The sequence below is a fragment of the Peromyscus californicus genome, unplaced genomic scaffold (genome assembly GCF_007827085.1).
Source record: "Peromyscus californicus insignis strain IS unplaced genomic scaffold, ASM782708v3 Scaffold_14__1_contigs__length_90479793_seg_2, whole genome shotgun sequence".
Classification (NCBI taxonomy): Eukaryota; Metazoa; Chordata; class Mammalia; order Rodentia; family Cricetidae; genus Peromyscus; species Peromyscus californicus.
In genome coordinates this window covers 79,592,587-79,880,944 of record NW_026294436.1, presented here as the reverse complement: position 1 = coordinate 79,880,944, position 288,358 = coordinate 79,592,587, and the positions used below count along the sequence as shown (strand labels likewise).

The following is a 288,358-nucleotide window of genomic DNA, read 5'->3' as shown; positions in this document are numbered from 1 at the left end:
TGGTAGTCCTAGGGTCCATAAGAAATCAGTCCGGACAAACCATGGGGAGCAAGCCAGTAAGTAGCAACCCTCCATGACCTCTGCATCAGCTCCTGCCTCCAGGCTCCTGCCCTATTTGAGTTCCTGTCCTGACTTCCTTTAATGATGGACTACAATTTGGAAGTGTAAGCCAAATAAACCCTTTCCTCCCTAACTTGCTTTTTGGTTATGATGTTTCATCATAGCAATAGTAACCCCAATTAAGACAATAGGTATCTCAAGAGTAGATCTGCTATGAAGGTCAGTCTGGCCAGGTCTCTGGAGCCTTCTCTATCTCTTGCCATGTATACCATATACCAACTTAGGATTCTGCCAGAAAGAAAGCAGATACAGCCCTTGATCTCAGGTAGAAACAGAAACCCAAATAAACATTTTTATTCATATATTGCCTAGACTGTGAAACAGAAAATGGAAAGGATTGGCTTAAATAAAAGAAGAACGGCTGAAAACTGGATTATTACTGTGTAATCCAGTATATATTGAGATGTGGGAGACTACTACTGTCCTCATCCTTCCTTGATAAACACCCAGAATTTGTGAGATGAGATGTGAGGATGGGGATGGAGTGCCAATCATAACTTATACTAACAAGGCTTTGTTGGACAAAAATGCTACTCATGCTACCAGGCTGTCTTAGTTAGGGTTCCTATTGCTGTGAAAAGAGACCAAGGCAACTCTTATAAAGGAAAACATTTAATTGGGGCTGGCTTACAGTTTCAGAGGTTTAATCCATTATCATCTTGGCAGGAACTGTGGCAGTGTGCAGGCAGACATGGTGCTGGAGAAGGAGCTGAGAATTCTACATCTTGATCCAAAGGCAGCAGAAGCAACTGTGTATCACAGTAAGCATAGCTTAAGCATAGGAGACCTTGTAAACATTGCAGCTCAGATGGTAAAGGTATACTGGCAGTCAGGAGTCAAGGAATACCACAAAGTCACTGTAAGCATCGAAGCTCTGTTCCAGGAGAAGTGTTACAGCTCTGCTCCTGAAAAGTTTCCCCAGTGCAAGGATAACAACTCTGCTCTGGTGGGGACTGGTTTCCAGGTTTCCCCAGCAAAAGTGTTATAGCTCTGCTCATCTAGCAGAAAGTTTTCCCAGAAAAAGTTGTTACACCTTACAGCTCTCTGCTCCGGCAAAAGTGTTAAACTGCACAACAAACCTCACTCAAGAGATTTATCAGAAGGGAAAAATCCAGGAGGGTGGTTGCCTCTGCTAGGGTGAGAAGCAGCAGCAAACTGAACAGAATGCAAGGCTTATATAGGGTTTCTTTGGGTGGGGGTGTGGAGCTTTTCAGGGTTGAGATTTCCATGGTGGGGATGGTGGGACTTCAAGTCCTGAGCATGGTGGGATTCTGTGGTCAGACTCTGAAGCAAACTCAGGGATTGGTGGGATTTTGTGGCCTGATCTTGGGGCAAGCTCAGGGACTGGTGAGATTTCAAGTCCTTGGCTCTGGTCTTGGGGTCAAGTCAGGGTCAGGGTGCTTTTCCTTGGCCCAGGTCTCAGGTCAAGTCAGGGGCAGGGTGTGCTTTTCTTGGCCCTTTTCACCCTCCAGACCCACCCACACATCGTGACACACTTCCTTCAACAAGGCCACACCTACTCTCAACAAGGCCACACCTCCTAACAGTTCCATTCCCTATGGGGGCCATTTTCTTTCAAACCACCACAAAGGCCAAGGAAGTCTTTGGCTTTTCTGAAAGGCTAGAGAGTAGTTCTACTATCAGACACAGCTGGGTTCAGAACCCCAACCACATCATCAGGACTTTCTATGTTTTGAGCATAGCAGTCTCCAGTAGTCTTGGGCTTTTATCCCATCAGATTAGCAACAGCAGAAGAATAAAGTTGCTTCTCCATTCGCTTTGACAAAAAAGCCCCAACAAAATATCTGATTGTTGGGTGTTGGGTTGTGTAATCATTCCTAATCCAATTATGTGTCACAGGACATGACATACCCTGATTGGCCAGCCAGAGTTCTGAGCACATCCCTGAAAGGTAAGTAGCTATCTCAAGCAGCCCACAGGGAAAGGATCTTTCACAGAGAAGAAGAGTAGTAGTAGGGTCTCCATAGCACAGCAGCCTGCTGCTTGCTAAACTCCAAGCAATATTGACTATGTGACATTCTTGGCTTTTGTAACATTTATACAACTGAGAGCTTGAGGATAGTCTGGACTGCACTTGCGATGGAGAGGGTGTTCTTTTCAGCAGTCACTGGGGCACTACTTCTCTGTGGGAGGTAGCAGAGTATTCCCTGAGCCTCATTTATTATTTTAGTAACCAGTGTAGGCAAAAGATTGTCAACATCAAGTTGCCAAAGTCACCAGGAATTGTTGTCAACCAGTCAGTGTTGACAATTGTCCCTCCTGAAATGCTGTGACCATTCTCTTGGACTCAGAGCATTAACCCCAGAGGACTTAGGACTGGAGCCAAGTAGGTGGCTAAAGGCCATGCATTACTGGTTGTTAGCCCCCAACACCTTATGACAAGTGCAAATAAGACTACAGAAATCTTGAACATAGAATTCAGAACTGTGAAATGGTGTCTGGGTAGGGCCCTTACCTAGCAAGCAGGAAGCCCTTGGTTTGATCACTCTCCTAACACTATACTGGGTATAGTGGTGCATACTAGTAATACCTGTACTTAGGAGATAGAAACAGGAAGATCACAAATTCAAAGTCATCCTCAAGTTCCAAGGCTCGCTCTCTCTCTCTCTCTCTCTCTCTCTCTCTCTCTCTCTCTCTCTCTCTCTCTCTCACACACACACACACACACACACACACACACAGACATGATAAACAATAGATAGATATGTGATAAATAATTAAATAAATTTAAAAGGTAGATATTAGGAATGTACCTAAAAGTTTTAAAAATACAACCCTGGGGGCTCATGACGGATTTGCAGGGAAGTGCAGGTACTAGCTTTGTGAGGAGTCTGGAGTTGGAGGTGAAGGGGGTGAGGGGTTGAATGATGGAGGCTCCACCTGTGTAGAAGGGTGGTCTGTAGCTCGAGTTTTCCTGCCTGGCCCACAGTCAGGACAAATCTCTCTCACCTGCCAGTCCCACAGCCGCTCAGACCCAAGCAAGTAAACACAGAGACTTATATTGCTTACAAACTGTATGGCCGTACCAGGCTTCTTGCTAACTGTTCTTATAGCTTAAATTAATCCATTTCCATTAATCTATACCTTGCCACATGGCTCACGGCTTACCAGCATCTTCACATGCTGTTTGTCATGGTGGCGGCTGGCAGTGTCTCTGACTCAGCCTTCCACTTCCCAGAATTCTTCTCCTCCTTGTCCCACCTATACTTCCTCCTGCCTGACTACTGGCCAATCAGCGTTTTATTTACTAACCAATCAGAACAACACATTTGCCATACAGAACATCCCACAGCAGTGGTCTTCCTTACTTTCAGTGTTCACCCCTAGGATGAAGGGCAGGCCTGCACCCTGTGGTTGCTAAGGGGCCTGCTGCTTGAGATTCTATTTCTACCTTATGAGTTTCAGATCCAGTCATAGACTTCTACCAAGCATGCATGGATAAAATAATCATACAAATGACCATGAATACAGGGGGCACTTACTATGTGCCAGTCATTGTTCAAAGTGCTTTACTGTACCTCACAGCTAATAAGGATAGCAGTAAGATTTGGATCCATGTGCCAAAAGAAAGAATACGATACACACATTTTAAGCCTGAAATCAGAACATACCCCATTTACTTGAACTCCCCATATTGTTGGCAAAAGTAGAAAGTCTGAACATCTGAGAATAAGGATCATAATAGGGGACTCAAAAAATAAATGACCATTTGGGCCTTTCTGTTCATCCTGCCTCTAAGCCTGGCTTTCTGGCCACACTGGGAAGTGCTAAGGATTATGCTATCTAGGGGATAATTACTCACCAGTTTGCCCAATTCCCTCTTCCCCTTTTTCTTTTCTCTGGTTATTGTAATTATTTGAGAATTTACAGAATAATCCATCACCAAGTCCTCCAGAACAAATTGAACGTCAGGTTTATAAAACAACCTAATAAAGCAGATGGCATTACCCACTGGTAAACCTCTTCTGCACCTTCTACTCCACCCCATAATACTTCAGTGTCTCAGGAAGCTGACAGAGTATCCATTTACAGGCAGATTAATCCTGAACACTATAAACATGGGAAGAAAATTACATTTCCTTGTCTTCATAATTGGTAAGAAGGACACATTAATCTAGAGAGCCTGGAGGAAGGACCCGTCTGCTTGTCCAGACCTTTGTGGGGAGTCTGAGAAACAGGGAACCTGCCCATCTGTCTGGCTGTGTGTTTACCAGTCTGTTACTAGTGACTGAAACTGGGTACCTGCACCCTCAGACAGTAACCCCCCTCTCCATGAGCAGAGGGAGATCAAGCCCCACATTCAGGAATCCAGGCCTGCAGTTGAGACTGCCACTTCCTGCTTTCTTTTACTTTACAGGATCTGTGAGATTTGGTAAGTCTGTAAACACATCTCTGAAGTGACTCTGTAAGTTGGCCTCTTTGTCTACTCACTAACCTTTGAGAGGGTTCCAGAAGGAATTCACTCAATAAGATTCTGATTTAATTTCCTCACTGCTTTCTACTATAGCTTTTAAACATTTAAAAATTAAAAATACTTTTAAAATATTTAAAATAACATTTAAAAATGCTTCCTTTCCCTTCCATGCTAGGGGTAGGTGTGAAGTATTATCTCTTTGGAGGCTTGTCAGAACTGTCAAGAAATGCTTTACCGGCCAAGTCCTTTCTTTAGAGGCGTGGGGTGGAGGAGGGGTTTCTGAGAAAATTCTAGTTCAGAACTAAGGATCTCCTAAACAGACATAAAGCTGACTGGGACACATAAGCACTGCCCCCACTCCACCCTACCCCACCCCACCCTGATGTGGAGGGCAATCTGTAGCTTGAGTTTTCCTGCCTGGCCCACAGTCAGGACAAATCTCTCTCAGCTGCTAGTCCCACAGCCACTCAGACCCAACCAAGTAAACACAGAGACTTATATTGCTTACAAACTGTATGGCCGTGGCAGGCTTCTTGCTAACTGTTCTTATAGCTTAAATTAATCCATTTCCATTAATCTATACCTTGCCACATGGCTCGTGGCTTCCCGGCATCTTCACATGCTGTTTCTCATCATGGCGGCTGGCAGTGTCTCTCTGACTCAGCCTTCCACTTCCCAGCTTTATTCTCCTCATTGTCCTGCCTACACTTCCTGCCTAGCCAATGGCCAATCAGTGTTTTATTTATTGACTAATCAGCAACACATTTGCCATACAGAACATCCCACAGCAGCAATCTCTGACCATCAGGCTTGAGAAGACGTGAGGTAGAGATGGAACGAATATGGTAGGTGGGCAAGTTTACCCAGAGTGGAAGAAAGTCTCAGGGCAAGTCCTGGCTGAGATGAGAAATGGGACAAAGGAGAAAGGGAAGAGCTTGTCATTTCTGCCTCTGGCCTTGGTATCCATCTCCTTAGCATCTGTTGTCCTGTTTCCTCCAGAGCAGAGTCCAAATGCTGGCTTCTAGGCAAGTGGGGCACATTCCTGGTGTGATTATCTAGCAGGGTGCTTATGCTCTGAATAAATAGCAGAGTGTACTCTCTGGTTGATTGTGCTTTACGGTGTGCAGCTCAGCCACCCTGGGCTGCACAGGAGTTTCTCTGGGAATCTCAAGATGTGGATGGAAACGGGGTATTGTGGACTGGACTGGACTCCCTAGGCTATTTCTCACTACTGGGACCCCTTAAATGTGTCACAAAGGTTCCAGTCTATACCTGGGCCTTAGGCTGTTTGTGCAATTACTGTCCCTTCCTGGAGTTTGAGCAGAGCTGAAATGGGGCTTCCCACCATGTCCATAAGAGCCCTGGGATAGCTGGGCCGCTCTTTGGCTTCTGTAACTAAAGAACTGTGGAGGATGCTGAGTTATGTTAAACAATGCTTTCTCCTGTCTTGTTGGTATATTTTGCTTCCCCCTTTTCTCTGGACTGAGTTTTCTCCACTTCTTTGCTTTTTCCATCTCATCCTCTATATTATAAACTAAGCATTAATTGTGGGTTTAATACAATCCCAGTGTTACTATAAATATTCATTTTAGTTTCATGCTTTCCTTTATTAAATAAATCATTAACTTCTACATATATATTTAAATTGACAATTATAATTTTAAAGGAGAGAAAGGATTAGCAACTCTGACCCCAGGGTCCTTCAAGCTTAAATGTAATATCATTCCATTTCATTGACTGGTTCTAATAAAAATTATTAAAACATGAATTATAAAGTAATGATATGTAAATTATCTAGAGAAACCAACAAAGCACTTAATTTCAGCCCTTAAATGTGGCAATTAATATTGGATGTACATCTATGGTTTGAAGGGTTAGTCTTAATAGATATAAGTTGAAATGTTAAAATGAAGAATTTTAATGCATTCTCATCTGAGTCTCAAACTACTTTAACCGATTAACTTGTTTCTGTCTGAATCAGGGTTTTGCACTCTTTGACTAGAGAAAACTGAGTATTTAGTCCTTCTCTTCATCTTTCCAGAGTTGCAAAACATGATCAGTTTTCCACATGTTGTCCAAAGACCAGGAGCTGTTTGTTGCCTTTTTATTTAATTATTGTTATTATTTGCTTTAATTTACAAAGTTCTGTCATTCTTAGAAGATACAGGAGAAGTAGAAAGTGCTATTTATGATCTTGAACAGACAAGGCAGAGTGAGACTATACACCCCTCCTGAAGATGTCATTAAGATTAAGACAAAACAAAGGCAACTAGTCAAAATGAAAAAAAAATTTAAAATGTGATACAATGAAATGAAAGAGCACTAGGGAATGAAGAACCTGACTGTATATGGGTTACCTCCTCATATTTTTGACTCCTATAAATACTTTACAAAAAGTAAAATACCAAACATGGTTGATCACTGTCCTGCTTAGAGTCAGTTGTCAGTTTGACACAGCCTGGGGTCATCTGAAAGGAAAACCTTGATTAAAGAATTGCTAGATCAGAGTGGCCTGTGGGCAGTGGGAAATTTCGATTGTTAATTGATGTAGGAAGGCCTGCCCGTTGTGGTTGTTACCAGTCCTGGGCTAGTGGTCCTAGGCTGTCTAGGAAAGCAAGCTAAGCAGGGGCAAGTGAAAGAGCCAGCAAGCAGCATTTGTCTCTGTTTTCTGCTCTGAGTTCCTGCCCTGACTTCCCTTGATAATGAACTTTAACCTGAAAGCTGAAAATAAACTCTTTCCTTGCCTAAGCTGCTTTTGTTAAGAGACTTTTATCACAGCAAAGGAGATGAGGCTGGAGTAAGAATCATATGTACCACAATTATACCCATATTTAACCTTTCATTCAATAATTAATATACTTTGAAGATCTATGAACATAAAGCAAAATATTTATGAAGTTACCTACTATAGTGTTATTTATGATATAATATTAGGAACAGCCGGGCGGTGGTGGTGCACGCCTTTAATCCCAGCACTCGGGAGGCAGAGCCAGGCGGATCTCTGTGAGTTCGAGGCCAGCCTGGTCTCCAAAGTGAGTTCCAGGAAAGGCGCAAAGCTACACAGAGAAACCCTGTCTCGAAAAAACCAAAAAAAAAAAATATATATATATATTAGGAACAATCTGCAATTCATGTAAGCATAGCAGATTGGCAGAATAAATCACTGTTTATCCATACAGGTAAGAATACTTCTGTAAAATGGTCAGATTTCCAGAATATATTTTCAAGTAAAAGCCATAACATGTTACATTATTATAAGAAAGATGATCAATTAAAAATCCATAATGGTAGCTCTAATATTTTGTCATAAGTGATACTATAATAGATAACTTTATAACTTTTTTATTCTTTGCCGCAGAATGCTCTTCAAAGCTTTTGGACTTTTGCCAGTCTTGCAGATATCAAATGTATTGTTCTAGGTTTTCTGGCATTTCCTTTATTCTATTTCTCTTTATATATTTAAAGACCATTTGCCATCTTTCCTTTTGTTATTGTCCCTTAATTTTTATGAATTGTTTACATAGTAGGGGTATTAGCTGTTTATATTATGGTATACATTGAAATTATTTTCCCAGAATATAGTATCTTTTTTTACTTTGGTTATGGTGATTTTAGCCATGAACAGTAAAATTTTAGATGTAGTTATATTAATCAAGATCTACTCTTGATTTTGGATTGTGAGTCCTAATGAGAAGACGTTCCCAATCAAGATGTGAGAAGATTCTCTAATACTGCTATGATTTCCTTCACACATTGAAATCACTAATCTGTTTGCAGTTTACTCAGAGATGGAATGTAAGCTTTGATTCCAAGTTTATCCTTTTCCTGATGATTATCTGCATCCTTATTGAAAATATCTACATTTTCTCCAGTAATTTGAGATATAATAAACTTTTCATATAATAAACTTCGTGTTTGCTCAGTTCTATTTCTCTTTCACCTTTTTTCTGTTCATTTGTCTACTAATGCAGCACTCCCATACTCTTAGTTTGAGAGAGAGTTTCTGCATCTTATTTGGTCAGATAAATCCTTTGAGAGCATGTTTGGAGGAGAGTGCAGCTACTGCTGCACCCTTGTCTGAAGACAGGTCCTCCTTTATTTGGGGCGGGTCACCCTCTTCTATAGAATGCACATCTTTAAGAGGGACACATATGGAGTGATGAAGAAGGAAGGAGACAGCACCTAGTCACCCAGATCAGCCAAGTCAATCTTGAAGAAAATAGGGTTATGTCACAGCCAGATCACCCTCACATCCAGATAAATCCCTTTATGTGTATTGTAATTCTATGTACTGAGTAACTATTTCTGTTAAATTGTTTTATGTTTTCATTTCCTTTTATATTACTTTTGCATTTTTTGGTTTTCATTGGAAAATTCAAATTTTCTTGAAAGTTTTATTTTCTGTCTTTATTACTGAGTTATCATATCTAATTTAAGACCACACAGGCTTCTTTAACTTGGTATGTCTAAAGTTTGTAGTTTATGGTTATAAATATTCTTAAACTTCTTTAAACTTTTATTTGATCCTTTCTTTTTTAGACAGTTAATAAATTTTACTAATACAATAATTTTTCCTTTTTTGGTTTTTTGAGACAGGGTTTCTCTGTGTAGCTTTGCGCCTTTCCTGGAACTCGCTTTGTAGACCAGGCTGACCTCGAACTCACAGAGATCCACCTGCCTCTGCCTCCGGAGTGCTGGGATTAAAGATGTGTGCCACCATCGCCCGGCCATCATTTTTCATCATATTTCTCTTGAGGCACTTTCCTAGACTTATTGCTTTTTATTGACATATGTCTAAGAGTTCACTAAATGAGATTTTTATGTGTCAAAACTTTTGTGACCTCACACGCCTCAAAACATCTTTGTGGCGTTCAATAGCTTGGCATTCTTGGATGTAAATAACACTTTGGCTGAATATGAAATTCTGGGTTCAACATCCTTGAATGTTTTGAAGCTATTTTCCCCTGATTTTCTATATCTAATACATTGCTCAGAAGTTTGGTAAATTATGTATTTAAACCTTTGTACAGTATTTTCCTTCTAAAAAATTTTAGAGATTTTTTTCTGTACTTCTCATCTTTTTTGTTCTTACTAAGCTGCTTTTGTTTGTTTGTTTTAGTTCTTCTTGCCACTCATGGAGGCCTTTTGATAGGAGAGCTTTTGTCTCTTATCCTCCTTATTCAATATTAACTGCCTTCCATTTTCTTCACTTTATCTTATTAGACTCTTATTCTTTGGAAATCAGGGCTAGTACTTACTTAAAACATATGACATCTTTCTATCTTTCATCTCTTTAGTTTCTGTTCCCTTCCAAGAAAGTTCTTTTAGTTTTATTTGAAACTCAGTCCATTGTTTCCAATTACCCTATTTCACGAAAGGCAAATGCTCAGTTTGTCTTCTTTCTTTTAAAGCAGTTTTATTCTTTTGGGTCAGCTTATCTTGACCTGCAAACTTCCCTCAAAGGTCTCAGCTGCTTTGTATGGAATGAGTAGAGTCTGAAATCCTAGCTGGGTACTTCCTGGTGAGCGTAAACTCGAGAAAAGAATGAGCTCCAAAGCAGAGCATGTTAAAGTCAGCTGGTTGACACAGCCACTCTAGTTTCTCCAAGAATCTGCTGCCTGCTCCTGACTGAGGACTACTTCTTAGTGGCTACTTCCTTACTGTGGAGACCTCTGCCTGGAATCTTCATTTGAAAGGAACAGACTTGTTAGTGGACCTTTATGGTAGATCCATCGGCTTTGTGAGTTGATAGGGACAGTAAGAATACTGAATGACTGAGTTGGTACACAGGGGAGCTAGAAGACCATAGTTGATCCCACTAAAGATAAGAATATCAGTGTGATAGCTCAGCAGGTAAAGGCACTTGCTGTCATGTCTGACAATTTGAATTTGGTCTGTGGTGTCCACATAGTGGAAGGAGAGAACCAACTCCTTCAAGTTGTTCTCTGATCTCCGTATGAGCACCGTGGCACACCCCCAATCCCACAGAAATAAATATAATAAAAAATAAAAGTTAGATTAGTGAAGTTTTAAAAATTCTTCAATAGTGTTTGAATTCTATAAGTTTGAGCTATGATGCTGCTTGCTTATCTCAAACTGCATATATATGTGTACATATGTGCATTAGTGTGCATGTGCATGTGTATGTATGTATGTATTTGTATGCATGTGTGTGTCAGTGGGTGCATATGTGTACATTTGTGTGTGTGAACGCAAAATTGCTAATGTAACCCCACACTGTCCTAACATTATTTTGTGCCTGCCTGGTCACTTCTCAGTCTTCTACCCCCAACAGCCACATTCACCTTGGTGAGACTTCTGAAATTGTCCATGACTTTGGCCATGACCTAAACGTATTATGTAATGTCTGGAAGATACCACTGAGCCTGGCCAAACAAAAGCAGATATTACTAGGCCACTCTAAATCCCTCACTAATGTAACCTATTCTGTTTCTGGTGCCTTTTATCTCCCTGCAATTTCTCATAGTTTTATCTTTAGATTCTCAGATCCATGACTTTTTTTTGCCATTATTTCTCCAGGATAAATTTTTAAGAGGCATACAGCTGAAGTGATCATTTACTATCTTGCTAGCTAATGGTGATTTATTCTTTCTGGGTAGAAGCTCAACCCTTGTGATGTTTCTCCCTGTCTCTAGTCCTTAGGCCCCTGGTCATTTGAGTTCTGCAGGAGAGGTTCAGGACCTTGTGGACTACCAGGAGAAGGATGTTTTGGATCGGTGCCCTTCCATATGGGACAGATCTGGACTAGTGCCCAGCCTCGCGGTCCACTATGGGCCTGTATGGCTGTCTGGGACGTTGTTCTGGTCCTCACCATTAGAATCTGAGGTCCACACTTGGTCCCTCCAAGGTCCTTGTCATCTCTTTAGGTTGTCATCAGGTGGGGCATGTATCAAGGACAGAGCCTCACTGCTACAGTGGCTGCTCTGTGATGGATGCCATCTGGGATGTGCCAGGCTATGTGCGGCATTTCTCTTATTAGACTGGATGCCCACTCTCCCCAACCTACACCTTAGGGTATAAAGCCATTTTTCCAACATTCTTTATTTTTCTTTTTTTAGGCTTCATTTAAAACACACATATACATATACACATATTTCTTCTTTTTAAAAATTACATTTGTTTTGAAATTACATTTTTTTTTCTTATTTGGGGAGTAGGGAGGTGAATGCCACAGCATTCTTGTGGAAGTTGGAGGACAGCTTGCAGGTCCCTCTTCTACCATGTGAGTCTAGGAGATCAAACTGAAGTGTGTTAGGCTGGTGACATGTGCCTTAACCTGATGACTCACCTTGCCAGCCCCCAACATTTTTATTTCTTCACATCCATCTAGATGTTACTATAGTGTTTCTTTTCACCCAAATCCATAGAGTTCTGTATAAACTCCCATTAAGGCCACCATTCCCCTGCATCAGAAATGTTTATATTCCTGTCTACATGGCTAGGGTGTGAGCTCCCTTAGGGTGACAACTGAATCATACTTTTTCCTTGTACTGCTTGGTGTCAGGCCTTGGACTCAGAATAAAATAAGCACTAGATAAATACGTTGAATCACACTGAATATTACAAATTAAAAAGAGACAAGTGCTTTAAAAGAAGTGTTTTGGGGTAAAAGACATTATTTCTGACATAGGAATGTGGAAAAGTTGCTTAACACAGTCACACTAGTACATTTGGCCTGCAGAAAGGGAAGGGCTCTTGAGAAGGGAGGCAGCAGAGTGAAAGCATACACATGAGCAAGCTCTGTTCCTTTTCCAGACAGGAATTGTTCCTCAGGCTTCTTTCTAAACTTTTTCTAGGTATAGTGTCTGGAACTTGAGTGGTGCTGAGAATAAACTGCGTTGAGTGGAATAAAAATCTGTGTTCTCTTACATCCCTGGAGAGGTAGGCAAGGAGCTGGGGTGCCCAATGGTCCTGGAAGACATTACAATTATAAAGAAAAGGCCTTTTCTTATTTTGGTTGAAGACACATATGAAGACACATAATCCAGTACTTTACAATTTTTAAGTCAAGGTCTCAGCATGAAATGAATAACACACCAGGAAAGATAATTGAGAAGAATTTAAGTGAGGAAAAACTTACACTGAGGTGGCTGTTAAAGAAACTTAACCAGGGGCAATAGTAAGGCGTCTCTGGATATGTTAAGTCCTGTCCCTGGCCTCATAGTGACAAAAGGGAAAGAATTAGCCTACCTAGCCTACTTCCCTGGGAGATGTAGCCAAATCATGTATGTGCACTTGTGTGTGCATGTGGGAGGGTGACAAGTCTTCCAGCCTCTTTCTCCTCCTGCACTCTGGGGTCTCAAGTTAATGTTTCCCAGCAACTAAACCCAACTGGAAACCTCCAGGGTGCAGAACAAGATGTGAAGAACAGATTTTCAGATGTGGAGCATCTGGTTCACACCATTGTTCTATTCATATCTCACAGTAGTCCAGTGAAGATGATTTTAATTGTTCATACATGTGAATAAGACCAGAAAAGTTACTTTTCTAAGGACCAAATGGTACTAAAGGAAGACTTATATCTTTATAGGAACAACTGTTGTTGTTACTAGTGGTGGTGATGGTGGTGTTAATGTGTGTGGCTCAGCAGTTAAGAGCATTTGTTTTTTCCAAAGGACCAGGGTTCAATTATCAGAACCCACAAAGCAATGTACAACTTCTATAATACCAGTCTCAGGGCGCCCTCTTCTGGCTTCTGCAGGCACTGCATGCATGGAGTGCTCCACCACCTAAGCAAGCAAAACATCTACACATAAAATAAACTCTTTTTTTAAAATAATAACAGAGACAGAGCTAGAGATAGAATGTAAGCTCAAGGGTGAGAGAGAATTGGACACACAGCAAGACAGAGTCTTCTCTGCCACTATGAGAGAAATCTCTGGAAGGGATCCAAGAAGTTTCTGGCTGGTGTTTGGGGATAGAAACTTGATCCTGGGCCTGAGACACAGAGGAAACACTAGGATGCCAGGCCTAACAGAAGAGACAGTGGTGGGAAAGGTGGGCTGGAGTAAGGAGCCACACACTATGTCATCCAGGCTGTCTTTCACAACCCTATTTCTGCCTCCTGGGTACTGGGATTACAGGCATGCATGGCTCAGCAGCTCACTTTTGATACTGTACTTCACCTCCATGAAAGCTACTTTTGAAGGTTCTTTACCATGTGGATTTGAGCCTTGTATATGCCACTGAAGGCTGTACCTGAAAATCTGCTCATAATTTTTCCATTGTCACGGTTCTTTGATCATGTCTTGTGGGTCATGTATCAAGATTTGAAAAATGTGACTTAGCTGAGTTATTGGGTTTTCTAAATGTTGAACCATTTTATTATATAAGATAGTTAAAAACAACAATAACAAAAAACCACTGACCTCATCAAGGACAATTTCAGTATTGATAAGCTGTCAGGTTGATGGTGGGGAACACATATTTTCCAAAAATATGATTTTTTTTTATACAAAAGCATTAAGTAGTAGCATGGGCTACAAGTCTGCCAATTATTTTCACTAAAGTGACAGACTAAGTTTGTTTATTTTTGAGATCATTTCTACCAAAGACACAAATCTGAAGGACTAAAGCTCATCAATCCAGCCTTCAGAAAGGAAGGAAGTTCCAAGAAAGAAGTGGCTCCTGCAGCTCAAGGCTAGTGGTTCCCTGAGGTGAGGGCTGACTTACTGTTTGCAGTAGAAATGTCACTGGTTTGCTTCCTGGTTTGTCACACGGCATATTAAAAAGATGTGTATTTGAAGGCTGAGATTTAGTAAAATTAATTATTTCCACTGATGCATAAAAGGCATTTATAAATAAAAATGGCTTAAAAACTGAATGTGTGGCAAGAAGAGGAGGAGGAGGAAGAAGAGAAAGAAGGAAGAAGAGATGATAACTTACTATATAACTTGTAGGGTGCTGACAATTTTAGTCATCACCTTTGAAACCTCAGCGCCAATGTCCATGAAGCAAAAAGGAAAAACACTGTCATATGATGATTAAAATGTTTTACCTTGTGAATCTCTTAAGTTGATCCAGGGAAGCTGGGGTGTATAGGAGCCACACAGAGAAGCCTTGAGTTAGAAAGAATTAATAGGGTGCAGGACTGTGAAGGCAGGGCTCTCAGAAGGGCTGTCTACCTTACCTTTCCCAGTGGCTGGGCCTTTTCCACATCCTTTGGGGTTCACATATCAGAGGTGAGGGTGTCAGAGTACTAGGATGGAGCCATCACCTCTAGAGCTTGTTTAAGTTTAGGGACACAGCCCTAGTGGAGAGTAGGGCCTGAAAATAAAGCAGATTGATTAGTGTAGATGTGTTAAAAGACAAATCTCCAGGGCCATTGGATGGACTGTCCTTTTAGAAAACCCTTCAGGAGGCGACTGGCTGTACGTGTGCTAGGTAGCTCTCTGCCCTAGCCCTGTCTGCATGCTTCAGGGCAGCCTCCTGGAAGCTTTGGAGTTCAAAATGATTCCTGCTTAGTGACTCTATGTGGGGAGGAAATTCATAGACTTGAAGACGATGTAGATACTGATTTTTGAGGATTTGGGTTTGGTTCTATTTAAATTTAAAATTCCACACACCTACTACCTGTTTTTAAAGTAGAATCCTCATACATACAACTTGAACAGAATCTTAAGTCTGTTGACTCAGGGTTCCTACCTCCAGATTTGTTTGGTCCATTTTTTCCTGCCTTCTTCAGAAAGTCCTGACACTTCCCTCCTCGGAATTAGGTAATTCAAAGCCTCTGGAAATCATTATTGTTCTATTCCTAACCCCAGAAACATTGCTGTACTTCCTTTGGTGCTGGTCCAAGTTTGGACCCACGGTGTGCTGGGTGTTATGCTGAGGACCATCTCTCTTCTTTTCTGGTTCTAGATCTTGCAGTAGAAGTCCCTATTTCCCCCACCTTCTCTTCTAATACCCAGACTTCCAGCAAGCCCATTGTTACTGCTCACCAATCCATAGCTTGTCTCTTTTCTATCTCTGCCACCTTGACCACCACCCTGATTCAAGCCTCCTATGCCTCCTGATATCCTACAGCAGGGCCTCTTTCTGGTCTTCTTCCAGCAACCACCTGCTAGAGCATAAGTTGTATGAAGGCAGACCTTGCGTGGAGTAACCAACACTCTCTGCAGGGCCTGGTACAATGCCTGTCCCAAGGCATCTATTCACTGCTTACTTTTCAATGAGTGGTTGGGTAGAGTAAGTAAAGAAATGTTTGCCTTTATGCAGCTGAAGTTATTGTGGCTTATTAAATAATGAATCCATGACCTTAGAATTTCACTGTGAAAGAGGCCATGTGGAGCTGTAGCTATATGGGTCACTAAAGCCTATGCTCTTTCTACTGTGACTGCCTTTCACACTGGGCCATATATGCACTCTTTATTTTTAACCTATGTGCATTTTTTAAAAATTTTTAAATTGACAGAATAATTGCCATATTTATGGGTACAATGTAGTAATCTGATATATGTATACAATGTTATAATCAAATGAAGATAATTGGCATTTCCATTTCCTTAAACATGTGTCTTTTTTTTTTTACTGTTGAGAGCCTTCAGTCTCTTCTTATAGTTCTTTATAAAATATGTAATACGTTATTGTAAATTACAGTCATCCTACTGTGCTGTAGTGCATTAGAGCTTCTATTTTGGTGCTGTTATCCAACCTCCTTCTACCTCACTCATTTCCCCTTCCTTTCCAGCCTCTAGTCATCACTGCTTGCTCCGGTTTGAGCACAGCTTGTCTTCTTCGCAACTCTTGTTGAAGGTCAGTCCCCACTGTGAATTATTAATAGGATGGAAACTGTTAGGTGATTGCTTGCCTTGGAAATGGCTATGTTAGTGCACAGGAGTGTCTGTACACAAAGAAGTGTGTGTGTGTGTGTGTGTGTGTGTGTGTGTGTGTGTGTGTGTGTGTGTGATGTCTGTGTCTGTGCACGCTCCTGTGCTCCTGGGGAGCAGCGGGAGGCGTGGGGCTCTGTGTGGGTGGCAGGCAGGACCAGTGGAGTACCTATGCTTCTGTGGGAGTGGGGGCTGAAACTGGTAGTGTCTGCTCCCTCCTCACTTGACTCTTCTCCACCTCTGATGATTCTGTATGCCACCCTCTCACGCATCATGAACTACACAACAAATGAAGACCAACAGCCTAGATTTCGTCTTCTGTCCAGTGACTTCCCCTGACCCTCATTCCATGCACACTCTGACAGCCTGTTTGCTGTGTTAGACTGGCTTGCCCATCCTTGAAGCCCAACAGAAAGATTGTCCCCACTTGACGTTTCCAAATCCTGGACTGGTGACAATGTAGTCCCCTTTCCAGAATCCCCCTCCCACTCTATTGCCACTTTGCTTTGGCAGGTGTGAAATATTAATTGCCTCACTGGGGACTGGGCTTTTTCTGTCTGTCATATCTGACCAGAATATCATTCTCTCTTGCAAATATAATTACTGGGATGGGAGGGACATGGGGGTGCTGCTAGGTGGGAGGGAGAGTCAGGCATGGGAGGACTATTGAGAGGGGGCTACGGCATTTTTTCTTAATCACCTCTCGTCTGTCTGTTAATTAGGAGCCGTGCTTTGCTACATGCTGTGATATTTTGGTTAATTATGAAAGAGAAAAGGACAAATTTGTCACATCTTTTGTTTTTGTTCCTTTAGTCTTACAGTGACAGTGGTGTGAAAACTGATGGACTGCTCAGGCAAAGGCACCAGATGCTGTCACCAAGGGGGCAGGGCTGGGGCCTGGAAGGGCCCATCAGGCCAACTGGTGGCTCTGGACTGTCTGGGAGAGGTTCTTGGAATCAACTGGAGATTCTCATTCTTGACTGTGTATGTGGTAGGGTTGCCAAGGAGGAGCCCAGTGACTCAACAGCAAAAGAGAAGGTTCTCAGACTGCCATGTACACTGTCCTCTCTACTCTGGTGTCCAAGATAGGGGCTGGCCTTGAGCCAACACTCATGCCAAGGAGATTGAAACTAAGATTAGTAGTCCAGCAGACAGGAAGCTGTGAGCCTTCCTATAGCTCTAAGGAAGTGGAGCCATGTTCATTGAACTGAGTATGTATAGTACAGCATTCTTTGAGAATGGCAAAGGACATAGGAGCTACCACCCAAGGGGTGTAGGAGGATGGATCATTCTCCCCACTGCCAGTGAACTGTTAAGGCTTATGTGTGTCCCAAATTGTATGTTACACCCCACTATCACTGGATGAAGAGTCCTCATCTTTGGGCTCAGAAGATCACTAGGTTTCTGCTGTGTGATTAATTTTATGTGTCAGTTGGACCAGTTTATGATGTAGGCAATTATTCAGTCAAATACCAGTCTAAATGTTATTAGGAGGATATTTTTCAGATTTGATTGGTCTTAACCATCAGTAGACTTTGAGTAAAACAGATGACCACCATTGGTGGGTCCAACCCAATCAATTGAAGCCATTAATAGCACAGATCATGGATTCCTGATGATGGCATTCTGCTTCAAACTTGGAATTACAGAAATGCTGCCCCATTATCCCACCTGCTGGCCTGGCCAACAAATTCACTGTTTCTCACAAATACATGGACCAACTTCTTAAGATTAATATCTGTCTGTCATCTTTCTATATTTGTCTCCAATTGGTTCTGTTTTTCTCATAAACTCTGACTGACACAGACTTGCTGTAGCTCTCAGGCCCTGGTGTGGTCTTGCCTCTTTTCTTTCTGTCTCCTGTACTAGAAAGTAAGGATAAAAGCTGAACTCAGCCCTGAGACCTACAGCCTATATTGTGCCTAGCAGAGTCAGTCTGTAAGTCTTCAATACATATTTGTTGCATATTGAGAAAATTCATTTGGGAAACAAGAAAGACTTACATCCCTGAACCAACACAGACATTTCCTGACTTATAAAGAGCTTTCATTACAAAAATTCATCTGAGTTAGTTGTCTGGATCTTTTTCCCATAACAGCGAGGATATCAGTGCTGGCAAAGCTCCTGGGCCAATTGCCAGAAACCTATTAAACCGCAGTATAGATTAAGTACTATGCACTTGCCATGAAAAATAGAAAACAACATTCTTGCAAGGCTAGTAATTAAATAAGAAATATCATAGTATTAGATAAAAATAGGTAAAAAATTATTTTGAGTGTTAGAGTTTGAGAAAAATAGTTAGAAAAGGCTGAACAAAAAGAGACCAATAGAAGATCTGAACAAGACCTCCTAAACATTTTCAAGGATCCTGGAAGTCAGTGGTATGGACTCTGTTCTCATAGTTCAGGGCTTTGCCACCCCTCCCACACTGCTATTTGATCTCAATGAAGGTTGCTGGTTTGTTCAAGTATTTAACAAGAATGAGTAAAGGAGTAATGGGGTGCTTGGGCAAAAGTTAGAGCGAGGGAGAGAACCATACAGCTCATTTGTGTGGGATGGCTGAGAGTGAACTAGATTGAGTTGCAAAGTATGGCAGTGGATGTCAACTCTGACAGGTGTGGAGGGAATTGGAAGACATAATGAATCATCATTTCTCCAGGTTAGGCACCAGGTGGTGCTGCGATTCTGCTACAGCTGAGATATGGAGAGGGCAGCCTTTGAAGGTGGGAGTATACAGTGAACTTTTCCCAATTGGGGGCTGATCCTGCAAAGACTTCTGTAGTTCTAAGGATCCAAATGAGTAATGTGATCAGCATGACCATGGATGCAGCAGAGGGAGTGTGAATGGTAGGAGAATTGCTGAGGTGAACTAGGCCTGCCTTCTTGTTGAGCCTGAAGGCAGAGTGACTTGTTACTAAAAGGTAGGTCTGAGCCAAGTCCATGAAGGGGGCAGGGGATGTTCTGTTCGATACAAAAGAAATAACTCCATGATATTGAATGGAGATGCTAGAATGGGGATGCTGTTTTTCTGTTGGTTTAGTGGCTGCACATGAATCGTCTGTGGCCCCACAGCTCCCCAGTCAGTGCCCCACTGGTCATTCAGGCTATGGCCTGTCAAGGCTTATGGTCCCACAGCCATGTCTCATGGCTGCAATATGTAGGTTTAAATTAAGTCTCTATCATTCTATTTATCAATAAGACTCGAGAGTCAAAGGCTGTGATGAAAACCTGCTAGCTCAGAGAGGTTGAGTAACAACTATCTGACCTTGCTTTTTGGGTGGAGACACTTCAAGAGACACATCTCTTCCCTTGTCCCAAAACCAAAGGGAAGCTCAAACTCTAGTCCCCACCATTTCCTTCCTGCGCATCTTCTCTATCCATATTCCTGGCTTCTCTGTGGCTAATTCTGGTCAGCTAGTCACTGGCTCTAACCCCTATTCAAGGTAAACTTTATTGACAATCTGGAGTGTCACAGTATGATCAAATATCCCACAACATGGGGAGGTTTTTTTGTTTTGTTTGTTTTTTGTTTGTTTGTTTCCAAATGAGGAGGAACAAGATAGTTTTTTTTTTTTTATTTAGAAAACAAAATGTGAGCTTAGCATCTTTCAGAATGCTACATTTTGAAACTCAAATGCCTCCCCAAGGCCTGTGTTTAAAGGCTTGGTCTTCATGACCCATTGTAGATTCAACAGATATCCTCTCATGACTTGAGTGAGGTGATATGTTTTTAAGGAAGTGCCCTTCTTACCCTGTCACATTAGGAGGCCTGCTATATGACTATGACTGCATGGGGCAGTGAGCCATTTGAACTCCTGAGGGTAAAGCAGCCCAATTCCAGAAGAGTCTAGAATCTGTGCCTATTCATATCCTTTTATCTATATATACTACCAAAGGCTTGTGTGTGTGGAGGAGGCATACACACACGTGTGCAGATGTATGCTTGTGGGCACACAGGTAGCAGCCATGGCTCTTCACCTTATTTTTTGAGACAAGCCTCTCACTAAATCTGAACCTGGGCTGGCTGGCTGGAGAATTCTCAAAACCTGACTGTCTCTGTTCCCCAGTGCTAAGGACACAGACATTACAGCCATATCTAGTTTTGACATGGGTGCTGGTAATTTGAACTCCGGTCTTCTTGCTTTCACAGAAAGTACTCTTACCCACTGAGCCATCGCCCCAGCTCTATAAAAGACTTCATTCTCCGGAAAAACCACAGATACTACCACCACTGAATTCTCCACTGAAGTACTATTTTCTTCAAATAGTTTGTTAGAAACTGTTTGTTAGAACCAAGTCCCTAAGTCCAGGCCTCACTCAAGGAAATGGAGATCTGATGTCTCTCATAGAGCAAACAGTAGTAAAGAACTTGTGAGGTTGTGGTAGAGCCTTGACATAATTAAAAATTATTTTCAGGAAGATGAGTGAGACCATCCTGAAATGCCATTTTGATGGGTTGGATATTGGGCAGGTTTATTTCACTGTACTAACGGAGACAGGATATAGGAGGGAAGCAGAGAGCACCATGGGGATCCAGAACTAGAGGCATTGTGAGAGGCAGAGAGGTCAATCTTTTTCTGTGGCCAGTCACCCACTCCTGTTGGCTGAGTGGGTCTGGAACTGAGTGTGGAAAGCTTGATAGGGGCATGCAGAGAAAGTTGTGACAGTAATAGGAGAGGTGAAACATAGATATGGGAGGAGAAAGGCTCAGTTAGTGATGAATTTCAGGATATTTTCTGTAGGGACAGGATCAGGAAATCAGATAGCTATGAGGACTCATTTTGTTTTGTTACTTAGCCCTACTTGTAACAGAGGAATGGCCAGAGTAGAGATGTCATTTCTCTTTGGTGAGAGCTGTTCTTTTGAATTGTGTTGGGAGCTCATTTCTAAGCTGATGCAGGAGCAATTGCAACTTCGGCTACAGGGCTGCATGCCAGCACAGCCCAATTTCCTCGTGCACTGATGGTGGTCTTTACTCAGTCAGCATTCTCTGCCTTCTGCCTTCCCTGCTCCCCAGATCCATGAGTCAGTCATCAGCTGGGTTTGCTTTAGATCTGGGTTTGTCAGTAGCAGCCACAGACCGAGACAGGAAGCTAACATCCCAGCTTTGGATGCACTGAAGATTGCATCTCCTGTTTTCTCTCTTCACATCCCAGCTTTGAACAGTTGTCTGAACTGGGAGTTCCCCATTTCTGCATAGGCAGATTTGGATAACACAGGTACTTGGGCTGATTAGGACTCTCTTCTAAGTCAGTTATTGCCTTAGGTGAAGTGTGTGTGTGTGTGTGTGTGTGTGTGTGTGTGTGTGTGTGTGTGTGTGTGTGTGTTGTGTATTTATTGTCTCTTTTAATATTCCTAGATTTATTAGATAACATTTATCTGACCTGACTTCAGTTTACTCCTCCAAAAAGCCTTCCTGGGTTAACTTTATATCAACCTAATTTGAATTTAGTTGAAGAAACTGTGGTTCTGTGATACACTATACACCTGACTGAGTTGTTTAAGTGTGAGCATTCAGTCTCCCCACCCAGATCATAAGCTCCCTGAGGTGCTGCCCTCATACCCATGTCTGCATTACTGACAGATAGTAAGGCTGAAAATGAAAGATGAGCTTTTTTCCAATTACATGATTCCCAATGGCTCTGTATGACATGGGAAGGATTGAAGAGTGAGTCTAATTTCTAGTGTTTTCTTGTCCATCTTCCTACCTCAAAACGTGTGTTCTGGGATCAAGGATGCATGAAAAAATGTGTTTCTGACCTTGACCATGTGGCCAGGTCTCCACTTACCAAAGTAAGTTATCAGGAAACAGAGTAGTCCTTCTTCAACCCCCAGCTCTACAGAAAAAGGCCCTAATGATTCCAGAGACTAGTATCTCAGGACTATCAATGCCAGGGTAGGGTAGGGTAAGGGAATTTTTCTACACAAGGCCTTTTCTTTCCATTTATCCCCTGCATCCTTATTTGCATTCTGCAAGGAGGTGACACATTCTAGAACATAACTTCCCCCATTTCATTCCATAAATTAAATTGTTATTTCTGTGTTTGTGAAAGATAAAGGATTAGGGCAACGATTCACATTACAGCACCATTTGTAAATGCTAATAATTATTTATGAAATTATCCCAGATTTTATAGCATGGGAGATAATAACTTAAATTGATGTATTAAACATGCACAATCATTATTTTAAACAACATGAAATGCACCTCTGTAGAATAATCATTTCATAAATATGAAGAAAGCATTCAGAAGTGGCACCTTAATTTAAGACTTTACAGGATTCATAGCACCCAAATCCCCAACCCTTTTTCTTCAAGACAGATGAAGTTTCTTATCTGGCTGCACTGTTCTTTCCTGAAGTGAAAATGAATTCTTAAATTAAAAGATGTATTATCAAGGTAATTTTGGCAATGTGATGAAACAGTGGGAGAGGAGATAAGACACAGGAATCCTGAGACCAGAACAAACTGAGAACACCTTATCTATTCTCAGCTAACACCCCTCCACTTTCCCCACCTCCAACCTCCAGAGGCCAAGGGTATGGCATCACCAGCCTCTGGGATCTCTGCAGGGACTAAGGAGACTCACTCATTATTCCCCTTCAATGTCAGGGCTTGGACTGCTTTGAGCAAGGGAGACATCAACAGAGAAGACCCAGAATTTCCGAAATAAAGGAGAGAATCAAAAGGGGAATATCAAATTTGACAAAGAGAGAACGAGAGAAAAATGCAGAAATTGCAGTCTGTTATTTGTGTAATGTTAGTTGGCAGACACTGTCATCTGTAGATGGTGCCCTCTGCTGCTCACTTTTAGAATTTCAACACCACACATTCTGATGCCATCTGTGGATGTACTTGTACCAGCACCACTAGTAAAGCATTATTTAAGACTTATGCCCTGTGCTAAAAGTCTTAAGAATGTGATACTTCTTAATCCTAACAAAAATCAGAATGGTGAAAATGAGTTCCAGGCAGCTCCCTACGGGAGAAGTGGCCCAGATTAGAGGTGGATTTTCCCAACTCAAAAGATCTAGATAGAAGGTGTGTCTGTTGTATGATATTTTGTTTGTGTTCTGACAAATAAAGCTTGCTGAAAGATCAGAGAAGCAGAACAGCCAGCCACTTCTTACCTTTTGGAATCCTCAGACTAAAAGGGGAATGAATCCTGTCTCTATGAATCCTCAGACTGAATGGGCTCTGAGATCCTGTTTCCACCCGCCTTATATTCCTGTGTTTACCTCACTAGTGCTGGGATTAAAGGTGTGAGCCACCACCAACTGGCTCCGTTTCTCTTTTAGACTGGTTCAATCTCATGTAGCCCAGGGTGGCCTTGAACTCCAAGGGATTAAAGGTGTATGCCACCATTGCCTGGCCTCTGTGGTTAACTAATAGCTAGCTCTGCCCTCTGATCTCCAGGCAAGCTTTATTTGTCAGAACACAGACAAAATATCACACAACACGTGTCTTGCTACCTCAAAGATCTGGATTTGAAGTTGATCTTCTTAGTCCAAATTAATCAAAAAACCCTTCACAGGTGTGCCCCTCCATTTTTGGGTTTTATTTAATTCCAGACGTAATCAAGTTGACAACTAATAATGGCCATCACAGGAGCCAATACTAGAAGCTTAAATATATTATAAATTTCTAAAACCCATACAATCTCAGAGGGCATGAGCTGAAAGGATTGCTCAATTTAAGCCAGAGGCAAAAAGGATGATACAGGCAAGTTTTGTTACTTGCTCATGAATTGCAGCTCTTGTCCTCAATTTCCAGTCTCCCCCCTATCTGCACAGCACTTTTTCTATTACATCATGTGATAGAGTTATTGATCATTTGCCTCCTTCCACTAGAGTGGAAGTGCATGGCAACATAGTTTTTGTCTATTTTGTATACTGTCTGTATCCTGTGGGAGAACGCCTCAGACATTGTAGTTACTAAACAAATTGGTGTTAAATGAACAAACAAGGACCAAAGGTACAGCTACTGACAGAGCCGGTCTGACATGTAAAAGGCAGCTCATGCACAAAAATGGTGTGCTGCTTACTTGAAATTGCAACTTATTATGAGGAAGCAAGTGAGTTTCTATTTCCCTGTAAGTAGCACCAGCATTAAAATTATTGTGTAGTGAAGTTGTAGCAGAACAATTATTTTCCTCAGTTGGGGCAGCATACAGCTCACTCTGCTTACATTCTGCCTTCTTACTCACCCCATGTGACTCAGTTTATTTGACAGTTAGTCTTCTAGTCTCCATGATCCATGACTGCTGTCTCCACAGAGACTCCCAGCTGAGCTAGTCCTCATCTGCCCAATGACTCTACTTCTTTCAACTGTGGCTTGGGATGATAGATCCAGATCAGGGCTGAGGGCAGGTAAAAGGAGACTAAGACAGAGAAAGCAAGAACTGCTGAAAGCTGAGGCAGCAGCCTTGAAGTGAGCCTGTTGCCTGCAGTGGGAGCTGGGAAGGATTGACAAGGCGCGGGGGGGGGGGGGGGGGGGGGGGGGGGGGCTCCCAAGACAGCTTCTATGAGGCCACCTGGGAGGGAAAGCAAAGAAGATCGCAAGTGAAGATGGGTGTGGAGGAGTGGGAGGCAGGGAGAGTCTCATCTGAGCTGGCAGCCGGGGAAAATGCAGAAGGCCTCCCCCTCACACACATACCATTATCATCTCACTATTGAATCAGTTTGTCCAAACCTTGGCCTACCTGTCTCATTGTCTTGTGCTATTATTGCAATAAAATACTGCATGTTGAGTGGCCGAACAGAAGTTTATTCCCTTCAGTTCTAGAAGCTGAAACTATAAGGTTAAGATCCTGGTGAGCTTTTGGTTCTTGGATGATAAACCTTCTCAGTCAGTAAGATTTTTTCCCTTCAGTACTGCAGACTAAGCATACTATGTTTATTATGTATGCTATACAATATTCTTACTCATGCTATACAATTATTCTACTACTGAGCTGCCTTTTCAGCCTTCCTTTTATTTATTTTAAGACAGGATCTTACTAAATTGCCCAGGCTAGACTTGAACTCACTCTATTGCATAAGCAGGCTTCCCCTTGAACTTTTGATCTCCTGCCTCTGTCTTCTGAGTGACTGGGATTGCAGGCCTCCATATCCAGGTACAGCTTCTTTTCTCTTCTTGTAAGGATATTGGCCATATTGGGTTAAGGAACTGTACTTCTGACTGCACTTAGCTTTTACTACCTTCTTACAGGTCCTGACTCACAGTGCATGAATTTAAGAATAATATAAACCTTAAATTCAAAACACTATTGCTATAGACTAAATGCTGTATAAATCAACATTTGTATTTTTAAATCTTAAACCTCAAATGTAGTAGAATTAGGAGATGGGGATCTTTCACGGGTATTAGGTCTTCAGGATGGAACCCTGATGAATGAGATGCCTGTCCTTCTAAAAGAGACAGAGAGATTTTCCTCACCCACCCTCCATGTGAGATCACACTTAACAGGAAGCTAAGCCTCACAGGCTCTAAGTCTGCTGCCATATCTTGAGTTTAGGCTTCCAGCCTCCAGAGTCATGAAAAACAAATTTGTGTTGTTGATGACACCTAGCCTGTGATATCATTCTACCAACCTGAATCTCTTAATACATCTGCCTAATTGGAGTCATTCCTTCTTATGGTTCTGCTTGGCCCTGGGCCCGGAGCTTTTGACTAAAACTATCTCTCTTTTAGCCTGAATATAGATCTTTTTACTGAAATCAGGGTGTTTTTTTGTTTTTTTTTTTAAGGTGCAGGGCTTGGGCCAGCAACATTAATACCACCCAGGAACCCAGTCACAAACACAATATCCTGCCTCATGCCTCCTGAATAGGTATGCTAGGGCTAGGTCCCATCTCTGGGGGCACAACAAGCTCTGCAGTGACTCCGATGCAAACAGAGTTTGAGGGGGTGGGTTACTTCTTGAGTTTGTAGGCAGGTTTCCTTGAGATTTTTTTATTTCTGGGCCTTGGCATCACCCTAATTGCTAATAAAAAATGCTGCATGCCACCCTCAGAGGTTTTGATGTGAGCTCTAAAGCAAAACCTAATCATCTGAATTTCTAGTGAGTCCCCAAGTGATGAAGACTCCATGGCTAGTTCTGGAAGCACTGATGGAATGGATTCTTTTGCTACTTTTCTAAAAAGTTGCTTTCTGACTGTGCAGAGCCATAGTTTTGTGTCTGAAGTATACTTTTTCCTTGACCTGAACTTGACTGCTCCTTGTCCCACCTACAGCTTCATTGCCTTGGGTTGTTTCTCTGCCCCTACCATAGCTTTAGCAAAGGGTGCCTGCTGCTCTGTAGCCAGAGCCTCCTAAATGACTGGCTGTCCCTCTAATCAGGCTTGCTGGAAGAGGGAACTGGGCTAATATCACCCAAGGTCAGTCTGGCTTTCCGTCCTTGACCAGGCTAATCTGTATTCTGCACTAAGTCTGACCCTCATCAGGGCACAGGAGCCCAGCCCAGCATCTGGTTCTGGTTCTGTTCCCTTGCTGTTGTGATATGTTGTCATAACTATATTTTCTGTTTCCTAGGGGCCAGGTGTTCACCAGCACCTGACTTCACACACACACCACTAGACATTTCTTTTGTTAAAATTGTTTTTTAGTAAACATACAACTTAAGAAGTTTCTGTGTGGTATTTTCATATATATGTATCAGTTTACTTTGGAAAAATATTTTAATTTTTACTATGGAACCTATAGCCAGGATGCTACGACATGCTGAGATTGTCAGGCTTTGCCAACAATTGCCTCATGCTTCCCCAAATTTCTGAATAGGACCTGCTAGGAGGTAAGTCCTTGGTTTTATTGTCCATTTGTATCTTCCTCCTAAGTACAGCCTAAGGGTTTATGGAACCAACTTCTGCCATTCTCCATACCTACGTCTCTTCTAGCTGGTGGGACAGTTTTCACGGGCTGGCCCACTCTGGTAGGTGTTTCTGGCCTCTGATCTTTGAGCCTGCCCATCCAGCTACTGTCTTTCTTCCAGGCTGCACCATGCAGTGGAGTGACAGGGCTGGACTGTTTCTGGAGTGGTGCTGGCACTGAGAGATGGAGAGTCACTATGTTCCACATTTTGTCATTGAAAGATTGTTTGAATTATTAGCCAGGCTTACAAGTCCTTAGGATAAGGGACAGGTGGTGAGTTTTTATTATGTTGTTATCAATTATAGGGGTCCTTCAGAAATTACTGACTGGGATGAACAGATTGAAGACTCATGTGTTTTTTGTCCTAATTTGTTTGCTTTTGGGGCGGACCCCAAGCTTGGGAACCATAGTGATTAGCCCAGCTGCAGAATTGGGCAAACATATCACATGGCTGTCACTGCTCCAGGGGGCTGGGCTGGTACTAGAGCCACTGGCTCTGATGAGGGCTTTTGTCAGCTTAGATCTGTGATAGTAGGAGAAGATGCAAAGAAGCCTCAGGGGTTGACCACTCAGCAGTTCCCTCCCATCCTCTCCCTTGTGACTCTAAGAATGAGGGTTTAGGAAGGTAGAGGAACAGGGATGGCATGTCCACAAGCAGTGTGGAGGCTCATTTAATGGAGAGGTTGAAGTTGGGGTTTGGTGCTCACTGAGCAGGGAAAGTGGAGATAAAAGAACATTACAGCCACATGCAAAAAGAGCCTATGCCTGGTCTCAGAGCTCTGGGGAGAAAGCATCTGCAATTTGCCAAACCAACCTGAAAATTAAAAATATGGCTCAACATGCATGCTGAAGCTCTGGGTAGGAGTGTGTTGGCAGAAGTCAGAAAGGGGAAATCTCTGTACCTACTGGGAGAGGGTCTGTATCAACCACAGGTACTGCCAGGGCTGGGGCTAGTGGAGTGCTCTTCCCTTACGTAAGGCTTATCATTTTCACCTGGAGGTGCATGTCTAAGGCTTGTCTCTGGAGTCAAATATATTGAGAGACTTATACACTGGGATACATCTCACAGCTTTTATAGAGGCCCCTGATTAGAAACTCAACACACTTTTAGAGATGATCTGAGAATTGGACTATAGTTATTCAAGCTGTGTACATCTTCTACCTTGACATCTGCTGCTACCAGAGAAATGATAACCTGTGGGTTAATGAATGAGCTGGAGGTTCTGCAAGATTCTCACTCATTAACGAAGTTTACTCTGCACATGGACATCCATCCTGTAATACTTACATATATGCATATGTGTACAGGTATACGTGTGTAAGTGTGTGCGTGTGTGTGTGCACATGTGAAGGACAGAGGACAACCTTTGGTGTTGTGCCTTCTGCTGTGGATATTGTTCTGTATAAATAAAACACTGATTGGCCAGTGGCCAGGCAGGAAGTATAGGCGGGACAAGGAGAGAGGAGAATTCTGGGAAGTGGAAGGCTGAGTCAAGGAGAAACTGCCAGCCGCCGCCATGACAAGCAGCATGTGAAGATGTAGGTAAGCCATGAGCCACTTGGCAAGGTATAGATTTGTAGAAATGGATTAATTTAAGATATAAGAACAGTTAGCAAGAAGTCTGGCACGGCCATACAGTTTGTAAGCAATATAAGTCTCTGTGTTTACTTGGTTGGGTCTGAGCAGCTGTGGGACTGGCGGGTGACAGAGATTTGTCCTGACTGTGGGCCAGGAAGGAAAACTCTAGCTACAGCCTTCTACCTTAAACTTTTGAGATAAGATCTCTCAAATGGTCAAAAGTTTACAAATTAGGCTAGGCAGGCTCGGTGAGTCCCAGAGATTTGCCTTTCTTCTCTGATTCCCCAATTGTGTACCACCATGCTTGGCTTTTTTTTTTTAACATGGGTTCTGAGATTCAAACTCAGGTTCTCATGCTTGGGCAGCAAGCACCTTACCAATAGAGACATCTCCTGAGCCCTATAATAGTCCTTTAAATCAGGGCTTCTTGTGTTATGGCTAGAGAAACTCCATTTTATGTCAGGCATCCATCTTGGCACCCACCAGCTGTTTGTCTCTGACTCTATTCCCTGGAAGATAAGTTCCCAGTAACCCTGACTCAGTGACCCCCACCCAAAATGTACAGCTATAACTATCCACTTGTTATGACTACTTGCTTTTTTTTTTTTTTGCTTCTGTAACTTGCTTGCAAACATAGCCAAAGATTGTTTTGAGTTTCCTTAACAACTTAAATTGGCAGAACAGAACAGTTTTTGCTTGCTTGCATAGATATTGAAGGTCTTCATATGGTTTTCCCCTTTAAAAATCCTTCTCTATACCCCTCTTCAATCTCAAATTTGTCTCAGAAATTGTTCATCCTCCTAGCAGCTAATCAATAAATCTTTTAATTATGATTGAATTGAATCTATGATCTTTCCCCAGGGATAACAAACTCCAAAACACTTGAACTTTTCCCAATTGCAACCCTTTTGCCCAAAAAAATTTTAGATGGCTTGGAGTACATGGATATATAAAATAGGTAATTAAATCAAACATTGACCAATAATAAATAACACAGAAACTACTTTCAAATAAGTTTTTGGTATCCAATTTTACCATTTATTAAATTGAAAGCAAAATTGTGTACTAATGAGATGGATACATTTGTTTTATTTTTATATAATAATTAAATCTTAGCTGCATAGATCATACCACACAATGTAGATCTTCAACATCATTCAAAGTTGATCAATTTTTTTCAACTTTTTAAAACTAAAAATAGATTCTTTTTTCATACAATACATCCCAACCACAGTTCCCCCCTCCACTCCTCCTAGGTCCCCCAACCTCCCCTCTCTCCCAGATTCACTCCCCCTCCATTTCCTTTTCACAAAAGAGCCAGTCTCCAAGAGATGACAACCAGACAGGACAAAACAAGATTCAATGCACAAAGTGAAAGCCCTCATATTGAGGCTGGACAAGGCAATCCAACAAGAGGAAAAGAGTTTAAGAGCAAAAGAGTCAGAGATACCCACTCCCACTGTTAGGAGTCCCACAAGAACACCAAACTAACAGCCTTTAACATATACTCAGAGGACCTGGTGCAGACCCACATAGGCCACAGGTTTGCTGTTTTTGTCTGTGAGCCCATCCGAGCCCTGCTTAATTGATTCAGTGGGCCATGTTCTCCTGCTGTGCTCCATCCCCCTGACTCCTACAGTCTATCCCCCCGCCCCCCCTCTTCTGAGGGATTCTCAATCTCTGAGGGGAGGGACCCAATGGAGACCTCCAATTTAGACTCTCTTTCTGCGTATTATCTGGCTGTGGGTCTCGCCGATCTACTTCTGGAGGAAGCCTCTCTAATGACAACTGGACAAGGCACTGATCTATAAGTATTGCAGAATGTCATTAAGAGTTTCTTTCCTTTTTTTTACCAGTTATATTTGGTTATATCATAGGTCTCTGAGCTATCCAGTCCCTGGTTCCTAGCCATCCAGGCAGCATATGCTAAGAATGCCACTTCATATAAATATGTAGTATAAAAAGGAAGAAATAACTCTAAGAGTCATTTAAGAAATTGTTGAAAATTCTGTCCTAATCACAAATGAAATTTCATTTAATAATTTGTATTAGTCAGGGTTCTCTAGAGTAACAGAACTTATAGAATAAATCTCTCTATATATAGAAAGAAGATTTATTAGAATGACTTACAGGCTGCAGTCAACCTAATCCAACAATGACTGGCTGTGAACAGAAAGTCCAAGAATCCAGTTGTTGCTAGAGTTTTCCTGCCTGGCCCACAGTCAGGACAAATCTCTCTCACCCGGCCAGTCCCAAGCCGCTCAAACCCGATCAAGTAAACACAGAGACTTATATTGGTTACAAACTGTATGGCCGTGGCAAGCTTCTTGCTAACTGTTCTTACAGCTTAAATTAATCCATTTCTATTAATCTATACCTTGCCACGTGGCTTGTGGCTTACCGGTACTTTACATCTTCCTTGTCCTGATGGCGGCTGGCAGTGTCTCTCTCACCCAGCTTCCTGTTCTCTCAATTCTCCTCTCTCTTAGTCCCACCTATACTTCCTGCCTGGCCACTGACCAATCAGTGATTTATTCATTGACCAATCAGCAACACATTTGACATACAGACCATCCCACAGCATCCAGTAGTTGCTTAGTCCACAAGGCTGGATGTCTTATTTGGTCTTCAGTAGATGCTGGAATCTTGAAGTAGGCTCCACTGCCAGTGAAGGACTGGACTTGCAAGCAAGGCAAGGACATGCAGGCAAATAGCAAAAGCATCTTTCTTCCATGTCTTCATATAGGCTTCTAGTAAAAGCTATAGCCCACACTAAAGATGTGTCTTCCAGCCTCAAGATCCAGATTAAAGGTATGTCTTTTCCCAGATCAAAAAGTCTAGATTAAAAATATGTCTTCCTACTTCAAAGATCCAAATTAGAAGTGGACCTTTCTACTTCAAATTAATAAAAAATTCCTCACAGGCATGCCTTTCATTTATGGATTTCAGTTAATTACAGATGTAGTCAAGTTTACAAATAAAAATAGCCATTACACAATTTTAATTACAATTTTTAGATTTATTTATTTGTTTGACTGTGCATATCCCACAGTGCAGCAATGGAGGTTATAGAACAACTTCTGAGAGTATGATCTATCCTTCCACCACATGGGTTCCAGGGATCCAACTCAGGTTTTCAGACTTTGTGGTAAGTGCTTTTACTCACTGAACCATCTCTTTGGCCTTTATTTTAAAATGTTTTTAAAGATTATTTTTTTAAATTTTGTTTGTATGAAGGTCTGGCTGCATGTATGTATGTACACCACATGTGTACCTAGTGGTGTAATGTACCTAGAGTCTGTCTGTATAGGCCAGAAGAGGCAACAGACCTCCTGGAACTGGAATTACAGAAAGTTTGTGAGCTGCCATGTAGGTCTGGGAACCAAACGGGTCCTATGTGAGAACAGCAAGCTCTGCTAACTGCTAAGCCATCTTTCCAGTTCCCCATTTAATGCTTCTTTTTCCTCCTTTTTTTAAAAAGACAGTGTTTCTCTATGTAACAGCTCTAGATGTCCTGGAACTCGCTTTGTAGACCAGGCTGGCCTTGAACTCATAGAGATCTGCCTGCCTCTACCTCACAAGTGCTAGAATTAAAAGCATGAGCCACCTTTGCCTAACTCATTTAACTTTTTTAAAAATAAAAGTCAAATATTCTAATACTACATAATCCAAATATATACTGATTTGAAACTTACATGCTGAGGAATGATGGTAGGAAAATGTTAAAAATCTGTTTTTCAGAACTAACTATTGTGTTTTTGTAAGAACAGAACATTTTATGTGTAAAGTAAAAGCACTGCAGTTCATAGCATATAGCAGTCTTGAATCTGAACTGCAGGAAGTGTCCAGTGGTGTTGTATAGTGTGACAGACATATGCAGTGCAAATTGTGCATATTATGTGTTCAGAACCAAAACTGCAACGTGGGCAAGCACTGCCCCAAACAACCTGGATTCATGTGTGTTTGATTTTAGTTGGTTTTTGGTTGCTGTGTCTTTAGAAACCCTTTACTGTTGTCATTCGTGTGTGTGTGTGTGTGTGTGTGTGTGTGTGTGTGTGTGTGTGTGTGCACTTGCACTCATGAGCGTGTGTGCATGTGTCCTTTAGTATAAAAAAGCTGGCAGTAAGTGAACCTGGTTTGCCCACACTTTAAGTCTTACTTTGGGGCCTCTAGGTGCCATACTTAATAGTAGACAGCCTAGATGGTCCTTTCTGTCTTGGTATTCAGTCACTTGTGTAACTCTTTCTCCCTCTGAAGAGAGCTTACTGATTTGCATCTTAAAAGTACCAAGTGAGTTCCAGGAAAGGCGCAAAGCTACACAGAGAAACCCTGTCTCGAAAAACCAAAAAAAAAAAAAAAAAAAAAAAAAAGTGGAATATAGGGGAAGTAGTGTCACATCACTTCCAGATTATTATTTTTTTTTCCTCAGATAAGGTTTCCCTGTGTAGCCCTATCTGTCCTGGAACTCACTTTGTAGACCAGGCTGGCTTTGAAATCAGAGCTCTGCCTGCCTCTGCTCCCCCCCCCCCCCCCCCCCCCCCCCCCCCCCCCCGCAGTGCTGGAATTAAAGGGGTGAGCCACCACTCCTGGCTCAGATTACGTTTTAAGGAGAGTGCAGCATGTGCTTTGGATCTTTGACTTCCTGGTTCTTTCTCTCTGTCTTTTTCTTCAGGCATCATCAGCCCTGCTTGTGTATCCCTAAGCAGCCCACAGCGGGAGCAAAGCCCTGCAAACTTTTCATAGTGAGAATTCAGAATCAGATTGTTCCTCGAACTCATGCCCCATCTAACCTCTGTAAGGGGTCCCAGCATGGCCTTCAGTTTGACTCAACCTCATGAGAGATTTTGGGCAGGTAGCATGAGGGAGGGGCTGCACCCTTAGAATCTTCTGGTCTAAGGTGGGATTTTTGTCTCTCCAGTAGCACCTCAGGAACCCTAGACACAAAGCCACCCACAGAGTTTAGGCTCAGAGCCTGCTGGAGATATGCGCGGATGCCATACCTGCTTGGAGCAGCAACTGTTTCAGTCCCCACAGCCCTAAGCCAGCATATGGGACATTCAGTTAGCCTTTTATCACCGCCATTGATCTTGGGGAACTACCTCAATAACTTCAAACTTCATAATCTTGTGTAAGAAACCATCTCCTGTACCACACCCTGGGCCTCTAACCTGCCCCTGGTCTGACTTACGAGCAGTAGCAGAAAATGAGCTGTGTTACTTGTACAGGAAAGTTTAACTAGACACTCTGGCGAGACTTCCAATGAAAGCTGAAATAACCTTATCATGAGAAAATTCATGGCACAGTTGCCCTTCACCCTGTTCTCACAGTTCCCCTATCAATCAGGACTTTCCTGCATTTGTTCGCTGATGGATGGTAAATGGTTGGCTCATTACTTTGTGAAAACAAGCTGTTGTTTTCAGATATTTTTCTTTCCTTGTCTTTTTCCTACCCTGCCTCACTTAAGAGGCTGCATTTTTTTAAGTCCAGTCAGTGTGTCATTCATTAGTATCATTATTTGTAGAATCTGAGTTCCATTACTAGGCTCTGGTGACTTAGGGTAAATAGCCTTGGAACTGAGATAACATTTGGCTTCATTTTCTCTGTTGTCTTGGTCTTATAATAGCTCAATCCTTGAAGTAAATCAGAGGCCAACCTAAGGTTAGGCAGTTGAACCAGAATTTAATTCATCAGCCACTGATGACTCAAATTAAGTTCAGTTTTTCTGTGTGAGTTGGGGAATGCTCAATCTAAGTAGGAAATTGCACATGGCATTCTTCACATTCTGTCACTGGGAAAATACCACACTAAAGGATGAGTTGACTGGTAACAAGAGTTGAGTACTTTGCATACAGTAAATGTATGATCAAGATGGGCTGCAAGGATAAACTAAGATTGTCAAAGCTCACTGGAGGCCTATGTGGTCATTCTTTCTACTCACTCTCTCTGGTTGATTTCATGTATGCTCATACTTCATTCATCATCTATGGCCTGATACTTTACAAAAGATTTCTCCAGACTGTGAGCTCCCTGGAGGTCTGGACCATGCAGTTAGTAGTTCAGTGAACACCTGACCCTGAATCTCCCTTAGAGACTGAATGCTCTTCATGTTTAAAATTGAGCTTGATGTTTTCTGCCCAAAGTCACCCCATACCCCCATCCTCTCTTTCCCATTTTCTGGAAGCCCTTCTCTTGACTCACACCAGAATTACCAGGGTCAGACACTGTTCCCCCTTTTCCCTCACATTAGACTTGTGGAAAGTCACCACAATCAATGAGTTCCATGTCTTGTTATCTCTGGAGGAGGACTCTTCTTTAGTCCCCACTGTCACTCCTTTTGTTAGTCCTGCATGACTCCGTACTGGTCTTGGCTACGAAGGTGACATGTGGCCAGCCAGTGCTCCTCCGCCCCTGCCAGAGAGACTGCTGTTCTGCCTACATATTCATAGCACTTAATACCTAGAAACCTTCATTGCCAGTGAACCGCTCAGTCTGTGAGCACGGCTAGCAGGGCTCTGCCTGGTTGATCTGGCCCTGCTTCCCTCTCCAGCATTACAGGATATTTTAGCTGTTCTTATACATAATTTCCTTCCGCTGGACCCTTCCTCCATCTCATCACTTGGCCTGGGTCATCTCTGTGTGCTCCCAAATAGCATAGATGCCATCTGCTCTGAAAAGTTTCCCTACTCCCAGGTCTGGCTGTGTCTTCCCTATGTTTTTGCAGTTCCTTGTACCTGCTCTACCATCATAATCACTTGCTTGCTTCCCTGAGAGCAGGGGACAGCTACAGTATTGCAGGCCTTGAGACAGTATAGTATCTAAGCTCCAGGACAGGTTAGTAAAGAAGTGGTTGGCCAGCACAGAATGTTGAAAGTCTGCCCAAGGGAAGTTTCTACCTTCTACCTGCTAGGTATATCACACCTACTAAAAACACCACCTGCCTAACTCACCCACCAAGGAAAATCAACCCTGCATTAGAACGAATGCCTGTCCAAATTTGAGGCTCTGGTTTCAGCCTAGCTCTGCTTCCTCATAGGAGAAAATCTTGACTATGTAAGTCTCAGTTTGCTCCTCTGCAAAGCAGGGATTGTACCCTGTGTTCCAAGTAGAGCTGGTGTGAGGAGTGCCTGAGGCCATACTTGTTAAAGTGCCTCCCTCAGTGAGCGATGGGCAAGAACTCGGTTGCCCCCTTTTCTCCCACAAAGCCTGTACTGGGGCCAATGAACTTGTGCTCTCAAGAGTGGGGCTGACAGAGCAGACCTGATAGGAGCCTTGGTTGTTGAATATGATAATAATGTCATTTATTAATATAAAAGCCCACTAATAGAGGCAGCACTTTTAATTAGCCAACACAGCCATAGCATTAATTTTTATCCAGAGTTATTTAAGTCTAGAAGCCTTCCTCCCTCTTCTGTTAGCACTTAGCTACAGGGCGATTGAGAACATTTGTAATTGGATTTCTGTGCAGGACTTAATTATAAGGAAACAATAAAGTCCCTGAAATGCAGCAGGTTCTACTCCACTAACTATTATTTTCCAGAGACACACTCAGGCCAATGAATGCACAAATTCATCTAAATTATAATTTTTAAACTTAACAAAGCTTTGCCGCCCCCTTTCCCCGGGCCCAAGAGGAATCTGCTGGGAGTGCAGACTCTCTAGGAGGGAGGCACAGCGGCAGGTACTTCATTTCTGTAATCAAGTCTCTTGCTCCATGGGCCACTAAACCATTTCCAGGCCCCTTGGGATCTCGGAAGTATATGTTCTTCCCTTGTCTAAATAGCTTATTAATAGAATTGGCTTATTTATATTTCACCCAGAAAAATCCCAAAGTGATACAGCAACAGGGAGATATCGAGCTAATTAGTAGTTGGGCTTTATGTCATGGGGGGGGGCTAGTTATTAATTTACTGCCTTTTACCAGTAGTGGAATTGATTCAGAGGAAACGAGGGAAAAAGAGATACATGTGTTCCAGACCACCTGAGAAAACTCAAAGAAGCAAGGTTGGACTGTTCTGCCTACAGCACAGCTGCCTAGCCTTTTGGGAATGGCAGCATTAGGCCTCTGGTCAACAGAAATGCTGTGGAAACACAGACTGTTCACATTCATCTCCACATCACAGTGGTCACTTCTTTCAGCCAGTCTGTGCATTTGTTCATCTGTTCAGTGTTTGTTGTCTTCTCTCTCTGTCAGGCTTTAGACACACGAGGCTAAGCATGACAGAACAGGTTTCTCCTGAACTTCCTTGCCAGCTCAGTAGGGAGACTTGTCCATGGCCATCAGCCAGATTTTGTGCTTGGGCAGAATGCAGATAGGACTTTGGTAGTTCTGACCATGCCAAAGTCTAGGTATATTGCTTTCTTTGGGGCGCTAGACCTGTGGGGCTGTAGCTTCCCACTATGAGAGGCTGTGCACCCTTCCAATTATATAGGGTTAGAGGAGGAAGGGAGATCACCAAAAGCATGGCTGAGTTTAGGACCCGGGAGTAGAGGTTCTGCTGAGATATGGGTGTGGAAGATGACACCCTGCCATCCTTGAAGAGTGGCTATAAGCAGAGCTCAGGAGTAAGGTTTGCCTAAAAATGACATGCTGGAGGGAGGTGGAGTTGATGGTAGAGAAACAGTGTAGCATGTATGAGGTCCTGGTTCATTTCCTACCCTGCATCACAAAAAAGAAAAAAAATATATTGGTCATTAATTGGTAAAAGCTGGGGGTTAGAAATAAAGTAAGAAGCAAAATGCACCCACGACCCCACTGTCTTATTCATATCAGATTAACATACTGTAATCAGCTTTACAAATTATTACCAATCCCTTGGGGACAGTTTTAAAAGAAAATATAATATCCCATTTGTGGATATGCTATAATTTACTTAACTTTCCATATTGGCAGATATTTAATTTGTTTCTGCTTACTACTTAGAACCAAAAGAGATGGACATTTTTGCTTATCCTTATTTTCACTTGCTCAGAACTGAAGTAGTATGATTTCAACAAAGAAAATGGGCATTTAAAGATTCTTTGGACTTTTAAAGATTCTTTGGACTTTTAAAGATTCTTTGGACCTGTTGTACTGCAGAAATAGTGCAAATGATTATGAAGGTAGAGGTGTGTGAGAGGCTTGTTTCTCCCTAGTCATTGCTGTGTTGATATTTCCAATGTTTATTATTTGAAAGGGCAAAGTCATATTTCATTATTGTGCCTTTTTTCCACATACATTGATTCCACTAAAACATTTCAGCATTGCTTTGTAATAAACCATCATTTGTATTTATTCCAATAGCTTATTCTTGTTCTTTGCATATTTGAGTGGGTTAGTAGGGTTTTTTTATATTTATAAATGCTATTTCTTACTTTAAGACTATTAACTTTTTGATGTTTTTGTTGCAAACATTTTCTCAAGTTGATTTTACTGTTTATTTTTACTTTCTAGGATGTTCTTTTATGGAGATGGTTCCAAATTTTTATGCAGCCAAACATATCACTTTTTGTGATTTCTTCAATTGCTTTGCAGCTTAGAAATATAATCTCCATGCTAAGATAGATGTACAAATTTATATTGTACTCTATGTATTTTATGGTTTCATTTTTTAAACTTTTAATTCTTTAATTCATCTGAAGTCTATTTTGTTTTACATTACTAACTGAGGATTTAATCTGATTTCCCCCTAGAATAGCTACTTATTCATTCATCCTAGAAGTTTATAAAAGAATGTTGTCTTGGATGCCACCTTTATCACATGGTAATTTTTTTTAATGCAAGGTAGACTATTCTGAGCTATTTTATTGCATTCAATTGGTTCTTCAGCTACAAACATACTTTTATTATTGTACCTTTATATTTCCATGTATTTTAAAATATGACAGACATGTTTATATGTGAAATGTAATATTTTTATGTTTTGAGGAAATATCTCTTACACTTACTTTGTTTTTAAGGGGGAAAAAGACTACTCCTGATGACATGTCTTCCAAAGGAATCTTAGAATTATCTTACCTAGATCCCAGTTTGCAGGGGGCAGGGGGGCGGAGAACAACTCCATCTGGGGGTCTGGTAAGGGACTGGTTTAGTATGTGTCTTACATCCTAAAGACGTAAGAGACGGCAGATTACAGTTTTGGGTGTTTCCTTTAGGGGTTGTTGTTTTTATAGGTTAATTCTGATTTAAAATGAAATTTCAGTGTACACTACTAAATGAGATGAGAATCGAAGGTGATTCTTTTTCAAACTGCCTCTTCTCCCCAGTTTCTTCCCTTTTTAATAAAAAAGTGACATGTATTAGCATAAAAACAGATACATCAACCAGTGGAACAGAATAAAGACTCTAGAAGTAATGCTGGTCTTTGTCCAGGGTTTTAAGAACACACAACACACATATATTCTCTTACATGTGTGTCAGAATCTGTTCAAATATGTGTCAGAATCTACTTTAATTTATTTAGTCCCACCAATGTGTTATAATCTTGTTTAACGTACACTACTTGATATTGCCTGGTCCTTTGCATTGGTATGGGTATGGCCACCCCATCTAGATGGCCCCTGGAGTTACTTCCTGCTTCCTCCCCAAACAAGACTCATTTCCTGAATATAGTCAGCACTGTGACCTAAAGCTTTATTATTATTTTTTAAATAGCTTACTTTTATTTGCTTAGCTTTTTCTCATATGAATATATATATATACATATATATTACTTTAAGTATATTCCTCATACATTTTATCTTTCTTTTTCTCTTCATTCTTCTCTCCTGTTAGTTGCTTTTATTCCCTACATGGTTTCTTTTCAACTTTCATGTAGTGTATGTATGAATAATTCTACATAACTATATAAAATCTTGGAACCATGAAAGAGAAAATATGTATTATTTGTCTTTCTTAGACTAGTTAAATTCACTAAATATGGTTGTTTCCAGTTGCAATCATTTTCTGACAAATGATGTAATTTTGTTAATTATGACTGAAAAAATTCTATTATATACAGATCACATTTTCTTTTTTTTTTAAATTTACTTATCTATTCTTCTGAGTTTGCACTCCTAGGTTGGTTCTGTAACTTGGCAATTGTAAATAGTGTTATAATAAACATTAATGCATTGATGTGCAACTATCTCTGTGATCTTCTGACTTTAAGTCTTAGAAGCTATTTTGTGTCTGTATGTGTGGGGGTCTAACTATACAGCCCATGCTGCCTTCTAACTCACAGCTCCCCTGACTTCAGTGCTGGGGTTTTAAGAATGTGTCAGTACTCCTCACTTATAGTCAGATGCTTTTTAGTGACCCAGGGAACTGACAAGCAGTTCAATGCCAGGTTCCCAGATTTGTCTTCAGAACATTCTTAGGCTGGCTCTGCCCTTTCCTTGTTCAGCTCAGCTAGATATGCTTTTATGAGAGAACACTAAGCTCATATTCCCCCAGGGAAGAATGTGAGGCCAAGTATTTCAGGGGTGATATAGGGTAATAATTAGGAACTAAAGACCTCTGTTTTTCTTAAGTTCTTGCTTGGTGCCAGGCCTGCCATAGGGTATTATGTACATCACCTCTAATTTTCAGTGTCGCTACTTGAGTCAATACTGATTGCATTTAATAACAGAAGCTGTCCTCAGGGGGAATAGGAAATGTACAAAATACTACCTAGCTCCTACATGGCAGAGTCCATTTCTCAACCCCACTATTCAAATTTCAAACCTCTATGCCACATGTGGTTGGAACTCTGGGCATGTCCCTCCTCCAAGTATTCATCTGACTGTGGATTTATCACTTCAAGTGAATGTTTGGGCTCCTTGAACTTTGAGGATTCTAATCCCAGCTCTCCTTGGTGTAGAATCTGGTAAAGTCAGGTTTATATATTCGAGGCTGTTCACCTGAACCACAGCCCAGGTTATTTCACCACCCAGACAAGTGAGGTCAACAGGCTTTGCTGAGGTGGAAACTCCGCCTTCCATCTCTTCCTCCTTCCTGGCTACTGTACCATTGTCCATCCTGCTGAGTTCCACAGCTGAGTGTGTATTGGGAGAGCACTTGTATGGTAAGGATGGAAAACAGAAGCAAAAGCCTGGTTGGAATAAGAGAGATGAAAAACACATTGTGTAATAAAGAATCCTGTGGAGTTGATTACTTCTGTCCAAGACAGTGGTTAAGATGACAAAAAAGCTAGAATTAAAAAAACTACTCCTCATTTATTGAATACTACTGATTATAATTTAAATTTATCTGTCATTTTGGTCAACAAATTGTGTGCACAAGTCACATTTCTGCTCATGAAATCATTGGTTACACTGAAGCTTGCTTTTCTCCACTTGAAGTTACTATGTGTTCAGAGAGCTTTAATAACATAATTCTCCTTATTCAGATTTTTAATGAACTGTACATCCCAAAAGGGTCACAATCCATAGTTTAATTGAAAGTCATATTGAGAGTAGTATTGAGTGGGCATGAGCAGACCAAAAGCAAAGGATCTGGTCATAGGGAGGGGAGATAGACTATTTCCTCTTAAATTATTTTATTATTATTTATTTTTGTTATTGGCAGTGTATATGTGTATGACATGTGTAAATACACATGTGTGTGTGCCAAGATACACACATGGAAGTCATAAGACAGAGGCTTGTGTGGCAGGTGCTTTTTTTTAAACCTGCTCAGTCATCTCACAGGTCCCACTTACTTTTTAATAATACAGTTTTTAAAACTGACCAGATAAGTCAAAAGAATAGAGGCATTTTAGGCAAGCTTTTTATTACATTTAAAATCCATTATGTATTGTAATAGCTCAGAGAGGTGCTCCCTAGTAATCTAGAATTGTTGATGCACAGGTTTACAAACTTGAAAAGTACGTGAAGTACTCAGAAAATTGCAGATATAATTTAAGTAGTTAACTGAACACTTGAATGAAACTGGCTTCAGGAAAAGAACTCAGCCCACTCTCTCCTAGTGAGTTTGCTCCAGAGTTTTTGGTAGTACCATTGTCTATGTTCTTAATCCATCTTCTACAATACTCATAAATCTGCAAATGTCATGGAAGACAATTTGATTTAAGAGAAGATTTGGGTTTGGAGACATTGGAAATAGAATAGTACAAATAGTTGTTTTTAGAATCTTCCTTTGAAAAAGATAGAGCCTGAGCTAGGGATTGAAGCACCCCAGTTCTGACCTTAGGTGTTTGTTTTTGCTTGTTTGTTTACTTGGTATTTTTCATATTTTGAAATGCTTTTGAAACAGATGAGGAGGATCTGTGTCATCTTGGGGCACGCACTGAGGCTAGAGTTAACACTGTGAATATTGTTAAATACTAAGTAATATAAATGCTTTTAGGATTGCTAGTTCTGTGCTGAGCTTTCCATAATTTGATTGCAAACACCGTTTTGGTGCTGAATATGAATGATTAAAACTTGTCAGTAGGAAGTCCTTTTATCAGACCTGCCTTATACCTGGCAGCCTTGAATGAGAAGCTGTCCTTTAAAGTAGTTCCTTTAAGGGCAATTGGAAAAACTGCTTTCATGGCAGCCCACCAGCTTTGGATATATTAAAATCACACTGAGAAAACTACAACCACAGCTGAAAGTGAGTTCCAGTCATTGAGATACAAAGCCAGGCTGTGATCAGGCAGTAACAGAAGCTAGTGTTATCTAATTGCCCCATCTGACAGTGTTAACTCACAGGGGCCACACTATTGCTTTAGTAGAGAAATAGACACATCTTCAGAACCATGATGGAGCAGAGAAACCTTGCTCTGGGTTTGCTTCTCAGAGAGAAGCAGAAGATGACTTAATGTTAGCAAAATATGGATATGCTTCTTAGACAAGCCGGGCTATTGAACACAGTGTATTATTCCACCCAGGCCCTGGCACTGTACTCTCCTCCCACTTTGGGGAAGATGGAGAGGGAAGTGAGAGATGATGTGTAGGGGGATATACAAATACACTAAAATATTAGGGGTTGTTGAGTACTGGGTAGAAAACCTCAAGAATTATTTATTTGAACCTGTTGTGGTAGTATACACCTGTAATCCAAATACTCAGGAATTCTAGGCAGAAGAACCATGAGTTCCAGGCCAGACTGGGTCACATGATAAAATTCTGCCTCATTTTCTTTTCTTTCTTTCTTTCTTTTTTTTTTTTTTGGACCGTATAATTTTTCTATAACTCTAGTATATACTGTATATGTGCATATATAATTATGTAAGAATATCTCTACACTAACATGCTCTTGTTTCATGAGTACCAGGTTCCTTTGTGTGTACTGGCTGTCCCTACTGGACTGAACGTAGAAGCCAGGAATACCCTGCTCACCAGAAAATCCTCCTGGTCCTGTGGTCTAAAGAGAAGGGCTGGAAACTTCTGTGTATACTTGGCTGGGACAAGTTCCTGAGTTGTTCTCATTTAATGTGTCACCAGTAAGAGGGTGAAAATGTCAAACGCCATTAGATTGCAGGATAAAAACAGGAAAGTAAGAGCAGAAGGGAGGCCATATCATCTTCAGTTTAGAGGGAGTCCAAAGATTTCTTCCCCTCAGCCTCATTCCAGAACAGTGGAAGTTCTCCTGCTTCTGAGCTCTATTTCCTCTATTCCCAAGCCCCAATCGAGGGCTGTCTTCATATTCCTCCTTGGGCTGGGTCATAAAGTACTCACCATCTTCCACTTTGTTCACTTTTAATTTCTGAAGCAAAAATGAATGTCACTACCTTTCTCAATGCCTAGCTGAAAGTCCTAAAAGTCTCTTTCAGAATCCTCTCAAGAGTAGTGGGGGCAAGGGCCATGCTTCTCTCATCCCCATTTCATCCTAGCACTTAATCCACGAGTGAGTGTGCTTTTAGGAAGGGCTGGTCCTAGGGGGTCTGTTTTCAGAACTCACTCTGGAAGCAGCCCAGCCTCCCCAGAGTAAGCTGTATTCTGAGGTCCTGGGGCTAGGGGGCAGTGTTCACCCACTGGTATGACTGGAATAGACCATGCATGCAAGTGTATGGTGAAGACGGCTAGACATTAATGAGCGCTGGCTCCACGGAGTCTTCTCAGATTCATTCAGAACAACTCAGTTGATCTTTCTGAATATCTGCTTCTTATATAGTTCCAAAGTTGTTCTGTACCTGTGTGGCCAAACAACTATGTTTATTTGAAAATTTAAGGAGATTTTTTTTAAATCCAGTAATCTTTATTTATATATAACAACAGTACAAATTGTGTCCTTGGCTTGCAAAATAGGAGTTTCATATTTACAATAGGTACATGATAATATATTAGATAACAAAACCCCGCTTTATTGGAACATTTTAAATACTTCATTTTATTATTATCTTGTAACACCTGTAAAAACAACAAAACCAGACAACCAGCATTGTACTTTCTTAAAAATAGATATAATACAGATTCCAGTGTGTCATGGGGAGGGGTCTGAGTAGGAAGGGATGAGGAGAGGCAGCTAGGCTCAAGGCCCTTGTGCCTGTATAAAGAGCTTGTCCCTTTCTCTCCCATACATTCAGGAAATTTGGTCCTGTTTGGTGGGGACCACACTTCCTTATGCTTGAATGCCAAAATGGAGACCAAGAATGTTAGAGTGATGACATTGACTGATTTCTAGAAGAAGCTTCTCACTTCCTTCATTGGGGCCCTATGGTACAGGCAGCACAGAGGCAGAGAGGAGGCAGCTCAGTCTAGGGGGATGGTATGGGAGAGGAGAGTGAGTTGTGAGTCTGTGCAAAATAGGAGAATCTCTAGTTTGCTTATTGTGTTGAGGCCTGCCTGACAGGCACTGGCTTTGATCATTTCTCAGGACATTCCCTGGAGTGGTTAGAAAGTGCCAACAGAAACTTTACCCTTCATTATAAGCATCACTGGGCCTCAGATGCTAAATCTTCACTCTAGGAAATAATCAGAAAAGATAGAAGGAAAAGAGATGTGGAGTTATGAATATGATGCCACTGTCTTCTCCAAGAACATTCCCGAGACAAGGCATCAGGAGGACCTGTCTTTTCCCAGGCCCCCTCCCATCATAAGATCTTCCTCATGCCCTGGGTCCCTGGAGCCACGTTGCATTTCCTTACCCTTATAGCCCTCTGTATCACAGTTCTTCCCTGTCTGTGTCCAGGTTGCAGGACTCTTAGTCATGACACAATGTGGTTGGAACCCTTTTTAGAGTAGCTGCTGGCAGCACATGAAATTACAGATGTGGCAGTTGTGCAGCACCTGGAATTGGGTGGCTAGGAGCCTCCCGCCTTCTCCGCTTATGTCAGACCACGTATACAGCGGCCATTGCTTCTATCTCATGATCAGCAGGACCAGGGGCCTTCACTGCTAATTTTTATCCTCATTTTGGTGGAATTGAAAGGACAGGAGCTTAAGCAACAAAGTTGTGCTGACTAAAGAGCTGGTGGCAGTAGAAATGAGAGCAGATCTCACTGCTAGGGGCCTGCTCCCAGGATGAGGTAAGGTGTCTGGGTGGGTCAGCCTTCTTCCTTCATGGCGCCTCATTTTCTATGCACCTGGTGCTTTCTTCTGGGAAAGGTGGGAAGAACAATCCTGCTGTATTGGTGGCAGAACTAGCAGCTTGGAGAAGATGCATTTGCTGGAAGAAGGACCTTCTTTGCCTTATTCACCCTCTTTTTCAGAAGCTCTAAGAACCTGGCAGATGATTACTACTTATGAAGTTTCTCCAAATGAATGAATGCAGGACACAGTCCCCTCCTTTTGTCAGATTACAGTGTGCCCATGACTTGAATGTGTGCACTCTGTAAAGAGGAGGATCAGAAGTGGTTTTGAGAGTCAAACCATGGAAAGAGGTAGAACATCAGACACAGAAGTGCCTGACCCACACAGAAGGCAGGAGGTGGTGCCAGATCCAGTTGAAGGATGTCTCCATATAGTCCTCTAGAATTCTGTCTTCAAACCTTCTACAATCCTGCCCCTTTCCTAGAGAATTGGCTTTTGTGTAGATCAATGAAATAAAGTAAAGCTAGGTAGGCTTAAGAGAGACTTCATACCAAAGATAAACGGCTTCTTGTGGGGAAGGGCTGTAGCTTTAATACTTTTTTTTCTTTTTAAACAAAAGGTCAAAATATCCTCAAGTTGGATAATAGCAAGAAGAGTGACCAATCAACCTCCTCTCATTTCCATTCCCTAAGGAATAGACTCTATTAATTAATAAAAACAAAGAGCTAGTGGAAGGATAGGTAGAAAGATAGAATGAAAACAAGACTCTGCAATCACTCACCATCCTGGCCTGGCCTGTCTCCAGCTGAATTTTCCTTCTTAATTCTTCTTAACCATGCTCCTTGACCACTTCTCTTTTCAGCCCAAGTTGTCCAACTCATGGAATCCTTAGTAAAGTGGCTAGACCACCCTTCGTGCTGGCCCTGCTCCCTTCATTCTCTCCATACTGTCCAAACATCTTCAGTGAAGCATGCCGGAGGCAGTGAGTGGATACCATCAGTGGCTGCTGTGAGATACCAGGTAGGCACACCAGGGAAGGTTTGGGTACTATTGAAAGAGATGTCAAACATTTTGTTTTTTTGCTTCTTGATGAAATGGCACTCTGGACATCAGCCTGAATGGTAGCAGTTGCTCAGAAAGCCTTTTAACTGAACTGGAATGGAAAATAGGGTGGGCTGGAGTTTGTCCTGGGTAGTGCAGTCTTCTGTTCCTATTCTTGTTTTGACTACATCACTTCCTTCATTCTCATAAATTACAGGCTCTAAGATGATAAGCTTTGGGTGCTGTTAAGAGCAAACACTTTGGCTTAGTGTGGAAGGCCAGTCACTAGTATTTTTTCCAGGCTATTAATATGACCCTGAAAAACTTTAACATGAGTAGTTTATCAGAAGAAAAGTGGCCTTGTCATGGCTGGTTGTGAATCATCATAAAATCAGCAAGTTTCCTGAGTATTTTGCTGAACACTTTTCTCTCTCCATTGTCAGCTGCATTCAGGCAAGATACAAGCTGAACAGCCCTGACAGCATCTGCTATGTGTGAGACAGCCATCTGAAGACATGTACATAGACTGGAAGCCACCTTCTTGACTTCCTTCCCTGGACTGTGCTGGGAGTCACATCTGGTCAGTAGAGTCTCAGAAACCGGAATTAACTGGAGGTATAAGTTGAAGCCTGGGTTAATTGTGAATGAAATAACCCAGGTCTGGTCTCTCTCAGGGTAGCTGGTCTTATTTCCCAGCCCTACAGCCTGGCATTCCTGGCCTCTTGAAAAGCACAAGGCAAGAATAGGAGATCTCTTCGGCCTTTTCCTGTGCCAACCTTTGCCTTCCTCTTGTCCTCCTACCTTGAGACAGATGCTGCTTGCAAAGCTGTTGGAGTTGGCTGCTTGGGGACATGCCAAGGCAGGAGAACTGAATTCCCTGAGGGCTTACCAGCTGAATTTCTTGTCCCACTACCACAGAGCTTGCCTCTGGACCCAAGAATGGAGCCTTGGCCTCTGCTTGGAAGATATACTCAGGAAATCTGGCCATCTATGGCATTCAGTATCAGGAGACAGAGGGACAGACAGGTGCCCTCTCAGGAAGCTATCCACTTTCACATCCATGGATCCATGACAGGCAGAGATGGCAGAGATGATGGGACACCAGTCATTTCTACTCAGGCAAAAGCACTGTGCCCAGATGGTCAGGAGCTTCTGGATATGAGTGAAGGTTGGCCTCCCTGCTCCAGGCACAAGAGAAAAGAAAGTATAATAATAAATACTGCTGCATCTTAAACCTATACTCTTCAAGTATTGCTTACTGTAAACAGTATTTGAGTTTGTTTTCTTTTTAATTGCCGTAAACTGGTGGGTGGTTGGGTAAAATCCAAAGTCAAATACCTATGTTCCCCATTCAAACTAGACCTAGAAGGCCTGGTTTGTACAGCCCCTGTGCGACTGGCTTATGACAGAGGCTGACATGGGGCTCTGCTCAGAGTTCTCAGGGAGGAGGTGGCTGGTCTGGGAGAGGCTCACCGCTCCCATTTCTGATATCAGCTCTAGGGAAACCAAAAAGGAAAAGTACCAGAGACCAACTCCTCATTTGTTGAGGTTTGGGATTAAATGAAACAAACGAAAGATGTGCCCACAGTTACGGGTCCTCAGTGGGTACATTCCTCCTCTCAGGAGGTGAGGATACACAAGGGTGCAGCATGGAAAGTGGCTGCCTATTACAGGTGGAGCTGATCAGCTTTCACGATTCCCACAAAGGCCAGCAGTTCCTAGGCTCTTCTGGCTGTGGGGGATCCAGGCCTTCTTGGCCTGTTTGCCAAATGTTCAGTACGAGCTTGTGGTCCTTCTTCCCTCTCCTCCTTTTCCTTTCAGTTCAAGGGAGAGGAGGACATTTCCATACTGGTTTTTCTCAGCATCTCTCAGGCATTTTCTGACATTGAGAAAGAGATGTTACAGAAGGAAGGAGAGATGCTACTGAGAAGGGGGCAGAAATCAGATTAAACAAAAGTTGGACGGGTTGGACAGGGAGGCTTTATGTTTTGTTTTATTTCTGTTTTTTCCCTTTTTCTTAAAAAATTAAATAAAGTTCTCATTATTTCCCAATATACATCAAGTGAGTTTTCATGCAAAGCAGCAGTCACGGAGGCAGAACCATCAGGTTCAAGCCTCTCAGCTTGAAGGGCCTCCTCCTCCTTGCCCGTGGTGTCCTGAGCTCACACTGTGATGGGTGGTGTTCACTGTCCTTCTGGCAGGAACTGGCTGTGACGAAACATGGCTGGCATTGAGAGAGGAGCCTTTCCCTCTCCCCTCATGAGGTTTCAGGGGGCAGCCAGCTCTGGGGCTTGATACCCTTCTCTCCTTCGTTTTGAGACACCAGTGTGATAGCTTCTCTGGGTCCCTCTTCCAGGAACAGGGGGTCCTCCTTTCAGCTCTCGATGGACATGGCATTGATGAGATGCTCCACCTTGTAGGCCAGTCGTTGCCGCCGGGCCTGCTCATCCTGCTCTAGCGCCCCGATGAGCTGAGGGGCAAAACAAAGGCAGGTGACTCAAGACTCAGCTTCAAAGGCACAACTTTCTGGAGTCATCAACCCAGCACCTATCCTTCTATCTTTCTATTCTGCCTTTAGGAATGTAATGTCAAATAGCTGGCATAATTAAATGAACAGATCTATGCATAGTCATGCTTTAGTTAGCTACCAGGATACTTTCTAAGAAAAGAGTCCTTACGTGATTTTTGTCAGCAGGAAAATAGCTCAGAGTACTCATACTCTGAATCAAGTACAAGAGAACACATATGCAATGTATGAATCTGCTTTTACAAGTAGGAGTATGCTCTAAACCAGCAATAAAAGTGTAGCATAGTAAACACAGTTTATGCACTAGTTACATAGTTACTTACTACTAAGAGCACAGACTATACGTAGTTTTGTAAGCTGCATAACCAGCAGCTTAGCAGAATCATTTATGAAGCATGGCCATAGACTCATGGGTGCTATGAGGTTCGGATGGCTCTGAGGTCACACAGGAATTTTTCAGCTCTATTTACTCTGGTGGGACCACTGTCATATGGGTGGCACGCCACAAAGTCATCATGCAGATCACACAGTTACAGACACATGCAAGAATATATGCATGTACATAGAGCTCTCATGTGCTTAAAGCATATGGAAGAGCTACTGAAGTGTGGGCTACTATTATTTTGCTACTACTTTCTTTAGGTTCAGTGCTAATGCATGGCCTGTCACCTTCCTGGTTAACTTCTGTTCTTGTCAAAGTCCACCAGTCTATCTGAAAAATGACTGACAGAATCTGTTCAAGCATAAATGGATAATTCTATTCATTATTTAAGAAAGAATAAAATTAGTTATACAATACTTGAGTGAGAAAAGATAATGTACAGGGAGGAATTCAATGAAGCAGGAGAAGTTGGGCTGTCTTGTAAAGAAAAGATGATGATTTGGGGCTCAATGACTATGACTATGGATTGTGATTTTTAAAAGTGACCCCTATTGTTGTTTCAGACCTTGATCAAGCTGTGAGTTGGTCTCTGCCCTTAAGACCCTGTCTTACCTCCTCACTATACTTGCTGACATAGGAGTAGATCTCGTTGAGGGCACTCAGCATATTGAACTCTGTGGCATGCAGGCGGGACTGCTCCGCGAGGTAGGCATTCATATCTTGGTCACTAATGGCTGGAAGCTTGGCAATATCTGCATAGTATCTGCCATGGACAGGACAGGTACATGATGAGGGTTGAGCAAACCTCTACCAATACCAACCCTGACCCAGGTCATGAGAACCAGGGGTCCCCACTGCTCCTTCTTTTCATCTCTTCTCTAGTGTGGCCTCTGCCTCAAGCTGAAGTTTGAGTCTAGGGTACAGTACAAGTTTCTGCAGGACACTTCAGCCAGCTAAGAGCTGCAGTGTCCTGAGTAGTTAAGACTCTGGCAAGACTCCTTGTGTTCATATCTCAGCTCTTCAACCTGCTAGCTGGTGACCTTGGGCAAGTTACATAGACTTTCTGTGCCTTATTCCCTCATTAGCAAAACAGGGATTATCATAGCAGCTATTTTACAACTGTCCATTTGGACATTTCTGTGAAACAACATTACCTTATCACAGTAATTCTTACATGCTCAGTAAATGTTAATTTGTGTGATATAATAAAAGGCGATAATTATCAGACTTCCCAGGACACAAATTTCCCTTCCTTCCCACAACATGGGGGTATGAGGTCCTGGTCCTCAGTGGTCATAGACAGTCCTGGTCTTCAGTGGTGTCTTAGATGCCCACAGTGTGCGTCTTAGAGGAACTACTGACCTTTCTACCCAGTTCTTGTAACTGGGGATATCCTTGGCATAGAGCAACTTATTGGAAGGTGAGTCTTTGCCCAGACGGTGCTCTGATGTGGAACAGGAATCCATGAAGGTCTGGGCTACCACAGAGAGGCAGGCATCTGTGATGCTGCCCTTGTGGATGTCAAATACAAACTGAGGGTTCTTGATGACATTCACCCAGAATCGCAGAGGGAGGCTGTAGGAAAAGGCAGAGTACCCTGAAGAATATACTTTGACATTGCCCCTTACTAAAACTCTTCCCTTACTGCTGAATGGTAGAGCAGATGTTCCATTCTAAAAGAGAAGGGAACGAACTCAGAAACTGGCCCAGCAGGGACTGGTTGCTCAGCTTATGCTGTTCCTGGCTGTAGGACAAAGCAAAGGGACTTTGGTCTTGTCATACCAGGGCATTGGCTCTGCTCCCTAATAGCTGAGGGGTGGGTGTGTCTAGGCTCTGCTTCTTCTTGACATGCTTTTCCAAGGCCTCAGTGCTCCAGGGAAGGTCAACTACAGAGAACACAATTTTCCCAGGGCTTCAGACAAAGCCATCAAGCTCCTAGAGTGCCTCACAGTCCTCATGGCCACTGTAAGGAAGTAGGCAGGCAGTCGCAAGCACTGCTTCAGTGGGAGCACCACATACCCTCTGGATCCAATGGGCCACTGTGCCACTTCCTAGGGCTGGGTCAGAGGACAGACTCCTCATGGAGGGGATTTCTTCCAGGGGTCCCCTCCAGGGCTTTCTGTGTTTGGGCATGGCAGAGGGAAGGGAAGGAGATGTTTTTGGCATTCCAGGAGAGAATGGCTCACAGTGGCTCTGATTTTCTCCCAAAAGGAACCTAACAGCAGTTAGGAGACTGCAGAGGGGAATAGCTTCTGCTGTTCCTGAGGTCATAAGGCAGTAAGAACATTGCCCTCCTTCAAAACCAGGACAGCTTCCATAGCTACTGTTCTGCCTCTTTTCAAAGTCTGTGTTCTCCAGCTACCTTCCAGCCTTGACTCTTCTGATGCTTGTGTGACATGAACTCTGTCATGGGCTTGCCCTTCTAGCCTAAGTACTGCCCTTAGCTTTCCCTATTCTTTTCTTTGCATTCTGACGACTTCATCATCTCCACATTTTCCAAGTGTCTTTCTAATGCTAGACGTTGGGAATGTCAGTGTTGGTCCCCTCTCAAGCCTCTGTTTGTAATTTTTGCTTGTCCTCAACCCACAATCCTTTCTTGAAACCTAGGAGGAGCCGCCTCAGCCAGCATTGGCATAGCTCTTCTGTCCTGTCCTCCTCTGGCAGTGCTGGACACGTCTAAGTTCTTTCCCTTGGCTCTTTGCTCTATGAAGTGTGAGCCATGTGACTCAGCTTTATCACACTATCCCACTGGGGGAGGAGGGTGCATTACTGTTGCTTGAGTCTAGCCAGAAGGCACAGAGAATGTCCCCCAACTGCCATTCCCAGTACTGGGCTGGACATCCTACAAAGCTGAGGGGATGCCATGGATCTGCCGTGGTGGAGCTTACTACATGTTCTTCACCTACTGCCACTGAACCTCTCCATGTCACTCCACTGTGACCAAAAATTGCAGATGAAGAGGGCCCAGTGGCCACAACACCAAGAGAATGAAGGTCTATTCCAAGGCCCCATTGGCTCTTTCAAAGTATTTTGCTGGTTGCTAGGACTTTTGATTTCCAAATAACAGCCTGAGCCCATCTGTGTTAGCTCTGTTTTCTGGGGATTGCTGACTCTAGACAGCTGCGTGGGCTTCTTGCCCAATCCAAATGCCTTCCGCTTTTGTGCTCAGTCCTAGAGGAAGCCTTCTTGACTCTGGTTCTTGGATAAGCCCTGTCTGGTCTATAAGCTAGTCCTTAACATAGTCTGTGGTCCAGGCTCAAAAGCTGGGGGTGGGGTGGGGGTGGGGCTCATGCTAGGGGCTATCGGGGCTGCTTCTCTCACCACTAATCTGGATGTGGAAGTGTCTTGAGCAAGGATCATGCCTTCAAAACATCTTTTCTATTGCTTCTGTGGTTAAAAACTTGGCAGCCTTGAGGATGATGTTGACTCTGCAGTGTGTGTGTGTGTGTGTGTGTGTGTGTGTGTGTGTGTGTGTGTGTGTGTGTATGTTACATGTAACGTGTTCCAGGACCTTCAGATCACCCAGCCCCAGCTGAGACCCATACCTCCCATCTCTAGTCTCTGCTGGTCCCCAACACCCAGAGTGCTGGGCCTCCCCAGGTGGCACCCCCGTTGAGCTCCCCTGGGGTTACCAGTTGCTTTTCCAGGTGTGCCGCACATCTGTGTCGTGGATACTGTGTCTGTCTGCCTGCTCATCCAGGAAATCAAACATGTACTTGATGGCTAGGGGGAGAGCACTACCCCGGTGCACAGTGCTGAACAAGGTCTCAAACAAGTCGTCCACAAATTTCTGCAGGGTGCCCTGTGGGAGTAAGGGGGGCAGTGAAATGGTGGGTGGGTGCTAGAGGGCAGCAGAAGGCATGCCAGATGGTGTCTTGCATCCATCCTACCTTGGAAATTTATCTGAAATGCAAAAGAGTACAGATGGAGGGGCAGGAATGAGGTAGGTACTGTATGGGATATTGTGGAGTTGGGAGGGACTGACAAGTCTGGGAATCCACAGAAGGAATCTCTCTTCTAATCTGTGGCAGCATGCCCTGAAGGGATGGGTTCAGGGCATTTGATGGGAGGATAGGAAGTGCTCTGAAATGGAATTTCCTAGAATGAGTGAGAGGGCTCAGGCTGGCAGCAGAGTCTACATACAGAGGGTGTTCAGGGAATCTGACCCCTGGCAAGGGCTTGGAGGAGGAGAAGGTCTGACAGGAAGGATGAACAGCTTTAAGGTGTTAGTGTCAGGAGCATAGGCTTCAGATCTAGCTTCAAGAGAAGCCAGGAACAGCGGTGATCCACAGGCTTCATGGATTCTAGAGGCAGTGACAAGCCTGGACCTGGGTCCAGACACACTTTGGGGACTAGTAGAACTCCTGACTTTCTCTGATGTCTTTTGGTTATCTCTTATTGATATACTGGGCATATTTAACAAAGCAAGAATGGAGACACAAGTCTGATAGAGTTGTTCTGGATCAATCTGAGAGAAAGTCTGAGAGCTTTAAGCAACTGTGTTAGAGTCCCTGCAGCACTGCAGTGGGATCAGTGAGGAAAGCATTTAGAATCTGGCCTGATCTCTAAGGTAAAGCATCCTTGAAGGCTTGGTTTGTTCTCTCCTGGGAAAGCTAGAGTGTGCTGCCTTTATCTCCTCTCAGCCTGAGATGCAATGGATCGGGAGGGATAGTCTTTCCTTAGATTGATGGTCCAACTAAGCCTTTCTGTTATCTCTCTCACTGGACTAGAAAACAGGTATAAAAAGCAGAGATAGTGGAAGCCAGCAGGAGAATGGGCAGGAAGCACCTGTAGCATAGGTGTTTGTGCCAAAGTGTAGGGAATAGCTTGGCTTGGGTAGTGCAGGAGTTACCTTGGTGGCTAGGAGCCGGGTCAAGTAGATCTCAGATACCATTTTGCTGCCCCGGTCGCCCTCCTTCTGGTCACCATGGTCATGGTTCTTCACCAGATGCCACACCTTGACACCACTCTCCAGGTCTGGAGTGATCATGGGGACCCGAGACCGGAGGCTATCTGGGCTTCCTGTGTACCTGAAGGAAGAGTCTGGAAGAGGGTAGAGGAGGCCAGAGTGAGGCAGGCCAACCTCCTGCTTGAAGCATCCTCCAGGAATCCCACCCAACTGCTGCATCTTCTTAGAATAAACATGCTTCACCTTGAAAGGACTCTTGGGACTATATATTTCATGAATAATTTTAGGGATCCTTAGTTAGACAGAGGAGCCTACAATCTATTTCTAGAAAGAAGATTTAGAAATTTTAAGAGCTCAGACACCCATGAGATTTTGGGAGTCCCCTCTCTTCTGATGTTTCCAGCAATGAACAATAATCAAGTAAAATGTCGACTATATATACATGCACAGGCACCCCAGAAAGTCAAGATAGTAAGGGCTCAAGTTGTAATGATTCTCTTTGTAGTTAACAGGTCCTGAAATACATTTTCTGAACCCTTTTTTGAGCTACTGTTTTAGTCCTGTAACTTCTTTCAGGTGGGCAGTCTAGTGCCTTTGAGTGTACACGGAACCAAAACAGATAAAATAAGAGAGAATGAATCATGCTACCCAGAGGAGACTGGGAGTGGAAATGAAAGAATGATCAATTTTGTGTACAAACTAAGGCACTTTTGAGAAAAGAGCCATACTAGGCTACTCCAACTCCTTACTGGGCATAGACAGCAATGAAAGGGTTTGTGGTGCTACCTGCTACCTCTTCTCAAAGGAGACACATGGCCCTTAGGACTCCTTAGGAAGGAGGCAGATAAGCCAGTACCTTTGTGTGATGGTATGGCAGTAACAGGGGCTTCCTGACAAGGGCAGGAGCAGGTGTTCCCTGAGGGTCATAGAAGGCTAGATCTTGAGTTTCCCAATTGCATTCTGGTGGCTTACCATATCTGCTAATGGATGTCCGGGAGATGCTGGCAGAAGCGGGGATGTTGTAGGAGGAGGTCTGCTTGGGTACCAGAGCAACCACTGACCTGTCTGACACCTAAGATGGGCACAAAAGGACAACATGGGGGAATTCAGGTGTCTCGAGAAGTTAAGTACTTCTAGGGAGTGTGGGGTTAGTAGAAGTTCAGAAATATTACCATAACCATTCATGCCTTTTATGTCTCTAGATCACCTGACATGTAGCCAGTCTCACCTAGGCATCTGAGTTCACACACACACACACACACACACACACACACACACACACACACACGATTTCAGAATGTTAGTATGAATGAAAGACTATAAATGATGTCATTAATTAGTCTTATATTGATTATACATTGGGCTAATTCTTTTAAGCTGAGTTAAATAAAGTACATTGTTAACATTATTTCAACAGTCTGTTTCTGCTTTTTAGTGGAACTAATGAAAAATTTAGAATGACATGTGTAGTTAGCATTCTATTTCTATTGGACAGAAGGGTTAGACTCAGCCTCCCATCATCTCATGTTATGGATGACTATTTTCATTTTACAGATGAGAAAACAGAAGTGGGGGTGTGCTAAGTCACTGCTTCAAGCTCTTGTCATTAATATACCGAGGAATTGATATTTTTCTTCAGACCTGTACGTCTCCAGAGCACACAGTCTCCTCATTATATTTCCTAATTTTGGATTTTACTACAAGTCACATTGGTCTAAGCCCCATCTTTCCTTTGGCTCCAATTTCCTCCTGGCCTGTGTTGTATTATGTGTTGGCCACCTTGAATAGTTTCACCAAAAGGACATCTGCCCTTGGGAAGCTGTGAGAAAGATGGCACATTGCCCTGTCCTCTGAGAAGATGCCAGGCCTAGTGCCCAGCAGTTGGGGGAGGGCTGATGAATGAGGAGCCATAGAGAAGACATTTGGGGCCATCTTGATTTAAGATTGCCCTCCATCTAATAAAAACGGAGAATCCCCAGAATTGTGGTGATCCAATTAAACCCCTAACGCAGAGGGAATAAAACAGCTATAATAATGTTATGGGCCATAAAACATTCCTATTAAACCATTTTTTATTTTAACAATTTTTATGAACTTTGTAAGTTTGATTTATAGCCTCACCAGCCATAAAACCATCTTTCTGGGTCTTAAATTGTCAGTTCTTCTCTCTCACCAAAAAAGAATTAAATGTTGAGAAGTCAAACTATAAATGAACATTAGTGTTAACGAGATTCCCTGATAGCCAGCTTTAGTGGTGGTGTTTAATTTTACCCTCCTTATAAATCTACAGAAGCCCAGGCAGATTTTTACCCCTTTCTTGGTTAATTAAGATGATTTTCTTCTGCAGGGGTCCAGGGAAGTTAGCGTGAGGGCAGAGCAGGTGAAGCTCTTGGGTCCTGAGCCCTGAGCAGCCACCGTCATTCCCAAGAGGTGCCAGTGTTTGCCTCCTGGCTGGAGAAGCTCTGGATCTGCCAGCTATTTGTACTATCAGCACTTAATCCATGCCTGAGGAGAGGTAAAGGGCATTACCCCTATCTCTCAAGAATTCTTGCCACCAGCCACCCAGAAATGCTCCTCTGAAAGCCGGGCAAGGGTGGGAGTTTATACACCTAGCAAGGACAGATGACAGTATTTATGATTTGTTGTCATCTACAGGGAAATTCACAAGGTGACTAACATGACTAATTCCAAGGTTGGTTACTAAAGATCCCTTTCCCTCTTTGCCTCTCTGTCTCTCACTCTCTCTTACCCTGTCTCTTTCTCCCTACCCCACCTATGTTTTATTTTGTTTTGTTTCTCTCTTTTAGTCAATAGGTGGTATAAACCCAAGCTCAAAATACCTGGCTGGATCTGACTCAGCTCTGCCACCACTTACCAGTGAAATGACTTAGCCCCTCTGGGCCTTGGTTGTCTCAATTGTCACTGAGGATAATAATCATGTCTGGTAATCACTGTTGTGATGATTATTAAAGAAATTAAGACACATAAAGGCCGGTGAAGTACCTGGTACCAAGTGAGCACTCAGCATGTGTTGGTATTCATGTTGCCATTTTGAATAATAACACCATCTTCATCATCTCTCAAAGGAAGGAAGATTACCTGCTGCCCTTGTCACTCAGAACTAGAGTGTAGGAAAGTGCCGGGCACTCAGTAAATATTTGAGGAATGAAGAAATATATGAACAATAAATGACATGAGGGAATTGGAAGTGTTTTGTAAAAGGAACACAATAAGAAAGGGATATTCTATTCTTATTGGAAGTCATAAGATGGGTAACCTAGGAACAATCACTAGGGTATCAGAGATGGATGAAAGCAAAGGCCCTAAGCAAGCCCTTCAAGAACAGAAGATTTGGTGGCACAGATTTAGTCTCTTTTGCACTTTCTCATTCACCTCTAATTGGTTAATTACAATTGTTCTGGATGTACTTACCATGTAAAGGTTGTTGTGTATGTGTGTTTACATGTGTGGAATTAACATGGAGTGATTTGATTACTCCTGTTTGTATGTAAGTGCAAATGTTGAGTTTGTGCACTTGTTTCTGATTCTTCCAGCTACCTTCATGCCTTCCCTTGTCATAGGTGTTAGCTCCAGTGAACAGATGAATAGCTCAAGGTTGGGAGAAATTATAGAATCCCACCACCAGTGCTGTGGGATGTTCTGTATGGCAAATGTGTTGCTGACTAGTCAATAAATAAAACACTGATTGGCCATTGGCTAGGCAGGAAGTATAGGCGGGACAAGGAGGAGAATAAAGCTGGGAAGTGGAAGGCTGAGTCAGAGAGACACTGCCACCCTCCAGGATGACAAACAGCATGAGAAGATGCTGGTAAGCCACGAGCCATGTGGCAAGGTATAGATTAATGGAAATGGATTAATTTAAGCTGTAAGAACAGTTAGCAAGAAGCCTGCCACGGCCATACAGTTTATAAGCAATATAAGTCTCTGTGTTTACTTGTTTGGGTCTGAGAGGCTGTGGGACTGGCAGGTGAGAGAGATTTGTCCTGACTGTGGGCCAGGCAGGAAAACTTTAGCTACACACCAGAGTGGGTGTTAGGCTACAATACACCTTTAAAGCCTCAGTTCTTGTTTACACACCTTCCCTCACTTGGGGCTGAGATCTAGGTGCAGCATAGAGGATGTGCTGGGAGGAATACTTTGGGGTATCCCCAGTGCCCCCAGATTCTTTTGTGCTTTGAGGCACTTGGCCAGCTCCAGGGCCTTCCAGTGGCTGGTCATTGGTAGCTCAGCCTCGCCAGTCAGTCAGCCCCTCTGCAGGCCTCTCTTTGTAAGCCAGGCACATAGGAGGATATTATTAATCAAACAGTAGTCCCTTGGGTCTTATGGCCTGAGGCACTTCTTCTGGTTGGCTTAATTTTTCTCGGTGTCTCTCATTTCTAGCTCCTATTTTAGTACTTTTCCTGAATCCCAATCTGTCTACCTGTGCTTAATCTTTTTTTTTTTTTTTTTTGGTTTTTCGAGACAGGGTTTCTCTGTGTAGCTTTGCGCCTTTCCTGGAACTCGCTTTGGAGACCAGGCTGGCCTCGAACTCACAGAGATCTGCCTGGCTCTGCCTCCCGAGTGCTGGGATTAAAGGCGTGCGCCACCACCGCCCGGCAACCTGTGCTTAATCTTACAGAGACCCCCAAGCTGTGAGTGGTTCCCATGGGATGAAAGCAGGGTGGAGTGGATGCTTATATTCATTTGCTGGAATTTTTATGATTGTTCATTCCATGTCTGCCAGTATTACAAACATATATTCCTTGTCACTTTCTATGCTGAATCTAATCTACACACCTGCTGGGGTATCCCATACAGGTAAAAAGAAAGTGCACATTTCCAGCTACTATGGATCTTCGGGGCTGAAGACAAGTCTGTGCCCTATTCTGCTACAAGCCAGAGAACCAGTGGCATTAGGAAGAAGCCAGAGAAATGAGCACAAGGCATCTTTCTGAAGCCCAGGCAGTTAGATCTATTCTGAGAACCCATGTTTTGTAAGTTCCCCCAGTTAATCTAATGGGCAGCCACAGCTGAGCATCACTGTTCTAGACCCACAGAAGAAGAAAATGGAGAGAGGAAAGTACTTTGTTGGCTTTGGAGGGCTTCTAACAGAGAGAAAAGGGGACATTCTTGGGGATGAAGGCCACAGGGAGGGCCTGCCCTCACCTGGTAATGCATCAGCGTGTTAAGTCTCTTCCAGTCACCCTCTATCTTGGTGGTAATGTCTTCGTCTTGCAACACCACTCTGGCAATCCGGCCTTGGCGCCACTCTGGGTGGAAAGGATGGTATGGGCAGCAGTGAGTGGCAGGGGCAGTCAGGGTCACCCTGTCTGTGTGTCCTCTAGAGATCTAGTAACCTTGTCCCCATTGGCTGAGGTCAGTGTAAAGCTTAGAGATATCCAAAAGGGGGGCAGGGTAAGGCTGATGTGTAAGAGACTCACATCTGAGTGGACAAAGCCTAGGAAAGAAGTACTTCCCATGGCCAGGAACTAGTCATGCTCCAGTGGGAGTTGTGTACAAGGCAGAACTTCATATCCCCTTTCCCTAGCCATCTCATGGCCTGATAGCTCTCTGAGAAGTCATGTTTCCCTCTTGCCCTGCAATTCCAATGCCAGGCTTCCTACCCAGGTCCATGTCCACAGCCCTTGGCCGCTGGGAGTAGGGAACGTTCTTATATACTGCATCGAGGATCTTCTCCTTGACTTGAGTGATGGTGTCACAGTTTAACACCTTCACTGGGATCTCTGGGCTGTTCTCATTGTCAGGGTTGACACAGTTCAGGATCTGTAAGTAGGGGATCAAGGGTGAGCTGGACATACTTGGGAAGTAGTGTGGGAAGAAGCTGAGGCCTCAGAATCTTCTTCTAAGGTTTGCTCTTCTTATGAGAAGAATGAGGTTTTCTGTCCTGAGACTTGGTTTTCTTTTCTTCTTCCTGTCATCTAATGTGAGATCTGAAGCCAAGATGTTAATCCTTTCTCAAGAAAAAGGGACACTGCTTCCTAGATGGCTTGGGGGAAGGTAATCTTGGGTGTGAGGCACTTGAGAGGGTTCAAGATAGATCCATGGGCATCAAGGGCTGGCCTCACATGTCCTCAAAGCTTTTACACTAGAGACCTACACTTGCTTTCTTTCCTTGCTGATTATGCAGTCCCTAATGGTGAGTAGACTTTTTCTCCCTCATTATCATCTAGGGTAAACTGAGGCACATGCAGTTCTTTTGGCTCACCAGTTAAGATGAGGGCAAGGTCTGCCTTACTCTTCATATACTTGGTATGCCCTTTGGATTGCCCCAGATTGATCTCTAAGCCTCTTTTTGGTAGATGGCCTCATGGGCTAGAAGGCAGAGTAGGGACAATCACAGGTGGTACCGGGGCTGGAACCTGACTTTTGGCTTCCTCACCAGGGTCTTGTACTCGATCTGCTGCCGGATGAGTTTGTCTTCACTCAGGGAGTAGCGGGCCTCACCAGTGATAGCATCGATGGGGCCTTTCTCCATCTGCTGCTTGATGGCGCAGTATAGCATGAAGAGTGGCTCCCCAGCGCACTCCTGTAGGAATATCAGGGTAGAGAGTTTAGACCCTGCCCGAACCTTCCTTACTACCTCTGCAGCCAGAGGAGAGAACCCCAGACCTGCTTTGCTTAAGAGCATCCACACCAAGGAATCCTTGTTTCTGAGGGACAGGTCCCCATGCTGTTTCTAAGGCCAGGGTGTGTGGTTGGCTCTGGCCCTGCTCCCTCCCTCCCTCTTACCTTCAGGAATTTGTGTAGAAGGAAAGCAAACCAGTTGGTCAGCATCTTCTCAGCCACAGACTCAGTCCTGGAGAAGGCAGAGGGGTGGGGACCACCCTTTACACAGGGGTCTGGCAGTAATCTAGGCTTGTCTTGTGTGTAAGAGAGCATATGGCTAAGACTGGACCCTGGCAACCCAACCAAACTCCAGCAATAATTGGAAGTGGATTAGCCAGGAGTGAGCTCTTTCCCATAGGCGATGGGAAGATGCCTGGGGGTCATTTCCCAGGATTCAATTTTCTGAGACTCTAGAAAGTCAGGACATTTCATTCTTGCTGCTCTGTGGTACCACAAACTGTGTTGGTGACATCTAATGTGGGTTGCAAAGGCTTATCCCACAGGCTGTGAGGATTAGTTCCCTACTCCCTCTGGTCTCATGGTGATGAAGAGAGTCTGTTCCTCTGTGGTTTCTGCATATTCAAGTATTCTATGGTGCATGCCTGATACCTGCCTCTCCAAATACTCACAGGTTGCCGCTTATTCAAATCTGGACTATATTATTTACTGGCTGTATAACCTTAGGCAAATTCTCTGGGTTCATTCTCCCCATCATTACATGTACACATTCATAATATTCACACTTTCAATTATTAGAGTTGGATGGGTTAATATATTTAAAATGTAAAAGATAACATCTGGCTCCACAGTAAAACACTATGTAAATATGAATGATTAGTGCTGTGGTTCATGTGCTCTCTAGGCATGCAGGTAGAGAGCAATGCATAAGAATTTAGCCAACAGGAGGATCTGTTTCTGTAAGCACCGCCTCCTTCCCCTCCCCCACCCCAGGCTGCAGGTCTGGGAACTTGGAAAGAAACAAAGCAAAGCACTGTGACAGACCTTGTTGATGGGGATGCCAAGGGGTATTTTAGCTCCCCACACGTGGTGCAAATTATACCCTCTGGCTGAAGCAAACCCCAGGCATTTGCCAGGACTGCTTAGCAATCAGGGCTGGTAGAGAGTGACAATGGCATGAGAAATTGCAGCTTTCTCTCTGGGCCCTCCCAGCACCCTCTCCCAGCATTGTGTTTGAGATTAGCTCTAATTTAAATACAACAGTTCTTAATGAAAGCTTCCAATGCTCAGACTGGCAGGATGGGGGCTCAATGCTTATAAAACAAAGCCGCCCCATGTAGGGCCTGAAAATCCAAGACCTGTGAGCAAAGGTACAGGAAGAGCCTGAGTGGAGGTGACAGATTCAACCCCTGCTGCTCAGAGCCCTAGATCTGTGCTAGGCTCCCTGTGACCTCAACTGAGGGTGGGTGCAGGAGACAGAGGGTCTCTAAAATCTGTGCCCTGCCAGAAAAGTGGCAACTGAGGCAGTTGGTATATGCTAGCAATTCTAAGCCAGGAAGCTGGGACCCAAATCTGCTCCTCATCTCTAGCCCAGCATGTCTATCAGATCTAAGTATGATGACAGAAATGGTTTGCCAGTGCTGTCCAATATGATGGCCACCAAACACAGGGTGTCTGGACACTGGGAATGTGACCAGCAAGATGGAGAAACTGAAGTGTACATTTCATTTTTGTTAATAGTGGCTACTATGCTAGGGCACACAGCTCTAGAAGCAGAGGGAGGGACACAGTCTAACCAAACCACAAAAGGCAGCACCTTTGGTGTGAGGTCACCGAGACAAGACTCATGCTGAGTCCCAAGACAGGCCTATGTACATGGGGTGGAAGCCACCTCGTTTCCCAGGACCAGTGGAAGATCACATTCCATACTGGGCCAATATGAGGACAGAAGCAGCCCTGCATGGAAGCCATTTCCGGGAGTGAGGATATCCAGGGTCTATCTGACAAGATGTCCTGTCTGTAACTGCCTTTCCCCCGCTTTGGGTCAGACCTGCGAAGAAGCAGCTTGGGGTGGTTCTTGTTCTCCAGGTTCTTGTCGATGAGGTCAGACAGTAACTGCTTGAGGACATCTGTGGCATACTCCAGGCGGCCCTGAAGGCCCGTCATGATGAGAGAGGCCACATTGCCACGATCACGCATGGAGAAGCTGCGCTGCAGTTCCAGTGTGCGGATGAAGGTCAGCAGGAACACCTTGTTGTTGATAAGCTGGGCGAAGAGTTTCAAGGCTTTCTCCACATGCTGCTGTCCGTTTCCCTGTACCTGGGGTATGCAGGATGACCTTCAGGGAACAGGCTCTGGATGTCCACCCAGGCCCGTAAGACCTGATGGTGATGATGCCTGCTGTAAGACTCTCTCTATGAGGGCTGCAGTCATTTTATCCCCTAACTCAGACTTCCCCTGCTTATTTATTTCTCTTCAATTTCTTCTGCCTCGACTCATTCTCTTGAGTAAATAAACCAGCAAATGTATGAATAAGCTCAGGGTCATTCTTTTTTCAAACCTTCTTAAATTCATGCTAGAATTAGGAAAACTTTAATTAATTAAGCCATTAATCAGAAAATGGCAATGAGACCCTTTTTGGTGATCCTAAGGCTGCTATGCTATTAAAACCACTGGCTCTTTTCCTTCTAATCCTACTCCTGCCCCCTGGATTTCCTGGGAACCCTGGGCCTGCATCATTAGAAGACAGGCAGTACCTCTAGCTCCCTCAGAACAGGGTGGTCCTCGATGCCTGGGAACAGAACTCTCATGGCATAGGTGCGGTAGTCCAGGTAAGGGATTCCTGACCGGTCCAGGTCACTGGTTAGCTCATTGATGTCCGTCTGAAGCTCTGCAAAAGCTGTGAGGGTGAGTGAAGACAGGAAAGCTCAGAAACTGCTCAGGTCGGGAGAGGACAGAGGGAAAAGCTTCTCTGAAGGAAGAAAAAAGCTAGGGTGCAGAGGTAGCAGGTCAGAGGGGTGTGATAAGAAAGTCCTAGGCTGCTGCTGTAGGTTGTTTACTATAGGATTTTAAGGATCTCCCAAAGGCATGGTCCCCAACTTACCAGAGGTGGTAGAAATTTGAAGAGGTGGAATCGGAGGGGGCTGTGCTTTAAGGTGATTGTGGGACTCTGGATCTCCCTCTTGACTTGGCTACATACTTTAACTACTGTATGCACCCTCACCACAGGCCTAGTAGCAACAGGACTGACTAATCACACACAGAAAATTTCCAAATCAGCCAAAATAACTAAAAAAAATGTGTGTATATGTATGCAGGTAAATAGACATGTGACATCTTCAGAAACACCATCTACCCCCTTTGAGACAGGCTCTCATTAGCCTGGAGTTTACAAATTAGGTTTGGCTGGCTGGCCAGTGAGCCCTAAAGATCCTCCTATTTCTGCTTTCCCTGTGCTGGAACTATAAGCACATGCCACAATGCCTGGCATATTTTTATGTGGGCATCAACCTCAGGTCCTCATGCATGTGACTGAGTTATCTCCCAGCCCTCTCCTTTTCTCTTTACTAGGTGATTAACTCCATGATTTGTTATAGTAAATGGAATCTGGATAACATACTATGATGAGGAGATCAGCAATTTTTATGTCTTCTATGCTTATCTGTAATTTTTTACTTCTATATTTGCAGATGTGGCTAAAATGTAGAGAAGAGAACATTATGATGTAGGCCCTTTGTAGGTGTCAGAAGCAAGGGGAGAACTGCTGGAATTCAGGAAAGGTCAAAATAAGCAAATTGATCTCTTTCCCCTAGGAAAGAGATGAACCTAGATGAGAAAGCGCTGGAGGGCCTTGGCTGTCAAATGCTCAGCCCACAGGCAAGTCCAGGCAGTGAAGGGCTCCCAAGTGTCTCCCTGGCTTGCCAGGTCAGGGGTGACTCTTCAGGCTTGGTGCCGTGGTATGAGGAAGGTGGAAGGGTTCTGATCCATCTCTTCCAGTACAGTTTTTCCCCATTGTCCAACAGTTGCCTGCTTGTGAAAAGCCACTTGCAGCAAAAGGAAAAATGTTTTGATTCCTAATTGAGATGTTTACCCAGACAGCCTGCCAGGTCCTCAGCCCTAGAGAATGACAGGTATACTCGTCACCCTGTGGATGTGTCTGCGTGGGAGAGGAGAGAAAACACAATCTCCACTCCTACACACATTCACACCCAAGGCTGCCAGCAAGCATGGCCTTTGGAGCACTTAGTCTACAATAGTGACAGGAAACAAATCCTAGGAGATGATGGGCTCTCCTACTTTCCCTGCTGCGGCTTCCATTTAGTGTAAAGGTACCCCTGTGACTATTAGTAAAGGGATCGACACTGGCAATTAAAGAATCTGGTCTGAGATAGTAAGGCCTAAAAACTGTGACTGTGATGGCATAGTAGTCCTGAGGGGGAGGTAGCTGACCAAACTGAATTGGGGTAGAGCAGCGAGAGTGAACAATGCCAATGAACCTGTTTCCTCACTCATGAGTCTCCCCCTAGGTCTTCTCTAACCCCAGGAACAGGGAAGCTCCTAGGAAAGAGTAGAATATAAAGGCTTGTGGGAAAAAGATAGGAATAAAGTCAGGGTTTTTAATGTAAGGAGGGCAATGAGATTAGGGAAGAAGGAGGATTCCAGGAAGTGAGGATGCACTTTCACTTACCTTCCTTGCACTCCAGTGCTACCCTGGACTCCAGGTTGTCCATCTGCATTTGGAGCCGCTTGAGTGTGAGGTCATTTTCCCTAGACTTGCGCTTGTAAGCAATGAGGACAATGATGACGATGATAAGGAGGAGGCTTCCACCAGCTGCTATGCTGATGATGGCTGGCAAGGTCAGCAAGCTGTCGGAGATGACACTCACCGAGCCAGGTGAGAACACCATTCCGCCCACGTGAACCTGTGCATTGTACACATAGACACACACACAGTGCACAGAGGTGTAGAGCCCTGGCATGCCATCATATCCTACAGTATCACAGTTCAAGAAATGACAGGACAGACGACAACAGTACAGTTCATATTTGGATACTAAGCGATTCCTGCCTTGGGATCTGTCTTCTATTTATGTGTTCTCAACTGCTATCCACTCTGATGTAGGACATGGAGATGAGGAAATATGGAGGGCATGAGTCAGGCAATGAGAAGAAATGGAATCTTTCTTCATGCTTGCATGGTAAGGCTGGGCAAAGGAAAGAGACAGAAGAGGGTTCACTCACCATAACCTTGTGTTGCCCAGTGAGGTTGGGAGGTTCACAGAGCAGCTGTGTCTCAGACACGGTGACCGCACAAGGCGTCTCTCCAATCATTACTGTGTAGTTCAGTTTGGCCCCTCCAGAGGCAGGAGGGCAGAGATTTTTGCCCTGTAGAAAACAGGTATCTTAATGAGGAGAATTGGCATATTCAAGCAGAAATTAATTGTCCACTTAAAAAGAGATAAAGGAGAGAGGGTGGGGCAGTGATGCAAAAACCAAAAAATCTCTCCATGTCAGGTTTTTAAAGGAGACTTCAACCAGCCACAGGTTAAAGAAGACCAAAAAAAAAAAAAAAGGCAAAGGAAAGTGAAAAATGGCAGTAGCAGATGTTTGGGGAAGGAGGAAAGGAAGAGGAATAAAGATGGAGGGGAGGACACATGGGACTTAAGGACAGGTGGGGTGCAACAAAACTCCCGGATGCTATCACCTGGAGATTTGGCCTCTTAAAGAGGGAAGGGCCAGCAGTACTCTCTTCCCACCACTATCCAGGCTTCTCTCCACTCCTATTTCCTACCTTCAGGATGATGGGTGAGCCTGGCTTCTGATCCAAGATTCCAGTGGGGCTGAGTAGTTCAAAAGTTGGGTTAGGGTAGTAGATGAACTTGGTGTCATTATAGATGAGTAAGGATTGGACATTGTTAAAGAGAAATCCAAACTCATCTGGCCGTTCCACGGTGTCCAGGCCTGGACGGTAGTCACTGGTCAGAGAGGGCGCCAGACAGGTGAGGGTGGTTGTGTTCACCACTGTACACACCTAGGAGGCAGAAAGCAGCATTCTGACCACCCAGTGGGTGAAGGTAGGTCTATCATCTCCTCTTACCCTCTGTTTGCTTGACTTCCTTCACAACATGTGAAGCCCTTAAGACCAATGTGGTGATGATGCACTTAACCCCACTCATTTATTCATTAACACTCTTTGAGCACCTGTTTTCTGGCAGACACTGGGCTGAGAGTCTGGTGCACAGAATGAAGTAGTCTCAAGGGACAGCTCTGGATTAATTAAACAAGCATTATAAGCTAGTCCACAGAGAGCCTGAGGCAGCACAGGGCATGATACTGTGAAATGCATGAATGGATGAGGTACACTCTGGTGGGAAGGACCAGATGCTCTGGAAAGTCTGTGAGTTTGCTTGGCCTGAAGCAGCATTCATGAAAGATTTCCTTCAGAAGTAGTGTAGGACAGAGAGGGACAGTGCAAGAACAAGTTTCAGTGATGACAAGGTCTGGGGTTGAGGATATAAGAATGTTTGAAGAAAAGGACAGTTACAGTGAGGGAGTATGTGTGTGAGGGGTGTGGTGCAGTATATGGTGTGCAGCAGAAAGTAGTGAGATGAGCATTTTGTACCTTGCATAGTGTTCAGCTGATGTTTCAGGACAAAATGATAAGGAAACAGGATCCTGCCACTCAGGGTCTTTCTTTTCTCTAGCCATGTATTCCTCCATCTGCACTGGGGTACAGTGAGTTAGAAGTGACACTGAGTTCATGCTATCCCTTGTCTCTTGATAGATCTTTGGTCTGCTATCAAATTCTATTGGGCATGCCCCTGCTCAGCACAGTCAGTTATTCTCTCCTGCATTGGTTGGTTCTGAGGCTAAGACAGCAGCCAACCAAAGAAACTACTAACAGACCCACGGAAGAAGCTTAGAAAAAAAATGTAGATTCCAACTTGCCCTCCAACTTTTTACTCTGTACCATAGTTAACTCAGTTTCACTGTGGGAGCTGGGTTGTCACAGGAACAGCCTAGGACACCTTCAAGAACTCTAATACATCCGGCAGGTCGTGTGTGTGTGTGTGTGTGTGTGTGTGTGTGTGTGTGTGTGTGTGTGTGTGTCTGGTCAACATACACACACTCAGGCTTTATGACCAGAAAACGGGTCCCTATGTGAAACAGATGACCATAGCATAGCAAAGAGCTGATAGAAGTGATGTCAGAACTTCAAGTCTAAACCTTAAACTTCCCTAACAAAACAGCTTCCTGATGGCCTTTCTGCTGTGCTAGGGATCAGTTCCCATTCTTGTCCTTTTCATTATATACTTCAGCAGCCCCTTTCCAACTTAATGGCCATGTTATGGTGCAGGTGGGGATACTGAGGCACAGGAAAAGCAACAGGTGCTGTTAAATGAGTATAGTTAAGAGTTGAATTCCTAGTTCTGTAGGGAAGACTCTCAGCTCAGGGTGATTCTCCATTGCTGTGGCATCTTCCTCCTTATCATCCCAGTTTCTCTAGACACAAAGGAGGCTCCTATGTGAATGAGAAAATCAGTTCTAAACAAGAGGCCTGTGTGTATTGCCTGACCTTCTGCATCACACTCTGCTTGTCAACATCCCTATGCATTTTGTGGTTTTGTGCCAGCCTTCCTCACTATCTACTGGGAGCTTGGAACACAAGGAAAATGATAACCCTAGGTAGGGCGAGGCTAAGCTGGGGCCCAAATGGACCAAAAGAGCAAAGTGCTTCCTTTCCCCATCCTGTAAACAGAAGCACAGCACAACACTGTGGGGCTATGTTCTAGGGATACTGCCTTGCCCTAAGCCTTCCATCCAGGCCTCCTAGCCTGGATACTTCCAGGCAGGTCACCATGTAGGCCTAGAGCCCTACAACTCTCCAGAGGGTGGAACTATATTTTAGTTCCTGGAAATACTGCAGTCTATGGTGTGTAGTAATGGTGTCAGTGAGGGGATAGTCCTTAAGATGTAGATAAATCCAAAGGGAGGGGAGAAGGGACCTCACCTGGCCTGTGGCTTTTGCAGGATATCAGGTAAGAAGGAAGCTCTTGCCCTATATTTTCTCTTTGAGGACAAAAGCTGTAGCTTTTAGGAGTCCCTTATCTGCCTCATGCCAACATCATAGCATTCTCTCTATACTATATTTACATCTCAATTTATGTATATTTGTGCCTTGTCATATTGATCCTGCTACCTGGAGAGAGACTCATCCATAGTTTGGCCAATTCCTTGAGGCAGCAAAAGCCTTGCTACCAGCCAGCATTCCTTGCATGTAGAAACCAATGACAGAGCCAGCCCTACCCCAAACCACCTCATGTCATACTGCCCACATGCCCTAAACATCCCAAGGGGCTGTTTTTGGCTGTACCAAGTAGCCAGAAACAGCCCCTCATGCCATAGAGACAACTGACATACACAAACCAATCCTCTGGCCCTGTGGCACCTGTCTTTCCTATGGAGTCCAAGAGAAGCTAGAGCCAGCTTTTTCTTCTGGCCCTGTCTGAAGGACCCAGTTTTTACAGGTTTCTGGCTTTGCATGGGGCTCCCTTCTCTTAAGAATTGATCTGTGAGTTGTACTCTGGTTGGTCATGTTGGAATGATAATAAAATCTGTATTTTAAAACCTGTATTTAATTTTTTGAGAAGAGATGGTTTATCTACCCTGGGTGTGAGTTCAAGGTGCGTATTCCTAATACTCCAGGCCCCAGAAACTTGACAGAACAGCAGTGACTGGGAGCTCAGAGAAGATTTAGCTGTCAGTAGGTAGACAGGGTCCAGGTTCTTCCCATGATTCAAATTCTGTACTTGGATGTAGGGAGCATGTGTTTATCTAGCCAAAAGTGCTGAGTATCTCTAGCATGATGGGAAGTAAGGCCCATGAACATTTCACATGGTCAAGTTATGAAGAGTCTGGGTAACCTGAAGTCTAACATGAATCTGCCTCAAATCATCTGTGACCAAGGGCAAGTCATCTACCTATTTGGCCTTAGTCTCTTTGATATGCAAGGAAGGTATAGGACCTGATGATCTTCAAGACATTCTTGGTCCAGCCTAGCATTCTGTCATTTTGTGCACCTCTGTTTTCCAAGGAAGATTCAGCAGGCTGGACATGTGTCAGGGACAAGAGGAGAGGCATCATTTTACATTTTTCATGTCCATCTCAGCTTCATCAATATCCCAAAGGTCACAGAGTAATGGTAGTAATACATGGTAATAATAATGGTCACCATAGCATTTTCTGTACTATAATTATGAATACAATAATGTTCAGAAAATGCTGAAGGAACAAACTGAAAACTTTTTAATAACTTATAAGACATTCTATTATCATCAGAATAAAAGAACTTTTTAAAAATCACAGAAATCCATAACTAAAAAGAATACAATTATGCAGCTATGCAGAGGAGTAAAGAAGCTGTGATCATCTTGCCAGCAGGTCAGAATTCTGTCTTCAGTAGCTGACATTGAGTACAAACATTGTGTCCATGGCTATCCTGCTCTGAAATGGCAAAACAAGCCTTTCATCCATTCACCTGTGAGGAACACAGGATCACAGAAGCTAAAGGACTTGATCAGAGCCATACAGCTCATAAAGGCAGTGTCTTGCTTCCAATACAGAAGTTTCTAAATGTGGTGGAAGAATTTATTTCCATCTCCTACACTGTTTTTCATTTAGCCTTTAAGTGAACATTTTCACTGAGTTGAGCATTACCCTTTTGTGCTCTATCAAACTCAGCAGCCAGTACTTTTAGATCCTTGCTGTATTGTTTTCTGAAAGTATGCTGCTATCAAATTAGTTTCTGGGAGGCTCAGCTATTTGGAACCATGATTACAGGGTCAGGTTTTCAGTCAAGTTTCCTGTCTAGTGATCAGGTATCCATATGCCTTATCCTTAGCTCCTGGCCTTGTAAGATATGGGCAGAGAGCCATGGTTACTGAGGCCAGGAAGGGAAGACCAAAGGTTACTCACATTGACAGATTCTTTGCCATTAAACTTGACTCGGATCCTTGGCTCCTGAATGACATCCAAGTTGAAGCCTGTGATAGTTAGGGGTGTGTGGCCACTGGGAACAAGAAGAAGCTAGGTTAGGTTAAAACCCCCTTAAATTTGGTACAGTGAGCTTCAAAACTATTGGGATACTCAATATGAGCCACCTTGGGCTATAGGGCTTTTGCAACCTCATCTCCCTCTGGGTGAATTTTGTTAACCTCACCTGTCTCCAAATATACTCCACCAACCTCACTGTCTTCCAGATGATGTGTCCTGAACACCTCATATCCCTCCAGATGTACTTCACCAGTCTCACTCACCTAGTGATGCTCCACTCTGGCTCAATGCGTTGGACCCGAGGGTCATCTATGTACTCAAACTGCAGACTGCTATCTATCCGGGCTCTGTCGACACTTACAGATACAGGGACTGGTCCCAGTCCATTGGATGATGGGGGTGAAACACATACAATCTCATTCATTGACCTCCTGATGGGGAAACAGAGAAGGGTTAAGGTGGACGTGAGCTATCTTGAAAGGTATGTTCCTTATCCCATGTGTGGCCATGAATGACACATTCTGCTGTTTTATTATTTTCTGTGCTACAGAAATACCCTTTACCAGTGTCCATCAGCATCTTCCTTTTACCTTAGCTGGATTAGGGAGGGAGCACAGTAGAAACGATACTTAAAGAACATGGGTAGTGGCAAGGCTTTACAGGATTTTGGAGAACTCCTTTTTCTGGATTTTTCTAGACCCTGACTTTAGTCAGGTTATCAATACATGTTCACCTAATACCTGCCCTCTGTTGTAATAAACACATAGGGCTTGCTCTTGCAGAGTTTATAGTGAAAAACCCTCATGTGGGCAACACTGGGCAAACTGGGACCTCACCCATGGATTCCTTCAGAATCCTGGAGTCTGCATCCTCAGGGTTCATGGAAATGCCTGACAATATTAGATTTTTTGTTTTAATGCTCAAGACAAATTTGTGCTTAACTTGATGAGACCATGTGTTCCTCCATGTGAGACCTCCATGAATTCTAAGTCCCTACAATGAAACTCAGCCTGGCAAGCTACTGGGATCTTTCCTCATCTGTTCTGATAGCTCTTTCCTCCAGTTCCCTTTAGATGTACCAACCCCTCTGATCTATGGGACATAAACTGGTAAATAGCCTACATTTCTAGCAATGGCTGGTATGTTTGGGCCAAGGAAAGGACCAATGACAAGAAGGTAATGGTCAAGTCAAGGCAACAACAACACATCATCCTTCAAGTTACCTTACCCATAGAACTCGCAGGTCTGATTGCCCAGGTACACTGCCACACTGCTCCCAGCACCAAGGTAATGGCCTGTGATGGTCACCATGGTACCTCCTGACTCTGGTCCCCGGATGGGGCTGAGTGACAGCACAGAAGGGTTCTTTGAGAAGTAGAAGAGAAACATTCACAGCTTAGGTCAAAGGCTAGACCTAACAGTAAGAGGGATAATCATCATGCTGGGAGCTAAGGTACTTTTCCTGCCCTTTGTAGTTCCAAACATCACTGCTTTGTCTGGAGGGTCTGTCCAGGGAAGGTGAAGGGCTCCCATACATTGGGATTAATTAACTCCCTGGGGAGTCTTGTCTTGTACTCATAACACTGAAAGGGAAGCTGACATGACACTGACTAATCTATCAATTAGTTTGAAAATTGAAAACAATTTGAAAATGCTACTTAATATAGAGCCTGTCCTGATTTTTTTTGGCACAAAATCAATAGGGTTGAGTAAAATGTTCTTGCCTAAGTTGGGCAGCTGATTGACTGTAGCCTCTATGAATGATCCATATATATGTCCTCTTGTCCTTCCCTAAGCACTGAGGACTCCTGGTGCCTTCAGTAAATGTTAAACATGGCCATTCTCTGACCCTTACTGGTGGATGAGAATATCACTTGCTAGCACACTCTCTAAGTTGTACATTAAGTTTAAAAGAAATCTGTAGCCTATGACATACCAATGAGTTGACCTAAATAAGAAAGAATTGCTTCTGCCTAGTGAGCAGTGGCATGGAAAGTATTTTTTGTTTGTTTGTTTGTTTTTGTTTTTGTTATTTTGTTAGATAGTCTCTTGACAGCTCAGGCTGGACTTGAGTTTGAGTGAGACCCTCCTGTGAGTGCTGGGATCAAAGGCATGTGACTCCACACATAGCTTGGGAAGTGCATTTAGTTTAGTGAGTGGATTCTAATCTGTACCAGCTTCTCACTATCTATGGCCCTTAGATGGGATTTTTCTGGATTTCAGTTTGCTCCTTGTCCATTGAGAAGGGTATGACGGGCCTAGGGCCCCTCCCAGTTCTGATATTTACAACTCTCTCCCTATCTTATCTTTTCTTTTTGCTTTCCAGGTCCCCTGGGAAGGAAATGAGGCACAGTGGTTGCAGACAGGACAATCTGAGAGAGAAAAAGTACAAGGGAAAATGTAGCAATGCCAAAATGAGAACACAGGCCTGGAAGCTCTAGACAAAGTAGTAAAACACTTTTGAGAGAAGAGAATTTTGTGGCTTAATGATTTTCAAAACTCTTAGCAAGGCTGGTTTGACTCCATCTACTGTTGTTAACACTTTTTAATGAGTACTCAATATGGAGAGGTAGGTAAGTTTTAGAAAAGGAACTTAAGGGCCTCAATGCAATGTATTGATTCAGGATGAATTGAGCCTAGGTAGACTCCAGGGTCTTGGAAGCAATTTATTGATTTGGCATGAATTTAGTTCCAGCCTCACAGAAAGCTTTGGTACCAAAACTGCCTGTTGTCTGAGCATGATGAAATGTCTTTAGGGCTGTGTGTACATGCACATGTCACCACACTAACACATAGAACTTCCAGTTTATATGTTTCTTTTCCTAGTCTTGTACATAGAGGTACATCATTGCCAGATTACAGTGACTCTTCTAACTCTGCCCTTAAATGATCTCATCAAAAGCCAAAGCATATGGTTAAATATTAACTAGTGTGTCCTCATTAGGCTGGAATTAGACCACAATGTCACACTGGAGGAACAAAAGGGAGCCCAGTCTTCAATCTAGAATCTATTTTCTATGCAAGGCTTAAGTTTCTGCCTTATTTAGGACTCTGAACTATGGTTCTCTGGGACTCCAAAGTCTCTGGTTTTTCATTTGTTTGTTTTAAGTCATGTGACTATTTAACCCCAGAAAGACAGGCTTCTAAGCAGGGAGGCCAGGAATTCCCTTTGCTAGTCACTATGGTCTGTCTGGCTGGGAGGGGCATATGAGATTTTCCTAAAGTCTGGAACAGATGTGTGTCCTTGCTGGCTCTGTGGCCAGGCTTGGTCCCAGTACTTACCACAAAAGTATATTGCTGGTGGGAATTTGTCATGAATTCTTCATTGCATTCCCCAATGCACAGGCGTACAGGCCCAGATGTAGTGCCCATAGGGGCACGACCCATCTCACAGACGATCCTGAGAAGACAGCAAACCTTCCAGTGAAAAGCTTGACAAGGCTGCAATCCCTGCTCATTTGCTCAGCAGTCAGTGAGTGACCCATGTCCAAACAATGATCACTGTCTTGCTATAGTACTGGACCATGGTTCAGTTGAGAACCCATGTGACCATGGGTATAGTGCTGGCTGCCTGGGCTTTGTCTTATCTGCACAGTGAGAGGTTAGATGTGATTATATACAAAAAGCTGTGGGTGCCTCTGCTGTGGGATGGTCTGTATGTCAAGTGTGTTGCTCTGATTGGTCAATAAATAAAACACTGATTGGCCAGTGGCTAGGCAGGAAGTATAGGCGGGACAAGGAGGAGAATAAAGCTGGGAAGTGGAAGGCTGAGTCAGAGACACTGCCAGCCACCACGATGAGAAACAGCATGTGAAGATGCCAGTAAACCATGAGCCACGAGCCACGTAGCAAGGTATAGATTTATGGAAATGGATTAATTTAAGATATAAGAACAGTTAGCAAGAAGTCTGCCATGGCCATACAGTTTGTAAGCAATATAAGTCTCTGTGTTTACTTGGTTGGGTCTGAGCGGCTGTGGGACTGGCAGGTGAGAGAGATTTGCCCTGACCGTGGGCCAGGCAGGAAAACTCTAGCTACATGCCTCTGATATACCATGTAGCCTAATTCTACTACCATTCCTGTGGGCACCTAGTGCAGTGTCTCACCATGGATCATTTCTAGGATTGGTGGAATAAGACCAACAGTGATTGAGGGGCAGTACTTAGATGGTGTTTTCTGCTATGCAGCAAGCCAACATAGCAGCTCTCTCTAAGAGCACAGGTGAGTGATTATTTGTCACACTGGCTGATTCAGCTGTAGTCTCTTTCCTGCAGTGAGCTTTCAAAGAGGCTAGATAATCTGGTGAGATAACGTGAGCATCCAAACAGTATCTTCCAGCACAATGGCAGAAGTGCAGGCCAGTGGAAGTGGGTGAAAAGGTGGTAGTGGCTGAGTTCATTAGTGCCATGTGACACTTAATCAGGGCTGAGCATACTCAGTGGGTGACATGGCCTTGGTTAGAAGTCACATCTCACACTGGCAGGCAGGCTGGAGGAAGAAGCTCTGTACTTTCTCTGCAGGCCAGATCAATACCCCCTGGTGATTTCCCTGGCTCCTGAGATAAGTTACAGAAGAACATTCAAACACTGGTCCTTTAAGTCACAATGCCTTACAGAAAGGGTGGGTTGTAGGGGATGAGTAGCATTGAGGAAATTAGACTTTGGGGGGTCCTTGCCTGGAATACTGGGCCGGGGGTCAGTAGGAGAGGGTCCTATCAGTCTCAGCAAATAGGGGGCCAGGAAAGGAGGAAGGAAAGCCTCTGTTGCTTCCTGACACCATTTCAGATTGCAAGAGCAGTGTCCATACTAAGCTTGCTTAGTGGGAAGTCAGGAAAGCAAACCCCCTCCCCACTAATCTCCTGTATTATCCTGGCACAGTGGGAAGACCTGTGTTTAACAGACCCATGCTTATCTGAATAGTTTCTCTAGGAAAGAAGGTAATTAAACAGAGATTTCATTTCAATGTAATAAAACTTGCATGAAACAGATATCACACACACACACACACACACACACACACACACACACACACACACACACACACCGTGCCACTGGTCTCCATCTCCTTTTTAACAGTTAATCCTCAATAAGTACTTTGACTCCTGGTAAATATTTACTTAACATACAATAACTACCTTATTATGTTTAGCATATAAGATACAATAAGAAAGCACTCCATGGAAGAATGCTCTTCCTTTTCTTTATCTATGAATAAACAAATTCATTATGAACCCACATAAGCATGACACTAACAATCAATTAGCTTTGGCATTAGGAGCATCTGAGAAGCTTAATCTAAGGTGCTGTGTTTGGTTATTTTCATGCTGCTACTTGCTTGGAGTGACAACTCAAATACTGGTTTTTTTTTTTTTTTTTTTTTTGGTGCTGGACCTTGCTTTTGTTTTGGGATCCCTGACTTTCTATAGCCCACCCTTTAACCCCTAAAAGAACTCTGAAGAGTCAGCTAATTCTTAAGGGCAGTGAGTGTGGGGACTGGGAATCAGATGAGCCTTCCCATTTCTTCTAATCAAGGGCTGATTCTTTCCTCATTCATAGCCCGTGTACACTCTGTAGAAAAGATCTACCACAAGAAAGGTAGCAAGAAATTATTGTAGGCTTAAAGTTGTGGAAAAAGGAAATTGAAGGATCTGTTAAGGTTATAGGCAAGACTGAACTCTTGTTCTCAGGCCTGTTTCAGAAAGGAGAAGGTCTAGTCTGGCCTGTTCAACTGTCCAAGGAGGGCTTAGGAATTGGCTGGGCTTAGGAATGTCTTTCTAGGTTCTGAACATTTTCTTGCTTGGGGTTCATGTTCCAAAAGCTAAGCTTTATGTATGGAGTACCTGGGAGAAGAGTGATAGAAGGAGATGGGGCCAACCCAAGTGTCTGAACTGAGTACCTGCAGTTGGCTCTGAATGCCATGCTTGAATGGGCCTGAAGCATGCTGTCCTCTTCTAGCAGCTGAGCTCTGTCTCACTTGGAGTGTGAATAGGGAGAGGGCTGGGGTCAGCAGCAGCCTATGTAAAAGGGTCTGCATAGCCATGTCCGAGAAGTGAGACTGGAGTTTTCAGGAAATCAAGCAGCATTGTGGGTGGAATGGAACTGTCCCCCTCTTTTCCTCTTTCACTTGTGAGCCCCATGAGGCAGGATGGAGAGGACTTGAGTGTTCATAGGACACCTGTCTTAGCTTAGGGAGATGAGTTATAGAAGAAGTAAGGGTGTTGCAGAAGTGAAAGGGATGTAGAGAAGACTAAGGATTGTGTCACAGTAGAATATATAACTTAATGACAAGAGCTGTGGCTGCTGATGGCAGAGGCAGCCCACAAGATGGGACCCCATGCAGCATCAATCCTCTGCCCCAGGAAGGGTCTTATTATTTCAGACTTATAGACAACCAAGATTCAGGGATGCTACACGGCTTACTTAGGGTCACATTCCAGCAAGTGGAGGAGCCCTGATTAAAAGATAGGTGAGCGTCAATCTCAAGTTTGTGCCTTTGATCACTCCATTTTGTGGACACTGGCTTGCTTATCTATCTATCTATCTATCTATCTATCTATCTATCTATCTATCTATCTATCTATCCATCCATCCATCCATCCATCCATCCATCCATCCATCCATCCATCCATCCATCTATCTATCTATCTATCTATCTATCTATCTATCTATTTTGGACAAAGACTCACTACATTTTCCAGGCTGGGCTCAAATTTCTGGGTTTAAGCAGCACTCCTGCTTCAGCCTCCCAAGTAGCTGGAACTATAGATATGTGTTATCTATACACTTGTCTCAGATGCTGGATTTAATAGAATACTCTGGATACTCTAAGGGAGGGGCAGCACAGGCATTGTGGTAGTGACAGAAGATTTTTGGCAAATATGGGAGACAACCCCACTCATTTCCTAAGGCTCTGAGAGTTAGTCACTTGATTTCTCTTTTTGGCTATGGACCACCACAGGCAGTAGGCTATATATCACTTTCTCCCCAAGCCTCATTTGTATTGTCTGGTTTAATTTCTGGGAGGCTACCCAATTTACATGTCCTTTGTGTTCCTGGTAGCTCCTAGGCTCCCTATGTATTATTAGGAGGCAATGACCAGTGATAATAAAATTTTATCCTTATAAAATGAGTTGGGCCAAACAACTGTCCAGTTTCCACTTGAAGATTTGACTATTAATTGGCAGAGGGCTTCTGGAATCACATTAGTGCCACCAATAAGCTTTCTAGTTGTGTGTGGGAGAGTGTTGCAGATTCTATAAGTCATATTGCTCTAGCCTCCTGAGGACCACTTGGGGGGACTGTATACATCAGCTGTTCCTAGTTTACAGATGGACCAGGATCAGGGAGCAAAGTGACTTGCCCAGTGCTATTCAGTTCATCAGCAGCTGAACTATAGCTTGCCCCCCAGGCTCCTAGCACCAGCTCAGTTTTCTCATTATCCCCATACCACACCATCTCCCACAGACATGCATAACTGGTGGCTCACTTCCTGAATGGGAAGCACAGAGATCCAGCACCCATCCAGCTGTGTTTGAGTTCACAGATAGAGCAGATGAGAGAGAGGTCAGATGAGAGCAAGTCCTTGTCTCTGGAGATGCTGAGTTGAAATTTGGACCTTCATTCCACTGCCCAGAAAATGTCCTATGGCTAAATCATCTTGCCCTCCATAGACATGTGGGGTGTTGATTGCAGGACTAATCAGGGCCTTTAAACCAATATTAACCTAATTGTGGAATGATAGATGGCAGACACAAGCATATGGTGAATCATTACTGCACCTGCTAATTCTGCTTTTGCCCAGGATTCTATACAGAGCCCAGTTAGCCAAATTCATCTTTTGCAGACATCTGTAACGATTGCACCTGCTGCTCACTGCCCAGGATGGAGGCTTAATAATGTTAACGAACTCTGAAACCTTAGGAGTGGTAATGAGCCTGGCACAGCTGGAAACTAGGTTGCAACCAGTGAGGCTTGGGGTGGTTGGGTGTTGTTCACTGCTTCCTGCCTATCCTGTGCCTGAAGCAAGGAAAGGGGCAGCTTTCAGAGACCACCATCAACCTCAACATGCCTGCAATGACTGCCTCCCCAAGGTCTTTTCACAATCACACTTCCAGTTCATCTGGGTACTTTCTTCCCCACAGCCCTGGGTAAAGAAGTAGACTTGACTTCATAAACAGAACTAAAATTTCTTGCAGTCAGTCCATCAGATGAAGGTCAAAGACTAAATAGCTTGCTGAAGTCTCAGGGCTTGTTAGTTAGCAGCCAAAGTCAAAACAGTTTAATTCAAAACTTGGGCAAGTTTTGGGTCTAGTTGCCTCGAAGTTCACATTCCTCACCCTAAAGTCTGAGTCTTCCAACAAGACCCCCAAATGGGACCATGGCAGGTTCTTGAGGTCTAGGTGGATTTGGGGTCTGTGTGGCCAAGTGCCTGGTTCGTCTTGGCAGGGCACAGAACTCTAGACCATGGGACCATGAGGCTTCCTGCAGGTGGTCCTGGCTCCCAAAGTGGTTACCTTCTAATGTGGTTCCACAGAAATACTTAGGCCTTCCTGGTGGCCTTTCTGTAGGCCTAGCCACCACTTCCTCAAAGCTCATTCCTTATGAGCTAAGGTTGTGAGTGAAGAACAGGACCTGGAGAATCAGAGGAATCAGGCCAGCTTTATTTCCTCCTCACCTGTGGCCAGTGGCTCTGACACAGCCCCAAGAATCTGGGAATTTACCCCTTCTGCCACTCACCCTTCTCTGAGCTATGCTAGAATCAAGGCCCTTTGAGGTTCAGAGTCATGGGTGATGGATGAGTCATAGAGCCAGGCCTGAGCTAGGAGTTAGGAGATTTAGGGTTGGATTCTGCCATAGGGCTTACTTCCCAAGTGATCAGAGAAAAATCATTTCATGTTTTCCCAGCTTTTGCTCTTGCCAGCTTTTACAACAATTTACTTGCCAGAGGTTAGAATAATTGAAAAAGAGATAGTGAATGGGAAAGTGTTCTTTAAACTAAAACTTGCTGATGGAAAATAAAGTGATGTCATTTTTATAGCTGCCATTGAGAACTGGCTCTGGAGAAGCCTGAGGCTGCAGAGGAACAGGGTAAGAGAGAAAAGCCTGAGTTCAAGTCAAGTTATTATCAGCTCCTGATACACACAGAGCTGCATACTCAGTGGATGAAGGAGACCTTGACACAATGTCACATGACAAACCATGAAGAATGATCTGGTGGCTCCCTTCCCTTGTTCCTCCTCTTTCATCCCCAGCTTCTGGCCTACTTCCTGCCCACCAACTCACAGACTGTAGTTTCCACTGCCTAGGAACACCCCACATTGGAACATATGTCACTCCTGAGCTCACCCGCCTGCCCGACACGACATGCCTATTTTCTAATTTCCAGCTGACATTTCCCTTAGTGAAATAAATGAATCTGCTCCAGTGGAGGCCCTGTTCAGATTAAGCTGCTGTCAGAGCCCCATGCACGAAACAAATTGTTGCCCACAGCCTACCCTGTAGGATGCATTTCAATGGGGGCCAGTAGGAAGGGCCAAGAGGTCCCAGAGGGGCTTTCACATTCATGCCAGCCAGCAGGCAAAGACTAAATGAGGGCAGCATGGGCACCTGGCACCCTGATGCTTGAGGGGACTAGGAACAGGGAAGCAACTGGAACAAGGCCCTCTGAGGGCAGAACCACTCTGGAAAGGCTTCTTAGGGAATTTTCCACTGGAGGAAGTGATGTGAAAGATGCTTGGGAAAGTCCCAGAGAAGGAAGTACAGAGACTCTCCATTCTAAAGCTCACACGGACAAAGGCCAGCAGGGTGGACTCACTGCTCAGCGATGATGTATTCCCCTGGAAGGGGTGTGCAGGGCACGCCAGCCACCTGCACATGGTGAGCGATCTCAGAGAAGTCCAAGCCCAGGTTCACTCCATGGATGGTCACACGAGTCCCTCCTTCAGGTGGTCCTGATACTGTCAAAATCTGTAGGAGGGAGGTGGAGTTAGCCACTGACTGAGTCATTCACAAGAAAAGAACAAGGTTCCTTTCCTTCCCCAAGAGCTGGGTGCTTAGGAACTATGATGAGACTCCTAGAATATGAGTGTCTTCTATTCTTTTCAGCTTGTGCAGAATACTGATCTATTTTACACCACTTCCTTGATCATTCACCCATCCATCCATCTACCTATCCATGCATCCATCCATCCATGCATCCATCCATGCATCCATGCATCCATGCATCCATCCATCCATCCATCCATCCATCCATCCATCCATCCATCCATCCATCCAAAAAACTCATCACAAAGAGTTCTGAACTCTTCTAAGAACAGCACTGATTTATGTACATCTCTAATTCACTAGCTGACTGACTGTGATCAAGTTACATAATCTCTGTGAACTTCAGCTCTTTTTCTGTGAAGAGAATATTTTCATGTTTACCAAGCTTTAGCAAGCATGGAAAACCTAAACAGAGTTAGTTCTTGAAGCTCTGTGTACACTAGGAGGCTTTGCAACTATGACAGTGTTGTTGCTATGTGGTGATATATTGTGTACCCTAATAAACTTGCCTGAGAATTAGAGGACAGAGCCAGCCACTAGATTAGAAACAGAGCCAGGCAGTGGTGGCACACACCTTTAATCCCAGTACTGGGAAGCACACACACCTTTAATGCCAGGAAGTGATATGGCAGGGCAGAGAAAGGCATATAAGGCATGAGGAACAGGAACTCACTCTCTTTAGGCTAAGGATTTTGTAGAGGTAAGAACTAGTAGTGGCTGGCTGCTCTGCTTCTCTGATTTTTCAGCTTTTACCCTGATATCTGGCTCTTGGGTTTTTTTTTTTTTTTTATTAAAAAACCATCTAAGATTGGAACAACACTACTGCTACTTCTGTGCTGGAGCCTGTAGGATACAATGGTGAATACGCTGTAGATTTGCCCTCAAGGAACTTATTGTCAGGAAGGAAGTGATAACAAAGACTCGTAAATAATTCTAGTTTGGGGTCTGCAGTGGTCAGAGAGATACAGGGAAAGCAATGGGCACTTAGGCAGGTGGGACTTGGATGTAGCAGAGGAGAACATCACAGATTCATAGTGGTTACCATTGTTTCTCACAACACATGTTAGAGCCAAGAAGTGACTTTAGATTTTACAAACCTTTGCTGGCTTCCTGCTAGCAAGGAGCATTTATTTATTTATTCATTCCTTAATTTCAGTCACCAAATGATGACTTATCTTGTTTTGCTTTAACCCAAAAAGAAAGCAGTGACAGAATCAGATCGCCAAAGTATAAACTCTGGAATCCAGTAAATCCCACTGAATACATCCACACTTTGAAGTCTAAAGTTACCTGAAGTGGACAGTAATTAGCTAATCGTGATCCTGAGTGAACTCAGTTCCAAGGAACAGAGGAATTCATAATTGTCAACCTAGGGGTAGAGGTGGGAGTGTCTCAGGGAATTTTATTCTAAGTCTCATTTTATAGCAAGAAGAATGAGAGCTATAGATGTTAAGGATGGATCCAAAATCTCAGGCAACTTGTACACAGCAATAAAAGGCCGCTGTTTCCACTGCATTATAAGAAAGGCAAGACTTGATTGAGACAATTCACTCTGATCCCAGGATTGTGCCCCTGGACAGAGACACTGCCTTTGTGTTCTTGGACATTGAACAAGTTCTTCCTTAAGACTGTACATACTGGTTGTCTTAGTTGGGGTTTTTATTGCTATGATGAAACATAATGACCAAAAGCAAGCTGGGGAGGAAAGGGTTTATTTTGATCACAGTTCCACATCATCAAAAGCAGTGAGGACAGGAACTCAAACAGGGCAACAACCTGGAGGCAGGAACTGATGCAGAGGCCATGGAGGGGCGCTGCTTACTGACTTGAACCTCATGGCTTGCCTAGCCTGCTTTTTTATAGAACCCAGGACCACCAGTCATAATGGGCTGGGCCCTCCCCCATCAATCACTAAGAAAATGCTTTACAGGTTTGCTTACAACCCGATCTTATGGGGGTATTTTCTCAACTGAAGTTCCCTCTTTTCAGATGACTTAGTTTATATCAAGTTGACATATAACCATTCAGCACAATTGACTCCTGTTAGGGCTGGAGCAGCAGTCAGTATGGGTGAGTCTGGGTGGAAAGGGCACTCCTCCTCCTCCTCCTCCTCCTCCTCCTCCTCCTCCTCCTCCTCCTCCTCCTCCTCCTCTTCCTCCTCCTCCTCCTCCTCCTCCTCTAATGATGATGATGATGATGATGATGATGATGATGATGATGATGATGATGGAGTTATCTTGAGTCCTGCCACCCTCTCAGACATGGACCCCCATGGCCTAACCACAAGGAAGAGATGGAGTGTGGGTAGGGATAGCTCTCCCTAACTTACTCTGGTGGCATGCTGATCAGATATTGTTTTAGTGTGGTAGTAGCCAAGCTGGGATTGACTGAGTCTGCCAACTTCCCTCCCACTTCTATGGGCCTTCAATGGTGCAGCCTCCTGAATTTTTCCTGTAAGGCCCTGAGAACACTATTCTGAGGATTGTTTCCACTAAGGTCACCTTATCTGTGACTCTGAATCCCTTTTCTTGGAATAAAATATTCAACCTTATAAATAAAACTAAACATATGGAATAGCTCAAGGGAGAAATCACCAAGGCATATCCATGTGTTGGGAGAGATGAAAGAAGGAAGGACAATGTGGAAGAGAAAAAGCTCCCAGGAGAAGGAAACCTCTGTGACTCTTCTGTCTTTGGAAACCGAAAAGTCCAAGCATAGTGTGCTCTGGATATTCTGCTTGGCCCTGGCACAATTTGTCAGAGGTCAAGGATCCTGCCTTGAGGGATAGACCCTTGGCATAAGAGGTAGGGGAAGAGCTGCTTTGCTTCTACCTTTGCAGTAGAACATCAATAGAAGAGAACACACTTTTAGCTCCAATTGGGTTTCCCGGTGTTCCATCCACCTCCACTCCAACCCCAGCACCTGCATGGCAGGAATCCGCCTACTCAACGGGTTGGACAGAACTATGCTGGTTGGTTCCTTTCCTCCCACTTTTATTTAAAAAAAAAATACATTCTTTTGCTCACTGCAGTTAATTACAACCTTTCAGAAAAAAAAACTGTGAAATGAAATCTTTCTGGAAAGCCTAAAAATATTCTTGTCTCACAGGTAGCACATGCATACTTTGCCTCTGGAAGGTTTCATAGTGCAGCTCCCCTGTTGCTCAGTCATGACAGCAATCTCTTCCAACATGGAGGGTTAGTTAGACACAGGTTACAGGTACTGGGCTGTGGGGTCAGTCTGTTGGCACAGAGTTGCTCAGAAGTGTAAATCAGCATAGAGAAGCCTTTTGGGTAAATTATGAGCAAGTGTTATAATCTTGACATAAAGGTATACATCAAAGATATGTGTGAGTCCAGCTATCAGTTGCTGGTATGCAAATTGGAACCTTCCTAGATCATCAGACCAGATCCTCAGGCTTGGAAAGTGCTGGGGAAGCTGGATATTCAGGAGAGTATTTTTATGGACTACCTCTTATATTGTCATCACTTGGAAGAGGTGGCCGGATAGTTCAGAGTAAAGAACAGCTAAGCAGTACACAGCCTTGGACTTAAAGAAATTCATAGATTATAGTTTTGATTAAAACAAAACTTATCTGGAAAAGTTGAGATTTCCAAAATATAGATGAGCTGGCGATCATCTGATTTTCAGGAGGGTTCCCAAGGCCTATATTACTGATGACTTCCAAATCTTTGTTGTCAGCTCATACCTCTCTCCTGAGCTTCAGTCATATATCCAGTTGCTATAGCACATCTCCACTTCCACCTGCATGTCCACCAGGTGCCTCAAGTTTCACAATATCTAAAAATGAACTCTTAATTTTTCTTCCTTCCACCAAGGCCCAATTATCCTCCCAGATTTTCTTTCAAGGTAAATGGGATCACTATGCTCCTGGCCAGAAATTCTGCAAGCATCTTCAAGAGTTACTTGTCTTTCACCTGTCATGTATAACTAATAAGGTCAAGGTCCTTTTAATTCTCACTCCCATGTGCTAAGCAGGCTTCATTATCTCACTCACTATGACCAAAAGGGTCTCCATGTTCCTCCATGTAAGTCTCACAGGTGCCAGGGGTTCTAGCTACTTGGCTTGGTGGTTGTGATCATTACTGAGGCAATGTTCCCCTGGATTCTGTTCTCCCTGATTCATTCAGCTGTATCTTCCATTCTGTAATATGTCCTCTGTGTCCTACCAGAGATTAGTGGTTCCTATACTAGATGCACTTTAAAATCTCTGTGTCAGGGCTGGAGAGATGACTCAACTGATCAGAGCACCTGTTACTCTTGCAGAGGTCCAAAGTTTGATTCCCATTACCCACAGTGGGTGACATACAACCTCCTATAACTTAACTCTAGACCTGACATCCTGTTATGGCCTCTGTAGGTTCCTGCACACACACACACACACACACACACACACACACACACACACACACACACGCACGCACGCACACACACACACACACACACACACACACACACACACACACACACACTAAAACAAAAGCTTAAAAACTCTCTATGCCTTTCAATACATTTGCTTTGCCTAAGTTCAAAAGTCATAGAGGGTCAGGCTGGCAGTCTGTGCTTAGAACAAAACAAAAGAGGAAAGCATCCTATAGAAGCCTGTCTATCAGAATCTTTCCAGATGTCTGAGAAGAGTACAAGGCCATGATATCTATATGGTGGCCTGAGTCACAAGAATCTGGCATGCAGATTCCTCCCCAGAACTAACTGTGCAGGGTGCAGGAAGGAAGGTTGATGGGAAAGATTTGGTCTTCAGAGAAAGAAAGAATAATGCCCCTCCAGGACAACATTTCAAACTAGGCAGCCGGTGAGTTCCCAGGCTTTTCCCCAGTGAGACTCTGTCCTCAGGGTTTTTCTTAAAAGTAGCATGAAATTTCAGGATGCCTAGGACATCACTTCATAATGCCTTGATGCTATTGGTATCCAAGTCTGGCCTCTTGTGTGGGTCTATAGAGGTAAACTGCCTAAGTGTCCAGTTATTGCCTGCAAAAGCCCAGGAAGGGTTTTTCTGATCTAAAAGGAGCAGTGGGACTTCAGGGGAAGGTAGGAGGGTGGTAAGAGGGCAGTAGGGTAATACTGAAGCCTCCATTGATGCAAAATAAACTCAAACATGGCTCAGATGTTGGGCATATTTGCCTATCTTGGCTTCCAGCTTCAGATGGCCTGTGTATTTCTGACTGTTCTGGGATAAGAAAGTGAGACCTTCTGGTACCCAGACAGTGTCTACAGCAATAAGAGATCAGGTAGCCTCTGGTGTCTGGCAGACCTGAGTTTTGGAAAGCAGCTCTGATACTCCTGAGCTATGTGACCTTGAACATCCTCATCTGAAAACTGATAATAATGCTGGCCTCAAAGGGAGGATGCCAGGATTAAGTTAGCTAATATTTGAAAAGCTCCAGCATGTTAGTTCAGGGATCAGGTCATAACAATGTATAATTTCCTGCTCTGAGCTTCCCTACACACAGGACTTGCAGATGAGAAGAACGCAGTATATAGGGATGGTTGGAAAGCTAAGAGATGGTATGCATTTTCCTGCTGATCTGGAAGGAGAACTTGTGGATCAACGAGTCCATAGCAGATGCTGAGTAACCAGGTGGGAGAATACCTGAGAAGTTTCTTGCAGGTCAAGCTTGGCCAAGAGTGGTGGTGCTGAGGACAGGACCTTGAGGACCACCTCAAAGACCATGGCCAGACAGGATTTTCACTGCCCATTTCACCAATGGCACATTGACTATCTTGGGACAAAGATGACTGTACTTTTCTTAGTAACCTAATATTTAGCATACTGGCTAGCTCAGACCAACCATCAACAAATATCCCCAATTCCCATTACTGAGAAATGCTGGTCTGTATAGAGTTCTAGAACAGATTGTGTTCTTTAACTATGACTGGAAGAAAGGGGTGCCTAAGTGTTGTTTGGGAGTGTTCTAGTGTATTCCAGTTCTAGTTCTAGCACAGTCACTCAGAATTCCTTCCCATAATCCTCCTATTTTAATTTAATCCAGTTTCTAATTTGACTCTTCATTGAGTGGAGAACTGAGCAGATACCTCCTCATCAAACATCTTTCAGAGGCTAAAGATGGAACTTAACACCCCCTGGCCTTCACCTCCTCTGCACCTGTTGTCTGTACCTCCTCTGAAGAGAGTTTTGGAAACTTTTACTGGGAGGGGTGGGTATTCTTTGCTCTGGATCCTGGTGTTTCTGTCATCCTCTTGGGCAGAGTGACCTATACAAAGCTAGGGTTTGAGTGAGTGCTTAAGTAATCAATGTGCACTCAGGAGGACCTGTGATTACATCATTTCTCTGCATGTCATACACACCATTAATGAGACTCACTGTGGGCAGCACCTAGCAGAAGGTAAACCTTGGGCATATTTCCTATGGCTTGTGTTGTTTTTCTCCTTGAGGTTTCTTTCCCCATTTAGAGAACTTTTGCTACGGGGTTCTCTCCGTGTGTGTGTGTGTGTGTGTGTGTGTGTGTGTGTGTGTGTGTGTGTGTGTGTGTATTTTCTTTTGGTCAAGCTCTCATTCATGTAACTCAGGCTGCCTTTGAACTTGTTGGAGATACTCCTGTTTCAGCCTCCTGAGCACTACTATCACAGGCAGGTGCCACCATATCTACTCTATATTTGCATTTTAATGGGGCTTTAAGTTATCCTGTCACCTTGCCTTAAGATGATTGGTATCTAGTTGTGGAGGGGAAAGGTAGCCTGTGCTTTGCAGGATCTAAGAGAAACACTTTGGGGCTCAGTCTAGTAGCAATAAACCCTATCTATACTCTCTCAAACATGAAGTGGCTCAGCCAAGCCCTTGCCATGCACCTATTGATTAGCACATGTTAAGCCAGGATAATGGAGACAGCAGGGTATAGAAGAACACTAGCATGTCTTGGGTACAGCTCAAGGTCTCACAGTAGATGACTAATAAGAAAGTTCTAATTGTTTTCTGGACCTCTAAAACTTTTCAAACCTTTGGTTTGGTGATCCACTTCTCTACATGCTCAGACCTACCTCCACAGCTGTACAGTCAAATGGAGCCCTGGTGAGCACCCTAGAAACACTTCAGCTCAGTTTCTAGTCTTTCTGGACTCTGTCCTGTTTGTTTTCCTTTGTGGGTGCCATGACCTGGAAAGCAGCACAGCGCTGTTACAACTGCCCTCTTTCTTGCGGCCACTAATTGAACATTTCGAGGGAACTGTGCCACAAGCTGCTTAAGGGCAAGAGCAGATGCAGCGGATTAATTACAGATGGGGGGATCTAAAGGGCTGCATGAGGAAGCAGAGTGGGAGGTGCTGGAGGTCTTAGGGGCTTGGCTGCTGAGGGAAGTGATTAGGATGGCTGCATACAACCACAGATGCAGGCAGGGCCTGGGTAGGGCCTTGGAGGGGCAAAGTTTGGGCCTCCCTCAGAGTCAGAGGAGTTTGATGGAAGATTCCCAAAGCTTGGCTTGCACTCTAGAAACACTGTCTTCTTTAGACTATCTCCTGGCTTATAGGAACAAGGAGTAATAAGACAAATTGTCCATCACCTCCAAGGAATGGGAGATTTCTCTGATAATGATGCCTGCTGTTTCTTTACTTATGAAGTGCTCAGAATGAGACAGAAATTTCACCTGGGACTTTATATATTGTATCCTACTTAGGGCTAAAAACAAGTTACTAGGGCAGAGCTGTTATTATTCTCATTTCACAGGTATAGAATAGTATTCCAGGGAGGTTAAATAACCAGCTCAAGATTGCACATGGAATGACAGAATGCAGTGGGTCTATCCAATATGTGTATTTAGTCTCCGTGTAACACAGTCTGAGCTAATTGTTCCCAACCCTGCAGAGACCAAGTCATCAACTATGAGCATCTGCCTTAGTCTCTGCTCAGCACCAGCCTCTTTCTCTCAGCTGAGGCTGTGCCTCCCTGTTTTATCAGGAGCCCTGTTGTTGGCTTTGATGCTCATCGTCTTTTCTTCTGCTCTATCCACTTTGTGTTTCCCACCATCCATCCTCTCCCTGTCCATACTCCTAATTTGGCTTGCCCCATACACTCTACTCATGTATGCTTGGCCTCCCAAGATGATGCTGAGGGTGGGACTTCTGGCTTTCTTCCCATCTTAGCAGTGGCTGGAAGAGCTTGGTTTGGCTCCTTTCTCTCTTCTGTCTCTATATAAAGGATAATATTTGTCTAAGTGAGCTTAAGAGAGACAAGGATGATGCCCAGGTCAAACATGGGCAGGGGGTGCTGTGTAATATTATTTAACTATGTAAAGATGTGCTACATTTGTTTATGCTGTGGAATATTACTTTAACTGTGTAAAGATGTGCTACATTTGTTTATGCTGCATTTGTTTGAGGATGTAAGGATGTGTGTTTAATTATGTGAAGATGTGTTGCATCTGTTTCACCTTGCTTGCCTAAGGTACCTGATTGGTTGAATAAAGAGCTGAACAGCCAGTAGCTAAGCAGAGAAAGGGTAGGCAGGGCTGGAAAGTAGAGAGAATAAATAAGAGGGGAAACATAGGCTGGGGGAAGAATGAAGAGGAAGGAGGAGGAGAGAACGAGGGAGACACCTGGGACCAGAAGCCAGGTAGCCACAGCCAGCAGACATAAGCAGCAATAAAAGTAAGATATACAGAAAGAATGAAAAGTAAAAAGCCCCAAGGCAAAAGGAATATAATAAGAAACAGTTAGTTAGTTAAAAGAGCTAGCCAGAAACAAGCCTAAGCTAGGCTGAGCATTTATAACGAATAAGAAGTCTCTGTCATGATTTGGGAGCTGGTTAGTGGTCCAAAAGAGGGGGGAGGGGCTCTGAAGTCAAGCAGCTGAAGGTCAAACAACTGATGTAATGTCAAGAAAGTTGTCACTGTTTATAACCTTCATCTTTAAATTGGGCTTAATAAGAGCTATCAATCAGTATTGCATTCAATGAGTGTAGCTATTATTTTTCTTATCACCATCTGAGAACTAAAAAATTCATGCAGAGACAATGCTAGCTTAGGGCTGAAGGAAAAATGGCTTTGCTTTTTATGAGCTTCCTAGGCAGATGGGCAATGCCCTTGGCGGGGACTTGATTCAAGTGCACATCCTGCCTTGTGGGGACTTAAGTGCACATCCTGCCTTGTGGCATTTGTTGCTGTCTCTCTGTGACATGTGCAGCCCTCGCTATAGTCTTCATGTCAATCTCCTTTTCTGAGGTTACAGGAGGAAGGAGAGACTGATGTCAGAACCTTGTGGGTGGGAGGGAGAAGTATTCCTACCTGTGTATTAGATGCTCTGTGTCAGAGATTGGGTTATAGGAGCAGAGAGATGGGTATGTGTTAGTATATAGCCATCTCTTCCTTCTTCATAATCCTTCCTTCCTATAGCATTGTGTGTTCTTGATGATGCCAACTGTACACATGCAAGTTTCCATTCTACCCTGGCCTCCCAAACACATTTAGACACTGAGTCCCTGATAGCAAATGATCATGTGCTTTTCCATGTTTGTGTGCACACATGCATGTATGCGTGCATTCATTTATGCATGCGTGTATTCATTTATGCATGCGTGTATGTGTGATACATGCATGCCTACAAGTATACATTCTTCAAAATCACTATAGCTGACTGAGGAGCTCTGCAGGAATCTATGGCTTCAATGGTTCCAGCTCTCCTGCCTGGGGTGACTCCTTGCTAGCGCTGTCTTAGCTGATAGTACATTTAAAACCTAATTGTTATCTCAGCAGAGTAACTCCATTATTCATTCTGACACCATCCCCCGTTAGCTGTTTGTTGCAGTGATGTTATATTAATGAGGCCTGCAAATAAATGAACAGGAGATCAGAGTGCTGGCTTGTTTCTCAGGAAAGCTGGCTGACTTCTTTATTGGTAACTTTCCAATGAGTCACTCCAGCCCTGAGCAGGTGGATTTTGGTCTTTCTTAAAAATATGTGGTGCAGCTGTTTGACTAAATACTTACAACTGTCCTAGCTTCTCAAGCAGTTCCACAGATGCATTAGCATCTGAAAGAGTTTGAGTAAAAACAATCTCCTTGAAATTATTTGGCACATGGAAAGCAGGGGCAACAGGAGGGATGGATCACCTCAAACTAGTACAATATCAAAAATTATTTATCCTTCGTTTTGGAGGACAATATATACTGTTTTATACTTGATTTTTCTATCCCAATTCCATACCTGAGATAGTTAAATAGAATTTCTATTCCATAAGCATGGACTAGTGAGGCTGGAGAAGTTACTGAGGTTGAAAATTTTTGTAAGTGAAATTTATACAGTGGTCAATGAAGAAATTGCCTGGTGTCAGTACATCCTTACTAGGAAATGCAGCACACAGCATGTGGTTTTAGAAACACATAGGCATATTCTTTCAGATTTCAAATATGGTAGGTTTCCAGTCTGCCTGAGGTGCCACCTCTGTGATTCCTTCTGTCTCTCAAGACTTCTGTGCCTTGCTTAGCCTGATCGCTGTCCTAGCCTGCAGGCGCACACCATCTGGGTTCTATCCTTTGGGTTCTCCCACTAGATAGAGATGCCTCAGAGATCAGATCTCAACCCAGGGAACCTAAGATTCACTTCTACCACTATTGCACTGGTGGACAAAGACCAAAAACAATTCCATGCCACACAATACTCAGAGGAGGCATTAAATAAATGACTATGCCTAAAGGGAAAATTATGGTTGCTTTAAGCTCACATACACCCCAAATTCTCAAATTGTTTCCCATACTCATAGAAATGAGGTTGAACTTGATTATGTGTAGGAAGACAATTAAGTACCAAAGGGTGCTGAAGTACTCAGTAAGTCTGACATCTGTTGGTGTCTTTCAAGAGGATCTGACATCAGATGGGCACAAGATACCCTCTGCTGCAATGACAACAGAGGCCTAGTTTTCAACCTCTGTATCGTTGCTAACCAGATGTGTGACTTTGGGTAAATGACTGACTTTTGCAAACACCATTCCCCCAGCTTGTACAATAATTACAACCATCTTGTTTGGAGGGTGAGAATGAACGGTCTACAGAACAGAGTCATATTAAATGAAAGCTATCATTATTGTCAAGCCCCAAATTAGAATTTTGTCTCCTGATTGTCTGAGGTGGTGTCTTCCTTAGCTCTGGATACACTACTCTGTTGTAGTCCTATTTTTAGAGAAGAGACAGTTGCCTAGGGGGTGGGTGAGAAGTTCCTTTTCTAGGCTCTTTGGAGGGAGCAAAATGGCCCATGGAGAAGGCACCTTCCAATATCATCCAACTAGCCAGTGCTCAAGGTTGGGGCTGTGCTGGGGGGAGCTCTGCCTTTCCAGGTCTCAGTCAATCCTGTGGCAACCTCCAATTCAAGCACAGTGTCTGGCACACGGTGGTAACCAACTAAATATTCTTTGATGAGAGAATTTATTTCTCAGTGAGCTGTGACAATCTTTCTTGGAATTCTCATTTTGATGGGATGAATCTTCCCCTTTATACGTTGACGTTCTAATTCCTAGCACCACCACAGATATGCAGAGAGAATGTCATCATGTGAACACGAGGAAGAGGTGACAAGTATATAAGCTAGTGTGTCATCAAAGCACCAGTATCTGGAAGAGAGGCCTGCTGCAGATCTTCCCTCATAGCCCTCCCAGGAACCTGGACTGATCCACACCTTGATTTTGGACTTGTAGCTTCCAGACACCTGAGAAAATATATTTGTTATGTGCACCCCCTTGTTTGTGTTCCTTTCTTAGGCTACTCTAGGAACTAAAAGCAGAGACCAGGATGAGGGACCTTCACTGCATTTGTTTCAGAGCCCCTTTAAATCTTCAAGTTTCTTTTCCTGAGGACATACTCTTTTCCCTTTCTGCTGAATCCTGGCAGTTCACAGCTTCTTGTAACACATCTCTAGTTTGGGGACTCATAATAGTTTGGGACCTCATCATTGAGGTCCCACAAGGCTCTGAGGGATATTATAGGGCTGGGGATATTATAGACATGGTTGGGTAGGCATGCTGTAGGCTTTCTAGTCCTTGGCACATCTGTTCCAGGGGTTAACATGTGCACAGAATCCTGGGTGACAGCTGGAAACAAAAGCAACCTTGCAGGCCCTTCCATGGGGACAGAATAATTATTATGCCATGAGCTGGTGAGAAGGAGCAAACAGTGAGTCCTGAGGTGGTCCTAACCTCTATATGCAAACTGGCAAATTCAATAGGCTGTACAACTTGTGCTGCATGGAGCATCTATAACAGATGGATCTTTAGGTATAGCCCTGGTTGCTATGAAGAGAGTAGGATAAGGAGGGTTAGGGAAGAATACAGCTATTCATATAAGTCCTCATGAGCCCACTTCCATCTTTACAGTAGAGAATCTTTGAGGTCGTCTCATTTATTTCTCTGTTCATATGCAGAAGAGCACTACTTGAAGCCATACTTTGTTTGCACAGTTGGACATAGACCATCACAGATCCTTTTTTCCTCTCCGTTCTACAAGGATCATATAGTTAGTGGTTTGGGTTAGCTGCCCTAAGTGATGGTACTGAGGACAACATATTTTCTGAAGATAAGGGAGATATGTGCAAAGATTATCAATACACAGATGTCCCATAATTATGAGACTTCAAAAAAAAAGCTATGCCAGCACAAGGAAATTATCCAAGAAAGTTGAAGAAAACGAGTTGATTCCTCTTAAAGATTACTTTGAATAAATTATTTATTCTTGCAAAAATTATGCCACAGAAAAGAGATTGTATTCTTTTAGGAGGGGGTATTTTATCAGGAGGTCTTCAGGGTTGTTTTGGTGATGTGAATACTGTTTTTTTTTGGTTAAGGTAGGAGGATTGACCAGTTTTCCTCATTGAGAAGCTACTGTTGTTCCCATTGCAATTAATAATCTTATGTGAAATAGCTCAAGATTGTGTAAGTATCCTATTTCTCATCAACTTTTACCTCATCTTTTCATCTAAGGACCATCCTTGCCTGAAACAGTTACAGTTATGCACATTAAGATTGTGACTTTCAGCTGGGCAGTGGTGGCGCACACCTTTAATCCCAGCACTCAGGAGGCAGAGCCAGGCAGATCTCTGTGAGTTCAAGGCCAGCATGGTCTACAGAGCGAGATCTAGGACAGGCACCAAAACTACACAGAGAAACCCTGTCTTGCAAAACCAAAAAAAAAAAAAAAAAAAGATTGTGACTTTCTTTTTCCACAATTCTTTCTATATTTATTAGTTGGAATTCTAGTGTGAAGACATATCTCCCCTCCTATTAAATGTTCGTCTATTCACATCAGCAAGAACTGTGGATTCTTATTTCCTTCAGATCCCCCTCCAGGTTGGTTTCTGTGCTCTTTTTCTTTTAATGGTTCTTGCCCAAAGTATCCAGCCTGAATTAAACCATGAGGAAACATTAGGTATATCCAAATTTAGGGACACTACAACATAACTAGCCTAGACTCTTTAATATCATGAAGGTCACAGAAGGGCATTATTAGGACTGTAGATTAAAAGACTAAAGGGAGAAGACAATGTCATAATGGAACGTCACACTGGTTCCCAGATTAGACCTTAGATTGGATTTTGGACCAGAGAAAGGATGTCACTATGACAATTGGGAAAATACTAATAAGGCATGTATGTCAGATGATATTACTGGATCAACATTAACTGATAATTACATTATGCTTCTGTAAGATAACTTTGGAAAACCTAGGTAAAGAGGATATGAATGTTCTTTGTAGTATTTTTGTATCTTTTTATAAATATGAAATTATTTCATAAGTAACCAGTTTGAAGAAACATAATGACGTACAGGTGAAGGAGGGTCTGGTGGGGGTAAGGGATACAACATCAAAGAAAATAGGACAGATAACAGTCTAGTCATTACAGGCCTGGGTACTCCCTGCCATTTGTCCTATCTAGAGTGATGTCCCTGAGCGGGTTTGGAGGATAGTACAGATTTGTCTCTTCTTAAAGATGCCCTTTTATATCTCAACATCCTCAACATGAAAATTACCATTAGGAGTCTTGGGACACCTTCTTTTGCTGATACATTCACTGGAAAAAAATCAATTATAGCCTAATTACCTCAGGAGGTTAATTAGTCTCCTGTAATTTGGGTGTCCTCTGTGAACCCAGCAGCCTGTCCTCAGTCTGTGAACAGGGTGGGTGGTAGAGGCAGAGGCTTCCCTGTGAGCAGCTAGCCTTAGGGTTTATAGAAGCTCCAGCCAGGCTGAGAGCAGACAGCCACCAGGCTTTGCAGTCCCAGAGCCTGTGGAGGTAGGAAGTGCTTGATGATGACAGAATCTCTCCAGATTTAAGCTCCAGACACCACAAGCATTGGCAGCAGAAAGACATATTGCAAAACATGGAACAATAAAAGTTTTCAGGCTGGACGTTGCCAGAAACCACTAGAACAGATAAGGCACAGCGCTCCAAGGATGTCAAGATGCTAGCTGTATGAGGGCAGGGACTGAAACAGGCCAGTATGTCAGTCCTCTTTCAATTTTCTTCCATCAGAAAAGTCAGTGGGCCTGGTACTGGCCACATCTGAATGTAAGCTGGTACTAAAGCTACTCCCTGTTTGCGGGCAGAGTCTACACCTGTGTAAGCTTATCCTGTCACAAAACAACACCATGAGGTAGCACTTCTCTCCCCTCCTCGTCACCTACATTCTTCTCCACAGACACTCACATACAAAATGGCACACTGCACTTCTTTCCCATGGTCTCGTGTTCAACTTCTGTGGAACTTTGGGGCCTCACCTTGGTGATTTGGGGGTTGAAGCATTTGGCACAGTGTACTCTCATGTGGAGGTGGGGGGGTCATATCTATCTGGTCTATACTAGTAAAGGGCTGGACATTAATTAAGGTGAAGCACCACTAACTGTATATTCCTTTGGTAAATCATGAAGAATTTTAAAGTATCTTTGTAATTAAATCTGAGTTTAAATGCTGGTGCTGCCTCTTATCTGCTGTATGAATTTGGGACTCATTTTTCTCCTCTGTGAAATGGAGCTGAGAAAACTTCCTACAGTTGCTATGAGGATTAAATATATCAAAGTCAAGCATGTTAACTAAATATCTGCTCTCTGTTCAGTCCATCTGAAGGCTACAACAACCCTTGATCTTGAGGTTTTTGTTTTCCTTAAACTGATTAGGTCAGAAAGGAATTCAAGAAGTTTCCCAGCATTCCATGAGACAGGGAAAAGGAGCACGGCTTTGAGGGGAAATGATGCAGAGACGGGGACAGTGCATCAGCTCAGGGAAGATGAAGACAGGAATAGTTTCTTTCTGATATAATAAGCTCTGCAGACCACCATGGAACCTGCCAAGGACTTTGTTCTTAATAGAGAATACACAATTTAGATTCAAAGAAAAGTAACAGTTATTGATGGGGGAACAGTTGACAGCAATCAGAGTTAAATACAACCGTGCCTCTCCAGACCACTCACACCCAAGCAGTTGTTCTTTCTCTCCCTATCACTAATTCATCTTCCTTTGCAATGTGCTATTTTGGAAACATCATTTTTTAAATATAATTAATTACTTTATTCACTCCCATGAAAATGCACAAAACAAATTGGGACCAAGAAAAAATCCTGAGAAATGGTATGTGGCTAACATATGGCCTGTCTACTTCTCCAGTTTCCAATTTTGCACCTCTGAACTAGCTGTAGTTCCCCAAATAGCATCTTTAATGAGAAAAGCCAAAGCTGCTTTCTGAAATCTTCCTCTACCGTGGAGTCAATGTCTTGTCCTTGTCTGGCTCAGCCTCCCTCATATGCATGGGTATACAGACATGTATACACATCATGTACTGCATTGTGGCATGGACCATATTCCTGTCACTTATGCATGTTCCTGGACACACACACCAAGACCTTGCATATCTCTCCACCAAATATTCTATCTTCAGGAATTCATCCATAAATACATTTTTTTCATATGTCCCTGGCTGTCCCTTTCTCTTTTGGAAGTTGGAGACTTACCTCTGTGATTTGGGGATTGGAGCATTTGACATTTTGGCTGGACCAGTCGAGCCAGGGGCTAGAAGTGCTGGGGCAGTGTTGGTGGAGGGTACATCTGCGCTCATCACTGCACCAGCCACACTCGAACTTGTGGTCAGCCTTGAGGCAGAGGCCACAGCTTTCCCGCTGGGCGGCACACTTGTAGAGATGTACTGCAAAGAGAGGGAGCTGTCATGGATAGGACTGCAGAAGCTCACCACATACCCTCTGTTTGTAGGTATAACAGATCTGCCCCAACCACAGACAACATCAGGGATCACCACCACTGCAAGAATAAAACATGGAGAGTGAATAAGGTGACTAGGCAGTCATCTAGAGGTACAGTAGAAAATAATAGGTTAAACGTTTCTGCTTCTAGACTGAATCATATCCCTGCTTTAATTGTGGCTTCTCTACTTCCTATCAGTGTGACAAAGTATTTAACTTCTCTGATTCTTGTTTATCTATTTCTAACGTGGAGAGAATAGTTGGTTTGGGGGAGGTTTGAATGAAATGTTGTACAGTGAGTATTCGGCAATGCCTGTGATATACTAGATGCTATATACACACACCTGTTATCTTTTCTTTGAACTCTAACAGTATTCTTAAGCTACTGTCCCTCATAAATTAGAGAAGTGAACTCATTTCTTCATTGCAGGTAAAAATGAAGTTAAAAAGAATCATATTGACTCTCCTAGCTTACTATGGGTACTGGTCTCAAGCCCGAATCCTGATGTAAACCTTGCTGTGCTGCTGATGGTGGGTCCTGAGAAGAGAAGAATCTTAGTTGGTACCCTGGATTAAAGAAAGTCCAGGTGGCTGAAGTAGGAGGCATGCTAGCAAGGAAAGCATGACACAGCCCTATCACAGCCAGTGTAGACGAAGAATATGTCCCCAGAGAGGACAAACTAGTTCTTGATAGGTCACATGATCATTCTGCAAACTTTTTGCTTTGCTTTTTCTCTGATTTGGAGGCTCTAGAGAAACTAGCTGTCAAGTATAGTTGTGGCATGAGCCCTGGGTTTAGTCCTTTCTTGTTAGTACTAGGAATTCAGAGCTCCAAGCAAATTCTCCAAATTAATATAATCAGCTCATGGATTCAGCATCTAAAAGTAGATACATTTGTACAGGTATAGACTGACATTTTGTTATCATTACTTAATAACTAACATGCACAACTCTCTTCCCCACATTTATATTCAATTATACATTGTAAGTCATCTAGAGATGTTTGTGGTTAGGTGTAAATACTATGCCATTCTGGAGGTTCCCGAAAATAATCCCATGGTGGATATTGAGCAATGACTCAGAAAGTCACTTTTCATCTTGTCTAGCCAAGTTGTCCTAAGCTTTTTGACCTGTCTTTGTGCCTCTGCTGGAGGTCAGGTACATTCCCCAAGGCAGATGCGTTTTTCATTCTTCCATAGCACTCCCTGATACCTCTGTTCCATTCAGCTTCCCGGTTCTAGCTGCACAGACCATTCAGCATCCTAAGTTTAAGTACTCTTATGCCTGTGGTCCCCAAGGCACTGGACAGGTGAAGGGAATCTGAAATTGAGCAAGTATTTGCAAGGCATTTATAAATCTGGATCATGTAGTCTTTAGCCATGAGCTCTGCAAATCCTCAGCAAGACCTTAAGCAGTGGTCTTCCTTTCCTCTAGGGCCTGCGTGAAGACACTAGGATGTAGTCTAAACTTGCAGGGTTCAAGTAGAAGCACCAGCAGTGGAACTTGGTTTGCTGAGTTTGGGAACCTGAATACTTAAACACAGTAGCCCACTGAACCCAATTCATGTAGAGCATTCTCGGACACTAAGGATCTAGTAGACACACATGTGAAGGGATGAGGAGGCTGCTTGTGCATCTACAGAACCTTGTAGATGTCAGGAGAGTCTGATGTAACAGTCTGGACCTGGCCATTTTCCTCCAGGTTCTGGGTGTAACCTCTGGGCTCTAACTGATCTAACGTGGCAAGGAAAATATCTCTTATCTTCTGGTGGTGAAAAAGATCTAGTTTAGGAGCAAGCAAACACAAACTACCTGTACTGAAGTCTGTCTTGCAATGTAGGTTGCATTGACTTTAACAGTGTACCTTGGACAAGAAGCTGTCTGTATTCCATAGATGATGAGGCATCTGCAGACCCTATCCTTCCATTAACTGCCCTTCTGGTGCCCAGGGGGTGACCCAGGAGTTGAAGCAGAGGCTATGACAATTTCATTTACTTGAAGTATAATAGGATATATGGCTCTCAATGGGGGAAGGGCTTCAAATCCCACTCAGAGCCCAGCAGCAGTGGCGATAAGTCCTCATCTTGGTGTGTACTAAGTTGCATGCCAGCTCTGAAGTCAGACTGTTTCAGCACTTAACTATAACTATATGACTCAGCTTCACCATCTATAGGATGGGAATAATAATAGCATACATTTAGAGTTACTAAGTAATAAAAAGAACTCAAATGAATTGTTTAATGAATGCTTTATATGACACGTGTTCAGTAGTTGGGTCATTCTGAAGGGCTGCCCTGAGGGTGGGCCTGCCAGGACCTGCTTTCTGGATGAGTGAATGAGAGCTTACAGGGTAGGAGCCTTAGAGTTTCCCTCTTGCTCTAACCCTCCTCCCCCCCCCTTACTGAGCTTCTCTGCTCCAGATGTGAGCCTGAGTTAGCATAGGAATCCCTCGCCAGTCTCAGGACTACAGCACAGACGTACAAGCCTTCTTTGTGCTGTGAAAGTGACCAGGGCTGGGAACATGGAAAGGAGAGCCTGCATGAAAGCAGTATCTCCATTTCCAGGGAACCTGGCAGGATGCTCTGCCTGCTGTTCTCCTAGGTCAGATTCCACAGATACTTCAAAGCTACCAGGAGCCAGAGAACAGTGCAGAAGAACGGGCAGCCGCTTGGCGAATGCTCTGGCTGTAATAAAACAGGGCTCCCAACAGGACTCCTTTGATGGCTTCAAATGTTGCTTTAGGAGTCTCTGAAGAGCTCTTCTGGCAGAGGGAGTGTCCTATTCAAGGCACAACAGCAGTCGGCTCCGATCTCCCGAACCCCAGCCTTTCCCAAGGTCATGAAAAGATCAAACTTGTACCCGGAAGCAGCTGCTTACCTTTCAGGTCCTGAGGGTTGTCAATGATGAAGTTGCCATTCCACACCACAGCGAAGTCCACTGCTAAATTGCTGATGTCCATCCCATCATACTGGTACTGCAGGGAGAAGACAGGAGCACACATCTCTCAAGGCTGTCTGTCATAGTAAGTCAGATTGCAAAGCAATTCCCCAGGCTTCCCAAAGGGACCCTATGGTACCTTGTCCCTGACTTGTAGTCAGTAAGGCTACCAGGAGCTTTCCTAAGCCTCTGGCTTAGCCTTCAGTTCTTTCTGAAATCTGAAAAAGCTCAGGTCTCCTCCATCTCTACCCCTTTCTCCTGCTGAATCCATCAGCCCTAAACACACTTGCTGAAGACCCTCTTTGTATATTGGTTGAGTCTGCATCTCAAAAGGAATGTTGCTTTCTCCCTACAACTGCCACTCTTTCAGCTTACCCTTGTTCATTAAGTCTAGTTCTTATACATCCTCTGTGTCCTTTCTTATGTTCCTCCCAGTCCCCCACACCCCCAGCCTTGGACTCCTGATGTTGCTATCTTCTGTCTTTAGTGTGGCACTTTCCAGGAACTACAATGCATTCTTTCATGGGTGCATTTATTCTCTCTAGAGTCTACTTTTGGGGACTCAAAGTTAATGTCCTCACTGGTCTTTCACACCTAGAGCCTATAACAGGGCATGTTGCAACAGTTGTGGAGTGGCTGGTTGGTCTCTCAGGTGTATGAGATGAATTTTTGATGTGTTTGTGTATACAAGTGTGTGTATGTGCATAATGCATATGGAGGCCAGAGGCTGAGGCTGGGTGTCTTCCTTAATTATTCTCCCATTTTCTGAGATTGGGCTGGAGTTCATAGATTTTGCTAGACTGGCTGCCAAATGGGCTCCAATGATCTTCCACCATTCCACTCCCAGCACTGGGATTATAGTTGAGTCTTTGTGACCAGCATTTTTATGTGGGTATGGGGGATCCAAATTCAGGTCCTTAAGCTTGGGTGGCAGGCACTCCACTGACTGTGCTATTTCCCCAGCCTTGTGCTCCCCCTCTGCAGATAGGTTTTACTTGGATTAGTGTCTAATAAAGAAAGTGCTCACATCTTCCTGGGGATCTCATAGCACACCAGAAAAAAATCCCTAGAGAGGCTGAGTCTTCTGTTCTTCGGACCTCACAGAGGATCTTCAAGCCCTTCACAACCTCCTGGGTGGCCCCGTCCTCACTGTACCCTGTTAAGTCTCCTGGGCAGCCCCTCTTTATGGCTGCCCATTTCTGGTCACTTAGCTCTGGAGGGCACGCCACCATTGCTCTCCTGCCCAGCCTTCCTATGCCTTCTCCTTTGTTGTGCTCTCTTTCTCAGCCTGGCTTCCTGCACACTTGGCACCGATTACAAATTCTATCAAACGCTTGTGACCCCAGAATCTGACAGCTCCCTGATAAGAGGCCCAGATTCTCTTTATCTCTCCCAGGCGAATTAGCTTCCCTCAACACCTTTGTCATGTCCCTCATCTCTGAGCTGACCCCCCACAGTCAGAGACAGGGAGTTGGCAGATAAAAAGATCTTCTCTGGGCTGGAATTATAATTAAACACCTCCTGCTTTCTGTCCACCATTCTGGGCAGGATTAACCCTTTTGGCTCTTGAAATGCTGCATCTCTTTCCTCTCCTCCCACCCCTTTCTGCCCATTCTCACCCCAGTGATGCCCACCAGTGTTCTCACATATTGCATGGGGATAGGGTGTTGGTGGGGTTGATTTTGGCAGAAGTTTCCCCAATGGCAAAAATGTGTTCTTTAACTTCAGAAGAATCTCCAAATTTCAACTTCTGCCATTAAGGTTCCCTTGAGAGTTCTCTCCTCTGAGAACATGGCTCACTGCCTCAGGGTGCTTACAGGTTTCTCTTTCCCTGGTAATGTGGGCACTGCCTGTGATCCTACATGATCTAAGGTCTTGGCATATGTGTGAGCTGCTTACCGAGCTGTTTTGGCACTGCACACTGGAACTGTTGAAGCGCAGGGCAGGGACTCGGTGTACAGCCCCTTGGATGTTGAGCACACACTCATAGCCCCGCTGGCCAGACTGGGGCTGGGGAAGGTTCCGGGCCTTGAGGGTGATTGGTTTCACTTCTCCAACTGGGATCAGAATCTCCTCTGTGGGCACAAGCTGGGGACAGTCCTAAGTGAACAAGCAGAGAGCTCCATTAGTTCTCAGAGTTAAGCCTGAAGAGGGGTAGAACCTAATGCCAGTCAGGAACTTCCTGTTTCCAGGTGGGTAGCCCATGAGAAGAGCTGCACCTTATTTAAGAGGTATGTTGAGTCAGTAGGGGATGAAATCTTTTCTTCCTACTGGGCTTTGATATTGTCAACACTATTCCACAAGGCATCCTAATCTTGGTGGTGTGTATTACAATTTAGGAATTAACTTTCAAACATCCTTATGGCAAACTGTGGGTTTTATCTCTGGAGACTAAATGAAAGAGCCTCCATGGGTTCATGTCCCCAGCTCAGACACCCCACCTCTGGTTTTATCTGGTTCCCCAGCCCCTTGGCCCTTTACATTGTCTGATGCCTGAGGCAGCGGTTATCTACAGCCTCAGCTGTCTCAGTTCCAGCTGAGCCAGGCTTTCCAGAAGGGGGATCAAGTACCCACCCAACCCCCCCAGATATGCTCTAAATCCTTGCTCTGGCCTTTTATCTCATTTCATTACCATGTGTGAATGCTATGCTGCTTTGGGAAACAAAATCCAAATAGGGAAGTGTGGTAGGGAGGGGCTATGAGGAGGATGCATGAGAGAGAGGAGGAGAGATCAGTTTTCCTCCATTGTGTCTGGAGGCAGAGGTCCAACATAACAAGAGTCTTGTTGCCTTCTCTGCCCCCTACAGGGAGGATGTGGAAACTCTTCACATGGAAACATGTCTAATATGCAGGGATCAGTTAGGGAGTTCTTGAAGGAGGCTCCACCTTCCCTGTTCTCTGGACACTAGTTCCTAGAGGGACTTTGGGAACATGTTGGGGCTCATGGGGCTACAAGAGGATACTGCTGGTATTTTCTGCCTGACTTTCTGCAAGGCATGGACAGTCTCAAATTCCAGATAGCAGAAGCCATCCCTGTTAGAAGCCTTGTGTAACACAGGCTGTTGAGCAATTGTAATCTCTACTGAAGATCTACAGAGCTAGTCAGCTCCTTTGTGTGGACATACACAGTCCCTTTTTTTTCCTTCAGATTCCAGCTGTAAACCTATTATACTCTGGTCTGTAATTGCCTCTAAACCTGTTCATTCTTGTACATCAAAGTCTGGACATACTGAACACATAGTTCTGTAGTGCCATTTCTCATACTAACACTAAACCTGGACCTTTATACATGCTTTTCTCCTTATCAAAGACTAACTTCTACCCACCACTGCCGTCTTCTTCCTGCCCTCTGCTCTACCTCAACTTAGTCAGATAGCTGAGCATCAAATACCCAGTTTTCCAACTTGGCTCAGGAAGGCTGAGACCCTTTCTCACACTGGCTTCACGCAGAACTCTAGGTGTTGCCCATGCTTGCACTGAATCTGTGGGGCTACAATTTCTGTGGACTTGTTTTTCTTGCTGGGCTGTGATCTTCTGAAGGACCTGAACTTTTCCACCCCACATTCCAAGTCTTCATCTTGTGTCAGATGTGTAGTGGATACTTAGCCATTGTTTGCAGGAGGGTGAATGTAAAGAAGAAAATAAAATAATAGACAAAAGAATTCTGTAGTTTCTTTTTCATTTTAAGTTTGGAGGCTGGTAAGAGATAAGGGAAAGTTGAGAAGCAATTTGATTCCCAAGCTAGGACTCTAGGTGGCCACAGTTTCTGGAGCTCCATAATTTCCTAAAGGCACAGCCTTATCTATTGAGGAGCATGACCATTTATACAGAGCTGGAGCCTGGGGAATTTCCTATTTAACCCTGTCTGGGAGGACTAGAAAGACTTCCAGGGTAAGCTGGCCACTCCTGCCTGTCAGTCACTGCATAGGAGGATTCCAGCAAGCAGCATTTCTGAGAGGGACTGGATCAGAAGGAATACCAGAACAGATGGGTCCTAGTTCAGGTGCCAGTTGCTCAAGCTGCTGACTCATAAACCTGCTCTTTAGTGCTCTTTTACTTTCATCCCCTGCAGGCACTTTTGACAGAGTCTTTCACAGATTTATAGCCAGGAAACCCAGGTATCACACTGAAAAGAAGAACATCCAGTCAGAAGCTAAAAATCTAGCCAGAATCTAACAGGTTAGAATTTATGATAGAAGTAAGTCTGATGTATAATGCTGTGGGGTGTGTGTGTGTAGGCTTAGAGAAAGAGAGGAGAGACAGACAGACAGACAGAGACAGAGAGAGGAGATTAATTCAAATTTGGAACCAAGTGCTATAAAAGACAAATTCTTGTTTCTCTAATGAGTTCAGAAAACAAATTTAAATTTCAGGAGGCCTAGACTCTTAAAGATATGCTTTTGGAAGTATGATGTCTCAGGTCAGCAAATAAGACTGTAGAATCCTTTAAACCTTTAATGACAAAAATTTCCCCATAATTGTCCCTCCTTATCCATTGATTCCATCAGCCAAGGACCAAAGATATTTGGAAAATAAAAGTTATACCTGTACTAGATATATACAAGGACCCCACTGTGATTATCTCCCAAATAAAGAAAGCAGCTGCCCATACAGCATTGATACAGAGTGATAGATTCTGAGTAATCTAAAGATCATTTAAGATACAGGACAGAATGTGTATGGTTTTATGAAAATATCACATGGTTTAACAGAGGGGACTTCATATCTGTAAAAGGTTCTGGAACTAGTCCTTGTCCTCTATGACTGTGGAGGGATAGCTGAATATACTCAATGTATATCTAGCTTAGAAGTTGGCAAGTCATGGGCAGAAGTTATTTATAAATTACATTTTTTCAAAGAATAGAATTTTAGAAAACTTCTGCATGCTCTTTTAGGTCTTCTAAAATTAGTTTTAAAGATGATGAATAGGCTCTTTCCTAATACCTAACATGCTCAAGATTGGCCTAGTAGCAAAAGGATGCATTGGGCTTTGTTTATTTGGCAGTCACTCTGGGGCCAGATAGAAAAGGACTTTTCTTCTATTCCTAGGGTAGAAAGAAGTGGTTGGCGTTCCCAGCACACAATCTGCATCTTTGGTAACAAAAAAGATGTATACCTGGTCTGTGAGATGGATCCATGAGATAACTGGTGAAGGGAAGGAGTTTGGGGTAGAAAGGACAATGGTGAGGCCAAGGGCAGAGGCAAGAGAATCGACAGTCAGGAAGTCTCAAGAGTTGTTGCAACTTCAGTACATCTGGGGCTTGGGAAAGTGACAGGTTCCATCTGAAGCCATTCCTATGCCACTTGTTTCTGTACACACACACACACACACACACACACACACACACACACAATGGAGTGAGAGAAAGGGAGAGGAGGAGGAGAACAAGGAGAGAGGGAAAGAGAGAGAGAGAGAGAGAGGAGAGAATGTTTTTGTCCTAAGGACAAAAAAAACCCCCAATAACCATAAATAACTTTTTTTGTAGAATGTTAAGATGTTCATTAACATTCTTAAAATATCGTTGGCCCCTGTTGACCCTGAAGACTTCCCAATAATAACTTTAGGTCATCTTATCTCCTCTGTCTATCCCCCACTGGAGCCAAGTCTTCTCAGTTGGTATTTCAGTTTAAATGAAGGTGAACAGATGCCTTGTTTGGGAACATCCCAGGGCTGGGTAAGAGGCAGGGCCACAGCCTTGCTGCCCACTCAGTTAGGTTGGGATTCCCCCTGATTTTGTACTGAGGACTTGTTAGTTCTCAAAAGTACTTCTTCCATGTGGAAATGGCATTATCTTCACCCACTGGACTTCAAAGAGTGACAGCAGCCAGCATCCTGGGAAGCTAATCGGATTTATTTGGTTCTATCTTTCCCTTGGGATGGGTGTAAAGAAGATATTTATGTATCTATATCTCACTAGGTCTGTTCCAGCTGTGGAGGGAGATGAGCTTTCAAGGCTGATAGCTGTACATATTCCTGTGCACACTACCTGCTAACACTGTGTTGCAGGGAGATAGAGGTCTAGGTAGTCGTCAGAAAGTTGGAGGGCTCTAAGTGGGAGAGGGCGCAGTGAAGATGAAGCTTAGCACCTTCAAAGGGCTTGAGAGATGGTCCGGATGAAGTTCTGCTTCTTCATGTACAAAATGGTTTTAGTAATACCTGACAACTAGATTACATAAAAGAGGGTATGCAGTGATTGTGTGGTAACAGGCTGGGTTAACAACTGTTAATATGATTACTGTGTGTGGCTTGTATATGTACATATGTGGCAGAGTCAGGAGATTCTAGCTTGTTCAAAGGCACTTTAATTGAGTTCTGATTATCTGCATTTGTCAGACCAACCATCAGAGGAATATTGAGCCTCAGTTTTGTCTGTTACAGAATCAGCTTAATAAATAGTCAAAAGTACATGAAATTTCTTTACAAATAAGGTGATGCACACATAAAAAATACCCAATAGATATAAGCTACTGTATTCCTGTTTCAGAATTACATGTGCTGTGGCTCAGCTTATCAGTTCTTCCTTGTCAGGCACAAGCATATTGGCCCAGAAGCTCCTGAAAAATGGCCCTTCTGACCCTTCCATGGGAAGTAGTTCCATCTGTGGAGATAGATTTGTGTTGGTCCAGCCACAACTGAACCCTCATGACCAACAGCAAGGGGTCAGATCAAAGTCATGCCTGCAACCATAACTGTGGTCATGGAGACCAACATGCTTACAGGCCCCAATTTTCTGAGAGAGCAAATTAGTCAGTTTTTTTCTGGATGCTGAATTCTCCATAGCCTTGGGCAATACCCCTAAATTGTTGGCATTCTGGTCACTACAGATGTCAAATAAGAGTTATGTGAAACTGCATTCAGCTTAGAGAATCAACTGAAATGCCATCTGTCAATGGTTCTCAATCTTCAGCTTCATCTGGGATTGCACCCAAACCCAAGAATTTGAATTTCTAGCAAGTTTGCAGGTGATGCTGATGGCACAGTCCTGGGAAGGCACACTGAGAACTGTGCCACAGGTGCAGAACTATGAACACATGAGGCGTGACCGTTGCAGTGCTGCTAATCGGTGGTGCTAATTGGCGGTGCTAATCAGTGATACATTGCTTCTGCAAGTATACAGGCATGAAATTTTGATTCAAAGTTGGAGGAGGGGCTTGATGGAATTGGAAAAAAAAGATATTCTAGTAATCACAAAATGATATATAAGGATTTACAACCCCTAAAAATAACTTGACCCAAGCTGGACACACACACTTTTGTATTCTTCAAACTTTGGGGAATAGGGTCCCCTAAAGCAGAGGTTTGAACAGAAAAAAAAGCTAAGCCTGGAAGCCATTGACCAGGAAGGAATGTGTTATAAAAAGATTCAGTTGTATTTTAGGACTTTGAGAAAGTGGCCCTAAGCCACTATGCTGGGAAACTGCCCTCCACTTCCTTTGCTGAGTCAAGCCAACAGGATGGATTCTGGGCTTCCCTCACAGCCTCCATTCAGTACTTGTGCAGTACCAATAGCCAGCATGCATGAGGACAAGAGAGCAGCTCCCTACACAATCTGATGGGGAGATAAAGGGGACAAGAACAATGCTGCTTTCCAACCCAAGGCACAGACACCAAAGAGAGAAAATTAGACTGGGGTTTGCCCCCAAGATCTTTTGGTGATCACTGAATCCTGCTAACAGGGAGGCAGTGGCTTCTCTCTAGCCAGCTCTCTGGGACTTTCAAATCTCTCACTTGCTGCCTAGGAGCAGCCATGCTTCAGTGGTTCCTTGTGGTGAAGGGGGCTGGGCCTGCTTCCAATTAGCCCTCTGGGGCTCAGCCCTCAGGTCTCTCCACCATAGTTTATTTGTCTTGCTCCCTGTGACAATCTGCTTGCCCTTGCTCCAGCTGCAGGTCACTCAGGCTTGGCTCTGGATTTCTATCTGCCTGCTAGGGTGGCCTCCACAGATACAGAGTTGCTCTTGTCCTGATCTGTACCATCTGTACCATCTCCCTGGGTTCCCAGTTTTCTCTTCTAGTTTATGAAGGAACTTCAGGACTTTAGTAGCCATGGTGAAGGTCCATTTCTAAGACAGAAAATGCTAACCTCCCACTGCCTAGATCTAGCTCTTCTGTAGTGGCTTGCTTCCCATGGCAATTCTTTCATTGGCCCCCAGGTTGTGTTAACCTCTGTCCCACTACCAGCAAGAAGACTAGTTTCAAACTGCCACAGAATCCCAAGCCTGAATTCATAACCAGTGTCCATTAAGATCAGTATAGCATTCCAGCAGGAGGGAGATATATCTAGAAAACTAGATACTAGCCCTTTGCTTGACTGTAGACTTACTGTGCTTCAATAGAACATTCACTCTCAGCAGTATATGAAAACTCTATGGTCATGCCTTAATATCTGCAAGTTTTTCCAAAATACTGAAAAGGGGAATCTCTCTCTCTCTCTCTCTCTCTCTCTCTCTCTCTCTCTCTCTCTCTCTCTCTCTCTCTCTCTCTCTCTGTGTGTGTGTGTGAGTATACAAGGTCTTAATTGTCTAGTCCTAATTGGCTACCCTTGGGCATGAAAAACACTAGACAAAAGGGAAATCGAAGAAGCAGCTTCATGGAGCTGAGGCATATTGGGGAAATGTGAGAGAACCAACCTTAGTGAATAATTACTAAGTGGAATATTCACAGTAAAGGTGAACAACATGATATTTTACTGTGTCAATGACAAAGGCTGGTCAGACTTTAGGGAAGGCGCTTCAACTAGATAATATAATAGGACTTTTGGCAATGCTTGGTGCTTTTTACTAGCTGGATTTCTCTGTCTCCAAGGCCACCCACCCAGTAATACATCAGAGTCAAAGAATCATTGAATTTTAGAGTTGGAAGAAAAGTTGGCATGAAAAGATGGTTGAGAGTGAATGTTCTATTGAAGCACAGTAAGTCTACAGCCAAGCAAAGGGCTAGGCTCAAAGAATAGACAGCATTCATCACACTCTCTCAGAGCATGGAGTCTGTTTGTTGGGTATGCTTCCTCTGAGCTTTTAGTTTCAACTGGCAGTCACCTTTACACTCTTGAATGTAGTCTTAGCAGTCTAGCAGATATAGCCTCTGCTGATGGGGGGGGGGCATTGGTTGCTACTTTCTTGAGCTTTATAATATCATTTATTTATAACATGAAGAATCTCTGATAAGGTGACCAAGATAGGCCAGGACAAAAGATGGTTAAACCACTGGACAGACCATCTGCAGTGCAAAGGGGCTGGTTGTCTGGGATTGTTGTCATGCCATAGATAACCTTCTTACCTCTGAAACATTGATCCTGCCTTCCTGGAAGGAACAGGTGGTGGGGTCATGTGTGCAGAGGTTTCGGTACTTGCACCAATGGCAGCGGAAGGCGCTGTTGACACAGGACAGGCACCTGCAAGGAGGAGACAGTAAGAGGGTCATGCAGGCCTGTCATGAAAGAAGGCTGTTATCCTTACATCCTCATCTCACTCTTGGGAGGGTAAACTAGTGGAGCATATTCTAGTACTGAGAATTGTAGATTCTGCAGCTGAGATGTTCATGGGGCCAGACAATTAGGAATGAACTGGGACTTCAGTGGGAATTATTTAACCTGTAAAACAGTAGCAGTAGGTGTGCTAGTTTATATTTTCAGGAATTTTGCAAGCTAGAATTTCAGTCTGATGGCCTGAAATTGGCTATGGTGGAAGCATTTAAATTATAGAAATTGGTAAATACTATGCATTATATTTTTAAAAATTTGATTGCTGATATTAATGCCAGCACACCATTGCTTATCAGTCAGGGTAGCTATAAGAGTGCAGAGGAAGAAATTAGGCAGATCTGATTATAATCTTGCTTCTGCTGCCAACATTGATGTCAGTCTGAGTAAGTCACTCGCATTGCGAATTAAATTTTTTTCATCTGTCTGTAAAAGACATTCCTGTGTGGTCCACAGGGCTGTTTGGTGTCAAGTGAGATAATGAATAGGAAATGGTTTTGGAAAGAATCATGTTAAATGTGATTATTATTTTGAAGAAGTTAAATCACCTATTATTTCAACCTCTTGAATAACAGAGTATTAGTGATTTGGTTCACATTACCTATGTTACTGAGCTTGGGAAAGTTATAGTATTGCATTTGCCCCATATCTCTAGTGGTCCTGGCCTGGAGCAATAGCCTATGCCTATGGGATAAATGTTCTTTCCACAGAGAGCACTTCCTCCTCTTTGGGTTCACCTGGAGGCTGTGTGTGTGTGTGCAGACTACTCTGATGGAAACATACTGAGAGTTCTGGCCTTCCTCCTCCTCAGCTTCTATATATAACAACTTAGTACAGTTCTGCTTTTCAGAACTGTACCAAGCTGTTAAGAACAGAAATAGGTCTGCAATCTGGCGCCACCTGGTGGGGTTCTTATTAAGTCTGGGTGGTAGGGGCTTCCATCCAGGGGTCTCAGACTAGTATAAGGTATGAGGTGTGTGAGGTGATTTGGCCCATATATACCCCAGAAAGGATTCTTTTCTAGTCATGCACACCTCAGGTCCAGTCATGTCTAAAATCACCTTGTTTCTGAGTTTGAGTCAATGCTATTTCATGTACTGCATCAATGATAGATTCTTGATACTATCGTATGATTCAACAAGTAAATAGTGAATATCAACCAGGGTGAAAGAAATGGTGTTTGTTGGACCCCACCAGGCTCTTCCATTGGCTGATTTTGTCAGTCATCATAGCACTTATTATCTATGGGTCTCAGCTTACCATATTAAAAATAGGGAACTGAACTTGATACTCAGACTTTTAATCAAATTCCAGGAGTAGAGAAGGGTAAAACAAAGTTGAGCAATAAAATAGAATCTTAGCTGTCGAGGAGGCCTGCTTTTTTTTCTGCTAAAACTTGCTGCCTGTGACAATATCTTCCTTGCCATAGAAATCTACCACTGAATATGGTGACATCACACTGGATTGCCATGGTAATACAGATACTCTCACAAACAATAGATTCTGTTACCACTGCTTTAGATTATGAAGGTTGACAGGTCCTCCCTTCGAGAAGCCTGCAATTCCCAAGCAGGTTTATCTGGGGTTGGGATATAGTGGGTAGTGGTCATTTTTATCCAGTTCTGCTTTAGTCTCCTTGCCCTGCCTTTGTTGCATCTGGCCATTTCCACCTCTTGTTCCTCTTGTCTGTCTTACTCATAATATATATTAAGGAGGGATATGTTGCACACTGAAGTTAAAGCCTCTTCTGCCTCTTCCAGCCCAGGCCCTCTCACTGGATGCTGAGAGAGGCTGCTGTCCTTATGTCTGTCCTCCTTTGTGCGGATATTGGACTCCTCCACACTCACTGTCAGTCCCTGCCTTCAAAGCCACTGCCAATTGGCTGAAGTGAAGACATCTTCTTACAGCTCCTAGGTCAGGACCCCTCTCTTGCCATTCTAGCTTTAGAACTGGAGGTAGAGTGTACTGGGGTGAGGCCAAAGGAATGAGATAAGGGGCTGTGGTGAGTGATTGCCATTCAAATGAGCATGTACCTCCCCCCTACACCAGAGAGACTTTAATGTGACTACTGCACAAGTCTTGCCCTAGAGGGAGGAAGTGGAACCCTATACTCATATCCAGACCCAGGCAAGGATCCTTCTGAGGCATGCTTACAGTTGGTGGGCACTGCAGTTATAGAACTTGAACTCGGTGCTGACAAAGATCTTTCCTGTCTCCTTGGATCTCAGCTGCAGCTCTAGGCCAAACCAGTCTGCAAGAGAGGACAGAGTGTGAACCTGGGGTCCAGTGAACACCCTGGGGGGAAGACCATGTCATAGAGCCTCCCAGAAGTATAGATAGAGAAAGGCTGCCTGAACATGCTTTGCCCCTGAAAATCCCTACCAGATTATCCCTCAGTAACCAATTCTATGAGTTCCTTGGCTTGGTTAGGCATACTCAATTACTGAAAGAATTTCAGAATATTAGCAGAATCCTTCAAGCCAAGTTTGGTGGAGAAAGCTCAATGCAATCTGTTGCCTGAATCTCACCTGTTCCTAGAAGGGACAGAAAGTGGGCACAGTGCACATTATGCATTCTCAGCCCAGGAGGAATGAACATTTTCCTCCTTGAATCTCACTTAGGGCATAGCACAGTGCTTTCAAACTCAAACAAGTTATGTAAGCCAATATTAGCATCTTGTATGTGAAGACTGGTCAAGTAGCTTCATGTCTGTATTTGTGACTCCTATGTTTACCATGACACAAATGGCTCTTTTTGCATATAATCCTTACCTTGATCCAGAGGGATAACAGGGACATCCTTGGGCCCAGGTGAGATGCAGATGACTTGGCTCCCAGACACCTGTCCCTCCACCTCAGTCAAGTTCCCAAAGGCACAGGCGATACCCTCAGAGAGGTTGGGGGCATCATTCACAACCAGGCTGAGCTGTGGGGAAAGCAAGAGCTCAGGAGAACCAGGCCCCAGGCAAGGCTCCCTGCCAGGACCAATTGCTCAGGGAGCTCCTTGACTTCGTCTATAAGAGAAGGGCATTGGTCTAGTGATCTTCCATTTTTGATGCTGAGCAATTAGAATAACAAATGGTTGTGTGGGGTCAGTGGTTTTCATAAAGATTGTTACTGTTAATTCTTCAATCTTGTCCAGCATCAGAAAGCACTTGGTGTTTAAGGAAGTAAGGGGATTTGTACTAATATGCATCTCAGACCCTGCTCTATCTGATATAGAAATTAATTGCAAAGCACATATGCAAGTGAGTCATAAGCTTGAGACTTTATCACAGGCCTTATTTTGGGCTCCTTGGAATGTAAGCTTCATCAGGATGGTAGAAGACGTAGATCTTTTCCCCAGCTACCACTCACCCATTTATTTGGAAGCTGTATTCTCCAGAGCTTCTGCTCCTCTATTCCCTCTGGGCTTTCTACTTTCCAGCAGTGCCATGGTGTGGGGCAGGAGACTCACAAGATGCACAGGGGATCAAAGAAGGGTCACTGATGGCTAAATAATGTATGCCACCTAAGAACTCCATCTAGAACAGCAGTCTCCAGCCTGGCTAAATTTGCAGAGCCTCATTTTAGTGATAAAAAAACTAGACTTTCAGAATTTGGAAAGTGTTCTGAATTCAGGCCACTTTTCAATGAGTTTGTCCTCAACTTCCACAATAGGCACAACCTCCCTGATTGTTTCATTAGCATCACTGGAGCCCAAACCTCCTGGTGGGTATGAATGAACTGAAACTATGGAAGGTTCATTAACTAATTAACATTCATGAATGCTCATAAAACCTTCACAATGAAATTGCAGTCAGGGCCTAAGGACACAGAATATTTTGGGTTGTGTCTTGACAGGTGGCTGAGGGCTATTTTTACTTTGTTTAATATTCTCTTTAAGCATACACTTTGAATAAGTCTCAGTCTTTCTTTAATCTCTCTCCTGCCCACCAAACACAATGGCAAGCTAAGGCTTTCTTGAATAATTAACAAACAGAAGACTGAAATCATACTATGTCCTAAGAATGTGCTGTTAGGTACTGTACCATAGGTTTTTATATTATTATTTTTTAAGCACTGAAATTCTGATTAATATGTGCAGGTATTACAGAAGTGTCCTCTGTGTCCCCGTCCTCCCTGCTGCATACTCACCAGCCGGCTGTGATCTGACACAGAGATGCTGCTGGGGTGCACCTCAAGGCTCATGCACTGGCTGATACTGGCAGCGAATCGATTTGCTTCCCAGGCCCGTTGGCATTTGTCCCTTCGGGAGCACCTATATGAACACAGATTCATTAAGAGGTCATGTCCACTGTCCCCGGATAATAGAGATTTGCTGCCCCAGCACTGTAGCCTATTGCTTTGTGATGACTTTCATTGTATTCTCAGGTGTCCACTATCACATAAAGCTAAAGATATATCAAGGAAGAGGTATTAATTTCCAACCTAGATGGTGGTTAGGTATAAAAAACACCATGCTAGTACTAGGGGATGCTCAAGTAAGTAAGTAAGAAGTTTAGGGTACTTGAGAAGCAGGGCTGTGAACATGAACTCTGCAGCTAGAATGTTAGGCTCTAATACCACGCCTGTTACCTGCTAGCTGGATCCCACTGGACAAGTTACTTAATCTTTCTCTTCTCTGTTTCCTAAACCTTAAAATAGCAAGGATGATGATAATAGCCTACCTTGTAAGGCTATTCTAAGGTTAAAGTGAATTAGTACTCAGAATGCAGCCTGGCATTCAGTGGATGTATCCCTGCGCTAGCCCTTGTGATATTGATATTAATAACAATGATTAATAACATTATCACACACCTCCAAGGTGTTAGCAAGCAGGAGAGGGTCTTAGGTGTGAGATAGGATCCATGTGATCTTTGACTGGATTAATGGCTCTTTAAAGGAAGATACCATGTTTTATTTAACAAAATATTCTGTCACAAGGTATATTTTAAATAAATGTTTGTGTCATGAAATAATGCTTTAAGTCAAAGAGACAGACAAAGCATGTGTCCAGGGCTGCCTCTGTCAGAAAGCCCATGTGGCCATTTCTCCTGACATCTTCATCTTTGGCTCCAGACTCCTCATTCCATGCTGGCAGGTAAGTAACGTGAAGTTTGGGGCTACTACATGCTGTGTTTTATGGATCAGGTTCAGTGCTGGTGCAGCTCCAAACCAAATAACCAAATAGGACATAGGACTACTGTAATCCACAATCAAGCAGTAATTCCTACCCTGACTCCCCAAGCTCCTCCCTTCTTCCTTTCCAAGTATATAATGGATCCAAATATGAGTGCTGTCAAAGGAAAGAATTATGGAGGTTTAAGTGAATCCTTACGATAGCTTCAAAGTGGGCTGTTGACTAGAGCCTTTATCTCATTGACTCACTGAAATGGTTCTTTTTATCTTCTCTTTTTTTAATCATACTATTTGTGGCAACAACCCTAACAGAGATAAAATAGTCTGGGAGACAATAACACACTTGCAGGGGCAAGTCATATAGAAGAGACAGGAAGGTTTCAGTTCCCCTAGGACCCAGAGGCTCTCAGTCATCAGACCATTGCATCAATTCTCTACTTCTTTAGAAGAGGCTGGCTTTTAGGCCTGGGGCTGAAGTTGTGGGTCCTTACTGCCCTGCTAGCTGGGCAGTATGGGAGGGTAGGTGGAAGGAAAGTCAAGAGGGTCTGCTGAAGATGACAATGTCAGGTAATGAGAAACCTGAATATGAAAGGTGCAGCTCCTGTCCCCATGCAAACTTGGTAGGTAGAATGGCTAGAAGGTGCGTGTAGTGGGAATTCACTTCACCCATGACCTTGGACTATCTGGCTTGATAGAGGCAGTGCTTCTTATCTGCCACTTAAAAGGGAGGAGAAAGGGAGTCGAGCTCTCTTGGGTGCAAAGACCTGATCAGATGGCATGAAGCAGCCTGTGATTGGTCCCCAGCTTTCCAAGGACTTTGCAACTGGATTTACCTTATCCTGTATCAGTGAGTCTGTTTTCCCCATAGAACACCTTAATAAATTGATATATATATATATAGAGAGAGAGACCATTGAGGCTCTCATTACAGGTGTGAACCCAGGTAGGTGGGGAAGATTCTCTGAAGACAACTGAGGAATTCAGTGGGTAGAGGAAACTGAGGCTATCTTGATGGGGCTCAGTCATTCTAGAAGACACAGCTGGCCTGGACCAAAAGGAAGATGAGGTGTTCTAGGGTAACTGAGAGACGGGGTCATTATTGATCCATCCATAGGTGCAGATAGAAGTTGGTGAAAGCAGTGCTCTTGCTGTGAATAAATAATAACCCCAATCTGTAATTCTATTGTGTTCTTTCTATATATGCAAAGTGTAACAGGCACTGAAGCCTGGAGAATGAGGCAGGGAGGGAGGATGGGGAAGGAGGTAGATGGCACAGGTAAGAAGTGACTACTGCAGAGTGAGAGGGCTTAAAGCCTGGGACCTTCTCACAGAGCTGTGAGTGAACTGTCAAATTCCTCAGAGAAAGAGCCTGCAGATTGTTGGGTCAGCCTCACTGAAGGCAGACAACCTCATTGGCTTTTCCATTCCTCAGCAGAGTGGCTAGCTCTGGCATCTTGACCACCTGTCTGACTTACATGAAGACATACTGTCCAGGTTTTGTTGAGGTTGCTTTTGTAAAACTTTTTGAGAAGTCTCATGCTTTCAAAAACCCAAGCAGGGACTCAATCCTTTGTCAGTGGGCTCAAATCCAGTCCAGATTTTGCATCTGTGAAGCCTCCCTCCCTCCCTCCAGAGCCCTCCCAACACCTGCTGCAGAGGCTGAAAGCCAAGAGCTATTGTGCAGGACCCTGAACTCTGGCCCTCTGCCTCCGCCTCCACCCCAAAACCCAGCACATTTCATAGAGACGCTTTGGTAGCTGGCGTGGCGCCATGGAGTTTCCAACACTATTGGGCAACAGAATCCCTAGCCAGGCCCCTGCTTTAGGGCTTTCACCCTTTTCTCTTCCTCTGGGCTCTTCGAATTAGGAAGTTTAAGTGTGATTTTGCATTTCTATTGAGCTGTTGTTCAATGGTGGGGATGTATCTGAATAGGGATATGAGGCCAGTTGGATGCAATGCAGATTTCTTGGAATCATGAAATAATGAGGCCAGAAGGGTCCTCCTAAGGGTACAGAGTCCTTAATAATTATTTTGATTTGTGTTGCCTTTTTTTTTTATTTCCAAAGCACTTATTATTTCATTTAGGCTTCGCTATTCACCTATAAAATAGGTACTTTCCTTGTTTAGCAAAGGAGACCTGGAGTTGTCTGGGCACTCACCTAGGGGTCACACAGCAGCTAGCTGGAGTGCAAATTCCAAGTTCTTTGCTCTACCATCTGGCCTGTATGCCTTATCCTAGCTTCTTGTCCAGCCACTGCAAGAGGCTTTTGGAAAATTTAGGGATTCTACAGCTGCCCTGTGATTTCTCACAATGACATGAGAACATAATCATGTGTTTTTAAAGTAACTGAGAAGATGAGCAAAGGACTGAATTCAGGAAGCAAACTGTGTGGCCTCTTTCTGTCTTCCACATTGTGTCTCATTTATAATCGCTACTGTTCAAAAGAGGGAAATTCCTCTACTGTCCAGTCCATCATACCAGGAAACCTCCCAGTCTTCTGCATGCTGGGACCACCTCTGGAATACCACAAACTTACATGTTGTGCAGGGCACACCAGCCACAGTGAGGATCTCCTGAGCTTAGACACTCTCCACAAGTTGTGTACTGTTCACATGATTCAACAGGGACCCTGGTGACCTGGAAGAGAGAGGAAGGTCAGGTTGTGACAAATTGAAGGTGCGGTGCGTTTCAAAACTCTCCTTTATCCATACCCCCTAAGGTGTTCCCATCTCATTTTGGGTTGAGTCTGAAGAGGGTAATCCTAATCAGAAAGTGTCTGAATGGTAGCTCAGGACTCCTTGAGTTTACCAAAGGTAGAAAGGAAATCCTCTAGCCTGTTGCTTCTTTCCACCAGTGTCTTTTTGAGAGCCTGGCAAGTCCCTGGCAAGTGTTAAAAATGGTTAACTCTGCTGAAAGGCTATTGAGTGGCACAAACTCATCTCTGAAGAGCTTTCAGCTGGGCTTGGGCTGAGACATCCTTCCTGCACAGCACACATGGGGTGGGGGGAGAAACTTTTCCCATCAAATAATATACATAGCATGGCACTAGCACTTTATAGCTAACCAAGTGTACCACCTGGATCCAATTATCTCATTCTCTGAAGTCTGCATTCAGTTTCTCTAGTAAATCTCCCATTCTTTGAGAAGTCTGGCTTAATGGGAACCTCCACAGAGAAGCGCCGCCTGTTTGATTCTGCTTTGCCTGACTAGTGGGAATTTGCCCTGCTCCCCCCATAAAGCACAGCTTTTGAAACCCCTCCTGGTTTTCTGGAGGGGCTTGGCAAAGGCCTGAGCTGTGTGTGTGTGTGTGGACACCACTCTCCTGCACCTGCCTAGCACATGTGACAATAAAGGCCAGGCAAAAGGGCTAGATGACTGAGTTTTCCATTTAACATATCTTAGGTGTCTGTTGTTGGCTAGGTAAGAGGCTTCTGAGTTGCAAAAAATGCATGCTGGGTTGGAAATACAAGCTTATTTGCTGGGCCATAGAGGACAACCACCTGCTAGAAGTGTGAGCCCAGGTGAACACATGACACTTGTCCAATGATAAAATGAACATTCTGCCACTGGCAGGAGACAACGACGTGAGGGGAACATGTTTACAAAATCCTTCCCAGAGGGTCTGAATGGATCCTAACATGGTAAACTCAGTGAAAGCTTATTGAATGTCAGCTCTGTGGTGGCCTTGATGTTCAGCAACAGAGAATCCACTGCAAATGGCACAGATTCAGCCAGAGCAAAGCCCAACAGTTCATTGGAATTGGCAGTCCCCAAATGATATTTGCTTTGTATGTTGCTCAGCACTGGAGTCAGGATTGGTGTGAGCACCTAGTGCCTTGGGAGCTCAGAAGAAGGGGCATCCAGACTAATTTGTCAGGAAGATGGAGACAGAGGTTATGGGCGAGTCTTCAAGGATAAGAATGTATCCAGCTGGACATGCTGACACATGTCTGGAATTCTAGCACTTGAGTATTGAGTGTGAGCTGAGGTAGGAGTATTATCTATAAGTTACCTAGCCTGGGCTACTTAGTGAATTCCAGGCCAGCCTAGGTTACAAAGTAAGACTGAGTCTTATAAAATAATAGGAATAGTAGGAGAAGGAGGAAGGGGAGAAGAAAGAAAAGGATGATGAAGAGAGGAATCACTAGGTGGAGAGACCCAAAAGACTTTCCAAGCTGAAGGATTATCATGGGCAAAAGCAGTCATGGAAAAGTTCATTCTAACTTGAACTTGCAGGCATCTTTTCTCATTCATTCACCCTTAGTACACCATAACAATACAACTGAGTGACATGCCCAGCCTTAAAATCAAACTCTCTTCAATAAGGAAAGATGTAGGGAAGGTAAGCATACACTCTGGAAATCTGTCTTAAAAAGTATATACTTTAAATGTAGGTTGGGGAATCATTGCTTTAAAAACCTCAAGCATAGTATACCTGAGGATTTGGAATGATTCTAAATCAGCCCTGTGTGAACTAAGAGGGTGATGTAACAAGTAAAGAGGCTAATGATATTATGGACTACCAAAACAGACTTACAGTGTCAGCATGAGGAGCCCTGACATAAGAAAATCATAATGGTATGATTTTCAATAGTCACTTTGTCCAAAATGTACCCATCATGGGGATGGCTAGTAGGAAGAGTGGTCTTCCTCTGGGAGGCTATGAAAGGGACTTTACCCTGAAAGGAGGCTGTGGTCCCTTACAATTTGGATATCCAAGAATTTTATCTCTCACATTTTACTCACTATCTCTGAGATCATAGTTTCTTTCTTTTTTAAAAAAATCAGGCTGAGGCAGTCCGGTCTCTGTGAGTTTGAGGACAGCCAGGTGAGTCTACAGAGTGAGTTCCAGGACAGCCAGGTCTACACAGAGAAACCCTCTCTTGAAAAACAAACCAAAACCAATTTTATCTTTGTGTGTGTATATGTGTATATGTATTTGGTGTGTGTGTGTGTGTGTGTGTGTGTGTGTGTGTGTGTGTGTGTGTGTGTGTGTGTTTCTACATGCAGGCATGCATTTACCATGGTGCACATGTGATCAGAAGACATTTTCAGGCACCAATCTTTGCCTCTCACTTTGTTGGCAGCAGGGTCTCTTTGTTGTGCATTGAGATACACAACAAGCTAGCTGACCTGTGAGCTTCCTGGTACCACCTCCCATCTTGCTATAGGAGCAACGGGATTCTAAACCATGCCACAAAGTCCAGCTTTACATGGATTATCGGGATCTGATCTCAGATACTCATGCTAGTACAGTGAATGCTTTGCCTACTGAGCCATCCAGCCCGACACTTGTACATTTGCCATTTGAAAGACAACATCCAGCTATCACTATAAAAGAATAATCCTTGAAACTTGCTCACAGTCAGCAATACCTACAAGAAGCACCTTTCTGACAGGTGCCTCCTAGAGAAATAGGTCCCAAGTCCAGGCCTGATGATTCTCAATCTCTCAGGATATCTGGGACCCCAGTGCCCAGTAGGCATCTGTTGGACCCCTCTGGTCTACTCTGCAAGGTCTAAGAGCACCAGTCTAGTGTCCATTCCCTTTCTTGGGTTTTGGGCTCCTTGTGAGTGATGTCTGCATCTGGCTGGAAATTAAAACAACTGTCTGCATTGCATTCGGCCCGTCTGTCAAAACACAGCCCGGCTCTCAGCAGCTGGGAAAGGGGGCCCTGAATGAAAGCAGTGTCTCCAGCAACAAAGCCCACTTTCATGCCAAGTGCCATAAGATAGTGAAACTCTGTTCTTCTCCAAACATGAAACCAACAGCACAACTATTTTTCCTATTTCCTGGGCCCTCCTGGTGGGATTTTTTTTTAAAAGGCAGAGTAAAGTGAAACAGGAAACTTAGAAAGAGGGCGGGCTTGAGAACTTGCATTATTCTTTATGATCTACTAGCTAGGCACAAATCAGAGGAACAGCTGTCACAGTGACTGGGAGGAGACCCTTAAAGAAAGGCTTGTGGACCTTCCCTGTCCCTACCTTCATGTAATTTTGTTTCATTCAGTTCCATTAGCTAGCACTTGTTGATCTGATACTCCATACAGGCTGGTAGTACACATTTCAGGAGAATAAAAACGAACAGTATTACAACACAGCTACTACTTCAAGCTGTACATGAGCTGTCATAAGACCAAAGTGCTGTATTCTCGGGGTAACAAGAAAAAAGGCAGAGGGGATTCTGAGAAAAGCAAGACTTTGGTATCTATACTGATTGTCTAATAGGATCACCATTAGCCCCATGTGGCTGTTGAATATTTGAGAGTACTAGTCCAAACTGAGGTGTGCTATAAATACCCAATGAATACTGATCCTGAAGATTTAGGAAATAAAAGAAAGCAAATATCACACTAGAAATTTGATACTGACATCTTCAAAAGTTAATGTTTTGCATATAGTAGGTTAAATGAGATCTTCTTACTGTTTGAAATATAGCTACTGAGGAAGTGGCAACCAAGCCTGCAACTTCTGTCTATGGCCCACATTTGTTTTCTTTCTGCTTGTGCTGCCAGGAGGTTTTTGTGTGAATCTGTCATGGCCTGAGTCTTACAGGATGAATATCTTTAACATTTCAGAAGGATAGACCCACAACCCAGGAAAGCAGAGTCCCTTAGGAGCCTGTATGAGGACAAGGTAGTAAGAGTATAAGTTAGAAAGGTGGTCCTGGTACCCTTGGGAAGGCTGGGGAAGAATTAGATTATCTCTGAGCTATTTATCCTGTTATTCACAAGCCAAAAGAATATCTTTCATAAATGGGTGGCTGGGAGGCTACCAAGGAACTGTGGTTCTCAATGCATGGTCCTTGAACTGCAACCACGTTATCACCTTAAGGTTAGACAACAAAGTCTGGGTCCACTCAGGCAGAACTGCCACCTCTCCAGTCGGTTTGCAGATGTGCTGAAGTTTTAAAGCTTCTTAGGACATGTTTAAACGACAGGTTGGAAACCCAGGCCCCCAACCAAACTGCCCTTGGGCTATGGCAGGAAGTAATGTTTTAAGAGCCTGGATGCAAACAAAAGAACTCTGGGGACCTCTTCAAGCCCAGGGAGAAATGGGCTTACCCCATTAGATTTTATGTTTTATTTTAGTTGTTTTTTTTTGTTGTTGTTTGTTTGTTTTGTTTTGTTTCAGAGAAGGTCTTGCTATGTAACTTAGGCGGGCTCTAAAATCCCTTTCCTCCTGCCTCTGCATGCTACCATACCTAGCTTAAGAAATTAGGTTCTTTTAAGTCCTAGTCCCTAGAATCTTCAAATAACCAAGTTTAATCAAACCTGGGGAGTTTGAAGAAGCCCTGTGTGGAGCCCCAGGTGGCAGTCTTGTACTTGCTAGGACCAATTGGGACCAGGCTTCAGGCCACAGGAGAATGGGCATTTTCTCCTAGAGTGGCCATGATATGTGGAGGGCAGGGCTTTTCCAGGGCTGATTCAAAGTTTAATGAAATACTCCTTGATTCTTTAATCAGTGTTTGCTTATTATTTCATTTTAACTAGGCCAAAGCCCCTCCAGTGAGTGCTGAGATCTGAGATTCCTGGGTTGTTTTAGGAGATCCTAGATGAGTTGCATGGGAGAGTTCACATAGAAGGGCATCATCTCCTGCCTCTGCCTGCCCACTGCCTCCCTGGCAACCCAAAAACTGCCTGTGACTGGGTTCCACCCTCACACTCCACATTCTTTCCTGTTTGAGCTTATGTCTTATAATTACACTTCTAATGACTATAACTGTCCTATTAAGTCATTTACTTAAGACATACTCTTAATTAAAGATGACTCATACTATGTTCTTGGCTCCTATGGTCCAGGGGCCCTGCATCCTTGGTGTCTTCCGGGACCTTATTTAGTAGGGCTGGACCCATGTAAGAATGAATCAATGGGGTGTGCATGTGGGATCCTTTACCCCAACTCTCTCCACTCAGTACATTGGGCACCCATCAGGGACATCCTAAGATTATGATTGGCTATGGGGACAAGTCTCTAGGGAAAGTTACTGGAATCTGCCTTGTTCCTGAAGTTCTTGAAGACAACGCCTAAGGCAGGATGACTCTGTGATCTTGGTAGAACTGTCACGTTCACACTTGACAGAGGGTCTGGACAGTTCCTGTCCACAGAGAAATGCATAAATCTCCAGATGCAAGAATTCCCAGAAAAGACACTAGTGCTCATCCCTGTATGAAGACCTGGAAAGAGCAAAATGGTTCTAATACCTGGAGGGACCTTCCAGAGAAACACCTGACTTGAAAGTAGAAACCCTCTAGGATATAGATGATGCCTGAATCCTCCGGTTTCTGAGGTGATAAGTGAGCCTTTGGGTCATACTACTTTGTGAGACAAAAGGGGTGCATTCTCTACCCTGGTAAAGCCAATAGTTCAGTGGGAATCAAGACTCACTGCAGTGGAGTAGATACTACAATAAAGGTAAAAATCAAGGTATAGCAGTGGCTGGGAGGCCACAGCAGTACCTCACCACTTGCTGCAAGGGTAGCAGCTGGAGTTCAGTGTTCAGAGTTTTGCAGGATTCTTTTGGGATCATGTAAGTGAGAGACAGAGGAGGAGGGAGAGGATAAGGGAAAGCTGTTCCCCAGACACTGAACATCTAATCCTCTGCTTCCCTGGAATTTGCTTGCCCCCTGCCAGATGGGACACCTGTCCCCACATGTGTGCCCTGCTCTGACACAATGAAAGGAACACAGGCCTTCTCTATGGCTGAGAGCCAGGTGACAGCATGGGAGGTGTCATAGACAGCCTGGCTGGAGCATGCAGTTGGCCTAGTCAACAACCCTCTGGTCCCCAGAGCCAGGGGCAAAGCACACAGCAGCTGAGACTGATGGAACTGGCTCCCTGGCCTCTTTCCTTCCTTTTTGTCATTTAGAGTAGTCTTTCCCTACAGATTGTTTTACTCAAAGTTTGTAGGATTTCAGCTGAGTCCATTTTCTCCTCTTTCCCCCATCCCAACCCCGACTTTGAGAAATTATCTGACAGTCATTGATATGCAGGCAATTACACATTAGAGAATGATTTCCTGGGTGCTGTGAAGATAAAGGCCCACAGCACAGTCACAACAATACCGCAAAGGGGGTTACACTCACAGGATGATCTCATTTGATCTGCACAACTCCCCAGAGATCAGGCCATTGGGTTTTATTATATATTATGATCCACACTAGATCCAACAGAAAATTAAGGTTCCAAAGAGCTGTCTTCACTGGGTCTCACACTGAGTGGACTTTTACTCCCCTGGGACAAGCTACATAGGCTCCTGCTATGGGTTAGAAAAGGTCAGTTCCAGAAAAGAGAGGATGGCCAGATCTGAGGCAGATCAGAGTAGGTCCAGGAGGTTGGAGGCAACCTGCAGCAGGTACTCAATGGTGCTAGCTGATGGGTACTTTTTTTTGAGGCTTGTCTGATGTATTGTTGGCAATGTTGCAATTTGTAGCAAAAACTATGAAGAGCCCAGTGAAGATTATACCTAGCAGCTAAGGATCTGTCCTGCTTTTACACCTGATGGTGGCCAAGGTCCTTACAGACACCAAAAGACTGCTAGTGGTCAGGAAGGCCCAGTCTAGCCTCTAGCCCTGATTCTCTCAGGTACACACGGGATAGCCACTCTTACGACCAAACTCTTGACCTACATTGTACTACTGCCCCCTTGGCCTGTTATGTCTCCATCCAAAAATAACCACATGCATGTCTCTCTTTTCATGTGCAGGGACAAAGCTGATTGAGTACTGGATATCCAAAGCTACCCAGGGATATAGGGTAAAGGTATGGAGGTCCCAGACCGATATGTCTCTTCCTTGGATCTGTCCCTCACTACAGGGAAGAGGGGTACTGGGGACTCCCACTGGTGGCTCATAGATTGATGGATGACATCACCTTGCTCTGAGCTTAGGAGTTAACATAGGTTGTAGAATGAAATGAAGCAGCAAGAACAATATACCAGTAGCTTCTGCTGACCTAGTAGCTACTGCATGCCAGGCACTTGGCCTGTTACCTCATTTATCCCCTACACTCACCTTGTAGAGACATGCTTTTAGTCTTGTCTTCCCATTAGAAAACAGAGTCTGAGATCAGGTAACCTGTCAGGGTCACATGTCTTGTAGGTGGCAGAAACTGAGTCCAGCTCTGTCTGCCTCCCACATAAAGACAGAGGACAAAAGCAAGAATTAAAGGAAGGCTCTCCTTCCAGGCTGCTCCATGTCTGGCTTCCAGCACATCCTTCCTGCATGCCTCTCTGCTCCTTTGCTTTCCTACTCCCCTGCCACCCTCCAGAGACAGGGTATCTCTATGTAGCAGCCCTGGCTGTCCTGCAACTTGCTTTGTAGATGAAGCTGGCCTCCAACTCACAGAGATCTGCCTGCCTCTGTCTCCCAAATGCAGGGATTAAAGATGTGTGCCGCCACCACCCAGCTTACTTTCCTGCTTCTTAACAAATGTTTTAGTTGGTGAATCAGAAATCAGACAGCACAAAATGAGATAAGTTAAAGAGGGAGACAAATTGGGGAAGAAGAAGGTTTGCTGCTGAGGTATTTTCTAAGCTGATCATAACCAGAACCATAATGGAAGAGCCATGAGCAGATCCTACCCATATGAAACTCCTGAGGAAGATCTGTCTCTTAAAAGAATGCTTTGATTTATGTCTGGCCTGGGATTTGAAGTGTGGCTCTAGGCATTTGTGATGACCATATCAAAGTGGGGTAATACTATCAGACCAGATGATCTTGGGAATTCCCCAGCAGCCATCTTTCCTTCCAATCAACATCCACTAATGAAAAGAGATCATTATTGTTTATCCTCATGACTAGATCTTTTTCTTTACAAATCAAAAATCATGTCCAGATATCCTTAAAATTTCATAAAGCAAATGCCACCAAGGCCCTGCCTATCCTGTAAATTATGAAAGTCTTGTGAACATTGCCACTAAGAAAAAAGGAGGTACAAACTCCAGCAACTCAGAACTGGTTCTCAAGCCTCTGACCACAGATACAGAAATACACAGCCTCCTGACCCAGAGCTGACCTGAGGCCATGTCCTAAGCCTTCTGACTATCTCTAGATCTGAAAGTAGAGTGCAGTTCAAAGAGAAAATCTATTTTTAATGACTTGGGTGAGAAGGGTAGAGTGGCTGAGTAATTCAGAGTAATTAAAGCTATCTATCACTCGGAGAGAAGTACAAAGTTGGTTGAGATTTTCAGAGACATTTCCCCCTCTTTCATAAATTCCAGCAGAGGCCCCACAGAAGTCAAGATGGAAAGAACACAAGTATCAAGCCTCTAGCCCCAAACAGTGCAATTTAACCTTCTAGTGACCAGAAGCCCCCTGAGCCCTTCTCTGGTATTGCAGCCAGGAAGGCCTTGGCCTCTCTAGGAACTCTCTCTAGAGCAACACACCATGTATGCTGGTTAAGAAGTATTAGAAGACAGTCTCATTTCAAGTTCAGGTCCTGCTCCTATTACCTATGGGGTACTAAGCTGCCTTAGTTTCCTTCCACACAATGGAGATAGTAATAGTATCAGTTCAGCTTTGAGACATATGTGACATCTCTTCACAAATGGCCTTGTACACAATTGGTGCTCAGCAGTGGTATCAGCCAACTCATTCTCCAACAGCAATCCTCTTGAAGTTGGCAGCATGTGTCAGGAGGCCCTGACTTTGCAGTATTGCCAGTGTCTTTGAGCATTCCACCTGGCCTTTCTGGGCTAGGACTGCTTCTCTACCTTAAGTGGGGAATACCACACCTGGAAAATGGTGCCCCTCCAACCACTGATTCCTGATATAATCCCATCATTGAACCCATGTCTAGGATCCAAATGAAAATGAAAATTAAGCTAAGCCTCCTATGGGTGAAGAGAAAACAGGTAAGGGAAAACAGAGTAAGCGGAAAGGCAAAGGGCAAAGCACATGCCCCAGAGTCTTTTAATACCACACTGTTTTTTCAGCAGGACTCCTGGGCTGGAAACAATAGGGAGGTAGAAGTGGGGCCCTTTCTAGTTTAGAATTCTGGAGGGATCTACAGAGAATCAGTAATGCTGGTGCTGTGTTGTCTCCATGACAACAGTGGATTTATTCATTTAGGGAAAGCAGGTGGGATAGGAAGCAGAGGATGAGAAGGATTGAGGAAAAAAGGACCCAAGAAATAATTCAAACAGATCTTCTACCTGGGAGCCAGATTAGCAATGTCCTGGGATTAGCAATGTCCTAGTTCCATATAGGGCTAGCATCAACTCATGACCAAGGAGGGGAAAGGCAAGTGGGAGGGGTGAAGTAATGAGGTAGCGACATCACCTTTACCTGGCTATTCCCATCCTTGTGTTCCATACTGGAGCCTTGCCTAGAACTGGCTCCAGTGAAGCTCCTGGTCATGGGGTCCAAGTCCAGCTTTATCACATTGAGTTCAGCTTTATCTATGTTGGGTTCCTTCCCACTTAATAGGCCCCGGGCTCTGGCTTTGCCCTCTTTATTCATGGACTTCCAGTCACTAGGAAAGTATGAGAGAAAGGGAGGCTATAAAGCTAAATTTGTCCCCAAATCATCTTTAAAGGAGAAACTACCTGTGACCTTTGGTGTAGGAAGGTGAAGTTAGGGGGTCAGACATGGCAAGGAAAGGACTCCAAGGCTAGTCAGGTTCCCAGGGTAAAAATGTCTCTGTAGGTGACTAAGGAGAGGGCAGACTTTGGTGTCTAAAATCAGCTCTCTTTGACAAAGGTCCTGGCATACTTCTCAGCCACGTTCCAGTTTCTGCCTCTAGGTGCCTAAGCTGAATTTCTTGTTGTGACATTGGCACTTGAAGTCACTGTTACACACATGTGTTCTCAGAGGATCCTTGTTTACAAATCTTCCAGCCTTGTTCCATTCCTGGGATTAGCTTTTAGGGTTTGAAGGAATCCAGGCTGAGGTTCCTAGCCTGTCTTAACAGAGAAAGATGATCCTATCAGATGATACAAATGGAAGCAGATTTTTCTCCAGCCTAGTCTCCCAGGACTCTAATGTATTCCCCACCCACCTTACATGCTCATCTTTATATAGGGATGGCTCTTAACTTACAATGATGATGATCTAATTTCACAATGATACAGAAGCAGGGGCTCTCAACAGACACCATGCTCAACTTCCAATTTTGATCTTAGCTACACTGGTGATATACAGAAAGCTTTTCACCGTGCTGGAGAGGGCAGCAAAGTAAGTTTCCAGTTAGATGTGATTGAGTGTGGACAACTCGTATTTCAGAGTGGAATATGTTACTAGTGGTTTTAAATATATACATATATATATATATATAAAATGTGATATCTATATGTATACATATAGATATATAATGCATTCTTTAAAAAAACTCATCTATCTACAAAAACACCCATCTGTGTGTCCACCAGCTATTCAACATCTCATTACAAGATGGTTCTGTGTGAGATGGTTTTTGCTCAAAGGCAGGCTCATGTGGGTATCTGGAGAACATTTAAGGTAGACTTATCTAGGATCTTCTTCCTCTCTTCCTTCTCATCTTCCCTCCTCTGCTTGTTCTCCTCTTCTTCTACCTCTTTTTTCTTTTATTGCCTCCTCTTTTTCTCCTTCCCTCCCCTTCCCTTTCCTTTTCATTTTCTTTCCGTTCCAGTTCTTTCTTTAGATGAGAGAACAAGATATCTCTCTCTACATAGCCCAGACTGGTCTTGAACCTGTGGATAATAATCTTCCTGTCTTAATCTTTCAAGTGCTGGGATTACAGGTATGAACCATTATGCACAGGACTACATGCAGTTTTGATTTGGTACATCTTTAATCTAGGATGAACCCATCACAAGTCCAGGAGCATCTGTATGTCTGGGTCTCTGTTTCCTTTGTCTTCCTCTGAGGCATTCCCTATAGTCTACTTTAGCTCTTTATATGCTGGAATGCTGTATATGAGTGCCTGCTGAGAAGTGAGTCATATGTGCCCAGCAATCCAGGTTTTATTTTAAGCTCCTCAAGTATACTCTCTCTGCTAGAGACCACCATGTTTGGCTGAAATCCCCTCGAATTTTCCTAGGATCCATGAAGTGACAATGTTTTCAACAGCAGAAGCACATGCTGTCATAGAAGGGACAACTGTCACCGTTAGAAGCATCTGGCTCAGCCTCAACTCATCACATGCTCAACTATGCTGATTGAGTCACTGACCCTCTCTGAGTTTCTGTTTCCACATCTGTAAATATTATTGGATACTAAAATTAAAACACCCATCAAAGTAAGTTACATGGTGGCAGAATGTTTGCAGTTGCTTGGGATCCAGTTTTAATTCCATTTCTTGCCCAGGGTCCCCTGATAAAGATTAATAACATAAAAGGTAGAAGGAATAAAAAGGGTTGTATGAGCTCTTGGAGGAAGCCCTTGGAGTCCATGCCTGGGAACACTTCAGTAGGACTCCTTGGAAGGTTTGAGTGGCACATCCTGGCTGTTGGGACAAAATCAAGTAGGCAGGTGATCAAGGGACAAGAGGAGTTTGTAAAGTCACTATTCTCCCCACCCACATGGAAGGAAAGGCTAACCTGGTACTTTATATCTTGAAGTCCCTGAAAATCAGGGAACCTTTAGAAAATCAGGGCAGAGGGAAGTGTTGTCTGAAGGAAAATCATCCTACTTGGGAAGAAATGAAGTTATAGATGCTGTGGGTACCCCCAAGATCACCAAGTTCCCAGCCATGAAAGAATCAGAGACACTGGCCAGTTGGAGACCATGGAGCTCTTTGTGATAGTCTCAGCAGCGCCTCCCTGATCTCTCCTGACCCTTTCTCTGGAGAGTTCAAGACCAGTGTGAGAAAGAGCCATGGCAGGTAGGCAGGGAATATACACCAGGCCAAGTCCTAAGGTGGTGTGAATAGGGACAAATCTAAGCTCCCATCAACCCAGCTTAATTCTGGTCATGAACTGTCATCTTAACCCTGAAAAGACATTGTGTTTAAGATCAGACTTAGGGTTAAGGGTATCTTATTACCCCAAGGTGAGCTTCTTGCGGTTCAGCCCTATATGAGATGTGTATGACTCTTCCAAGATGTACCATCTAAAGGGACAGTGGGAGTAAAACAAAGTTACATTTAGATGTATCTCACAGCATTCTTAGTGGCAAGATAATAATGCTAATGATAGCTGTTCCTAACGCATATGGCTATGAGAGTCACAGGAAATGAGTAGCAGCAGGGCATAGCACTGCTCAGTACCAGACTTGGAGCATGGATCAGGTGGACATAGCTGTTACTTATGGGTCCTGCTAACTTTGTAATAAAATGACTTTATATTGAAGAAAGTTCTGGGTGTTAACTCTTAGCTGGTTTTGAGACCCGGTTCTCAGACCACAGGATCTTCCAACGAATGAATGGCTTACACAGTCTTTATCCACTAAAGTGACTGGAGATTTTCAGAATTAATCCTGAGTGGCCTCTTGCCTCTTTTGCCTCTGTCTTCTGGAGCTGTGAGTGCTAGCTTTCAATAGGACACCTGCTCCTGGAAAAATGAAAGCAAGGCTGAGATGAGCTGACAGAGGTCAGGAGCCTTCTGGGTGTCACCTATGTTCATTCATTCAGATCAGGTCTGCGTGTTCACAGGTTAGTTTTACAGTACCTCTTGGTGGTGGGGATTATTAGAAAATCGTTGTGTTCCTCACTGCTTTCCTGACTTTTGTCAATCGCTATTTGAACTGTAATCTATGTTTTCAAGCCTCTGGGGATGACAAGGAGTAAAGGAAGCTTAGGAGATATGGGAAACAAAAGATCCCCCCCTTTAAAAAAAGTACTTAGGAAATTAATTAGGGAAAATAATCACCAAATCACCTGAGTATTTTATTTGGTGCATGCCGGGTCTAGTTGGAAAAAAAAAGCAGAATTTTAAATAATTTTGGAGTCATAACTGATGTAATTAGGAGCTCAGTGAACACTTAGCATTGAGCTGTGCTTATTAAAATTACTGTTTTAATCAGAACATTTCCAGAGAATCATTAATAATACAATGGCTTGATTCCCTGGAACTCTAATTAGACCTGGACTTTAAACCACCCAAGTGTAATCAGGTTCAGTCTGGCCATGCACCACGGGTGATGCATTATTGTTCCTGGGCATGAGAGACTGGAACATCAGTACAGCTATGTAGTGACTTCTGGGTGCTCAATTTTGGAACAGGAGAAGGAGCTGGGAGGGCTAAAAGGTGGTGGTGATGACTGACATCTGTAATGGCAGAGAGAGAGACCCCATTCCTTGCTAGGACAAATAGAACACACTCCTCTAAGGGGGAACAAGTGTTAGTATTAGGACTAAATAAGAGGCTATATTTCTGGTGCTGCCTTCTCACATACAACCTCTCCTAGCCCCAAGACAGCTCCAGAGAAGAGTGCAGTAAATCCATTCTTCACTAAGCTAATATGAGAGGTTAATCTAGTAGAAGACTGGCCATTTCTTTATTTCTGTTGTCCAACACTCTGTGTCACCTGGCTTAGTTTCTCTAGAACTTCTTCAAATTTTAGAGACATTTCCACACAATGAAGTTGGAGAGAGCTTGGTGGATGTGCCCATGTGTTGCTAGATACCTGGTGGAGCTGGCCTTTTGGGAGAAAGGTCTCTAGTTGGGTATATGGCTCTGAACACAGAGCCTGGGCATCTGCACCTTCAGCTGACATGTCACCCAGAGTATCACCAGAACTGATAGATCCCTGTGTGGCATATTCTCTGAAGATGGGGTTATGGAAAACAAAGGAAGCAGACATGTGCTTTCTCTTCTGGATCATACTAACTAATCAGAAGGACACAACAGATGTGAAAAAAGATTGGAATACTTAAAAGGCAGATGCTACAAGGTGAAAATTAGTGTTAGAGAGGGTATGTGTACTGAGTGGAGATCAGAATGGGTGAGGCAATGGTCAGAATGGGGTAATGCTAATTAGAGAGGGGGTACAGGGGTCAGAGTGGGGTGATACTAATCAGAGCTGTGGTGGCAGTCATTAGCAGGGAGTGGTAGTAACCAGAGAAGAGTGGTGGTGGTCAGTGTGGAATGACAGTGATCAGTTGGGGATACTAATCAGAGAGATGGTGGCAGTGGGGTAGTACTAATCATAGAGGAAACAGCACTTTCTGAGGCAGGGTAGGGGATCTAGACTTCATCTGCAGAGGCTTGGGGTAGATAGTATTCTTTGTATCTTTCACTAAGTATTCTCCTGGCTACTTAGATTACTGTGCACCACAAAACTAACAACATACTTTTGCACAGTTTGATAAAGGTGACTCTTTAGGTACACTAAGTCCTATGATATGTGAGGGCCTTATTTTAACCCCATTTCCCTCTTAGCTCAAACTCTTATATACTACACAACCTGAGTCATCATATCTTGCAACCCTAATCCTAAAGCCTCTAAGGAAGTAGAATGCAGAAATGTAATTGGTGAGTACACCAGAGGTTCTACCCCATTGACCCAGAGGGAATATTTTCACTGCTAAACATTATGGTGCCTTCTAAGAGGAAGTGGGATGTGCAGAGAGTCAGGAGTCAATTGTGGATTTGGGAGCAAGGAAGCATCCATGGAATAGTCTAGACGTAAAAAGGGGTTGGGTGCAAAGTGTTCTGAGCATGAAAACACCACAGGTCAAAGTGAAAATGGGTTGTGAGGTATGTTCTGTGGAAAGGAGGATGCAAAAAGGATGTCCTTGCTTACACTTCTTTTCTTGTTGATTCCTTAGGAATGTATAGTTCAAATAATAATCAAATAAATGAATAATTATAGGATTGTTTAAAGAAGAGGAGTCAAGGGGGCAAGCTTTCCAAAAACCAATATGCTGGAATGAAAATGTCCATCCCTGCAGAGCTGATCAGGGGTTCTGGGTCATCTGTGAGTGGAACTGAAATCTAATGGACCCTCTAGCACTAAGCTGTCCAGCTCCCTCCCCTCAGCATCCCTCCATGAGTCAAGTGGGTGTCAATAAATAGTGACAGCTCAGAAACAGTCTCTGTGCTTTAGAAACACATAGTCAGATCTTAATTCAAGAATTCAAGAATTCTTGTGTTTCTAAAGAAAGGTTACCATATGTTAAGGCTTCTGACACACGCACAGATGCACTCCATGTATTCAAGATGGTATACAAACACATATATATCCCTACCATACACTCACAATATACATCTGTGACTATATATATATATATATATATATATATATATATATATGTATATATAAAATATACAGCACATACCTACACTGACTTACCCCACCCATATTCATGTCACACACACTCAGCACATACTGGTGTGCTGACTAATTATTCCATCTTGTCATGCAAGCATAAAACTGTGAGAAGAAAAGAGCTACTAAGAGTTATCTCCCTGGGCTTGTCCTGAAGAAGGATTGGACTGACCAAGATTAACAGAGGAGTTAAAAATGATAAACAGATTTTTAAATGGGCTTAGAGTCTTAATGAAAACCACAAGGATATATTCCATAAATGGCCATAAATATCAGACCAACAGATGGTACCCTAGGTACTGCAGTCTTGAACCCCACCATATTTGTTCTATTAGAATAGTTCAACAAATAATGTAAGCCAGTCCAGAAGCTTCTGGTCAACAGAGCTTCAGAGGATGTGTACTGAGGGCCAGCAAGCAGGCTTGATTCATTCTTGCCCTGGGGCAGCTGGGTTCTCTTAGTCATGTGAGTTTGCTCATTAAGTCTCAGTGTATTCTATAGTTCTGTATATGCAGTGGATTATTCCCTTAGAGGGTTGTTGTGAGGATTACAATAATATATAACTTAACAATACTAATGGTTTATTGTTATGGCTACTTTTTTTTTTTTTTTTTTTTTTTTTTTTTTGGTTTTTCGAGACAGGGTTTCTCTGTGTAGCTTTGCGCCTTTCCTGGGACTCACTTGGTAGCCCAGGCTGGCCTCGAACTCACAGCGATCCGCCTGCCTCTGCCTCCCGAGTGCTGGGATTAAAGGCGTGCGCCACCACCGCCCGGCATGTTATGGCTACTTTTAATTTTCATTATCATCATCATCTCTCTCTCTCCCCCTCAGCTTCTGGGGGCAAGGAAGGCCCATGCCTTGTACACATTGCATGGTGTGATTGGCAGGGAGCAAGGAAGAAAGGAGATGGGACAGAAAAACAACAGGAGAGCAAGGAGTGAGAATGAGGACAGCAAATCCCACAGAGGCCACACACAGTAGCCTATCCAGTGTGGATGTGTCCTCTAGGCAGAGTGTGCCAGGGGAAGGAGAGGCCATCAAGTAGCCAGATGGTTAGAGCACAGCCTTCTTAAGATCTACCAGGATTTTTATTAGTATAAAGTTCTCACGTCGCAAAATTCACTCACTAAGACATATACGACTCAAAAGTGTTTAGTATATTCATGTGAATAAAATAAACAATGCCACAATTAATTTAGAGTACTTCCTTCAGAACTTCCCCAAAGGATAGCTCATGTCCATGAGCAGTCACTTCCACTTTCTATGTCTCTAGCTTCTCCATTCCAGGAAACCCACTGGTTGATTTTCTGTCTGTCTCTTCTATGTACTTCCTATTTGTGGAACCATCCAACATGTGATGGGCTTCTTCTCACTTAGCACAGCGTTTTTTTTTTTAAATTCCACCCATATTCTGGTAAATATTAGTAACTTATTACTTAACTCAAATCCAAAAAAGTGCAGGGAAAGCGCTTAGGACCCACTTATGAGTGAGTTTCATTATTCAGGATACCCAACTGATCACCCCAGAAGCCTCACTGAATCACAGTTGGTCATTAACTGGCCAGCTTAGGGATCCTGCAGCTGGGTTCTTTCATTTTTTACCACAGGGGAAACCAAAGCACTGTGAAATGATTGTGTTTTGTGTGTGGGCTGTTTATAGCCTATGCACACTTTTCACAAAGAAAGAGCAAAATGGGCTGTAATGTGAGACTGCCTGGTGTGGTTTATGATTTAGATTTAATGTTGAGAGACAAATAAAATTCTCTTGATAGTCTGTCCATATGTCTCTCTCTTAGCTCTTAAAAGTGACAATTCCCAGCTCAATTTTTACAGTGTAAAGTCTGATTCTCCTCTAATGGTTATCTGTCATTGCTTATGTTTAAAGTAATTTTATGTGCCAAAGCTATAGCTCCAGGATGCAAGAGGCAGAAAGCAACAGCTCTGGACCAAGGTGGTATGGAGGACACCTCAGCAACTGGTTGGAAAGGATCAGCAATGCCCATCACAGTTGTTCAATAATGGAAGTGGCATGAACTTGTTCCTTAGCAGCTCTCCTGAGAATTACAGGAATGGCAGGATATCTATTCCATCCACGTGTGAGAGACACATGAGATAGGAAACATTTACAGGCTGTGTGCAGCCTCATTTTCTATGATGAGTTCTATCAGCACTGCCCATGTGGCCACTAGATGTTAGTCTAGGGCCACAGGTAAAAAGAAACTGAAAAACATGAAAAGTAGAAATAGAGATTCCTCTGACTAATATATATGCCTTAGGCAAACCCAGCTAAAGATGATTGAGAATATGCTTCCTGTATGTATGAGGCCATCTTTCTTTCCTATAACTTTCAATATTGATTTAGCTTGAATTATAGGGAGAGGAGTTGCTGGTAGCTAATTCAAGACAGTGCTACTACTCACAGTGGCTTAGAGGCTGTGGCCATGGCAGGATGAGGAGAACTGGGTAGAACTCAGGGAACGGCCAGCAAGCACACAGTTTGATGAATGCCAGTTACTTCCTATCTGGGGTGTCCAATGGCTAGTACCTGCAGCCATCTTAAGGGATTCCATGAGAGTCTCACAACCAAATTAATTTTTAGAAGCAAATTCCTTTTAAAAACATAAAAATAACTAACTATATCAAATGGCCTTTTGGGTAGGGTCTTATTTCATGAAATAAAACAATACAATATCACTGCTCTAAAAAGGTCAGGCATGATTAACAATGCCCCAGGCATCTCATTACATCCAGAGTGTCATTATGCTCGCATCCCAGGGAAACACCTATCCCCACTTCTGGACCATGGGAGCAGCAGCAGAGGCCTTTTTCCACTAACTAATGGAAGCCCCTGTCCAGTCTTTAGGCTGCCTGCTCAGAAGGCTGTTGCCAATACCCAGGGGCTCCCTTATGCACCCTGTCTAGAAGAGCACCAGTCAGATTTGTTGCTCCAGAGTTCCCCTTTCTCTGGAAATTTAGTCTTGGGTGCATCCTTGGCAAACAAGTAGGTAATCTCATAAGGGAAATAGGATTCTGGAGAAAGTGGGGGTGCCTAAGTTTTCTCCATTAATCTAGACATGCTCCAATTTGCACTGGGAGCATAAATTTGCATGCTGAATCCCAGAAGCCCCAAATTGTACAATATTAGATAAAATAAAATTAAATTTTGTAATCCCCCGTGATCATATTAAAACCCAATATTCTCAGCTTGGCACATGGAATAGGTTTGCCTACCTGCCTTCCTACTGAAATTGTTTCTCAAACCCTGATTGAGTCTTGCTGTACAGCTGGCAATGTAAGAGGTTGGGGTCCTGGACTATTTGGTCCCCTTGTTGTCTAGAGCCTAAAAGGGGAAGAATACAAGTGTATCAAGGTTAGAAGGCCAGAAGACTGTGGTTATCCCAAAGAGTAGACTGAATGGTTTTGAGTTCTGCCTGATGCCCAGGTGGAAGACAAAGAGGAGGTAGCAAGCAAGTATATTGCCTTTCCACAAGATTAAAGCCCTGCATTTTTCTTAGGCTACTTTATGTTGTTCCTCTTCTAGGAAGATTGGTAGAGAGAACTCCATGAGCTAAGATGGCCAGCCACTGTGACAGCATAGGACACAGGGACTTGAAGCAAGGCACACAAGGATGGGTGATTTCTAGGTGATGTGAGGTGGAGACCTGGCTACAGCAGAGAGTAGGAGGTAGTTCAGCTTGATGCCCTAAAGAGTCTTCTAGGTCTTGGGAAGCAACTTTCACCTCACCAAGCATGAGGGTTGATTTTTTTTCCTGGGTCTTTTGTGATCTTAGGTGTCTTATTAGCATCAGATATGGGATGTGTAGGTTTTGTGTCCTTTGAGGATGTCAGAAAAACTTCTGCATACAGCCCCTTGAAGATAGTAACATTTTGATTAGGAGATTCTACCAGGGCTTGTCTATAATAGTGGGAGACATTTCATCAGAGCTAACATTTCTCCCATTTGCTGTATGCTAGGCACTGTTTCCAGGATTCTCTTTATACTACCCTGTTAATCCTCAGTGGAACCAGTTCTCAATTACTTGGACCTATGAGACTAGGCAACCTGGGGGTGGCAGAGACAGGTCTCACATATACCTAACAAGGCTGACTTGTCCTGCTGCTGTCCTCATCTCCCTATTTCAGGAATGAATCTTGAGAATGAAGCTCATAAGAGCTACAGGCACATCATGTCCTGGGCCCAGGGACAGGTGACCTTTCTAATTCAGCACCTTTATAAATCTTCCCTAATGAAGTTAAGGGGGGGAGTATTAATGAATAAATGAAGGTTAAATCATTCCCTGCAGAAAACTGATACTAACAGTCAGGTCCAAGAAGAGAGCTTAAAAAACCTGAAGCTGACTTGCACAAGGGTTTTAAAACTCTCTTCCTCAGATGGGAAGATAGAAGTCTTGCCAATACAGGTAGTAGAGGCCAAGAGAAGACCAAGGTAGATGGCCTGAAGAGTAACAGTTTCTTGGAAAATGTTCTTGAAGTTGATTTGGGACTGCTGTAAAACACACATACACATACACACACAGACACAGAGACAGACAGACACATACACTCACACACACACACTGTATACACACATGCATACACATACTGTACACACATGGTATACACTCATATACATACACACACTGTATACACACACACACACACACACACACACATTCCTGCAGCCAGGTCTATCTGGCTCATCCCTGGACTCCTGAGGAGCTCTGTGTCATATTTTCTTGTCAGTACATCTGTTACTTCATGTCCTTGACACCACTGACTGTCACCACCCTCTACTGTCTGCTCCTTGGCTGCACACATCAGTCCAAGTGGCTCAGAGAAGTAAGGCTGGCTCAAGAAGAACAGAGACAGAGAAGCAGAAATAGCCACAGCAGGTCAACTCGGTGTAGAACTGATGAGAGAGTAGATGCAGAAGGCACATGAATGAAAGGGAGGGGTGCCTTGTGAAGCTTAATAGAGAAATTCCAGGATGCAGGCTGGGAGAAAGATGAAAAAGGCTGTTGAGCTCTTGAGTAATGCTGGAGCACATGGCTTGCTAGCCTTTGCCTCACTTTGCATCCTGGGTAAAATGGGCTGTGGGACAGAATCAATGGCTCTGGTTCACCTGTTCTGCACCCGTGGGCTTTAGGAGTCTGGTCACGATAGCAGTGATGCTCAGAGGACATAGAACAGCTCACCCACTCTGCAGCCTGGTAAGGAACAGGATTCAGGAAGACAGCACCAGGCTGCTGAGGGTGGGCTGGGCACTGGCAGAGAGACCCAGAGGAAGAGACTCATATTGAGCAGTAAAACAAAGGTCAGGCTGATTTTTCTTGGCACCCCAGGAGATGGAGCAGGAGAGCTCTGCTGATGGCAGGCTCTGACAACTGGCAAATGAGCTTCTATGGTTATCTGTTTTCCTTCCTTAGTCTTGTCTCCTAAGACATAGGCTAGAAATAGTTGCAACTGGCAGATGACTTCAGGATAAAAAACGAGTAACTTGTTAGTTGAGGGCTTAGTGGCAGAGGAGGAGCAGCTCAGGAGCAAACCAAGGAAACAGGTAGGCCTGAGTTGCATCCATTCTATAGGCTTAGCTTATTCTGTCTCAAAAATCCTACATGGATCAGCCATTTCATTTCTCCAGCAACCAAAATGGTGACCATTATCACTGTCCCCACTTTACAGAAGAGAAAACTGATGCATAGAGGCTAAGCCAGGCCTTAGGGAAAAGCAGAATTGCAGAGCCCAGATCTGGATACAGCATGACCTGCCTACAAGGACCTTCCTGCTACCATAGGAAGCCTTCTTGCTTAACAGCTTTCTTTCTCTGTTTCTTTGGCTTCCAGCCTACATCAAGCACCTAATAATTAGTGAACATTGTCATCTCCTGGGGAAACAGAAGCAGTCCAGCCAGACAAGGTCCCACTAACCATCAATATCACTGAAAGAAGGAACTACAGGCAAAGGGGAAACATCTTTATCTTCATCCCATAAACTGGCATGGCTAGAAGCCACCCTTATCATACAGTAAGGGCCAAGGCTGAACCTGGACTGTTTCCTAAGCTGCCACCAGCTGATGACAACTGGTGTTCTCCCATCTGGTGGTGATTTCAAACCCCAACCGGTTTGCAGAGAGGAGCGGGAAGTGGGGACAACTGACAGGTATGGGCAAGGAAGGTTACCTGATGCAGAGTGGCAGATGCTCAGGGAATTGAACCACAGAACACCAAGTAGAGACCCCAGGTTCCTAAACTGGGCCCAGAGAAAGAACAAAGGGCTGGCTAGAAAAAGAGAGTCAAGTTTGGGTTTGAAACAGTAAAAGCCAAGCCTTGAAGGAGAAATGCGAATCCACACTACTCCCCTGCAATAGCATAGAAAAAAAGCCTCCTCAGGACAGATACTGCTCCTCATTCATGCAGGGATAGTCACTTGCCCTCACATTAGTACCCACCAGTATGGACATGCTCACACTCAGGTCAGCTTCCAATCAGTGTGCCCTTTGAAAGAATTCATTTCACAATGGGGAAACTAAGGCTGTAATTATCCTTGACTCAGCCACCCAGATGATTCACAAGGCAGATGCATCATCTTCTGCCATTTCTCTACCTACATTTCCTTGAATTCCTTTACAGACCTGAGTTTGACCCTAAACATTCTCTTTTGGACAGCCCTTGAGAGACTCATTGTGTGTAAGCAATATGCTAGACTCACAGGTTATTTGTGAAGACAAGCTCCAATTTTTATGTGAACTTGTACAGCTAGCTACTTCTAGATGAGGGGTGAGGTCTTGAAGAACTCACAAGAGATCAGCTTCCTACCTCCTAAGGGCACCACTCATAGGGCCTGGATCAAAGTTCCAGGAGTGTCTCTGAGCCTACATCACTTTGAATGAGAAGCTTGTGTGGGTAAATTATGCTGTTCCTGTCCCTGGTTTCTATACAGAGTCCTCTTATGTACAGCTTGCACACCTACTCTGGAGGAGGCCCAGGACTGCAGACTCTACTTCTTCCTCTTCTCCTTCCTCTCTCTTTGGCTGATGAATGTGCTTCTCTCAACATCCCTGAAACTATCTTCACATCACTGTCCCAGCCATTGGCAGATAGAAGTAAGTTTTTTTGTGACAGATTCTCTGATGTTGCCCTCTCTTATTTGATCAAAACAAATCAGACTGTTGGTATATAACTGAAGCCTAATTGGAAACCCAAAGTGGCATTAAATATTATGGTCTAAATCAAATACATTCAGTTACCAAAACTAAATATTGAGAGCACTAGTGTCAGTGTCAGGAAGGGCTGAGCAGGAAAAGGCTGAGTTCTGAGCTGTCATCCCACCCCTTCTCCACCATGTGTCTTGGTAAGGCCTTCCTAAGCCATAGGACTCTAGCTGGGACCAGCAGCTGAGTGAATCCTGGCATATCTGTTCCACTCCTGGGTGGTACCTTAGGAGCTGAGTGAGGCTTAGCTGCACTGTTTCTTGTATTCTGCACCTGCCTTCCTTGCAAGGGTTTCCTTTGTTGAGTAAGCCAGGTCGAGGACAGGGTTGGAAGGATACACAGGGAGTCATGAGATCACATTGGGGTCTCTGAATGGCATTGGTGGGGATGGGAAGGGCAGCAAGTCCAAAAGGCTTTACTGTTGCCCAGACTTGCACCTCACTCATAGCTCTACCCTTAAGAACCCTACGAACACCTTGTTTACGTCATTAAACATCCAGGGGGCTTACATTCCTTATTGGTCTGACATTGGTGATTGTCTTTCAGTTTGCCCTAAGGAGGAGAGAGTATTCTTGGAAGGACACTAGTCTGCTATACACTACATAGGGCAGTGCACCAACCTCCTTGGACAGGATGCTTTCTTTTCTGTCCAGGGGTATTTCTTCTGCTGCTCCTTGAATGAGTCTGGGCTCTGGAACAGTATTGGCATTCTTTAATTGGGTTTTTAAACAGACTCCCACCTCCTTGAGAGTGCCAGGTTAGGAGGGGCCTGCCTTTCCTAGAGCCTGGGGCACTTGATGAAGAAATTGCAGGATGGGAGCAGGCACAGCAGGGGGCACTGTATTCAGCACAGTGAAGGAGCTTCCACTGAGGAGGCCTGGTGCAGAGGCCCAGTGCTGCTGTTTGCCAGCTTTGCTGCTCTGGGCAAATTAGCAAGCCAGACTTAATTTCAGTTTTCTTATCTATAGAAAAGTCTGGGAAAATAATACTCATTAGTTGAGGTCATGTTTGTAAACTAAAAGAAGAAAAACATTGGCATAAATGTTAGATTTCAACACATCTTAAGTAAAGCAGAGCTGAGAGGCCAGACAGCCAGTAGAGTTTATTCTATAGGTGTGGTTGTAAGTTGAGTCTTGCTCTGCAGAACTTGGCCTGGTGATAGGCATGGGACATAACCATAAAAACATAATTACAATGCTAACATGTATTAAGCAGGCATGCCACGCCAGGTGCTTCTCTGAGTGCCCGTAGTGCATTAATTCATTGAATTAATTCATTGAACACTCAAGCAGAGTCCACAAGTATGCCCATTTACAGATGAGGGTACTGAAGCAGAGAGGTGAAACAGCTTGCTCAAGGCCTCAGTGCAGTTAGTGGTGAAGGAGGACTTAACCAAGTTCTTGATAACTGCTCATAGCAGGTGACTGTCAGCTTCTTTAAAGGTATATTCTTTGTTTTCAAAGTCACTTCTGAGATCTAGGCCCTCTTTTCTGTGAAACAAAGGGCTGCCCTTCTCTAGATAATCTCTAAGGCTCACTAGTTCTGGATCTGTGTGTCAAGACAAAGAGATCTCTTCTGGAGACTCTAAACCTGAAGGAATTAGTGAGAGCACTTCCTAAAGGGTTCAAGTTGCTTCAGTCACTGAGCACCCTGCCCACATTCTCTCTGTAACCTACATTCATTTCACTCCTTACTGTAGAATTTGATGACCCTCCCTAGGGTAGGTATCCTGTTTTTTATCTCTACACAAAACCAACACTTAATAGCACTGTTGTTATAGTGAAAAGAACAGGAAGAAATCATAAGGAGACTATCTCCAGGGCAGACCTATTTATAAGATATTTGCTGGACCATTCCTTAGAAAGACAGCCTTGTCCAAATCTGCATATGCAAATGACTTACCAGTGGACAAAGCTATGCATTATACATGGTAGACACTTAATGGTCTACTGAATGAAAGAGGCTGTATATGCAAATGATATGCAAATCTCTCCCAGTTTAATTTGACTCTTGGGAACATCTTCAGTGACTCTCTGGGGCCTAGGTTGTTTTAAATTTTTTAAATTAAAACTTTGTACACACAACCAGTGCTTCCTTTTGCATATGCTGAATGAAGCCATGGTTAAGTTAGTAAAGGAATGCCGGGCTGAGCCAGGTTAACCAGCATTACCCCTGGTTTTCCTTATGATTCAGATTATAGCCGGGACAAGTGAGTCCTTTCTCTGGGCATCTGGAATTAAGATCCAGTAATTTTCCATCCTCCTGTCCTTGGAGGATCACTACGGGCAGCCAGGGTGTCAGCCATCAGCAGTTACTAGAAAGAGAAATCAAAGGCCCTGCCAAAGCTCAGAAGACGGTCCCCAGGCCCCTGCCCATTTAGAGCAATGCGGGGTTTTGGCACCAGTCTGTCCAGCCTGAGCATTGTGTTTAATCACTTCTTTCCAAACCAAAGGACTTTAAAATAAGAGACTGGAATTCTCTCTCTAAAATACAGCAATCCAAGTGTCTGATTAATAGGGTAGGTTAGCAGTTCTTCTCCCTCAGGTGAAAACATTTATTTTTAAAAAAATGCTCCAAGAGAATATTAATAGCCAACAATGATCAGGGTCAGCTTCTGGGCTCCTTGATGCTGGTGATGAGGGAAATCAAAACCCAGGGGGAGGAGGCCACGGCTGGCTCCTTGTACTGTGCTCCTGTAAGCAGGATTCTGCCCTTTCTTTGGGAAAGACACTGATCTGAGTGAGACTCAACTCCCAGGCCACATGGGGTTCCATATCCTTAAACAGAAACATGTGTGCACCAAAGGCTTGGATTGAAAGTGACACATTCTAACTCAAAAGTGAAGCAGAAACTCTCTTATCCTCACTTTCCTAATCCTCAAACTCCGTAATTCATCAAGTCCCTCAGGCTCAACTCTCTGGCAACCCCCAACCCTATTTTCATGTTCCCCCTGTAGCTGAGCCAAGGCTCTCAGGCCAGAAAAAGGGGGATGCCTATGATAGACACCATTTGCCTTGTAAAACCACATTTAGGCATGCTCTGTCTACACTGGGGAAGTCTTTCTTCTCTCCTGGACTAAATAAATAACCACAACCAAAATTAACAGTCTGAGGTGTCAGGATGCAGGGGACAACGAATCTGGAAGTACAGTTCTTCAGTTTTTGTTTCCCTTACAAGGTACTTGGGTAACTTAGGGGGCTTAGAAATTCAGCCGCTTTGGCTACAGGTAGCAGGCTTACTATCTCAAGCGTGAACATAGCTCTTTTGAAAATGGTTATTTTTGGTTCTAGAACCAGCTTTGTAATTATTCAAAGGGACTCCTCCAAACCAGTGAAAACAAAATTGGTTCTTTAGTGAAGCTGGCTGAGTACTGCCATCTCATCAGGTAGGAAACTGCTCTGACCTCCAGGTTCTTTCCACACCCACACAGGCAAAAGAGTATGTGTGTTGGGGGAGGGTTGGGGGGGGCAGAGATGGAGACATTAGAGTTAGTTCTCTGCCCCCACTGGAAGGGGGTGCTTCGTAGTCTGTGTCTGATAACCCCAGGGTGAAGTTCTCATTGCCCTACCACTTGCAAACTTCTTAAGACAGGGTGGTGAACCTGTTAATATCCTGCAAGTATGCAGAGTGAGGAATACTTCTCCATGTCATGGGCAAGATCTATGCCTGAGAGCTGGGACAATGTTGTCACAGGAAGGTCCATGTTTTGACCAGGAATGTCCCTCTACTGTGATCTGCTCCTGACAGAGTCCATTTCCCAGAGGCACTTTTAGGGCTAAAAACATCAGTGTAGCCATTTTTTGGGACTCACATAACCTCAGCCAATAAGCAGCTTGATGGAAAACCATTGGTGTGTCCTCATACACTTGTGCTGACCCTGGATCTAAGTGCTGGATGCTTGCAATACTAAAAGTACCCATAGAGTATTTCTCATCTGGGATCAGAATAGGCCATCTCTGAAGTCTTGGTCAGCTCTGGTGTTCTGTGGCCCAGGGCCCTGGCAGACAGGGAATCATGCAGTTGATCACTCCCTAGTCTTGTTTCTTAAATTGTATCTATGGACACACACAAATCTCTGGGGGTGATGGTCACTAGAGTGGAGGCAAGTAAAAGAGATGAGGAGACTTCCAAAGCTAATCCAATTTCTGTCTTATTTGTTAGGGTTTCTCATTCTCAGAGTCAACAGCTAACATGTCAAACATGTTAGAGACTGTGTCAGAAACTGTATTGGGATTGCCATGTTTTAAGGATGCCCAAAGCAAATGGGTTGATGCCAGTCCAGTCAAAAGTCCAGTCTTAGCCCCTTGTTTATTTTTAAGTTTCATGTATGCGGGTGGTGGTGGTAGGGGTGTACGCATTTGAGTACAGTGCCCATGGAGGCCAGAGATGATATCAGATTCCCTGGAGCTGAAGTTATAGGTGGTTGTCAGCTGACCATCAGGAGTGCTGGAAACTGAACTCAGGTCCTATGCAAGAGCAGTACATACTTTTTGCTGAGCCATCTCTCCAGACATCCTACCATCATTCTAGTTACTCTATCTGTTTATGTCATTCCCCCAAGGCTGTGAAAAGATGTCTGTGTTATCTCCATAAAGTTTGAGGTGGTTTGTAATATAGTAAACAGAACAGTGTGCCAATAACCACTGGTATATATAAGGCCACTTGGACTGGGTCTGAGTGTTCACAGGCAGAAGAGGTTTATTCTGTCTTTGTCACTGAGCTTGGGGCTTGGTTACATACTTGGAGAGGCCCCTGGAGGGTCCCTTCAAAACCAGATGTTCATACATGTGGCCTATGGCATGGGGATAACCTAGCTGGAAACATCTCCCTCCTCTCCATCAGATGCTTATATTCTGGCCTCTTGGCCTCACTATAGGCTGCCTCTCGGTGTTCTGAGAGAGGAACTATTTGGTCTACTGGGCACATTGCTGGCTTTTAAAAGTAAATAACAGGTTATGAAAATGCAGCCCAGTTTGGCCAGGCCAGAGTCTTCTGGTGGTCCACTGGGATGACAGGCTGCAAGCCATTGTTGGGAGCAGGGCTTTCCCCAGCCATAGTTTATAACAAACACTTCTGGTCCTCTCTGAAGTACCAGGAAGTTTTATTAAAAATACCATTGACGATGAAAGCCCAGACTGCATGTTGGAGACACACAAGGCACTTTACATCTGTTATCCTCAGAACACTGCTTTATTAGACCTATTACACAGGTAAAACAACTGAGGCTTAGAGGAAAATTACATAATTTTCTGAAGTTACATAAGTGGCTGTGCAATGGTGGTGTCATTCATATACACCAAATCTTAAACTCCATGGGATTTGTCCTCTCTAGGCCTCCAAACGAAGAGTCGAATCCCAGGCCCCCAGCCCTCTCCCCTCTGCTCTTCCCAAGGCTCTCTCCAGCCTGCATGGAGCCTTTCTGCACGGTGACTCTCCTTTTCCATTTCACCCTTCGCTGGATCATTTTATGCCTCTATTCCCTCTGCTAATTCAATCTAATTAAAGTATAAAATAGAATAATTGCTTCCATTCCTACACTCTTTTCCCATCTACCCTGAGGACAGAGTGGTATTCCCTTTCTGGGAGTGGCCAGCCTGACAAGCTGGGTTGGAAGCAGGCTGTGCCTCTTCTTTTCATCGTCTTACTTGCTGTTTTACTTGGCTCCCAGCCTAACGTTCCCAGCCTCGCTGACTGACTTCCATTAGACGCTGAGGGTCTGGGAGCAAGTGGTATTCCTGTTCATGACATCTGCTGACATACTGCTGAAGTTGGAGTAGCTTTCTAGGGAAGAGCTAGCCTTCTCTTGATGGAACACCTGGGCAATTAACAGCAGGACTAGAATTTTGTTTCCAAGTTTCCCCCTGGGACTGGCTAAGCCATAGATCCATTAAGAGTACATTAACATTGACTTGTTAGGCAGTGGCACTAATGACTCAACACTTCTTACTAGTACTATGTCTTAATTACATTTAGTTAATTGACACACACACATGAGAGAGAGAGAGAGAGAGAGAGAAGAGGAGGAGGAGGAGGAGGAGGAGGAGGAGGAGGAGGAGGAGGAGGAGAGAGAAATATCTGAGTGCTAGATTGGATGGTTCTAGCTTTGCACAGAGATGGAAACCTCTCAAGGTAGAATTGGAAAACTGATTCTACTCTCACACTGTCCCGAGGATATTACAGGTATCACATCTTTGGGAAAGGGTGGGAGAACAGGAAGATAGAGGGAAGACATAAGATTACATTGCCCGTATGCAGAGGGTCTAGTCCAGTCCCATGCAGGTTCCACAGCTGTTGGTACCAGGCTTTGCTGACTCCCCCAAGGGAGAACTTATCCTTTTGGAGGAGTGGATGAGGGTAGAGGGTAGGGGGGTGGGGGGCTAAGTGGAGGGGAAGCGAGAGGAGGAATGAGAGAGGGATCTGTGGTTGGTACGTAAAATGAATAAAAAAATTTTTTTAATAAAAAAAGATTACATTGCCCATAGTGTATTACAAAGTGAAATTATAGAAAGGATCCTTTCCATCATGTCCTATGAAATTTGGATATGTCTTGAGTGTGCTCCACAAGCCTGACAAGCTATAAAGTACTATACGGGCTTTAAGGGGACAGATAGTGGTATGTAATTAAATCATTGAAGGTGCTGTCCTTGGGAAGATACTGGTTCTTACAAAAGTGCTGTTAAAGAGCAACCCTAGCTCCTTCCCCAGCTCTCTGGCTTCTGGTCTCATCATGTGATCTCCCCTTCTCAAGCATGTTCATGTCATTGATAATTCCTAAGATGCTGTGACACAGGTAAATGGCCCCTACGAGGAATTATACCATGCTGTTTTGACTTTGGCCTACAGACATCTTCACTTTATAAGTTACCTAGTCTTAGATATTTTGTTACAGTAACAGGAAACATATACTTTCTTGGCCCATGAACATACTCTCTGATTACCAAATTCCTATTCAGTATAGTGATCATGGATAAGGGAAGATACTTCCCCCCCCTCCCCCCAGACAGGGTTTCCCTGTGTAGTTTTGGTGCCTTTCCTGGATCTCACTCTGTAGACCAGGCTGGCCTCAAACTCACAGAGATCCTCTGCCTTCCGAGAGCTGGAATTAAAGGCATGCACCACCGCCGCCGCCTGGTGGGAAGATTCTCTTAGGAGCACTTGGCTGCATCCATCTTTCCTTCAGAAAGATCTTGTAATCTAATGTCAAGCATATCTATGTTGCTACTGAGCACATTATTTGCAGAAGAACATGAAAATTGATCTATGTATGAGATGTGTTCCAAAACTGAGAAAATAAAATTCAAATTACAATGAAGTTATTTGAAAAAATAATTTAGAAAATTATTAATGTATGCTTCAATAAACACTTTAAGCAGCAGAAGAGACACTTCATGACAATAACCTAATTATGGTTATTTTATCTATTAGGACAGTGGTTCTCAACCTTCCTAGTGCTGAGGTCCTTTAATACAGTTCCTCATGTTGTGGTAACCCCCAACCATAAAATTATTTTCATTGCTACTTCATAACTGTAATTTTATACTTTTATGAATCGTAATATAAATATCTGTGCTTTTCTGATGGTCTTAGGTGACCCCTGTGAAAGGGCTGTGAAAGGGTCACAACCACAGGTTGTGAGAACCACTGTATTAGAATGTCAGTTCTGTCCTCCCAAAATGACCATAGAAATCATACAGAGTTAAATGAAAAAGAAACAATCAGCCAAATTTCACCAATAATTGATGAAAAGGTACTTTTTATTCATGTGTAGACACATTATAAACTGAGCAAAAAACACCAAAGAAAAATTACCAGAACCCCAGGATTATTCCTAAAGACTTCACAGCACAAGAACTATCGAAGACGTATAAGAAAAGAATAATATTGAAAACTATAAGAAAAACACAGATTAAAGTATCAAGGAAGACATTATATTCTGTTGATTCAACAATAATAAAAATACATTTATTTCCAACTTTATTTTTAAAAGTCCCAAGCCAAGACTTTGCTAAGTCTTGCTAAGATCTGAGAGATGCCAGAATTAGACTGACCTCTGTCTTGGAAGTTTACCTTTCTAAGTCCCTGAGGAGTTAATAGACCAGCCCCCTAGGAAACTGTTGATAGAGTCAGGACTAGGCTCCAGAACCTGGGCCTCTTGGCTCAGGCCAGGCCAGCTATCTCTCACATGCCATTTTCTTCATCCTAATAACCATACCTCTACGTACCCAGTAATGGGATTATAGAGAGTGAGGGCTGGAGGTGCCATATGGAGTCACATATGGGTACGTATGTGGCCTTTGATGCTGAATAAGAAGAGAGTCTTCATTTGTTTTCTCAACTGATCTCACTTTTCTGCATGAGATACACTGAGATTAAGTGACTTGTACAAGGCAACTCAGCTATAAAATTGTGAGATGGGACCCAGGACTTGGGGCTTCAGAGATACTTCATTATTTGATTCACATCCTTTCATTAACAAAGGCATAAGCTAAGGTTGTGGGATAATGTGAAAAGTAATGACAAACACTGGGAGAGAAAACAGGCTGCCTGACTTTGTTCTTACTGATTGTCCTCCTAGCACACATTAAACTGTGTCCTTTACGAGGCCATGCTGAGTGTCAATACTCTGCTCCATGGCCTCAGACAGATGGGCCTCATGAGCTGCTCCTGGCCCTCAGCCCTGGATTACCCCTGCTGAAGTCACCTGGCTGCTGCTTCTGCATGATTTACAGCTCCCCAGGTGACAGGCTTCTGAGCTCCACCACAAATCCCTCTCAGCCTCCTGACTGCCCCACTCCACTTGGTACTGGGAGCTCCTACTAATATCTCACTTGACCAGATTCAGCCCCATGGCATTAAACCCAAAGGCTTCCAGTTTCAGGTCCCCATGGCTGGCTGCTACTCAATCTGTCTGGTTCTGACTATAACAAGAACAGGGCATCTGACACAAAAGACAGGAGGAAGGAAGAAATATTTATAAACGAGATACTTGAACACTTGATGTGGTTAGGGCTGATGCTTTCAGATATGGACCAAGGGCCCATTATGAACTTGAAGCCTACCCCAACAGCCTCATTTCTGACCCAGCCTCTCTTCACAGCCACCTGTGCAGTGCTAGGAATAGGGCCCAGGACTTGAGCACATCAGGCAAGCTCTCTGCCACTGAACTACATCCCTTTCTGCCTGCATTTTATCACATTATTTTCAAAAAGCATCCCATTTGAGAAAGATATGCTACCTTTTGTTTTGTTTTTGCCCTGGCACTTTCCCACTCACTGTAAACTCTCATTGGTCATTGCTATTTGTACCTTGGTTTTCATGTGTCAATAGGCTCAGGGAACCCAAGTGTAAGTTCTTGCCCAGATCTGTTTGATCCTTAGGCATACAGAGTATCTGAAAATACTACCAAAGCAAGGTCTCTTCATCCCATGTGGCCACCCTTTCACCTGGCTCTACCTCTCTGTCCCTCCATCCTGCTGTCTGTAGGTAGTTCTGTAGAAGCATCTGGGTGTTGGCCATATGGCTACAGGGTGTTATATTTTGGACAGGAAGATTTGATGAGTTGTGATTGTTGTTAAAATGTAGTGCTTGGATTTGAATGGGAAACATCTACTTTCTTAATTAAAAATAACTCTTTGGGGGTTGGGAGAATGGCTCAATCAGTAAGTGCTTGCTATATGAACATGAGGATCTGAGTTGGACCTCCAGACCCATGTAAACAAAAGAAACATATATAATTCTAGTAGTAGGGAGCATAGTGAAGATAAACCCAAGGGCTTACAAACATATCAGCCTAGTTATTTGTTGAGTTCTAGGCTAGTGAAGGACACTGTCTCAAGAAACAAAGTAGATGGTGCCTGAGGATTGACACGAGATTGGTCTCTAGCCTCCACATACATAACACATGAATATACACATACACCTCCATCCAATAAATACAAAGAAGTTTCTACCTTAAAAAACAAGAGAATAGGAGAAAAATGCAGAGCACCCATAGAAATGTATCTGATGGTACAGATCTCTGGGGACATGTCTCCCTCATTAGATTATAATCAATTTAAGGGTAGCAACCAAGCCTCATTTGTTCTGATATTTTCCCAGTATTTTGTTCCCAATAATTATCTGTCCAGTAACCCTTTTCCAAGACCCATTGGCTATTTTATTGGGCTAATAGGCCAAGGTTTATTTCTAGGACTGCCTTACCCACTCTGGGTTGGCAAAACTTCCCGCAGTTCTAGTAAGCTCTCAACTGGGTCTGTTTATGCCTCAACTGCAGGGGCTACACGAATAAAGGTAGAAAAGACAGGTGGGTTCAAGAGGATCTGGATGTTATTTGCATGCAATTAGCATATGATTTGTGTCACCTATTCTCAAGAAGTAATTTTCAAGTTAGAGCTGCATCACTGCTTTCCTTAATGCCACCATGCACCCATCCCCTTTTCTTCATTCCAGGTCAGCCCCTCATCTGTCATCCCTTGATCCAGATTCTTTATCTCTGAAAAGAGAACACACAGAACTCTGGGAAGGGTGAAGCTGACCAAGGACATTGGAGTCTTTGAGGAACATTCAAGAAAGACATAGGAGATACCTATTGAAGGGGTGGGTCCTCCAGCTTGGTTGTCTTCCTCGTCAGTCAGCATAGCCTTAGCTCTGAGACAACCTCTTTCTTTTTTGTCCTCCTCAGGAAAAGGATAATACCATGGCTGCTGCTGATCCATGGTTATCTCCTGATCAAGAGGATAAAAACGGCCAGCCATGGCTAAGCACTTCACTTAGTTTCCTTCCTCTGAGGGTCTGGTAAACCCCATCATCCCTGCTTCCTTTTCTTCCCATAGTTTCCTCTTCATACACATGGAGAAAAAAATATGAGCTGAAGAATAATTCCTTCCCTAGGTCAAGGAAGATAGGCTTGCTCAGTTGCTACTTTGCAAAGGATTGAGGCTTCTCTTGTGGGGTTTCCAACCTTTGTAGGTAGTTTCAGCTTTCCAGAACTGACCAGCTCCATCCTGCATCCAATCTCAGACTCAGGACAAGATTTGATTTCCTTCTAGGGCCCCATCTCAGTCCTGTCTTCCAGGAGCCAGCTCAGCCTGAAGGCCTAGATTATTTACACCTCTTTGGTTCTCATGAGCAGCCAACTCTGTGGGCCCAGGAGCAGTAAATCTACCTCCTAATCACACCACGCTGTGGGGCTCAGTCTAGCTTTTTCTTGCAGGGCTTTTTATCACTCACCCAGACAGGGGCTGTGGCCTAGAAAGAAGTCTCCGGGAAGAGGCTGGCCTTGCAGCCTCCCTCTACCTCTCTGCAAATGCCACAGGGCTCTGCCTTTCTCAGAAACCCTGCACAGTAAGCTCAGAGTCTCTGTCGTAGGACAGAATAACTTCTGACCACAGCTGATAGGCTATCAGAGGTTTCCTAGAGTTTGGAAAGGAGAAATGTGTATCAGCACTTACCTGTCTCTCAGACATGACATACAGGTAGAGCTGATTGATAGAGAAGGCCATGTCCCGGAGGATGGGGCTCCCATCTTTGAACACAGAGACCATCTCATACTGGACCCCGCCATGGGGAGGACCATCAGCTCGAATCTGCAAGAAAAACAAATTCCCCTTAGTACTGACACTCAGCCTTCTCAGTGACCATCTGCTTCTACTTGGAGGGGTGGCTTACAAAAGACACTTGCTACCCCTTCAGGTCATTGCTCTGAAAGAAGTGCTACTTATGTTAAACTCTTAATCTATTCTCAATCACTCTCAGTGTGCAGGGCCTGAGATTTCCCTCCTACCTTGTTTCCCCCTCTCCTTCTTTCTTCCCCCTCCCTGTCTCCTTTTTCTCCTTTCTTTCACTTATTTGGAGCCAGGATTACACTGTGTAACCCAGTCTGTGCTCTAACTCATGATCCTTCAGCTTTTCCAATTCTTGAATTACAGGCATGCATCATGCATCACCATGCCCAGTTTTGGTCTGGGATTCCTAATGGTGGTTGATTTGTGTTTGAATGCACATGAAAGAGTCTGACTGTCCCTGTGCAGATGTTCCTGTGTGCATTTACATCCATTTACAGTATTTGTGATGTGTCTATGTGAGTGTGTATATGTATACTTACCATAGATTTGAGAGTCAGTATCTACATACAATACCCTGTATTAGGCTGACATGGGGGGATAATTATGCAGATCATCAAAAACCTTGTTGTCATCATTGGAAGACTGAAGATTTTGGGCCTTGTAAATCTTTCTGCCCCTAGATGCCAGTTGGCTGTATTTGTAAGTTACATAGGGAGATGAAGTATGCTTTTTTTTCTTTTGACCCACCCCAGGACAGTAAACAAAAAGGACCTTAATGTCATCATTCACCTAAGGCTCCTCTGCCCAGGCTACATACTTGATCTTATCTTGTGAGTTTAAAAAAAAATGTGAATTTCAGAACTGGACCCATGCCATGAATCAGAATCTTTGAGAGTATGGTCCAGGCAGTATCACCTGGCTTAAAAGCTCCCTAGGCAGAAGCACAGCCAAGGTTGAGAAACAGCAAGATAACCTAATGCTCTTATCCTGCCACACTCAGAATTGCTTGGAGGGGTTGGGAAGTGTGTGGCTGAGCCAAACCCATAGCCTCTGTTTTGGTGGGAGATTCCCAGTAATGCTGAGGCTGTTTGCACAGAAGGTGGAGAAAGACTAATCTGGCTGATCCCTATATGTCCTCAAGGAAAGAATTTCATGTAAGGAGTTGTTGGCAAGGAGTCCTTGGTGTGCATGGGCTCCATCCACAGTTCCATCTCATATCAGCAGCTTGCCATTCACCCCGGACCCATTCTCCTACTCCAGCTTCCCTGTCCCATTCTACCTACATACCTCCTGACTCAAGAGTTGCCTCCCCTGAGAAGGCCCCTGCCCTCTGATAATTAATTACATTGGCTGGTGCCCTTTTTTTCTATTAGACATGTATCCTAAGATTATAATCAATTGATTTGTTCACTGTATATGTATTAGCTAACATGTATTGACTTACTATTTGAATTGTTCTTTAATTGCTTCCAATATGTGTAGAGTCATTAACATTGTGAAGGTGGATATGTGTTTTCCACTTTCCCTATATCCCTCTGAGGACCTGGATGAGGCTCAGACACAGATTGTGATAGATACAGGGGAATGCTTGAGAAACACCTTTGAAAGGATACGAACTATGAACCAGCTGACAGATAATTCTGGTTCTTTAGTGAGATCCAAAGATATTTACAAGATAGGTAGAATTGCTTTGTTTTCTACACCTTTCCATTCTCTTCTCTTTAACTGTTTCTTTTTTCTACCTAAGTAATCCTCATACTCTGAGAATTTCTAAGGGTGGGACACCATGATGTAGTTATTTCAAGGGTTCACCTTGGGCCTGATACCACAGTAACACAGATAGTGAGCAGAGGAGAATTCAGTTCTGCCTGGCTAGGTGGGGAGGGTCAGCTACACTATTTACTACAGAGTTAAAGGAGTGTGATGCCAACTACCACTTCCACCTCTGCACTTCCTGAGAGTGGCACAATGAAGGGGCCTAAGATTGGTTATGGCATGTACCTGTTGGGATGGGCTGGAGGTGAGGGCGAATAGACCATGAGCCTATTGAGACTGGGTGCCCAACGGCCTGAGGCCTTTTACCTGGATCTCAAGGACAGGAACTGGGTTAGGATCTAGCCTAGGATCCTATGCTCCCACTGCTTTGGCAGGTAACCTAGGAGCTCTGGCTTGAAATTGCAGGGGTTAGCTCAATGGAACTAAGAGTATTCTTTTAGCCATTGCTACCCATGGTTCTTCCTCTGTGGGTTGATTCTTCTTTCCCCTACGCTCCACCATCACCCCTTTTCTATCACTTTAGTAGTCTCTCTTCATTAAAGGCAGTTAATTTGACAACTGTTACCAAAGCTCTTCCTTCCAGAGGTGGGATGAGGATGGGCATTTATTTCATACAACTGAGGAAAACACTGAGTTAGTCATGATGTTACAGGGCTGAGATATCCACTTCCTAACCTGGAGATTTAGGCAGAAGGAAGAACTAATCACTAGTCTCCACATGGTATCACCCCCAACAATTAAAAGGAGCCTCTTTACTATTCAAATCAGAATTCTCATTTGGATCAACAGGCTTAAATTTCTAAAAGTTGTCACAAAAAAAAATAGCAGCTTTAAGTTACAGAAGTTGTTGGGCCTGAGGAAAGACATGATCATTATATGACTTCCTGTTGACTTGGCTCAATTTTGTCTCCATGACAGAGAATACTCTGACTTTGGTTCTTGTGTGAGTCAGCCAAGTGTCATATCCAAAAGGAAATTTCCCTACCCTCATACCAATTCTTCTCTCAAAGAGAGCTGTCTCCAGTTCCACTCAAGAGCTGCAGAAGCAGTCCCTCCCCTTAGGCCAGGCCTTGGATATCCTGCCACAGGAAGCTTGTTTGCCCTTGTCAGCTTGAGCAGCCACCTTGCCCACTCATCTGGAATTGGCTATGAGCCCCAAAGCAATGTCTGAACATAAAGTCAGAAGAAGGAAGAATAAATACAACATGTCAGGCCCCACCTCTGTAGTCCCAGGGACCAGGTAGTACCATGCAAGGCAACAAGGTGCATCACACATGCAGTTATGTTCCATGATGGCTAGTCCCTTACCTTCCCACTGTACTGGAGACATAGTGAGATGCTTTGAAAATTTCCTTTCTGCCACCATAATCATTTAATGAACCAGAGATACCAGAATCAAGTCTGTGTAACTCTCAAATACCAATGCAAAAAACAAACTAGAACAGAAGATTCTGAGCAATCACCTGAACTAAGCTATAGTTCATTCTGTCCAAATCCTAGAAAGAAAAGTATTGGTCAAGAAATAAGCACTTCCTTGAATACCCATCTACTCCCTGTTATCAGCCACAAGCTTAGGTAACCCTTCAAGAAACTCAAAGAAGGCCAGAGAGACCAGAAGGAGGGGAAAGGGGGCAGGTCTGGGGAGGTAGGAGGTTAGCTGGCAGCAAATGCCTTTCCCCCTGGAGGTGGCACATTAAGTGGGCAGAGTGTGGACCTGGGACTTGGGTAATTCCCTTCTGACTTTTGATAAGGCACATAATACTTTTAGGGGAGTCACCTCTCTGAGACTCAGTGAAAACTTTCTGCAAGCAACAAGAATAAGCAATCTGCCCACTCAGTATCTGACACAGAGAATCACATTCTTAACTACCTTCTGAGGTTCAAGACTCTGGGCCTTGACAGTTCAGGGATGCATATATTTAACACAGAGACTGCTCATTAGCAAGCAGAGGAGCTCTCACCTACAGAGTTGTCCTCCATCACTACCAGGCACAAGATGGCTAATGGCAGGAAACTGCTGGGGTATACCAGGTCAAAAGTGGGATTTTAATATTTATTTATATTTTATGTGTATGGGTTTTTTGCCTGCATGTATGTCTGTGTATCCTATTCTTACAGTGCCCAAAGAGGCTATAAGAGGATGTCAGATCCCCGGGGACTGGAGTTATAGGTGGTTATGACCTGTCATAGGGGTATTGAGAAATGATCCTCTATCCTCTGCAAGGGCAGCCAGTGCTCTTAAATGCTGAACCATCTCTCTAGCTCCAAAAGTGGGATTTTAAAGCCAAGCAATTTGGTCTATTCTGTGGTGTCCCACAAAGTGGAAGCTTTCTTTAGTATTGTATTCCCAGGGACAGGTTTAAATAACCCAAAGGATACTAATAAGTTAAAATAGACCATTTTTATAATCCAATCAGAGTAGACCACATAAGAAGTTCTTGACATCCTGTCAGTGGAAAAGCTGAGGTGGGAAGGAACAGGGAGGTAATATGGCAAGGTATGCCATGCCACCAGCTCATGTTTTCTAGTAGTACAACATCTCTCCTGAGAGAGCTCGATCTCAATGGCCATGTAGACATTACCAGGCTGTGCTGCTTGCTCAAGGTTCAGAAAGCATATAATCTAAGACTCAGTTTACTACAGTAAGAGACAAAATGTACCTAAATTCATGCAAGGACACTGACGGGTGTTTCAATAAGAACCCTTGCCATAGGGACACCTAAACGTAGACACCTAATAGCCCCAAGAGACTAAGCTATCCTTTTCAGGTTCTCAGTACAGGGTACTAAGTTTGCTTCATGTTTAGGTATAACCTTGCCTGAAGATAGGACAACATACTTGGTTTATGTCAGATTGGAGCTGTTGACCTGATAGATTATTGATAGCTACCACTCGTGTAGCTCTTAAAATGTGCTAGTTACTGTTTAAAACATAATAAGAATGAACTAATTTATCCTTACAGGTTCCTCTGTTGTCAGTCCTAGTTTAATTCCCATTTTATAGATGATAAATCTGAGGCTAGGAGAGTTGTGTGAACCCCCATGGTCACACAGGTAAGGAGATTCATAGAGCTGGAGTCCCACCATAGGCTGGGGTGGGAGGGGGCTTCTCACATGAGTGTCAAGATGACAGCATAGCTGAGCAGAGTAGATGGAAGACCTGGAATCCAAGTGTCCCCTACCTTCTCATCTTTCAGGCCTTCCTCAATCATAGTATACTGTTACCTATTTTCTAAGGGACAAAATAACTCAGAATCTAATTGGAGGGATTTAGTTGGGGACTAAAATTCAGTTTAATAGAGCTGGCTTTGGGGCAAGAGTGAGTTGGGTAGGGCTCAGGGAAATACAGTGTCTGTTCTTGGAGGGCAAGGGGCAGGGAAGAAAAGACTTTAACACTATTATTTCTTTCTTCTAAAATCATAGCTGTGTCTGCATAGAAATGAATGGCAACCCCTTTCCCTGAACATCTCATTCAGACCAGCATGCACAACTGACTGGCTTACCTATGGTTCCTCAATTCTTATGTATCAGTCTCTTTTCCAGTTAATTCTATCACAGAGCCTGTCTGTGAGGTTTAGCAGTCTGTTAGTAGCAGAAACAATGGTCATGATAGCTTTCAAGAGCTATTGGTCAGCAGTAGATTTAAGGATCATCTTGGCCATCTAGGAAGGAAAATGGGTTTGACAGACATTGCTGGGGCCTAAGATTCTGGTGATGGCAGAGTCTAATCCCAATTTTCGCATTAACTGGTGCGTGGCTTGCAGCAAGCCATTTTATTTGTTCATATAATAGTTTCTGTAGCTGCCAGATGAGAGTAGCTACTCTTCTCTCTCAGCACAAAAAGGATATCATGGAAATGAAAAGAGTTATTAGCTAATATTTCCAGTACTACCCTCTATTTATTTATTACATGTCTACTATGAGCCAGGATGCACTAGGGAACAGAGGAAACTGATAAATGATATTGCATTTCTTCAGAGAGCTCAGGATGGGGACAGGAAAGCCCAAGTCATCTTCACAAACTCAAGGGTTAGCCTCAAGAGAGGTGGTTTCTACAAAGATGGCAGTACTCAGGACGGGGTGGCCCATCTGCCTTGAGGGAGGCCCTGAGGAGAGGCTTTGTGGAGGAGATGAAGCCTAAGCAAAGATCCAGGGTTGGAATTACTTCTATGGAAAACGTGAAGTGTGCTACAAACATGAAGGTAGCATTACTGGGTTTGAAACCAGATCTTTTGAAAATCTGGTTTCTAGGACCTTAGCACTTAGGAGAGGAAGGGAATTCAGATGCAAAGTGATTGAGGTGCCATAGTAACTTGAACAGACTCACAGCATCTTCTGTTCTAAGGTTATTACTGGCTGGCTCTGGCTCAGAACTCTGGGCTTGCATGGTACACGCATGTGTGTTATGTTGTGTTGTGTGTGTGTAGTGTGGTATATCTGCAACTGTATGTGAGTACGCACAGGCGGTATATTACATAGTTGATATGTAGCATGGTGCACATTTGTATCTCTGTATGATATGTGTCATATATTTGTATGTGTGTAGTATGGTGTAACTGGTGTGGTCTACGTGTATTTGATATGTGTGTGTCTTTCTTTCTCTGTGTTGTGTCTCTATGTCATGTATGTATGTGTGTGGCATATATGTGTTTGGTGTGTGATGTGTCTGTGTATATGATTGTGTGTGTGTGTGTGTGGTATGTCATACACATACTTTGTATGTGATGTGTATGCAACTCCATGTGTCTGTGTAGTGTTGTATATCCATGTGTTATGTTGTGTTTAATGTGTGGTATGTGTGTTTGGTATATCATGTATGTTCTGTGTGTATCTGACAGGTGGTGTTTGTGTGCTTATGTGTACCACACAAGCACGTTCCAATCTTTGGAGAGGTGGGTGGGGTGTCTGGTGCTGCTTTCAGAGTTCAGACTCTGGTGAATTAATGAGCACACATCTGCAGCTGTGCATTTAGTGCTGTGAGAGAGGATTCAAGCTGAAGTTTATTTTTGTAGGACTCCATGACCCGAATTATTTATAGATTGAAGTCTTTGGTAATTCAGTCTCTGAGATCTTCCCTCCCTCCTACACATACAGTTACACACACACACAGGAGAGGGTGGTGGCAGCTCCCAGAGCACCTTGCAGGTCTCAGCTCTGTCCTCAGAGCTCTAGAAAGGTAACAAAGTGTGCAAAGTCACAGTTCAGCGGGCCAAGGCTCCCTGAAGGATAGTTATGTGTCTGGCCCCAAATATTCTGATAATTGGTGGGGGATTCAGTAGCCTGTGGGTTACACTGAGCCAAGGGAAAAGAGAAAAAGGGGAGATGGGGTCAAGAATCCCTTGTCTATGAAAAAGGAGGCAACTAAGATGTGTTGAGCTAAGATGCCTGCTGTACTATATGCACGCTCCCAGCACTGGTCCCTGCAGAGGTATTGGTCAATCACAAAGGCTTTTTACAGTGGAGACCGCCATTTTCTGATATAATTATTTCAGTTTCTGTTTCTGTTATAAACTTCCCAAGATATTCAATGGAGAACAGGAGGTGTAGCAGAGGGGTTCACAGGGCTAGAGGCATCTGGATTTGGGGGTGGGGTGGGGTCAGGATATGATGGGCTTCTCCCTAGGATGCAGAAAAGAGTTCTTTAGATTCTGGCATCTTGAAACAGTCTGACTATTAACAGCCTGGCATGTAAGGTAGAAGTCAATAAACATTTACTGAGCATTACAATGAATAAGGTAAATATGCAGTCTAGATTGGAGAAAGTGGCTGGAGAGTGGGTAGAACACTGAAGGCCAGGGTTTTGGTCTAAACTGGGTCTTCTCTGCTCTCCTGGGCCAAGGGAAGATGGCCAAACAGTCACTGATAGATGCCACTTCCAGGATGAGATGTGGGCTCTGTTCTCACCTTTCTATGGTTAAACTCAGATCTTGCTTCCTAGAAGCAATGAGGTTCCCATCCTGGGGCCTTTCCCTTGACTGCTCATGGGAGAGTGACATTAAGACCTGGCAGCAAAAAGAATCTATATCCTCGGTTCTATCCTCTTCAATGGGTTTGAACTACAAAAACCAGAAAGAAACCAAGGCAAAGTCCAGTTGAGGGGCTTCTCTAAGGGCTCAGCCCTGTACCTTATACAAAAGGCTAGAACCCTAGGGCTGGGCAGGTCTGAGGAGCTAGAAACAAGAGACACTGTCAGGAATAGGAAGTAGTAGAGTGTTCTGGGAAACATTAAGATAAACACAGCAAGAGTCAGCTGAAGCATTAAGCAGCCATAGATGAAATCACATTATGCAGAGGCAAAGCTATAATTCACACAGTACACAGAATTGGGAGGGATGAGGATGGAGGGAGGGAAGGGGAATTAATAAAGAGTAATGAGGAACTTCTGCCAAGACCAAGGAGTCTTTGTTTACCCAAAGCTCATGCAAGAATCTCCATTCGCAGTACCACACACAGGTTCTTTTCCTGGGGATGCCCAGGCATTTTGACCAAGAAGTGACTCTGGGGTCATGTGGAGGGCAGGGCAGCCTTCCTCAACAGGTGTTGGAATGGGTGAATAGCAGGGTTAGATGTAGGCACATTGAGAAAGGCTGGTTTCCTTTCCCTGAAGGAGGTAGGACATGGAAGGCAGCACTTCCACATACATAGGCTTTGGAATAGCTTTCTCTCCTTATTAATTAAATATATTTATTTGTATCTATTCTATCTCATCCACAGTGTTAAAGGTTAAGGGTGTGTGAACATGAATAATCTCCCAAACTCCATGAGGTAGGCCCCCTCCCACTTTACAGGGAAGAAATGTTATATGTATATAGCTGATCGCAGCTAGAAAGTGGCAGAGCAAAACCTAAAGTTGGTTGGGCCTGGTTCTGAAACTCTCTTCCACTATGCTCCTCTGTGAGGTCTTGGTTTCCTTTAAGTCAAACAAGAGGGGACTGCCTTCACTTGGATTAGAAACTGTGCCTACACAGTATAGTGCTGAGGACCTCTGGAAAGCTGTTTCAGGGAAGGATCACACAGCTGTTTCCTGCATGGTGGCAAGAAGACTATCTGCAGTTTTGAAAAAGAGCAAAGGGTAGGGAACTTAAAAAAGGTTATTACCTTCTCAAATTAACTCATTCTTTTCAATAGTCTGTGATTGCCCTACGTTGCATAATCTGGAATGGTAATCTGCTCTCTTTAACACCAAAGGTGGCCTTTGAGCTGCAGGATGGAAGTCTGGGGCTTTGAGCACTATGACCTGACCCAGGGCCTGTGTCTGGATGCAGAGTGACCACCTGATATTTTACAAGGACTCTTAAAACAAAATACATGGAGTGTGTGTACCATGGTGCAGAAAATGTGTGTGACCAAGAGAAATGGAGACTATATTCACATGTTGTATGTCTCGTCTCTTTGCTAACTACTGGGTCTGGGTTTTTATTGCCTCTTATCTCTGCAACTGCAATAACCTGAGAAGTCTCCTTGCCTCCAGCATATTCATTCTCTAATCTATTCTACCCAACACTGCCAGATTAGTCTTCTTAAAACACGTATTTGATCCTGCCTTTTCTGTATGCAAAATTCCTTAAATTTCAGATGTTTGTAATTTTCTTTCTCTTGCTTGTCTCAGTCTCATAATTTAAAAAAAGAAAATGTTGAGTGTACATCACTTTTGGGATATTGAAAGAACTCTCTCTCTCTCTGTGTCACATACACACACACACACACACACACACACACACACACACACACACACACACACACAAAACCCTTAATTGTCCCCATTGACCGAAAAGTCTTCCCAGCTTTTTTGTCTTTGCATCTTTATTTTACAATTTGGTCTACCTTTAGGATACTAATCTAACCCCAAAGCTACCTCCTCTTGCACTGACAGCCCTTCAGCCCCATAGCTGGGGGTGTGTCTCCCAGTGAAGTTACATGTGTTTAGTACGGGTCTTTCCTCAGATTAAGGACTTAGGGGAGATACTAGACTGCATACATCTCCAGCCTTTCCAGGCTTGGTACTACTGTAGACCCTGCCAGCTCCTGCACTGCTTGCTAGCCAAAGGTCTAGGCCCAACTGCTGAGAGTGGCGGAGGTGGACCCAAGTTCTGGGGCAGAAGGAATGGACTGCTAGGGCCTCTACAGGGTCTGTGCTGGGGACCAGAACATTGAGGCAAATGGATCCATCAAAGGATGGCAGCATTCTGACTCTGACCCTTTTTACTTCCCGAAAAGGAGTAAAGTGAAAAGGTGGCTATAGTACTTCACCCACAAAGAAAGCAGCTGAGCAGACCTGCCCACTTCTAATCTGTGCTTTAGAAAGAGCTGGCTTTTGTGCCAAGCACTAAAGCATCCCCCTCTGCCCCTCCCACATCTCCATTCCCCCTACACTTGCTTCTCTTAAAAGAGCTCTATACCTCTCCTGGGGCTGCGATCATTAACTGAACAGCACTTTGCCTCTTGGTGCTTTTGACAGTTTGGTAGTGAGCTGGGAAGTACCAGAGAAGCTGCAAAGAAGCATGAGAAGGAGGCAGGAGTATGTTCAATGGACCAGCCTTGTGTGTGCTGACTCCTAGTTCTGTATCTGGCTACTCTGGTTCAGGACATACTAGGAGAGAGTGTCTGAGAGAAGTGGGGTCATATGGGTTCTCATCTCAGCCCCTTTGGCTGTTACCTGGAGGTTTCAGGGCACTGACCTGCAATCACTCCTGACAGAGATTCCTCTAAGAGAGGTGGGAATAAACATTCTTTATTTTGTCTGATACCAGAACTTCCTAGGGACAATAATGGAAAGGGCCTGAAGGTTGAGGGCTGGGTAGCCTGTGAGGGGATCCAGGCAGGAGAGACCTAAACCGTGACTATTCAGCAGCACCCAGGGCCTGGGCCTTTTTCAAAGAAGGAAATAGATGAATCAAAAGGAAGTCACAGATACCTATCAAGTTATAATATAAACAGATCTAACGTTGAGGGGGTGGTGAGTTCTGGCTCCTGAGGAACCATCTATGATAAAGTATCTCCAGAAATGGCCTTGGTAAGTCCTAGCTATGAGGAAGGAGATGGCTCAGAAAAGGAAGTAGGTTCCCAGCTTCCCAGAGAGCTCTGCACCTCCTTGCTTTTCTCATGGCTCCTCCTACTAATGCTAAAAGCTGTTATGGGGTGGGCACTGCACCAGGCACCTTACACTAACCCTCACTTTACCGCCAACCCCATGTCACACACCACCAAAGCCCCAGTCTGGGGCTCAGACTGGGGAGGCAAATGGCCACATGTCATAACCAGCCAGTCCTAGCAAGGACCTGAACTTGAGGCAATTTATTAGTCTCCCTAAAAGATGCTAACCTTTGTCTTTTGTGTGATGTTAACATCTTATTCTTTCATTTAACATGCTTCTGCTGCCATCCTCTTCTTAATCTAAGTGCCAACATAAATTATAAATTTCTAGAGGTAGACGTTGAATCCATGTAGTTCATTTTATGTAACTTTTAGCAGCATGCCAAGCTCAGCAGGGTACTTTAAAAATTGCATTCTATCCTTGATCAACTTAGAACTCGGGAAAGTCACGAACTGGGACTACAAAATCTTTTTTCTTTTCTTTTTTAATTTTTTCTTTTATTTTTATGTGCATTGGTGTTTTGCCTGTCGGATCCTAGAACTTGAGTTACCAACAATTATGACCTGCCATGTAGGTGCTAGGATTTGAACCCCGGTCCTCTGGAAGAGCAGCCAGTGCTCTTAAAAATTGAGCCATCTCTCCAGTCTTGGACTACAAAATCTGAATGTGCAAGTTCACTTTTCTTTATGGTCTTATATGCTTTTATTGTTTGTTACTCTGTGAGAATACCTCCTTGAATACTGGTTGTTGCACAGATCTCACAGCCTTGGTACTTGATGAGGGGTTAATATTAAAAATTGACATTGAAAAGAAGACTCTGAATTTGGATGCTAAACTCTTATCCTGGATTCTGTACAAGGCCTCACATGATCATATATTATACATAGAATATAAAGTCTGGGAATAGTCTTTTCTGGAAAATGGGAATAAGTCCTACCACCAGAGAGAAGAGTTTTTTGGCCGCTGGGAACCTCAGATCAAATCTAACCTTAGTCCTGAGCCTCTTTTAAACTTAGTAGTATATTTCCTTCTCTGTCTCTGTGGAGGAAGGGGCATGGATGTTCTAGTTCTAAGTTAGTTATTGTTATGTTATCCAATATTTTCTTATAAATTACTTTAATTCCTTTGAAAACAGTGAGGTTGAAAATGTGCAAATAATAATGTTCACATCTTCCCTTTACGCTGCATCCTCACCTACAGTGTTGCTTTGGCTCAGTCTCGGTCTCTGCACTGGGCATGTGTGCATGAACCCTTTGTAGGCAGCATTCACCCAGTGGGTATTTCTTAGTGAGGGCCTGTGATGGTTTAAGGATGAGCCGGTGGTTTCAAGAGGTAGGAAAGAATTCTCCAATTGGCCTGGTCTCCACACACTGACAAAAGCCTCAGGACTGACTATGGGTCAGTCTTTATTGAATAATAAAGTTTTTAACAGTAAAAGTTCTGGGTGCATTTGTAAAGTAAAAGAATGAATGAATGAATGAATGAATGAATGAATGAATCACTGAATGAATGCATTTAGGAGTCAAGAGAGTCTTCTCAGAGAGATGATGAAGGCTGCAGGGCAGAAAATCCTTTCTTTGGGCCACAGAAGACACCCAACCTCGATCATTGAGGGCTGGGCTAGCACCCTGTTTTTGCCACAGCCAGGTCTCCAGCATTTGGCACCTGCACCTTGTGTTGCAAAACTAGATCAGTGTGCTAGGCATCAGAGGAGAGCATGTGGGGAGAAACAGAGAGGAAGGCAAAAAGGAGGGAGGAGGCAAGCAGGGTGCAGCTTCTGCTTGTTGACTTCCCTCCACAAGGGCAACTAACCGGAATGCTAGCCTGCAAAGCTACGGGTGTAATAGTGTCTACAAACCAGTCTTGTTTTACAGGTCACCTCCTTCATTTCCTCCTTGTTCCTTTTTCTCCTCTGTTCCCCATCTTTCCATTCTCAGTCCTGGAAGCTCTCCTTGCTGTTTTTGCTTTTCTTTCTGTGTACCTCTATCTCTGTCTGTCTGTCTCTCTTTCTCTCTGCCTCTTCTGTCTGCCCACCCCCACCCCATATATACATCCTTCCAGATCACCAAGAAAGATGCTCTTTTCAGCGATATACCCACATTTGTCTGGAACTCAGCATCAGCCATGGCCAAAAGAAAACAGCCTCAGAGCTCAGAGCATTCCCACCACCCACACTGACCTCTCCAACCTAGACTTTACTTCTAATTCCATTGGCTTTGCTGACATCAGGTGGGCTAATTATTCCCTGTAATTAAAAGGGATAACCCCCCATTCTTAATCTCAGATAATTAGCTTTCTGATTGCCTGTGTTGGGCAGGAAACTTAGTGTTTGGAGAGGGATTTGGGGCAGACAGATTAGACAAACACTATTCAGGAAGCTGTACTCTGAAAACACACTGTTCCCAAAGAGTTTGTTGTTAAAGAGATTTGGGATGGGCAAAAGGGCCTGGTTTCCTCTAGGTGGTCTGAGGTGCCTCTCACCTCATGGGGCTTTCCAACAAAAGGGTAGCTTGGTTTGGTTTTTAGAATCCTCCCCAAAATGACAGAGCTTGAGCCCACTTTCCAGTAGTTCAAGCCAGTTTATGGTGTTCCCTAAGCAATTCCTTCCTGTTCTCTGCTGGATGAGGAACCAGCAGACCCCAGGCATACCCACTCCCACATGCTGGATAAGTGTTCAGAAATTAACAAAATATGACAATTAACAATAAAATGGTCATGATTCCTTACAGCCAAAGCCATGGGATGATGCAAAGAAAGTGGGGAAATCCCTGCTTGGAAACTTTAAGGGATGACACCCTGGAGCTAGCACGATTCTCCCAGGCAAAGCTGCTCTGGGCCCCATAAAAGGCCTTATGTTACAGGTCTGTTATCTGTGTTCTCTGCCCTTGCTGAGGAGTATTTTGGTCATGACATTTTTTTTTTTTGTCTATATCATCTAATTTTCCTTCCACGATCCTCATGTTCATCCAGAGAGGAAGGTGACTTCTCATAAAGGGAAATAGTCCTGGAAAGTCAGAAAACACGCCATGGCAGAGCCAGTGCCAGGCTGGGAGCAAACGGTCCTCCCTGACCTTCATGTAGTATCTTGTCCTCTAGTTCTTGGCTCCCTCTGTCTCAAGAGTTTGGGCTTTTAGGTATTGGGGTGATAGGCAATGGAGGAAATTCAGATTGCCAACAGCTAAGGGCTAGTTGACTTCTGTGGGCTGAGAAAACCTACTGCTAATGTACCGGCTGGCTATCCAGGTTTCTTGCTGTCATGGAGCTGGCATTCAAGGGCCCTAAAAAACTAGGCATGGCTGGGACTCTGTTGGCATTCCTTTTCCTCCTGCCCTATTCAAAGCCTTCAGATCAGGTCACAAAGGAAGGGGCAGGAACTGAAGCAGGGACTGTGCATAGGGTCTGAGCTCTCAAAACAAGGAGGGGGCAGCCGGGGTCCTGAGAGATGGCACCTGGAGGATTTATCCAGCCTGATGGTTGAGGTTCCTGGCCCTGTCTATGGGGGAGGGGACCTGGTTGTGGATGGATTCCAGATGGGCTATCAAGTTTGCCCACAGTCGACTGTAAGACTCCTCTGGTCTCGGCATCTCCCTCAGCTCTGATTCAGCTGCCCAGCAAAGGCCTGTAATGGAATGCCAGTGAAACCCAACCCACCACTCCCTAGTCTCCCGCTTCCACCCTTCTGCTACCAGGGAGAGCACATGCATTTCTTCTGTCCCTTCTCTTCTTCATTAACACAAACCTCCCAGAAGTAGAAAGGGATGGAGCTAGAATTTTGGCTGATAGCTGGGCCTCTTCTCTGGAGCTCTGACTCATATTTCCCTGGGATGAAGTAGCAGTATAAGGTTGGGGTTCAAGTTCTGGACATTTGAGAACAAGGTGCCTGCCTGGAAAACCAGCGGATAGTGGCAGAAACTCCTTATGTTCCTTTGATTATCTGATGCATCTGGTTGGTAGTAAGCCAGGCATGGGACAGAAGACAGGAAGATACAGGAAGTGGTAGAACAAGGGACAGGTGACTCCTAGCACCCAACAACTCCATGTCCCATGGTGTTCTTTTCATTTACCATGTGGATGGCTATCCTGAGGCTTAGGGGGTTAAAGAAGACCTGGGTTTGGTCTGCTATACCTTGCTTCAGACACAGTGAAGCTCTACTGTGTGCTGGGGACAGTGTATGCTCTGGAGGATAGCAGCAAAGGCAACATGGATCATGCCATACCAGCTGGTGCTGTGGGCCTGTTCATGTGAGTAATACATTGACTCTCAAAGAAGGCCCAGTAGGTCTTAAGATGTGATAGGTTTTGACATATCCTTACCCACTCACCACTGTTTAAATAAGATCACATTTACTTTTTTGCCTCGTAGAGAAATTAATTATTCCAAGTTGCACAAGGTATCACTACAAAATATCATGATAGGTATAACATTCCTCAGTTTCCCCTATGTTGTCAAAGTTATTTGAATTAGGAGCTTCTAGATCCTTCCATCATAGTTTCCTTTACCCAGAACTAGTGCTCCTAGGCTTTAGGGTGTGCCCTGGCAGGCTTGAGGTACCCTGCCAGGATTGATTAGCTGGGATGAAATTTGCATTTTACTTCAGAAATTCAGTTTGGGATCTATGACAAAGAGCAACAGGGCTCCTACTTCAATGGCAAAAGCCCCTGAGGCCAGGCATTTGAACTAACTACAGAGACCTTTCTCCCTTTCCCTCTACTTCCTCACCTCTCTCACCAGCAGGCTGGCTAGCTGCAGCAAAGAGCTCTCTGAACACTTTTGCAGGAAAAAAGCTTTTTTTCCCTTCTTTTTCTTCAAAGAAGATGCAAAGCTCCCTTCAGCCTCTCTGGAGAATCAGTGAGGGAATAGTCTGTCTCAAAATGCCATTAAAACATCTCTCAAATTAAAAACAGTCCTGGAATGTACAACTTCATGAGAGAGCAGCTCAATGATATATGAAAGTGCTCTCTGACTACCTATGGGTGTGGAGGGTGTGGGCAAGTGTCAAACATTCTCCCAGGGCTGGGTCTCCAGCTCTGTCCAATGATGCATGGTGGGATATGTATTTATTCAGTCTCCATGAGCCTCAGTTTCACCCCATTAATTTTAAAAAGGTAAAAGATTGTTTTTCTCTCCTACCTTAATTTTGGTGTGCTTCAGCAAGAACTGGGTCCAATATTCTCAGAGATACTGGCCTTGCCATCTTCTGACTTACCTCCCCTGCCCTTCCTCTTCCTACACTCAGGGTGCTATTTTAAGTTGAGGCTTCCAGCCAAAATCTGTACTTTATTAATTACATGTCAACTACTCTGTGCAAAGTTTAATGCGCTTTCCAGATTGCATCAAGTCTGCAGTGAAAGCAGGCGCCTGACTGCAGCCTGGGTGCCTGGCAGGCTGGGTGTTGGGCCCACTGGAGCGCACTGAGGCTTGTTTTCTCCCCTTCTTGGTCTGAACTCTGTGCTCAGACCAAGCCCAGATTCTGACTGCAGGCCATTTAAAGACCACACAGCACCTCATGCTAAGCAGAGCACTCTGATGGACAGGTAGGGAAACTTGTCTCTTTAGGAAATGCCAAAGAGCTTAGGGCTGCTGAGCCTACCAATGCAGAGGGTTCAAGGTGGAACTGATTGGGAAATGACCCAGAGATACTCTAAAGAAGGCTGGAGACATGACACTGATCATTTGCTCTGCAAAGAGGATATGGAAATAGCCTTTGTACTGAGCAGGAAAGGTGGGTGGGAGCCCCTCATGGTATATTCCTGACGGTTTGGTTTCTACCTTTGTGATTTGTGCACATTGTTCAGCTTCTTCTTGGCCTCAAGTTTATTATCTATAAAATAAGCACTAACTACTCATGAGCTCTTAGAAACTTCCTCATTTTATCTCCTTTCTTGGAAGGATTTCTTGGGAGACACAAAGATGGATTCTGCTGGCTTCCTGGCCTGAAGGAAAGTATGACCCAGCAGGGAAGGCAGAAATAACAAGGAATAATGGACAGCAAGTGTGCACCATCCCACACACTTGACCTGGAGGAAAACATTAAAGCCCCTAGCATCCCTGTGAAGTAGGTAGCTACTGCTGTTGTGATGTAGAGAGAGAAGGCAATCACAGAGAAGTTAATTGACTTGTTCAAAGTCATACTTCAAGAACATGGACAGAGCAAAATTTAGTAGAGCCTCTGATGTTCCTCCAAAGTCTAGGGAACTGAACACTGCACACTGCAGGAAAGAAAGAAAAGAAAGAAAGAAAGAAAAGAAAGAAGGAAAGAAAGAAAGAGAGAATATATAAGACTTTGATATACAAGGGTAGCTCTTCTTAACACTGTAACTAACTAGAAGAAATGTAGGATTCTGGGGGCAACAACTATTCTAATTGGGACAATCTGTAAAGGCTTCACTGGGGAGGTGGGATCTGAGTTAAGCCTGGAAGGACAGAGACTTTCTTAGGCAGAGGTCAGGAGACTGGCATGATCCAGGGCTTGGGGGGGGGGGGCATTGAAAGGGGGGGGGTGGAGACTATGGATGGAGAAGAGAACCAAACAAAGAAAAGAGAGACCTGTAGTAATATATTGTGTACCCTAATAAACTTGCCTGAGGATCAGATAACAGAGCCAGCCACTAGATTAAACAGAGAGGTCAAGAAGTTGTGGCACATACTCTTAATCCAATCATTTGGGAGGTGGAGATCTGTCTGGATCTCTGTGAGTTCAAGGCCACACTGGAAACAGAGCCAGGGAGTGGTGGCACACACCTTTAATCCCAGTACTGGGAAGCACTGATGGATAAAGGGTAGATTATTGAATCTACTCTGAAAAGAAAAAAGAGAGAATATGGATATGATAATATAAAAAGATAGATAGTTAATCTACTTTCAGAAAGCAACTACTAGTTTTAAATATTTTACATTGGATTGGATTTTTGTATATTGTATACAAATTGTGTATATTGATACAAATTTGAGATTAATTTTGTTAGAAAATACTGAACATATATTTCTAATCTTGTTCAAGGTATTGTACCTATACAGCTAATTTAACAATGTAATGCAAATTGCTAGTCCTTGAAAATTATTATTACCAACTAATTAGGATATAAGAAATGCAAGTTAATAGTAATTACAATCAAAATTGTAGTCATATTAGGTACATTTTCAAAGTCAAACAGAAATACATTTTAGATAGATAGGTCATCTTCAAACACTTCAGAGATGTACAGAATATGGCATTTAAGATGTTTTAATAACATAGTTTTTTTTTTTAATGACCATGAGACATGTCTGTTCCCGGCAGCACCATTATAGTTCAGAGAAGATGATGGGCATTGAAGAAACTCCATATGGTGTTTACTTTCTTTGTGGCAAAAGTTAGGCACTGGGCAAGAAAAGGCCCTCGCCTTGATTGCTGACAGTATGCTGCCCAAAATGGACAAGCAGGACACAAAAGAAAGGACTGCTGCACCTTGCCAAGACAAGGTAGGAAGGCTCTTCAGAAAATCCTGCTTCCCAGATGAATCTGTCAAATATGCTTGGCCTGTAGGCCTAAGATGGATGCTTCAATCTTGGGTGACTGTCTAGGCATCTGTCTGTTTCTGTCCTTTCTCATATTTTTTGGAAGTCATTTGTTTGCACTTCCTGCTTACTTAGGTAATATTATTTCCTTCTCGGGTCTCTGAGGGAGTTGAAGATTAGATAGTTATAGTTTTCCTTGCTAACAAATTCAGAAAAGAAACTCATGAAGAGGTGTAAAGTGTATAAGATTGCAAGACATCAAAAGATATTTTTGGCTGGTAATACAAGTTAGGATAGAAAATGAATTAGGTACATTTTGGACTTACCAAAATAGGATAAATAATGGGATATTTTCTCTGAATCTGTCAAATGTTAATGGACTAAACATTGTTAATGTAATTCTTGACTGTATATATTGTATATACTTATTGTATTTATTGTATATAGTTTTTCTTATATTAGTTATAAACTTTTATTATTTCAGACAAAAAAAGGAGAAGTGTGGCAATATTTGTGTACCCTAATAAACTTGCCTGAGGATCAGATAACAGAGCCAGCCACTAGATTATACACAGAGGTCAGGTAATGGTGGCATACACCCTTAATCCTATCACTCCAGAGGCAGAGATCTGTCTGGATCTCTGTGAGTCCAAGGCCACACTGGAAACAGAGCCAGGCAGTGGTGGCACACACCTTTTATCTCAGTACTGAGAAGCACACATGCCTTTAATCCCAGGAAGTGATATCTGGACACAGAAAGGTATATAAGGCATGGGGAAACAGAAACTCACTCTTTTTAGGCTGAGGATTTCATAGAGATGAGAACTAGTGGCTGGTTGCTCTGCTTCTTTGATCTTTCAGCATTTACCCCAATATCTGGCTCCGGGTTTTTTATTATAAGACCTTTTAAGAATTTGAACAACAGAGACCAGCAAAGCCGGCAAGGTATTGAGCATGACAGAGGTAGTATGGAAAAGGCCTGTAGGAGCAAGTGGGGGTGTCTAGCCGATACAAGTACCTTGATCAGGAGTTGAGCTATATCCTAAAAGCTGCAGGGAGCCTTTCAAGGGTTTTTAAAACTGTGGAAGCTAACTTGAAGGAGGCAGAACAGGAGAGCCAGTACAAGGTCAGGACAAGATCATGAAAACCTCCTTGAAGTGGGCAGAGAGGAAGTAGGAGGTAGGGTGGGATGGCTAGAAATGATCTGCAGAAGACAGACAGAAAGATAGGATCTGGTTATGAGCTGACTGTGGGCAATAAGGGTGAGACACAAGGAAGGAGTCACAGGAGTGAAGTCTACTGCTCCTGATGAGAGATGTGCACAGAAAGCCCAAGAGGCCTGAGGTGGAGGTTTTAAACCATGTATATTAGCGTCACAGAGAGTTGGACCAGCATGCACAACCTAGCTGAGATGTCATCTCCCCAGGAAGCCTTCTCTATATAGCACTGGCTCCCTAGTTTCAGCTCCCACTCTGCTGGAGGGACTTTGTGACTCTTTCCAATGCTGGCCTCCACTGCAACAGCATCCTTTCCCCCACTATCCTGTGAGCTATTCACCCAGTGTCACACAGTGTCTAGCACACTTACACTTCTATGCCCAATACATGCTTCTTAGATGAACAGCTGCACTCAGCCTCTGCTGTGTCCTTCTGTCACCCTTGGCTGTTGGTGTCCTGGCTTCTCATCCCCACCTCCCAGGGGGTTTGCACCTCCCCACAGAATACAGGGAGGCAGATGCATTCATACATTCACCTGTCCACTCTCCCCAAGCTTATGGGTTCTGACACTTCTGTACATTGCTGCTGGATGGCAATAATGAACAGTTTAGTATGGAAATTGGCCTTATCAGGAGGAGGCTGATTATATGTGTATTAGAGAGTATTGGGAATGGGATAGTCAGCCTTGAAGGCTCCAGGGGGAGAGAGCTCTCTGACTTCCCTTCCCAGCAAATCCACCATATTCATTCCTTGCTCCCCATACTCTGCTCTGCTCTATTATTAACAGCATTCACCCTCAGAGAGGAAGGGGGAAAACAGTCTGCCCTTGCCCCAGAATTATTTCAGGATTGGGAGGTGTTCCTTGTTCCCAACCCAATCCAAAAGAGAAGAGAGACAGCTGTGCTTTCTCCTATAATGGGGGATTCGCCACCAGTGGCATCCTGGGGTGTCTAATTTTGATAGCCAGTTTCTGACATCATGTAAGAAATATTTGTCCCAAATCCCAGAGGATCATGTGGGATAAGAAAATGTAGGAATATCTGATACTCTAAGAAACGGGATGATTTGGCTCTTTAAAGCACAAGGGCAAGGGCAAGCATTGTGTTTTTAGCCCCAAGACAGAGCATGAAAGGCCTGTCAGAGTGAGGCTGACAGACTGCACATGTCCAGGCAGCCTACCTGCCTGGTCTCTGATCTCTGGGCATCACATGCAGTGAACTCCAGGAGGAGGGGGCTCCTAAGGACCACGCACTTAGCAGTCACCACCTGACTCTAGCGGCACTAATGGGTTCTGTTATCTCATAGAGACCCTTGTCTGCAGATCAGCAAAGCGGAAGGAGATGGCAGGTTAAAAATACTCTGTTAGCAGAGGCTTAGGTAGGGGCTGTGTTATGGGGCTGTCAGGGAGGGAGAGAGAGAGAGAGAGAGAGAAAGAGAGAGAGAGGGAGAGAGAAACAACCTCAGGAGCAGGAACCAAAGCCACTAGACCCTCAGCTTCTCTTTCACCTATAATTTGAATTTACCCAGTGACTGGCAAAGGATTGGGGGCAAGAGATTAATTCTGACTAGCCAGTCATAAACTGGGTCATGCGGCCTCCCCACCACAGCTTGTTGTTGGTCATTAGTGTGGTGGTATGCCACAGGCATCTATGGGAAGCTGATTTATTTTCTATCTCATACTTCTTACTCAGGAAAGGCAATGGGGCCTAAAGGGAGGAGACATTTATACAATCCCTTCAGAAAATATTTGCGTTGAAGTGTGTGTGTGTGTGTGTGTGTGTGTGTGTGTGTTAGGGGTCTTCCACACACGGCCTTACTGCAGCCTTGCAGCATGACCATGCAGTGATAATTACTACCCAGGTCTGCATTTAGGGGAACAAGACTTTGAGAGTTTGAGACTACCCACAGGAGAGACAGTGGGGACCTCCAAGGGAATCCTGGAACTTCCTGTTACAGCTCATTTTCTATGCCTTTCAACCTTGTTCTCTTAACCCTTAAATCAGGGAGAACCTATAGGGCTCTCCCTACTAGCCCAGGGTAAGATCTCCCAACTCCATTAGTCTTCATATCCCACAGACACCCAGGTGCCATTCTTTCATCTAGGGCTGGCCTAGGGCTGGTCCAGCACTAAGCTGGCTATAGGATCATTTGTCTCCATTAGCACGATAAGGACCAGAGAGAGGAGGGGACATTCACAGCTTTCATGTCCTTAGGTCAGGCTCAGGACTGAGGCCAGAGGAACCTGAGGCTTTGAGATGGGACTTCATACTTTCACATGTGGGCCAGGTCACCAGGGTCTTATTTGTCAAATGGAGAAAGCAAATGCTCTTCAAGTCCTAATGACAAACCCTCAGGGCCAACTGTTCTCCCTATTGCTGAGAATGGTCCCCTCAGACTGACATCTTGTCACAGCTGAGGGCTATGAACTGAGGGCTCCTTTTTTGTCCTCAGTCTCTTCTATGGTGGTCCAAGAAGAGACTCTGAAAAGGAAGCTCCCTCCCTATCCCCCACACACCCAGCACACAAGAAAGATGGTAAGGCCATATTATATTTTTCATGTTGAACATAGAGCATGGAAAGGAACCAACCAGAAGTAGTGAGATTTTGAAAGAGAAAAGCAACCCAGAGTGACATAGGAGGCCAGCAATTAGACTCTGGAGTTTTATTCCCATTTATTTCTCTAAGGGCTTATGATCCAGGTAGCTGCCTAGAAAAGAGACATTGACTGGGGGATTCATTGAGCATCAGTAGGCCTCCAAAAGATGGGAAGGCATAGCTATGGACCTGCTGGAACTTGTGGGGGCCTGGAAAGGCCAAGCTCACTCATCATTTCAAATGTGCCTGAATACCTCCTGTACAAAGTATGGGGGAGGCAGAGTCGACTAGGATGGCCCCTGCCATAGCACCTTCTATTGTGAGTGCATGACGTAGATACCCATGAAGCTCAGCGACAAAGGCACATGAAACCTTCTGGAAACCTTTTGACTGCCTATATGCAGTCAAAAATGAAAGACAAAGTACAAGGATCTGGGGTTACAGAGAGGAAAACCAACCAATGTATATAGTCATATAAGGAGGTTTGCAGAGAACACAAAATAAGGGCTTATGCAGAGAATTAAGAATTAACCAAAGGTACAGGGCTGTGGATAGAGTTGGAGGAAGGTTAGGGATGCAGTTGGCATTGACTTAGGAAAGGTTCTCTTTCCCTTTTAACTCTGTGGATGCTGACCTCTGGTTTTACTTCCTCCCCTTATGTGGCCTACTCACACACTCTGCTCCCCACATCCCCAGTCCTCAGCAGAATAGGATTCTCTATGGTGCTCCTTCAACTCTGCATAGCATCAGAGTCTACACCTGGGGCACTGAGTGAGAGAGAGTTCCCAAAATAGAGAGGGAGCTTGGGGCTATGGTGGAATGTGTGTGCTGACTCCATGTGTTTCTAGGTCACCGGGGAGCATCAGTTAAACAAAGGAAATCCACATATAACTTCCAAGCTTCGCATCTCCTGATGCTGATTTTAACCTCCTTCTCTCACTACATCTTGTCCCAGAATTACTAATGCAGACTGTCCCAACTATTCGTTTGATAGAGCTTCTGAATGAAAAGAGCTCAGAGGGAGAGGAAAGCAAGCAGGGAGAGGAGAGTGAGGGAACTGTGCCCTTTCTCCACACCCACTCCTAGCAAAGTAAGCGCTAATACATTAATTACCTAAGTAGTTTTGAATGGACTCCATCACACCTCATTGTCTGTAGCTGCCATTCCCTGGAGGAGCTGTAATAGACTCAGTGTACACTATATAATTAAATAGCAACACATGTGTCCCCTGCCCAGTGCTGGGATGCTTGTTTACTTGTACTAATGAGAACTGGCATGACCTTGCTGATGTGAGGCCTATCGAGGCAGGAGACAAGCCATGAATTTCCTAAAGGGGAGGGGCCCATACCCCAGCCCTCCCTTTCCTCATGATACCCCCCTTCCCCACCTGCTGCTCCTGGGAGAGCATCTCATACTGGATCCCCCAGAAGTTTCTGACACAAGCCAGGGTACTGTGGATCTACCTCCCTTGTCTCCAGGGATAAATCTGCAGTTGGCTGCATGTGCAGCATGATGATTTTGTTTCTGTTTCACACAAATTTTGGTTATTTAGCAGGCTCCAATACCAATTCCCTACTGAAATTCTTGTTGTTTAGCCTCCCTCCATGGGTTTAGCAGATGCAAATTCAAGCACTTGGCCACTCCCCTGGCCTGGCCCTTCACAAGATTGTGTTCTGGCTTCTGTGAGCCCAGGTTAATGCCACTGGGACAGGTTAACAATGCAGGTGTTCTGTGTCAGAAGACTTCAGTGCAAGCCCTAATGTTGCTGCTCACTAACTGGGAAAACTTGGTTACATCCTCTCAACCTAGAGCTTTCATTGACTTCTGTCTCAGTAACTTTTCTATTACTATGATGAAATACCATGACCAGGGTACCCTTTAAAAGAAAATATCTAATTGGGCTTATGGTTTCAGATGGTTAAAGTCCATTGCAGCAGAGCAAAAGCATGGTGGCAGGAACTTCTGAGAGCTTACATCTTAAAACCCCAAGCAGGAGGCAGAGAGAGCATACTGCAAATGATGCAAGTCTTCTGAAACCTCAAAGCCCACTCTGTGATATACTTCCTCCAACAAGGCCAAACCACTCCTATTCCTTCCCAAGTAGTTCCACCAACTGGGAACCAAACATTCAAACATATGAGCCTATGGAGACCATTCTCATTCAAATCACCACTACTTGTAAGGAAAGTAAGGGCAACAAATACCCAGGGGATGTCAGGACTGAGCATATTAACTGTGGAGAAATGGACTTCTGAATGTTTGTACATCTGTTCCTCTTTGCCCTCTGCAGATGGGGTCAGGGACTCTGCCTATGAGAGTGGACTATGTGCCCTTATTCTTGGCTTTTGGTTAGCAAGTAAACTGTTCTAAAGTAAGACAGATCACTGTAATGCATCTGTGTTCTGTTTTGTTCTCTGCTTTATCCTGAACTTTTAGAATGTCCAGCATGCAATAAATGCACAGTAAATACTGAATAACCAAATGCCCTGTTTCTCTTACTTAATACTATCATAAGCCCTTATGCTGAGTACATGGGTCCTATTTTGAAGAAATATACATTAGCTCAGAGAAGTAAATGTCTTGCCAGGTATCTTAGTTTGTTTTCTGTTGCTGTGATAAGATGCTGACCAAAAATCAACTTAGGGAGGAAAGGGTTTTTTTAGCTTACAAGTTACAATCCATCACTGAGGGAAGCTCAAGGCAAGAACTGGAGCAGAGACCACGGAGTAATGCTGCTTATTGGCTTACTGGCTTGCTCAGCTACCTTTCTTATACAACCCAGGACTACTTGCCTAGGGGGTGGTACCACCCACATTGGGCTATGTCTTCTTCCTTCAATTAGTAAATAAAAAAATGACCACAGGCCAGTCAAGAGGAACCAATTCCTTGATTGAAATTTCTTCTTCTCAGCTGATTCTAGTTTGTGTCAAATTGACAAACTAACCAGCACGCCAGGGCACATGACGGTCCTGGGATAAAAACTCAAGTGTCTGAATTGAATGATTTTGTTTGTTTGTTTTTGGTTTTTTATTTGTTTGTTTTGTTTTTTTTCTGTTGCTTTTAGGAGTTCAAGAGCTGGGAGCATCTTAATTTATAAAAAAAAAAAAGGAGGGGGAGTAAAGACAGAAAGAAGATAAGCAGTGTGTTTTTAAAGAATGCTAGGCCATGTTATGGAGAGGTTAATGAGTTTGAACAGATCTTAATTGGCTCTGTGTGGACTGATAGGGGCACCCCAGTGAGTCTAATTTCAACACATGGCCATGAAAGCAGGACTTTGAATTCTCAGTAGATACAAGAGGAAAGACCTCTGGGAGGCAGGCCAGGCTCCCCCAGGACCATGGACTTCAGACTCTACCTCATGATCATTTAAAAGCTGCTTGTCTCTTCATTGGTTTGCTAGATTAGCTTGCTAGTTTGCACTCTGTACAGCGAACTCCCTAAAGAGGGTCAGAGTTGTCCTCCCTCAGGACTGTTAGGTTCCTGGATGGAGTCATTGGTTTTAGAACAGCTGGGTTGGGGGATAGATGGCCCCTCCTTGAGAGAACTCCCACTCTGACCTTGGAAAAGGGTCAGATTGGAATGACAGGGCACACATACTCAAACACTGATAAACATGTACAGATGGATGGACACTGCAGACCAGACACACATACTCAAACACTGATAAACATGTACAGATGGATGGCATAACTACAGGGCCTGGAAGAATTTAGATTCCAGATGGGTTGGTTATATATGGTCAGGAGTCTGGACCATTCATTCACCTTTCTGGGTAGAAAGTTAAACTCATTATGTTTCTTGGTCCTCACAGTGGACTGGATTTGCCAGAGATATGTCCCAAACTAGATTAGAGTTGGATGTAAAAGTATATTTTGGGTGCACCTGGATGAGCTTGGGGATAGGCTAGGGTCACTGTCCTAGAACATAGGCTGGGGCATGGAAGCCAAGGAAGTCTGGGCCTGAGGTTCAGGCTGGGGCTCACAGGGGCAGAGAGGTTGGGATGGGATTCAGGAGGGAGAGAAAGGAGACAAAGTAGCACATGTGTAGGAGAGCAAAGGGACCTAGGTGAGCAGAGGAGGAGGAACCTGGAGCCTCCTTTAGTGCTGCTGTATCACAAAGCAAGTCACTTTCCTTTTATGGCCTTGAATGTCAGAGGGTGGGGGAGTGGGAGGGGTGAGAAGAGCATTCAAGCCAGAGCACAGAGGGCTTCAGATTGAATGAATTCAACAATCTTTATGACTCTTAGGAAAAATCCGGAATTTCAGGCTGACCGCTCCCTCCTCAATATCTGAACTGTGCTAGCCACTAATCATAGAAACTAGGATCTGTGCAAACTTTTTCAGCTACATGTGGGGCATGTGTGACTTCTCATCAGATATTCCCTGACTCCTCTCAGTCACAGCCCTTCATTTCCTCAAATGCAGATGGCTTTGTTTTCCAGACTTGATAGATGCTGACAGGTATATTGTTCCCAGCATCTCCAGACTGCCAGAGGCTGCTTAAGTCAAATGGTTTTCTTTCCCCTAATAACTCAGTTTTTTTTTCTTCCCTCTCTCTCTCTTAAAAAAAAAAAAAAAAGGTCTTTTTAAAAAAATGCCTCTTTTTTACCTTAAAGAGACAGAGTGTCATTTATCTTCCTCTTTGCTCAAAGTCAAATGAACATTAAACAAAGCCCAACCTGCCTTGAAGCAGTCATTTGTGACTGGAGGTTGGGGAGTGAGAGGAGTCTGATAGACCTTGGAGACCACATCCTGGGACTGGTGACTGGCAGAGCTAGGCGAAGCAGGCATGTGTGAATGCTTTGCACAGTAGTCAGGAGGAGAAGCACAGCCACCCACAGAGCAGGAGAAAAAGGGCCCAGTGAGATCGGACAGTAGCCAGGCACAGGAGGTGGAACTAGCCAGTGGGTAAAGGGACTGGTTTGACCAAGCACAAGAAAAAGGGACAAATCTGATGTTATAGCCAAAGCCCAATAGACCTCACAATGTGATTCTGACATCACAAGATCACTTTAGCCTTTAGGATTGCCCTCAGTGCTGATAAAGCCACCCTTTACTTGGTTAATATACTATGTTTAATGAGCAACAAACCATTATTGGCTGATTCACCACCCAGTTCCTAAAGCACTATTTGAGTGATAAATATCCTAGTATAAAAATAGTCTTTGTTCTCAAGAGTTCCACAATCTAACCAAGAAGAGACAGGAAAAAAACACCTAATAAGGCATGATGTCAGTGAGCTGATGCCTGATGGAGATGTGGGTGTTGGGGCTCTGAGACATCAGTGTGCCTGGGGAAGCATGGCTCCTGGGTACTGTCATGGGTGGTACCATATCAGGCTGCAGTATGGTCTATTATCTCAAGATGGGCTACAATGTGGACCATCTCAGAATAGGCGGCAATGTGGACCATCTCAACATAGATTGTCATCAGGACTGCCATCTGAAGATGATTGTAAAATGCACCAAGGACACATAGATTAAATGAAAATAAAGTTATTCTAGCACTTGGTCCTAACTAGAGAATCATGAACATGGTGATGAGCAGCTGCCATGCATAGCCATATCACTGCCAATGATGGAACTTACAGACCAGTGAGATCTGATCATGCTTGGGAGGTCTCTTTCTATCAGCGGTGAAGGTGGTAAGGCAATCTTACTGAGACCTAGCTTTTACTGAATGCATACTCTGGAAAGCTATGACTCTGTTTTCTGCATATCCCATCACGTCCTTAAAATAAATGTAATCCTTAAAATATGAGTTACCTTCTCATTGTAGAACTGTGAAAATAGAGGAACTACTAGTTTTAGGAACCTGCCTAAATTATATTCTAGACTGTTCTCTTTAACTATAAAATGATAACAGCTTTTAGAATCCTACAGATGAGGATTAAGTAAGCAAATGTGTGTGAAGTAGGCAGCACATTACCCAAAATATAGATGGTGATTCATAAATATTGGCCATTGGCATTGTGACCTGGGCCTGAGGGAATGATGCAAAGTATGTGCACTACCCTAAGACAAGCAGAGTTCTGGGTCTTTGTTAACTCACTTACTGTGTATGCTGGGGGATGAGCACTTAGAAAGGTAGATAGAATCCTGTTGCAAATAGCCAGGGATAGCTGTGTTGGGCTTTGTGAAACAGTGTGTTCTGCTCCTTTCCCTATTTTTACCTCACTACTTTGACACTGCCTTCAAAAAAACAATTCCAGTGTCCTTCCAATCGTTATTTCTTCCTATCTCCCCTGCACTGCCTACTGGAATGCCCCCAGCACTGCCCAGCTATGACTGGCATCTAGGGCTCACAAAGGTCTGAGCTCAGCTCAGGCAGCTGAGCGAAGCACATCTTGACACTTACCTCACCATGTGGAGCCTGGCTTCTGAGTTCACTGGTTGCTGACTTCCATTTGCTACCACCTTCTCTAACAGATCCTAGATGTCTGACAGACTGATTACAGCATACCTTTGGCCAACACAAACCTTGCTTGTCTATTCTCATTCACAGATGTGGGACTGGGATTTGGGTCTCTGGCCTCACCCTGGGGTGTGGGGGTCCTTTGGGAGGTTATACAGAGTTACTGTTTGTATTCAGTGTAACTTAATAGAGGTATAGGGGATACATTATTCCAGCTGACTAGATGCAAAAGAGCCCTCTAGCACCTCAAGTGAGACCAACTGACCTAGTGCTGTGGGCAGAGTCTGGTGTCTTAGGGTTTCTATTGCTGTGAAGAGACAATGACCACAGCAACTCTTACAAAGGAAAATATTTCAATGGGGCTGGCTTACAGTTTAGAGGTTTAGTCCATTATTGTCATGGTGGGAAATATGGTGGCACACAGGCAGACATGGTGCTGGAAAAGTAGCTGAGAGTTCTACATCTAATTCAGCAGGCAGCAGGAAGAGAGAGTGACACTGGGCCTGGCTTGAGCTTCTGAAACCTTAAATCATCCTCCTATTCCCACCCCTCACCCCATGACACACTTCCTCCATCAAGCCCACACTTCAATATTGCCACTCCCTATGAGTCTATGAGGGCCATTTTCATCTAAACCACCACATCTGGTGAAGAGTTTAACAATAAACAGAGGGCTTTGAGCAATCCTGCCCTCTCTAGATACAGCTGTCTTACTGGCTCACGCAAGAGGTGTTGCTACAAATGGCTAAGAGCAGAACCCAGAGCCAAGCTCCTAAGCTGGATTCAGATTGTTGGTGCTTATGGAGACTTCTGAGCAGCTATAGCGAAAGTACTCAAAGTATGAGCTGGTGCAGGAAGTATTAGTTGTGTTTCCCAGCATTGCTGCCTTATTTCTGTGACATCAGGGACATGGGCTTGGTGAGGCTTCTGAAGAGCTCCTGAAAATCCTATGGTTCTAGTTTCCTACACTGTGAGCCCTGGTTAGATTTTAGACTTATCTAGGATTTGCTGAATGCTTACCACATGTGAATTTATTATCTCAATTATCTTATTTAATTATCTTGAAACAAGCCCTGCGAGCCTCATGTTATATTAATCAAGAGCCAAGACAAGAAAGGCTCAGAGAATCCCAGTGAAGTTCTCAATATTGCACAGCAGATATGTGGCACAGTGAGAGTCTCCTATGGCTCAGCCCAGGATCTCACTGCAGTAGGACAAAAGAATAGAGTTGTCTCATCTGCTGAAGATGCAGGGCCAACTCCTTGCCTCCCACAATTCAGGCATATCAAGGGCTGGGCTAAGTGTGTGTGCTGAGTCCATCTCAAGGGTAAGTGGAGAGCTTGCCAATAAAAATGTTACCAGCTGAACCAGCATTAGCCAGCCATATTGGGTATGAGAGGAAGGGAACTAGCGTTAATCCTCTCATTACCAGCCTGACCTGCAAGAGGGCAGCCAGTTAGAACTCAGGCAACATCTGCTACTGCAGCCTGCTCAACTCTCATTCTTGGAAAATATTGCTTAAGCACAAGTATTCCACGATGCAGGATGTGAGGGTGTACATGGAGATACTGTGAGACTGTATGCATCCATGCAGATATTGTATATAGGCACTATATATATGCAGACACTATTTTTGCATGTGCATACATGGAGACACAGTGTGTTTGCATGCATGCACCGTGTGCATATATGTAGACATTACATACATTTCATATGTGAAGACACTGTGTATGCACATGGTGACAGTGTACTCATGTTCAGATACTATATGCATATATGCAGACACTGTGCGTGCATGTGTAGTCATGTATGTGAATGAAGACATTTCGTGCATACATTTAGACACCATGTGTGTGCACTGTGGACAGTTGTAGATACATGTATGTATAGAACATTGAAACACATACATCAGAGAAAGAAGTAGAGGACCAAAGCTTCAGCTTTTTGGAAAGAAGTTAGTGGAGTGCATGTGCCATGTCTCTCCAGTAAGTGTCTCCTGGGAAGAGTCCTTGGATCAGATGCCAGTCTTACAGTTACCATATAACTGTTTTTTTTTTTTTTTTTTTTTTTTTTTTTTTTTTCCCAAATGTGTCCATGGCTTGCCTAGTACTGCAAGGGCTGTGCCTACCAACTTGTCCTAGCTACTTTTAGCAAGGAGCTTGAAATGTGGGAAAGAAGGAGGAGGTGGAGACTCAAAAAGGCCTGGCAACTATTTGCATGGGGTGTTGGGGAGAGGGAAGACTCTCCGGAGTGCTGGTGCAGTTCTATTCTTGCAGAGGTGCCGGGGGGAGAAGGAGGAGGAACACAGAAGGTAGAGTCATAAGGAGCCTCAGTGGGTGGAGGTAGGAGGAAGAAAGCTCTTAGAGAAGGGTAGAGGCACTGACCAGCTCCCTAGATGGTCATCAGTCAGATGTGAAGAGCATATGGAGGAGATGGACTAGCGAAGAGTGCCGAATGGAGGTTGGAAAGGAAGAGTGGAAGAGACAGGTGACAAAATCTGCATACCTAAGCCATTCAGTGGCAAGTGAGAGGAATGTCCATGCCCTTGTTAGGAGGGTGCCAAGATTCCAGGGGTTGACAGGCATTAAGCTGACTGGCCAGTAAGCCCCAGGGATCTGCCTGTCTCCACTTCCCCAGTGCTGAGATTACTATCACGGACTGCTATGCCTGGATCTTTTATCCATACGTTTTGGTGATCAAACTCAGGCCCTCACGCTTGTAAGGCATGTGTTTTACTGACAACTGAGCCATCTCCCCACTCCTTTGCTTTGAGTTTCCCCCTGGCCTATACCCAGCAGGATACCCTACTCTTTAGTAACCCTTCGGCTTCCTCTTTTTCAGGTAAACAAGCTGGTGTCTCATGGTCTTCCTCAGCGTCTTTGAGATACAAGGGAAATTTGTTTTGGCTCTTGCTGATCTGAAACCTACCTGGTGCTGGGAATTCTCTGGCCAGGTTTGGCCTGTTACTGTTTTGCAAAAGCTGGGACAGCTGGGAGCCAGCTGTGGTTAGTATGTTGAACACTAGCAGCTTTGTGGAAGCTCCTGCTTGGCTTAGAAACAGATTTCAATGGCTGTCCACCATCTCTCCACAGAGGCGATGGCTGACTCAGCAGAATCTGGGAGGTGAAGGTGTAAGATAGGAGTCAGAACACTTGGAGACCCTTTCCTGAAGAGGGTATGAAAACTAATGTAGTGCTGCTTTGAGAGAGGGCTGAGGGGAGATAGAGAAGTGCTGATGGAGAAAATACACTATGTTCTTACCATGTTCAAGCCTGGACCACTAATCTCACAGTGAGACAGGGTCTCAAGCATAGAACATGGTCACTCCATCCTGAGGAGGCAACTCCCTCTCCTCTGTTGCATGGCTTCAGCACTGGTAGGTCTTATGAACAAGGACACAGAGTATCTATAACCCCTAGAAAGGGATAGAAGTTACTGACTTGAAGGAAGGAGCTATAATGTGGCCTCAGAAAGATCCTATCGGGGTAAAGAAGGTCCCTGAACAACTAGACAAAGTCTAGTGAAGTCTCTTGTGTCCATGGTTCTGCCCTTGGCCTAGATGCCTGAAATGGAGACCTGAAGCAACAATGTCTTTAACAGTAACCAGCATTCTCCTGGCAAATGGACTGGAAGCTTGAGAAGGCTGTTCATAGACTCACTGGGGGACAAGGCCCTGGGGAGCAGAGCTCAGCCTTTATGGAGAGTTAATAAAGGTAGTGTTCCTGAGAATGTGTAATAAAACCTGGCAACCAGAGAGTAAAGCCTTACAGTTGAAAGATACCTAGTGGTTTAGGTGGGGTTACAGGGTGGAGCCAGGTTAACACTACTCATTGTAGTTTTGTCCCTGTCTGAAGCAACTGTGTAGACCCTTTCCCCCCACTCCTGTTGGCACTTTTAAGTTTACAGTGGCTTTAGTTTGATCTAAGGTCATAGTGACCAATAAATATATGAGGAAGAAAGGGGTCTGCCATTTCACAAGTGAGAAAGTGGAAGTCAGAGGAGGGTACCTCCAGAATTAGTTTCTATAGCATGTTTGATCAGAGGACAGGGCTAGATGACTAAGATTGATACTGAAGAAGGGTCCTAGTGCCTGAAACTAACTCTGGGACTATCCATAGATGGTGTCTATGACCTCTATATTTCTCCAGGCTTGCACATGTCAAAAATCTGTCTTAGCTTCTGAAGCAACCCTGAGTTTGGGCTCTGAGACTATATTACAGCATTGACTACAGCTGTGATGGGGTTAGGGACATAGGCTCCAAACAGAATGGAGTGTCACTGCCAGAGTATTGATGGAGGCACCAAGGCTTTGAAAAGATAATATCCCCAGGTGGGCAAGACTATGAAGAGACTCTCTGTGCAAATAGAATGTGCTAGGGAGAGTACCTAGACTTCACTAAGAAAATATGAGTGAGCGAAGAGGCTAAAATCTTGGTGTGTCCAGAGTGCAGCCCATGCTGAATTAAAGGCTAAATCCTGGAGTTATCTTTCAAAATTGCACATCTGAGTATGCCCCTACTTATTCAAAGAACTCAGTGGTCCCCTTGGTTACCAAAAGACAGACCTAGCATGTCTTTCAAGATTGCTAATAGCAGGGCCCTCAGCCAGCCTTTGTCCTTCAGGTCTGGGCTGCCCTAGCTCCAAACTATTCGTGCTTTATTGGACCTGCTGGGTTTGAATTCACACACAGTGCCTTTGCACAGATTGGCTACTGCCAGAGAGTAGACTTCAGTCTATTCTCCAGCTCTAAACTCCTTGGGTTTACAAGTCATGCTCAAGTGCCTGATTTTCTTTGATGTGTCTCTGACTTTCATAGGCTGTTATTCATTTCTTGTGCTTCCAGCCCTCAGCACTGGTACAGATATCTGTCTTGATGCTATCCTATGGTACTCCTATTGTTAATACATGGTAAGGCTATGAGTCAGTTACCTTTCCATTTTCCCCAGCTAGCCTATGCAGAATCTGAAACAGGGCCTCTCTGTTCACTGGGTGAGAACCAGATGGAAATGCAGATTCTAGAACAAGACTGCCTGGATTGCTGGCTTGCCCCACCTCCTGCCAGCTACATTACCTTAACATCTCCCTGCTTTTTATTGTCTTGTTTGGAAAATTGGATAACACCCTCAGGGTTATTATGAGGATAAGGAAAGAATATATGCTGAGCTCTAGGGAAGTGGCCATGAGTAAGTCTCACAAGAGTGTTTACTACAATAACCACAATCTTCTGAATGAAAGTTGACATGGAAGTTGCAAGCTAGTCACATTTTTCCTAAGTGAAATAAAAAACTCAGAAAAAGTGCTACCTGGTGCATGGATGGGCAATGCAGTTCTGACAAGTGACACTTTAGAACCAGCTAGCAGTTGGCCAATGGCCTGCAGAATAGGGTCTCTAGGCTAGCAGCAGCGGCCTCATCTAGGAACTTGCTAGAAATGTCAGTTCTCAGTTCCCTCCCTAGGCCAGCATATTACATTAGAAACCCTGGGGTGAGGGCAGTTAAACTGTAAAGTGATTCTGACAATCTCTCAAGTTTGAGGACCCCTGGGCTAGATGCTGCCCACTTCTTGTTACCCACATGTAGAATGTGCCTTGAGATTTCTAGTCTGCTACTGAAAAATAATCATGAATTTCTCCTGCTGCTTGAACACATCCCAGGTAGAACATGCTCCTGCTTCTGGGATATAACATAGATGCATATGACTGCCTCTACGTTACATGTGGACTTGCAAGCCAGTACCTGTGTTCTTTCTTTTCTTCAAAGGGAAGGCAGAGAAAAGACAGACTATAGACAGTGTTTTTGCCAAACAACCCCTAACCTTCTGGAGCAGAGGGAAAGGGAAGTCATTGCGAAGAGCCTTGGAAAGCCTGACTTCAAGGTGCATATAATGTGCATATGGGTGTCTGTTAGGTGTGGAGACAGTGGGCATGGAGATAGTGCCACTCTGCTGTGCTTGAAGCTCAGCTCGAGAAAGGAACAGGTGGGGAATCATGAGAGTAGGCCTGACTGTGGGAGGATAGTTTGGCTGGAGTCCAGTGTACCCACAAAGGCTTATGTGGTGAGTCAGGCTGGCTGGCCCCTGCCTCCTGGAGAAAGCCTAGAACGTCAACTGAAGGAGTAAACCCTCAGGGTGCTGTGTGCCTCCACCTTCTCTATAGGGGTCCATATGTATAGAACTAGAAACACCCTCCCCCCACCTCACACTGCCCCTGGGCCCTTGGCCCTCTTGCTAGGAACTCAATTTTGAGTGTATTGACAGGGCACAGTGTAACTCTGTGTCTATGAAGGTGGGGGATTAGAAGAGTTCCTGTAACACTCTTTAAATATAGCCAGTTTAGGATGATATAGGGAGAGCAGTGTCCAGAGACCTGGCTAACAGCATCAGTTAGCATTATCCAGAAGCTTGTAAGGTTAGCATTAGGAGGTAAAACACCCAGACCCCATCCAAGACCTGGTCAAGGAGAAACTCTGGGGTAAAGTCCAGCATCTACATCATGAGTCCTGCAGGAGAATGATGAATGCCCACACTAGAGGCTTAGGACATGGATTGAAGTCTTTTTCTTGCCTTGAGTAGAGGGGCACATGCTCCCTATCACAAAGGTTCCTCCCCCTTGCCCTGGCATTGACCCCTGACATCCAGTATCCACACATGGTGATGGAGGGCCAGGCCTGGGCAAGGGAGTTTCTGGTGACATAAGGTACTGAGGGTAGTAATGGGGAGCAAGAGGTGGGGAGGCTGCCACAGCTCATTTTTTCTTAACTCAAAAGCCCAGGGGAGGCCTAAGCCTCCTTGCCATTGAAACTGGCAAATTACAGGATGATGACCGTGATATTACCAATAATGATGATAATAGCACCAATCAGGCAGGGTCAGACAGGCACTTTTCCATCTTGGGTCATAGGGGAAGGTACTAGCTTTGGGGTGCTTGAGTCTGAGTTAGAGAAATCCTGGATTCTAGCCAGCCCCACTCCTATACCAGGTGTGCGGCCGGGGCTCCCAGTTCTCTATCCTCTCCCCTCCTGACAGCTCCACCCTGTAGTCAGTCATCCCTGGGCTAGGTGATGACTGGGGAGGCAGCTGAAGCAGCAGCGACTTGATTCTCCTCTGCCTGACTATTCTCAGGGTCACAGACTGGAAGTGGTCTGTCCTGGAGAGTGGAAGACAGCCCAGGCTGCAGAGGGAGATCTCCACTGCAGGCAGGTGAGGGCCCTGGTGCCCTGTTAGCCTCCACCAGTGGGGCAGGAGGATTCAGCCATCCTTAAATTACTTGGGTTAGACTTTTCCCTTGCTCTCTCTCCCTCCTCTACCCTCAGGCGTAGAATAGAGGTAGCCAGACTAGAGAGCCCTGATGTCTGGGGAAGGAGATCTGGTATTGCCTTCTACCCTAGTCCTCAGCTGTCCACCCTGGTGCAAGGATATTGCTCTTATCTTTCAAGTGTTTGCCTTGCATGAAACACTTCCCCAAATGTTGCAGTTTCCAGAGGAGCAAAAGGAACTGGTCTCTTCCCTCTGGCTGCCTCAGCCCAGCCCCCACTATAGGGCTTCAAACAGGAGGAAATTAGCACAAGGCCCCCTGTCATCACAGGCAGTAACTTGTGAACATGTGCTGAGGTTGTTTCTTCTGGACAACAGAGCTTTAGAGCAGCTCACTGGGGCTTGTATTTTTTTTTTTAAATAACTGTGTATATGTTAAAGTCATTAAGGTTGGAAAGGGGATGGAATGGGGAGTAAAGGCCATTATATGGGAGGAAAAGAAAAATGACCTGTCTTCAGGCTGTCAGCAGAGGAAACGCCTCTGCATCAAGCGGAGAGGGGCCAGGCAGAGGCAGGTGCAGGCATCTCTTGAGTGCAGGGAGGTCAGAGAGGAGCCCCTCACAGTGACCATCACTCAGCTTCTCTGGGACCCACCCAGCAGAGGCCATGGCTAACTGTGAATGGACTGTCCCCTGTTCATGTATTAAAGAACCACCAACAGAGAAGATGTCTGAGCAAAAAAGGCAGAGAGATGATGTTTACAGCCCTTCTGAGTGTTGGGGCCCTACAACATACTCTGTAGTCACTTTTGCAGTGAGCCTCATACACAGGAAGGTATGATTATCACCCCTATCTCACAGAGGAGGAAACTGAGTCACTGCTTAGATATCCTTCCCAAGCCACACAATTTGCAGGTGGTAGGATAAGGATGGAGATATAGGCTCCTGGCACTGTATCTGAGTCTTTAGAGACTCTGCTGTAGTTAAGACAGGCTATGGGTTGGTGCCCAGACCCCACTTCGTAGTAAGTGTGAGGAGTTAGTACAGGCATCCAGGTGTGGGTATAAGGAAGACTGTAATAAGGGGAACAGGGAGTCATAGATAAAAAGAGCAAGTGGCTTTTATGTAGGTCAGTTTGAGTTATGATGTCTCCCTCTGTGAGCTGTGAAGGGTGATGAGTCTGGTCCCTTTGGAGCTCCAAACTCTCAGCCATGTGAGCATTTCTACCTAGCACATAGGAGATACTATCTTCTACACCTGAGTCTTTAAACTCTTCCCTTTAGGAGAAAAAGATGGAAGTATTGAGGGCCACCAGAGATATCAGAGCAGCACCTGCCACTGAACTCCAAGGACCACCATCTACTCTGTGTGCCAGCTTCCTCACTCCAATCAGCCAGGCCAAACAAAACACTCTGAGGATGGGCTGTCTGTGGGTCCCTTCCTGGAGCTGAGGAGAGAGGGACAGAAGTAGATAAGGAAAGGTGGCGTTGTCTACTCATCCTTCCTAAGGTATGTATTCTTGAGGGATATGTCTTTATTCTCTAGGACACATGTTCCCAATTACAGCTCAAGTGACAACTCTCCTTGTGTTAAAGAAGCTTGGGAGGATAAAAGTCCAGACCAGGGCAGCTCCCTAGACTTCCCCCACCCCCAGCTCCTCTGCCAAAACATACTGTGAAACAACCCTTGACCTCTATCTCATACTTTCTCTGTTTCAGCTCCTGTCAGCCCTGTTCACTTCCCACCTCCCTGAGGGGTAGACAGCTCAGTAATTTAAGGATCACCAGCAAGAAAGTTGCAAAGGTCAGAAGTCAGGATGGGATGAGAGGGGAGTTCTCCTTCTCTCCTGTGTATGCATGAGGCATTCCTTTTAGAGCTCACCTCTTCTTTATCTGCAGACCAGGCTCCTGTGAGCCTAAGGCCTCTGCCAGGGTAGCAATATGGTCTGTGGATGAAGGCTATGTATATCCTGAAAAAATAAATTTCAGAGTGCAAATGAACATTTTAAAGTTTGTTCTGTTTTGGAGTCTTGCTAGAAAGGAAATGCTGCCTTCAATTGCCTATAGTTCTTCAACTAAGGGAGTTCCTGATTGGTTATCCAATCCTAAGTGACCAGTCCTACAGACATATACATATAAGCAACACTAAATGGACTCGGGGTGTGTGTGTGTGTGTGTGTGTGTGTGTGTGTGTGTGTGTGTGTGTGTGTGTGTGTGTGTGTACACAATAGTAAAGAAGAGGTCATTAATTTGGGAGGGAGTGGGAAAGACTTGGGAGAAACTGAAGTGTAGAGGGAATTGTGAACACAATGTAAATATAGTATTCATGTATAAAATTCTCAAAACATTAAATAAAAAAAAATGAAAGGAAATGCTATGTTCCTGGGAGATCTCCAATTTAGGAAGTTCTTTCTATTATCTCATTTCCTTTCTGTTATAGCTGCTATAGAAACTAAAGCCAGTTTATTCTTTGCCTCTCCTTTCTCCCCACATTAACTGTATAGATTAGTTTAGCTCATCTCAATCCCAGAGCTTAGAACCTGGGAAACAGCAATATAAACCAGCAGGGAGAGACATGACTATCTATCTCTTCTTGAGCTCAAAATCACCCCAAACCCTGCAGAGGTTGCACAGCAGCTCTCCAGAGCTTACAAATGTTATCTTCTCCATGCCAGCAGAGGGCCCAGCAAATGACGCCTATGACATTTAGCTCTGGAAAGGCCTTACTATACAGTCTCATCATTGTGCACATAGGGAAACTGAGGTATAGGTGCTATTACTTTACAAGTTAGTAGCTAAACAGGAGCTCTGTGCTCTCTTCTGCTGAAAAAATGAAGCAAAGGAGCTGAGCAGGGAGTTTTTGCACCAAATACACTTGGCTTCCAGGTCATTCCTAAGGTGGGTAGCTTAGTCAGAGGGACTGAAGTGGCAGGGCTGGCCAATGAATGCACATTCAAAGGGTGGTCATATCCCTGGCTTGGGGAACAATAACGGCCAGGGGGCTGAAATCAGAACCAACAACAGCTTCTTTCCCACCAGGCTTTTTCCACATGTGGAGTCCAGTCAGCTGCCAACCTCCTGGCCTGAAATAGTTGTTTTTTCTTCCCCATTTACCCAGAGGGACCCAGAAGAGTTGCAGTCTCAGGGGAAAGCCTATGCCATTCAGTCTGGCAAAGCTAGGGAGAGCTTTGCTAGGGCTCCTCCCTCCCCAAACTAAGGGCGAGGTCAGAAGAACAAAGGTCACAGATGGATCTGCCTCAGTTTGGAAGGAGGCACATGTGTTTTTATGTGCATGGGAGGGAGGCAGACTGGGGACTGGCGTGTCAGACCGGGAAGTCACCACTGGCTTATAAGCCAGACAAGGTTCAACTTGCATCTGAAGAAGGGCAGCGAGCCCTCACTTTCTTGAATGTCACCAACATCTCATTTCACCCTCACTCTGTCTTCTGCTCTTTTTTTTTTTTTCTTCTTTCCTCTTTGACCTTCCTCCATAGGGAATGGGGGAGGGAAAAGGAGCAGAGGGAGCTGGAAACAGGTCTGCAGAGCCTCTTGGACTCTGCTGACCATCAGCAGCTGAGAGTCCATGTTGACAGAAAAGAAATGAGGACCAGAGGTGGGAGACAAGCAGATGTAGGCATCTGTAGCCCCACTCCACTAAGCTCCTGCCTGGTCTCATGCTGTGGACCTGGAGCAGAGGCCAGCTGCAGGAATGGTGTGGGGCATCCTGTAGGGAGCAGGGGCCGCACTCTTGAATACTGTGTCCCTTAGAGTCTTTTGCCTGTGAAACAGATCACGGAAAGGGCCTGTGTGATGCTTGGGACTGGGAAATTTGGCTTCCTTGGAGGCAAATAGGGAAACTGTTCTGTGACAATTTACAAAACTATCCTTTCTGCCTGGGCAGCTGAGGGGTGGAGAGCACTTTATTAGGCTAGAGTAGAGTCCTAGTTTCCTAAGTTGTTTCTATATTACACTCTGGGATGGTAACAGTACAGCCACTAACCACACAAAGCTCTTCACCTTTAAGATAAACGAAAGTAAAGAAACTAGGAATTTAGAGCCTCAGGTGCATGGACAAATTCCAGTCTCCCAGTAGCCACTTATTTGAAACAAAGTTCAGCACTTTTTTTTCTTTGTTATAGAAAGTTATCTAGGACAGTGCCTTTCTAGAAAGTTCTTACTAAACAATTAAGAGAAAAGACAGTTTACAGACTAGGAGAACATCTTTACCAGCTATACATCTGACAAAGGACTCATATTTATAATGTACAAAAAAACTTAAAAACCTAAACAGGAAGAAATCAAACAATACAGTAAATGAGCTAGTGAAATGAACACAAAGTTTGCAAAAGAACTATGAAATATCACTCACCATCAGGGGAATGCAAATTAAACTATATTGAGATTGCATCTCACCCTAGTCAGAATTTCAATCATTAAGAAACCAGAAAACAAGAAATGCTGGCAAGCATGTGGACAAAAGGAAATCCTTATGCACTGCTGGTCAGAAAGTAAATTAGAGCCAGGCAGTGGTGGCACACGCCTTTAATCCCAGCACTCAGGAGGCAGAGGCAGGAGGATCTCTGTGAGTTCAAGGCCAGCCAGGTCTACAGAGCGAGATCCAGGACAGGCACCAAATCTATACAGAGAAACCCTGTCTTCACAAAAACCAAAAAAAAAAAAAAACAAAACAAAACAAAAAGTAAATTAGTACAGCTACTATGGAGGTTTCTCAAAAGCTAAAAATAAATCTTCTATATAAGACAGCTTATCCTACTCCTGAGTATTTACTCAAAGGACACTAAGTCAACACATCACAGATACCAGCACATTAGTGTTTACTGTAGCATTGTTCACAACAGCTAAGTTACAGAACCAACCTAGGTGTTTAGAAAGATGTGGCATATACACAATGGAATTTTTCAACCATAAACAACAACAAAGTTATGTCATTTGTAGAAAAATAGATATAACTGGGAATAATCATAGTAAATGAATTATTAAGCCAGTCTCAGAAAAACAAATATCAGATGTTTACTTCATTTGCGATTCCTAGATTTTATATGCTCATATATGATCAGGTATGTATATAAGACATGAAAGTGAAACTGTCTATGGGGCAAAGACTATCAGGAGGGGAAGGGGAAGAAAAGGGGAAACAGAAGAATGGGGAAATATGCTCAACACACAATATATACTCGTATGAAATCTTCAAAAATGATTTAAAAAGAAAGTTCTTACTGGAGTCCAGCTTCTAGTTTTCATTTCCCCTAGATATTCCCAGTGTGCTCCTAAGAAATGAAGCACCAGTAACCCTGAGGATGAGTGTGGGTGGACTGAGATGAGGAGGTAGGAAAAGGGTATAAGAACCTTCTTTCTGCCAGCCTGCAGGCTTTTTTTAGCCCACGAGTCTCTTTCCAATACTAAACTTTTCAACCCGCCTGGGAGGAGCTGAGCTGTGCACAGCAGAGGAGAAATCTAGCAAGAAGCTACAGCCAAACAGGTTTTGCAATAACATTTTGCCTCCCATCTACACCCCTGCTTAGAAAAAGTCAAAGAAAGTATAGCAAGCCCAGCCCTAGATAAGGTGGGTGTGGTATCATTAGCTAGCTTACTCATTTTGCCCCTGGCCTCCAATGAGGCAGTGTAAGCAGGAATGGGCTGGGGGACCCAAGCTGAGATGAGGCAGTAATGCTTCACTTGGTTTTGAGAATTGTTGACATGATGGAGATGGAATGAGAGATGTCAGAGACAGGTACAGGACACACCCAGCTAAGCTGCCTACAGGCAGGGACTGCTTACCCACCCCAAAAGTCCCTTGGTGGAGAGAAAGCTAGGAGAGTGCTTACACAAGTGTGCATGCACATGCATCATGGTGTTCCAGGGAGATTTCTGGAAAGAATATTCCTTCCAATTTCTCAATAAGCCTCAGCTGTTCCTACATGCTCCAAGAGACCGACAGATGGTCCAGCAAAACAGGCTCCCAAGTCTCTAAAATCAGGGTCTGTCTGTGTTCCTCCAAGGCCAATAGTACAATTGAGCCTTTTTCCCATGGGTGGGGGAAGAACAAAAATGAATTTGAGGCCATGCCTTTCCTTATTTCAGGCACCCCCACATTTTCAAAAATAGAATGCTTGCTCTTACACTCTGCTCTGAAGATGGGGTTACCCAGGGACCCCCAATTCCAGGCAATTTCCTCTAGGTTCCAAGACCCAACTGAATAGTTAAAGGAAAACTGGTGGCACAAAGCAGGGATTTCAGTAAGTAGGCTTTGTCCAGGAGGGGTACTAGGTTTAGGCCAAGGGCATGGCCACCTCTCCTGGTGTTCCCATTTCTTTCTCCCAGGGTCTGAGACGCTGCAGGGAGATCCCAGGTCAGGTTCCTATTCCAAAGGCTACTTCTCTTCCTCACTGCATAGCTAACTGGCATGCCTGGCATAAACATATATCCATGGAACTCTCTATAAATATACAAATCTTTAGCTATATATATCATTTCTTCTAAAGACTTGGCAGGAACTCCCCCAGAAAACTTTTCCATGACACAATAGAAAACCAGTGGAGTCATTGGTTTGACGGATCCTACAAACACAGCTAGAGTTGACCTTTACAGAATTGCCATCAGGAACCCAAACCCTCCAGTCCCCAGCCCCTGGCAAATACAACTTAGTTTCTTAAAGCTGCTACTTTATTCCTGTTGGTCTGTGTCTGAAGGATTTTTAAAACTCTATTGCTTTTGACTCATCACCTTAGAAAATAACAGGCCTTGTATCTGAGTTCCAGCTGATACCACGAGGAAATGAGCAGGACAATGGAATCACATGTGGAGAGACTGGTGAAGGCAAGGGTGGGATCCTTTGTGGCTTTACAGTGGATGCCATATCTTATGGGTGGATGGATGGTAGCATACACAGAAAGTAGCTATCAAGTTTAATCACCATTAGGATCACAAGCAAGAATTTGGTAGGTCTCCTGATGAGGACACCATTGATAAATAGGGGAGGTACTAGGAATACAGCTCAGGGCTGGGAAAGTGACCTTGGCAATGGCTTTCAGAGGGAGTTATCTATTTTCTTTCAGTGCAGATTCTCACTGTCTTCATTGCCCTGCATCAGCATTTGTTGGAATGAGGCCCAGGAAGGGAGGGAATAAGGCTGGGCTGGCTCTTCCATTTTCTTTTTCTTTACTCTCTCCACTGTTAAAGCCTTGGGTGGGTGGACACAGCCCCTGTGACTTTTCTTGGAGGTATTAGGATCCTAGTCACATGTTGACACAATACTTAATCCTGAAATGGGTTTTCTTTCCCTGGTTTTCAAAGTGGGAGTTCAGAGAAGGGAATTCATAAACAGAGGGTAGAAATGCAAATGTATATATATATATATATACTAAGAGAGAGACACAGAAAATGTAATAGAGGGAAGAAAACCAATGAGAAAATAATAAAATCCAAAGCCTGTTCCACTTCTATGGCCTTCCTCATTTCATATATTTTCCTGTAAACTTGGACTGTTATCCTTGCTATGGAGAAGGCAGCAGGTGCCATGTCAGCTGTTGAATGACAGCATTGAAAATGTCTTCCAGGAGGGTGACTTGGAGGAAGGGGGTGAGGGAGGAAGCAGGATGGGGGGAGGTAGCCCTGTAGGTGTACCTGCAGAGAAGTAGCTCAAGAAAGGAGTACAGCCAAGGAACTGTGGTGGGAGAATGTAGGCACACAAGACAGTTTTCTGTGTTTTTTGTTTGTTTTTAATTGAAGTGAAATTATAAGCAGTTTGCTGCCCTTGGGTAAGACCCTGTACACCTTAGCTTGGCATCTCCAAGCTTTATTGCTGGTGACCACCATGTCGGTTAAATAAAAGGACCTAGAGACCCTGGAGAGAGATCCTAGCAGAACTCAGAAGTGATTAGTCCTGCAATTATTCCACATCTGGAAAAGGTAATGGTTCTCAGACTGGGAGGGGTGTCCACCAACCAAGAAGAGAAAGATGGTTTTTATTACCTAGCTCAGGGAGGTTAAATTCCATTCTTTAGTCTGAGGGAGATAGTAAGAAACTAGGCTCCCAATTTCAGAGATAACAGCAACAGGGCATGAATGCTTGTCAGATAAAATGCCATGATCATATGACATTAGAATATCTGTCCCACTCAGCTTCCACTCTCTAAAACTGACCTCATCAAGACAAGCCTGAAGAGCTCCCAGCCAATTCTTCCTAAGAGAGATCACAACAGCCAGAGCTATGGAAAAATGTCAACAAGGTACTCTGCTCTCCTTCCTGCTCAGACAATGACCAAGATAGGAGGAAAGCTCTTGGCATATGTGTTCTCCATTTATGGGTCACTATCAGGTCATAGACTCTTTGGACATAGCCTGCTGATGGCTGATCCTATCTCTAAGGCCCCAACAGCCAATATCCTTTCTTTTTTCTTCTTTTGAGTCAGGGTTGGTGTCTTTTCCCACTATCACATACATGCCACATGTCATTGATGGGGAGAAGGACACATGATGCTGAGCAGCAATCAAAGTATATAATTGAAACTGCCTTGACCATAGGACACAGGGACAAAATGCAACAGTGGCTAGAAAAAGTGTCTCCTAAGTATATAAGACTGCTATTCAGAAAAGCTAGGGAAAATGAGAGCAAGAATACTGAACCCTTACTCCTATTCATTGGTGTGAGTGCCAGGCTGCTAATCAGAGGGCTAAGGAAAGAGTGGGCAAAAACATTAATTCCTTACTTTAATTCAGTGGTATATAGGTCAAGTCTTTGTACATCTAATCTCATTAACTCCACCCCAGTGCACTGCACAGAATGAAGAGTCATCAACATCCTATTGGGGTGACTTCCCCAAGATCAACCACTGTCTTGTTGGAGTCTTTGGCATCTGACCCCCAGGCTTCTTTCTGCTGCATATGTGTCACTGCCCCAGCACCAGAATGTTCCCTTGAAGGGTGCACCCATGCCCTGTCTCTAAGGAAGTGAAAATAAGGCAAGAGGGTCTCATGCCTTCAAGTAGATTGTCAGTGCCGGAGGAACATGCCTGCTGGACTATGCTTTCTTCCCCCATTACTAGGGACTTACAAGTTTACACACAATAGGTACTGAGAGGGCATGGTCTGAATAATGCACCAGAGAGCTGTCAGGAAGAACAGCGGAAGTACTGACTGACATTGTGGGCCTGCTGAATGCTGAGGCTTTGTTCTAGGCTACACTGCTAATTTACCAAACAATCCACTGAACTTTGTGTTCCATTGTCAACCTGGACATGAGATGCTCAGTGCAGGTGATATGACTGAGTGGAAAAAGAACTATGAAGTTGTGTGCTCACTATAACATGTGAAGTTGGGACCTAATTCTGAGTGAGGTCCCAGAGATTACCAAAGATAAGGTAATGGGGAGATGGGAGCTCCTTTCTGAGGGTAGAGCACAGCATGCCCTCCTATACTGGGGCAATGGGTGAAGTGTGCTGGGAGAAGTTGGCCACATTTGAGTGGCAAAAGATCTCCTGCATGGCAGGCTCTCAATGATGAGCTAGCTCCTTTCTCTTTCTAGAAAATCTTCCACGAGGTGTGTGTAGAAAAGGAAAAAGCAGAGTGGTGAGGATAGCTGCTAGGAGAAGGTGTCTACATGAACTGTACCAGCCATGTGATGCCAACTGATCTCAGGAGAAGCCTATAAAAGAGGTCAACCAACACAGCACCTCAGCTCTTCCACGCTATTTCTAGACTCTGTCTGGTTACTAAGAGTTGGGCTGTGATGACTCACACGCACATGGTCATCCTTGGGAAGATCTGGGTAGCTGTGGCCTGAGTCACTGACTCACCACAAATGCAAGGCATATTGCATGGCTTTGTGGTTGACTCGGGTGTCTAGGTTGGCCTATATACAACATCCTTCCAGAAGGCTCAAAGCAGGAAGGGAAATTTACTAGTTACATTTACCAAGCCTACCAGAATAGTGCACTGGCTCCTACTCACACCTCTAGGCCTGCGAAAAGGAGCCAACCTGAGGCAAAATGATCAGCTTACTAGCATGCTCTCTCTATCTATATCTGTCTCTCTCCCTCCATCCTCACCCACGTGCCTGTGCATGTGTGTTCTTGTGTGCTTGGGTACACATGTGTGTAGACATGCACATGCATGTATGTATGCACTCATGTGGAGAACAGAAGACAATTTTGAGTGTTGTTCCTTAGGATGCTCTTCACCTTGTTTTTTGAGACAGGGTACCTCATTGGTTTGGCACTTGCTGGTTTGGCTAGGTTAGCCAATGAGCCCCAGGAATCTTTTGGTTTCTGTCTCCCCATAACTGGGATTAAAGTATACCACCATACCTGGCTTTTTCACATGGGTTCTGAAGATCAAAGTCACATCTTCCAGCTTGCATGGCAAACACTTTACTGACTAAGATATTTCCCCAGCCTTGTAAACAGCTCTAATTTCTGGAGCTCTCTCTACCCAGCATCACTATCCAAAAACATACTTGGCCTTGTTAGATTCTGTGAAGCAACTCTGCAAGGTGGGTATAATCATTCTGATAGAACAAGAAGCCCAAACTCAGTAAGATTACCTGATTTGTTCAATATTGTCTACTTAGCAGGTAATAAGGATAGGAACTACATCAAGAATGTCCGATTCTAGCCTCAACCCTCTTTCCCTAGCACATTCTGCCTCTGCCCTTCCTGCCACCAGTCACGAGCTTCAGAAAGAGGCCATGCTTACTTCAGTAGACCTGGAATCAGCATCAGCACAGGAAAAAGCCTGAGGCTGGCTGGGAACAGATTTTTTTTTTATCAAGCATTTAGGATCAGGACACATATATCTACCTGATTCCCAGCCAGGTATGAAAGCTTTCTCTGTATATATGTCTGTCTCTGTCTCTCTCTGTGTATACATGTGTGTATGCATATGTGTCTATACAGTGTGTGTGTGTGTGTGTGTGTGTGTGTGTGTGTGTGTGTGATGAACATTTGGTGGGAGGGTAAACTCTCCAGCTAAAAATCATCACTGATAACAAAGCAAACCTGAAGCCAAACCCAAACCTCCAGGATTCTGTTCACTGCAGTGCAAGTATGGAAAGATGGGGAATGAGAGGGAAGAAGGTGAAAAGGAGTATCTTTTTCATAGATAGTAGCATTTATGAGGTATGTGCACCTCCCAGATAGGCACTCCCCTCTCAGTTATTACCTGATTCTTTTCTGACCTGGTGTGGCAATCTAGATGTCTAGATGACTGCTGGGTAAGCAGACAGAGCAGACACATGACTATCTTTTGAAACACAGGACCTACTCAATTGTCCAGTAAACATATCTTACATGAATGAATGGGAAACAACTTCACCTGGAGTCTTAGGTTTCTTCTCTGGAAAATTAAGTCATCTTGGTACCTATCCTGTGGGTAGGAAGATTTATGAGCAGTGCTTGGAACCACGTCTGGCACATGGCTGACACATAGAAGATGTCTGTTCCTTTGAGTGGGGCTTCTAATCTTAGTGCTGTAGGTATTGTGGCCCAGATCATTCTTTACTGTGGGTGCTGGTGTTGTATGCATCGTAGGAAGATGAACCCTGGCCTCTATCCACTGTAGGTCCATAGACTCTTTTGTCTAGGACATAACATACAACACTGCAGATCTTACAAATGTCTACAAAACCAGCCCCTGGTGAACCACTTGGTTGATATATGTGAACAAGTGCTATTGAAAGCACATGGCAGAGACTCATGGTTGGATCCTTTTTTTCCCCTCAAGTGAGTAAATGAACATGTCAAAGAACATACTAAGGAGTCAAGGGCACTCCAAGGCCCATTCCCAGCTTCCTCTGGGATTTCATCTACTTTTTCAGGTCCAGAATCTCACAATCTATATCTTTACAGCCCACAGCCACCAAAGATTTGACAGTGCTCTCCACTTACCACATGGCTGACTCACATCAGTCCAGCTGGTGCAACTTTTTGGCCTGATCTAGTTCCTTGGACCCAAACTTGGACAGCTCATTAGTCTCCCATCCTGCTTGTAAAACCTCTGATTTGGCTTTATAGCCAAATGCCTGACCCAGCCTCTATCTCTGGAAGGGACAGTCTTCAGCATTCAACTTGGTCCACAGCTCTTGTCTGGGACCTGGACCCTGGGCTCTATATCTGGCTTCTTGTAGGTTTGCCTTTTTCTCCTGAAACTGACATCAGTTTGGAGATGGGGAGTGTTTGCATGTGTGCCTAGATGTATGTGCAAATGCACATGCATGTGTTTATTGTGTAAGCATGTGCATACAAGTGTATGTGCACATGTATATACATGCATGTACACATGTATGTGTGTGTGTACATGGTTAGTAGTAAAGTGCTTTTGTTACCTGGGGTACACACTGTGTGATGATCAAACAGGTCCAACCTTTCATCATCTGTCATTTGAACTTTTTCTTTAAATTGTATTTACTTTATTTTTAACAAAACCACCCAGTCATGAACCTTGAAAGCTACAGCAATGACCTTCCTGATGAGATATGCCCATTGGTGCAATAGAGACATAAAAGTTATGGGAGTAACCAGCCCCTTTCTGATTGGATTTAAGGCCCACCTTATGAAACTTATACCTGATATTGCCAATGAAGCCAAGAAGCTGTGGCTATATAGGTCACAGGCCCTAGGGGAGAACCTACTACTAATTTTCTGCTAAATAGACAGAGCATTAAAACAACTCCTGATGACTTATTGTTATACCCACAAAGCAGTGCATCTCTCAACCCTCAACAGAGAAGCTTCTAGGAGTAGATGGCAATTAATATAGAGACTCCCCAACTGGTCAACCCTGGTGTATTGCCATAGTCCAGGACAGGCCCCTCACCCAAGATTACTTGGCCAACACAAACTGGACTCCATGGGTACGAGAGAGAGAGAGAGAGAGAGAGAGAGAGAGAGAGAGAGAGAGAGAGAGAGAGAGAGAACACTAAGTTGGGTTGGAGTAGATCTAGAAGGAACTGGGTAAGAAGGATAAACATGACCAAAATGTATTGTATGAAACCTGTCAGAATTAATAAAAACATTTTAAAAATTATATTCTTATCCTTGATATTTAAAACAGATGAGAACAAGATGCTTTCATTGAAGGATGGAATTGGGGTGAGAATGCATCTTAGTTAGCTTTGTATTACTGATAAAACACCATGGCCAAAAGAAACTTGGGGGAGGAAGGGGCTACAACCTGTGGTCTATCATCTAGGGAATTCAGGGCAAGAATCAAGACAGGAACCTGGAGGCAGGAATTGATACTGAGGCCATGGAGGAGTGCTTCTTACTGACTTGTTCCCCATGACCTGTTCATCTTGCTGTCTTAAAGAGCATAGAACCACAAACCAGGGGTGGTACCACCCAGAGTGATTTGGGCCTTCCCCCATCAATCATCTATCAAGAAAATGCACCACAGGCCAATCTGGTGAGGACATTTTCTCAATTAAGGTTCCCTCTATTCAGACGACTCTAGCTTGTGTCAGGTTGACATAAAACGAGGCAACACAGAGTGGTCACTTGGCCACTTCAAAGACACAGTATACAAAAAGTATACTACTAACAAAGTATTTTGAGATGTTGGTGTTACAGACAGCTTTGAATCTGATTAAATTAACAAGCCCTTTATCCTAAACATTTTATATATAAATCTTGGCAAATAATTTTTTTCTTTTGGTTGTATCATCGCCACATGAATTCTGGAATAAAAGTCAAAAGTAGTGGGTGTTCAGCTACTGTGCTGTGCTATGCTGTGCTGTGCTTAGGCCTTCCTGAAGGTTCTAGTTATTCAGTACGGTCAGTGATGAAACCCAGATAGTTCTGGCCTTGCCTCTTCCCCTTAAAAAGAGTGGAAGCTTAGACATGAAAGCACAATCATCATCTCTGTCAAATTTCTGCTTCAAGAGCTGTGGTGTTGATCTTAGATTTACACTGCCCAGGGGACCTAGATGTGAGAGAATTATCTGTGTTTCAGTTTCCATACTGGCCCCATGCTCATGAGCTGACACATCTAGGTGATGATCATAGTGAAGAGAGTTCTGGTACCTGCCAACATTGGTGATGTCACGGACTACTCTGAACCAGTTTCTTCCTCCATAAGGTCATAGCCCACATGGTTATTAAGACTACAAGCTGAGTTCAAAACAGATGACAAAGCCTTGAAAAATCTCTGTGTAACTTGAACCCCCTCAACAAGGGTAAGGGTACTGTCTTTATCTTAGCCCTGAGACTATGACTAGGGGACTCATGCCCAGTTTAGTGCCCCCAGGCCTGGGAGCCAGGGCAAGAAAGAAAAGTCATTTTTATTTAAAAGTGGCAAATCTTAAGATTAAAAAAGGATGGGGCTGGAGAGATGGTTCCACGGTGAACAGCACTGGCTGCTCTTCCAGAGGACCTGGGTTCAATTCTGAGCACCCACATGGCAGTTCACAACTTTCTGAACTCCAGTTCCCAACACCCCGACACAGACATACATGTAGGAAAAACACTCATGCACATAAAATAAAGTTTAAAAAAGATTTTAAAAGGACAGTGCGGCATGCCACAGCTTACAAAACATTTGTAAGTTTTGCTTTGACTTCTAGGACTCCTTTCTCTCAACCTAGGAAAAACTGAAACCTTTTGACATGGTCTGAGATTGTGTATGGAGGTTTGGACCCTTGTCGACTACAACATGCAAATCAATTTCCAAGTTGCAGTGATGGCAGACTGGAAGGACCTTCCTAGGACCTATAGATTGCTAATAAGCTTATCTGAGAGAAGGCCCAGTGAGAACAATTGCTAGCCAGAGTGGCCCAGGCAGCAGCCGACTGGGGGTTTTATGCAGTGCTCAGGCTGCTAATGCTGGGGGCCTGCAGGCAGGTTTATGAGATTAAAGCTCAGTGCCCAATAAATAATTTAGCAGCTTACTACAAAAACACACACAAAGTATAATAGCTTATCTTCAGCTGTCTGATGTGTACACACGTTTAAATGCACATCAGTTTCCTCCACATATTTCATTTGATGTAGAGTCTAAAACCAAATAAGGAAAAGAAAGAGAACACTATCCCCTCTACTCCCTCTGAAACCCTGTCACCAAGATTGGACATGGGAAAAAACCCTCATCCTATACACTAATTACCCAGGGTTCTGGTCTGATCTCCCTCACCCCCACACTTTCTCCTGCCCACTCATTTTTCATTTTCTATCTCTGTATTTTGAGAGAATCTAAAAGCTCTCATCATTCATTCAGAAGTTGGCTTTCTTTTTCCAGGGGTGTCTTTTACAGAACAAAGCTGGCTCTGGGTGCTATCTCTCACAGTGTCACAAGTGACTTACTTATGTGTGCAACTCAAGAGCTGAGATAAATAAATATCACTACCACAACACTAGAGTCCAAGGTGAAGTTTTAATGATCCAGGAGAGGTAGTGATGGATTGGAAAGGTTTGGTCTTGGCTGTGAGAAAGAAAAGAGTACTGAAAGGAGTAATGGAAGAAGATGGAAGGAGGAAGAAGCTGGTAGGGATGCTGCAAAGAGAGTGGGTGGAAAAGGGCAGAGAAATGAAAAAAGTTGCTCCAGCATGTAGAAGCATGGACAAGAGGTGAGAGGCATACATGTATAGAGAGCATGTCTGTACAGCCCCTTGAATGAGTAGATAATTCCAAAGGAAATTCTTCTTTCCTAACTGTAAACTGTACCAGTTCTGATTAGTTAGAGGATGGGAGGCTTCAGGTCACCAGTGTGAGGCAGAGTGGAAGGAGTTCCCTCCAGCCTTTGTGGAGACCTGGAGAGTTACATCATTCAACACTGTTACAGTGGCCCTGACTCTCTTGTGAAGGGCATGGACCCTAGGACCCCAGGTTTGTCTGGTCCACACATCACCAAACACCTCCCTCCCCACATTCTGCACCTCCTGGTACTTGGCTTTGGCCGCCAGTGGCTGTGGTTTATCTCCTGCTGTTTACGGCCTGGGACAGGCTGCCATGAATAGCTCCCCAAAGAGTGGGGGAAATGCAAGCATCTGCCATTCTGTGAAGCTCTTTCTAGAAATGAAAAGGACAGTCATAAAATGTTCCGGGTGAAGTAAGGGAGGTGGGTAACATGCATCATAAAAAGTGTAATGGACTAATGCCGAAACAGACTGGCTGCAACCCAGGGGTGTCTGCTGAGCTCAGACATAAATATCAGGGAGGCACCAAGGAGACAGCCTTTTTATTTCTATGATTTGATGGTTGTTGGAGGTTGGGCAAGTTTTTCCTCTCTTTCTCTGTCTGTAGTCATTCCTCTGGGGATACCACCAATCTGCCTAAGACTGAAGCTGCCCAGTTTACGACTTCTGCAGTAGCCACAATTAGATCACTGGAAAGATTGAAGGAAAGCGGGGAGGATTTTAGGGTACCTAATACAGTCATTTAGGATAAGTCAAACTTAGGGATTCTAGCTATACTATCCAAGACCTTGCAAGTGGCAAGATAAAAAAGCAAAGTGAGTAGAGCTATGTGGAACATAGGATGGAACACATGTGATAGGCACTGTGGACTTGTCCTGTACCAGGACAACTTGAAATATTAAAGGGACCAAAACCAACAGCTATCCTACAGTTATCTGACAGAAATCCCATCTCTGCTCAACATCATGTATAAGGGGAAAAACACTTGATTGGTAAATGATAAAAATGTAAGTATTAAGCCTGTGAAGATCTGACAATTTCTCTAAAAAGGTATCTCTCAAACAATTCTATGTTTCCCAGAGGTTAATTAACTTAGGCAAGGCCACATCCTCAGCAAATAGGATAAGAACTTGAACTCAAACCATGGTCTTCTCACAGTGACTGAAAAATACAAAGGGAAAAAAAATCAATAAATGATGGTTGGGAAGAAAAAATATTTTCAGTTTGAAGGTCAAAAGGGCATGGCTAATGCAGCCCTTATGCCACTGGGGCACATAAATACTGTAAGTGATACAGGGTCATCACACAGAAGCTATTGGGAAAAGTTGATAATTCTTGAGCATGAGTACTCAGGCAGAGGGTGAATGAGGCATGTAGTGTCTCTAGGGTAGAACTGTGCAGTTCTCAGTGAAAGCCCCATCTCTCCAGTGACTCAACATGCTGCAAATCTACCTGGAACAAGGCCTCAAGCACCCTCCTGAAACCCACCACTGTGCCCAATGGGCTTTTTGATATATGAGATTTGTAAGTTACTTGTGTCCATGGAGCTCCCTGGATGGGATTGTTGGAATCAGCTGTGAGTGGAGGAGTCTGTCCCAGTCATCCACTTGGAAGTGATCCCAGATGGGTCTATCAGTAAGGTATAGCTAATGATTTTCCAGCTAAGCACAGCTCTGACCACAGTACTGTCTCGTCTCTGGGTGATGTCAGGTTAGATTGAGATGAAGACCTTCCAGGGAGCTGAAGTTTGATCATGAGCAGCCCAGTTTATTTTGGAGTGTCATGACTCAAAGAGAAGACACCTGGCTGCTACCTGAGCACTGTGTGGCATCGCTCTCTCCCCAGGTTCACCTTTGCTCACTGGCATTTCAGTAAAGGCCTAATACAAATATAGAATGTATAATTTTCACATCACTCCTGACAAATCCCAGGTGTGTCCTATTAGTAGAATTCCAAGGATGCCATTTTCAACCATGAGAGAGACACAGGACATGATGGTACTTAGCTTAGGGCCCTATTAATAGCAATCCTAATTATAGGTCTGCAAATTTAATTCATAGCAATGATTAGTGTCAGAATCAAAGGCATCAGGCATCAATATTGATGGAATTGTGTAATCCCCATAAACAAAGATTGAACATTCAGGTCCATCCCCTCAGCAGTGGTCTGCTGTTAACTATTGCATTAATGTCTCTTCCAATTTGCTAAATCAAAATGACTCCATTTCTCAGTGTCCATTTCACCCACACTGAAACCTTTGCCCAGTCATCTCTGAATGGGTGTGAGTGGCACATAAAGGATCCTAAATAATGTCTTTGAAGAAGAATTGGGGCGGGGGCTCTGAAGGATGCATGGATAACAGGCCAGGCCCCTTGCCCTACCCAGCAGCCTTTGGCTTTGTCAGTAGCTCTCTTTTGTGTCCCCTTCAGAAAGCTCTGAGCAAATAGTGATGCTTGGAGAAAGGCGAGTCAGCCAGAGATTGTGTGTGTCACAAAAGGCTGTCACCCCACCCACTGTGAATCCAAGGAGGAGGCCTGAAGAGAGTGAAACAAGAGAGTGTGCTGAGCTGACAGCTGCCATGTTCCTGGTTTCCTGGGCACCTTTGCTTTACAGAATGCAAAATGTTTGTCTCCACCCCCTCCACTTCTTGCAACTCTATGAAAAGTCAAGGGGGAGTTGTGTAATAGTTGCCTCTGGACTTCAAACGTTCTATCCTACAGGAAAGCTTCTTAAGCAGAAAGATAAATAACTCAAAATAACTTTAGGAAGTCCCTGAAACTTACCAGATTCACTAGCAAAGTTGCCTGGAAGAGGTTTAGACTAGAGTTACTTGGAAAGGTCACTCTTTAACCTGTTGAGCTGCTTGCAAGCTAATGCAATGTGTTCCAGGTTTCCCAACTTTTGTGGACTGTCACCCATGCTAGGATGGGTCTTGGTAATGTAGTTCTTTGAATCATTTCTGTTCTTGTAAGTAAATCCTCATCTATACTCCTGTAACTAATCCCTAAAAACTCATTGGTTCACCAAGTTGGACTTTGATGGTACCTATATTTTGGTCTGTTATGGGATCCCTTTCTAGGATGAGAAATGCATGTAGTGTCTCTCTGAGAAAAGGGAAAAGTCTTGTCATACAAGACTGCAGCTGGAAAAATAGATTCTTAGACAAGGTCAATAAAGTGTAAAATCCAGTGGTTACAAGCACACATCTGGATTTATGGAGATCTGAATACAAATCCAAGTTCTCTGCTTTGTAGCAAAGAAACTCTGTCATTAACTTTGTTGGACCTCACTCAGTCTGTTCATATGTAAAATGGACATACTAATTTTTACCTGATAAAAGTTGCTGAAGCATAACTGAAAGGACACTCAGTTCAGGGCTTAGTATACAGGAAGTGCCTAGTTTATAGTAGACAGAGTTGCTGGCTTATCATGTATGAATGGAGAGTCCCATTGCTGTAACTTGTCAGGATCTCTCAGCTCTAGGGCAAACATTTGATGGTTGAGAAGCCTTCCTGATAGACAGACTTTGGTAAGAATTTCAGACACGTGGAATGAAGGGTCAGAACAGCAGCTCACTTTAGGACAGGCTACAAGGTCAGGCCTGGCAAAGGCTAGGTGGATCCTGCTCTGAGAATAATCTGGTTCTGCTAAGAAAAATGTTTGCTTTCTAGTGAGAAGCAGCAGTCAATCTAATGTTAAATGCAAAGGAAGACTCTTTCACTGAGAGAAGGGCCCAAACCCAGACTCCAGAATTTCTTTGTTACTAAGAACTTGTGTGAGTTTGAGTAGACTACCCTAACTTTCAAGACCTGGTTAGCTTCTACAGAAAATGGAACGATACATACATCACTGTACAGGATCTCTAGATTGGACCTTGTTTTAGAATCCCCTCTAGCTGCAAAATCCATTTACAGTTACAAGAATGCTCCTGATGTTACTTGATAATGTCAGCCTTCTTTTTGAGGGCCCTGGCCCCTCCACAGCTCCCAACTCTGTAGCCTCTACCCTTGTCTTTGTTGCCTACTCATAAACCCCAGAACACTCAAGCAGAGAACAATCTGATTTGTTACAAAACCCATTGAAGCTATGTCTCCTTCCAGGGACAGTAACAATACTCAGCTGGTAGCACTAGCTTTGGAATGGAATCCAGAAAAGTAGGAGAGTAGTGATTGGTTAGGATACGTTGGCATCAGTTCCTCAACTTCTTTTCCACCTTGAAGCCTAAAGGACTCTGAAGACTGAGACAGGATTGGGATAGACTAGGAGGCTCAGAACTCCAGGTTCATTCTCTCTGCCTTGCATCTCACTGGACAGAAGGTATGCTAACAGGGAGGAAAGAAAGAGAAACCTAGCTATTCCAGGAGCCAGGGCCTTTTCATTTGATCATTTTGGTTTTTGCAAATTACTTAAATATGTGTGGGGCTCATCTATACCCTGAAATGTTTGTAATTCTGTCTCCGATTTCCACATCTTCCCTGGATTAGCCATATGACCAGAAGAAGTATACAGAATATTACCACATGCAACAGAGCACAGAACAACCCCAGTTCTTCTTGAGCATCTAAGAACGATGATAGAAACAGAGAACTCAGACCTCTGAAAGAAAAACAGTGACAGTATAGGGGTGACTAAAGCAACGCTAGCAGTGAGGACGCCAGTGGCAACAGCTGCCATTCACTAAGCTCCCTTAAGCTTCACACAAGGCTCCGTGTCAGACATTCTACATCCCTCACTTCAGACACCCACAGCAATCTGGCAAGACAGACAATGGTGGTCCAGTTGAAGAAACTGCTTCCTGTGGGGCAGAGCTCTGTAGCGCTACAATATTGTGGTTGGCTTGGGTGCATGCATCAAGAGAGAACAGTGCTGGTTTGGTTAATCCTGCAAAGCCGCAGGCATAGAACCTCACTTCCTGCAGCTCCGCCCTAGGGAGGGCCAGCACATATTGTTTGCTCTCACTGGTGACTAATGTAGCTGGATGCCAAAGTCCAGTGGGATTAGATTAGATGGGCTCAGCTGGGCCAGTCTTCCAAATATTTTTTTCCCATGACTCAGGACTAGGGGTCGGGGGCAGGAGTGTCTTCCTCTATCTGACCTTGCAAACATGTCACTAAAAGGAAGCCTGATCTGATAGTGTCACTACCTCCAGGGAAGCAGGGAAGAAGTAGGATTTGAGGGAAGTCTCAAAGATGTCCACAATCACAGAAGACTCTTCTGTAACAGTCACTATTAAGTAATCTTCATATACTATCTTTTTAATCCTTATGACAAATATCCAAAGTATTTGTTGCTACCTTATTCTACAAAACAAAAGAAAAAGGTCACACTTTGTGACTGTGCCAAGTTCTGCCCTCCCTGCTTCATGTGAATCATTTCCTTGACTTTATTTTTCCATCGGCACTTACCATCCACACAAGCTAGGAATCATGCTCACCTCTGGCTTCTGTCTGTCTTCCCACAGTAAGATGGAATCTCCATTAGGAAGAGGACTTTCGACACTAGCTTCTGACACATCTATTGCTATGATGGGGCACCATGACCAAGGCAACATATAAAAGAATTTATTGGGGCTTACAGTTCCAGAGGGTTAGAGTTCATGACCATCATGGCAGAGAACACAGAAACAGGCAGGCAGACATGGTGCTGGAGCAGTAAGCTGAGAGCTTACATCTTAAACACAAGCACAAGGTGGAAAGAGGAGAGAGAGAGAGAGAGAAAGAGAGAGAGAGAGAGAGAGAGAGAGAGAGAGAGAGAGAGAGAGAGAGTGAGTCAAGAGACAGGGCCTGGCACGGACTTTTGAAATTTCAAAGCCCATCCCCTGTGAAACCCTCCTCCAACAAGGCCAGTTCTACTAATTCTTCCCAAATTATTTCACAAACTAGGAACCAAGCGTTCAAACATACGAATGAGCCTATGGGCAGGGTCAGGGGGTATTCTCATTCAAACCACAACATTTGATAAATACTATTCCAGTTACATAATTTCATGGAGCAGGGATAAGAATCACCTTTGATAAGGCTTTGCCCTGGAGGAGATGGGAATGGGGGGGGGGGTTGGGGGGAAGGTGAGGGGGACGGGAGGGGGGAGAACAAGGGAATCCGTGGCTGATATGTAGAACTGAATTGTATTGCAAAATAGATTAAAAAAAAAAAAAGAATCACCTTTGCTTTACAGGACAGGTCACTGCAGAGATCACATTGCTGTCAGGTTGTATTCAGAACTAGATAGATCACAGGAAACTTACAGAATTTTCATTATGTATATTAGTCCTACCCCAAAGGGAAGGGACTAGAACAGTTGGTCTTTGGAAGTCCTTTCTGAAAGAGACACTTGTCCATGTCCCTGTTCATAGGTAGGCAAGACCTAATTTCCTAAAGGACATGTATGTATGTGGTGGGCACTTACCTGAGGGTGTGACTTCTACACATTAGCACCTTGGCCTGTAGCAAATTCTATAGAACCTATTTGGATCACCTGAATGCTATGAGGTTGAATCATTATCTCCAATCTCTTGCTCCAAGGCACAGTTCCCTGGTTTTTAACATTCTTGTAATAAGTCCCAAGTTGCAAGGACTCACTCTTGGACTAGGAACAGCCAGCAGAACACTCTGCCTTATGCCTCAAACAGGAATCACTAGGATTGAACTGTACAAGCTGCACAAAAGATGCAAAAAATAAATAAGCCCTTAGCTTCCCATTTTCAGAAGGGTTCTGGGAGACTGGAAGCCCTTTCCCTGGGCCTGCTGGGACTCTGGATAGAGCTAAAACCCTCTGCCTACATCTGTCATGGCTGAGCAGGATATACATATGGGGGAGGGTATCTGTAAGTATAACTTATTCCTAGTGCCAACCAAATGCCTCTTTTCCCAGCTTTGGGAAGACCAGTCCTCTGGACCCAAGGGGTCCATAAAACAACAAAACAAACAGTGAATTTGGTGGCAGGAGTCTGGGCAAGGAGCCAGTTTCATTACAGTGATGTGGCAGTGAGCTCCGGAGCCAGGACCCCACCCCTGTGATGCAGGCTCTGGGGAGGTCAGAGAGTATCCACCGGCCCACCACCACTCCAGATCTCACTCAGCATTGCTGGGATGCCTGGGGACGCCAGAGGACCAGGTCAGATGTCTCTAGTCTCAGGATAACCACCAGGGCTTCTGGAACTGCCTCCCCAGCTCCTATTCCTGGTTGTTTACAGGATCAAGGATTCATGCAGAGAGAGAAGTGAATCATTTCCACTTTGAGGAACCAGTGGCTATTGTTCTTGTTCCATGGGCTTGGCAAGGAAGAAAGTCATGTTTCCCAGCTTTTCATGCAACTAGGCCTTCAGCTGCCACCGTGACCCCACACCAGAAGGGGAGCCAAGTAATAGGCTAGGAACTTGGGTGTTAGGGAGGAAGTCTGTGTGAATGTCAGTATGGCCATGTGGGAAGAAGGGCATATAAATCTGGACATATTACTTTTATCAAACCTCTGTGCACCAACTCTGGGCCCTGGGAAGGAATTCTGATCAGTTCTTTAAGGCCTAAGATGTTAATGCAAGAAGTACACATTTTTTTCTGGCTTTGCTTAAGGGATCAGTTGTGAGATTACAAGAAGATAGGGTAGGGATGTCAGGGCTTCTGGTAGATGGAGACCTGCTCACCCATTACGAATACTGTCCTCTGCAATAGCCCTATTCATAAGAGTCATTCCTGGCATCCAATTCTATTCCAATTATTAAATGGGATTTGGCAGAGTACAATCCAGTACATTTGAGGTTAGCTTACAGAGTCCCTAATGTGAGGTATTTTATCTGGCAGTGGGGTCAGATGCCTGGGGTATGTGACAGGCATTGCCCTCAATGGTTGAAGTAACTGGGTAGAGCATGTGTCACAACTATTAGGCAATAGGCAAGTTTTCTAAGAGGCCAGGGGCAGAGAAACAGCAGATTTTACTCCTGGTTACATCCTCAGTTCCAAAGACTGGAGGTTGAAGCCGAGTGCCACCTTAGCTTCTGCAAGGGCACGTGGCAGTGTGTGGAACAGTAGGGTGGGTAGTGGGCAGAGTTCTAGCAACTGTGAATGGTGGGAAGGAACCAGAGCAGCAACATCCTGAAACTTGAGCCACCCCACCCCTGGCGCCCCCACCACACACACACACTCCTGTCTTCCCTGATTTAGCATGGCCCCTGGTTCTGTGTCCCATTAACTTTGCTTGCACTGCATACTCTGCTCTTCCCTGGAATCAGAAAAACATCTGAAATGAGTTTCCAGTTCCTGCCACCACTCTTCCTTTACCTGCTTGGGCATTGTTTCTTTTCTCTGGATTCCTACAGTATGCTCTAATCAAATCAGGAGGATGTCATCACAGGGGACAGTGTTCAGGCTCCAAGGCACCATACATTCCATCCCCTGTGTCTTGCCCCAGGCACCTTGGCCCTGCCCTGCCCATACCCAACACCTCTTCCTGACTCTGGAAAACTTCCAGCCATGTTTAGGGCAGGCTCAACCCAGCTTGAACTGCAAAGTCCATATCTAGGGTGTCCTGACCTTCTTGTCTTTGTTCCCATTCTCTGCTGTGGCCTGTCTTTCATTGTCACATTGTCTTAGTTACTGTTCTATTGCTGTGAGGAGACACCATGATCTAGGCAACTTATAAAAGAAAGCATTTAATTGGTGGCTCGCTTACAGTTTTGGAGGGTTAGTCCATGATTGTGTCAGAAAGCATGGCAGCAGGACAGGCAGGCAGGATGAGGGAACAGTAGCTGAGAGCTTACATCTTATCCACAAGATGAAGGCAGAGAGAGACAGGCTGGGCCTGGCATGGGCTTTCTGAAACCTCAAAGCCACCCCCCAGTGATATACTTCCAACAACAATGTCACACCTCCTAATCCTTCCTAAACAGTATATAAACTAGGGACCAAGCATTCAAGTGTATAAGCCTATAGAGGCCATTCTCATTCAAACCACCATATACATGTTCCATTAAAGGAGTCAGAGTAACCCATAGCAGTGACATCATGGGAGAGATTCTGTAGGTGGACGCAGGGCTAAAACTAGGGTTAGATTAGAGTTAGTCCTTCTACAGTACCCCTTACTGGATGCATCTAATGACCAGGTACTCATTCCCTAAAGTAAGACAGTTTGGTTGTAACAAATCGTTCCCTATGTTATGGGAAAAGCTGGTTTTGCAGCAGCAACTCCTACATATAACAGCTTCTGCGGCCACAATGACTAAGCCTAATTCATCTTCTACAGGTTGATGGCTAAGCATGCCAACAAGTGAGAATCAAGTCTGGGCTTAGTCATGAACTGGACAAATTTCTTTACCTTACTTTGCCTTTAAGTCCCATCTGCAAAGTGAAGTTGATAACAGCACTCACCTCAGAGTGGCTGCATCAGAGTTCAATGAATTAGTAGCTGCAAAGGAGTTGACATAGCACCTAGAATATAACAGGTGCTCAGTACATTGCATTATCTAGAGAACTGTCTTTATCTACTTGATTTGCTCCTTTTCCTTGGGTTTTCATCCTTGTAGAACTCTATTTAACACAGCATGATTCCCACATCCTTGCTGCCCTTGTTTATCTCATATTTGGTTTCTTACACTCTGCTATGATATTATCTCCCTCATAAAGAAGAGTCAATGCTGCTCATGATCTGGAAGTTGTTCTTCTGCTTCTGTGGTGATGACTAATTGATTTTGCTGAAGCATGTACTACCACACAATTGGCTGGGCTCTAATCCTGAGTCCTTTTCTTACATTTCTCTTTGGGTTCAGAGCCATACTAGGCTCTAATTCACCTTTCAAAAGCATAACCTGGTACTCTTCCTCCTTTATGAGACCTTGCAGACTGATCCCACATTTATTGCTCGAGCTGTTGTATGTACCCTGTGGTGAAGCTTTGCCTGTCTTTCCATATCCTGTAAAGCACAGCTCTTAGTCCTACATGTACTTCATCTTGGCTTTGAGGTCTCAGTCCTATTCTCCCTGTTCTTTCCACCTGCTGGTGCCTCAGAAGACAAAGGCCTGGTCTTTGGGTTCCCTATGTGTATGAGCACCTAAGATCACATTGTGGTTATGCCACTTTTGGTGAGTTCACTTCCCCACTCAGGGACATCCTGTTCCTACCAGCTTCTGTAGATGAGGGCTGGACCGTCTGAGAGACGCCTGGCCAGGCAGGGAAGAAGTGAGTAGCTCTGACGCACCCAGATTCCCTCCCCTTGCCTGACTCTTAGCTATTTTTTTCTTTATTTTCCTTCCTGTGTTGAAAGAGCTATGGGGCCTGGACCATGCTAGAATTTCCTGGGGACATTCCATAAATTCTTCATGGGCTTTCTCTCTGGAGAGGGTGGGGGTGAGTGGCTTGGTAAGTGGGAGGCCAGTAGGAGCCAGGTATGAATATCAAGTATCCCAAAGTAGTGTGGGTGGAAGGGAAAGGTGAGCTGCTCAGAGGGAAAAAATGGTAGTATCATGAGTTCATAGCCAAAGGAATAGCACCTCACAGTAAGAAGACAGACATCTTGCAGGTTGGGACATGAAGTGGGTAGCTATGTCTATAGCCTTGCCCTTGAACTTGCTACCTCCACAGTGACTGGTCTGCTAGGGCTCCAGAGAACTTGGGCTACGTGTGTGTGTGTGTGTGTGTGTGTGTGTGTGTGTGTGTGTGTGTGTGTGTGTGTATGTGCATATGTGTGAGACATGGAAAGATGTATACTGAGTAAGATGCATGAATACTAAGGGGTCAGCAGATGCAGATACTCCTTTGAAGACTGGCTGGGCCATTCTTCTAATCTAATAATACTGATTTCTTAATTTAGGTCTAAGGCCAGAGTAAGTAGAGATACTAGGCCTTGATTAAACTCTGTAGCAAGTTTGGGCCTGAAAATCACTCTCAGCCTCCATCCCCCAGCTCCACCGCTGCTTCTCAAAGTGAAGAGTGCCAAGTTTGGGGGTCAGGACAAGAGACAACTAGCCTTATATCTCTTTATCTGGATCAATCACTCTATTTCTCTAAGCTTCAGTTTCCCTGTGCAACAATGAGGGTAGTGGGCTAGATGATTTCAAGGCTTTTCAGAAGACAGTCCTATTTTACAAGGATGGTTCTACTTTGTTAGGCTTATCCTATGAATAAAACTTCGGTGATGGGCTTAAAGAGAATTAGTATGAATAGACCATCCTTTAACAGAGCTTCCAAGATAGTAAAGGAGACAGAGTCTGGACCAGCAACTGGAGATGAAAGAAAGATGGATAAAGTGCCAGACATCAGCCCAGATGCTGCTTTTGCTATACCTTAGATAACCTTTGTACAATTTTAGAGAAAGGTACTTCCTTTGGCAGGCAGATTAGTAATAGAAGCTTCATAGGCAGATGTCTAAGAATGGCATATAGCCTGCTGAGGATTGTGTAGGTGGTATTCCAACTCTCCCCCTTGCCCAAGTCCCATGTGTCAGGCAAATGTGCACAACTAGATGAGGTGAGCCTTGCTGAGCAAGGAGGTAGACAGCTCAGGCATGCAAGCCGAGATATGACCAGCAGAATATACCACTTCCCAACCTCAGGGAATAACACCTCTCTCAGGGAACAATTCTCTTGTAGGGAATGACTCCTGCTCTCCCCAGCTTCAGGCAAGCAAATGATAGGACCACAGTCACCCCCTCTTCCACATGCTGAAGCCAAGACAGGCCCATAGCTGTGGGGCAGAGTGATGGTGCAAGACAGAAACAAGCAGGAACATTTCCCAAGAGCTAAGAAATGGTCAAAGGGATTTGGAATTACAAAGACCAGAGAAGTCTGGAAAGTTATCTATCTTCTCATAACTCTTGCCACCTCCTCTACAACAACTTAAAACAAGAATATGGAAGTTCTTCCTCAGATTCACCTCCAGATCTCTTTCTTCTACATTCCCCAACAATAACCTCCCAGGGCTCTAAATGGATTAGGAGGAAGGAACCTGGTAATGTCAACATCAAAGGATAAGGTGCAGCCAAGTCTTGTCTGTGCCTTGATCCACAGGTGCTAGGACTAGTGAGGGGTGGCAGGAGAGTAATCTTGGGAAAAGGAGATTAGCTGGGACAGGAAATAATGTAGCTGTTATAATCCCACATAATGAACCAGACTGTGCTCCCTATCCACACCCTAAACACTCAACAAGCAGGTACAAGCTATTGGCTTCAGTCTCCCTCATAAGAGGGCCCCCTTGTTGCCAGTCCCAGACAGCCTGTTCTCTCCAGCTTGTAGGGGTACCCAATGAGGAAGATATCCCCTCTCTCCTGGCTGCTGAGATTTGGGTAAGAAAGTGGGGAGGGCAGTCTACAACTGCTGGAAAGATGGGTAGCTGGTCTTATAACTAGGCACCAATCATGTACCTTGAGGCCAGCATCCACCACTACAGCTCTTAGGACCCAAAATCTGTCCTAACCAACTTCTTTCAGTTTACAGCCAACAGCTGGTCCCAGGTAGAGGTCACAATGCATATCATTCACAACGTGGATAACAAAAACAACAATAGCAACAACAAATAAGTTCTACTTGATTTGGAAATTAAGAGTGGTTTTTATCTTTAGGCAAAGTACCTTCCCAACACCTTGATATTTGACAACATTGAAATACACTTGTATTTCCTAGGTACTTACTGACTGATGGCTGGAGGAAACAACTTAAGCTAAACCACAAAACCGATCCCTATCTTCTTCCCCATCCCATTCCCTTCCCCTAAGAAAACAAGAATTTGCCTATAGTTAAATCTTTACTGACCACTACCTTCTAGAAGAAGAGTCCCTTAACTGAGAACTCAATCCGTCAGACCACTGATTCTTACCTTCTTCAGCTTGCCACTCTTAGTCCCCACAAAAACCACACTGTAGCCATTGTAAACATAGGAGGCCACAGAGGTCAGGCGGTCCCTGCTGGTGGTGTACAAGGTCAGTCCCTCTACCGGAGTGGAGCCTCCCAGAGGCTGGTTGATGTCCAGGCCACAGAAGTTATCATCAATGGGGACTGGCTGGAAGGACAGGAGAGAACTAGAGTGAATCACAGTGAAAGAATGGCAGGGTCACTTCAAACTACCCACCCATTGCTGTCAGCCTGAGGATACCAGGTCTCAGAAAGGATCAGGCCTGGGATCAAAGGTCTAATATGTTAGAGACAAAGCTCATTGCCACCTGGCCCACAATGACATGTTGGCTCCCATGGGACCAGACTGTGAGTGACTAGCCGTCTCCACTCTCCCAGAGTCACATGCCTACCTTTTACCTTTCTGCCAGGAAAGCCAGGCTCAAGTTGTAAAGCTGACTGAACTCACCTTCTGGTTCTTTTCATGTCCCCTTACACCATGTCTGTGAAGATCTGTCTATTTTAAACAGGGTTCCCTCAAAGGATATTCAGCCTAGAGGCAACATTGTAAGATTCCACAGGCATAGAGGTTTCCTGTTTGTTCTTTGAGCAAGGCAGTGTTTCTTGGGCTGTAGAGTTTTTTCCTTGAGGCATGAGGAATTTTAAGCCACTAAACTATCACTACTACCTGCCATCCTGGGGACTCATTGAAAATGTCATGATAATATTGGATACTGTCTTTTGCTTTGGGATTTATTTATTTATTAATCTTTAGAGTTCTGGGGTGTGGGTGAATCTGGGGCCTCCTGCATGCTAGGCAAGTGCTCTACCACTAAGCTACTTCCTCAGTCCTCTTTTTACTTTTTATTTTGAGACAAGGTTTCACTAAATTGCTCAGGCAGGGCTTGAACTTGTAACCCTCTTGACTTAGCCTCCCTAGTAACAGATTACAGGCCTGTACCACCAGCCTGTGATGGAAAATTTAATCTACATTAGATTCTTCATTTGGAATGATATACTTCCTCCCCCACACCTCTGGAAAGAATTATAGAGGATTAAGTGAAGCAATGTATGTAAAAAGACTTTTATCAGTGTGTGCCGCTATCTCTTGCACGTTATAGGTGTTCAAAGAGATTTCTTCTTATTTCAGCCTTTTGAAGGGATTAGTGGTGGGCCAGGAGGAACTGTGTCACTTTGAAAGAAAGCTACCTTCAATAAGTGAGAAAATTTGCTGTACAGAGAATGCGAAGATTCATTCTCACCCTGTGTTCTGGCTAAGTCCACTGGGGTCACAGAATCCTCTTCTGGAATTGTCAAAGGGAGAATTGGATGGACAGTGTTGTGTTTGATTAAGAATGCCCCCATAGGCTCATATATTTAAATGTTTGATTCCTAGTTGGTGGGCTGTTCAGGAAGAATTAGGAAGTGTGGCATTGTTGGAGGAGGTATGTCACTGAGGGGTGGGCTTTCAAGCTTCAAAAGACCATAGCATGCCCAGCTAGATGTCTCTCTGGGTAGAGCAGGGGAAGAAGGGAGGGAAATGCATGACTCTTGAGGATAGGGGTTGCATAGGGCCTGGCATGAGGCTGTATCTTGATGGATGCTCCAAAACACCCCAGCTAACTGCCCAGCATGGAATCTTGCAGTAAAGGCTGCAGAGTCTGGACCAAAAAAAAAAAAAAAAACCTTGAGTGCTGGGGGAGCTGTTCCCACCTGGTTGGGAAAAGGCTTCTTAGAAAAACAAAAGACATAGCAGTGAGCATCACAGAAGCCTCCCTCAGCCTTACTTTTTCACCCTCATCAGGGAGGAGCAAACTGATGCTTCATTTCCTTAGAATAATTGGTTAATAAGTAAGAGCACATTATTTTTTTCTCTAGCTTGTATTCCCTCCTCAGTCCTGAGGTGAACTAGGACATGTCTCTGTGACCTTCGTACTTGTGGACAGCTGCCATTCCTGCTACTGGCGGGAATAATGGTGCTAAAAAAATACATGAGTATCCCATAAGAAAGAACACCAAGTTTTTAGAGTAAGAATGGCAGAGTCCACCAGAGTTCAAGGCAGAGCTTGGGAGTAAAGGAGCCATTGTATGCTAGTGCTAGCTCATGAGAGATGTCTATGTATACCTCTACATCCAGTGATGTCACTCCTGCTTAAAGCCAGCCTGCATGACAGTGTTTACACCACAGGAACTGCCAAATACTATAGACCAGGGCTCTCCCTCTTCCTCTGTTGTATGGAGGCAGTCGCTTACTATTTTCCAGCGTGTTACTGGACAGTGCCAGCAGGTATTTACTAGCTACTGCTCTCTACCCTTGCTGCTTCTCTTTCTCATCCTTGTTCTGTAAGTAGTAGCTGCTCAATAAGAGTTAGGTAACTTAGATTTTAGCCCTGTCCTTACTGTATCAGCCCTTATTGTTATGTGCCCTCTCTGGGTCTCAGTTTTTCCTTCTATAAAATAAAAGAGTAAAGTCAGGTCATTGTCAAAATTCTTTATAGTTTGTTTTCATGCTTTCAGTTTTTTCCACCACTTTGTCCAGGGGTGATAGAGCTGCAGAGTTGTGACCTAAGCTAGTTTCTGAGGTACAGTAACAGAAGTGAAAAGCCCTTGCTGGCACCTGTGGGTTTTTCTAGATTCTTCCTGATGCTAGAGTCTTTAGAACTGCAAAGGAAATGATCTGTTCTGAAACTAAGCCCCGGGGTTCAATGGCAATTTCTTCCTCAATGTCTTGTCAAGTATTCCCAATGCCTGATGTCCCTTTCCATTTGCGTGGACAGCAAGTGACTGAAGTATGACTTTTCTCAGAGGCAGTTGCCCACAGATCCTGCATCCGGAGTCTGTGGGATGCCCTGAATTCAGACTCTGCTTTCTGGTTCACAGCTATATGGATTTAAGCAGTTTATTTTACATTCTCTAAGCCTTTGTCTTTCTATCTGTAAAAGGGTATGATAATTAGTGCTTTAACTGTGAAGATTAGGTGAGATAATAAACTGCTCAAAACAGCCCTTCATGTGTAACTGATATTCTTGAATAATGGGTCCCTTCCTCATGCTTTTTTGGGGCAGCAATGTTAAAATATTTGACCTGAGAGTTACATGTTAGTCCACAGACTATGGTAAAGTCAAGCTCAGGGCCATGACTTCTCTTTGATCTTTAAATTTCTTAAAGGCCACTAAAACATCTCTGGTCCCTAACGCTGAGATCCTTTGGACTATAAGAACCAGAGGAAACCACCATTTTGCATATCCAGCTGTTTTGGTGCTTGAAATGGCATTTCTCCAGGGGATGACAGGAAGAGTTTTTTCCTATAAGGCAGTGGTTCTCAACCTATGGGTTAAGACCCCCTGTGGTTGCACATCTGATATTTATATTACGATTCATAACAGTAGCAAAATTACAGTTATGAAGTAGCAACAAAAATAATTTTATGGTTGAGGGTCACCACAACATGAAGAACTGTAATAAAGGGTCACAGCATTAGGAAGTTTGAGAACCACTGGCTCTACGGCACTTGTCTTTCTAGCAATCACCAGTGTTTCTGATGTCCCATGGTCACTAGTCAGGACTTGTCTCTCTGCAGCACCACTAGAGCACAGCACAGTGTCCTCTTCCTTTTAATTTTGGCTAGAAGGCAAGTAGGAATCAGCAGTTTCCTCCTGACAAGACCATGGGAACCAAGGTGGATGCTGCAAGGGGTTAACCCTTACAGTTCCTCTCCACTTCTCTTTTGAAGAGGATCTTTGTTCATAAAACTTTAGTGCTATGAAGCAAACTGGAGATAACCTAAATCCAGATTTCTCATTTTATGAAAGTAAGATAACTGGCAAATAACTAGTCCTTCATTACTATGATTAGCAGTGATAATCCTAAATGCTCATTTACTGAGTGATTATTGTATGCCAAGCATTTTATTTTCATAAGTTATTGATCCTCATATGACATGATCCTCATAATAAAAGATATTATTATTTCTATTTTAAATATGAAAAACTTGTAGCTCAGATAACACAGAACTTGCTCAAGGATACACAGGATATTGGTGGAAGAACTGATTTTTAATCTAATTGATTAGATTTAAATCTTGAATTCTTAACAAGTATGCTGTGGTACCCTATCACATATGCTTGAATCAAGCTGTGATTCCTTGGTGTTCATATTATGCTTAGGCATGCCCCAAGTTCTCTGCACTTGATACCTCTCTCTGGAATGCATTTTTTTCTCTCAGCCACTGTTCCAAATACTACTCTCTCAATGGTAGATATTCTCTATTATTGCTCTCTGCCCTGTTTTATTTTTTCTATAGAGAATTTACCATTTGGCAGGCAGTATCATTTTATTTGTCTGAGTCTTATGTAGCCAGGCTAGCACTGAACTCACTATGTAGCCAAGGATGACTTTGAACACCTAATCCTCCTACCCCCAACTCGTCCAAGTGTTGAGATTACAAGTGTGCACCACCACATCGGGCTAGGCTGTTTTATGTGTTTGCTTGTCTTGCCTCACTAGTAATTAAGCTCTCTGAGAGCATGTAGCTTAGTCATGCGGCTTAGCAGGCACCAAAAGCAGTACCTGGTGCACGGTAAGCATACAAAGGCATGTATTAGTATTGATTTAATGAATCAGCAAACTTATCTCAAAAATGCAATGGAGGCAAGACTCTGCAGTTGGTAGTCATCACCTGATTGCCTAAAACCCATTCTTCTCCCAGGCTCTTACTGGCCCAGAAGCTGAGTGTACAAGGGTACAGAGAAATCAGGAGCAAAATACATGGAGGTTCCTTACCGCCTTGGTACACTGCACATCCTTTCCTAGCAGCCAGTTGAGCTCCAAGTTGCCCTCTCCATGGTAGCAGGACTGCAACCGCTCCTTGATCTGCAAGTTGATGGCCCGGATGGGGAAGGCACAGAGGGCAGAGTCATCGGGTGGGTGGTGGTACTGCTTCTGCCCCTTGGAGAAGATGGCAAATAGCACATCTTCATCACTGCTGATGTTGAAGGCCTGAGCTAGAGCTTCCCCAGGCTTTGCAAGGTAAGCTGCCTGCAGAAGGCGGTATTCTACCCCAGCACGTGTGCAGCCAAAGGGAAGGGACACATAGGAGTGGAACTTGGGGTCATCCTTGCAGAGACGCACGATTCTTGAGGTATAAAAGAGGTCTCCAGCTGAGTTGATGGCCACACCCTCAGGGGTCTCTGGCTGGACAGTGAGAAAGTAGACAAAACCGCCACTGGCAAAGCCATAGATGTAGAAGATGTCAAAGTGGGAGACCAGGGCTAGGGTGTCCGAGGGGATCTTGATGAGGGAGGAGACAAAATCACTGTGAAGCTCATAGTCTAGCATGGCTGAAGACTCAGGGTCACGGGGTAGCTTGCGGCTGGACAAGGTAGGGAAGTAATCCTGCTTGCCATCCACAGCAGTGCCGATAAAAAGTTTGCCATCCTCCCCCTCAGAGCGCACAATCACACCATACATGGTGCCCGTCTTATTAACGCTGGACAAATAGTGTTCCTTCTTGTGTGATGGCTCCACCAGGATGAAGAGGTCATCAAGCCGCAGGAGCTTGCAAACACCCTGGTAGAGGCTGCCACAGGCAAGCAGGCGATTCTCAGAGTAGTCGATGATCAGTAGTTTGTTGACATTGTTGGTGAGTGTGAGCACCTCACTGCAGGGCTGAACAATAAGGGGTGGGTAGCAGGCCTTGTTGTCCTCTTCTGGCCCTGTTTTGTGAGCCACCTGGATTGTGAGGTTGCCTGTCAACTTGTAGACACGGTTAATGGCCCCCACATACACAGCCCCTGTTCTTCTGTGTACAGTCAAATGGTTGAAAGTCCAGTCACGGTTCTCAGAGTGGAAAGTGCTGAACTGAGGAATACCTGTGGTTCCACGAGCTAGCAGCAGCCAGGCCACTGAGAGCAGTACCACAGACAAGTTGTCAGCCTGCATGGCCCACAGCTGGGACCTCCTCTGCTCCATTCCGAGAGGGGCAAGGCTTGCTGGGACAGCTCCTCTATGTGCTACTCCACTTCTCTGGATCAGCTCTCACATGGTTCTGAAAAACGCAAGGTAAGGGGTCAGACTAAAAGTAAGTTCTACATGAACTGTGTTGCTTGACCAGGATTCTCAAATCCAGCTGGCCCTATGAGTCTCTTTTGCTACATTTCAGTTTTTCTATTTTTAACATATTTTCCCCTCTGAGGGATGCTAAGAGAATCCCATTATCATTGGTCTTTAGCCATTATGCTGTATAATACGCTTTTGTTTGTATGTTTTATTTACATTGTACAAAGCATCTCCATTTCAAGACATCAATTTTATCTCTCAGAGTGGTTAAAACTCACTCAGTCAGTGTTGATGTCAGGGCTGAAATGTCTTCCCCATATACTCACTTTAGGACCCCTTATTCTAGTATGATATGCCAATAACATTTCATCTTATCTCAGAGTCCCTTTACCTCACACTCCTGGGATCCTATACTTTCTTCTCATGCTCTGATATCCATAGGAAAGGAGAAGTGCTGGTCACCTCTGGTGGTGTTCCTCATTGTCCCTGAGGGAAGGGGATTTATGGAAAGTATGCTATTCAAAAAAGACGGGATTCCTAAACCTGCCATCCCAGAACCTGAAAAGCCCCCTGAAATGGTAGATGAACCTATTCCTCTGTAGACAGTCATAGCCCCTGCCTCATGAGAGAGGAATAGATGGGTTCTAGGAACCCCTAAGCTCTTTTCTCTGTTGAGGAATACTTGGGCAGCAGTAGAGGAAGAGGATTAGGAGGGTCAGTTTTATCTGGTCGCTGCTGGGGAATTCTGGCTGTTCAATCATCTGTGAGTTTAGCCCTGGGCCTTGATCACAGTACTTCAAGTTCAGCCTCCACTCTTGAATGCTTTGATCCTGTCTGCATTCCAAGAAGCTGTCCAGTAAGCAGAAAGGACCTCTGAGGACACCCACTAAGACCAGCATGGGGAGATCCCAGGCAAAGGGACAAGGTCAGGAAACCAGTCATCCCTGGACAATCTCGCTTCCCATGACTTTTAGGATGAACAGCAGTTACTTAAAAGCTGCACCAGACGAGGCAGCAGCCATCTAGCTAAGAGAGCCTTTCTCAAGCTAAATAGAGTGCCAGGGCAACCTTGTTGACAAGTACTGACAGAACTCTGGGTGCACTGACGACAGGAATGGAAACACTCCAGCTAGGAAGAGAATTTGCTCCCAGGTAGCTTAGCAGAGGCCTGCCTGCCTGTTCCCTCAACTCCCCAGTCTGGCTGGACTGGGTTATAACTAGTCTGACACCACCCCCACCCAGTTTTTCCCTGTATATTTAGAGATTCTCTTTCCTGTTCCTCCACTCTGCAGCATAGGTCTGCAGTCAGCACAGTGCCAGGGTGGTCTAACCTAACTCCGTTTCTCCAGGGGGCCTCTGATGGGTGTTCTGAAGGTGATTCATGAGGTCCCAGGCTTCCTTGGAAAGAGGAAGGGCAGCGCAAGGCTGGGGCTGAGCTTAGCTACTCTAACACAGCCCTTCCGGCCTCACAAGCAAAGGCTCCCAACTCGCCCAGATTTCAGTTTGAAAAGCAAGTTATTTTTAGCTATGTCCTGAGGCCGGTAGCAGGACGTGAATTCCTCAAGAGGAGCTGCAGAAAGGAAATAACAGAATCCTCAAACTCTGCAGCTAAATGGGGAATTGCAGGAGGCCACACTGCATGGTCTTCTCTAGCCACAGGTGGGCTCTCCTGCGACCACAAGCGGCTTTAGATGGAGGATACAGCATGAGAACAGATTGTCCATTCAAGACGAGCTTTGCAGATGAGGCTGCCTGTCACCATTGCAAGCATAGGTGCTTGCAGGATAGAAGTGCTCTCTGAAGCACAGTGGCACTGCATGCTCCTGCCTTCCCACTTCACACATCCACATACATGCCTGACCCATGCACAGCAGGAGGAGTCCAGAGAGTAGAGACTAGCATCTGAAGACACCGTCAGCCATCTTACTTCCCTCCTCCATGACATAGTGCAGTAGTAAGTGGCTTGAGGAACAAATCTGGGACGTCAGCCTGATCAAGTCCCATTTCCATGTTTGTTGGAATGAGATAATGGCAGTACCTAGCTCTCTGGCTGTCATGGAAGTCAGTGCGGTATTGCAGGGGAACTTCTTAGCCTCACCACTGGTACCTGTTACAATATCACAAAGGCCTCTGATGGGAAATGGCACTGGAATCCCTGACTTCGATGTTTTTCTTTCCCATGGATGGGCATTATGTGTGGAACGTTGATCCCCCTGGCCCTGTGGCAGAGCTTATTTGGAAGGTTAGTGATAGGGAAAAAGAATAGACCCAGGCTAATTTTCTCTGTCATATTATAGCACAAGTCTCAACATAGCCTCTCTGAAGACATCAGGGAGGCTGCTGAAAGCTGGATTCTGAGTGGAAAAACTGGGCTAGTGATTAGAAGGCCTGAGGTCACAGAGCAGAAAGAAGTACAGAGAATTCAGGAATACTGGTCCAATGTCTGTCACACACAAATTTTATAGTGGGTATAGTGGTCTAGCATTTTCCTGAGTCTGTTTCCTGAGCTGTCATAACTAGCCAGTTTGTAAGATTCCTCCTTCTGGAATGGCCTTGAGGCCCATCTCCTTCAGTTCCTAGAGTCTGGGTTAAATAGCCACAGAGTTCCTTCTATACTGCCTGTGTAGCTGACAGGCTTTTCCAGCACATCTCTGAAGTAGGCCTGTTTTCTTTGTACCCCTCCACTGCATGATCCTGGTGACTAGTCAGGAAATTCATCCCCAGGCCCAGAGGCTACTCACCCCAGCAGCTGCTACTGGATACTGGGGTCCAGAGGAGACACTGTCTCCTGAGGTAAGGGATGGAAAGGTTTGATATCTCGAGGGCCACAGATTTATATGCCAAGATGGATGGAACCAAGATATGCTCTAAAACGGGTTCAGTGGTCAAAGGTCAGGCCACCCAGGTAAACTCAGGGTAAGGAGGGCAGCTACCTTTGTGCCTGTGAGAAGCAGAGTGTGGTATGCTTAAATGCTGGGATGAAAGACTCAGATAGTTGGTGTGTTTTTGTTGTTGTTGTTGTTTTGTTTTGTTTTTTTCGAGACAGGGTTCCTCTGTGTAGCTTTGCGCCTTTCCTGGATCTCTCTCTGTAGACCAGGCTGGCCTCGAACTCACAAAGCTCTGCCTGCCTCTGCCTCCCAAGTGCTGGGATTAAAGGCGTGCGCCACCACCGCCCAGCCAGATATTTGGTTTTAAGCAGAGCTTCAGCTGTGTGTACCTGGTCAGAGCACAAAGTCACTCTGGGATGCTCTCTCTCCATCTACCTGAAATGGGCTTAGCCCTGGGACCTGCCATGCAGGATTTGCATCACTGCCACAAGCCCTCAGCACAGCATCAACCATGTGCTCAGGAGGCCATAACCTTTATTACCAACTGATATTTCCAGCTTCTTGCTTTCCTCTACCATATGATCAGTTTCAGAACAGATACTCCATCTTCAGTTTGGCTGAAGCCTGTGACACTGTACAGTTAGTACTTTCTCTGCTAGTGCCAAACAAGAGTTTTCTTTTAATAAAATGCCTCTCTTTCCATCACAGTATCTCTCTGTGTCTAGTTCATGAAGTCAGCTGTCATATTCTGGGACTTCTCTCTTCTACCAGTTTTCTTCTCCCTTCCCCAGTTCTCCATCAGGGACATATTGTCCTAGACTTCTGAGTCACCCACCGAGCCTCCCCCAACATCTTCCCCATGGAGATTGTAATACCAAGTAGAGTTCACACTTGCTTCTGGGTAAAGCAGGTGCCACTAAATATTTTATTTGCAGGTCTGATGACACCATCTTTCTGATTAGGATCCAGGCAGCAGGTGCTGGTGACAGCCACCTAAGGCATCTGATACCTTCCTGACCAGCTGGCATAAGTGTCAGTAGCAATCCAGGAAGGAAGTGAAAGTGAGGCATTTCCAGCTCAGCTCAGTGCAGGATTCCCTCCTCCCACCATTATTGCCCTTCCCAGGAGGTCTAGGTGCATATACCTCCATGAGGTCACTAACCTCCCTTACCTCAGAGGAAATGGTGGCAGTAGGAGTTAGAATTGCATAGAACTTTGTGGTAGAGTCAAAGTGCATGCTAGATCTCATGTCACAGGGCCCATGGGTAGTATCACCATCTCCACCTGCTCCATCCCTGTTGTAGCCTCCAGCATTACCATGGTACTGACAGGACTTAACTGTTCCCACTCTCTCCATCACTGTCATCACTGTCACCTCTGGAACCACTGCAGTACTGATGGAGCTCCATCATCCACACACCCTTGCTATCACAGTCATTGTTACCCCTAGTCACCTCCAGAACCACTGCAATATTGATAAAGCTTAACTGTCCCCGTGTTTTCCATCACTGCTGCCATTGCCATCACTGTTACCTACAGTACCATATGGTAATGAAAGAGCTCAGCCTTCCATATCCTACCACGCATCACTGTTATTGTCATGTCATCTCTAGTGTCATCACGGTGCTGATAGAGCTCCACCACCCCAGATAGAGTCCACCATCCCAGCTTCTCCATCATTTTCATCATCGAAACCTCTAGCACCATCACAGTGCTGACAGAGCTCCACCATCTTCTCCCTACCCATCACCATCACCACTGTAATCACCACCACCATCACAGTGCTGACAGAGCTCCACCATCTTCTCCCTACCCATCACCATCACCACTGTAACCACCAGCATCATCACAGTGTTGACAGGGCTCCATCATCTTCTTCCTACCCATCACCATCACCACTGTAACCACAGTGCTGACAGAGCTCCACCATCTTCTCCTTACCCATCACCATCAACACTGTAACCACCAGCACCATCACAGTGCTGACAGAGCTCCACCATCTTCTCCCTACCCATCACCATTACCACTGTAACCACCAGCACCACCACAGTGCTGACAGAGCTCCACCATCTTCTCCTTACCCATCACCATCAACACTGTAACCACCAGCACCACCACAGTGCTGATAGAGCTCCACCATCTTCTCCTTACCCATCACCATCACCACTGTAACCACCAGCATCATCACAGTGCTGACAGGGCTCCATCATCTTCTTCCTACCCATCACCATCACCACTGTAACCACAGTGCTGACAGAGCTCCACCATCTTCTCCTTACCCATCACCATCAACACTGTAACCACCAGCACCATCACAGTGCTGACAGAGCTCCACCATCTTCTCCCTACCCATCACCATCAACACTGTAACCACCAGCACCATCACAGTGCTGACAGAGCTCCACCATCTTCTCCCTACCCATCACCATCACCACTGTAATCACCAGCACCACCACAGTGTTGATAGAGCTCCCCTTTTGCATCACTGTCATCATTGTAATGGTGTTTTCTGTCACCACAGTAGTAGTGATGCCTATATTGACCAGTCCTCTACTGGATGGTGTATCCAGCAGGACCCAGAGGATCAAAGGGGAGAGATGGTGCAGGACAAATCTGGCGGCTCAGGGACTCCCTCATCCTCCTTCTTCCAAGGCAGAGGATAATCTATTCTCTCTCTAGATCTCTTTTATAGTCAGCTCGATTTGAAAGCTTTGTTTCAGGGCGGGCATTAAAGGACATTTTAAGGTTACTCTAATCTACCACTTACCTCTGTTTTCACATTAAAAAAAAACCACCAACAACAAAAACCCAACCAAACCCTACAGAAAGGAATTTAGTTGTTCAGAATGATGCAAAAATCAGTCAGGGACAGACTATCTTGTAACACAAAGTTAATATTTCTTCCCTCGATGTTGGAAGTGGGTCCTGGGAGCTGGTTATATTGTTTTACCTGGAGGCTGTGCTGTCTAGGAGACAGAAGGTATCTTCCAATGTTGAATCCAGCACATGGCAGAAGGGAATGTTGTGCTAGACTTGGCCCAAGAGCTGGTGCTGGGGATGGATCCCAAGAAGCCTAGGATGAGGGGTAGAGAGTCTAAAATATATGATTAGAATGGCCCCTGTCCAGCCCTGGACAATATCCTCCTCTGACCTCCTCTAGCCTAGTCAGGCCCTGGTAAAAGTCACACCCAGGAATGGCATCTAGTTTCTGTCTTGGGAGCTCTGACATCCTCAGTGTCCCACCTCTTTAGGTTATAGATAATTCCACAGCTGGGCCATATTTACTCTCAGCACAAAAAATTCCTTCTTCCAACAGAGTTAGAGCTGCAGCAGAAGGGACTGAAGATTTTTTTTTTTTAATGGAGGGTCTCTTTATATAGCTCTGAATATTCTGGAACTCACTACATAGACCAGACCAGGCTGGCCTTGAACTCATAGAGATCCACCTGCCTCTGTGATCAAAGGAGTGTGCCACCACACCCAGCTGAGGTAGGATATTAAGGGGGATAGCCCATCACTAGGGTAGACTGCAGAAGAGATTGTGGTGGTTTCTGAAGTGGAGTATCATAGAGGGCTGTCAAGGGATACCCAGAGGCAAGGGTTTGGACCTGTGATGTTAGAAGACCTCACTGGGCTTCAGGTTTCAATGAATTAAAATCCAGGAGGAAGAAATTTATGAACTAGAGATTTTGATATACATTCTACCCAATCTTCCCTTGGCACAATGGGGTTAGTGCAATGGAAGGACAGAAGGATGGCCTACCTCATAGTGGGCCAAGCTCACATTCCAGCACCAACCTCAGAGCTAGTCCAGGCATGTTGGTAGCACAAGGTGAGCAAGAGGATGACTGCCCTGGGGACACTGATGGCTGAAAAGCCACAATTAGACTGAAAGAAGTTATCTGGTATTTAAATAATTATTAGATTGAAGGAATAATCTTGGGTTTGAGCCGATTTTTTTCCCCTACTGTCACCCTGATGGAGCCTATAATATTATTATTCAAATGGCTATGATTCTCACTGAGAAGACCATGGAGAAAGGGAGAATGGGGGAGGGGGTAGGGAATGTGATGGGGTGGGGAGAAGGCTCAATGAATCTCCTAGTGACAGGACTGCAGGAGGTACGATTAGTCTTTTTCTTATTTCAGCTGTCACTCACATAGAGACACCAAGATTGTTATTAGCGTATTTTATGCACAAGATTTAAAGGCAGAGGGGGAGGGAGGAGGGAAGAGGGAGAATTTCCTATAGAAAATAACAGGACCAAAGGAACAATTTAGATGTCACTGCTGTACCAGCTGCATGTGCTTCATTACTGGAATGTCATTTTCCTCAGAGACTCCAGTGTTATTCGAAGCTAAGTGGCTAGCCCTGGCCCAGAGCAGGGAGGAGAGGAGAGGGGGAAATCAGGGCTCTGATTTCTTCCTATCCCCTAAGAAGGTAGTCTGAGTGGTACTGTAGGCCCTCTTGCGTATTTCTAGAAAAATTGAGGGTAGTAGTAACTACTCAGCCTTTCCCTTTCTCTATAGGAAGATGGACCCTCAGCTTTACTTTCTATAAGATGGGGTTAAACTAGATCTAGTCTCCATAGTCAAAAAACCAGAGGCAAGGCAGGAAACAACAATGGGCTGTCTGTCCAGCATGGTGTCCTATGCTCTGGTCTTTCAAAGTCTCCTGGATTCTACAAGCTGTGTTTCCCTGACACTGGAGAGAGGCTGAATAACCAGGCACCATCATGGGGACTCAATTCAAGCCAGAAGGATGGGATAATGGCTTAAAGTCCAATTGTCTTTTCAGCCAATATTCCCATGTTGAGGTCCTAACCTCAAAAAACTTCAGAAAGTATCAAAGACTTCTAAATGAAGAATGAAGAATCTCTACTTCACTAACTAGGTCAATAAAAGGATAGAGGTTGGGTTCCAATCAATACAAACAGTATGTCCATTAAAATGGGAATGTAGGGGGCTGGAGAGATGGCTCAGCAGTAAAGATCACTGTCCGATGTTCCAGAGGATCAGGGTTCAATTCCCAGCACCCACATGGCAGCTCACAACTGCTTGCAACTCCAGTTCTAGGGGATCCAACACCCTCACATAGACATACATGCAGGCAAAATACCAATGCACATAAAATAAAAATAAATTATAAAAGAGGAGAGGGGAATGTAGACACAAAAAGAGGCATGCATGGAAAAATAACTCAAAGATATGTAAGAAGACATTGTCTCTGATTGACAGGAGAGGCCTGGAACTTTCCCTCACAGTCTTTGAGAGCAACACCTGTGAAAGCTGGATTCTCTCAGTCTTCAGAATGCCCTAAAATATGTCATTGATCCCACCAGCCTGGAAGTCTTTGCTACAGCAGATAGAGCTAACCAATAGCAGGGAAGAGTCATGGATTTGAACTTCTTGGCTTAGGAATTCTCTTTATTTTTTAAGGTGTGTGTGTGTGTGTGTGTGTGTGTGTGTGTGTGTGTGTGTGTGTGTGTGTGTGATGTTTACCATTGGAGCAGGAAATGCAGAGATACACAGTTGTGAACAGGTGTTCTGGAGATCTGAGGGCAGCAAGCTATGTCCTGCTTCCTACCTGCCCTAAGCAGTGCACAGAAGACCTACTGCTCTGCAGCAGAGTTTGGAATGAACCCCAGGATTTGCTAATCTGTGCTCTTTTGCTGGAGTAGGTTTTCCTCTTTGGGCCTCTCTTGTTCCCATCCTCCACTCCTACCTAGACAGTGCTACTGTTACTTGCCAGCCCTCAGAACATGATGGGACATTGTGACTCCCAGGGATGGTTGCTATTCATTTCCACTCCAGTTCTTTCTCACTGTGGATCCTGACCCAGGACCACTGTCCCTGACACCAGGGAGGGTTTTCTGATGTTTTCTTTCCCAGGTCTCTCTGAGTGTTCTGACTGAGCCCTGGAAACCACACCAGCTCTCCTGGGGCCTTAGCAAAACATCCACTGTTTGTCCTTTCCTCACATAGGCTATAAAAGTTTGAGTTGTCTCTCTGGCTTATGAAGGATCCCAAGATGTGCACTCATTTGAGGGGATGGTGTGGGATTGGAAGGTGGGGGTTCAGTTTCTTTCTGGGGTACTGACTGGGCTTGCTTTGCAAAGTCAAAACAAGATTCATTACCCTGGGGCCAGGAGCAGGGAGATACACTGCCTGACCTTGCAGACCCGCTCCATATGTCATGAGCCTGTCAGAAATCTCCCAGAATTCCCTTTATTATCTAAAGGTCGCCACCAGGGCAGAGCTGAGAGAGCTACATAGTATTAACTAAACTACAAGAGCAATCAATTTCAAGCAGCTGCCTTCCCTGCCACCTAACCTGCCCCCCCTCCTTCATGGGGCTCTGCCCTCTTCAACCTCCTTTGGGGAAAGGACAGGGAAAAGCCTGTCTTGCTATGGCTATCTCTTGCTGGATGGAAAGAATCAGGATACATGGGCAGGTTCTGAGGCTTCGGAAGCTGATCCTGGGGGTACATCCATCCTCTGGAGTAAGGGTTACCAGAAAAGGTGGTCTACTGCTCCCTTGATCATAAGTGGGCCCCTGTGGAAGTCATCTTAGCAGTGAGTTGATGCTCTCATAAGTATTACTAGGTCAAAGCACAGAAAGAGAAATTCCTAGGGTCTTTCCAAAGGGAATAAAGTGTAAGCATGGGATGATGCTCTTGCTAGGTCAAATTCATGTTAGGAGACATCAAATCCTAAGGGCCATGAACAGGATGATCACAGAAATAAGACCAATGAAGGAAGAATGGCCACTGCTTTATTATTCACCAGCTATATTTCCTGCTACTGGGAATCTTGTCATCTTAGGTTTGTAGACTGTCCACAGTTAGCAGATAAAGAAGCCAAGTTGACCAGGCTGAGCACTTTGGGTGGTATCCTTAGGTGGGAGGCACAACTTCACAGGGCCAATGTGTTTCCCCCAGAATTCCAAGTGGACTACATTTCTAAAATTTACTTTTCAGCCAAACCCTCTTATCACAAGTCTTGGGGAAAAACAACAACAACAACAACAACAAAAGAAACAACTCACCAGAACATTAAGTAAAACTTGGTGAGTATTTTATCTGAGACTACACAGTCCCCTTTAAACTTACCCTTAGTGGTCATTTATTACCTGTACCTCAGTTACAGGTAGAGTCTGGAGTGTTCTGTGGTGAAAGGCTTGAGAACAGGCAGTCACCGTTCAGAGCAACCCAATATTTTCTAGTGGGGAGTAAGAGACAGTTTTCTTCTTGCCCCTCTTTATTGTATAGGGAAAGTCTGCATCTCTTAGAAGAATGAAATGGGGCAGGAAAGCAGGGTTACAAATCTCCCACTTTCATGATGAAACAAATTGTAGTTATTCTACATAATACTATATTATGCTGCCATTAAACATAATGTTTTCAGAGAATGAATGACATAATTTCAGTCCACACCAGCAGGAGAAGAGAGAAACAAAAGGTCAGGAAAGAATAAGCCAGAGAGAGTACCTGGCTATCACTTCATACTCTACCCCATTCTCTATTGACTTGACTAGAAGACCCATAGTTATGATCCCAAAGTTTGCCACAGCTTTTTCTTCTAAGAGGACAATGTTGCTACTTTTCCTCCCACCCGCTTCCCACCAGAGGACCAGGTGAGGCACTTTTTGCTTCTTCTCACAGACCATTCTTTCTGCCCTTGGTGGCTTCAGGCCTAATGAATTCCAGGAAAAAGGAGCTTGTTCCATTCCTAATGTCTGTCTTTATGTTAGGAACAGTGGCCACCATCACTGCTGGTTTAGAGCATCCACATACAGAAGCTAGGGCTCCCCAAAGTCCAGAAGGGTTGCTTCAATCCCTGAAAACCCAGCATTGCCTTCTCCAGGATATTATTTGTATAATAGTCATATCATTACCACCCAGGCCTTCCTCTGTGCCAGACTCTACTGAAAGCCACCTGCATCTAAGACCCAAGCTCACACATCCTACAAGGGGTCCTGTCTCTCAGAGCTCTTGGACCATGCTGCCAGGCACATGGGCAAAGTAAGGGATTCACTGAGGAAATACCTGGCACAACTCCCCACTGTTTCCTAGAAAGGCTTCAACTCCTGGATGCTCAGGTTCCTGCCCCTCCTGCTGGCTGCTCCGGCCTTTTTTTCCTCCAGCCTTTACTGCCTACCTCTCTGAGAGTGATTTCACTCCCAACAGCATCCCTATAACCCTTGTCTCAGTTTGTTCTCTATGGAGCTCTCTTCCCAAACCTCCCTCCACATTCTGTATCACCCTATTCACCTTTCACAGCCCTTCCACTCATCTAAAGACAGTGGGAAATTCTGGTTTCAGCACCTACTACACCCATCAAAGTACAGTACTGACTCCTTTCTGTGTGACAACATTCAGTCTCTCCAGTGGGATAGACATTCTTTGAGGGCAGAACTTATATCTGGTACTTGCTGGACTGCTTTGCAACACAGGCATGCACAGGAGCTTTCACTCAGAAATGCACTCAGTGTGATCCTGAACAGTGCAGAGAAGGAAATGAACAGTTTTTCTCAGCTGACACTATCCTTGATAGTCTTCCTGCAGAAATGGTTTGATCTATCTGTTGTGCTTGGTTCAAACATGTGTCATAACTGATCATTTGGAGCTCATGGAGAAGTAGGTGAACAGTTTAGACAGGATTCCAGCTGTTGTTCACCTTGAACTTACGGATGAGAATCACTGGTTAAGTGGAGAAAAGGGAGAGAAGGAGAAAGAATGGATCATACTAGCTTGTGCAAAAAGTCTTGGCAAAGGAACTCTAGTGCTATAGGCTATAGAATAATACAAGAAGCATATATTGATAAAAATATGGCAAGTTGGTCACACAAAGTGATCAAGAGCAGAACAGTCAAGGGAAGGTTCTCTAGGAAGGTTCAGAACAAAATATGTCCATGAGGAAGTTACAGCAACTCACTGTGGTACTTGCTGCAGAGAAAATGCATGGTCTTTGGAGACAGATGTGTTCAAATCTTACTCTCTCTAACTGGGTTATCTTGCACCATGAACCTTTGGAGGAAGAGAACCTTACTTTACTCTCTGTAAAAAGATAAGAGGTAAGAATCAAGGAGACAAGGATAAGAGGTGTTTTTTAAACTCGACAGCTCCAAGTTATTATTTTTTGTGTATTTTTGAAGAAATATCGCCATCCCATTGGCATCAGTGGCTGCTTAAAGGTCAAGATGTTGCATTCCAGACTGGGTGAGAGGTTATCACCTAGCACTTTGATTTGGAGACTAACTCTCTTGGACTTAATCAATGTTGCAGGTCCTATCCTTTCTGCCCTGCTGACAATCTTCTGGTTGTACCATGTCTGGGTCACCCTCACATCCTCATGGCCTTTGAATAAGTCAAGACGGAAAGGAGGCAGAGGAGGAGCTGAAAAGACAGCCCACCAGGCAGGATCTCACATTCCCTGACCTCTTCCACACAGTGTTTGCTCATTACATAAAAGAAATTCCTCTTTTATCCTATCTCCCCAGCCTCTCTTCCCCAGTGTTTTTTCCTGAACCAAGAGCCAGCCTTAGAAAAGGAGTCAACTCTTTCCCAAGGAAGCTGATTATACAGCCTGCTCCTTCTCACCTTCAGTTCCCATTATTTTTTCCTTTGAGGCTCTGGCTCTTGCAGAACAGATACTGTCAAGTCTGCCTGTCTTAGGTAGCAGACAAGTTCACATTCATATACCCAGCAGAGGAGGTAACATAAAGCTAGGTAAAAGTGATTAGTGGAGATGGAGGGATGGGTGGAATTCCTGGCAGAAGTCTGTCTTTTTTTAGGATCTCATCTGTGCGAAAATACACAAGTACCCAACCTGGAGGATCCTTCCCTATCTGCAGTGCCATCAGTTCTTGGTGAGGGAACAGGGAAACATACTTTGGATGCCTTTGAGGCCTTATCGTTTCTAGACAGACATATCAAAGTCTAGGGCCATGGGAGAACTTGGGGTTGCAAGGGATGAAAAGAACTCCCTAGTGAGGACTAGGAGAATCAGGCCCAGGATGATGAATGGGGTGTGAGAGCGAAGCCTGGAAAAGGGTAAACAGCCAGGAGGTAGCCTGAGGGATGGGGAGCTAAGGGTGAAGAGAAAGAATGTGCCAGGGTCAAAGAGCAAAGAAAATGCCCCTGCCGTGACAGCCTCAAGATCCAGTGTATTATTCCCAGGCAATGCTTGTGCATGGATGCCGCTTCCCTCACTCCACATGTGTGCAAGTCAGCCCTCTCCCAGACATATTCAAACCCTTTAATAAAACCTTTATTCTTATGAGTTGTTCCATTTCTCCAAGGAACTCTACTTTGCAAAGTGATTGCTGTTCCTTGAGACACATCACCCCACTCATATGCTGTAAGTCTGTGAGGGCCAATGGCCTTAGCATCACCACTTCACAGGTAATAAGACTTGGGGATAGTACAGGTTAACTGTTTTGGTTAAGGTTCTAGGTGTGCATGAAGACTTGGACTCTGGGCTTTGTGTCCAGAGTTGGGGATACCTGTAGTCGAAGGTTTTTTCTGGAGAGCCTGCCCTCCCCGCAACCACAATCCCCGAGGTCCAGATGAATCTCTCTTACTTGTGGTCCTGCAGCCACTCAGACCCAAGTAAACATATAGAGGCTTATATTATTTACAAATTGTATGGCTGATCTGCAGCACCAGCATCCAAGACCACAAGGTAGCCAAGAGAGAGCGAGCACATACTTATCACAGGTCTTAAGGGGTCCCCATCTCAGTCACACCCACGGGGGGTTGGGGGGGGACAGGTACCTAGCAGTTACCTGCTGCCTACTAGGGGTGGTGCTTCAGGGGTAAAGCACAGACAACCATACCTACAGATACCTTGCTACCATCCTTTGGGAATGAGGATTGGGTTTAAAAGGTGTCACTGAGTTGAATTCTTGGGAACCTCTGAGAGCTTCTGACCAGCCATCAAATGCCACTTGGCCCAGATCTAGCTGATGAGAAGGAGCGCTGGGGTTGCTGGGGCCTATAGACAATCCCAGGAGCTGCATGGGTGTTGGTGGATGAAAAGAGTCCAGTGTGCTAATGCATGCACTCAGAGACTAGTGTGCCAAATTCCCCTCCTCAGCCTGACCTTCCCTGTGGGCAGGAAACCTGCTGCCAGCTCCTTTCTGAAGACCAAGTCTCTGCAGCCAGCCTAAACTGTAACAGCTCCTGCCTGCTGCCCTGGGGCTTCTCTCCCCATTCACCTCTCCTAGCTCTCAGCCCCACATCCTGCTTTTCAATCCCCAGACATGGCAGATCACTGATTAATTCAAGGCTGTTTAATAACTCTTCTATTTCAACAAGAAACAAGCTGTCTTGTTTTCTTTATTTTTAACACTGACTTTCGTTTTTTTGCTAAGCATCTTACTGTCATTTAAATTTCTCTGTCTCCAACCAAGCTGATAATAGACTGGAGTGAGCAGCTGCTTCAGTCTTGTTTATGACAATGATTAGAAGTTAGAGCCTGTGCTAGCTGAGAATTGACCAAACCTCAGTTCAGCAGTTCTGCCCCTGCATGTCAAGAGAGTGCTAATTTTAACATGATTAGTAGAACTCTGGCTCCAGGGGAAACCAGGGTTAATCCCAGTCCAGCTTTCCTAGCACCCTGCTCTAAGGCCAGCTATGGTGGCAAAGTTGTGAGAACTAACTCTACTTACTTGGGAGTTATGTAGCTGGGGATCAGTTGTTTGGACCTGAAACTGCCCTGTTCTTTTCAACAGCCTTTCCTCCAGTTAATTTAATGAGCAGCAAACAACAGACTCCTGCTTGCAGGGCCAGAAGTGGGTAGAGAACTCAGCAATCAGCAAGCTTGCCATTCTATCCTGCCTTTCACACACCCAGAAACATTTCCCAAATATTCTACACATGACACCTATTTATTTTTTAATCCATTAAAAACAACTCATCACTGGAGACCTGATCATCTTTTAACTGTAGCTTGGTTTCTCCAAATGATGCAGATCGTGTCCTCTATGGATGGCCTCTTCCTGGGTTGGATGGCTCTGATTCATGTCTCTCTTCTATTTTCCCACAATATCTATAATTGTATTGTATGTGTGCACACACTCTCTCCTACAACACTGTCAGCTCCTCAAGATCCAGAGTGGTGACTTACCTTCTTTCTATCAGCCTATGGCACATATTCTGTAAACATTTGTTCAATCAAACTCAATTAGGCAGTACCATGTTCAAACTCCTTGCAAGTAAAGTACGTTTCTCCTATCTGGATAGATCCTTGCTGAAGCTTTCATTTTTCTCTGGATCAATGTTTTGGCCCTTCCAGTGCACAAGCCAGCAGTCAGGGGCCTCCACTTCCCTTAGCTCCCTACCCCCAAGGCTTCACATCACAGTTAGGGGAACACTGTGACAACAATGTAGGGGGTATGTAGCAGAAGCCAGAGGTCTGAACCAGTCATCTGGATTATATTCCCCATCCATCCCCATCTCTAAGGGCCAGACAGAGCTGACACTCCCTGCCTCTTGCTCCTCTGCAGGCAGATCCCTGAAAGTCAGAGCTCTTGGCTTGTGCCTCCCAGCCAGCAATCTGCAGGCAGCTGCTGGGGTCATTGTCTCAGCCTCTTCAAGTTGTGAATGCTGAGTCTACAGAGACTGAAACACAAACAGTGCCCACAGTGCCTCTCAGGAGGGAAAGGCCGCCTGGCCTTGCCAGAGCCATTGACTGTGCAAATAGCAAGACTGGAGATGGATGTAGGAAAGCTGGTTGGAACTATTGAAAAGAGGGGGAGTCTTTCTCACCATACTGCTCAGTGCCAGTAGGAGCTGTGGATGTGTGTTAAAGGCCAGCAGATGGGCAGAAAAGAGGCGTGGTGAGTTCTCTTGAGGATACTGCCTCATCGTGAGCCGTGTATCTAGCCAAACCCAGGAATAGAGTTGAGGATGTCACTGAGTACAGGATGGGAGCAAGAGGCTGGAGAAAGAAGTGATCAGGTAGGCAGGTCTAGTGGGAAGGGACAACTGGAGTGCAGTAAATAATGACTTGCTGTGTGATACAGGGCAATCTACTGCTCTGTTTGGTCTTGGGTTTCATAGCTGTTATTTGAAGTTAAATTAAAGCTATTTTCAAATACTTAAATACTTCCCAAGTGTTCTACACATCACATCTGTTTATTTTAATACATTAAAAATGTCTAGTAAAGAGAATTGAGGCATCATGTTATGTCTGTCCCCATCTTCTGAAGCAGGCCTTTGTAGTCATGTCAAACATGCAGGGATATCTTCTCAATGCCACTTTCCCATGTTTTATACTCCAATATGGGATGAGGCTCTTGCCCAGCTAGGCCATGGGACAGTGCACAGGTCTAAGAGAAGACTGGTAATGCTTTCCTGTAGGTATGCTGCATGGCATTACAAATGATGGGCAAAGGTGAAGGATTAGACCCAAGCTTCTGGGCCTCCTAGACCTGCCAACACTTTTCTTATTGTGTTTGTCCTGTGTACACTATTTCAGTATGGGACAGCACCTCCTAACTGCAGCCAGGCATTTGCCCTTCTTCTTCTGGAGGTTGACTCTCAGAACAATGCCAACTGACTAGCTCTAAGACAGTGTCCTTCTTTACTCCTAAGAGTTGAGGGTATCAAAACCCCAAACACAGCAAAGTCAGAATTCAAATCTCAACTCTCATATTTAAATGCCAACCATAAACAATGTCTATGGCCTCACTGCCAAGACTCCAATGGATTTTGCTTTTTCCAGATTCCACTGAGTATCCAGATCTTATATTCTAAGCCCACACATTTTCTTTAAGTAAGATCTTGCCTTTTCAAAAAATTCCAAATAAATAGAGAAAATTGGGGGTGAGGGGTACGTGAATGAATTGAAAACATCCCTGGCTTCAGTCTGCTCTAGACTTTTAAAATAATGTTTCCAGTTGGCAGCAGTCATCATTTTTTCTAACTCCCTTAACACCATCTTCCTCTGCCTAGCTCTAGAAACACAGGCAAGTGAAAGCTCTTGAACATTACAAAAAACCTATCACAAACACAGAGGGAGACAGGGGTGCTTGGTAGGAGGGAGGAGTCAGCTCACCAGAGTGTCAGGCATGCTCTCATCTCCCTCCTGCTATAAGGGAACAAATGGAATTATGGAGAAGGTCATCAGGTGAGAAAACCTCAGGAAGGGTGCAAAAAGTGTGAAGGGAAGTCCTTTGTTCTTCCTTTGCTCTTATGTGGCAGGAGCTGTAGGTGATACCACACTCTTCCCGGCCATCTGTCTGGCTCTTAGTAGGCCTCACACCCTCTATGTGAGGCTTCCTGGTGGCTTTCCAGCTATACATGTGGTTTATATTAGTCTATAAGAGCTTGAGTTGGAAACCTGGAAGGATTGCTACACTGGGTCACTCAGATAAGTACTTCATTCTTCTGAGGAAACCTGGGGGTGTTGCCTGGTGCTGTAGGTTTCTGTCACTGACAGTGAAAGGACAAATTAAGAACCTCCAGACAGGTTGAGGCTGAAGATTCACTGGGAAATGTCACTGCTCATTCCTATTTCAATCTGAGTGTCTAGAATCCTAGTGTCTTCCAGGGAGTTCAGAAACTAGGCTCTTCTTCTTCAGGTATTTTTGTTACTTGGGACAAAATATGAGGAAGGGGAAGCAGACATGGGGGACAGGCAGGGAAGGTGGGAGGTCAGAGGCCAGTGTAATATTTACCCAGCTCAGTGGAGGCCTTTCACTTTTAGAAGCAGGAAACAACTTCAAAGCTGTAACATCCCCTTGCTACTTTGCCAGCAGGCTGGTCCTCTGTCTCCACAGGCAGGCAGGGCTATAATGGGTCAAAACTAAGAGGCCAAGGTGCCAGCTGCAGTCCAAGGCCTGGACTTCAGCGGTTCTTCACAATTATCAGGCCCCTCTTCAAGATACCCATCCATATAGCCACACAGATGCTCCAGGGCATAACTGCAAAGGCTTCTCAGGTCTTTTGAAGCTCAGGCCTGTTCCTAGTCTGGGACACGCCACTGCAAGATCCTCTTACCTAAGGTTCAGGAAGAGTTCTATTTCCCATGATGGGATGAGAGTCCTCAAGGGAGTTGACATCTGCCTCCTTTTAATTTCCCTCTGCTGGCCCTCCTTGGCCTTCATCTCAGGATTCTAGACATTCAGATTGAAATAGGGATGAGCAGTGACATTTCCCAGTGAACCACACTAGTGTTCACATCTCCAGCTCTAGGATATTGGGAAGGAATGCCACAGGAAAACCTCTCCAGACTTTTGCTCCAGGAAAACGGTGCTGTAGGAACTGATTAATAAGAAACAACTCCAGGGCTGCTAGCCTAAAACCCATGGGAGAGGGGTGAAGGGTAAAGATGACACTAAGAGGTAGTCAGATAGCCCCTCTTAACAGGACCCTGGATTTCTCAGGCACCCACCAGTTTCTGCCAGGAATCTACCATGCAGTGAAAGACACAGGGTACAAGCTCTGAGCGACACCCTTCCTTCCCTTCCTCTGAACCCCCGCCCTGCCATCTCTGACTGGTGCCTGGGGGTATGTGGCTTGTGCAGTTCTCTCCCACAGCTCCAGATGCTGTGGTTGTGGTTCCTTGAAGGTAGAAGCGTTTGCTCTTCTATCCTTGGGCTGTGAGTTACCACACTCTTGGCAGTACACAAGTGATCGATCTCTATCTATTTAAACCCGAATGGATTCCAATTCCTGCTTTCAGCATCTGTGTGGTTCACCATAAGGGGCAGAAACAGCAGCTCCACAACTCAAGTAATGTTCTCTTAACACCCAAAGGAAAAACCAAAGCTGCAAGGTAGACTATCTAAACATAAAACAGAAAGTCTGTGAGTCTGAGTCCTCACAGAGGGTAGAGAAGGGCAGAAGTAGGTCTGCCAGAAGGCTTGATGCTCAAGGCTCACAGAGCCTCTGGGGGGTGTAGTTCTCTCTCTCTCTCTCTCTCTCTCTCTCTCTCTCTCTCTCTCTCTCTCTCTCTCTCTCTGTCTCTCTCTCTGTCTCTCTCTCTCTGTTTGTGTGTACATGTTGGGGGTCATAGAGGGGAGACAGTCACTTAACATATATTCAGTCTGTGCCCCAGGGCCCCTCCCTACCTCTCTTCTGAAAGACAAGTTGAACTTACTGCCTTTTCTCTCATCCTGAAAGTAATTTGAGGCAAGGAAAAGCAGGATTAAGCTTTCATAACACAACACATTTATATTATTTTGCTTCTTTCTTTCCTCTGTCCTCTCTCCCCTCCACTCTTGACCCTAGGTAAGTTTGAGCCAGAGGGAAGCTGAGATTAAATATCAGGGGATGGTATCAGATCTGGAGAGACACTGATCTCTGGTTCCCTGACCATCCCCAAAATTCAATATTTTTCTATCCTCTGTTGGACAGTTATTATCTCAGTGGATGAGAGAAGCCTCTGCGCTCTGTGCGTGTTCTCTCTCAATATTGTCCTCTGTTGAAATGAAAGGGGGAATTAGAATTCAGAGACAGGCTCCCAGGGAGAATACGAAGACAAAGATTAAGTCAGTGATACAACACTGACATGCGTTTAGTTCCTGAAAGGTCTTTTTAAAAAAGTCTCCTCCAGAGCAGTGTTGCCACTGCTGAGACTGGCTAGAAATCCACGTCAGGGAGTGAGAAGAAGGGAAGGCCTGTGACAGGAACTTGGGGATGGGCCAAAACTTTACTTGCTGATAAAAAAAAAAAGGAAAGACACTCTCAGTGAGGCAGCCAGGACTGGATCGCCTGCTGTTTTGAGCATACACTCCTTCCCCTGGCCACCCAGACATGAACTGTGTGGGTCAAGCCTTTCTTACCCCCTTCACTCAGACAAATCCTATGGGGCTGGCCTCTTATAGTCACACACACACACATACACACACACACACACACACACACACACACACACACACACACACACACACACACACACACACACACACACACCCCTCCTATGAGGTTAGCTTTCCCTGCAAGCCTGGTAAACACTGCTTAATGAAGCCCACCCTTACCCCTTGGCCTTTTCTCTCTTGACCCCACCCCTCTGTGCCAAACAGCGGTGAAAAGTTCCAGTTCTGCCCTCTGCCATTCCAGTTGTAGTCTCTGGGTAGTGATGGTTGGGAGTTTCTAAAATACACGCCCCCCCCCCCCCCCAAAAAAAAAACAACAACACAAAAGCCAGTGTTTCAGGACAAGTGTGGTTTTCAAGAGTTCCCTCTAGTGGAGATAACCTGCTACTTCTCCTTCCTGGAGCCCAGAGCCTCATTCTCTGAGCCCACTGAAGGAGCCTATGCCTGAGGCTCAGTAGTTGGCTCTCAGCTCAGGTTCTTGGCTCTCCCATCTCAGTACACTGTCAGTCTCTATCATTATCTTCCCTCTGTCTCCTGTCTCTCTGTTTATCTGAAACCCTGTCTACATCCTGACTTCTATTATCACCGCACGTGAGCCTTCATGCCTGTGTCTTGAGCTGCACTTTCCATCCTCCTCCTGCTTTTCTCTGGACTTCAGCAAGGCAGCTCTGAGGGGCCACGTGCTTTGGAAAGACCTCCTATCAAGTGGCTTAACCTCAGGTTTCCAAAAACAGCACTACAGGTCAGAGGCATTCAGAATCTCTTAGTGAACCATGCTTCGGTAGGAAGAACAAGAGGTTTTGTCCAAATTTCCTCTTCCACCTTCTGCTACCCCCATTTCCAAGCAAACTCTGGCCTAATGAGTTGATCTATACTTCCAAAGCTATCTGTGCCCAATTTGCTTGGAGTCCTGTGTGAAGCCAGTCCTCCTTATCAGTTTGCCCAGCCCTTGCCTGCTTCTCAGTCTCTGACTGCGCCCTGCCATGTGAGCAGCTTGCACAGCTTGGGCTAAGGGACAGATAAAGGAGAGGGGAGTGCTTGAAGAAGGAAAGCATGAGCAGGTGGGGCAGGTACTGCGCCAGGGGCTGTAGGAAGACAGCAGGGAGGGGTAACCCCAACCATTCTGCTGGGAGAAGACAGACATCTGGAGAACACCTGCTGGTTCTCAGGGTTTCCCAGAGATATCCTGCCACCCAGATGAGGCACATGGCCAGACCAAGTCAGGTTAATGGTTAACCACTGCTGAAGCAGGGAACTTTCTGGAAGAGCTCAGTTGTAAGCTATTTTCTTACCACCCTCCCTCCCTTCTGCCACTTTATACTTGAACTCCATAGGGACCCTGATCTCCAACAAAGAATATTCACACCTCTATTCCTGCTTTCCAATTCAAGATGGAGCAGTGTAAAGTTGCATTGAGGTTCCATATGCCCAGATGCCAGGGAATAGAGCCCAAAAGAGTTTGGGGGCTGAGCAGAGGAGAGAGAGTGGCCCCTTCAGATCAGCCATCCCCCACAGGCGCCTTGGGACCAGCTGTTTGACCCCTGGAGGAACTGCCTTTCTTTTTCTCTCCATGGGGGTTCACCTTTAGAAATGACAAAAAAAGCAGGGGATGGCACACCCACCCCTCATTTACTCTAATCAGGCATGAAATCTTTGTAACTATGTGAAAAAACTGTTTCCCATAAGGGAATCAGTTCCATTCATCATTGTTTGAACTGAGCATATGCGATGGGGAGAGACAGAACACTCACATAGAATGAATTGATAACAGACAGCCCTGGGGGAGGGGCAGTCGAGGGGGAAGGGGTGGTGTTGGGGTGCTGTACATATGAGCTGTAAAAACTCCATCCAGCACCTCAAAGCCTGCTTCTCTTGCTTCCCTGTGGGCAGTCCTGGATTATTCTAGCTAACAGACTGTAACACAATGCTCCTGTCTCTTTATGATCTGCATGGGGTTGGGAGGGGGGTTGGCTCTGTGCTCCTTGCCTCTCCATTTGCTATGATGGACAGAAGTATATTGTACCCTAGTCTTTCTGTGCAGAGACAGCTGTGTAGCAATGCAGGAAGACAGTTGGGGAGAGGGGTCTGGAAACAGGAATTGCCTCCCCCACACCAAATCCTGTATCTTACAGAGGCAATCAGAAAGCAAGGTAGAACAGAAACCATACAGCTCTACAAACAGTGATGACTCCAGCACCACAAATATTTCAGATTGCCTGCGCTGGCAAGCTTGGAGCTCCTGCCAGCTGCTGTCCTGTATATTTAAGCATGTCACTGGTTTCTCCTCCTGCTCCTGTGTTTCCTTGTAACATGCCCATGAAATAAAGATTACCTGAATTATCAGGAGTATTTGTAATAGGCCTGGGAGAGGGGCCTAGTAGAGATTGTTCTTTGAGGCTTCTTAACCTTATTTTGAACATAGAACTCCTGCAAAACAGATGCTGAACTTAAGCATCTACCACATCTGCAACTTCTCTTGGTCAAGAATGTTGGAGGGCAATCCTTCATTGGCAGTCTGGAGACGGGGAGACAACATTCAGAGCTGCTCTGACAGGGACCAGCATTTCCTGGGATGGTATGGCTTTGAGCAATAGTCATATGATATCACTGTCTGTTCTTCCTTTAGACTTAGGCCATAAGGTAAACAGCTCTTCACCCCTGCTTGGATCCAGAGTGTGAGGGTCCCCTGTCCCTATGCCCTGCCAATGAAAAGGGTGCAGCTGAGACTTCCTTGCCAGGCTGTAGTACCTGGAAACCATCGAAGACTTTGTCACTTCAGGGCTTAGCGCTCTTCAGCAGAGTCTTCCCTGTACATGGGCCAAAAGCCACGTCCTTTTAATTGCTTTTCAAGACTATTTGCCCCCATCCTAATGCAGTTTTCTTAGGACAGTAAGAGAATAGAGAGGGCAATCCATCTTTATAGCCCCTCCTTTATCAACAGGTTTCTGGACAGGATTAACTGTGAGAATGAGGAGACAGGTTCTTTAGGTATTCTTTAGGTAATACTAGCTAGTGGCAGCAGAGGCAAGTTGCGGGATGGGTGGGGGCCTAGCACTAAGAGAGATGATGACAGGTAGACGACAGACAGGGAAACAACCTCCTGGGGTATGGGACAGATTCCACTCTGCCTCCTTGGTTCCCTGCCCTCTCTCAATTTTCCACCCCTAGCCCCCCAGCAGAGATCACAGGTAATTACTCCCAACGATGCTCTGTGAGAAGAGAAGTTAATGAATTCTTCTATCTTCCTGCCTGGAGGTCAGAGGACAGAGGGCTGCTGGCAACTCTAGGAGCTTTCTGGGGTGATTGCACAAATAGTTGTGCATTTCAATTAGGAACAGCTGAATTCCTCCAGCCAGGGCTAAGCTCTTCTGGGGATACTGGTGCTCACTGGAAGGCCCCAACATTCAGAGCTGGTCCAGAGGGAAGAGTGAAGTTTCAAGATCTGGAAAGAGGCTCAGTATGACAGGCCTGCTATTGTATGGAATGTCAGAGAGCTGAACCTGACTCCAGTTCTCTTGAAAGTGGCCAGCCCAGTCCTACCTTGAAAGTGGTCCAGCCCAGATAGTCGACTGTATAGACCTGGTCTGCTGCAAGGATGGACGTGTCTCAAAATGTCTAATCCTCCACAGATGAGCCATCAGAAGACATCTGGTAGCCCCACTCCCCAAACCCACCCACCTCTGTCTGTTCTGCATATGGGTGGCTAGGGAGCTATGTTGTCTATGGTCTTGGTTCTCTACAGAACTGAACATTCTTGCCCTCAACAACTATGAGCTCTCCTTTTCAGACTGTGGTGATTGACCTGGTATCCCAAGTCGTCCCCCCCAAACCCTCTCCTCTCCCTCTTATCTCTGCCTGAGCTGTTTGAAGAGGTAGCTCCTCCTAGGGCAAGGGTCATGTTAAACAGGTGGACATTTTTGAGGTCCCTGAATGACAGTTTCAGGGGACTCTTTTTGACCATTCAGATCAAGATGAACATTTATGAAGACTACCTGTGAGTAAAAGAAGCTAGAATTTTCTAAGACCCTATCACTTCGTGAGGTGGGGCAAAAAAGAGTACACAGAGGGAAATGAGCTTTAAGGAGCCTCTTGGACTCTGGACAAACTCCCACTTCAAACCAAGGGGGCCGGGCCCCAGCTGGGCACTATGCCATGGGGGATGGGGGCAGGAACATAACCACAGTGCTTCCAAACCGCTCTCAAGGCTTCCCGGAACCCGCGCAAACGATGCCTTCTCCTTCCCGATTCCCAGTCCACTGAACCACTGGAACCGCCAGCGGCCACCCGGGACCACAGCGCCGGGTGAACGCCCCCTAACCGGCCTCTGGCCACAGTCGCCCCAGGCTATCTCGCTAATTCTACAGAGGCCCTCTCTGGGCTCCAACCATGGGACAACCTCACCACCCGGGCGCTCCCCAGAGCTGCAGACCGCCGGCAGGTGCGCGTTGCAAGCGCGCCACGGAGCGCCAGAACCACCGGAGCCTCCGGAGTCGATGGCCCGGAAGCCCGAGCAAGAGACCATAGCTGCGAAAGTGGCGGATCACGCGCGGAGACTCGCCGCCACAGCCTAGCCGTGGCCGGGGCCGGGACCCCAAGGGGACCTGGGGAGGCTGCGCCGAAGAAGCCGCCGCGGGCGCGCGCTCAGGGAGAGGGCGGAAGGCTCCGCTTACCCAGCTCGGCGGCGTCTGTCTGTCCTTGCGTCTCCGCTTCGTCTGACTCGGCTGGCGGCTGCCCAGGGCAGCGCGCGCCCAGTCCCTGCCTGACCCGAGTCAGACGGACAGCCAGGTCCACATGCGACCCAAGACCATTAAAATCCACGGCCCGCGCCGGCCGCCTGCCTGTATTCCTGTGGTGGCCCCCGATTAGGTCCGCGCGTCTTCGCCCCGGTCGCCTGCGCCCAGGGACCCGGACGCGAAGGGGCGTGGGGTCCGGCAGGGTCCCTCCGGGGAGGCGCAAAGCCGGCTGTCTTCAGGTTTCCCCGGCGCGACTTTCCGGGCTGCTCTGACATCAGCGATCCCGCGCTTCCTTCCCTTCTGCTCCCGGCCCGCTCGGCCCCATTTTCTCCGGGAACGGCTGCCAGCTCTGTCTGCGACCGGGCCGTACGCTCCCCGCAGCCCCGCGGCTCACGAGTCCACCGGATCTGATCGCTAGTCCTCGGCTGAAGGATCCCAGCAGCTGCGCCCGCCGCCCCCGCTCAGCTCTGCGCGGACAGTGCTGCGCGCGGCGCGGCTAGGCTCGGCTCCGGTGGCGGCGCCCTCAGCCGGCCTCCTATATTACCGCGCAGCTCATTATCATAGAGGCCGTGTTAACCCCCTCCCCGCCCACGCGCCCCGCCCGCGCAGACGAATCCCCCAGCCTGTCCACTCAAGAACCCGGCTGAGCTACAGTGCTCTGGGCTTTCGCCTCGCTTAGCGGACACTGTCAGTAGCCAGGGGAGCAGAAAGGTGCTTCCAGGGTCTGGGGACTCAGGTTGGGGCCTGGTGAGCCAGCTGGCTCGGCCTCGGGAGGGGTTCAGAGTGACGAGGGCAACCCATCCCCTCGCGTGGCATCACCTGTCACCGAACACAGCCTAGCCACCTCCCTCTTCACTTGTGAGCTAGGGGTGAGTTCGGAGGGACCTGTCTTGCTGATGGGGTTGAGATAGGGTCTCGGATTTCGGAGGAGCAAATTTCTCCTCCTTATAAATTCCAGAAAGCCAGCGAGCTGTCAAAAGAGGTTTGAAGTTGTTGATAATTATTATTTCTACAATGCGAAGAGGAGCCTGGCTTTGCGTCTCCGGTTTCCTGCTCCATTGACACCTGAGTCTGATAGGTGCTGTGGAGACTGGAGGAGCAGCATCGTTTGCATTATCTAGACCCGCAAGCCCACCTCTTAATGGAGGCAGGGGATGGTGGCTAAGAGGTTAAGGCAACTTTAACAACCTCAGAAGAGAGGATTTTCAATCCCGGGGTGCTTTGGTGCCCTCGCGGTCTCGATTCCTTGTCTCGTAGACTGTATTTGCAGCAGTGGCCACAGCTTTCGCATGAGGGCCTGAGCAAGCTAGCACGGTCTAGACCCCAGCATGGTCTCAGGGTCTTCCATTTCCTTGCTGGAGATTGAGCACACAGAGTTTACTAAACACGTCCAAGTGTCTGAAAACGTCCCCTACTGCCCTCTCGTGGCCACACTTTTCAGTGGTATAAAAAGAAAAGAGGATGTGGGATCATTGCCTCTGAAACCAACTGTTTTGTTGGCTGAAATTCTCAATAGCAGGGCCTTAAAAAAGAAAGAGAAAGGAAATAACTCTCATCAACTATCTCAGAGACACTGGATTATTGAATGTAGGCCTCATTTAGCTTTTTTTTTTGGGGGGGGAGTATTCTTTGAGATAGGGTTTCACAATGTATCACCGTCTGTCTCGAACTATAGAGATCTGTTTGCCTCTGCCTCTCATCAAAGGTATGTGCCACCATACCATGCCTGGCTCAGTTAGCTATTCTTAAAAAAAATCTGGTTAGCTCATTTAAAAGGTCTTCTATTAATTAATTAATTGGTTTAAATTTGTGTCTAGTAAGTATCACTGGCTATTGCTGATTTTGTCCATTGGAGCCACAAAGAATCTGAATTCTGCAATGTACACCCATCTTGTCCTTTGAACTTATGTAGCATTTATTTTTGTTAATACTCCAGGTGATTCTCACATTTATTCTTCCTATATTATTAAGTCTGTATATAAGTGGGTCTTATCTCCCTATCTAAACAATTGTGTTATCCTCTTATGTAAATGGACATTTCCTGTCCCAAATAACTGACTCAGAGGTTGAATATGAATTACAAATGCTCAGTTGATAGCTCAGGTTTGTTACTAGCTAACTCTTACACTTAAATTAACCCCATATTTCTATTTATGCTTTGCCACGTGGCTTATGGCTTGTTACTTCATTTTTTACGCATCCTACTTGCTCAGTGGCTGGCTGGCATTTCCTGGACTCTGCCCTGCTTCATCCAAGTCCTTAGTTTGATTGTCCCACCTAACTTTATCCTGTCTTGCTATAGGCCAATCAGCTTTATTATTAACCAGTGAGAGTAATATATACTCACAGCATACAGAAGGATTATCCCACAGCACTCTTATTTCTAAGTACACTAGATTTAAGGCACAATTGTTAAGGAAGATTAAAAGAAGACACTCAGACTCTGGTACACGTTTGGCATGTGTTTAATGAGAGGAGCATCAGTCTGACCAGCTACACATGAGACCATCCTTAGTAGGACTGAGGTAACTAACCAATAAGGCTCTCAGTTGAATATCAGGGCCCTTTAATTCTAAACCAAATGCTACATAACTGTATGTTCAGGGGGTAGGGGTGTCTTATCTCTGTTTCTTCTTAATGCCTCAATTTAATCTCATCTTGAGATGATTACAATACAATTTAAATAATTTCAGATACAAATCCTCACCCCCTGTGATCCAGAAATAAACCCTTAAATGAAGAATGAGGGCACATTAAATGAAAGTGACTCCTCCACACATACCATCCTGTTCTCCACTCCCCATACGTGTCCTACCTGTCATGAATAAAGGGAGAGAAAGAGGGTGGGAGAAAGAACACCTACAGACAGATCACACTGCACGCAGGGTGACATGATGCCACCCTACTCCCACAATACCACTGAGAAGCATTTGAAATTGAGCCAGTACAGGGTGTGATCACAGAAGCCTGATCTAGGAGGTGCTTGGATGGAGCACTCTTGTCTTCCCTAGGCCTCAGCTCTCCATCTCTATTTGGGATTTCAACTTGAAATCTCCAGGGAGCTAGAATGTCAAAACCAGATGTGATGGTGTTTAAAGAATTGATACTTATCATTAGTTGTGTGACAATACTTCTCCTGGTAAGGGATGCAACACACATGTCTACTCACCCAGATAGGGATCTCATGACAGGCCAAAGTATGGAACCACCAAAGTCCAACTTTGCGAACCAGTTGGTTTTATTGGGGTTACTTACAGGAATATGGGAGAGGGGTTACTTACAGGAGCAGAAATGACTCAAAGATGACTGCATCACCAAGTTCTACCCCCATATTGGTGACAGCTCGCAAAAACTGGGAATCCTGGAACACACTGCACTGCCTGCAGGCAGCTCAACAGGTTGGAGGGTGTCCTTTCCAAGTAACTTTGGTTTAAACCTCTTCCAGGCATTTCGGCTGTTTTTTGTTTCTTCCAGGCAGTTGATTTAGCCTCAGAGTCTTTGAGTCTTCTTTGTAGCTCAGTTTCTTTCATCTGAGGCAAGCAAGCTCTCAGCTTTCATTGCTTGCTCTGACAGGGAGGAACCTGGTGAATCTGGTCACTTTCAGGGACTTCCTGAAGCTATTTTGATTTGTTTACCTTCCTTCTTAAAGAGCTTCCTGAAGGATGGAATGCTTTTTATCTTGGAGCAAACTGTTACACAACATTAGTTAAGCACACAGTTATACTTTAAGAATTAAGATAATCAGTAGAACCCATTCCTGACGCTGCTCTGGTGGCCAAGAACCTGAGACAAGATAGGCCATGGGTCTAGGTGAAAACCAAATACTATTTGTTCTTCTCAAGAAACATAATAATAAAATTACCCCTAATGACACTCTGTTATACCCATAGATCAGTGCCTCCTTCAGCCATCATCAGAGAAGCTTCCTTCTGCAGTAGATGGGAGCCAACACTGAGACCTACAACTAGACAGTGTGCAGAGAAGGAGACATCTTGGAACACAGTCCTAAATGAGATGTTTCATCACACCCCTTTCCTCAGGGCTCAGGGTGCAGAAGAGAAGGTAGAAAGATTGTAGGAGTCCGAGGGGATGGTGACACCAAAGGACCTGAGCACATATTGACTCACAGAGACTGTGGTAGCATGCACAGGGCCTGCATAGGTTCAAGCCAGATGGGGTACTAATGTGGAGAGGGGAAAGCAGACATGCATTCCCATCCCTAACCTTAAGAAGCTATCTCTAATTGACATCACTTGCAAAGGAAAAATTAGATTTCTCTATGGAGCCTCACGGTATACTGACCATACGCCCCATGTCCAGCAGTAGATGGCCAACACAAAAGGAACTCAATTTGTTTTGTCTTACCAATCTTTTACTTTTATATCATGTGTTCTATTTTATGTTTTAATGGGTTTGTTTGTTGTGTGTATGTGTGTGTATGTGTGTTTCTTTTTTTTTTTTAATTCTGGGTTTTGTTTGTCTGTTTTTTGTTTTCTGGAGGTGGGGAGTTGGAAAGGATCTAATAGGAGTTGGGGAAGGGGAAACTGTAATCAGAATATATTTTGTATGAAAAAAATTTCAATAAAAAAGAATTAAGATAATCACTTTAGGTTCCTGACTTTTACAGGTGACAGTAATGTCCTCAGCCTCAAGCCTTTAAAGGGCTAAGGTGACCTATCTTGACCATCATCCATTTGGCCACACCACCACCCCATGCTAGCACACACCTTTAATCCCAGCACTCAGGAGGCAGAAGCAGGCAGATCTCTGTGAGTTCAAGGCCAGCTTAGTCTACAAAGTGAGTTCAAGGACAACCAGAGCCGTTACGCAGAGAAATCTTGTCTTGAAAAACCCAAACAAACAAACAAACAAAAACCCAAAACAAAAAAACAACTTTATTACATTTCTTCCTTCCATAGAACTATATATTGTACATAACTAAAATTGTAAATCAGAACATTTATAATTTTAGTTGATACATAACAACTGTACATATTTATATGGTACAATGTGACATTTCACTATATGTAACATGTTGTGATCAGATTGGAGTAATTAGCATATTGTCACCTCAAACAGTTATTATTTATTTTGTAACACATAATAAATTATTGCAACTGTAGTAGCCATACCATGCTATAGACTCTGGAGCTTAGCTCTCCCATCCAGCTGTAACTATGACTTGATAGCCAACTCCTCCTTCACCCTCCCAGGTTCTGGCAGCCACCTTAGGACTTTCTACTTCTATGAGACCTTTACATGAGCCTTTCTGTGCCTAGCTTCACTCACTTGACATAAGTGCTCTGAACACATGGACTACCACAAGCAAGAGGCTTCCAGTCTTTTTAATGGCTGAGTAGCATTCCATTTTTCAGTACATCAATAATGAACAGACTACACACGCCCATGTTCTGCTTACTGCCTCTCTGAGGACTCATTTTCTTGTATCTGTCTGGCCTTCTAGTGTTTCCTTGTCATCCTGCCCAGCAGATGTCAAATCATAGACTATTGCATGAATCCTAAATGGTCTTATAATAAAAATCCTGGAGCTAGATATTGGGATAAATGCTGAAAGATCAGAGAGACAAAGGAACAAGTCACAGCTACTTCTCACCTCGTTAACTCCACGAATCCTCTACTGAATGTCTCTGAGTCCTCAGCCAAAAGGAGTCCAGCCAAAAAGGACTTTAGTTCCTGTCTCCTCATGCCTTATATACCTTTCTCTGCCCAGCTATATCACTTCCATCCTAGTACCGGGATTAATGGTGTGTGTTCTTCCCAAATACTGGTAGCAAAGACATGAGATCTCAAGTACTGAGATTAAAGGTTTGTGCCACCACTGCTTGGCTCTGTTTCTCTCCTAGACTGAATTAATTTCATGTATTCCAGGGTGGCTTTGAACTCACAGAGATCCAGACAGATCTCTGCCTCCCAAGTGCTAGGATTAAAGCTGTGTGCCACCACTGCCTGGCCTCTATGTTTAATCTAGTTGCTGGCTCTGTCCTCTGATCTTCAGGCAAATTTTATTAGGATACACAATGTATCACCACAATAGACCTTGAGGGGACTGGCTAGTTCCCTTATTTCTATCCAGAGGGACAGTTTTAGCCCAATGCAGTTTTAGGCAAATGGCAGGTATTTAATAAATATCCATCAAATAAAAGATGTTCTTTGGAAATTGTTGCAAGTTCCAAGGGGTTCTTACCTAACTGCTCCACACAGTGATCCTGAAGCCTTATCCTGTCTACATTGCTGTTCTTCCCAGGTCTCTTTCCCTGTCACATATGACTGGCATAGATGAGATGATGAGAGAAGTAAGAGAGAACAGGAAGCTGTGTTCCAGGGAGGGACCAGCATTCCTATGAAAGGCACTAGCAAGGAAGCCTGTATGCAGGGGAAGAATGGTTCCAAAATAGGAGTCCTCTCTGTCACAGCAGCAGCTTCAGCCCCACAAACAGATGCCAATTTGGTAGCCCCTTAGATCATAGGAGGTATTTTTGGTCCTGGAAGCCAGCCACACTTTGGCAGGCTTTCTACATTAATTCTGCTCCTTTGCAAGATGGGGGTGGCAAGTGTCAATGTTTAGCATGGGATTGCTGCCTGGAGTGTGTGTGTGTGTGTGTGTGTGTGTGTGTGTGTGTGTGTGTGTGTGTATATCAAGGGGCCTGGAGTGGGATGGGGACTGGGATTAGGAACTATGTGTGGACCTTGGAGAAGGTGAGTAGGCTCTTGCATGATGGTGTCGATGGTCATCTTTGGGCAGCACATTGATTGTCTTCAGTCTTGCTTCTGTCTCTCTGAACTGAACCTGACATGCCACTTCCCATTTGACCTATCTCTGCCCTGAGATGGGTGTGATTTTTCTCCTGCTCAGATCCCAAGCCAGCAGTAATATGGCATCCCTGTGGGTGGGCCTTTCATGTCAGGAAGCTATACTTTACTTTCACCCTGCAGACATTGTCAGGCAGCCATAGCAGAAGTAGCAGCATCCACCCCCCTCACATGCATACTGTTGGCAACAAAGGCATCCATCTGAGAGGCCAAGTCCATGATGGAAGTGAGAGGCTGCTGGGCCACTCTAGTGGAAGGCCTCTGCCTGGGCAATGGGGCCCAGGGCCAGGGGCAACATAGGAGCTGGGCACCTGCTCTGGATTCTCAGCACCATTCATAAAGACTTCTCCGTGCCCCACTCCTCTCCTCCCCTTGCAAATCTCACTTTCCTGTGCACTTGAAACAGAGGCAAGCTTGTTCAAGCTCCAAATCAAACACAGTGGGCTTTCTCTCTTCTTTTTTCCCTAAAGCTTCCATGAGCACAGTTCATGGTCCCTGTATATTTCATCCTCTTTCCCAACCTCCTTCCCTCGTTTTCCCCCATTCATCTAAGTGCAGTTCTGAAAGCAGAGCATTCTCTGTACACCTGGGCAACTTCAGTTAGAGCCTCCCAACAGGACCCTGGGACTACATGCCAGGTCAGAGGCTGCAGAATGGAGGATGGACTACCTCCTGGTCTTTGACCATAGAAGGTGAGGGCCAAGACTTAGGACTTGGCTGCTGTGTGTCTGGCACAGAGTCTGAGAAGGATCCTGTGCTCTGGTTTTGTTTTCTGAAAAGATTTCCCCCTATAGAAACTGTTCATTCAGTCGGATATTCCCAGGATAGCTCTCTTGGTGCCCGCTTCATTTCCTCATCTGTAAAGTAGAAATATTCCTTCCTTGTGTGTCTTGCAGGAATTCAGAAGAAACAACCAAGTTGCTGACTGTCAATGGACTTCTCACACTGGCAAATGTTACATGAATGCATGGTGGTGTCTTAAAATCTGAAATTCTAGAGGTAAACTGCTTCCCATCTGCTACAATGTACTTCATTCTCTTGCTTGGTTTTCTGTGGAAAACAGCTTGGCTCACCCAAAATGTCCCTTGACATATGCTTGCCTACACTGTCTTCCTTTTTCCACCCCTGGTTCTTTAGTTTCCTCCTTCTCTAGTATTCTTCCTGGTGAAATGTAACCAAGCAAAGAGATTCCCACTAGTCACCTTGCCTTGTGGGATCAAGAAGTGTGTCTGTGCTGTAATAGTCCCTGTGGCCAGTCAGTACAGACCCTGCCCCTCGGCAAACACGTTTTGATTGCATAGGAGGCAGAGGCCTGACCCTCATGACTGGCAATTACTGAGTTGCACCTTTGGAGTGCTTCCCTGCTCAGCTTCCTCAGCAGCTGGGATATTATGGGGTCACTGTCCTTGGGTGCCTCGCCCATGTTAGGTGGCAGCTGTTCTCACCAGTCAGTGGGAACTGTGATCCAGGGCTCTCATGGGTAGGCCCCTCAGGAACCTCTGGGGCAGGGGAAAGCTAGATAAGACAAGCCAACGAAGCAGATTTCTTTGAGACAGGAAACTTAGATTCTAGAGGAAGTGGTCATCTTTTTGCTTCTTCATTTAATAGGATATAATCCTTTCAGTTGTCATTATTACAGTACAGCATGGTACTACATTGTCCACTCAGTACCATTCTATTGTTTAGAGTCTTACAACTCTAATCCCAAGGCCATGTCTTTCCACCCCACCTTACAAATGCAGAACAGATAGCAGGCAGCCAAAAGATGTAGTTTAGTTGGCAAGAGTTCATATCTAGCACACACGAAGTCCTGCTTTCAATCTCCAGTACTGCATAAACCAGCATATCAGTGTATACCTATAATCCTAGCACTTCAGGAATGGAGGCAGGAAGACGAGAAAATCAAGGTTATGCTCATTATATAGTGAGTTTGAGGCCAGCCTGGACTACGTGAGACCTTGTCTCAGAAAAAAAAAAAATTAAGCAATACCCCATGGTTAATAAGTAGCAGGGAATAGCTATATGTGGAACCAGGTGTCTGACATTCATCTTTTTTTCTTCTTTGCTCACAGTTAGGTAAGAAATTGTGATGCAGATGAAGGAGTTATTCAGGAAGTGGGAAGTCCTGGGCCTCATGCTCTCTTAACCTTCAGCTAGCAGAAATCCAGAGCCCTGCCACAGGAGGGCTCTAGCAGATTCATCCTGGGTCCAACAAAGCCTCAGAGCTGCTTTTCTACTGAGGGTGAGGACTGTCATCTAATCACAATAAAGAACATGTTATAATTGTTATCGTGATTATTATAAACAATCATACTAATGAGGTCAATTCACCCAGATCTTACAGGGTGTGAGTGTTTAACAAGGAGGGTTGTTTGTCCCTGGCAGAGAAGTTGCAAACACATGCAGATCTCCAGGAGCTTAAGTCACCTTTGCACCACACAAGACCACATTCATGGCCTTTCAAAATAATGGGATAATTGGGGTGCAATGTATGGCACCCCCACCCCTTAGAGTGAGTGTGCTAGTTTGTCTTTGTGGGAATCCACAGGGAGCCCAGTGAGCAAAACGCTAAGCCTGACTTCACCTTGATTACATCCCTGCCCTACAAACCCCAGAAGAACTGAGCTCTCACTCCTCCTAATTAGGGGAGAAAGAAAGACAGTAACTATAGAAGAATTGCCTCTGTTTCTGACTGCAAGCTCTTCTGGGACAGACCATTCAACTCCCCCTCTCTTAGCGCACAGCTCCTCCTTCCTGGCTGATATCTGAAGTACTCACCCAGTGCTAGGCCCTCCCTGGGACCAGAGACCTGAGTGTGAGTAAAATGACAGACAGCAGGACCTGGGTGGAGTGGCTCCACTCTGCTCCAGGAATCTGTTTCCAGTCTGCCGTGAGGCAGTGCTGAGCTACTGCTGGGGAGGAATCTGATCACCAGGCAGCCAGACAGGTGGGGGCTGAGCAGGGCTTGGAGGTGTGTGTGGGTGCTGGCCCCGAGGAGGCTGGCAGAGAGTAAAGTCCCTCACCCCATGAGAAAATAATAAATACCCTGCTTAAATAAATCAATACCCCGACACCCAGGTGCAAAGCACAGAGTCTGGCTTCAGGCTGTAAATTTAGGACAGGGTGTGAATTACTAGAGATTGAAAAAAAAATCCAGAAGTGGCACAAGTTCTTGGCAAGAGAGAATCAAGCACATCATTACCAACAGTGTAAAATAGTTAATTGCTATGCTACCTTGTTGCCACATTTTCAGTTTTGTGGGTACCTAGAAAAGTCCAGTCTTAAGCTTCCCCTTTTTGCCAGTTAAATATCAAGCTCAGCACTATTCCTTCTGTGAAATGGTCTCTTGTAGGAGATTCTGAGTGCTAGAGAGGTGGAAAGACAGATGGAGAAAGGCAATTCTGTTTCCATCTTCACGTGTAGCTTTCCTCCTTTTTCTTCCCTTGTTGTGGTAGCTCTGTTTATTAACTCAAAAATCAACACAAGTTGGAAGGCAAAGAGTGAACTGAAAAAAAAAGTTCAGTGACCCTAGACTGAGAACTGGGAGGCTAGCATGTGATTCTTGACTTTGTCATTGTCTGTGTGACCTTGCACAAGTCTCTTTTCTCCCGACACTGTCCCTAAAATCCAGGACTGTGACTCCATGCTCCTACTTGGTCGTGACCTTAGCCTTTTCACGGAGAATAGAGAAAGTATGCCAAACACTCAGAATATCTTCCTGTGGTGTCTGAGAAAGCTTGGTGCCTAAGATACGGAAAACAGAGTAAGTAAGGGCAGAGCTGAAAAATAGGGTCTTGCATTGGAATCCTCTCTAGTCGTGTGATTTCTCTCTCCTTTTGCCTTTGATAAACACTCCTGCACCAGGCACCACTGCTATGAATCTTCCTGAGTCATAGGAGGCTGCAGCTCCTTCGATCCATTCTGCTGACAGTACTGCTCCGTGTTTGAAGGGACCTGAATGTGGGGCCATCCTATAACACATACCTTCTCTCCTCTTCCCACACCCCTTCTGAGCAGCCTGTCCCTCTGTTTCGAATTCCTGTTTCAGCCTTGTGGCACGAAGTCCTGGGATGACTGAGGCATAGCTCTAGCTCTTGAGAGGATAGTGGACACCCTGGACCAAAGAAGATGCAGAGAACCTCAGTGGTCTCCCGGACATCACGCCACCTAGTGGCCCAACTGAGATTTTTTTCTGGCTCCAGAAAAGCCGGGCATCCTGGTGGCCTTCCTTCTCCCATGTAGCTGTCAGTGAGGCTAATAACTATTACTTCGTGTTAATCATGACAATGTAAGAACTTCAGTCCATTTTGCAATGATCAGCTCCAGTCAATTACGACTTATAATAGCAGAGGGGAGCATCAACTCCAGGGAGCTACCATGTAAACCAGGAGTTGAATGAGAGAACAAGAATAAAGGAGCAAGGGTTTAGTTCCATTTTCCCCCCTGAAAGGGCCTTGTTGAGTAATTTCCCCTCCATGAACCACACCTCCTCATTATTTACTGTATCTTCTGGGGAGAATAAACAAGAGGGACCCCTCCTCCTCTTCATGCCCTCTGCTGCCTCACCCTCCCCTCCCTGCCTCCTGTCAATTGTGTCTTTTTCTGGAATTTGGCAAACATAGCCACTTTCCTCCTGCTGTGCTTTCAGAGGAGCTGAAATGAATGTGGCTCTAGTTATTTTTTCCCCCTTAATCATTCTTTCTCTTTTTTGCTGGAAAGCATTTTCATGAAGCACAATCACAGAGGGACAGAATGTTCTGATGTTTGGGTGAGTAGCAAACATTCTTTTCTTTATTCTTCCCTTGAATAAAAATAACACTCCATAACCATAGTATTAGAGAGATGAAGGCCATCTTTTAATGCCTTTCATAATTTTGGTCTACCCTCAGGACCTGTTGCATTTCTCATAGCCCTTCCCCCAACCCTCTGTCCCTGAAAAAGGCTAAGATCACCTGTCTCAACTTCTGCTCATGTTCCTCTTGCAGTCTGGAAGGTGTCTTCCTCTATGCACAGTTGTCCAGGGCTGGAAGCACTTTAGGACCTTCTCAAGCTTGCCTCACTAAGGATTTACCTTTCCAACCTGGGCTTTGATGTTCATCCAGTTTTTAACTGGCTGAATGTGGTGGTGCAGGACTATAATCCCAGTACTTGAGAGGCAAAGGATTGCACACAAATTTGAGGCCAGCCTAGTTTATATAGCTAATTTCAGTCCAGCTAAGGCTACACAGTGAAACCCCTGTCTCAAAACAGCAACAAAAATAATTTTAAAAAAAGTTCATACCTGGATCTTTCCATTCTAAGTCTGGTGCAGAGAGAAGTCACATAATAAATGTTGAATCACAGTATCCGCTATTTTTAAAAAGCCATTTCTGAGACAAGAAAAGTAAGGGTGCTTGGGAAGGTTAAGTGGTTTGCCTATCATGCCCAGTAAGTAGCATCAAGTAGACTGGGACCAAGATGTTTCAAGTTCAAGTCAAGCACAATTCCCCTCTGCTAAACTGCTTCCAGCTACAGTCTTCCCTGACTCCACTTTCCAGGAGTCAATGTCCTTAAACCTTGGCACTTCCTTTTTCTTAGCATCTTCACTGGGGAAGGATTGGGCCTTATGTTTCTCTTTTGCAATGAAAGCTGGCAATCAGTCCTGGAAACAACTTACCAGCTCACTTGGTTTCTCTATGGAGCCCAGCATCAGAAGGTTTGCTTCTGGTGCTAAGGGCCTGGGATGGTAAATGCTAGAATCTCTGTTCTTGTCTAAGGTGGGTTCTGGAACCATTCATCTCGATCTACTTATCTAGGCTTTTGCTCATCCAGAGGCTAAGGCAAGATATCTCCTTTGGGACATTATAGATACCTTAGGTTCCTTTCCTGCTCAGTCTCCTTCAGGGTGTGTTCCTACCCCTCAGCCTTGTTTAAATACAGTTCTGTCCTCCATTCTCTGTGGACTAATGAGGGCTCTGATTCAAAAGTGTGACACATTGCTTTGCACTTTTTATGGTTTCCTCTCCCAGGACCCATGAGCCACCAGTGTGCTTCAGAGGAGCTATACAGTCAAACAGACCCTCACTTCTTCTAGTGTAATAATTATGCTTAACAGCTAATGTTAATAATCAGCACAGTCATGTGTATAGTAAGCTGCCACTGTCCAGGTTGTCATGTACTAAAAAGACTGCTTCCTTTACAGTGGTGTTTGAAGCAAGGGTCTTATGATGGTGTCTTAGTTAGGGTTACTATTGCTATGATGAAACACCATGACCAAAAAGCAAGTTGGGGAGGAAAGGTTTATTTGGCTTACACTTCCACATTGTTGTTCATCATTGAAGGAAGTCAGGACAGGAACTGAAACGGGGCAGGAACCTGGAAGCAGGGGCTGATGCAGAGGCCATGCAGGGGTGCTGCTTACTGGTTTCCTCCTCATGGCTTGCTCAGCCTTCTTTCTTTCTTTCTTTCTTTCTTTCTTTCTTTCTTTCTTTCTTTCTTTCTTTCTTTCTTTCTTTCTCTTTCTTTCTTTCTTTCTTTCTTTCTTTCTTTCTTTCTTTCTTTCTTTCTTTCTTTCTTTTACATACCAACCACAGATCCCCCTCTCATCTCTCCTCCTGCTCTCCCTCACTTCTCTCCTCCGCCACCCCTCATCCTCTCCTTCAACAGGGTATGTTCTCCCATGGGGGGACAGCTAAGCTTGGTACATTCAGTTGAGACAGGACCAAGTCCCTCCCCGGGCTTATCAGGGTTGAGCAAGTTGTCTGATCATAGTTAATGGGATCCAGAAAGCTGGCTCATGCACCAGGGATAGATCCTGATCGCACTGCCAGGGCCCCTCAAACAGACCTAGCACCTGATGGAAGCAGATGCAGATATCCATAACCAAGCACTAGGCTGAGCTCCAGGAGTCTAGTCGAAGAGAGGGAAGAGGGATTATGTGAGCAAGGAGGGTCAAGATCATGATGGGGAAATCTACAGAGACAACTGAACCAAGCTCAAAGGAACTCATGAACTTTAGACCCACAACTGTGGAATCTGCATGGGACTGGACTAGACCCGCTGCATATAGGAGTCAGCCTGCTTCTTTTAGAACCTAGGACCACAAGCCCAGGGATGGCACCACCCACAGTGGTTTGGGTCCACCCCCATCAATCACTAATTAAGAAAATGCCCTATAGACTTGCCCACAGCCCGGTTTTATGGAGGCATTTTCTCAAGTGAGGTTCCCTCCTCTCAGATGATTTTAGTTTGTATCAAGTTGACATAAAACTCTCTGGCATAGATGGTTGATCCCCAACTTTGGGGCTCATTCCATTGTGGTCTCAGGAGCCCCTTAAATTCTAACTTCTTTAATGCCCTCAACCAGAAAATAGATCCAGAAAGGAGACGTCATAGAGTAACAACTAAATGAGAAGCTTGCCGTAAGTAGTGTATTCAGCAAGGAACACTGATACAAGACAATCACTGTCACTGCCACTATTCTGTCTCTAGGCTTCAGTCAGGTAGGGTAAGGTTCTTCTAAAGACACAAGAGGTATTGAATATTGATGTAGTTTGGTTTTCATAACAGAGCATTGAATGAGACAGGTCACCATGGTTTTGGTCACCACCAAAGGTACTCTCAGAATGTCCATGTCTTTTTGGTTATTAAATTCTAGCTCTGATTTTTATGCTCAGCTGTACAGTGATTGTTAGAAAACAACTTCAGAACCCAGTGCTGGCATCAAATGACATTTTCTTCCTACCCACAGGTTCTGAAACTCTTTCAACAGCAATGCAATTGTCCTTGGTTTCAAATGAGAAAAGTGAGGCCTGGAGGATGAAATGCTTTGACTAAAATCGACAATTGACCAGGTAGAGCCAGGGGAAACAAAGTCTGTTGCTTCCAGTCCATGCATTGTACATAGAAAGGCCACCCCTCTTAGATGTCTCTGGACACTTACGTCCTTATCCTCAGGGCACAGGGCATTTCTGCTTTGGACACTGTTTTTTTTTTTTTTTTTTTTTTTTAAAGAGCTTGCTGATATTTACCTCTGGCAATCTGAATCATGTATCTCAGTCTAGGAGAAGATGGTGACCTTGAGACTGGACTCAGTGGTAACTGTTTTCCCTGTACTATCCTGGAAAACCTTGCCTCTTATGGTGTTAGTGTGTACCATCTGTGATGGGGTTGGCTTAACTAATTGTGTTGGATTGAACTAAGCTTCTTAAGTCATGGATTCTGCTTGATAACTCTGGTACCTTAGTCTGGCTTATGACCTAGAAGTAAGCACATTCATAGTTTTTCTTTGTCAAAGGAAAAACAAGGGGAACATCACACAGCAGAACTTGGCAGCTTCGGCCATGTGGTTCTGACTTTAGAGTCAAGGATACTAGAAATGGATTGTGGAATCGCCTTTCATGGCTTAGGAAAGCTGCTGAAATCAGGTGTGTGTCAGGGATGTCCCTGCATGGAGATTCAGAGAGGCCATTTCATGAAGGTGAAGGTGAAGCCTGGATTGTGTTGGAGACCAAGATATTAGTAATGACAGAATTGTGGGATATCTGCCAAGGAAAGCTGAAGACTGAGCATGTAACCAGCCCAGAAAGAGTAGTATGTTGCAATCAACAAAGCTGAAAGGAGTTGGAGATCTAAAGAGCACTTTGACATTGGACATGGAGATGCAGAGTGTGGAGTTTGCTTTGCTAGGTTTTGGATTTGCTTTGGTCCAGTATTTCCACACTTATGCTCCTTTTCCTCCCTTTTCAAATGGCAATGTATGTTAGAAGTATGTGATCTGCTTTTTTTATTTTGATTTTATAGGGGATTACAATTAAGAGATTGCCTTCAGTCTCAGAAAAGACTTTGGACTTTTAAATAGTGTTGAGACTGTGATAGACTATGGAGACTTGAAGTTGGACTGAATGCGTTTTTACATTATGTTATGAATACAAGCCATGGGGGTCAGGGAGTGAAATGTAGTGATTTGAATAAAAATGGTTCCAATAGGCTCATATATTTGAATGCTTAGTCATCAAGGAGTGGCACTATTTGAGAAGAATTGGGAGATATGGCCTTGCTGCAGTAGGTGTGGCCTTGTTAGAGGAATTGTGTCATTTGGGTATGGGCTTTGAGGTTTCAAGAGTGCAAGTCAGGCCTAATCTCTCTCTCTCTCTCTCTCTCTCTCTCTCTCTCTCTCTCTCTCTCTCTCTCTCTCTCTCTCTCTCTCTCTCTCTCTCTCTCTCTCTCTCTCTCTCTCTCTCTCTTCTTCTTCTTTCCCTCTTCCTCTCCCTCTGTCTCCCTGTGGATCAGGGTGTAGCTTTCAGCTACTTTACATCTGTTTGCCATCATGCTCCTTGCCATGATGATAACTGTCTAAGCCTCTGAAACTGTAAGCAAGCCCCCAGTTAAATGTTTTCTTTTATAAGAGTTGTCTTGGTCATTGTGTCTCTTCACAGCAATAGAACAATGACTAAGACAGGAACTCACATGTAAACGAACCTCAGCTTTCTCCAGGAAAGCCCATCTGGGGTAGGATCTCTTAATAGGACCTACTATGATTATCATCCTCCCTACTACTCCTCTTAGCTATGTGTCCTGCTTGTTCATGATGACGCTGTGCACAAATGAAACTAGGAAGATGTGTATTTACAAATCCTCAGCAAAGATCTCCTCTAATATAGGACTGCAGTTGCCTGTGGTTGGCTGTGTTGTAAGAGTCCCTCCAGAACAGGGAGCTCTTCCTCCTGCATTTTGGCATGCTAGGGCTCCACAGCAGATGACACACTTGGTGGATTAAAGGAACAGAAGTTTATTCTCTAGTAGTTCTGGAAGCCACAATCCAGAAATATGGTTCCTCAGAAAACTCTAGGAAGAATCTTGCCTGACTTTTATAGTGTCTGATGGTGGCCACAGTGTACGTGTTTCTTGGCAGTAACCTCTTATAGTCACATGTAGCTGGAGTTTTCTCTAGTCCTGCCTGGGCCCACAGCCACTCAGACCCAAATAAACACACAGAGGCTTATATTAATTAAAACTGTATGGCCTAATGGCTCAGGCTTCTTGCTAGCTAGATCTTACATCTCAAATTAACCCATTTGTATAATTCTATGACTTGCCACATGGCTCGTGGCTTACCGGTATCTTTACACCTTGCTTACTCTGTGTCTGGATCGTGACCCCTGCCTCAGCCTTCCTGTTCCCAGCATTCTCCTCTCTCTTTGTCTCACCTATACTTCCTGCCTGGCTACTGACAATCATCACTTTATTTATTAACCAATCAGAGCAACACATTCACAGCATACAGAGTGATATCCACAGCAGTCACACACCTGTTTTTCTTTTATATGGTGTGTTCATATGCCTTCCTGCTAGGATACCAGTCATCAGATCTAAGGGTACTCTAATGCACCAGGATCATATCTTAACCTGATCACATTCATAAAGACCCTGTTTTTAATTAAAGTCACATCTAGAGGTGCCAATATGAACTTGAATGTGCCCTTTGGAACAGTTCAACTGTACTATGCATTCATTGTGATAATCCACACTGGGGGTTCAGTGAATGGTCATTCTTCATCCTTAGACTCATCCAATGAGCCAGTGTTTACCAGCTTTTAAAGAGTCTAGAATATATTACCAATAACTAAGAAAATTATTTTAGTTTTATAGTTATTTTAGCTTTAGAAGAATCTTCATTTCTATCATGTTTTCTTTTTAAATCTAGATCTGATGGAAGCAGTGATTTCTCAGAAAGCCTCAGGGAGAGGCCTTTCTACCACTGATGTCTCTTCTAAAGGAGACACAGTGATCAACTGGCCAACTCCCATCTCATCATAGTTTAGATTGTATCCTAGTGAGAGAAAGACCCAGAAGGGTTTTTTGTTTGTTTTGTTTTGAGACATGGTCTTACTATGTAGCTCTGACTGTCCTGGAACTCACTATGTAGACCAGGCTGGCCTTGAACTCACAGAGAACTGCCTGCCTCTGCCTCCTGAGTGCTGGAATTAAAGGCATATGCCACTATGCCTGGCCCAGAAGGTTTATGATTAGCATTAGCATAGGACTCTGACTTAATAGCCTCCTAGCCCTTTCTTAGGCCAGTCATATTCATGCTCATCAATATGTCTACTCACCCCCTCACATCCTTGCTTTTGTGTCCTGAACAGATTTTTGCTCTACTTCACAGAGAAAAAGCCAGACAGGCTATAGGGAGCCCTGAAGAGAACAGAACATTGATATAGGTTCTGTCTCTGTCTCTGTCTCTGTCCCTGTCTGTCTCTCTCTCTCTCTCTCTCTCTCTCTCTCTCTCTCTCTGTGTGTGTGTGTGTGTGTGTGTGTGTGTGTGTGTGTGTGTGTGTGTGCATGTGTGCTGCTTGCAATTCAAAGAGATCTTCTGGGTTTTTTTTTTTTTTGCATGCTATTACTATGGTGACCCTAGACCCTTGTACTAGTCAGTTGTGCCAAGGGGATCTCTTCCAGTCTTTGCCTCTGGCTTGAACTGTAAGGAAAAGCACAGGGAATGTTTAGAAGTATGTGGAACTGCACAATAAACCAACCCTAAGCCTCATTTCTATGGAGTCCATTGCCATCCCTGTCCACTAGGACACCAATTGAACTATCTCTGGCCCATTGGCCCTGGGGATAAGAGTGAAAAGGCAGACTCAGAGAAAGCCAATTGTGGGGCTACCCCAGGGGAACCCTACCTCCAGCCTTTCTATCCACCCATTTGCCTCTTTTCACTGTTAGAAAATCAAGAAGAATCAAGCAAGAGAGCTCATTTAAAGTTACTTGAGAAGAGGAGATAATCTTTTCTTAGTCCCCACCTTGCTCAGTTCATGCTGGGTGTGACTTCTAAGACAACTTGTCTGAGAAAGAGAATAGCCATTGTCCTTAAATTCAGCAAGCACAGTGAGATCAATTTTTATATTTCAGAGTTTCATAAAGGTGTTATTAGGCCAATTGCTTGAGACTAGATGTCAAGGACTCCAGCTTGGCTTTATTTATGCCATGTCCAGTGCACAATCCTGGAATTCAAGAGCAGCTAAGGCTGCTTTGTTTCTACACAGGATGGTCCTGGGCACAAGTCCCTGCCAGACTGAGCACTCCTGTGAACTGCCTTTGGCCCACAAATAATCCTACCTGAGGTTGAGAAAGAGTCCTTGGATGGACCTGAAGGACCTTACTACTGGTACCCTAGGATTAGAAAAAGGAAGTAGCTGCATTGTTAATGGTAGACAGAGCTCTACCATTTGTTTAAGTCATTTCATAGGAAAGACAAAGCAATGAATTATAAATCATACCAGTACCATTAACTCCCAAAAGCAGGATCTAGGAGTATGGTGGCTAATTTTGACTGCTGGCTTGACTGGAAAATAGTAAAGTGCATCTCTAGGCATGCCAGAGAAGGTACACACAGAGGCAGTTAGGTTGTGAGAGCTCTGACCTAATCAATGGGTTAAACGGATTCATAACATGATAGCATTATTGGGAGGCAGTGAGAAGTAGGAGGTGGGTCCTGTTTGGAGAAAGTAGGTCTCTAGGAATGAGTGGTTCTTTGGCATAGTCCTCATCCTGGATCCTTCCTGATGTCACTTTTCTCTGCCTCCCCCACTATGATGAAGCTTCTCTTTCTTGTAGTCCTGTTGCTAGACTGTTCCTCCTAAGTATATGTGGCCCAGTGACAAAGAACTAAGCTATCTGACACTGAGCTAAGCAATCATTCCTTCCTTATGTTGCCTTCCTGAATGTTTTGGAAACAGTGATGTGGAGCACCTAAATAGTGTTTCCTGAAGACATTTTTTACTTCAAACAGAGAAGGAAGTATACAAGGCAAAATTGGGAATTGTCACACCAGGACACAGTAAATATCAAACAGGATGAAGTGTCATGAGGAAGGAACGTTGGAGCCAGATGCCTACTGATCAGAGATGGGATAATTATAGGATGAAAAAGGATAACATTCACAACAAGTATATCCATGTGATGAGTTTATGATGTTGTTTCTATAGGTCACTGAAGGAACTCTCCCACTATTTTAAAAACTGATCATTAAACCAAGCTTGAATTCTGTATCCTTTAAGTCATCTTTATTACAGAAAATAAGTGAGGGAATTTCTTTTTATTAACATTCTGTAGGCAATGAATAAAGAAATAATCAAATTAAAACAACACTTTGCAATCTTTACCAGAATGAAGTTCAGCAAATAAAGACATGAGGATTCCTAGTTAAATATAAATTTCAGATAAGCAGTAAATAATTATGTAGTATAAGTATGTCCCATAAAACATTTGGGCTATTCTTATTATATTAAGCAGTCATTCATTGTTGATCTGAATTTCAAATGTAATTGGATATCATATATTTTATTTGGCAATGGCTGTTGATGTTACCACCATGCATGCAAGAAACTGATACAGCTCTATAGTCCTGACATAGACAGACATGACAGTGAAGCAATCTCCTCAGGTTATTGAACATGAGATCTGATTACCAATCTATAAGAACCACAGGGTATAGAAGAACATATTAAATTATATCATATAAATAAAATACAAACCATCAGAAACTGGCCAACAAATGATTTAATTTCATGATAAAAAAAACTTGCTAGGGGTAGATAAAAAGAATTGAAGAAGATGCCTGCACATTCAAACAGAGTTAAGGAAACATTAACAATCACAACATGTAGACTTTTTTCATTTGTTTTTTGAGGAAGGAGGGAGACAATGACTGCTATTTAATATTAATACTTTTATATTTTAGGGAAAACAGCTGATCTTGAAGCTATTTTTAAAGACTTACTTTTAAATGCACAGTGAAATGTTAAAAAATTATTTCCTTGAAATAATTAGATAAGGGGTTAAGAGCACACACTGCTCTTACAGAGGATTCGAGTTTATTTTCTAGCACCCACAGTAGACAGCTCACAACCAACTGTAACATCAATTCTGGGGGATTGATGCCTCTTATGGATTCATATGTGCACATATCAAAACCACACACACACACACACACACACACACACACACACACACACACACAATCTAAAAAATTAATCAGAGATGTGGATAGGGTCGGTGGGTCCATGGATAAAGTAAGGACGACCAGATTGTACATGTTGGTATATGGGAGGCAGGAAGATCGAGGCAAGTTAGAAACCAGTCTGGATTCCAGAGTGAGGCTCCTTTCAGAATAAAAACAAGCAAACAAAGAACTGAAAACAAAACAAAATGAAAGCAATACCATGTGTTAATCATTGTGGAAGCTAAGGAATTTGTTATACCATTTAGATGTATGTGTGCTTATTATACTAATTATGCTTTTGCATATATAATAAAATTATTTATAGTAAAACTTTTTTAATGAAGAGGATCTGAGATGAAGTAGAAACTTCAAACACATACTACCTATTTTATTCATAACATTTCGTTTTAGTTTTGCTGGTATTGAATGAGCTAGGTATTTTCGTTATTACTGTTTTACAGAGGAGAAACTGTAGCACCGATGGAAAGGTCAAGTCATTTAAGGTCATCTAGGAGGAAATTGGTGAATCAGGACTTGAACCTAAGACGTCTACTTCAGGCAATCTAAGCCCAAGACCTTGACTTCAACTCTTTTCTTTAAGCTGGCTTATATGTGTTGGTGCCTGGTGTTACCTCTTGGGTCACCTGACCCTGTGCAGCCAACAGCTCCAGCTGTGCTGTGAGTAGCAACTGCCTTGTCGCTGGTGGTAGGCTGTTCATATAGGCATTTGTTTATGAGGCAGGCTTTAAGATTGTGTCTAATGAAGAGTCTGTCGGTCACATAGTTGTTTTTCCCACCAAAGTGAGTGCCCTGAAAGGTTTAGATAGCAATGCTTCCCTTCGGGGGCTGTTAAAGCAGCAAGGAGAGAAATTGGCAACCAAAGTTAGAGCAGCAAAGGAGCTGAATGTAAGATCTATGTAGAGGTGAGTAAGTCATGGCACCTAGAATTTCATAGGAAAGAGCCTCTTCCCTCTTACCAGCTCTTGCTCTGCCAATAGATAGTGAGCACTCCATTTTTTTCAGGTCAGGTTATTGTCAGGACTAGTTCCAGAATGTTCTCATTGTGGTTTTCTTCATGATGACCCACTCCACTCACCAGGATGTAGTCAGTGCACAAAGATACCTTGCTTTTTAACAGCACAGATCTTCAAAGCTGTACCAAATCATTCCCAAACTACAATTTTACCAATTTTGTAACATGAATCTCTTGCAGAATGAAAATAAAATTCCCTGCAGGCATCCTTTGCCTTCATTCTGCAATCTTCCTGTTCTTTTGTTGTACATACTTTTCTGGGGAGGATTTCGGAACACATTCTAAGAAGCAGGGCAGGTGGCTCTCAGTGTTAGCGTAGCTGGTTTTGTAGTTGTAACAGGTGCATTGCCTTGAACAGTGTCTTAGAGTTCTGTTTCTGTGAAGAGACACCATGACCACAACAACACTTATAAAAGAAAGCATTTAATTGGGGCTTACTTACAGTTTCAGAGACTTAGTCCATTATCGTTGTGGCAGAGAGCATGGTGGCATGCAGGCAGACATGGTGCTGGAGAGTAGCTGAGAGTCCTACATCTGGATCCCAGGCAGCAGGAAAAGAGAGACACTGAGCCTTGCTTGAGCTTTTGAAACCCCAAAGCCCACCTCCAGTGACACATTTCCTCCAACAAGGCCACACTTACTCCAACAAGACCACACCTAATCCCTGTCAAGTAGTGCCATTCCCTAATGACCACACATTTAAATATATGAGCCTATGGGGGCCATTCCTATTCAAACAACCACAACCAGTTAAGCATAAGAAAACAGGTTAAACTGGGGACAGGCACAGGGTTAGCTGTTACATAAGTATTGTTCTAACAGTAACTCAGAACCATCTTTGGAACTGCCAAGAGTCAACTCCAATTCTCTGTTTGGATAAGATGGAAGCTTCAAAGGAACATTTTCCTTGGCAAAATGAATGTCTTGGCTCTAGGAGCCCAATGAAGAAAACACCCAAGACCAAAGGCAAGGCAGGGCTGCTTCTAATTATGGGGTTGAGCTCAAATGGGAATAGCCTTGTGACAGTTTTGCATTAGAGGCAGACGACATTTCAATTGGCAAGCCCAGGAAGATGAGAGATTTATTTCTCTGCTATTTGGTAGACTTTTCCAATTATGAGATGGTAATTTAAGTCTTTGGTGATTTTGGAAATTTTCCCATTGGAAAATTCCCATGGATTTTTGGTATTTGGCTTATTTTGGAAATAGTGAGAATATGCTAAAGGGAGCAGTGACTAAGATGTTAGAAGAACTGATAAGAATTTCAGCAAGGGCTGGTGGGGGGATAGCTAGGTTGGTAAAATGCTGTGAAAGCAGGAGGAGTTGAGTTCAATTTCAACCCTCCAGAACCCACAAGCATAGTTGAATGCCCTTGTAATCCCAGCACCAGGGAGGCAGAGATAAGAAAATCCCTGGGGTTTTCTGGGTAGCCAGCCTGACCTTGTATCAAAAAAAAATTTAAGTGGTTAGCTCCTGAGGAACAAAAAAAAGTTGACCTCTGGATACTGGATGCATGCACACACGCGCACGTGCAAGCAAGCAAGCAGAAATCACAGGCAAATGCTACCAGTAGAGAGAGACACGCACGTGCACTGTACACATGTGAATCATAGGCAAATGGTACCATCAAATACACACACGTGTACACACACACACACACACACACACACACACACACACACACACACACATCACAAACAAGTTGTGCCAACCAAGATTCTACCCAGGACTTCCATAAATGCCTCAGAAACAGGCTCTTGCTTCTCATATGATTTGAATTCATAACCCACAAAAGAAGAGCAGCTCAACTGATGGCATAGAACAAATAAGAAATGTCTTCAAGACGGAGAACTCAGAAAAATTTAACAAGTCAGTACAGAATGACTAGGAAGGAGGAAGATGAGAAGGAACTATGAGAGGAAGGGGTGCAACAGTGGGGGGATGGGGGGAAACTTTAGTGGGGATAGGAGGAACTGTAGGGGGTGGGGAGGAACTGTAGTGGGGATAGGAGGAACTGTAGGGGGATGGAGAGAACACATTCCTCTTTTCATGAAGGTGTTTGCCTCTATTGGTGATCCTCTTCACTATAAGGTAGCTGGTACCCTCTGTCTGGACCACTCATCTCATGAAGATCAATGTATGTGTTGTTCTTTGATACTTCTTGGCATTTTCTCTGAACATCATACATTCTGAGAGATTTGGGTAGAGCTGAAATGAGAAATCTTCGACTAAATGAAGTTCTCATTTTTTTAAATGCTTATTTATTTTAATATCCTAACAGCTGCAACTTTCTCTGCAGCTACACCTTGCTCTCTTCCTACCTGGGTTCCCATATCCTTAAGAAGGTCTTAGACTACCCATGGTATGCACCCATGGCTCTTTTCATTAGCACTCATGTGACTCTTAGTAATTCTAAGTTGTCTCAACCACAGGGAAAGGAGGCAATGCTTGAATGTCTTGGGACTCCTTTATCTAGTGAGTGAAAACACTAATTAAATGAGAGAATGGCCATCTTATTAGCATCTGAGACATGCTCTTTACAAACCTATTCACATCTAGAGCACTTTCTTGGTCTCTTTGCCAGTGGGTATTATCCTGATGAGTTGTGCTGATTGTTCTTCATGGGCTGCAAATGGTTGAGATCCCGGACTCCTACCTTCTTCTTGGGATTGATTCCTAGAGAGATCTCACACCCAAAACTATCTAACTGAGAAAATGGAAGGGTCTGTCTGTCAGTTCCTTTTCCACATCCAGGAGCCAGGGCATCTCCAAACAAAATTGCTGGAATCCGTCCTTCTGTGACAGCCAGCCCTCAGTTCCCTCTTTCCATCTTGCTTTCTGCAGCAGTGAGGAAAGTGTCTGGGAGAGATAAGGCATTGCCCAGCTGAGAAACTTCAAAGTTAATTTCCTAAGTGGATACTAGTAACAATAGACTTTAAGTGACAGACTGTTTCTCCCAGAAGTTTCCAGAAGGCTACAGTGCTCCAAATGCAAACGGAGGCTAAGGGAGAAGCAGGCTAGGGCCCTCAGATCTAATGTGAGGAGCCGGCCAGTCCAGCCCACTGTCACCATCCACTCCCTTCTCTCTACCTTCTCTTATCCTGAATAAGGGCTCCAAGTTCAAGCATCCTCCAAGCCTCTTCATCTTCCTTCTTTCCCAACCATTGAGCCTGTTTGAACATGCTTGATTGGGACTCACACTCTCAGATCTGGTTGGGGGGGGGGGCTTGGTGAGGTCAATTTTCATATATTCAATACCCTGCCTTTCTATTCTGCCAGAACATGTCTTCCCAACCTGAGAGCCAGCTTTGATTTGTCCCCTTAAACTCACATCAGTCTGCAACATCCACATCCACACAGTGGCTCACAGTATCACAGAGTCACCCAATTGCTTTATGATCCTTGGAGAAAAAGAGGTCCAGGGTCCGGAGGGAGCATGGGGGTGGGAGAGCACTGGTCGCAGTACCTGCTAGCCCTGGGAGCAGCTCTCCTGACTATACAGCTCCTTTTACGGGGACTTTGCTTTATCCTTCTGGAGTCCGCCAACTCTGCACACTTCCAGCACACTGTGTGCTTTTAGTTGTTTACATTATTCCATCTTTATGAAAACACTTCCCAGAAGCAACAGCTGCTGCCACCGCAATATAATTGATCCCTTTTACAGATGATAAAGCCTTGATGCAGGGAATTCAATGGCTGGCTCAAGGACACCAAGACACGCAAGTGCATGTGGGAAATAGCAGACTCTGGCACAAAATAATAGCAAAGACAGTAAGTCTGATTGTTGCCTACTTGGGAAGGTGATGGGTGCCCATGACTCAATGTGCCCTGCCTTGTTCTCCTGTGGTTCCCTGATGTTGTGGTACTTGGTCCTCTTATATTTTTGCTTTAGAAACAGTGGTATTTAGTGTCAGGCTAAGACAGGAAGAAAGGGCTTACCATTATTAAATTCTTCCTGACCCAACCCCTTTTCACATGCTAACTCTGGGCTCCTGAAGAAAGGTGGGATGGAGACACAGAGAAGGAACATAACCCCTTGTTGAGGGAAATGGAGTCACATACTTTGTGTCTGTCACCCAGGATCTACCACCTTGTCGGCAGCCTCTGGTCTGGCTGAATTGCTTTTCTGCTTCATGAGACACATAGCACAGCAGTCTCGAGCTTCCTCTCTGCCTCACTTCACCAGTGTCGGCTGTAACCCACTTTGCTCTCTAGCACATTTATCATATTGATCGTATAAGAAATAGATCATAAGCAGAATGAAATTACGAATGCAATGATCTGGGGCACCCTGTGGACCAGATCAATCTTGGGGCAGCTGGAGGGGGGAAAACCAGTCTCTTGCTGTGACGTTTTCCCAAGTTGATTTTCATTGCAAATAGAAATTTCCATCAGCTAACATACCCTGTAGGGGAGAAGTCTGCCATGCTGATAAGGGGTGTGTGTGTGTGTGTGTGTGTGTGTGTGTGTGTGTGTGTGTGTGTGTGTGAATCTATATGCATGTATATATGTATGACTGTATATGCACATAGTATGTCTCTGTGCACATATGTGTATGTCTGTTTTGTGTGTGTGTGTGTGTGTGCAATCTGTGTCTGTGAATGTGTTATGTAAAGAGGAATGATTCTAACTTGTTTAAGAGACTTCTTAAGGACCTTTCAAATCTGGTGTGAACATCTGGAATGAGCGCCACCCTTTTTGTCATTGTGGATGGTGATGATCTGGCTTGTGAATCTGCAGCTCCAGGAACTGGGATTGTGACAGTACAGATTTGTTGATAGGCAGCTACTCACCAGCCTAAGCTCTCTCCTCTCTTACACCTCAGGCCTCAGAACTGACCTCTGCTATCCTTAGAATGCTTTCTCTGTCTGGAGACAGGGCTGGTGAGTCAGCTGAGGCTGGAAATCCAAGTGAGCAAGGTTCCTGGCAGCCTGCCACCACTTCAGACAGAGATAGAAGCCCACAGTGGGAATGTGGTCTGAGGCCCCAGCCACCCCTTCCCGCTGTGAAATCTATCCCCAGACACTGAGGCTCGGTGCTATTGGCTTTGGCAGCATTTGTCATGCCAATAAACTCATTGAAATTGAAGAAGCCAGAAGGGGAATGAGCACAGAGAACAGAAGAGGTGAGGAGGGGGAGGGAGGAGGCTGTGAAAAAGCAAGAAAGGAAAAGAGCTGCCCAGAGACTCTCCAGCAAGCTCAAAGGAAAGGACATCACATGCCAAATGGCTGAGTTCATGAAGAAAAGACAGTACAGGCATGAACAGACCTCTCTCAGCCTCCAAACTATCTCTGCCCAATCTCTGTCACCACTGAAACTTCAAGACTGTGTAAACATCTCTGGAAACCCTCCCATGGGGGTAAGTGGCCAAGAAAACACACCTATGCACACCCAAACACTACTGTCATTGACACAGGAGATAAAAGATCAAGAGATCAAGAAATAGAGAAGGAAGTTTTGCAGACATTGATTGCCTAAAATATTAGAAGGGACTAATACAGTTAAGAGCCATTATTTAAATTTAGGAGGTGTCTACTTTGTTTCAAAAGGGAATTTATTTTCTGAACACAGATTATTCTAATGAGTTCTAATTAGCCATCTAATCTATGTTACTGCTTGTCACTCTGCTGGTCAGAAGTGTAGATACCTCATGTAGCCCATCCCCCAGCATGGAAAACATGGCCTGTGGGCTGAGGCTGGGTGCCTGCATTCATGTTTGGGAATGATGAGGTATCTCACACAGGGATCCTTGGGGACTTGGAGCACATGTGCCCTGTGTAAGAAGAGCAATGTTCATAGCATGAGCCAGCTGGGCCCAGAGACTCACAAACATGAAGGCCTGGGGGTGGGATAGAGCAATGTTCTCCTAGTGACTCCACAGGAAACTTCTTTTATCAGCAGGGGGTTAATTTGAGACAAAAGATTGGTGCTGTGAGGGGGATTCCCAGCCTGTCCTGGGCCTGATAGATCTATTCTCTAATGACATGCATGCAGTTTATTTTTCCAACTCTAATTACATGAAGAATGAATGTCAGGTTTCTTTATCCTTCTGCTGGCCCTGAACTCAAGCCAGCTCCACAAGCCTTACATATACTGAGCTAATGGAGCTTTTATTCCAGTGAGCTGGGAGCCAACCCACCTTTGTAGAGAGGGGAGTATTAAAAAATGAAGAAATACTTAATGTTCGTCTAGCAGATGAAAAATTTCACAAGATAAATTAAAGTGTTTTCTGGATGAACAGAGAAACCAGGGCAGGATGGTGGAGATAATTTTCCCAGGGCTCAAAATGATTTATCTTGTCTTTGCATTCTTTAGACAAGAGTTTCCATTTATTTAGTCATTTATTTTATTAGTTTCTGAAGATCCTTCTCCCACCCCAGACTGCCATCACAGACACAGCCATTGGCACAGGGAGCCCAGGTCTGGGCAGGGACACAGGGATTGTCATCTTGTTATTCACTCTTGCCCTCTTGGACCAGACTCAGCTGTGTGCTGGAGTGACCACAGTGCTTAGGTGGGATCAGTTCTGCACTCACAGACTGTGCTCTTAGTGGAGACCCAGCCTCCTGGATAGTGAGGAGACTCTAATATGGTGAATGCTGCACTCTCAGAGCCCTCAATATAACCCACACACCTATAAAGGTCTTGATGAGGTCTCAATATATCCTTAGTTTTCAGCAGTTCTCAACAAAGATGATTTGACTACCAGGGGCATGTAGCAGTGGAGACAGTTTTGTTTGGTATTTTGTTTGTATAGTGAGCTGCCATACAGCCCCATACATCACTGATGTCACCCTGGAGGACTCTACTGTCATCCTTCTGCTCATTTAGGCCTCTCTTGGAAGCCCACAGATCTCATGCCTTTATGGGGCTATGCTCAGGCTTTGTGGAGTGGGCCCTGGAGAGGTGTTTCCTTCCACTGTGCTCTATCAACTGGAACTAGAATTGCCTTTTAAAGTAGCATTAATGAATAAAATTGTTTGTGTCAAGTGGTAGAAAAATCTTCAGAAGAACATCTCAAATTCAGAGTGGAGTAGATGAAGAAATAGAGCTCTGTCACCTCACCCCCTGCCACTCCTTTGTGGATCTTGCCGATACATAGAACTCCTCTCTTGGAGAATTAGTGGGAACAATTTGGGACTAGGCTGAGTCCTTAAATGGTTTTGCTTTTACAGGCCTCAATCATTACCCAAAAGTTTGTAAAAGACTCTGCCAGGGCTTTTTCTTCAGATCTGCTTGAAACTGTGTGTTACATACCATGGAGTTCTTTTTGAGCAATTAAGGCTCCCCATGCCAGGATTTCTCATCGTCTACCAAAGCCATTTTAAAAGGGCCTTGTGTCTGGCTTTCCCAGAGAAACAGATGGCATTTTGGGTACTGGCAGGAGACAGGTGTGAAGTTTCAGGGGCCGGAGGGCTTGTCTGGCATCCTATGTAAATTTGGCTCCATTTTCAGCCCTCCCAGGAGCTGCCACCAAATGGAGTTTCTATATCCATGTCACATGCTCAAGAGTGTGTGTTAGGAGTGGGGGAAGAACAGAGAAAGAGAGAAGGAGGGAAGGAGAGAGGGAAACAGATACACACACACACACACACACACACACACACACACACACACACACACCCCAAGATACAGAGGCAGAGAGACAAACAGAGATAGAGTCATACACACACACAGAGGCTGTGAGGAACTGTGTATGTGTATGAGAGAGAGACAGAGAGACACATGACACATAGAAACATAGATTGACAGAGACTGTGACAGAACTCTGTGTGTGTGTGTGTGTGTGTGTGTGTGTGTATGTGAGAGAGAGACAGAGAGACAGAGAGACAGAGACAGAGAGACAGAGAGATGTTGTGACAGAAGTGTGTGAAAGACACAGAAACAAATCATCAGAGGACAAACACTCACACACACAGACACTATGATGGAAGAGAGGTAGACAAAGAGACAGAGAAGCTATAATGGAAATGTGAGCATGTGTGAGTGGGATATGTTGGAAAGCATGTTTGGGCACTCAATGTACATTTTTCAGATGAGAACAAAACAATTATTAGGTAGCATATAAACTGATGCTTTATGTTCTAAATTGTATGAAGGGTCAGCTCCCTGGGATGACATTGCACAGTTCTTTCCTTAAAGTCATCAGCCTCTGAGTCTGTTCCTTGCCTACGGGATGTTGAAACCTGGGAGCCAGTAGTTTAGCAGTGAGGTCATCCAAGGGCTCAGCTGAGGATGCTGACACATCCTTCTTACATGGTCCTGTAGTTAGACTATGGTTGTAATTAGTGATCTGTGTTAATTGGTTTATCCCGAGTGTATGTTCTGCATTTCTCTTTAGAAGGGGCACTGTGTGAGGGTCCACATGCCAAAGATATTTCAGGATTGGTCTCTTTTAAATGCTTTTTCTTATGTCTTCAAAATTACTTGTCAAGTCATATGTTCAATTTTTATATTTTGAAAATACATTCCCTGTAATTTTCAGATTATTTTGTCATGGAAACAGTCTTCATTCCCAGCACCCAGGATCTAGACAAACAAAGCCTTACTTCTAGTGACTTTCTCTTTTCTGTTATATTGTCACTGGAACCTAGTAACACAGAAGTTTCAGGGTGTGGATAATTTGATTGTAAATAACTAGGACATACAAGGTATACTTTCTTCTTCCTCAGTGAAGTTGGAGGCACAACTGTTGATTCTTATAATTGGTTTTTAACTTTCTTTCACTGAAATTCCCCAAACTCTCAAAGACGGGTCATTGATGGCCCCCAGCTAGCTAACAAATATCTTTGTATGGGCTTAAGAAAGAAGTGTACTTGGTTTGGTGGAAATAGTCATCATAGTTTGGCCATATCCTATATTAGTCATAAAAATGGCTGCAGTTTACAGAAGACATCCATCCCCATGAAGCTCCTAGGAAGATGGAGAGTGTAGAGAGGAGTAGATCATGTCTTCTGGGGTTGAACATTGAGAAGCTCTAGTACTGTTAAACAAGAGAAGGTCCTCTCCAGATAGGCTTGTTTTTAAGGCTGAGTGCAGGGACAGCACATCAATGTTGACCTGAGTCTCACCCATCAGTGCTCAGTGTCTAATGTGTACTTGGCATAGAAGGCCTTCAGAAGTGTCTGTATATACATGACATTTCAGGCATTCCTACAGAGTTTAGATAGCAAAGGCCATGACATTCCCTACCTTTCAGTAATAGAATGAACAACATGTATTCTACAATGATAACATCCCAAGATGAAGACACAAATGGACCACACTATAGGCTTGTTTGTGGTGTTCACAGCTCTACATGCTGTGTCCCCAAATCCCTTGACACTGCTACCTCCCACTGTCTTTTGCCAGTTGCTCTCTACTTGAACAGTGAGTAGTGTTTCTCATCCAAATCTGGACTACCACTGTCCCCTGGGATGTCGTCTCTTGTCTCATCCCCACTTTCCCTAACTTACATTGTATTGAACTCTTATGTACAGGGATGATACCAAGAGTGGGAGCAGGGAAGAGCTGGCACTGGAAATCAAGTTTAAAGGCAAATAATAAAGAATATAATGCGAACTACTAAGGAGGAAAAGGTGGTATGGATGATTTCATCGAGGCATTTTTTCAGGATATTCAGTGGACAAGCCTCACTCAATGTCATGGGTAAACAGGACTGCTGATGAAGTGATCTCAGTCCATGCTTTGCTATAAGGGACTAGCATCATTTCCAGTTCCAACATAGACGCAACCTGGACCTAGTCTCTATTTTCTGCTTCATTGTTGACTTGCAGTTGTTGGAATACTGTAGCTCTTCGCAAGAGTTGAGGATCATGACAGTCCCAGCGCTCTCTACAGAGATCTAGGGAGCCAGTCCAAAGTTGCTCTAATGCCTCCAGGCCCATGCTAATACATACCTGCCACAAGGTGATATGATACTAGATAGACCTTTCTTTTCTTTCCTTAATTCCACAATGTGGTGGTTTGAATGAGAATGTACCCCATAGGCTAATATATTTGAATGTTTGTTTCCCTGTTGTGGAGCTGCTTGGGAAGGACTAGGAGATATGACACTGTTGGAGGAAGTGTGTTAGTAGGGGTGTGCTTTAGTGGTTCAAAAGCCCAACTATATTAAGGCTTGCCCTCTCTCTGCTTGCTGCCTTCAAATCAGTATATTAGCTCTCAGCTACTACTCTAGTGCCATGCCAGTCTGCCTGCTTGCTGCCATGCATCCTGCCATGACTAATCCCCTGAAACTGTAAGCAAGCCCCAATTAAGTGCTTTCTTGCTGTGGGATGTTCTGTATGGCAAATATGTTAATAAATAAAACACTGATTGGCCAGTAGCCAGACAGGAAGTATAGGTGGGACTAACAGAGATAAGAATTAAGGGAACAGGAAGGTAAGGAAGAGACTGCTGGAGCTGCCACCAGGACAAGGAAGATGTAAGTTACCAGTAAGCCATGAACCACGTGGCAAAGTATAGATTAATAGAAATGGGCTAAATATAAGAGTAAGAGCTAGACAATGAGACAATGATAGGTCTGAGCTAATGGCCAAGCAGTTTAAATAATATAAGCATCTGTATATTTATTTTATAAGTGGGCTTAGGGACTGCCGGGCCTTGGCAGAACTCGGAGAGAAAACTCCAGCTACATTTTCTTCTATAAGTTACGTTGGTTATGGTGTCTCTTCACAGCAATAGATTAGTAACTAAGACACACAGTATCTCTACTATAGAAATTGTTATGGCCGCTAGGAGCTGGGCATGTTTCTTGGGTCTACTGAAGTGAGAGAGCTCCATATAAGCAAGAGGCATATAAATTTAAATCATGTCTGTGTCCCCAGAGTACTTCTCAACACAAAGGATGTGAAGCAGTACTTGAATGCAAAATGTTTTCATAGGCAGCTGAGAAAGTATGTAAGCCTCTTCACTGTGATAGACACTTGAGATTGATTTTGGTGTGTGTGTGTGTGTGTGTGTGTGTGTGTGTGTGTGTGTGTGTGTGTGTGTCTGTTCAGCTTAGATTTTAAGTGTGTTATGTGTAGAGAGGTCATTATAGACTGAACGGAGTGACTAACTGGATGCTCTGCTGCCATTTTCCCTTTAAGAACTTAGAGTCCAGTCCCCTTAGCACACAAACTTCTCAGAATATGTCACAATAAGTGGTGTAGCTGAAGATCTCCTGATGTTCTGGCTTCTCCCCTACTTTATCTATAGCTCTTCTCTTCTTGATCTGTTTTTTCCTTCTCAGCATGATCAATTTATCTTCTCTGTGTTGAGTTCCTTAAAGACACATAAAACATCAGTGCTTTGGGTTTTCCAAGACTTCAGACTATTAAGCAAGGAGTGCCCTTTGAATCATCGTTGCATGATATGCCCCTGTTAATGAGCCTAGAGGGGTCCATGTGATGTCAGAATATGAACTCTGAGAGGTGTCCTTACTTCTTATGGTCACCATTGTCATTCATTAAACAAGTGTCTCTATTGCAAACTTCCGCATCACGTGCTGTGATAAACTCTGGGGCAACTGAACTGAAAAAGGTTCAATTCTTGCCCTGAAGGCACTCATAGGAGAGAGATACATACGCACATAACTGTGACACAGTATAACAAGCAACAGTCAAAGTATTGGTCAAGAGCACAGAGGAGGAAGGAGGCTGTGCAGAGAATGTCTGTCAGTATCTGTACCTCACTAATTTCAATGCGTGTCCTTAGATGGAACAGACTTAGGGTGAGGAAAAGCATCTTGACAGCAAGAAAGTAGCTCACACACAGAAGTATCATCTGGAAGTGAAGAACACTGGGCACTGAGTGACGAGTCAAGCAGCAGAAAGAATCAGCCATTGTCTCATCATGTACCAGCTATGCAGTCTTTGACACTCCCTTACATGTTCAGTATCTACTCAAAATGTGGATAGTAACATCCCCTTTTTATGTAGCTATGGGGTAAAGTCAGGTTACAAATATGAACTTACTCTTGGGTGTGCAAGTGATACATGTCAGGCATTATTTCATGTACTATGGGATGAAATGGTTGAGAATAGACCAGGATGTTGAAGATAGGCAGGTCCTATGTGATGGAGAATGGTGGGAAGCACACAGGGGCTCATTGATGCTGAAGTTTCACAGGCATAATGAGCTGGCAGGTGCTCCACAATTCATTCTGGTCTGAAACATCCCATGTTATAAACTTGGTAGTATGGCTGCTGGCAGTTTAAAAGAATGACTGCTAGGCTTTGAGATTGAGTAGCTGTTGAAAAGTAAAGGATCATTTGATTTTTGTTTTTTTCCTGTCAGAAAGATTTAGACCAGGAGAGTTTTTCTGTAAAACACATGTGTAGTGTGGGGACAGTTTGTCATCATTGTGGCTTCTGGTTTTTACATTGTTTAGCTCTTGTCATGATGATGAGAAAATTCAAGGTTACTTCTGACATTCAGAACAAAAGCAGGCATAATTATGCATCATGGTCTTTATTAAACTTGTTTCCTGATGGAATGGAGAGCTTGCTGCTATTGATTTAAATGCATTCAGATACATTCAGGAGTTTTACCTCTTTCAAGGGTCTATATTCTCCTAGAAGGGACTCTGTGAGCCAAACAGTGACCCTGAGAAGGCTGTGGTGTGGCAGAAAAGTCTAGCATTCAGACAGACCCAGGTGACATGCAGAGTCAGGAGACCAGAGTGGGCAGGGCAGGCTGAGTTGTACACAAGTAAAGAAGCAAATGGAGGAATGGTAGACCTCAGTGGGAAGCCAGGAGCTCTGGGTCCTCATATTGTTACAGAGTGTGAACTGCACAGAGGAAAATGGACCAAAGAGGGTCAAGGACCAAGACTGGGAAGAATGCAGGAGGCACAGGGCCAGCTCACTGTATGTCTGGATGGAAACACAGTTCTAGGGAGCACTTCCATCATGAGTGTGGGTCTCTTTCTCTTGGTGTTCTTACAGTCAACATTTCTCCAGTGCCTGTTACCTGGCATTACCTAAGACCTCTGAGATGGATTAATGATGAAAACTCAAATATGTCTGCTGTCATTGGGTTCACATCTGCCAGGGTATGAAGATAAAAAGCAAATGGTAAACACAGTAAAGAACTAGGCAGTATGCTGTAAAATGACAAGGGCTATGGAAAAGAAAAAAAAATAGAGGGGAAAGGGTGTTTGGAAAAGGGCACAAAGATGATTGCATCTTTCCCAGGATGCTTAAGGAAGATGTAAGACCCCTGAAAAGAAGTATTTGAACTAAGACTTCATGTAGTGAGGTAGAGAGCTAAGGAGATTTCTCAGGAAGTATTTTTAAAAATTAAATGAATTATTATTGATATTACTATTAGTGTGTGTGTGTGTGTGTGTGTGTGTGTGTACATGCCATAGTCCTTGTGTGAAGGTCAAAGGACTCTTTATGGAGTTAGGTTCCAGGGTAAACTCAGGATGTTGAGATTGCCTGGCAAGTGTCTGCTAAAGCACCTATCTCAATGGCTTCTAAGGGCAGATTCTATTCTAGTCAAAAAGAAAAGCCAGGGCAAAGCCCCTAGGGTGAATGCAGTGGTAGAGAATTTTAGGCTGAATGGAGTATGGGCAAACAAAGGCCCAGATATTTATAAAGAATGGGCTCAAAGGGTAGAAGGAAAAAAATGGTGCAGGGTTTACAGACCACTGCAAAGGGCTTTTGCTCAAGCTAAGTGCTGTCTGGTTTGAATATCCTTAAGTGCAAATACTTCTAGAACCAAAACATCCTTGGACTACTAGTTGTCAACTTAAAAGCTTTTGTCAGAGAACATACCTTTGTTGATCAATGGAGCAGAGATAACAAAGACTTCTTGGCTGTGCCAGAATGCTGAGGAGAACTTAGAAATATAATCCTAGGAGAGCAAAGCCTACATTGGTCTACCTCACTTGCAATTTGTTTAGGGACTGGAACATAGAGGCTCTGTTCACCTGTGTTTTGTTTCAGGAATGAGGTACTGGAGCTCTGCTGATTGTCCTTCCACTCCTGCAGCAGGTAGAAGACCCTGGGTGGCCTGTGGCATATTGCCTGGCTGTGCCTACTGCTCTACTTTAATACCAACAGAAGCTGTACTTGTTAGAGATTGTAACTAGAGAAACTTTGCTTAGATATAGGAAAATCTTCCTAGTAAGGCTTGTCTTCTTGCCTCCCCTCTAATTTGGATCCTTTTAGAAGGGAAGGGCCAGGAGGGAGGGCACATCTGAGCAGGGTGCTGGCATTCTAGCCTCTGCCAAGGTCAGCAGTGGAGCAGGCTAATACCATGTGTCTTTCCTTCATATGGGGATGTATTCTCTCCACTTAGCATGATGTGAGAGAAGGTAACTAAGGTCATTTTCACTCTAGAACTTGTGTTTGGTGGTTGTGAAGTAGTGATATCCAATCAGGGATGGAGAAAGAGGACAGAATTCATTTAGGCTATAACTGAAGGTATCCACAGAAGTCAGGAGGCCTGGAGGAAGGAGACAACTGAATCCCTTCATTTTATTAGTTGGACTCAATCAGGACTCAAGTCTGGAAACACATTTTTATTTTTGTTTTTTTCCACAGGAATATGTTGGAATATTCTAGTTTTTCTTATTTAATGTTGTTTCAAGTACATAAAAATGGCAACTACTAGTGGATGTTAATATTCTGACCCACCCCTTGGTGCCACCCTGAGTCCTGATGTAAAAACCTCATTTTAAGGAAAAACTCCTCCCCTTCCTCTTTCTCTCGTCTACTCTCTTTCTTTCCAGCCATGAGGTGTGCACCTTCGACATCCCCCCTTCCTTTCTCTACTTCCTGTTTTTCTGTCTCTTTATCTTTATATTATAATAAACTCATTTCTGTGCAGATGTAGCACCTGGGTTGTGAATGAATGTCTACCCGCACCACTGCCACTGCCACCACTGCCACTGCCATGGCCAAATGACGTGTCTTGCCCACTGCCTGCTGCTGCATCTGCCCAGCATGCCAGCATATTTTCCCTCACTCGTGGGACTCCCTGGTCTGGCCAGCTGGGGGGGGGGTCACTGCATGCAATATATCATAACAGTGAGTCTTTAGGAAGTCTTGGAAAATAAAATGAGGTACATCATGTAAAGGTCAAGTGCTCCAGATTAAGCTGAGGGTTTCTCTGGAAAGCCACCTTGTTTATTTCTCCAGGACCAGGCAGGATTAAATGAGCTGATTGTGTGTGTGTGTGTGTGTGTGTGTGTGTGTGTGTGTGTGTATGTATGTGAGTGTGTATGAGTGTGTGAATGTGTGTAACTGTGTATGTGAATGTGTAAGTCTATCTGAGTGTGTATGTGAATGTTATTAATAATCTTCTAAATTCCCTCACTGGGAAGGCTTTCCTATGTCTATACAAAATTTCTCTTCTCTTGGTTACAACCCTTAACAAGCAAAGGTTATATCAAAATAAATGCAAAGCAGGGGTTCCAGTATTCCTTCATATCAGCTTGGCTTCATTCTATGGAGCTGAGATAGACATTGTTATTTGAGACACCCCTGACCCCATGAATTTCCTCTGTGACCTATCACAGTGCTCCAAATAGCATTACAAGCAGTTCATTTCTTTGCTCATTGAAGCCTTGTTAAGAGACAGGCTATTAAAATGTAAATATCTATGAGGTAGGGAGCCTCAAGCAATACTTTTCTGCTTTGTCATGATAACTGGTTGGAGTTTATGAGATCCTTCAGGGATACAAGCTTGGAAATTCCCTAGACTTGAGTTTGAATCTTGACTCTGTCATTTAAGAGTTGGGTGATCTTGATAACATCTTTAACATTTCTATTTTCTCTTAAAAAGGGGGGAACAGCGACATTGCAGTATTAGCTTACATTTTTGCTAAAGGAGAAAGAAGTATTAAGTATTTTATCTAGTGCTTAGAATAGGATAAATACCTGAGGTGGAACCTAGGATCACAGAGGAAGGAGTATTAAAAAGAATTGACAGCAGATGCAAAAACTTGAAGGGAAGAGAGGTCAAAAGAAATTGTCCTTATTCTTCCTTCTGGCTGAACCTTCTTTCTTCTGGATTCACTAGGCAAGGAGAATGAGCTAGAAAGGAGGATGTGCTCAAGGTTGCTTCTTCCAGACTCCTATATACTGCCCCACCCCTCTCCATCAGTACTCCTTTTCCTCCCACATTACTGTGGATTGCTTTGCCTCCTACCCAGAGTGTACGAGAGAGAGAGAAACTTGGCTTTCAGCACCAGGCTCCCCTCATGTGGGCAATGGGGCAGCCAGATGCCAGTCCTAGTGCTGCCTGGGAGCTGGTGAGACTCGGGCATCACGGCCCTGGCACAGCCTGGACTCGAGTGTGCCAAGGCTCATGCTGTGCCATCATACCACTTCCTCTTTTGAAGTCTGCTACATCCACAGATTTAGGAACCAGCTTGATGGAAGGGAGTGGGCACTGGGGAGTTTTGGATCATCAATCCATGCATGCCATCTGTAGCTAGCTTTATATAGAGCAGGGGGAAAGGACAGGCTAGGATGAAATGGCTTGCTTTGTTTGACTTCTATATAAGGAGGTGCAAGAGGCACGGGATGCTAAAATTGCATGGGTGGAGGTGATACTAAGATCCCCCCCCACAACACATATATTTTCTTTCCCACTATTCTGGAATAAATTTAACTTGGGTTCCACACACTTCATTACCACCACAGAGAATTTTTTCTGCTGGTATCATGGTCATAAGAGAGATGCCAGCTTGAACCTGTGGGCCCTGAGATAAAAAAGAAGGTGCTATAATTGCTGAATAATATGGAAAATGGTAAGAGGCAGAATGCAACTGCTGGAGGATATTAGTTCATCTTCCTTCCCCACAGTTATGAAATGAATCCATATGAATGAAGAATGTTTGGGAGGAGATCTGTCTTCTTCATGTACAAAAAGAAAAGGGACACACACTGTAAGGATGCCTTTCAAGGTGATGTATTTGCTATTTGGAACTCTGGCCATCTAATCTCAGTTCTACAAATGAAAGTGTTAATTCTCTGCCACACAGGAGATTGCTACTGTGGTTCTTTGGTTAAGAGACAGCTCAAGACAAAGAGTTCTAGGAACATGTTTGTGATAGAATAGAACGAAGTGAATGTTACACTCATCTTCAAAACCCTGCTCTTCCTTCTCCTTTCCCAAGTAGCTTGCTCCGCCATGGAGAGTATTAGTCATGTTTTCCCACTTCATTTTTCTTCAGCACTGGCAGCCTGCTTCTGTCCTTGCATATGGTACTCTGACTTCTGGATGTTTCTGTGCCTTTCCTCTTGCACTCTAGATCTTCAAGTACTGCTTTGCCTTGCTTATCATTGTATCATCTTATGTTTGAGGGTAGGCAGTTGGTCTTTACCATGGTTTGAGGGTCCGGGGTAGAGCATGAAGCAGCTAATGCTAATGGTATCTCAAATGTTTGGGAACATTCTTTCAAACCATGATATGAAGCCAACATTATTATTAATAAATGACTCAGCAATGACTCATCTAGGGAATTGTTCTCAAGTTGTTCTCTACAGTGTAACCATCAGATGGACCCAACATGGAGGGAAGCTGACAAGACCTAGAAAAACTCAAAGTTTAACTTACTCTCCTAAGTGAACAGTCATTTATTATTCCTCCAAAGTTAGAATTGTACTTTGGAAAGGATGTCACCTTAAAACTCCAGGAATAGCCAGGCGGTGGTGGCGCACGCCTTTAATCCCAGCATTCGGGAGGCAGAGCCAGGCGGATCTCTGTGAGTTTGAGGCCAGCCTGGGCTACCAAGTGAGTTCCAGGACAGGCGCAAAGCTACACAGAGAAACCCTGTCTCGAAAAACCAAAAAAATAAATAAATAAATAAATAAAATAAAAAAATAAAAAAAACCCTCCAGGAATAGGCTCCCATTCTCTGTCACCATTTCTAGGAAGGCTGTCACATTTCTTTGGAGGATTGTTTGTTTGTTTTTTGTTTGTTTCATTCTCCTTTACAGCCTCAAAAGACACCATTACATTCAAAATGCAGCTCTCAGGCCAGTGGAGAGATTCGGTTTCTAGATCAATGGAAGGTAAACCATTCTCCCCATAACCCCCAGATGTATACCTTATGGGACACTTGAACCTGATTGGGAGGAGACTTGTGATTTGATCCAGGAAGAATAAATTCTGTCAGCTGGCAAAAAGACTCTCTTCAAGCTTTGGTTTGGAAGTCACTGGCCTTGTTTCCCAAACAACTTCTATCAGGTGTGAAATAAGGATCTGGTCTTAGTGGGGTGGAAAGAGGCTGTGTTTATACTTTAGTGCCTTTATCATTCCCCATGTGACCATGAGCTCAAACTCCATGTCTATGGGCCTCAGTTTCCTTATTTATGAAATAAGAAGAACAAGCGAGAACCACTTGCCACCCCTACTCCAGAGCAACCAGAAGTCAGATCGGGTTCTTCTCATAAGACTGGTTGTTATTGGAAGAAATAAGGTTATATGTCACGGGCCAGACTCAGTTCCTCCACTTCTTGCCATTCTCTCTTGTTAGCTCTTCGGTGACCAGGCATGTGAATAACACCAACAGAGCACAGGTTGGATTATAAAATATTATAAAAGTGAGCCCCCCAGGTAAGGGTCCACACCCATTCTTCTTCACACCTACCTACACCATGACTGACTAGAAATGGCTTTTGGACCATTTATTTATTTGGGTTATTGATGCCATTCCTTTTTTCTGACAAGGCAGGTGATAATTGCTTCCAAAGTAATTAAGAGTTGGCAATTTACCCCCTGTTCTTTCTAGGTTTTAACAAAACACACATGCAAAATAATGATGTATACACACACACACACACACACAATTGCTCATGTTATGTGGAACATTTTTTAGGTAGGTGAAATATTTGTTAACTATTAAGCTTCAGCAATGTGCCAGCATGCATCTATTCTAGGGCTGGGAACATGGAACATGAAATTGCCAACCTCTATCCTAGGAATGCTATTGGGCAGCCTAGCAGATGGATGGTGTCTTAGTTTGCTTTCTCTGCGGATGTGATAAACACCAGAATCAAAAGCAACAAGGGGAGGAAAGTGGCTTATCGTCCATCATCAGAGGAAGTCACAGCAGTAGCTCAAAGTAGGAACTTGGAGGAAGGAGCTGAAGGAGACCATGGAGGAATGCTGCTTACTAGTTCTGCATGACTCACTTAACTCGTTTTCTTATACAACCCTGGCCCACCTGCCCAGGGGTGGCAGTGCCCACAGTGAGCTGGACCCTTCCACATCAACCATTAATCAAAAAATTCCCCACAGACATGGTCACAGGCCCGTCTGATGGAGGCAATCCCTTAGTTGAAGTCCCCTTTTCCCAGATGCCTTTATGCCAAGTTTACAAAAATTAATCTTCACACATGGTTTTCAAGGCTGTGAAGCTTTGGAAGAAGAGCTGCCTAGGGGATGTTCTCAAAACCCAGGTATGAGAACCTCATTCAGTCTGAAGGTCAGGGAAGGTTCCCTAGAGGAGGTGGTCTGTAACTAAAGGGGGGGTGCTTGGAAATCTGAAAGGGGTAGAGGAGTAGTGTGCCATTTGTTTAGGATCCTGAAAGGGGAGAAAGGAATGTATGGTTCCTGGGGACAGTAAGCATCCTCTTATGGACGAAGTGTAACATATGTGCACTAGGATAGTGATGAGCAGAGTTGAAACTGGCAAAGGAGTCAGGAGCTTGTTAATGAATGGCCTTATTACAAGGCTTTTGGATTTTATCCTGAAGTCAGTAGGGAGTCATTTAAGGATTTAACAGGGAGTGATATGAACAGATCTAAGTTTTAGGAAAATCACTCTGCCAACAGTATCAAATCTTAGGGGAGGGAACTAGGCAGGAGACCAGTTACAACTGGTTTCCCTATTCTTTCCAAAACATTGTCCCCACTCTGGGTCCAGCAAGGGATTAACCACATGTCCTGGTGGGGAAGCGGCACTTTTCTTCCTCCTGTTTAAAATGTCAGATGAGAGAGTCTGTATGAGCAGCTGGGAATCACACACTGGAGTTTTGTTTCCAGTCTTAGTCCAACTGTAACCTTGGACAATATATTTCTCTGGACCTCAGATTTGGGTTAAATCAGGAAAGGCTTTCACACTGCTGCTACTTTATCCTGGGGTGAAGGAGGTGGTGGATACTCCTGGAGGACTGAACTTATTAGCTGATTTCTGGTTGCCACAGTACCCGAAGCCAGTCAGATCATCAAGGCTCAGCTCTCTGCCTGCCTTGCCTGACAGCCTCTACATGGGATCTGTGAATAGTGGTCCCAGGTGCTCT

At 44.3% G+C, this 288,358-nt stretch overlaps 1 protein-coding gene across 2 annotated transcripts; it reads right to left on the bottom strand.

The window, feature by feature from the left end:
* Positions 1 to 48,284: 48,284 nt before the first annotated feature.
* Positions 48,285 to 247,289, bottom strand: Plxna2 (plexin A2). 2 transcript variants are annotated; one of them, XM_052738096.1, is made up of 32 exons: positions 246,200 to 247,289; positions 220,600 to 221,863; positions 215,804 to 215,986; positions 151,409 to 151,543; positions 117,098 to 117,198; positions 113,577 to 113,700; positions 112,212 to 112,365; positions 111,595 to 111,691; positions 109,239 to 109,353; positions 101,861 to 102,061; positions 99,902 to 99,998; positions 96,780 to 96,970; positions 80,577 to 80,728; positions 74,046 to 74,163; positions 71,992 to 72,128; positions 71,027 to 71,194; positions 70,686 to 70,779; positions 66,502 to 66,741; positions 65,952 to 66,095; positions 65,398 to 65,632; positions 63,467 to 63,609; positions 62,761 to 63,029; positions 60,876 to 60,942; positions 60,526 to 60,672; positions 59,750 to 59,909; positions 59,292 to 59,395; positions 55,098 to 55,197; positions 54,069 to 54,259; positions 52,849 to 53,018; positions 50,579 to 50,791; positions 49,829 to 49,979; positions 48,285 to 48,777 (listed from the first exon to the last, which is right to left on the bottom strand). In XM_052738096.1, exons 2-32 carry the CDS (start codon positions 221,785 to 221,787, stop codon positions 48,682 to 48,684), a joined length of 5,685 nt encoding a protein of 1,894 aa, XP_052594056.1. In that variant the 5' UTR covers positions 221,788 to 221,863; positions 246,200 to 247,289; the 3' UTR covers positions 48,285 to 48,681. The 2 variants fall into 2 exon arrangements, with proteins under 2 accessions (XP_052594056.1, XP_052594057.1); XM_052738097.1 differs by lacking the exon at positions 246,200 to 247,289 and adding an exon at positions 227,653 to 227,777.
* Positions 247,290 to 288,358: the final 41,069 nt, after the last annotated feature.

Excerpts from the sequence above, each read along its gene's own strand:
- Plxna2 (XM_052738096.1), bottom strand. The coding sequence starts at position 221,787 with ATGGAGCAGAGGAGGTCCCAGCTGTGGGCCATGCAGGCTGACAACTTG. Across the intron at positions 112,366-113,576 it reads TGTCAGATCACAGCCGGCTG|CTCAGCCTGGTTGTGAATGA; the intron begins GTGAGTATGCAG and ends CTTTCCCCACAG. Across the intron at positions 53,019-54,068 it reads CCCGGCTCCTAGCCACCAAG|GGCACCCTGCAGAAATTTGT; the intron begins GTAACTCCTGCA and ends TTACTCCCACAG.